Genomic DNA, 224,172 nt, shown 5'->3' on the forward strand with positions numbered 1-224,172 from the left:
AGGGATTTTCATTCTAAGCTGTTGTGTTTAACTTGATGGTTACTGTGCCCAGCAAGTTTTAGCATCCCCCATGACAGAAAAATCCCTACTCACTATTATGAAGACAGATATTGACATTGAAAAAGAATGTATCTATAAATTCTATATCCAATAAGAATATATTGGGAATAAGAAGGGAAGAACAGTTTTGATATTTATTTAGGAGCTGATGCTGCTTAAAACTGGTGCCCCTTAAACACACAGAGAAATCTGGGTTGGAAGGGACCTTGAGACATCCAACTTTAAACAGGGCAATCTTCAAACAGGTTGCTCAGGACCTGGTCCAAACAAGTTATGAGTTTTCTCCCAGAATGGCATGTCCACAGTGGTGTTAGGAATTTGGTGGTTTCACAGAGTGTTTTTCCATGCTGTTGCAGAGCTTGGCTGTGCTTTTTTGGATTTCAGAAGCCAGGAATGTTGCAGTCAGTGCAAGGATGACAAAGACAGAGGCAGCCAAAGTCAAATTGTATTGCAGGATGCAGTGGAGTTCCCAAAGCAAGAGATGAGGAGCATAGCAGGAGTGCAGCTCTGCTCCCAGTTTGACAGAGGAAGCCTAACTCCTTAAGCTTAGACTGGACTGAACAGTTAAGGTAGGTACTGCAGGTTCTTGGAGAAAACTGAATTTTCCTGTACTTTAGAGCTCTTCTGTTCTCTGAAATCTCAAGGTTGCTTATGTTCATTTAAGTTTAATTATCATGGGGTAGAAAAAGCTAATTTCTAAGTTAAACATCCTAGGAATAAAGTAATTAAAAGAAATCTTATGTCTTCACTAGTTCTTTGTGAAGTAGCTCTGTTAATCACTTACTGATAATTGTCCAGGTAACACTTGAGGAGCCTGTGGCAACTTAGTCTGATTTTCAAAAGCATTTGAGGACTTACCAAGTGAACAGATCATTTACACATGAATTAATAAGTGAATACAAAGGGAGTCTGTAAGGATTCCTGTTGAACTGCCTGGGATTTGAGCCAGCATGGACAGATCTGTCTGTCAAATGGGGATTATACTTGTCATTGCTTCTGGATAAGTCAGCCCTGCTTCCATCTTATTTATAAGGGCTGTTCTGGGTGGTGCCCTGTGCTTGAGACAGACATGAGTTCTGTTTAAGCATCTTTTGTAAAACCCAACTGTTTTAAAGGTATTTTAAAGCAGTAGTGGTACCAGAGAATCTTGTATTAGAGTAGGCAGGGATAACCCCCTGCTTGTCACATACTTAGAGCAGTTAAGGCCTCTTTTTTCTACAATATTTTATTGTAGAAAAAACACATCTCTGGTTAAACCTGAAATTCTTTTTAGGTTCACAGCTGTTTAAAACATAGAATCTGTGCCTTTGGAACAGATTATTAATCCAGGAAATAGCTGCAATTCCTCCTTTGTATCTTGGTAAGCATTGATCACATTTCAAGACTAATGAAATGTTCAGTACAACTGCAGTATGTTTGATTCTTCCATTAACTATCTTACTTGTGATGCTATCAGAATTGTTTATTTTCAGAGCATTTTTTCAATAAATAATCTTTTCCTCTCTGCTAAGTAGAGCATGGGCTATGTAAAGCTTTTTCCTTAATACTTCACCTCTTTTTCCATTTTTACTTGGAAAAAAAATTAGAAATGACAGCCCAACCAAACCCCAAACAAGATATCCCCTCTTTTTCCTGCTGCCAGATATCTGATCCCTTGTTGCTTTCATAGAATCACAGAATGGTTTCTGTGGTTCTGCAATGGACTTTCAAGATCATCTCATTCCAACCCCCCTTCCACGGGCAGGGATACCACCCATGTGATTGAATTTCCAAGGTCCCCATCCAGCCTGACCTTGGATACTTCCAGGGGTGGGGCATCCACAGAACCTGTGGGCCACCTGTGCCAGGGCCTCTGAGTGAAGGATGTCTTCCTTACATCTAATCTAAATTTCTTCAGTTATAAAACATTCTGCTGGTTGTATCACTGTCTGCTGTGGTAAAAAGTCCCTCATTAAAAACCTTTTAAATCCTGATTTTGCTGCAGTCAGATCTCCTTGGATCTGCTTTTGTTCCAACCTGAACAGCTCAAACTCTCCCAGTCAGTCTCCAGAGGAGGAGAGATGCTCTGTGTTAGAGCCTGCTGGAGTCAGTGCTTTGTGGGTGTGCATTTCTGTTCATTTAAGTGCAATATTAAGCTGAAAATTTTCATAAACTGTCATTCTTCAGTGCCAGCCTGTTGTCTTTATTGTGTAATTTTAATGTAGTCTTTTGTTCTTAAATACAGGAACTTAAGTGAGGTTTTCTTGAAAATGTACAATCGCTTATCTTGCAACTAAATTGATTGCTTCAGTTCACAAAGATTTCCCAGAACTTTCCACATTTAGTTTCTACAGAAAGCTCTGCAGAATGAAGTCACTGTCAACAGCTGAGCTCACATAAAATAGTCTTGATTTCTGCCTCTTTTTTTGCAAGAGCACTACAAAACCCTGCAGGCATATTCCTCTTTAGTAACCCTTTGTCCTCAAATTCTCTCCAGCTTCCAACCCTTGTATAACATTAAGACAATATCTGAGTAGCTGAAGTTATGACCAGAAACACACAAAGGCAGGTGGGGGGACCTTTGTCAGAAAAGTATCTCCTGAACTCTCAAACTTCTGTGTTCTGGCTTTACAGCTGACGTAGATTTTTGCCACCCTAGGAAGACCCAAACAATTATTTTTGTTCAGTGTCATCTGCCAAGGATCAAGGTTTTAAAACTTCCCTTGTATCACAATTAAAAAATTGTAAATGAACTTCATTAGGAAGGAAAGTAAATGAGGTGCTGACCTGGGCTACACTGTTTTGTCTGCAAGAAGAAATGACAGTGTGACCTGCATCCTGTGTGTCCTGTGTCCATTCCTGTGCTGCTTTACAGAGCTCTGCTCTGCCTGGCTGTGGATGTGCTGCACAGTCATGTATTTCCATCAGCCCCTCACCTTCTTGTTCTTATCAGCCCTGATAATGAACTGGGGTTTTTTAATTGGTGTAGCACAAAGTGCTGCTGCATCTTACTTGCATTCTGATCAGAAAGTTTACTTGTGCAGTAGTAATCTTCAAACACACCAAATCTTAGGCATAAAGCAGCCACATGAGGAAAAGCAGGGAAGCTGTGGCTCAGAGCAGACCACAAGCTTCTGTAGCTTGATGCCCACCTGATTTTAAAGGGCATTTAGTAACTTGGAAAGCTAAAATTTGATGTGAAAAGGGGAGGATGGGAAATTCATTAGATTCAGAAAGACTGGCCAGCACTGAAAAAATCTGCCTGAATAGGTGCACAAAGAGCAGTAGCCAGAGTAGCTGAGGAGGGCACCAAGCCCTTGTGCTTCAGTCTTCAGGGTCTCTGAGAGGGGATGACAAGAACCCCTGGCATCTCTGAAGTTGCTGAAAATGCAGAGCTAGCAGGATTCTGACTCCCATCAGTGCTGTCCTTGGCAAAATCTTGGGTACAGCTTGAGTCAAGCACATTGTAGGCCCTTTGTGTCCCTTATAGACAACAGGGCCTGAAGAATCAGCAGCACTTCATGGGAGAGCTCACTGCCTCTGCCATTGTGCTCCTGTCAGCAGGTACTGAGTTTCAATAGCTCAGCTACTGGAACAAAGAGCTTTACCCAGAATTCTAATTAATATTGGGTACCTGTGGGGAATTTAGAGTCTGACTTTCCAGTACAATCCCAGATTAATAAATAGGAAAGGTACAAAACTAAAACCAAAAGACAGGAAAATGTTGCTGTTTTTCACTGCAGCAGAACACATAAAGAAACTCAGAGTCAAGAGAAAGCGATAGGCCACACTTAAAGCACTTATTTACTGACATTGGAACTGGTGTCCATAGAGGTTTTGGAGTAACAGGATGTGAGCAACCATGACAATTTCTTTCTGAATTGTGCCACAGCATTGTGCTCAGGCAGCCCTACTTGTCTGCTTGGAAGTGGACTACTGTGTGTGTGAGAAAGAGAAGGATAAACAGACTCTATTCTCTGTGCAATCCTTGCAGGATTTTTGCTTTTATGAGCAAACCTTAAAAATTCCAGTTCCTTCCAATTTGCCAAGAGGAAAGGAAAATTAGGGTTGTGTCCTTGCATCTTCACCAGGACCCTGAGGGTATGTTGGGTAAGTATGGTTCAGCTGGCCCCATTCCTACACACAAGCACTATTGGCTTGGCCTGCTTAATCCTTTTCAGACTCACAGCCTTACAACTCAAGCAAAGGGACTTAATGTCCTTTCCCAGCTTTGCCAGAAGTGCAGAACAAGAGTCCTTTTCTCTCTGTGGATGTAACCAAATGGTCAGTTCCCAGAGAAGCTGTGTGGCAAGGTGGACTGGATGGCAAATCACTTGCCTTGGCTCTATAGTCTCTATACAAAAGAATTCAATAGCAGGAAATTGCCCAATCTGGTCAGAGCTGCACACACTTCACAGAACAGAGCTGGTGACCCAGCATTTTAAAACACAGTGTGTGGCACAGGCAGGCAGGGAGTCTGGGAGGGTTTGTAGCCTTATCCTTTGACTTTATCCAAGTGGGGGTTTGGTTTCTTATTCTGTGAAACAGGTTGAGTAATTTTTACCAGCGGATTCTCAACTTTAAATGTTAATGTGTACACAATAAAAATTCCAGGTCTTACAAAAGTTGCTTTAGAGGACTCAGCTTGTAATTGATCCATAAATAAAAGAAGAAGGAATTTTTCCCTGAGAGAGAAAAATCCTGAGCTTTCCTGCTGCCAACAATCTGCTGATGATGGGGGAGACTGAGCCCACAAGATAAATTTTAAGTGTTTTGTAGCAGTCATCTTGAAGAAGTCAGGGCCAGAATTTGAAGATGTTTCTGAGACCCACGTCTGTGACTTCTGCTAAACCAGCCACCTTCTGTTATGTGGGCATGAGACACTTGACAGAGAAGTCAATCTCCATGCTTTCTAAAACAAATAAATCCATGTGTGAAACCTCACAGATAAACACACTGGCAGACAGTTGACAACTCCTACTGAATGCTTTAAAATTGGATTTGCACAATCCTATTTCAATCAAACATTGACTAGGACGTGAACAAAATCCTCCTACTCTGCCTGCACAGGGCTGTTTGTGTATTCTGTCATTAGATCTTTACAAGCCTTGCCTAAATTTTCTCTTTTGATGAAGGCTCTCTGGCAGATCTCAGGACCTTGCTTTATGAGATTTTGGGGTCTGAAATACTTTGTAGAGATGCCTCTGTGCATGAGTGGGTCTAATATTGAAATGAGTGAGGGAACTGGGGTTTCTATTTGTTGACAGTTTTGAAGAGTATTGGACTAAACAGTGGAATCAAAAAATTGATCCAATGCATTTTGCCTCTAAGGCATAAAGATTTTATAGATGTCATCCATGAGAAAATAGATATATCTGCCTAGGAGGAATCCATCTATGAGAAGAGAGCAGAAACTGTGAGTGGAGCAGTAATTTGGGTTTGTTTGGCTCATTTTTGCTTCCTGTGCTGTTTCTCTGCTGGTGTTGCCATTTTTGATGACACTGCCAGCTGGAACTGCTGCTGAGAGCACTTTAGCTTCTGTGCACTGAACATTACTAATGGCTCTTGGCCACCTATTAATTTAGAGGTGGTCAGTGATTCACCTTCTTACTAATTTCCAGAATCATGAAGATCCAAAAGTGTTGCAGATTTTGGTGTTCCAGCTCCAGTAGTGGTGGTGAGCAAAGTTTCCATTCTCTCAGAGCAACTCATAGGCAGTGGCTGAAACACACAGTGCTTATGCTGCTTGGTCAGGAAAGCAGGGTCTAATGACAGATGACCTTTTGATTTTTCAGTTTATGCTCTGCTGCTGTACAATGGCACTACTCACTGTTTGCATTTTTAGCCTGTATATTGCTTTTGTATTGCTAGTCTTTAATTGAGGTGAGGTCAGATAAGGAAGCTGGCTGTGAACCTTTTGATGTTGCTGTGAATCTGATTTATTTAATTCAGACAGGAATTTCACCAAGCATTTCTCTCCCTTCCTGGTTTCCCTGCAGTAGGTCAGATACAGTGATGATAAGCAGCAGTGGAAAACCCTGGAATCCGTCTTTGTGTGGCTTTTCTTGCCCTGTACCATTTTCAGTGCTGAGCCATTAAAGAATCCAATGCACCTTCCAGTGCCCCAGGGTAAGCTATTTTCACCTTAAAAACTTATCAGCTATTTGTGGATTCTGGCAACTTAATCCCTGTGTCATCCAGCCAGTTCTTGGAAAACCCAACAATCTTCTCCATCCTCCTGGGGCAGCATGGAGCAGAGGAGCAGTCTCATTCTTGTGTTTCCATGGCCAGCTCAGGGCCGTGACTGCAGGCCAAGAAAACACTGTACAGCTTTCATTCTCTCATTCAAATAAGAGTGTCCCCACTGCCCATTTGTGACTTTCCCATCCCACCAGAGCTGGCTGAGCCATGGTGCCTCTGCCTCATTTTGAAGACCTTCAGGGTACCAAATGGTTTCCAGAGCAGTGTGAGCGCTCTGACCCTGACAGGGTGGCACCAGCTGGGCAGTGACAGTCCTGGGGCTGCAGTTGTCCTGTGGCAGGACAAGAGGGCTGAGCTGTTGGGTTGAGCTGTGGGCTGGTGCTGCTCACATGGGTTGCAGTGGATGGTTGTGTGCCTTATCTGCTTCCTGTTAGTGCAGGATATATAGCAGGGCTGGCTGTTCATCATGCTGCCTTTCCCTGTAGGATGAAGGCAGAAGTGAAGCACAGCTAACGGCAGCAGTAAGTACAGCGCTTCCTATGCGCCTCGTGTGTTACAGCATGTGTGGCTTTGTGAGGATGCAGGGGCAAAAAGGTATTAATGCTCTCATTATTTATGCAAACACAAGAATGGTTCCATGTCCTGGTTTCATTTAGGCATCTTCATGTGCTATTAATGGCTAGAAAATATGAAGGTGCCTCATCGCTTAGTGAGATTTGTTGCTAACAGAAGCAGTACTTAGACTGCTCAGGATAGTGGGCTCTCTTGGCAGGGCAGGGAGACAAAGAACATGGAAAATCTATCAATAATCAATTCTTTGTAAAATTCAAAAGGAGAATATAAATTGCAGACTGTACCTCAGGTTAGTGTGTATTTTTTTAAACTGTTTTGGGACTTTTCTGTTCTGAGTGCTATGGAAATGCTCCTTGGATTCATCAAGCTGTCAGCAGAGTATTTGGAAATTATAAATTTTGCCATTGCTGCCATAGCATCAGCTTTTCTTGCTGAGAAGTCAACTATTTAAAATGAAAATATCAAAGCCTGCCCAAAGTGCTTGATTGATTGATTGATTGATTGATGCAACGTGCTCCATTCCTGTTCTGAAGCACAGCCTGTCACTCACATTGCTTTGTTCTTACAATACTTTGGCATAGGCATTGCTCAGCTCTACCTTCAGTTTGAGATGTTATGGACATATTCACATCAGTGGCAAAAGGAAATTAACTTACCCTTCATGAATTTATGGTATTTAAGTTTGCCCATTGCATTTGCTTTCTGTTAAGCATACAGTTAACCTATTTTCATTCCAATTAGTTGAAAACTAAGGATTTCCTTCCTTCTGTTTTGAACTGATATGTAAGAGGAAATCCGTAGATGTTCCTGTTTTGAGTAAACCTTTTACTAAGGAGTTCTGCTTGTGCATTTAAAAAAAGAATGGAAAGAAAAAGCTTATGTTGATACAGAAATCACACTAGAAGTAGCAGATCCATTTCTGAAGGCTTTGCAGCCAAAAAGCACAGTGCAAAAATGCTCTCTCCCTGTTTACTTTTAACCTCTGGTTTGTCTTGGATCTGATTCTTAGTAGGCGGTGTTATCTTACAGAAATTGCAGCCTCTCTCGCCACCCCTTTTGTGTAAAGGGTCCTGCTGTAAAAGCATGAAAATGCATCCTCCTGGATTGCTGTTTTTCTTCTTAGCAGCATGCTTCACTCCCACAGCTGACTGCCAGAGTCAGAAGGTAAGTCTGCCGTCTTTGTTTAAATGTTCATTGAGAAGTTCTTCATATTTGGATGGTAGCATGTTAGGAAATAGTCCTCTCCACAACTCTTTTTTTTTTTTCATTTACATTTAGTTAGGTGCAGAATAAAATCAGTAAAAACTGTAGGGCTGTGAGGTATCTTTTTAGTCCAAACTCAGGAGCTAAATATAAGGTTGAAGGGAGCTGCTTGAGTTTTAAATCAGATTAAATTTGTGTCTGTGTTCGGCATTGAACTTAAAAGAAGCAACATCAGAGGGAAATCCTCAGCATCTTTGTCTTCTGCTAGTTTCAGTATGTGGGACAGGAACTTTGTATCCATCAGGACAGATCCATAAGTTTCCCAGAAGAATTTTACTTAAAAAAAATTTTTACGATCTCATCAATTTGTCCCTTTGCAACAGTTTGTTTCAAGTATATTTCCCAAAAGCTCCTCAGTAAGGATTGTTGAATACTTTCCATTTTATTTCAATTTTGTTGATTTTCTTGTGATTTCTTCCCCTCTATTCTTGTGTTTAGCAGCAGCACATAGGAGAATGTGTGATACCTTTGTAGATCTGTTCTCTAGACTCTGTGGTGAGGCAGCCCAGTTCCTGTGGGCTGGAATTCACACTAATTCACTTTATGTTGTCTCCTGCCATACCCTTCTTCGTGTCCTGCTGTTGGAGGAGTGAACTGGCTGCTAAGCCCAGAGTTGTGGGGGGCATTTGGAAGTTCCCTGGGCAGGGGGAACACCCTGTGTAGGGTTGTCTTGTCTTGAATGACACAGCAGGGCCTTGTGGGGAATGGACAGACCTGTGAGTCTTAAGGACTTGATTTAGAAAAAGCCAGAGGACTGGAAAGATGCTTCAGTGTCAGACCTTTGGGTGGAAGCTTCTGTATAGACTCTTTCATGAAAGGGCCATAAATGAATGCTAGGAAGGCTTGTAGGATCATGATGGTGACTTGAGCACAAACATGAAGTGTTTCTAGGGGTGGATTTCACCTGTCTGGAGATGTGGGTTCCAGGCAGATGGGTTTCAGGTTGTGTCCAGAGGCATGGGCTTGTGTCTTCAGCTGCTGTAAGGGGAAATGTAGGTCTCTCTGCATGGAGACACTCTGTTGATCTCTGCAATCACTGAGGAGTCTGGCTTGGCATGAAACAGTTACATTATTAGGTATGAGTACCCACTTACAGAGAAGTTAAATGGAGCAGTTAACTTAATCCCAGAATAACTCAGTTTTAGGGTTTTTTCCTCAAAAATTCCCTCTTTATGGAGAAAGAAAAGAAACATTTGCAAAGTTATAGTGGGAGATAAGGAAAAATAAGGATCTAATGAAGCTTTCTCTGACAGTTTAGAAAACCCATTGGATCTGATTAGAATAAAAGTGCTGTGATTCCACAGGAGGCTTTTCTTGGCTCACAGGGGCCATTGAGAGAGGAGAGATTGTGTGCTACCTGTTTATCACTGATGTGACCTCAGGACTCAGCTTTAATGGTTCAAACATGACAGTGACTCTTATTCTTATTTGGTTTTTCATACCTCTTGCTATGGGTTGGGGAAGATGCAGCAGATGTGAGAACCATGGGAGTTTTTCTGCTGGGAGGAGGCCAATCCCAGACTGTGCTGGAGGAGGAATGGAGGCAGGTGGGAAATGAGGAGAGTGGTCTGAGCATCCCCATGTTTCCAGTGCTCTGCAACTGAGATGCTGGGAAACCCAGGGCAACAGTAAATCTCATGTTTTGTGATTTCTGAGCCTGACTCTTCATCTTCACACTACCAAGTGTCTTCCTTGAACGAGTGTGAAGAGTTTGTGTGTCCAGGAGCTGCTGCTCTGTTCAGCTCCAGTGTTATTGAGAACTGCTTGGGAAGGTTCATGACTATAATGACTCGAGCATGTGTCTGCAGCTCTGTTTTGTAAAGGACAAATGCCCTGGAAACTTGGTGATTCATTAGATAATGGCTATTTCCAGAACTGGCTCCCAGGATTGTTGGAGCCGAGCACTGACGTCCAAATATGTTTTTCTTTCTTCCTTGACATTTTTACCATGCAGAAGGATTTGTGTTATGGTTTGGGAAGCAAAGATAAAGAGTGAAAATGAGAGGAATGAAACCAGCCCTTACGAAATAATACTTCCCAGCTTATTCTCCTGAGGTGGAGTACGAGAAATGAGCACTTGAGAAGTGAGGGACATCTGTTCAGAGAGGAGGGAAGGAAACATTGCAGCATCCAGAAGCTTCTCTGGGTCTCAGCTGAGTGCAGAGAACAGTGGTAGCTCTTGCACAAGCATTTGAGTGCTGGGAGAGAGCACAGGACAGCCTGGAAGAGAGAGGCACCCTTAACTTCTTTTGGCTACTGCTGGATGTCTTCTGCTTTAAAATTTTCATTTTGGAGATGTTTGAGAGCATCAGTCCTCCTTTCCTGTTCCTTTGTAAACAGACTGTGACCCAGTCCAGCTCACAACATCACCTGATCAGAACAGTGACTGTCACCAGGCAGCAGTGCTGCATCACAGGGACAGATATTCCCTCATGTCACTTCCTTTCCAGTGGCTTTGCACTTAGGAACCAGTCAAAGATAAGCCCAAGGGAGCAGTTCATCATTGTTTTCCATGAGGCTGTGCCCCAGGAGCCACTTCTGACTCAAACTTCTGTCTGTCTTTCATCCTTTCCAGAATTTGAATATCCAGACTGTTGCATTTATGTTCCTTGATTCCATCTTCTGCTTTTCTAAGAAGAAAAACTCTCCAGAAAATGACTGCTTCATCAGTTCTGTCACTCAAATTAGAAGGGAAATATTTTTTTTAATACTTTTCCACTCAGCTGTTTTCTTCCTCTTTCCTCCTGCCTGTTGCTGCTGACACAAGCATATTTCCTTATAAAAAGGGGAAGGTCTTACTGGAAAGCTGCCTAAGCTTATCTAGTGTCCCAGTAGGGTGGGGGGGATTCCACAATAACTGTCTTGTCTTAGAGGTCTGCAAGTAATTAAACATGCCAACAGGGAGGAATAGTAGACATCCATCTCTCCCACTCTTCATTTCCATTGAGAAATGGAGCCACATTGATGGAGAAAAGAGAAGGGAAATAGAATAATATGTGAACAATGGTGTCTTCCTGCACCACCATGACAGAGAATACATTTACTGGTCCAACTGTGTCTGATGCCTGAAAGTACAGATGAAATAGAAGGTTGGAGAATTTTAATTTAGTGTTTTGTGCTCTATGTTTAGTGGTCTTTTTGATACAGATAGGGTGGCTCACATACCTGGTAGAGGTTTGTGGCATGATTCTAACTCACAGGAAGGAGCCCACATTTGTATTTCTTGCTCAGGCATCTTCCCATTCCTTTTTCTGAGGCATTGTCTCAGGAAAGGCTAACGCTGGGATTTGGTGGAACCAAAAGGACAGGAGCTGTCTGTTCAGTGAGACCCATGAGCCTGGCTTCAACTGGCTCCTTTCAAAAGCCCAGCTTTAATCTGGAGTCCTCGTTTAAGATCCAGTCAGATGGTGACCCCATCAATGGCCCTGCTGGTCTTTAGAGGCAGAGTACTCTGGAGGCAGCACCTTGTTTGCTCATCCATATTGTCTTCTTCTCTGCTTTGCTCCATGAAAAATGGGAAATCTACCTGCTCTGTGCATAAGGAACAGCAAAGCTGATCTCTGTTCTGCTGGATAATATCAGTAAAGCTGGTGCTCACAGGGGAGATGGATCTCAGATTGTTTTTGAGCTCTTTATACTGCAAGGGGGTCCTTGATATAAGAGGTTCTGGGGATTTTGCTGCCAGGGGAACTGGAGGTTGCTGTATGGTAGAAAAGCCTCAGAAGCACAACTAGAAGTTAATATCCATGGGAAGGGCAACCACAGCCACAGAAATAATTTCCTTCACTGGGCAGCATTCTTGAGTGTATGGCTCAAGAAGGTGGATCCATAAACATGAGCAAAAGCTCAACAACTCCAGTCAGGGGGAAGGAGTTGGGAAATATTCCAGGGACATGTCCCTGTGGACCTGAGACTGGAGGGTTATCTCTCAGGAGGTTTTCCTGACAGGGTCTGCTGCCTATCATCTGGGAGGGCCTTCCTGAGCTCTTGATAACTGATGGGAAGCCATGGGCTTCCTCCCTTGCCTTGAGGCAAATGTATGTATTTGGGCTTAAGTTCAGAGGAAGCAAAGTTGAGATTGCTGATAGGAATCCAAAACAAGGAGTTCTGGGGACAGGAGGGTTGCTGCATTAGCAGCATTGTTCAGGATTGGCTTTAAAATTCCAGATCAAGGCCTCTCCCAAAATTTGATATGTTTTTATTTTTAGAAAATACAATGCCTGTAGAGGGACAGTTGAGATGAGCTCTGGGTTTTTTCCAGTCAATGACCTTCTGGAGCATACACAGCTCATGCCTCTCAGCTTTTCTCTGTCATCAGCAGTGGCAAATGCTGTCTTTTTTCAAAATTACCTATGAGGTTTCCATGCAGTTGCTTGCTTCCACAAGTTTAGAAATTCAAGGAAATGCTTTTGTAGCAAAATCACAAGTTTTAATGACAGGTTGGCATGTGATGATGATCATTCACTCTTGAGGCTGTACTTTGCCATCTGTGTTTCTCTTGGAAAAGCAAGGTTGTGCAGGGGTGCAGGAAAGCCCTGTGAGGAAAACTAAACCCCTAAAGTCATTCTGGTTGGGTGGAAGGACTTACTGATTTATTCACCAGCCATATCATATATCCAAGTGTCCTACCTGATCTTCATGCCAATGTTTATGGACCAAGTGTCCTACCTGATCTTCATGCCAATGTTTATGGAGTCCTTCTCACTTGGGGTCAAAGCATTGAGGTGTTCATAGGGATGCAGAGCACCTTTCCTTTTCATCCACCTCTCTGTGCCTCCTCACAGACAGTTGCCATGAGAAATATTTCTGTGAGCAGCTCCTGGCTCTGGGAAATAGACTGAACTAACACAGTCAGCTCTGCAGGTCCATGCAACAGCAATGAACTGGATTTTATCAGTGGCATGGAAAAGATAAATGCTGTGTTGCCTTTTAATTCAGTGTCTTCTGGCAAGGGTTATTAACTTAGGGCTTGTCCTCACATACCAGTCCTACATGTTTGTAAAAGATCAGCTGAAATTAGCAGTGCAGAGTTGTGGTTATTTTAGAAATGGTTAGAAACTTTGCTGTGGGTCATAGGGGAAGATAAGATAGCTGTGATCTGCCCTGTTGCTTCTAGCTGAGATCCAGTGGACCCAAGCATGCAGCGCCTTGGCAGGAGGGTTTAGTCCATGGGAGAGTGTGCTGCACTGGCCACTGCCCTCCCCAGTGATATCTAACTCATGGTGCAACTTGATAAAGATATTACAAGATTGGAAAGATAAGTTCCTGGGATAACAATTTAATCTGGGGCTATTTCCGTGCTGTTTTTTCTTTTTAAGTTAAAATCCATGCGGTGCAATGTCAAGACGATGTTCACCATGAGTACAGCGTGTACTTCTTGTGCTGCAGTGCCTAAAATGTTGTGTCCAAGAGGCTGGTCAAGGACCACCCAAAGACCAGGGATGGGGGACTGCAGGTAAGGCCTGTTTCCTAACTGTGTGATGCTTTTGGTGCAGCCCTTCTATGCAGGGAGTAGTGTGCTCTTCAGGAGAACACACATGTGGTTTTGAGCTGTAAAGGTCCATGGAGTTCTGTTTCAGATGGGTTTATGGCCCCTGTTATTGTTGCTTTTGTCTCTTTGCAAATCCCACTGACTTTTGGCTGGGCAGGTTCTATATACAGAGAACAAATTAAATGACAATAACCTCTTAACTTGCCCCAAATAACCTGAGTTTGTTAATCCTGCTGTATAGCCATTTAACAGAGGTCTGTCTAGCATAAAAACCTGTTTCAGACCCAGAATTCCTTAGTGGCTTATTAAGAAAAAAAATTAATGATAGTTCCCCTTGTATATCCTCCCAGCTTCCAGCAATAATCCTCTGAACTTTTAACCTTCCTAGTTCACTTTATGACAGTTGCTTGTTCATGTGTTCCTTGCTCATACTCTGTTGAGTTTGGCAGGTAGGAAAAGGATGAAGGAAAACTGAATTTACTAGGAGGCTTTTGTAAAATGAAACACTATAGATTATTGTTTGTGTATGTATTCAGCAGTGAATGTTAACTGTTAATATAAAGCTCCATTGTCTGCTCTTTCTCTGATTCCCTCAAAATACTTTAAAAATAGTGGTGGCAGTTTTGCAGTTTATAGCAGTTTTTGCACACACACAGGAGTCAGATGAAGCCAAAGCAGCAATGCTATTGAGACAATTTCCAAGTTGCATTTGGGAAGGATGTGGTGCCAAAAATAAAATGAAGTGTAAGAATAATGTGAGTCTATGCAGCTTTTCTGAGTGTTATCTGCTCTTGTGGTGGTTGTTGGACAGACCCAAGAATAGTTTTGTAATGTGTACGTGCAGAACAAGAGGCAGTGCCACCAAGGACTCACCCAGTGTGTGGAGGGGGGGATGATGGGTTCAAAAGAAGATGCTTCCTTGAGAGATTTAAGGCATTTGTCCAAGATTTAATAGAGAATCTGTGAATAATATGGCTATTAAATCCAAATTTACTGCATTTTGATCTGGAATCTTCAGTAAAAGACACAAAAGGATGAGTCCTGAAAGGAGATTTTGTTCTTTCAAATTTATTTTAGATGTGAAGTTGAATGGTGAGTCATCCTGGAAATCCTACCTTTTTTTCTGCGCTGTTTAACCCTTCAGCACCCAAGGTTTCCATCCTGATGCAAGATCCTGTCTCATGCCCAGTCCCTGACAGGTTTCTTCTAACCAATCTCTATGCTTGAATCAATGGGCCTCTCTAAAGGAGACATAACTGGAGTGAAACCTCTTGTGTGTGTGCATGGAACAGGGATGAGGGCCCTGCCTTCCCTTCAGAGATCAGGGTACTGCAGTGGGGTTGCCTAGAAACCCTCAGGCAGGTCTGTGCTGAGTTTGTGGTATAATCATAATCTTGGATTTGATTATTCTTTTTAAGATACTCTGTCAAGTTAGGAGAAAATACCCTTTCCCTGCCAGGGTGCCATCGCATATGTACTAAGGAAATTGAGGAGAAAAAGTGCTGTCCAGGATTCTGGGGTACAGAGTGCTATGGTAAGTTTTGGGGTTTTTTACAACAACCTTCAGCTGTTGAACAGGTCAAAGCAGTTTTAATAGAGGCATTAAATATATATTGAGGTTATTTAATTTTCATTATTTTTGAACACTCACAAGGTCTCCATTATTTGTCTGGGAGCATATCTGTCTGTTCAGCACATAATCTCTATGCTCCAGATGAGTTGAATCCCCTTACATTTAACACATAACATAACCTCCTGTGGTGGAACTTCCTTTTGTCTCTTCTATAAAAATAAACTTTTGGAAAGGGATGTTTTTGTTCCTCTTTGCAAAAGTTTCCAAAGGAAGAGGAAGATCTTTCTGATATCCCTCTTGTCTGCAGCGCGTGTGCCATGTGTGCTGCGCTATAGTCTGGAGTCAGTCAGCCACAGAAAATACTTAGCAATTCCAACCCAAGGTGAAAATAACAATCCCAGAACTCCCACTCAGATTTATGCCAAGTAATGAGAATTTGTTTTGTCTTGTCTCAAAAATCCAAAATCAAGACCTACTAAGCTGAACACTTCTCACGTGTTTGACTGACAGAATATGGAAAGGCCCCCTCCAGTTCTGCAGAAAATGGGAGACTGTTTGAGTGCTTGAGCCTGTTCTCATACTAACTTTGAATAAGCAACTAGTTTAATCAGAGAAATTACAGATTTCAGAATTATCAGAAATAATCCTCAGAATCTGGAGGTACCCCACTCTAAAGATGTGGAGACCCTGTTTTTCTGGGCACACTTCCAGCTCTCCATAAAGTCAAGGAGAGCTGAAAATGCTCAGTGTCTTTGCAAAGCAGGCTCCTGTCTGTTCCTAGTTCCAGAACTGCCCTCACCCCTCAGTGCTGCTGGCAGCAGTGGCCGAACCTCAAAAAATGTTTCAGTGCCTTTGTTGAAATTTAGTTATCGCTTGTTGGGACTTTGCTTAGACCTTTCACCTGTGGGCCAGTGTTAGGCATGCTGGATAATTTGCTGGTGAATTGACCTTTGTTTTGTACAGCTGGAATACCTGGGGCAGGAGGAGATGGGAAGGTGCTGGTTATTCAATTTAATCTCATCTGTCCTGTCTCTTACCTGCTAGAGTGTCCAGGTGGCTCTGAAAATCCCTGCAATGGCCATGGGACATGTTTGGATGGTATACAGCAGAATGGGACCTGCATCTGCAAGGTGAAGGCATGATTTTCTCTGAGGGTGATGTGCTTTGTCAGAGGGAGTTGTTTGTGTGGTGTCTGTGCAGGAGCTCTGGGTGGAGGCTGCCCTTCTGCCTGGAAGGCATTTGCAGCTCCTCTCATCCCAGCATCAGTGTCTGTGGTTTTCCTGCAGCATTGCTGTTGTCAGCAATAGCACTAAAACACTGTTGATGATGGTGTGGAGCTGGGAAGAATCTCAAGGGTGAAATAAGGAAAGAATTGCATTAATTTAACCCCTTATCAGTTGAAATAATTGTATCTGTCCATGGCTGCAAGAAGCCCTGAAACACTTGGCTGTTAATGAACTGTATCCAGGTAGGCAGAGACTCCCTCTCTCAGGAGAAACAGGAGAGATGAGAAAGAATTTAGGGCAGATATTTTTTTCTTTTTTCTTTACTACTCCAGGCTTAGTACAGCCAAAGTATAAACAATTGAATTGAACGGAATTGAGCAGTGCTTCTAAAATGTATATGGTAATGAATCAGTGTTAGACTTGAAACTTTCCCTGATGAACTGTATATTTTTACAGCATTCTTAATTAACAGCTCAAATCCTACCTCTTGGACCCGTGTTTGAGAAAAGTTGATTTTGGATTTAACTCAAAGACACCTTATATCAACTAAAATGTACGCTGAAAGTCCCTGAGCCCTGTAAAATCAGTGTAAAAAATCCCACTGGTATCAATGACCTCCAGATTCCTTTTTCAGACAGATATCAGGAGCCAGCTGGAACTTTCCTGTCTGTCTGTAATTAGGACATTATTTGCTCAGTGCCCAGCAGAGTTTCCTGTCATTTGCATGCCCTCTGTGTGTCAGCTTACACTGGGTTTTCCTTTGCCACGGGGGCTGGTTAGTACTGGAGCACTGAGCAGATCAGTTTTCTTCTTTGTGTTGCTTCAGATATCACAGAAAATCAAAAATGGGGAGAGACTTTAAACTGTAATGATGTATGAAACAATAGAATGATACAGAAAAATAATACCTGACACATTTTGGGGCCCTTCTAGGAGCAATACAGTGGGTATGGCTGCCAGAACTGCCGGGATGAAAATCGATTTGGCCCAGACTGTCAGTCAGGTAAGAACAAGTCATTCAAGGGAAACCTCCACAAAAATAGCTGAAAACAAGGAAGGAGGAGGAAGAGGTTGAGTGAGGAAGATGCTGGAGAGGGAGAAAGTGGCAGAGAGCTGGCAGTGTTCAATAGCACATGTCTGGGCATTTTGTCTTTCTGCACTGTCTTCTGTGTTCTGCACTGTCCCACTAAATAAATGATCCTCAGTCTCTCACTCAAACAGTCCATTTTTCCTATTGTAAATCTCTCTCTCTCCCCCCTTATCCAGGCTGTCCCACTTTCCTCTCTCTTTCTAGCCAGGCCATTACCTGCATCCCTAAAACAACCCACACTCACGTCCCAACTGTTTTTCAGACTCCTATAACAGCTCCACTTGTCTCCCAGCTTTTTCCTTCCTTCCTCTATAAAAACATGATTACACACCATGCTGCCTCTCATGTATGGCAGTTTGGGAAGTGAATTATGGCAGTGCAGCCTGGCTGTTACAGGAGCCTTTTTTGTCTAGCTTCTGCTTCCTTGTGTCCACACAGGTGAGATAGGTGTGACCTTGGAGGTTGTACCCATGTGTTAAAACAAACATCTGAAAAGCTGGTCTAGGTCTTGCATTCAGAACTGCTCTTATCTCTTCTTCTTGAGCTCAGGACATGCAATTTACCCTCTCAAAGCTCTGACTGGCATGGCCATATTTTAAAAGGAGCTAGTGGGTTATTGGTGGGAAATCAGGATGCCAAGTGCCAGGGCAGCTGGCCAGTGTGTTCCTGGAGCCCTGTGCATTGCCTGGCAGCCCAAGGGCTGAAGCTTTGTCTGTACTTCCCTTGCAGAGTGTGACTGTGTGCACGGGGAATGCAACAGCGGCGTCGCTGGGAATGGGAGCTGCACGTGCCATGGAGGCTACACAGGCCCCAGGTGTGACCAAGGTAAACACACTGGCAGCTGCAGAGGGGCTGGGAGAGCAGCCCCATGATGTGGGCTTGGGTGTCCCTAAAGGGGCAGGGTGGCACTGGATAGGTTGGGAATGTAGAGGAAAGATGATTTGAGCACTGGAGATCAAGATAGAGGGAAGAACTGGGGTCTACTCTTGGGTCTACCCACTTTGTGACAGGGGTTAAGATGTACCATCTCTGTATGCCTCTTTGCTTTCTCTGGACACCAGCTAGATCTCTTCTCTCAGCCTTGGCGTGCCTGACTACCTAGGCTGCCAGCAACTTAGAGCTGCCTGCACTGCTCATATCCTCTGGCTTTTGTGCCAGTTTGGGGTCCTCAGAATCCACATTTGCCTTCATTTCCAGATATTGTGTGAAGTGAATTATATCTCCTACCAGTGCCCCACATGCTCAAAGGGAAACTCTCTTTGCTGTGTGACTGCAGAGCTCCCCCTTTGCAAAGGTGTGACGTGCGAGGCCAACAGTGAGTGCGTGGTGAGGGATGGCACAGCCCTGTGTGACTGCAAGCTGGGCTACAGAAAACAGGGCAGCACTTGTCAAGGTGAGAAATTTCTCTGTGACCCTCAATGGCTCTGTTTGGAAAAAATTCTATCACACTGCTGTCTGCAGAGGAGTTTGGTTACTGTGAACACAATGCCTACTTCACTGCAGAGGTTGTTTTAAACCATTTTTTTCAGGAATACACATAACATTAAGGGCTAAGCTTTTGGCTCTCTTCTCACTTGGTCATAAAAGTAAGAAGTGAATTAGAGTTTCAGGTTCCATCCAGCACTCACATATAATTATGCACTAAGTAGTGACAGCAGGATGTTGGTGAGTGAACCAGTTAAAAAGTGTGGAGTCAAAGGAGCTCTTCACTGACTTCAAATTCAAGTTTTGAATTGGTTTCCTTAAAAGAACGTTGATAAGATGCATGTGATGAGCTAGCTATGGATAGATGTTTTCACTGGCTCTTTACAGGTTTTGCTGACCAAACTGCAGTTTCATGTATCCTCAGACATGATGCAAATTCAGAACCAATCCAAGCATCCTCTGTCACTCACACTTCTGTTACTGAAGTAACATGGAAAATGTGTCATCCAAATTCCTCAGAATAAAAACCCCCAAATGTCTGCTGTCTGGAATGATTTCATTCCCTGTGAAATTTTAGAAGTTTAACGGTACAAATTCCTTATGCTCCATTCTTTCCATGCCTTACAGTGTGCTGTGCTGCATTAAGTGCTGTTTTGAAAACAGAAGTTTGGTTCTGCTCACCTCTAATCTCTTTAATTGCAGCTCAGGATCCTTGTACTCCTTCTCCATGTTCCTCCTTTGCTGTATGTAAAGTTCTTGGACCACGTACATATGAATGTACCTGCAAAGAAGGATTTCAAGGAGATGGAAAGATTTGCCAGCCCATCAACCCTTGTGTTGACAACAATGGAGGCTGCCCAGAAAACTCCACAATTTGTGTTTACAGACGTCCAGGAGAGGTAAGGCAATAACATCCAAAATTGTCCAGGGGAGATCTTCACATGAACTGATGAATGTGTTGGTCAAATCTGCTCTCCTCACCTCAGATTATGCAAAGGGAAACCAGACAGCTCTTCTGTAGGATTACTCACAGGGTAAAAGATGGTGAATGCAGCTCTGTGATCACTGTGTTTCCTTCCCTTAGGCAACGTGTGTTTGCAAGCCTGGGATGAGTAGGAGACCTCCTTCATCCGAGTGTTTGGCATTTCCCAGCGACTGCCGGCAGTACCTCTGCGATGTGACTGCCACCTGTGAAGTTGACGCTCAGGGGATTCCTAGGTAAGCCACTTTGAAAACTGCAAATGAAGAAGCTTTTCCTGCAGCTAGAATGGCAACTTGGTTTGGATTAACTGAATTTTGAAGAAACTGAGGGTGATCTCAGGACTACAGGCGAGAGTTACCCTTTGAGAAGAGCCTGTTTGTAACAAACCTATTGGAAGAAGAGTTTGACATCAGTCATTGTAAATTATTGCACATGGGTCACAAAATGCTTTAAATCTGGGGTGACAGAGTCTTCTTGGTGTGAGCTGGAGGTATAGCTCCCCAAGCTAGTGGTGGTAGAAGTTAATAACCAATCATTAAAAGGGAGATGTGTGGGTGTTTGCTCACATTTGTGCATATTTGATAATGAGGAATAAGACTTTGTCTCTTCTCCCAGTCAGATCTGTAAGCAATAAATAAATTAGAGTTGCAGAGTGACAGAGAAGGGGCAAGTTGAGTGAGGAAACACCAGACCTCATGTAGTCCTTTGCAGCAAAACACCTACAAGTTTGTACCCATTAGATGGGAAATATGGCTGGATAGAGGATCATTTTTGCATAATGGCTTCTCAAACACCAGAGAAAACTTCCCTGAGAATTTTACGTGTTTTCAAGAAAAGGTAGAGCTTCTCTGAGACATTGAAGAGGGAAAGAGCAGTCCCATCTCCTCCATCCTTCCTTCTCCAATGCTGCTAAAACTACTAGCATCTACTTGCTTATTGTGTGCTCCAGGCCAAGACTGGAACACAGTGATTTCCCTTTCTGAAGATGTGCTAGCACAGAGCAGGACAGAGTGTTCAGTGCAGTCCCTGCCTTACAGATCTGTTCCCCAGCAGCTGGCACTGAGCCCTCTGAGGCTGGACTGGAGTCAAATTCCTCCCCTGTGTCGCATGTCTTTGCATGGCTGACACAGAAAGAGCAGAGCTGATACTTGGACAAAGCCCAAACGGGAAAAAACAGTTTTGGTAGTCTCTGAGTGATGACTGCAAACCCGTGTGAACCAGGACAGAGATTTTCACATGTAGATAAGCTTTTCTGGAAAAGTCATTAACCTGTATGGGGCCCTCAGTGAGCTCCAGATGAGCTGTAGCTACCTGGTGTGCTTGGGCTGGCTTCTCACTGCAGCCAAGGGGTCACACAGGGGCTGTTTGATAGATCGTCCCTTAGCCTGTGGGTTTTATGCATTACCTCAGATTTTCAGATGCTGAAATTACTACAATTGACTAAATATCTAATTAAAAAAGGTGCTAATAATTATATTGTGGCAATCTGTACTCTGAACTTTAGAGCAGACAACCCTTATATTGTTTGTATCTGAGAAAGATGCATCTCCATTCTCTTTGGGTAGATACAAATTGGCTTTCCCGGCAGAAATGTGAATCTTTTTTCCTGTCACTCAGTTTAGGCAGAAGTTACTCAGCATCCCTGGAAGAGTTCAAGGCCAAGTTGGGTGGGGCCCTGAGCAACCTGGTCTAGTGGAAGGTGTCCCTGCCCATGGCAGGGGAGGTTTGAACTAAATGATCTTTAAGGTTCCTTCTCACCCAAACCATTCTATGATTCTAAGATGTGGGAACTGGGATTGGTCTTCCAAGTGTAGATACTGACATGTTGTTCTACTTGGCAATTGTTGAATGTGTTGCAAACTGGTTTACAATGGTTTGTCATGTTTCATCCTTGCCTCATAGCTGTGTGTGTAAAGAAGGGGAGATTGGAGATGGGAGAAGTTGCTATAAAGATCTCTTGGGTGAGATAAATCAGCAGAATTTGCGAGGAAGGTTTATAAGGAAGCTCAACGTCGCCAAGAAAATGTTTGGTAAATGCTTTTTTATTTCGCTTGGGGGACGGAGCAAGCTGGGGACAGGGTAGCAGTGCCAAACTCCCTCTGCTTCCTTGTAAATGCACCAGGCTGATACTGCGTAGATTGAATTGTGCTGTTAACAAGAGAAATATTTTTATTGCTGTGGTTAAACCATCACTGCCTAACTAGTTCACACTGCCCCTCTTTTTACAGCTTCTGGGTGCTCAACATTGCTAACTAAATATGGGCCCTTCACAGTCTTTGTGCCATCCCTTCTTCCCATTCTTGACAGAATGGAATTCAATGTAAGTTTTCTTGATTTTAGCAAATTTTTGTCTTAAGGTTCTTTCCTGTTTCAGCTCTGCAGCCTGTAAAAACTGATTGACACAAGAGAGGAACTTTGGCATGTGCTGTTTATAGAAATCATCTCTTGGGAATACTTTTCATTGTCTGGTTAAGTTGCAGCCTTATAGAGGATGTTACATCCCTCACATTATTTTTAAAAACTCTGTTTCTTTCTTCAGTACTGACAGAGTTTTTTGTTTGTTTTCAATGTCAGGAAAGTCACTCTTCTGTATGACTGTTCTTAAAGCTTCAAGTGGCTTTTTACTACCTGTGGCTGTGACTTTCAAAAGGGGCCAACTTTTACACCAATGTATTGGAAATTCAACCTGTGGTTAAAAATACTAACTTCTGGATCCATAGAAAATGCATCAGGAGAGGGCCCCAAGTTATCCAGTCAACCTGTTCCCCAAGGATCAGTTTCACCTAAATCAGTATTGACAGAAGATTTTTCTAAAAAGCAGCAATGATGATAAGTTCAGAGAAGAAATGAAGAAGCTAAATGTAATTTCAGCAGATTAGACCACCTGCATGGTCCGGCATAGGCAAAGATTGCACTTGGGGAGCTTTGGCAAATTTTATAATCTGGAGCATGCAAGGATAATTTTTAATTTGTCCAAGTCCAATGGGTTTCTGTCCAGAGGATTGCTCTAAAGTCACTTGCAGGTCAATCAATCTCCCTCTTGGACGTGCAGAAAAACAGGAGAGTTTTGCCAGGGTGCTACTCCAGTGAATCAAAATGAAGAGGAAAGCTCAGTCTTGTATGCTAAGAATTTCTGTGGGTGTGTTAGCTGGGAGAAAGGTGGTGTTGTGGTAAATGAAGTTTTTGAAAGAACATGTAATTTTTCTTTTTTATGTGGGCTTTCCTCCCCAAAGGACACAGCTGCTGAGCAGTTGTGCAAAATGCACATTGTTCCTGGTCTGCACTTGATAGAAGACATGATAAAAGCCAAGACTATGTGGACCTTGTCAGGACATCAGCTGACATTCACTAGCCAGGTGAGGAACTCCTGAGGGTCTGGGGCACTGCTTTCACATAGGACAGGCTGGAGCTTGAGCCTGGTTTCCTTGATGGCTTTCTTCACCAGAAAACCTTTTTCTGTGATCAAAACAAGAAGCTCCTTTGTGTAGTCTAAAGCAAGGTGATTTAAGACCAGACACCCCAAGCAACCACATCTCCTGTCTCACAGACAACCAAGAATCTGACATGTGAATGGTCTTTCCATGCTCTCTATGTGCACAATGTTCTGGAGGAGAGACCTTTTCCCTATACTGTCAGCAGCTACAATATCCATGTGGCTGATGTGGAAGAGCCAGCAAAGTCTCACTTCAGAACTGAATGCTGCTCCCTTGGAGTTTGTGTGCTTGGACACAGACACATGATGAATATTTCCTCTTCTAGTTTCTCTTTTCCTCTCTATTATATTTTCCTTAGTCGTCCTAGCAAAGAAGCTTTCATTGTTGTGTTCTGACGTGGAAGGCTCTTTTTTCCTTTTCCAACTGACTCACATTTTCCAGTATCCACTGCTCCCTCTCTCCATCCTGGGCCTTTCCTGCAAACCCACAGGTGGCCAAGGGAGAGAGCCCTGAGTTTCCTCTCTAAGGATCCAGCCTTGGCCTTGAGGTCTAGGTCATAATACATCAAAAGGACAAAGCACTATTGGAGCAGGGGAATCCGAACTGAGTGTGTCAATGCTCCTTTTAAAATTCTTTCCTGTTTGTTTACTTAGGAGTTTTTTGATCTGGGAAGTCTGCACTCCCCTTCCTTTGTTTCAGACTGAGTCCTTGGTGATGTGAACTGAAGTTTAGGGCAGGGAGGAGCAATTCAAAATGCACATGGTAAAATGAGTAGCACAGGAAAGCTGTGCTTCCCTGAACTTGAATTACAGCTGCAGCACCAAGGCTTGGATGCTTACTTTGCAGGTTAACCTTGGGATACCCTCCCACACCAGGCTGCAGGGCATGGATCCATACAAAGTGAAGGGACCAGCCACCTGCCTTGTAATTCAGTGAGCCTGACTGCTCTGGCCTTGTTATGAACACTCCTTGTGGGCACAACGAATTAATAAAAGCTGCAGTTAAAGCTGCACTTCCAGGATTGCCTCCAAATCAGCTATGCAGTTGTCAGGACATCTTTTTGTGATCCAGAGCTGTGATCAAGCATTGCTCACACTCAAACTTCATTCTGGAGCAGGGTGTCCCAGATGAGGTCTTTTTTTTCTGTATTAAGACTTGAAAGTACCACTCAGGATCAAAATATCACCCAAACTCCAGCAGGGTGGGATGCTTGTCTTACACCCAGGCCATCCCTTACATTTACTTTTTCAAGAGTAGCTCTGGCAGTGCCTTCCCCTTGCTGAGCCATAAGGACTGTTTTATAGCTGTATCATGGTAACACAGATGAAACACAAGGAAATAAATTATCATAATCAATATTATTGTTATTGTTATGGTGATTAAAATTATTATTATGATTATTATTTTTTATTATTATTATCACCCAGACATACATCAAATCTTTCCGGTATCAAGATCTGCCAGGGGAACTGTACAACATCTTGCAATCAAACCTCCCAGCAGCCAATGGCATCATACATATTGTCAACAGCCTCAGGAAAAAACCCAGCCCTGACAACCTCAGAAACCCACAGGTACAGAAGCATTCATATTTATCTTCTTTTATGGCGAAGCAGAATAAACACTTTTTAAAAAGCAATTTTCATCATTAATCTTCCAAATCAGTGAGGCTTTTTTTAAAGGGAAAAGGCTATTTATTTTGTCTCCATCTCTGATTAGGCCTGTTAGGTATCTTCAAAAAACCTTTAAAAGTTGCTAAAAGTACTGCATAAATTAGATAAAAATCTTGCAATAATGCTTTTACAGTGCTTGGAGGAGAAGAGAATTCTACTTTCATGAATAAAATCAGCAAATGAGCTCTTCTGCTGCTGTATCTTACAGAATATGTATCTTATGGGATTAATATTGAAAAGCATTTTTCACATAAAAATCAAACTAAGATTTTCTTTAATTGGCCCGTAGTGCATTTTGAAATTATAATCAAAAAGTTGTCTGTGTGTTAAATGAGAACAAATAATCATTAGATTGTGCCCATCCCTTTGAGGATGATGGTCTCCTGTAGATCTTTACATGCAAACCACAAGCTTGGCCTTCCAGTATGTGTTCAGACCAGTATGGCTTCAGCCCCAGCCATGTTTTTCCTCTTTGTATCTTCTTGCAGAAAACCATTGGTGAGATCCTTGCCTCAATGGAGATTTTCAGTAGATTTGAAACTATACTGGAGGTAAGCAAGTTTGTGTCTGCCCAGGAAGCTGAGGTATTGCTGCTGTACAAAGCCTGCTGCTCATTTGGGGGGAATTTTGAATAACATTTAAATACATCTCAGTGCTTTGGCTTTCTTTCTGGATCTTTTATTCTGTGCCATTTTTGGTATTTATTTTCTTATTTTACCTAAGCAAATGTAATGGAAAATGTTGGAGTTTTCACATTTGTAGGTGATCAGGCACAAGCGGCAAGGGTACATGCCTCTTTCCCATCTTCCCCTTGTCCCTGCAGAGTTCTTCTCCACAGCATATTTAGTTCTTGACCACAGCTGAGTGTCTCTGTGTTTAAAGCATGCAGGGAGCATTAGCCCAGAACTCCCTTGTTCATATTTGCTGCACTCCCACCAGTGGCCTCTTTTTCCCAGCTGTGGTTTTGTAGCACTTACACTTCTGTTCTATCACACCTCTGTCCCTGGTGTCAAGTTGCCTCTTGCACATTTTGCTTTACAACAGCTCTGCCTTTAATATTGAGCTGTTTAATATTTCCTCTCACTTCTGCTGGACCCCCCTCAGCAACCCATGTTAGATCCATGATGAAGTCTTCTGTTGTTTTTGCAGAACTGTGGCCTGCCTGCAATACTGGATGGACCAGGCCCCTTCACTGTGTTTGTACCCAGCAATGATGCTGTGGATAAGCTGAGAGATGGAAGGCTCATTTATCTTTTCACGGAGGTGGGAGCCCATAGTACTGTAAGGCATCCTGAGCTGGCTGAGTTGCACTGGGCTGTGCTGGAATGACTTTGTGCAATGGATCTGGTCATTGCTGAAAGTTGTTCTTCCTGGGGGTGGCCAAACCATGTCTTTGTTTCTGTAAGGTTCTAGGAGAGAAGTGGGGGCTGATGGAGCTTACAGGTCAGCCAGATTGCTTAAATCTGACGTTTGACTTTCATTCCTCACCCAGCTTTGGGCAGGGGAAAATGAAGGAACTTATTCACCAAGTGAATTCACTGCTATAGACATTGGCATTGTCAATCTCTGATTAGAAGGAAATGTAGTTGCTTCCTCTTCCTCCTGAGCATCGAAGGGGTATCTAATTCTCATGTTCTCTTCTTTCCTTAGGGTATCAATAAGCTCCAGGAACTGGTGAAACATCACATCTACACTTCAGCAGCGGTAAGGCAGGCAGCTCTCTGACCCCAGAGCTCCTTCAGAGCAACCCCTTAGCAACCCTTTTGTCTGGCAGAGAGGTCTCAGTGTTGATGACTTCAGTTGCTGCTTCTTGGACTTCCCCTGGAGGAGCAGAGATGTGACTCTGCAGGATCTGATGAGGCAAAGTGTTTGCCATGAAAGGAATTGCCAAAAGGGACAGCTGTGCTCTCTCTCCATGAAGGAGCTCTGAGTTTTCTGGAGTGTTGGTGCTCCCTAGCTGGATGGCCTTTACAATGAAAATATTGTCCAGCAGAATTTTCTGCAGGACACAAAAATAAGAATTGTCTGGGTTCTCAGAACTCTCTACTCAAATAGTTACATTTCTAAGTACAGAAGCTGAAATTTACATTTTTTTCTGCCTTAGAGCTTATTTTTTCAGTCAAAATATGTTCTCTATTATGCTTCTGGCTGAACTTTCATTGTTTATTGAATATGTCCTAGAAAAAATCATTATTAGTCTGACCCTACTTGCAGCTGTATTAGCAAGAGACACTGCTAGTGGGACTTGATTTCAGTAGTGCTGGACAGTTACCTAAACAAGGAATGAAAACCAAGGCAGCTGCTGTGTTTGTGGTTCTGCAAACAGTTCACACAAAGTCCTGGATTACCCTCTGACCCATTGCTTGTTTTTATGGTATTTCATGAAATGTAAACGTTAAGTCCCCTTCAGAAGTTTCTCAAGTGGCAGGAATCATGGGGGGATTCTGTAAGCTACACTGAAATGACCCTTTTCATGGTCATTTTTCATGGTACCACCCCCTTGTGTTTTATTTCAGGTGGCCATAGAGCAACTGATAATGATGCCACACATTGTTACAATGGCTAATCAGATACTTACCATCAACATCAGTGCGGATGTAAGTGTGAATCAAAACCCTTTGGGGCAAACCCTTCTGTGCTTGGAGAAAGTCTGCACATGGTTCTGAACTATGTGGTTTCAGCCAATCTCTGCTTCCTCCTCTGCTTAAAAATCTAGACTTAAATGAGATCATTGAATTAGTTTGCTTCTTATCCAATCTGTGACTCCACTAGGAGTCTTGACCATTTGTGTGGTTTCCCTTGATGCTGTGAACCATCTGTTTCCCACAATGGCTTTATGTAGTTGATCCTGTCTAATGGGCTAAAATTGTGTTTCTACATCAGGGAAGAATTCTGATGGATGAATCAGGGATCCCCTTAAAAATGCGAGACATTGTGGCTTCAAATGGTATTATTCATACTTTGGATGGCATCTTCATCCCTCCTTCAATCGTTCCCATTTTGCCTCACAGATGCAATGAAGAGCAACATAAGATTGTGATGGTAAGTCAACTCCTTCCATTCTCATGCCCAAGCACAGCTGGTGCTTGCTGTGCACCCCACACTCACCTGGAGGGCCAAAAGAAAGCTCTGTAAATTGCATTTGGGAAAGGTGGTCTGTCTGAGAGTTCCCCTGGTGTGAACTTTGGCAGCACTGTCAGCGTTTCTTCTGCTTGCACTTGGCACTGCTTTCCTGCTAATCAGCACATGTTCCTTGTAGGCTGTTGTTCTTTCTGTGCCCCCATCCTACCTTGGATTCCAAAGTACATTTGCCTTTTCCTTTATATGATCTTCTTCCCACTAGAGTTGCTAACTCGGCTGACAGTGCTTTGTTCCCACCTCTGTCCCACTGGTGTCCTGTAGCCTGGACAGGGAGCAAGCATTCAGCAGCAGGACCTACAAATGCTGTGCAGTATTCTCACACAAACTGTTTCATACACCTTATTTGAGGTGCTTGCTCCCCAGTTTGATCATTGGTAGCTTACTGAGGAAAGAAGATGAGACTCTGAAGTTGGATTTGGAGAGACGCAGTAAATCCCAAGGGGCCACAGTGTCCACATAACTTGCTGATTCAGTGAATCTTGCTGCTTGGATTCCCAAAGCTGCTTGGATTCCCAAAGATTTCCAGCCTAGCAGGATGCCTAGTGGCAGAGAAACTCAGAGAGTGCAGATACACCCCAGCTTCAGGCAGGTGCAAACATCTGCTTGGACACATGAAAATTTTATTTAAGTGATAAACTTGGCTCCTTTCAGAGAATGGAAACTGATAGTAGTTAAATATTTCAGATACATTTTGTGTGGTTTTGGATATATGTACTGGAAACAGTAGCTCTGTAGCATTCTTGGCATGGGGAAGGGGTTCCTTTGAGAAGATTACATTTTTGCCTCTTCTTTTCTTAACAGGGCACTTGTGTGGATTGTGAAGCCCTCAACAACAGCATTTGCCCACCTGGCAGCAAAGAAATGGTAAATATTTGTAGTTATTTCTGTAATCTCTTTGCATAATAACAAACAGGCACACTGACAGTTTCTGACTCAAGCCACTTTCAAATAAATAGGGAGCAGGAAAGGCAGCCAGCAGAGAGCCTTGCTAGGGGGTATGTATCCAAGCTTTGTGGTCCTAGACTGTTGCCCACTCACTGCTCTGTGCACTCTCTTATTCTGGAGTCTGCTTGCTGAATCAATGTGGAGCGTGGTGAGAAATTCTGGTCTAAATGAAATTGTAGACTTGCAGCTTTTAGCACTTCTACTCTGCCTCAGGCAGAGCTTTCCTGCCCACATGCAAGGTTTGCCAGCTGCTCCAGAATCTCAGAAGCAAACCTGATTCCTCAAGTACCATTTAGTACTGCCTCTCCCTATATTACAGCCAGAGAATCACAACAATCTCTCTGCTCTGCAGAGGGTGAGAAACAGTTTGTTCCTGTCCTGTGTTCCCTGTTGATTCAGAGATGAGCAGAGCTAGCTGAAGGTGGAGGAAGGAGGAGTGTTGCTGTTTGAGTTATCCCATGCTGAGGTTAGCAGAACAGCAAGTTCCAGGAAATGGTGTTGTTTGTGAAAGCCAGAGAGGTGCTCACCACCCTTAAACTCTTGAGTGTCCTCTGAGAGGTCTGACTTTCAGAGGAACTTGCTAATGCTGTCTCAGCATGGATGTCTGAAGTAGAGATCTGCAAAGTCACCAGTTGCTCATTTGCCTCTCTGACTGAGGCTGACAAAGTCAGAGTCACCTGGGGCCCAGTTCTACCTGTGCCCAACTCCAAGACGGGTCACTGAGCATTGTTCCAATGTTATTTGCAACCCTTCCTCTTATGTCTTCCTCTCTTCATCTCACCTTTGTCTTTTTCCTTCCCTCCCTCACTGTGTAATTCTCTCCTTACTCCTTCTATTCCCCACTATCCCTCCCTCCTCCCCTGTCCCCTCTCCTATCTTCTTCCTCCCCTCTTTCCTACCCTCTATTTCTCCTCCCTGCTGCCCTTATCTCCCCCTGTCTCCTCTCCCTCCCTTCCTTCCCCTGTGCTTGCTCTCTCCCTTATCACAGATGCTATTGTTAGAACTAGAGGGCAGCACCTTGGCTCAGGCTTGGGGACTCTTGGGAGCAGGAGGAGGCCACTGTGTGCCTTGGTCCATCCTAGGCCTGCCCCAGCTGTGTGCTGCTCACCTTGGCTCCCCAGTGAACTTCCCCAGCTTAGAGATAGGCACAGCTGCTCTCTGCAGCAGAAAGAGCCAAGGGGAAGATGACAGTGCTGGTGGCTTGTTTTGTTTGTGCAGGAACCAACACTGTCCCCAAAGGAATGTGTTTACATCCATGACCCACAAGGCCTGAATGTCCTGAAGAAGGGGTGTGCCAGGTACTGCAATCAAACCATCATGGTGAGTGGGATTTAGGAACACATTCCCTCTGGGACAGCTCAGTTCTGCCCTTCCTCATTCACTAGGAGCAGCTCTGACCTGAATCAGGTGGCTGGATGGGAGCAAAAGATAAGCTGTCCCCAGGACATCACATAAATGAGCTACCTGCTTTTCCTTTGTCCAGGAGAACACAGGGTACCAACATACTGCAGATGTTAGAAGGCAGCTCAGTTAAACCTGAGTGCAACAACTAAATAAAATGAGGAAGCCATGATTGTGTAGTGTTAACTGGAGTGTGCCAGCTTTAGCATTTCTCCCAGAGGAAGCTGAGCACAGAGAAAGTGCTATAAGCTGTGAAGTGATTGCATCCTGTTTATGAACCACTGTCAGATGGTTCAGGAAAGTCTGTCTTAGTCAATTTATGGACCTCATGTTTGTGTGCAGATCCTGAGCTCTCGCAGTGCCAACTGTATGTAATGATTTGTGGGTGTTTCATTAAATACTGCTGATTGTTTGCATTATGATTGTTCTTCCTTTGGTCAGTCATGACAAGGCCTGCTATCCAGGACTGCTCCATCCCTCCTCAGTAATGCAGTTCTGGGCAAGGATAAAGTAAAAGTGAGTGTACCAGTGCTATTAAAGAATTAAAAGTTCATAAAAAACATGCATCCCATGTGTTGAAGTCACAGAGTAAGCAGAAAATAATGGTTTGTTCTGAGAAGAATTGGCTGTGAGCAGGAAAAGGTCATTGTTGAAAAATAATTTAGGTGCAGGAGCTCCTAAGAAACACAGATGCTAAATACAACATTCTGTTTCCCCCCATGGCAGAGACAAGGACCAGAATTTAAGAATTATAAGCACAGGAGTACTCCAGGAAATTCTTGTTAAGTCATGTCATACTTATCAATTTTGCTTTCATTTCAGCAACCTGGATGCTGCAAAGGGTTCTTTGGTCCAGACTGCATGCCATGCCCAGGGGGATTTTCCAGCCCATGCTATGGCAGGGGAAATGTAAGTGTGGAGGAACCTTCTGCATTGCAATGAGCAGGTGCATCAGTGTAGTTTGAGATAAGTACAATTCAGAGTTTGTGCTCCAGGGATAAACACACAGAGGTGGTAGCAGAAGATCCAAGGAAAATGGCACATATTTAGTGAGAATTAGGTCATAGTTGTTGGGCACAGCTCTGGCTGTGTGGGATCTTGTATTACTACCACCGCTCTTCAAAGTCTTGTTTGTTACTGTGTGTATCAAAGTACCTTTGATGGATATTAATGCCTTGGCATTTCTCTGAGTTTCAATCACTTTGGTTTTTTCTTGTTGTCCTTCCAGTGTAGTGATGGCATTCAAGGGAATGGCAACTGTCTCTGCTTTGAAGGTTTCAAAGGCACAGCCTGCCACATCTGTGCAAACCCAAACAAGCACGGCGAGAACTGTGATGAAGGTTAGTAACTCTGATGGAGAGACTAAAGGAAAATTTATAACAAAGATAATGGTGCAAATTCATATATGTGGGATTCCATTCTGGCAAGACCAGCATCATGAAAGAAGTGACAAAAATGTCATCGTGTGTGTCCCTTCAAACAACAGTGGAGAAAATATGTTTGATATGACAGTGGTGATATTTCAGTGATGAAGCATCAACCTAATTTAGATCTCTCCTGTTAGGAAACAAAAGAGAGTTGACAATGACCTTGAGCTTGATAGCCTAAATTTGAGTCTGTTCTTACAGCCTATAGAAAACATAGACCCAGGCAGTCTCAGGATCTGTTCCCTGGCCAGGCTTGATTTGTGATGGATGTCTCTCAGCAGACATCCCCTCTATCAGAAAAAAATAATGGAATGATTATTTGGTGTCATAAGAGATTGTGAAGGAAAGTTGGAAATCTATGACTGTGGTGGATTCTGGGCTTTCTGTACTCACTGATCTTACTGCATGTGCTTGACAGATTGTGGCTGTGTCCATGGTGTCTGTGACAACAGGCCTGGCAGTGGGGGGGTGTGTCAGTCCTGGTCCTGCAAGGAAGGCTACACTGGCAAATTCTGTGACAAGACCTCCAGGAACTGTGGCCCCAGTGGGCTGTCCCAGTACTGCCACCAGCACGCTGTCTGCAGCCTCAATGACACAGCAAGGTCAGTCTCTGTGGCACGTTCAGGGCACATTGCCATTGTACATGGCTGCCACCCCTGTGGCTGTGTGTGGCTGTGTGCTTGGTGCACAGCATGCTTTGAGTGACTCAGCCAGCCTGCTAGTAATGAATCTTGCTTGCTTGAGGGACTGCTCTACCTGTGTCCCTTTTGTGTTTATACTTTTAAGGTGCATCTGCATGGATGGATACGAAGGGGATGGGTTTTCCTGCCAGCCCATCAACCTGTGCAGTCAGCCAGGACGGGGAGGTTGCTCACAGAATGTAAGTGGGGTCAGATTGGAGAGTGAGAGGCAGCTCCTCTCAATCAGAACAGGGATCCAGGGCTCCTGGGACTGTTACACATTTTGTGTGCTAATTTTCCTGTCTGTCAGATGAGGTGGAATAACAAGTGCCTTGGTATAGTCATTGTAAAGATGTTGATCATTTGGTCCTGTGCCAAAATGTGACACTCCAAGGATAGTTTGGCTGGTTCACACCAGATATTTTATCAGCCACACAGATTAGCTGTACAGATAATTTTTGATTTGCAATGATAATCCCCTCAAGCTCTTCTAATGTGTTCCTTTCTCTGTAGCTTAACTGTGAGATCCAACACATATTCCCAGTAACCACCAACACAACATTTGTGTCCATGTGGTACTTCATGTTGGCAATTACTGCCAAATGGTCAAACCTCATCATAAATTAGACCCTTCAGTCAGAGGAAGACATTGGCCCATATGCAAGAGAATAGGATGGCACTGGGTACAAAGTAGGTCTTTTCCTGAGGGAGATCTGCCATCTATCATTGATTCCATCCCAGACATCCAGGCAGGAGATTGTGGTCCCCCTCTTCAGGGAATACTTTATTGTGTAATGGAATAGCTTTACATGATGATAATGAACCTGTGAGTTCTGAGCCACCTCAGGCACAAGTGTCTACCTCTCTGAAAACACAAAATGTCTCCAGAATCACTTCATTATGAAGTTTTCTATGACTTTTCTGGAAAAGATGCTTCCACCCCCCGTCCCCAGTGCTGGAATCAGAGTTGGTCAGTCAGAAATTCTCCACAGTGTGAGGAAGGAGATTTGTTGCTGTATTTTCATTGCACTCTCTCCCTTCTGCTGGGTATAATTCCTTCTCTGTCCCTTCTCCTGAAGGCCCTGTGCACCAGTACAGGCCCTGGCACTGCCACCTGCCAGTGCAATGTGGGCTGGACTGGGGATGGCAAGGTCTGTGTGCCCATAGACAACTGCATGCTGGAGAGCAGAGGGAGCTGCCACCTCAACGCCGACTGCATCTACACCGGGCCTGGGCAGGTATGAGCAGGGCTGAGCAGCCTGGAGCTGGAGCGAACACTCCCTCAGCTGCTCTCAGGTGGCCTTGGACTGCCACAGGCAAAAATTGGGCTGGCCAGCAGCCAAGGTTGCTTGTCCACTGCCAGAAACAGCAGCTGCAGCTGCAGCATCACAGTGCACTTGCATGTGAGGTGCACTGGTGTGCTCAGGACTGCTGCTTGACTCTGGGACTTGTGCAGCAAAGGGACAGGACTGCACTCTGTAACACAGCTTGACCATAGGCAGCAGCTGCTGCATGGCCCTGTCCCCAGACCACAGCACTGAAGAGCATGTGAGCACTTCAGACAGCCTGTGCAGGGAGCTGGGCCAAGAGCAATGCATGTTGAGGGAGGAGGAGGAAGGTGCACGTGAGAGGAGATTTCTGAGGGTGCTGCTTCTCCCCCTGAGCATGGGGAGCATTGCACAAGGTGCTGAAAAAAGGTACAAAAGCTGTAGCAGATTTTAGTGAGGTGAGATGTGCAAGTCCTCTCCTAGATATCTTCAAAGCAGGAAGTTTTGAAATTAATTCCTCTTTCTGCCATTCCCAAAATCTGTGTCATTCCCTGAAAACTTGGAAATAAAGGAGGAAACCATCATCTTCAAGTGACCCCCACAGCCAAGCAATGCAGGGGTTCAATGTGCTTAAGTAATCTGGCAGCTTGTGTGCTGTGATAGAGGATGATGCCCTGCTAAGGAAACAACTCCACATTTCCAGGTCTTGAGGTACCAGGAAGAAAACTTGGGAAAATAAATTAAGGATAAGTTTTGCTGCCTTAGACATGTTTTGGATAATAATGAGGATGCTCTGGTAAGTCTATAAAACTGAAATGTCTTTCTTACAGAGCAAGTGTGTCTGCAAGAGGGGCTATGCTGGTGATGGCTACAGCTGTGATGCCATCAACCCCTGCCTCATGGACAATGGTGGCTGCCATGACCTGGTGAGTAGTTAAAGAGCTCTCCTCAGGCTGGCATGGCAGGGCAGGCTCACCTGCTCACTGACAGGTTTTGCAGCAGCCATGGCTTTGAGAGAATTGCAAAGGTTTATGATATGTCATCTTACTGGTCTGCACTGATGTGCTCCAAAGATGGATCCTCTGATTTTTGTGGGTTCACACAACCAGAGCAATCACCCAGTCTTGGCTGCATGAGGGGAACACTCAGTGCCACCATAAAGGCAGCAGGGGGAAGGAGTTTGTGTGTGCTACTCTAGCCCAGCACTTGGAAAGCCAGAATTCAATTCTGAGATGGGTGTAAGACTACATAACCTGTGTTTGCTCTCTAATTTCTTCTTCCTTTCCTTGTATTTCCAGGCTTCGTGTGTACCCCTCGGTGGAGGAGAGAGATCCTGTGTTTGCTCTGAAGGCTACTTTGGGGATGGCATGACATGCTATGGGGACATTCTAAAAGTTAGTGAAGACCAAATGTCTGAGCCTTTTTGAGACTGGAGAGCACTGGCTCTGCTCTCTCTTTGCTTTTCCCTGTTACCTGAGCTGACTCCTACAGCATCAGCATGAAGCCCAAGTGTATTCCAAGGCCACAGGCAGAGAAGTGATGCCAGCAGTAATTACTGCCAGTGAAAGCATAATTTCTAAGCTGCCTCACCCCTGTGCAGGCAGCACTTGTCCTGTGCAATAAGTCATCTTTCCTTCATTGTTAGGAAAGTTTTTCAGGTCAGAGCTGTCAGGCCCATTTTCTGTCTTTAGAAATATCAAAGGCAATTGTGGATTCAATCTTTTGTCCCTGATACACATGAACCCATTGCAGATGAGTTGAAAATAGTTTGTTTATTTGGAAATATATATTTTAATGGCTGAAGTTTGGTTTTAGAAGTGCCCATCTCTCCTCACAATACATGGTGCCTGTAATGGTTGTGAAGTGAGAAGAATGTTGAAGTCATTGTTGCCAGATTTGATATTGTCAGATTTGATATTTGATATTGCTCCTTTCCCCCATCCCTAGTCCCCCAGCCCTGTACCCTGTGCTCAGCAGAGCTAACTCTTCTGTTGTTTCTATTTAAAAGGAGCTGGCCAGGAATTCCCACTTTGTAGGATTCTACAACTGGGTTAAGGTAAGAGAAACCATGGGACACCCACATGGGTAAGTTCTGTGGAAGTGAAGTCTGTGAATGAGTCTGTTAGAGGACAAGCAACTCCAAATATCTTTTTCTTTAGAGAAAACAAAGCAAAGCAAATGAGAAATGGTTGCAGAGCAGGCATGTAGAAAGGCTGGGGAGTTTGTGGTAGAATGAGGTCATGAGTGTGTCTTGGGAGCTTTGTTTCTCACACAAGAGGAAGCTGGGGCTGTGTTACACCTAATTTTCATGGTTGTACCACTGGCCATCAAAACACAGCACAGAAGGGAAAGCAGGGGTAGCATTATAACACTGTCTTTCAGAAGAGCATCCTTTGGGACATTAGACTGCATGTTTGTTCCTTTTCTCATTGCTGCTTCCCTGCCTCTATGTGGGAATAAGAGAGACCCTCCAGAGACTGTACTAAGTGTGTGGAAACTCACTATGATGGACAGCCTGTAACTTGAGCTTTAGCTCACCTGACCTGCTGCACAGAAAATTGCTTTTGCCAGCAGCTATCTTGGTCCCTTCCCCAGAACTGATGCTGGGCATTCAAAAAGGATTTATGGATATGATTGAACGTGTTTGAATGAAAACTGATTGGGAAGGTAGAGCTTAAAGCAGCAGGTTTTCCCTTGGCAATGAGGTGTCAGCTGTTTCGGCCAAAGCACCTGTGGCATTCCTTGCTTGCCATGCCCAGGAGAGGCAGGAGACCCTGCTGTGCTGCTGAGCACTGCCCTGTTCCTCCTCATCCCTTTCACATGGCTGTGAGGGTGGGATGGCTGCTGGGGGTATTTTGCACTATAGATGTGGCAGTGGCGTGTCTTATTTGTTCATTTTTCTGCTTTGGACAACAGAAATCTCTCTTCAGCATCCCAGCAGGAACCAATGTCACTGTCCTGGTGCCATCAGAGGCAGCTATCAAGAACTTGAGCAATGCTGACGAAGATTTCTGGTTGACCCCTTACACACTGCCGTTTTTAGTCAGGTAGGAGGAGCCTCCTGCCCTTGCTTTACTGGGCCAAACAACAGTAACAGAGCCATGAAATGGGATTTTTCTTGTGCATGACCAATGAGGACATACCTTGAGATAAATATAGAAGTAAATTTAAATATCTAGCCGGCAAAAAATTAAGTAGGTATTTAAAACATAACAGACCACAGACCATGGGAAGTAGGTTTATTTTTCATGTATTTACAGAGAGATTTTCCCAGTCAGATGGCATCAGAACAATTCTCTGCATTGTTCTCTCCACAGGCTACAGTACTTCCTGTGAGAGATGTGAATGTTGGGTGGCATGGTCTTATCTCCCTGTCATTACCAACACTTCCCTAATCTTCTCTTTATCTGATTTTGTTGCCCACAGAGCCCACTTCCTTGAAGGTGTCTTCACTGCTGAAAAGCTCAAAAAGTACGGGCCAGAATTACCCACTCTCAACCCACAGACCAGATGGCAGATAAACACCACCAGTGGCGTAAGGCTTTCTTACATAAGAAATGTACCAAGCTCAAATTTAACTGCTGAGGGGCTGCTGTTCCCAGTGGGGAGCCTGGGTGGGACACTGGTGCCCTCAAATGCAGGCATCTTTCACAAACTGTACCCAGATTAACCATGTGCAGCCTTGGATGAACAATGTATTTGTTTTGCACTTGCTTTGCACTTCCTGACCCTTTTGCATCTCCCTCTGGTTCTTGTGCAGGTATTGACCATCCAGAATGCAACTGTAGTTGTCAGTGACATCCCTGCCAGCAATGGCATCATCCATGTCCTCAGCAAGGTATGTCAGTATATGTGGCACTGGGAAATGCTGCAGATGTAGCAGCAGGCCTGTGTAGCAGCCTCTGTTACAGGGCCAAGGAGGAACACATGTCTGGATGGTTAGGAAAGGATATAAAGGCAAAATATATGAGGTTATCACAAGGTCCTGACAGATGTTTCCTGTGCAGCAGTGTTCAATGTTTAAAACATTTGTCTCCAGGACCAGTGGGAGGAGAGTTCTCCTTCTCTTGGCTGATAGAAGAGTTCAGGCTATTGCAGGACTGTGCAAACCGAGGCCTTTTAATTGCCTTTCTTGCAAGCAGGGCAGGAGTGCAGTGAGATTCCCCTCAGCCCCTTGCTCAGCCTTGCTCTGAACGTGCTTTTTCCACAGGTTTTGTTGCCGTCCCCAGCAGATATCCCCCCGAGCCCTCCTGGTCTGCAGGAGCAGCTCAGCACTGTGCCCTCCTTCAGCACATTCCAGGAGTTGCTAGAGGTAAGCACTCGAGGTGAGCACAGCTGTCACTGTCACAGCAGCCTTTGGAGCAAATGCCACCTCCCCCTGTACTGGGGGACATAAATTTGGGCTGCCTGGTAAGAAAGGGAGATTGTGTGTGTCCTACATAAAGCTTTTGAGCAGCCAGAGTTGCATAATTACAGTGAGATCTCTCAATCACTGCCATGTGTTACAGTGGAAGATGACCTGTCTACTGCAGGTGCTCTGATGTCTGTACAAGGCAGAGAAAACCAGAATAAAGAGAAGATTTTTTCATAGCTGGGAAGGTGCTCTTTTGTCAGCCAGGACAAGGAGCAAGCAGTCAGATGTGTATGGCTGAGTAGAAGTTGTACATCCCATTTTCAAGCTTTTCCTCTTGTCTTTGTAATTGATCTCAACGTGTGGTTTGGGTTTTAGTGAGTACAAGGGTAATTGCTAATGTTACTGTTTGGACATTTTGTAGGAGTACCAGCTCATTGGGAAAATTGAGTCCTCTGAACAATACACAATTTTTGTTCCTGGAAATAACTCCATTGAGGAGTACTGCCATGCTGCCAATGTGACCCAGCTGGTAAGCTCACTGCTTGAGTATGTGTTGTGGCGGGTATAGGGGCAGGTACACTGACAAATAGTAAACAAGCTCAGGGATTTCTGCATGCATAGGAGATGAATATCTGATGCTAAAAGCTTGGAGAAACGTGGCAGAGAAATGAGAGGATTTCCAGGGGTGTTGCAGTGGACCTGAAAAGAATATTTGGACCCCAAGGGCAGAGTAAATTAGTATGTAGATAGATGGCACAACATCTTCCACTTCCTGGCTGGCTGTGGCAATTTTCAGACTTCTGAAAGGTTCCAAAAAAAATTAATGGGTTCATCAAGTATCAGAATCATTAAGTGTGATCGGTCATCTGTTACAGAGAGTTACAAGGCTCTCTGGGCTTAATTAGCCATTACAGGTGCTTAAGAACATGTCTTATGCCATACCTCTGACAGAATTGTAATCTAGGAAGTCAAAAGACTCCAAAGCTTTGTATTTTTCTGGATTTAGGACAATGAAACAGTGCAGTACCACATCATTCTGGGAGAGAAGCTCTTGCCTGCAGACTTGAGAAGTGGAGTTCATAAGAACAGCATGTTAGGGCTCTCCTACTGGCTGATGTTTTACCAAAACAGCACTCAGGTAAGGGAGGCACCAGTTCTGGATTGACCTATCACTTCCTAAGGCTGGTGACCCAATACTCCCATTTCTCTTTTGCACACACTCACAATTTTACTGCTGGACTATCTTGGAGCTGCCAAGCAATCCATGCAAAGGAGTTGAAGGTTATTGTCTCAGCTGCTATCTCCTCCTTTGCAGAAGTTTGTCAATAACATTCCTTTGGATGGGAAGTCCTTTGAGACGAGGAATGGCATCCTGATTGGGGTGTCCCAGGTGCTCCAGGTCCAGAAGAATCGCTGCACTGCCAATACCACCACCATACTGAGGGTAATGCTGATGTCCAAGGAGCTGACACCATTTCACAGGGTTCCTCCACCTGCTGAACCAAACTGATGGGTAACAGACAACCTTCCTTGGCTGCCCTCATGGATGAGGCAGTAGCTTGTGGTGTAACCCCAGATGAGCCTCATGAAATGGGACATTGTGGAGATTTGGCACCTCCTACCTGGAGATTCTGTATATCTAATGCAGCTCTTGTGCAGATCATGTTCAGCTTCCTTGCTGAGCCTCCCTCATAGTGCCAGCCATGAGGCTGGCTAGTGCAGGGACTCCCAGATATTCAGCTCTGGAAGGAAAATCCAGCCCAATTTTTGCATGCCATGACCACAAGCTCCCTTAGAAAATGCTCCGTGGTTTGCCTAGGAGTCATGGCCAAAACTCCAACTTGTGGCTCATGACACTTAAACCACTAAACCTGAAGATTGCAGTGACAGACTGCCTGCCACAGATCAGGAAAAAAACTATTTGCAGCCTTGTGTGAAGGAACCCCAGGGCTACAAAAATCCCTGAGACTCAGGAAATGTGTGGCGTATGATCTCTTCTTTTGGTGTTTTGAGCCACAGAGATAAAAACATCTTTGTCCCAGGCAGCAGCCTGTAGAGCAGCATTTGCAATTCAAGATTAGTGTCCTGGTGTGATGTGGGTGAGGGCACACTGGTGACTTGTCCTGTTCTCTGTGCCCTAGTCAAGGTGCGGCAAGTGCGACAAGGGGATCAAGTGTCCTGCTGGATCAGTTCTTTTGGTGAGTCTTGGATTCATGGGACACCTCACAGAATGGTTGCAGATAATGTTTTGAGATCCTTTTATTGCTCTATAGGTGTCATCTTGATACCTGAAAAAATGTGCTCTTGAGTCCTCTGTGGCTCATCCATTGCCAAGGTTTGCAAGAAAAAGCAGAAACCAAGGGAGAGTTACACAGGCAAAACATGGACATGAATCATGAAGCTCCACCCAGAGCTGGCACCAGGTTTTGCCTGAATTTTGGGAGCCCTTTCGTTTTCCCACTTAACAGGGAAAAAGAGCTGTCTTTTTTTAAATTTTATTTTATTCTATCTTTGACTATTTTGGCATTATCATCAAGGAAAGCAAATTTAAGAGTGTCTGGTAGCAATTTCCCTGTCTGGACCATTGGTTTGTTCATGCAGATGGGCTGGTTGTGCCTGCAGCTTGTTTGTGAGTGAGTGACAAACATATCCAGAGAGGAAAATAACTAAGCATTTAATTTCCATGCTGGCTGTGAAATGCCTAGCAGCTACATCTGGCTTTTTAGGCCTTGCTGCTTTACCCTATACCCAAAAATTCCCAATTCTTTTCTTCTCAGTATGCAGACTAATGTGTACCATGGGTTTGGCAGGTAAAAAAAGACTCTATGTGGTGACTTCACATCCAGAGATGCTTCATTGGTCTCAGCTCTGGATAGTTCAGATTTTTAGGGCTATTCCTGTCAGATACACATCAAGAACACTGACATGTGCACAATAATGTACATTATTTGTCTAAATATTGTAGTGTCTCCTAAGTGTGTCTATGTTGATCATATCCTCAGGAGCCCCTTGGAAGAGGGAATCTCGCTAAATGCAGATTGCGCTCTGCGGGTGCAGGAACAACAGGCTGCCATTTCACCTGTGCAAAAGTTTCTCTGGTGAGCAAAACACTTGCCTCTGATTCATTTTGGCGAAAGCAAGAGAGATGGGTGTGAGAAGCACAGCCATGGGAGTGCAGGCTGTGCTGAAATCCTGGCTGTGCATGTGCCATTGCATAGCTGAGACTGGGGCTGTCTGGGAATCGCTCTCTGTCAGGAGGTGGAGGGCACTGGAACAACAAAAGATCTGCAGAAATGTCTGCACCGTGATGGATTGGGATCTGCTGCTTCAGTATTGTTGCTCTGGGTTTTGTCCTGCAGAGGAAGAGAAGGAGTTGAATGTTTGCAGTCTGGTTTCCTAAGGAAATGAGGCATGAGTGATGGTATTCTGCTTGTGCCTATGCCTTCCCAAATAACTGATGACTCATTGGAGCCAAACCAAAGGGAGGAGCAGAAGGTCTCACACCTCATGTTGTGTGTGCTAGGGCCTCTACCAGTTTTGTGAAAATGTGTTGCTGGAAGAAAACACTTAAAGAGAAGATGGTAAAAGAAAGGCTTGTGTGAATTGACATCTTATAGGTGTTGCAGCATTGCTTGGAAAGTTTAGAGGGAATGGGAAATTGAAAAGGGAGAGGGGGAGTTAGACTTACTGTACTCACATAGAGTTTCAGTCAGCACTTGTATCTCATTCGGCACTTTTGCATTGTTTCATTAGATGTTGTTTCTCATCATCTGTAATGTCTAACTTTGTCCTGTCATGAGTTTCTTCCCTCCATGGGTAGATGCAGACAGAAGTGAGAGCAGTTAAATCAGGTTTTGGAACCAAATCACCTCCTACCAGAGCCTCTCTGCTCTGAGGACACAGGCAGGAGACAGGCTGGAGGGGCACAGGATATTTCAGTTACTCACCAAAGGGCCCCTGTTTCTTAAGGGCAGTGCAGAACTTTACATGAAGCTCTGGGCAACAGAGCATCTCATTTCAGGCTGTTCACTCCATCCTACCTGTTCCTTCCATGTGCTGTCAGAAATTATGGCTGTCACACAGAGAGGGAAACTGAGCTGTGCCGTGTCTGTGTGCACAGGATGGCTCACCCCAGCTTGTTCCTGTTGGTTTTCCAGACGTCCGTCTGCTGCCCCGGCTACTACGGGCACATGTGTGAGATGTGCCCCGGGAAGCCGGGCCGGTGGTGCTCGGGGAACGGGGAATGCCAGGATGGGCTCCAGGGCAGCGGGGAGTGCCGGTGCCTGGAGGGCTTTCACGGCACCGCCTGCGAGATGTGTGAAGTGGGACGGTTCGGAGCCGACTGCAAATCAGGTGACACCCGCGGCTGGGGCAGCTTGGCTCTGCCAAACTGCTTGCAAGGGCAGAAAGGTGGCCACGTCTCAGCTCTCAGGGGGGGTGGTGGGAGAGCAGAAAGGTGCCAAGACTCTGAGACAGGCAAATGGCTGCCAGGTCTCTGAGAGAGAGACAGCAGGAGTGAGCACCTGGGGCCAGCCAGAGGAATGGCCCCATTTGGCATCCTCAAACCAAGCATGTGCTGTGCTGTGCTGCTCTTCCTGCTGCCACCCAAACTACAGCAAGCACAGGCAGGTGCTCTCCTCCTGGGTTATTTGGCCTGGCAGTGAGGGATCAAGAGCTGATACTCCTATGACTTTTTCTTTTGATACTCTTGATGGCAGTTTGATGTGTTGGATTAGTAACAGAGCAGACAATGAAATGACAGCAAGGCTCTGCTGGTGAGCCCTGGCTGGTTTGGTTTGACAGAGGTGTTTGTACTTCCCCTGCAGAATGTGCCTGTGACAATGGCATTTGTAACGATGGACTGCGAGGGGACGGGAGCTGTGAGTGCTTCCCGGGCTGGACGGGCCCCACCTGCCAAGAAAGTACGTGAGTGTGAGGGGCCTCTGGTGTACCAGTGGCAGAAAAGTCTGAGGGATCCTATCGAGTTTTCAGAGCAGCTCTGGCTGCTCTGACCATGGAGTCACATGTACTCTGCATTCCCCCAAAACCTTTTCAGACTCTGCTTTCTCATTCCTGCACACAAGCTGCATTTGCTGTGACTTCCCCAACCATACACAAGCCCTTGAGTTATTCTGGTAAACCAAGAAAAGCCTACCCCTGTTTCTACCTCCACTGAGGTTAGAGACACCTCAAAAACAGCCCCTTGCTCTGGGAGAGAAATGAGAGCTTCCAGCCACATTGGGTTGGTCATGACTCCTGTTGCTTTCCTAAGAAGGTGTCAGGGCTTGATTTGAATTTTCAAAAGGCCCCAGTGTGTTTGCTGAGCTGCTTTTTCTGCTCACAGATTGAATCACTCAGGTGAGCTCAGGCTGTGGTGTGCAGTCTTCAATAAATCTGTCATTGTGTGCCAAATAATACGTTGAAGACGGATTTGGGATTTTGATTAGCATTTGGATGAGGAGAAACCTGATCTTCTAAATACCTTGAGATTTTAAAGTTTTGCACATAAGGGTTGATTTTATTGTGAATTTAGAAATAGAAATCAAGCAGAGCTGTCCTATCTAGTGTAAATGTCAAGCATGAAAGCAGTTCATCTTTTGCTTCAAAAGGGCCAAAGCCAAATGGCTCTGTGTTCTGGATTAACAAGGTTTCAGTCCTTGTTTTGTTCCGACCAGTGCAGAGGCCACACAGATAAAATCAAGTTGAACCATGAGCTCAGACAGAGAACATCAAATTCACTCCCTTGCAAAGTGCCAAAACATAAATCCCATGAGATTTTCCTGCTGCCACATAGGACAAGAGAGTTAGCATCACTCCTGGTTTGCAGGCTCCTTTTCTCTAGATGGCAGAAATGGCCCAGCTGAAAATTCCAAGTTATATTTGTGTTTTCTCTTGCAGGAATCAAGATTGACTTATGCAATAACACTTGCCATCAAATGGCCAAGTAAGTGCAGAAGAGGGGCTGAGTCATCCATGTGTGTTTGTGTGAGTTTTACACAGAGGTGATTCTGGCTTAGGGCTTGGCAGAGGACTGGCAGAAGGTGCCTACTCATCAAAGATGCAGAATTGTCAGTTCCTTTCTGGGAGCTCTCTTTGGACCTGAACCACATGTAGTCTCCCTAAGGATTTTGTCCGTCCAGGCATAAATCCATTCTAAGTTCCTTCAGCATGGTGGATGGCAGAGAGCAGAGATTCCAAGGTACTCCAAGGCTGCCCTTATTCATGGAGCAAGTCAGCCTGCCATTTACAAACTCTTTCTGCCCTGCCAAGGAATGAAACAGGGCTGGAATGACTCCCCCATACTCCCTTCTTCATCCATTATCCAGACTCCTGTTTTAGGCAGGGACCCCACCATCCCCCTTGCACCCTGCAGAAGCTCATGGGTGTGGTGAGGGTGCACTGTGGGAGGCCTGGGCTGGACACCAGGTCCTGCCCAGCATGACTGGAGTGTTTGGAGCTGTAAAGGAATACCTGGAATGGGCCTCCTGTGGTCTCTTGCATGTGCCAGATTTGAACAGTGCTTCCCATCAGCTGAGCAAATTGGGAGGTGTTTATCAGCCAGTGATTGTTTATCCCTGTCTTGTTTCAGCTGCCTCAACAGTTCCACAGATTCCCAACCGACCTGCATCTGCTCTGCTGGATACACAGGGAATGGGACCCACTGCACAGGTGTGTCCAGCAAACACAAGGTGAAATAAATGGCAGGAAGCTGCCAGAGGAAAGATCACTCAAGCTCCTCATGTTTTTGGTCACAGAAATAGATCCCTGCACTATTGACCACGGTGGCTGCTCTGTGCACGCTGTGTGCACCAAAGTGTCCCCAGGAGAGAGAACCTGTGCTTGCAAGGAAGGCTATGCTGGGGATGGGACACTCTGCATGGGTGAGTACTCAGGGTGTGTCTTGGGAGTAGTAGCATCAATACAGAGGGGAATTTCAGACTAAAACACCAGAGTTTTGGTCTCAGACAAAAAGATTCCTGCAAGGTTTCCTGCTCTTGTGCATGTCATGGAGAGGCCCAGGGACAGAGGTAGAGGGCAGTCTCCCACAGTGGTGCTCTGGGTGAAGATGGAGCTAGAGGGAGTCCAGTCCTCTCATATTCTTTAAAGTACACCCAGACAGGCTTGGAATTTTCTGTGGCAGATATGTCACAACTCAGAGACCCATATGTGTCAGGAGTAACTTTGCAGTTGCACCCTATTCCTTTGCTATCACAAGACACTTTCCCAAGAAACTGTTCCCCAAGCTGGAAAAGTTCTCCCTGTTGTTTTCCCAAAACCTCTTTGGATCACCAGTTCCCAGCTGCCTTGAACAGCCCTCAGCAATAACTTGGCCTTTTTGTTTTGCTGCAGAAATTGATCTCTGTCTGGAAAGCAATGGGGGCTGCCATACCCACGCAGAGTGCATCAAAACAGGCCCAAAGAAGGTGAGTGTGTGGGGTGGATGTCAATGTTATCATGGAAGTTGTCACAGCTGTCACTAGAGACAGTTCTGTCCATTGCAGTGCCCTGCTTTGTGCTTACTCCCTTCCATGCAGAGAAAGTTCCTTGGAAGAGCATGAAAACATTGCTGTTTCCATGAGAGCAGATGGCTTTGCTGGCCAGAGGCTGAAGGCAGTCTCAGGTTATATTTGTTGTGGACACAAGCTTGGTTATTCATGGAGGCAGCAATGGTTGCTATTCCACATGCCTTCTGTCCAGGGCAGCCCTTGTGTGTTTCCTTTATTTGGTCTAAGTTTGAGCCCAAGGCTCTGTTCTCCCTCCAGGTTGCCTGCAACTGCCTGCCTGGTTACAGTGGGGATGGTGTGAGCCACTGCAACCCCATCAACTTGTGTGAACAGGTATGTCAGCATTGGGCTGCTTCCAGAGGTGAAGGCCACAGCCTGGGAGTGTTCCTTTCTCCCAGGAGTTAACAGCAGGAACAGTGTTAGCCTGGTTGGCTGGAGTTGAAGTCTGGCTTTTCCACATACTGAAGGATTTCCTTGTGTATTTGGTCTCCATTGCCTCCTGCAGTCACTTGCAGTTGTGTCTGTCACCCAGCATTCCCTCAGGGTGGGAAGAGGGACATAGGATTGGAGGCATGTGGGCTTTTTCCTTTGTGTACATTTTGTGTGGGATGTGCTCAAAATCCTCAGAGTGTTCTGTGTTCACGGGCATCACTGCCATGTCAAACTGTCCCTCTGAATCAGGGGCTTTGTCATGGACCCTGTGTTCCAAAGTGAGGTGTAAAAGTCTTATTTCATGGGAGGATTTGGTGCTGGGGAGCCCTTGAGAATTTGGGTGAGGTTTATTCTAAGGCACTAAACATGGGGGAGGGATGGTTTCCTTTCACTGGGCTGGATGGAGTTTGCAGCTCCCACACACCAGCAGCAGTTCAGGTGCTGGGAGAAGCCCCTCCAAGCAGCCTTTTGCTTTCCCTGCCAGAACAATGGAGGCTGCAGTCCCTTTGGCCTGTGCAAGTACACAGGCCCTGGCACTCGGAACTGCACCTGCTCCTGGTACAACATTGGAGATGGCTTCACCTGCCGTGGCAAAATGCATCAGGTGAGAGGCCTATGCTGCACCTTCTGTGTCCCCTGCCCTCAGCAAAACCACTCCCTCCTCTCAGATCTTGGGGTCACATTGACACGTGTGTGGTGTGGGAGAGGAGACAGGTGCTTTGAGCAACCTCTCCATAAATCATAGGTGTGTTTGGTGTGCCAGCTATGGGACATGGCAAAGTGACTTTGCCCCAAAGGGAAGGAACACTCTACTGCTGTCAGCAACATTGGCCATACCTCCAGAGGATTGCTTGCTTCATGTCATAAACAAATGGGAGTAATCTTGTTTTTTCCCAAGGCAACTCACTTCTGCCCAGTGGGATGAGGGCAGGTGTCCCCTGAGGCCATGCCAGGACTTGGGGCCCAGCCTGGAGGGCAGCAGTCTGTGTCCAGTTCTCTTGCCAGTACAATGGCTGTCCTTGGGCAAACTGGTGACCTTTTCAGGCAGTGGCAAATAAAGCAGTGCCCACAGCAGAGCCATGAGAAAAGAGATGGACTGTGTGTGCCTCTGCTCTTACTGGAAGTCAATGTGGTGAGGAGAGGGGGTTTCTCTTCTAGGGTATGTCTGCCATCTGGACAGCATCCCAGAACTGGCAGTGGCAGCACAGTGAGATTAAAGCAGGGATTTTGTGAAGCACTCAAGGTGTCCCTTGAGCACAGGGCAGTTACCTGTGAGAGGTGCTACAGGACCAGCAGCTTTCATCTTCTGGTCACTCCATCCTGCAGCACTTGTGAATGGTGCAGGCAGAGCTCACTGCAGCATCCATGTCACCTGTGCCTGCAGAGCTGGGGAGGGAGTGAGGGTGAATCACTGTGGTGTACCAGGAGAACTGCTGTCTCTTGGGGTGGGAGAGTGACCCAGAGCAGGTCACTGTGCTGGTTGGGGAGAAACCAGTGGAAGGGACCCTGCTAACACCAGCTGATTCCCTTTGTTTAAGGAGCTTGGAAGGATTCCAGAAGCATCCATGTTCTTTAGGATGATACAGGTTGGTGACAGCTTTGTCCTTGTCTGTGTAGTAAATCCCACCTAGAGCTTTCTGCAAAGGGTCTTGCTAACTGGAACAATGTTTTCTGCTTCCCTTCCCATAAATGCCCTTCTAACACAGGCAGAAAGCATCAAAGAGCTCAGTGGGGCAGGGCCTTTCACTGTCTTCGTCCCACAGACAGACTTCATAGGAAACAGCACAGTGGTAAGTGCCCTCCCATGCCAACTCTGTCTGACAGCTCCAGTTTGTGGCAATGTCCCCCTGGGACTGCTCTGCCCAGTGAACCAAGGCTAAGGGGCTGCACCATGGAGAGTTACACTGATGTTCTCCATCAGTGTAAAAGCAGTTTGGAGGCATCCCACTGAGGATACAACCTGGACAGGGGTGGACATATCTCCTCTTGTTGGAGATGATGTCTTGTGGGCCTCAGAAGCACTGTGCTGGATGACTGGTGTGTGGTGCCCTTGGTGCCCATGGGGCTGGTAACAAGGCTCCCATGCATCTGTGACTGACCCCTTACTCCTTCTCAGGAATAAGAGAATGGCAGATTTTTGGTGTCAGTGTGATGGAATATCCTGACCCCATCACTGACTAGTCAAGCTGGTTGAAATTTCCCAAAGCTCTCAAATGGTTTTGTGCCTTCAGTGTGTTTTGGGGGGACCATGTTCCCTTCAGGGATGAGTCAGAGGGAACTCAGGCAGTCCAGGTCTCCCTCATTGGGGCTGGGGGCTCTGTGTGCAACGCAAAGTGCCCTGGTGTGACCTCACTGTGTTTTCTGTCTGCAGTTTGAGGAGTGGAAGAGCAGAGGCCTCCTCCGGGAGCTGCTTCGTTACCACATGGTGGGCTGCCAGAAGCTGCTCTCTAGTGACCTGGAAGGCCAGCAGTCCCTTACATCTTTATCTGGCCACAAGATAAAGATCACAGTGAATGAGGTACTTCCCTTTGCTGTCCCATTTGTCAGGGTGTCACCTTTCCTGTCGAGTGAAGGCGCTGTGGCTGTGGCAGGTGGCCTGCCCGGGCCCACAGCACGGTGCTGGCTGTGCAGGCCTCAGCAGGGCCCCTCTCTCTCAGAATAGCATCACTCTCAATGAGGAAGCCACTGTGCTCACCAGTGACATCGTGGGTGTGAATGGGGTCATCCACTTCATCAACAAGATCCTCATTCCCAGTGACCTGGTGGGCCACAACATCTCAAAGCTCTCACAGGTAAGGCTGGAGCCATGCCCTGCTCTCAGGGCTGTGCTCAGGGACAGGATCTCTCTCCCAGCAGAGCTGCCTCAGCCCAAAGCTGCCTGGGCTGCTCTTCCTCCCTGTCCCTGCCTGCCCAGGGGTTGTCTGAGGCCACAGATTTGGCTTGGGAAGGTGACAGCATTTGTGGGATATAGGGAACATAAGGAGCCTTTTCCATCATGAGGGAACAACAGTTCTGGATGTAGGCAGGAGGATCTTGTCCCGTGCCAACCATTACACTCCTTTTCCAGCACAGAGCAGGTTGCAGCATGAGTTTGCCAATGTCTCTCTGTGACTCCTTAAGCAAGCACTAGGGGCTTATAGAGTCTGCATTTTACAGAATATAACACATTTTCTGTGCAGCACAACAGCGTGCTGGAATTCATCCCAGCTCCTGCCATAGCAGTGTCTATCCAGGATGAATCAGAAAAGTGGTGGCTGCTGAATGCCAGCCCTTTCCAGGCCAAACCATCAGCACGATGGTGACAGAGATAAACTTGTGTTTATGGGGAACCCTTGGTGTCAGTTGTTTGCTTTCCTCCCTGTGCAGCAGAACATCACGGAGGTGGCCGAGGCCTTTGGGTACAGCATTTACAGCAAGCTGCTGCAGGTGAGCCACTGCCCCCGCTGCCCCGGGGAGGTGCTGCGTGCCGGGGCACGGTCACGGTGGGCTCGGGGCTCCCCCCTGGTGTCGCTGTGCTGTCGGGCAGGACGCGGAGCTGCTGCCGCTGCTGGCTAACCCCGTGCACAGACCCTTCACGCTGCTCTGGCCCACGGACGCCGCCTTCAGCGCCCTCCCCGAGAGCCGGCAGAAGTTCCTGTACCGCAGGGAGCACCGCGACGTGCTGGCCTCCTACCTCAAAGCACACATCATCAGGGACACCAAGGTAAACGGGACAGCACACAGCTGCCAGGGCCACACGAGGTACCACTGTCTGCTGTGGCTGTGTCAGAGAGACCTTGCTGAATACTCTGCTGCCATAGAGCACACAGTGTATCCCTTGTCTTGAGAAGACCCAAAGGTGTTTGAGCACTTGGGCCACCTACAGCATCATGGTGAACCTCTGGTGGCTGAGCTGAAACCTTCTGTCATCAGCTCCTGGGGAGCTGCAAGGCTCACAAACAGGCTCCTGTGTATAGGGATATAAGTGAGGGGAGATGCAGGTGGGCAAAGCCAGGCTCTGCTTTTTCACACTGGCCTCTCACTGTGCATGAATCTGGGACTAACCCAGCACAGTTGTGCTGTACCACCCACACCAGCTTCAGGGACTGCCACATACCCCTCTGAGGCTGGCCACTGACCCCTGCCCTCACCATGTCTTTACATCAACTGCCAGTTTTGTCAGTGTCTCCTTCACATTCTTCTTTTCCCCTCTTAGATTGTTGCTGGTAACATGCCCCAGGTTGAAATTGTACGATCCATGCGTGGCTCCTTCATCTCATTCAGCTGCAGCAAAGCCCACGTGGTGAGTGTTGGTGACTCCAGGCTTGGCTTCCCATGGAGCAAGTGTCCCTGGGCATGGCCATGGGGCAACTGGTGCTTCTGGCAGGGAGTGGACACAGAACTGGGGTGCTTGCAGGCTGGAACCCCCCCTTCCCTGGCTACAGCTGGGCTGTGGAGAGGCACAAGACATGGCCAGCTGGCAGGGGAGTGCACAGGTGTCTGGTACCTGTACATGAATGTCACAATGACCTGGCTGCATGGTGTCACAACCTTCAGAGAGCACGTGCTGCATGGACAGAGGCCATCCTTAGGAGAGGTGGCTGTGAAAAGTGTTAAATGGGAAGGGTGGTCAAGGACACATGCACAGAGATTTTGGAGTTCTTGGAGTGATTAAGAAGCCATGGCAGCCTAAACTGAGCCACTTTTGGGTGGTGCAGCCAGGATGTAGGATGTGCCAGAATCACAAGTTCCTTTCTTCCTGTGTTAGGGGGAGATTCTGCTGGAGAATGGCGATGCCACCATCATCCAGAGGCACATGGAGTTCAATGGGGGCATTGCCTATGGCATTGACAGATTGTTGGAGCCACCGGATCTGGGATCTCGGTGTGACGACTTCACCCTGACTGAGCTGCCGGTGAGCACCTGGGATGGGCTGAATGAGGATCTGGGCCACCCATGCAGCCTGTGCCTGGGGACAGGGACCTCTGAAAGGCTTGCTGCCCTTCCTTGGCAGAGCTCTGAGCAGCCAAGAGAGGCAGCAGCACGTATTGAGTTGTTGTGAGGTTTCTTTCTCCCCTCCACAGGGATCTACAGAGAGCTGTGGACTCTGTGGCTTCGAGCCACCCTGCCCTGCTGGCTCCGTTCAACGGGTAAAGCTCACAGCTTTGTCACCAGGGACGCCCATAGGTGACAACCCCCCATGTGCCCCTCATGTTTTAGCAGCACAATGAAGGCTCACCTGTGTGTGGCGAGCCCTTGGCTCAGTCACATGGTCCATGCCTTGCCCCAAGTCATGCAGGAGCTGGGCTGAAAAATATGGGGCCCAGTGGTCTTTGCTGGGTCAGTCCTGCGTGGGTGACAGTGGGGGTGGCCCTGGGTGCTTTACAGCAAAAAAGCTCAGCCTGGGAGTGGCTCAGGGATTCCACGATGAGCAGTTTTGGGAGGCAGTGGCTGTACCCCATTGTCAATGCTGGCTTCTGGCACAACCCTGAGGTTCCTCGGGGGCTCCATTGTCACCAGCCAGCCCCAGCATATATTTGGAAGCCTCTGTTGCTTGCCATAAAACTGAATGAGTGGCACAAGAAAAGTCAGGGTGAGTTATCAGTGACCAGTGTGGCAATGTCTGTGTTCTGCCTGTTTCCTCACAGGGGGAAACCAAGCGCTGCTACTATTATGGAAATCACCTGCTGAGGAACACCTTCCTGTTCCACCACAACTCTCTCCTGCGGCCGGCCTGGCCCCCGCACTCCCCGTGGGACCCCTTCAGGAGACACTTCTCTTCCAGGGGGCCTCTCAGACGAGGCTGCAGGAGGAGCTGCGTGTCCAGCCTCCGGGTCCCGCAGTGCTGTGCCAACCACTATGGCCGGGACTGCCGGGGTAAGAGCCACGCCCTGTCCCGCCCGGCCCTGTCCCCTGCGAGGAGGTGACATTGCCGGTTCAGCACACCCGACATCCACGAGCGTGCTTCCCCGGAGAAGGGCGGGCAAAACCCCAGGCGGGGAGCCCCAGCCTGTAGAGGGTGCCGGAGCAATACCCTGAGATTATGACAAGAAGTTCCCTTTCCTTGGAGAATTTATCTTGTCTCTGCGAAGAGCCCTGGGCACTGGGCTGGTGGGGGTAGCTGTCAGGCATGTCACCTCTAGACATTGTCAATGCTCAACCATGCCCTGGCATCTGCCCTCTGTGCCACGGGCAGCTTTCACATCCTTGGATGAGTCTGCTGTTAGTGTGGGGCAGAACAGCACAGACCCAGCACACCACAGCAGGGCTTCTTCCCAGGCTGGAAGCTGTGCCACATTTGTCCCTTTTGCCCCCATTCCTAAGTTTTCCTGTCATGGGATGTCCCCAGCACTCAGTGCCCAGGCTGCTGAGCTGTCTGTGGTCTGAGCACCCCGTAAGCAGCAGCTGGTGTGGGGGTCGGGGGGTCAGGGGCAAAGGGACCCTGCGGCACAGCGTCCCTTTGTCACCAGAGCCTCACTAAAGTGCCTCATTTGCAGCGTGCCCAGGAGGGCTGGAGGCGCCGTGCAACAACCGTGGGACCTGCGATGACAAAATCGGCGGCTCAGGGGTCTGCAACTGCAGCCAGGAGTTCATCGGGACGGGCTGCGAGCTGTGCGCGCCCGGCAGATACGGCCCGGAATGCCGAGGTACCGCGGCTGGGCGGGGCTGGGGCACCGCGCCGGCCGGACAGGGCAGGGCTGGCCTCAGCCCCTCGCAGCACACGGCTGATAACGCCACAGCATCAGAACCCTCCTCGTTTGTCGAGCACAGCTGAGACCCCCGGTTTGGGAGAAAGTATTTCACTGTGCTGTGTGCTGGGGGATGCAGAAGTTATGATGAACTCCGTACAGAAAGAGGACATGCTCAGCAGGGACCTGTGCCATGTGAGACAAAAGCAAAGAGAGGGAAAAGAGAATTCTCCATCCTCCCATCCCAAACTAGACCTCATGGGGCCTCAGGAAATGTTTCAGAGTGAGAAACACATTCCAGAAATGCCCAAGGGAGAGGACTGATGGGTACTGTGGGTGCAGAGGCTTCTCTTCCTCTGTGAAGGGCGTGTGTGACAAGGGGCCAGGACTGGCAGGAAGGGATGTGTCAGATTCCTGTGCCCACCTTCACACCTGCCACAATGCCACATTTCTGCCACGTGGCTGTCCCAGGCCCTTTCACCAAGGCATAAATGTTGTGTTTGTCCATTCCTCACAGAGTGCAACTGTACTGAGAATGGTGTGTGCAATGGAGGCCTGCACGGTGACGGCTTCTGCTTCTGTGCCGAGGGCTGGACTGGGGAGCGCTGTGAAACCAGACTGGGTGAGGGGTGCTCAGCCATTCCCTGGGACCCACCTGCTGCTCCCTGGGACCTGCTGCCACATGGCTGCTTTCCTGGGAGCTGTTTAGAAAGATCTCCAAAAAGGAGTTCTCAATTGTGAGGCTCATCCCGAGATCCGCCACATGCTGTTGAATTTCACAAGGGTTGGGGTGATGAGGAAGGGGCGGATGAGAAATGCTCTACTGGATCAGGAACAAGTCCCTGAGCTCAGAGGTGCTCCAGGCAGGGCTCGAGGTTGAGGTGCAGATGTGAGGTGTGCTCAATGGAGTAACAAACCTCTGTGTTTGGAAAAGGCATCTGCAGAAGAGAACGGGGAGTGAGAGAGGTGGGAGTGTGGGGTGGGTGGCCTGGGGCAGAGGCCGGTGGTGGCAGCCGTGCCCGTGTCCCAGCCCTGCGGTCACTGTGGGCCGGGTGTGTTCTGGTTTCAGTGGTGACACCCACCTGCTCTCCCCCGTGCCACGCCCAGGCCGCCTGCCGCGCCGGGAACCTCTGCGAGTGCGACCTGCACTACGAGGGGGACGGGAGGACATGCTCAGGTACGGGCTGGGCTGCAGGGGGGCGGACACGGGGCAGGACAGCAGGTGACCGTCTGCCGATGGCCACGTTGGGCTGACAGCCGGCAGGACAGCCCCAGGACACCTCATGAGATGGTTTAGTTAACCCAGGATTTACCTCCCGCAGTGATCGACATGTGCAGCCAGGACAACGGGGGCTGTGCCCGGCACGCACAGTGCTCGCAAACGGGCGTGAACGTGTCCTGCGCCTGCAGCTCCGGCTACCGAGGGGACGGCTACATCTGCGAGCCCATCGACCGCTGTGCCGACGGCAGGAACGGGGACTGCAGCGAGCACGCCCTCTGCATCAGCACCGGCCCGGTGAGCGCGGCCCCGAGGGCCGGGGACATCCGTGTGCCTGGGAGAGCCGCCCAGCTGGGTGCCCGGGGACAGCCCTGTGCCAGTGTCCCCCTCCTGCAGCCCCCTGCCCCTCCTCTCCGGTGCCCTCAGGGGCTGTGCTCATCCTGGGGGTGCTTACCAGGGAGGGGCTGTGCTGCTGTGACAGTTCTGGGGCTGAGGCCGTTTCCCCCACTCTTCTGTCTAAGGAGCAAAAGCTGTGTCAGTTGTGTCATTCCTGGGCTGGTTTGGGGGCTCCTGGATGGTCCTTCAAGGACAATGCTGGCTATTTTTGCAGAAGAACCAAAGCTGATCACTACAGGCCAGAAGATAGGATTGGGAGCAGGCTGTATTACAAGAGTCAGGAACCATGTACCTCAAAGCTCAGCTCAAACAAACAGCACGTGCCAAGGACTCGATGTGACATTGCCTGGGTGTGGGCATAGGACAAGGCCATGTGGCCTTTCACAGCTCTGTCTCAGCCTCATCAGGCTGTAGAGGCATTCTGGGGGCTCATCCACATCCCCACAGGGATGCAAGCATCCCCAGTGTGTTTGCACTCACACAATTGCCACCCCTCCCTTTGCTGCAGAACGAGCGGCGCTGCGAGTGCAAGCAGGGCTATGTTGGTGACGGGATCCAGTGCCTGGAGGTGGCTGTGCCCCCCACGGACCGGTGCCTGGAATCCAACGGGCAGTGCCACCGTGAGGCCATCTGCACTGACCTGCACTTCCACGGTGAGTGTGCTCAGCCCTGCTGGCCAGGAATGGTGCTCCATGGAGAGGCCACATTCCCTCATCCTCCACCTCTGGCCTGGAGCTCCCCTCAGGAGAGCTGCAGGGTGGGATGGCCAAAGGGACAGGGGCTCATCTCTGTAGCTTGGCATGGTTTTCACATTTCCCTACATGTCATATGGGGAGGGTGAGCCATGGAGCTTGTCTGCTCCATGTGACATGGCCTCTGGTGGCAGTGGCTCCCGTGTGGGAGGCGAGAAGCTCAGAGGAAGCCTCTCCCTCACTCATGCCCTGTCCACATCCCACCCTCCTTGGCAGTGCTGCCCATGGTCACACACGTGGCTGCCCAGGGAGGTGGCTCAGTGTGCCCTGTACTGATGCTCCTGGGCTCTGGTATTTTGCAGATAAGACCATGGGTGTGTTTCACCTGCAGTCACCCCGAAAAAAGTACGGCTTCACCTACGAGCAGGCTCAGGCAGCCTGTGCTGCAGAAGGCGCCTCCCTGGCCACATTCCAGCAGCTGGGAGCAGCGCTGCAGGTCAGGGCAGGGATGGCTCTGTGTCCTTGTGGGGCTGGGACAGGCCATGCATCTCCCAGGGCCTGGGCCAGCCCAGGGGGAACATGTGGGTGGGTGGCCTCTCAGCCCCTCAGCCAGGCCCTGTTGCTCCATCTACATCCATGAAACAGGAGGGCTGGTGGATCTTGCCAGGCACACTGGGATGGGACTTGTGACCATGCCCAACACTTTGGGTGCTGGGGGTATGGTGGGTGAGGTACAATGGGAATGTTCATTGGGGCAGAAAATCTGGGCCAGAGCTATTTTTAACCGAATAATTGGCTTTCCTCTTCTAGATGGGATTCCATCTGTGCTTGGTGGGTTGGCTGGACAATGGCACAGCTGGATACCCCACAGCCTACCCCAACCCCAGCTGTGGGTCCGGCCATGTGGGCATCGTGGACTATGGCTCCCGAAGCAACCTGAGCGAGACCTGGGATGCATTCTGCTACCGGGAGAAGGGTGAGGGTGCCAGCACCTCCCTGGGGACAGTCCTGTGTCAGGGCAGCAGGCAGGAACTGCCCTGGAGCAGGGCAGGTGGGCACAGCCCATGGCCTCTCCCCATGGCCATGTCCAGAGGGAATGTGATGAGGGTACCAGAAATCAAAAGGTGCTTGGTACAGCCAGCACTGGTGATCGCATCACAGCCTGGTGTTCCTTTGCAGACGTGACCTGCAGCTGCCGTGACGGCTTTGTGGGAGATGGGTACTGGTGCAGTGGGAAACTGCCCGACGTGCTCGCAGACCAGGAACGCTTCTCCACCTTCTATTCCGTAAGCAACGCTCTCCTGGTGCTGCAGGAGCAGCCAGGCAGGGAGGGAGCAGCTGGGAAGGGAGGAGTTGGGGTTTGGGCTGTCTGCAAGGTAGAGGCTACAGACACAGAGGGGGTTTCTGTCCAGGGCTGGGGGGTTCCTGGGCTGGGGAAGGGGATGGCATTGTGCTGCCAGCAATGTACTGATGGGGAAGATCTCCCATCTCTTCCAGATGTTGCTGAACTTTGCCAATGACACAGAAGAAGGACTGGATTTTTTCATGTATTTGTCTGATGTCTCTGCTCCCAAAACTCTCTTTGCCCCTCTGAATTCTGGCTTTGCAGACAATGAGGTAAGCAAGCAGGGATGAACTGTCAGAGCCCCAGAGGAGAGCAGGTGTCACTAAAGCTGGCATGACAGTGTGAAAGAGCCTGGGGAAGGAGGAGGAATGTGGGTCAGAGAGGACCTGTGGATTGGAGGTCTCCAGTCCAACCATTCCCTCAGAAAAGCCATTTAGGTCAGGATGCTCAGAGTGTTCTCCAGCTGAGCTTTGACAATCCTAAGGGTGGCGAATCCCCTCTGCTCTGCACATTCTGTGCTGTGCTATCTGTGAATGGAGCTGTCTGTGCTATCTGTGAATGGAGCTGTCTGTGGCCATGAGAGAGCCTGGGCTTGGCTGGGGGGGAAAGGGAGAGACCAGCTCATCCATTTCTCACCCCTGTGCACTGGTGTTTATTCAGACACTGACAGGAGAAGAACTGAAGCTCCACGTGTCATCCAGCAATGTCATCCTCTTCAGCTTCAACCTCACAACGGGCACCATCATCCCATCCCAGTCAGGATACGACCTCCACGTATCAGAGCTCCCAGCAAGCAACAGTACAAAGCACTCAGTAGGTTTAGCCTTAGCAAAGGGCAAAAAACCCCACAAGTTTTCATCACATCTCTTTTGAGAAAGGGAATGATGGGGAGCCTTTCTGGGCAGGTGACATCATCTGTGTCCTGTGCTGTAGGACGCCAAGGGGCTCAATGACACGATGATTGTGGAGTGGGACATCGTAGCTTTCAATGGCATCATTCACGTGATAGCAGAGCCGCTGAGGATCCCACCGCCCCTTGTTCACCTTGGCCAGGTGAGTCTGGGGCACCAACAGGGCTGGCATCAGGCCTGGGGATGTTGTGACAGAGTCATCCCAAGACCTGGCCTTGTCGTCTGCTCCTGGCACGGCTCATTTTGGGAGGGCTGCCCACGGTCCCACTGCGGGGCGGTGCCACCGCTGTGCCGGGGCAGCGCCGTCAGGGAGCCGCTGTTTTGGCACAGGTGAACGGTGCGGGGCCGGGCGCCGTGGCCACGGGGACGTTGTCAGCGCTGTGCTTCGCGCTGGTGCTGCTCGCCGGTGCCGGCGCCGCCTACTACTGCGTGAGGAGGCGGCGGCAGCAGGGGCAGTTCGGGTACTATCAGGTACGGGGGGCGAGGGCGGTGGATGGAGCCGGGGGTCGGGGGAATCGGCCGGGGCCGGCGCGGGGTCCCGGTGGCTGCGCGGGAGAGGGCGGGCCGCCAGGGGGAGCCCGTGGGCGACAACGGGCGGGGTGTGGGCGGGGCTCTCCCGGCCCGGTGCCGCAGCCCCGCCCACCGCCGCTCCCGCCGCAGGCCGATCTCCGCGGGGACGAGGAGCACGAGGAAGAGGAGGAGGAGGCGCGGCCCCGGCCGGAGCGCGCGGGCCCGCGCACCGTCAGGCCCCGCCCGCAGCGGCCGCTCGTGGCCATCCCCAACCCGCTGTACGGCGGCCACGCCCCCGACTACGAACCGCTGCACGTGAGCCACGCCCTGCCCTGAGCCCCGCCCCGCTCTCCCTCCGCCCCGCCCCGAGCCCCGCCCCGCGCTCACGCCGCTCTCTGCCCCGCAGGACCCGCCCCTGGTGGACACCGGCACCGACCCCCGCGGGTTCCTGCAGTGACCCCGCGCGGCCCCGACCCGACCGCACCGCGGGGAAATAAACAGCTCAGCGCCACCGGCTGTGCCCGCGCCTGCCTCGCCGCCCCGGCCCCGGCCCCGGCCTCCCACCGCCCGCCCCGCCCGCACCGGCCGCCCCCTGCAGGTGGGAGCTCCAGCCCCTCGTGTCCCCGCCCCCGCCTGTTATAGCCCCGTACGAGGGGCCTCCAGCACCCAGAGTCCTGTTCAGCCGCTGATAGGGACGTAGGGCCCTCCGTCCTCACGTGCAGCACCCCCGGGGCCCGCCGGGCCTCGCTCCCGTGCCCTCCCACTGCCCCATGGTCAGGTACGAGTCTCGTCAGTCACACCCCGAACACCCTTTGGGACACACCTTCCACCTTTCCGGGTGCCCCCGGCCTGCACTGCCGCTGTAAGGGCACCGCTGCTCCGTGCTGCTCGCCCCAGCCTCGCTGTTCAGCCCAGGCTGCCCTCGGTCACGCCCCCAGGCAGGGAAAGGAGCGGGTTAGTCAGTTAGTGACACATGCTGCAGACGTTTATTGAGCTACACACTACACACAGCACAAAGACAATGCCACATGCACCTACTACAGGTGTTTGATTAGAGCAGCCACGTTAACAGATTGTCCAAGCCACTGAGTTGAGCACAAGGCATCTTGAAAGTGTGCGACAGGCTGGCACATGGCACAAAGACAAGGCAGTGACACACAAGTGACAGACTGACAGGCCAGCCTGGCACAGCACTGGGGAGGAACAGGTAGGAGAAGTGTGTGTGTGTGTGTGTGTGTGTGTCTCACTGAGGGTTGCTGACACACACAGCACCTTTCTGAGTCACAGGTCCTGGCACAGGGTCCTCCACACTGCCCTGGTTCCTCTTCCTCAGCTGCCCCCACAGTGACACACACAGCCCCTACAGCCAGCAGCACAGCCCAGTGCTCACACGGCCCTGGTGCTCAGCTCCCTCCAAACCCACAGCCCTTACCCACTCTGCAGTCACTCACTCACCTCCTCTGTGCCTGCTCACTGCCAGGCCCTTTCCTCTGTCCCCTCTCTCCTCCCTGTCACCTCAACACTGACTCACTGACTGCCCCTGAGCAAGCTGGCACTGTCAGCCTTGTTGCCATCTGCAAATGGTGCAGCAGTGAGGGGAGGAGAAGGAGGACCAAGACAGTCAGTATTGCCATCCCTTCATCCTGTGGCCATCACTTCCCACACCAACCAGCTTTCTGATGGCATGAGCTCCTGGCTCCTAGGGCCAACCAGTATCACAGTGGCACAAACTCCCAACACCTCCTTTGCACCCCACCTGCCCTCTGCCCCTCCCCAACACCCTGCATGGCCCTGGGAAATCTGAAGCCTGAACAGGACCAGCAAGGCCCTGAGCCAGTGCAGAGCCCACTTTGTGCACCTCCCATCCTAAACCAGATCTCACCTTCCTGGGCCTCCTGCCTGTCACCTTTGTCCACTCCTATAGACTCTGGCATCACTATTAGCATCTCTCTGCTCTTCCTCCTGCTGGGAGGCACCACTGAGGGCTTTGTGTGGCCATGTTCCCCACAGCACTTCACACTTGTCCCCTCCCCAGACATCCTCACCAGGCCCTCCTTAGGCCACATCTCAGTGAACACAGATGAAGGTCACCACCTCTGCTGCCAGCCCTGCACCTTCCCTGCAGGGCTGAACACATCCCTCTGCAGCTCACAGCAGACCACACCACATCAACTGCCACAGTATTGATGTCACATGGCACCAAACCCCAAAATACCAACAGTGCACAGCCTTAAGCTTTCTCAAAAAGCAGCCATGTCCCCAGACAGTAACTCTGAGACCCTGTGACCTACTCCCACACCCAAGGCTTGCACATCCTGCCCAGTAACCCAGCAGAGTCTCCAGCAGCACAGACCAGTCTGGTGGGGAACTGGACAGGTAGTGCTGCTGCTGCTTTGTCATGTGATGCTCTCACTGATGGGCTTGAGTGGTTGCCCAGCTGGCAGTCCTGACCCTCCCTGTCCATCTGCAGAGTCACTCATGCTGCAGTCCCAGGCTATGGGGGGAGCTGTAGACCTGACACACCTTGTCACACCTCCCATGGGTTGTTGTCACCAAGCACTGGAGATGTGGAGCTCCGTGCCTGAGCCACGTGTCTGGGCACAGAGCGGGGGGGGGGGGGCAGTGTCCCACCACCAGCATTGGCCCTTCCATCTCACCTACTCCTCGAGAGGACTCCCTGCACAAGCACCCATCCTCTGTGCAGCCTGCAGTGCACTTCAGGGAAAGGGATGGAGCCAGTGAAGGGAGGAATAAACACACCATCTACACACACACGCAAGTGTCAAACGCCCTTTAGTGGTAGACAGAGGTGCTGCCGGCCCCGGCCGCGCTGCTGCCGCCTGCAGTACCTGCCCTTCACCGGATGTGCACCATCTCCTCCAGGAAGGGCGTTTTCATGCAGCCCGTGCACAGCTGATCCATCCAGAGCGGCGCCTCGTGCTGCAGAGGGGTGCGCCGGGGGTAGAAGGTGAAATTCACGTCGTAGTTGAGCAGGCAGCTGATGGAAGCCATGTAGATATCAGAGAAGCGCACCAGCCGGCGGGAGAAGTACGTGGGGTTGTGGAAGGTGCGGAAGATGCTTCCAAACTGGGGGTTGAACAGGTTCTTCGTCAGAGACCTGAGAACAAAGAGATGGTGCTCTGTAGCTAAAACTGTGGTCACAGATTCTTCCCACTCCCTTAGCCCGGGGCCACTCCATTCCCTGGGCATCAGGGGATCACCCCAAGTACTGTGGTGCAGGCCAGTCCCTGTGCAGTGAGACTGATGAATATTCAGTGCTCCACTGTTATGGGCAGTGTCAGGAGCTGTGGGAGCTGCAGTAGCAGACAGCCACCAGCCCCTCCCAGCACTCCCCTTTCCCACCCTGCCTTCAAACCAGTCCAACCTCCCAGCCTGCAGCACTGCCCTGCTGCATGGCCCTCACCCAGAGGCAAGTGACACCAGGCAGGACCAGAGTCCAGCAGCTGCAGCAGCATTGTCCCCAAAGCAGGTTACAAAGCAGGGCCTGGGAGCCCCCAAGAGACCTCACAAGTGAGGGGGGGAAATGCTCACCTGATCTCCTGCCGTTCCTTCATCCACTCCAGCAATACTTGCTTAGACTCTGCGTCCTGATACATCTGCAAAGACAGCAGTAGAAAGCATCACATCCATCAGTCCTGCAGGCCACACCTCAGCTCCCTGCAATTTCCACTGTAACTCACAAACCCAGAGCCCACTGCACCAGGAGGAGGATGAGATGTTTTTAGGAACCAGGCAAGATGGTACATCCCTTCATCCCCATGCTAAACCCAAAATTCAGGCTCAGAAGGCAGCACATAACCTGTCCTGCTCAGCCAGGAGCTGTCTACCTGCATTCTCTCCAGCAGCCCTGTGAGAGCCTGCTGCCAGGTCAGGGAGTGCATGTACTGCTCCGTGTTTATGATCCGGATCTCCGTCTCCAGCTCAGGAACGATGGCTCCCGTCCTCCAGCCATGACGCAGCATGAGGTCCTGGAGGTCAGGGTGAAAAAACAACCAAGAATTCAACATAAAGATTGAAAGCCAAACACAACCCTGGTTCCTAGAAGAGTGGGTTTGTTCCCATTTCTCATTCTCAGGGGACAGCCATCCATGGCCCGTGCCAATAACAACCATCTCCTGGTCACTAGGATCAGTTGCATGAAGCACCTAAAAAGGTGGGATCCTTACAAACTGCTCTCAAATTCACACTTTACCCACAGAAGGTACTTCAGGAGCCTTTTCTCCAGTGCTTGCCTCTGTCTGACAGCCTGTGTGTCCTGTTGTGGGGGACACCCAGCACAGCCCTGAGCATTCAGAGCAGGCCCTGCCTTATCTCCAGCCCCAGCAGCCATGTGGGACTGCTCCCAGCCCACTGGAGGGCAGAGACATTGCACTCACCGCAAGGTCACTGTACAGATGGTCCCCAAAGTAGAGCACTTTGGATCCACGCCAGCCTGTCAGCCTCAGGAAATCAAAGAGGTTGCCCTGCAAGTGACAGGAGCACAGTGTGAAATGTGGGTACAGGACACCTCACCCCAGGCAGGTGTGAGCACTCTCATGGGATGTCAACCCCATGTGCTGCCCCACCATCTACACCCAGAGCTTTCTGTCCTTCCCCACCTCACTTCACTTTCTTCCTATGTGAAAATTCCCTGTACATCCCTCAGATTTTTCTCTAGCCTTAAAAAAAGGCAAAAATTCTTCCAAAGTTCTGTGGTCTAGGGCACAGCAAGTCAAGAAGAAAACATGGTGTAAAAAGGCAACAAAAGGAGGCAGTTTAGAGGCCAAGAAATGCCTAAATTAGAAAAGCCTGAGGTTGGGCAGAAAGAACACCTGGTTTAGAAGTTGTTGGTCTCAGGTGATAATGATTTCACCTCACAGGGTGCACCAGAGGGAAGGTGAGCACTGCCAGGCAAGGCTTCTGGAGTCAGGAGCTGTTCTACATCCCTGACCACCATCTCAACCCCAAAGATTAACAACACCCACATGTCCACAGGAACTGTTTAACCAAGCCAAAGAGCCAGGCAGCCTGCACAGATTCACAGCTGAGTAAAACAAACCAAACCCCAAAGCACCAGCTAAAGCACAGCAGCAAGCAGCTTTCAAGGCTTTCCAAACATCCACACATGCACAGAAGGCACTTCAGGGACTACCCTTCCATCTCCACACAAGTTTTGCACATGAGTCACGAGAACAAAAGCCACTAGGAAAGGAAATGGGCCCATCAATGCCAGCAGACCAGCACATGCAGTCAGTGTAAGCCTATGAGGCACTCAGCAGCAATCCCCCTGGCCAGTCTCCAGTGGCAGGAGGGAGCCAGCACCCCCAGCCACCAGCACCAGCCTGGCCAGAAAGCCCCCAAACACAAGGCAGCCCCCAGCAGCCACTGGCAGCTTGCTGAATGCACAGCTAAGGCTGCCCAGGACCAGGGTGCTGGGCCTTCTGTTCCTGCAGCATCCCTGGAGCTGAACAGACTTCCCTTAACAGCACAAAACAGCCTCTGCACTTCTCAGATACAACATTGCTGCTGCTCACATGAGGCCTGCTCAAAAGGCACTGTCAGAGAAGGAGATGGAGCACAGCCTTGCAAGGAGCAGAGTCCTCTTGCTGTGCTCCAGTCACCTCAAACAGCAATGGCAGGAAACTTGTGCTTGGAGCTCCATGGAGCCACACCTGTTCTGAGATTTCCAGGTCCTGCCCTCATTTCCCCCAATATCACAGATCTGGAGAGGGAAAGGAGTACAAACTTGGCACATACAGAAAACACCACATCTGTTGGAACAGAGGGCCTAGAGGGCATCACTTCAACTTCCCAGTCCCTAGGGCAAAACACCAATCCCTGAGGTCCCATTCATGAGATACCCACAAGAAAAAAACTACCATCCAGCCCTGCTTCAGGGGACAGCAACAGCTCAGAGGCCTCTGGCAACATCCCCAGCACAGCAAGGGCCATGGCCAGTGACACTTGCCAGAAAGAAACATATTGTGACACTCCAAGGAACAAAAATGCTGGAGACAGGGTGGGCTACAACCAGGATGCACCCAAAGAGCCACAGTTAGGCAACAACCTTAATGCAGTCAGATAAACATGACAGTGGGGAAGAACTGGACAGGAGCCCAAAATCCTACCCAGCCCACCTTCCTCCCTCGTATTTTCCCTTCCTCAGTGCACCATTCACTTGGGTGAGCAACCTGTGGCCACAAGACATAGGTGGGTCAAGGGCAGGATTTAGTGCAGCAATGAACTCCATGGGTGAGGTGTGCCCTTTCTCCTGAAGGAGCTGCTAACCCTCTGGGAATGAGCTCTGCCTGCATGTTCCCAGCTCTGAGCTCTTGGCAGAGGATGGGACACCAGCCCAGCCCTTTGGCAGACCCACCAGACAGAGGTTTCCCAACAGCACTACTCAAGGACATGACCTACTCTGCTACAACGGGTCAGGTCCCAGCTAATTGACTGAAATCTCACTAACAGCTCCTTCCCGTGGGATTGGACAGCTCAAATAACCAAGAACAAACCGTCCTAAAGCCAGAGGCAGCTTGTCTCAGGGGACAGGCCAGCTGCAAGGACAACACTCAGGGCAGCAAGCTCACCAGAGCTGCAGCTCATCCTTGGACATGCTACTCCTTCCAGAAGGGGAGAGTCAGGAGCCAGGCTTTGTACTCTCTTTGATGCTCTGTACCCTACAGGATCACCCTTGTTTCTTTATTCCTTATTTCTTTATTCTACACAAGTCCACCTTTTCCAACCTTATGGAGAACAGTTTGGAGTGAGGTGTGGAAGATCTTTGCATGCACATCAGATTTCAGAGAGCTGTGACTTTTTAGCCTCAACTACCAGACCTGGGAGCCCCTCCAGGACAAGAGTTTCAGGACCAGAATCAGAAGAGCTGAGGGAAGAGTGCACAGTTGGCCGTGCTGGACAATGTCAGAGCAGAGCTCCCAGGGTGAAGGGGGCAGGGGACATTCACTGGCCCCTCCCACACATCCAGGGGATATTTCCCTTCCACCCCACCTCGCACAAACAGGGCAGCAGCAGGGACAACCCAGCCTGGCAGAGGTAACTCAGCACAGCTTCCCCTGGGCAGAAAAGCAAGTACCCCACACCTTAAGTTACCTGGCCCTGCTCTGCCTTTCCCACTTGTCTCTGTCCTTCCATGCCTAGTGCCAAACCCATGCTGAAAGCATTCTGGGGCACAGTGTCCTATCAGGCAGGGAGAGCTCCTGGGGACAGGCCACCTCCCACTGCCCACAGCCAGCACAGCCCAGAGTGTGTCATCTTACAAACACCCTCTACCTCCACAGATGCTCTTTTCAAGGACTTCTGTGTTCTACCTTTCAAACACCAACCACGAACAAGTGTCCTACAGCAGAACCCATCATTTCCCCTCACCCTGACCAAGCAGATTCTCCTGTTTTTCCAGTGGTTTCCAAAACTGCAGGTGTGCTCTATGTCTCCACCATTTCAGACTCCTGCTTGCCCCCATTCACTTTACCTCTTTGTAGATCTTTCCCTTCTCCAGCTGGTTTATTTTGTCCCACTGTAGTGAGCCTTTATCATCCAGTTTTCTAAAAGGTCTGGGGAAAAAACAGGGGGAGATGTCAACTTCTTTTGATTTTTGGTGATTGTTACCCAGCAACCAGAACATTTGAATCACAAAACTTGTTTACCTATGTAACAACTTAAAATAAAAGCTCTATATGAGTTCTAAGTGACCTTCTGGGCTTTCTGCACTATTTTCTCAGGGGAAGAGAAAGTATGAAAGGGAAATACCTTTCCAAAATGCTTCACTGACTGTAACCATTTCATGTCAAAATCCCTAGCAATTCTTCTTGTTTTCACATACAGAGAGGAAGAAAATAACCATAATAACTCCTTCTGAAACGCCAAGGCCAAGAAGGCTTTGCCATGAAACACTTTGTGTGCTCTTCCAGCCTGGCTATGCCCCAGCCCAACAGAGACCATGGAATGTCCTAATAGGATAAAGCAAGTCTGCAGAGAGAATGGAAAGCAATCCCCATGCTGAGTTCACCAGGTGAACTGAGCTGTCTCTTGTTTTTCCTGAGGGCTTGCCATGACATTCTCCACTCCATGAGTGCATCTAAGACACCAGGCAGCTGTAGGTTTTATTTCCAAGAGGGCCAGATCATCATAGCTCCAAGCTGTGCTAGTAAAGCATGTCACCTGCAGCCCATGAAAAAACCTTTACCAGGCCAGCAGAGCTTATAAAGCCATTCCATAGTTTGCTCCAGCATATGCCAACAGTCTGGGTAGTGGGGGAGGAAAACACATACAAAGGAAAGAACAGACCAATTCTCAACTAAGCAGACACAAGTACCCAAAGCAAAGAAGCCAAAGAGCAAAGTAAGGACAGCAGCCTTTCTATTGGCAGCTCCTAACTGACCACAAAACTCAGCTGCCACATAAAAAGGCTTCCAGGACTGCCAGTTCCCAAACATGTATCCAATACAAACAAGATCCCAAAAAACCTCAAAAAACAAACCACACAGATACTTGCTGTGGGGAAGAGGAAAAGGAAAGATTTTGTCATACTCTCAGGACAAGAAATGGCCATCTCTCAGGCCAATTTTAGAAGCACGTTTTCTGCTTGGCTCTACACATTCTCTCCCCTTACTCCCAGACTGGTCAATCCTTGCCTCCTCAGAGAGTATCTGAGAGAAGGCTGAATGCTTCTGGAGGCAGACTGTGCTTAGCAGGCAGTGCTTCCTGGCAGGCCAGAGGAGCAGCTCCCTGCAGGGAGGGCCCAGGCCCAGGCAGGGCTGCCCTGCACACGTACTTGCGGCGGTCGGTGAAGAAGTTGGGCTTGTCCGCCTGCACAATGACCATGTCGAATAAATCCCGCCAGTTCTTGCCAACCATGTGCTTCATTCCTTTGTCCCTAGGAGCAGAAAAGTTAACAGATCCAGTATTCTTTTTTCACCCAACACTGCATCTTTACAACAGTTTGCCCTAAATTAACTCTTATTTCAGTAACAGGGAAGAAAACAGATTTGTGAAGCCCCCAAAGCTGTCTCATTGGATGAAGTATTGATGCTGTGCTTTGTTTCAAGCTGTCACACACTTTCTTCTGCACCACTGGAAGCCCAGGGAAGTCTGTGATACATCAAACACTGCTAGAGGCAGTGTCAGCTCTCCAATGTTGTGGCCAGCCACAGCTTTGTAACTTCTCCAAAAAGTGAGATCAATGCTGTGGGTGCAACACTCACCACAAACAGTTCCCAGAGAGCTCCATGACTACTGCTACAAAACCCTGTCCCATACAAATTCCAGGTGCTCAGAAGAGGGAGTGCCCTGTACAGCTCTTGCTGTGCCATGGTGACCCACTGATGAGCAGTAATGGTACTCACACAAAGCTAAAGGGACTGTTTGTGATGAGGAACAGCTTCTTCTTGTGGTTCACCAGGCGGTTTAGCACAGCATAGATTTCATCCCCGTGCAGGATATACTGCTCTGTACCAGAATGAAACATACAGCATCCATCAGAACACTCTGGCATAAGTCATGACCACATTTCTATAAACCAAACCAAACCTAGCCCCTATACCACTAAAGATGCAAAAGTTCAGAGTTAGATCCACCCCAGGCAGGCAGGCAATAAACCACCATGGTGACAAAGTGGCCTTCCTCATCCCCATCACTTCTACCTAAAGAGGAAGTGACAAGTGAATCTGGCACCAGAGCTCTATTTAACTCACCCATATCTTTTTCAATCCATTTGTACATCACTCCTTTCACATGAACATCTCTAATTGCATCCTAAAGAAAAGAGCAGGGGGGAAAATGTTTCAGTTTTACAACATGGCATTCCTGTTTCCCAGCATACAAACCTACTGCCACCACTGAGGACCAAGGCAGTAATGACACATCCTCTCCTTGCTGAATGAACAAAAGCTCCATCACTGCAAAGCAGCAGAGCCTGCCCAGCAAGGCTCACCAAGATGCCTGAAGAAGAACAGGGTGGCTGGCTCAGCTGATGCAGTGTAAGAGGGAAAACCTCAAAACTTATCTGTGGAAGCACAAGTTCCTTCCTGCTCTTGGAAACGAGCACATGTTACCCCACTGGTTCCAAGGCAATAAGGACTGTGCCACTCCAAAACCATTTACTGTCCCAACACTGTACTGTCTCACACACCAGGTGGCTTTTGTTCCCCCTGTGCCTGTGGAAGCTCTGCCAGGTGTGACCCAAAGGACAGGAGTGAGGACAGGAGTGTGAACAGCAGCAGAGGAGAGCACCTGTGATCCCCAGTGCTCCCCACAAACCAAAGAGGGCCACAGCTCAGAACCCTGGGTGACCAGTGTGCACAGGCAGAGCAGAAGCTCCCATAGCAGGGTGGCACAATACACAGCTGGGAGGGAGGCAAGTTAAAACAGATGTTGTCAAGGGCATCCAAATATTCTCTATTTTCCAGGCCAGAAGCCAAGATACAGCACAGTTTTAGACACACCCAACTGAGATTCTGCACAAGTCTCCATCCAGCAAGATATGCCAGACCCACAAAACCATTTCCAGAGCAGCAACACAGTTTGCAGTGCTTGCACATGCAAATGCTTGTTTGAACAGCACTGTTTTCATCCCTGACAATTCACACAGGTAAACAAATTGCTGCCTTTCCCCAGGACCCTTAAATTCCTATGACACTGTGACACTGTGTGTGCCCCTTCAGTAGCTGCCCTTTCAGACTTCACCACTGATATCACTACAGTAACATTGCCACACAGTCAACTGCTCTCATGGCAGTGCTGGGGAAACCTCCTCATGACCCCAGAAAATTTCCTTCAGAGCTGGAGAGAACCACAATTTACAACTTAAAAGGGGATGATGAAGGTGGAGGCATAACCACTTAAAAATGGAGTTTTAAGAGCTTCTTTCCATCGTGTGGATTTGAAGGGCAAAAACGCAGAGGTCACATCTCATTGCCTTATTGGAAGGAATCTGAAAAGAGGGCAGGAGCTCTGACAAGAAAACAGCTTTCTCTTAACTCAAAAGCAAGCAGATCTTGCTTGTCACTTAAAAGCAAGCAGATCTTTGGACTTGTGCCAAAACCTTTGCAGAGAAAAAACATTTCAGTGTGCTCTTTCCCTAAATTCCTGCCCTCCAAAAAAGAAAATAAGAAAAAAAAAGGGAAAACTATAATGTTTCTGTAGGTAAAATCTTGGAGCCTTGGTAGGCATCAAAAAAATGCCTCCAAGGGGAAGCAGGGTAAACTGCACATTCTTACTCTCAAATATGAAGTGACCAAACTGGTGTGACAGGACTGCTTTAATTACATGTCACCTTCAGCCTTTGCCATAGCCCAGGATCTGCCCTTTTGACTCGGTGCAGTGCCTGTAGCACTCAGCCTGCTCCCAAACACACATCAGCAGTACCACCAGGAGTTACAGCAGGGTGTCAGGCTAAGCCAGTGCTGTCCTCACAGCTGGGCTATGCAAGTCCTCTACAGGCACAGAAGGATCTCTGTGCTCATGTTCACAAAACATTTCTTTGCACTTGAACCTGGGTAGTGCAAAGGGATAAGTTTTGAAAAAATGTTTGTTTATCCTCATTGTACAGGAAAAAAGCAAGAACTCTTCTGGTGAGAGCATGTGATGGTCCCTACTTTCAATATAGATCTCAGGCATTGCCACAGATTTTCTGCCTCAGCTCTCTTCTTTGCCTACTTTAGTTGTTCCTCAGAGAGGACCACATTCTCCTCCAAAAGGACAAAGCCAGGATTAGCACTGAGCAGTCTGAGGGCTGGACCACACCAGCTGCCCTGCATTGGACATGAATCAGCTGTGGCAACCATCCCCCTGCTCTCAAGATTTCAATTAGGAACACATCCATTTGATCTCAATAGAAGATACTTTGAACTCAAAAGAAGATACTCTTCACAAAAGGCCTCAGGAGTCAGCTATATGCCTTCTTCACATTTTCCCCACCCCAAGAGAAAAAACAACACCCTTGAAACATGTTAAGGTCTTGTGGGAAATGGGCAGGCAGGTTCCTATCTAGCACCAACAGAAGGCCAGGACACACAGCTGACAGGTGGATCCTTATCACAAGGCAGCAGCACAGACTTGAAACCCCATTTCCCCTTGGAGCCCCATTTCCCTCCCAGAACTGAACAGCCAGTGGGTGAGCCTAACAGCCCCACAAGGTACCAATCAAAAACCCTTCTCCATGGAAAAGGGAGTGCAATAAGGAAAATGTGTTGTCTGTCAGCATAAATCACCCAGAGCAGCAATCTCAAGCACTTACATCTTGTCTACAGCATGAACTGAAAAGTCAAACAGCCCCAACAATGCTGATAATCCCACACAGCCCTTTCAAGTGCCACTTAACACCTTGAAGTAAATGACACATGAAAGCTGGAGTCACCACTGGATCAGACTATGCAGCTGCAAGGGGTACAGGATCCTCAGAGCAAGCCAGGACAGGTGTTTTACAGCAATCACTGTATAAAGTAAACTGTTTGATACACAGCTTTTCTATTTGACAAATGAAATATTAAGGAAAACAAATTAAAAGTCTGCAGAACCAGAAAACATTTACACAAGCTTTGTGATATATTTCCCATGGAAGGACCTTCAGCCTAAGCAGCTTAGGCACTCCCACACAGGATACACCAGAAACACCAGCTCTGTAGTACAGACAGAGCCCAAACATGTTCTGAAAACACAGCTTTGAATATTCCCTGGTAAGGCTTTGATCTAAAGGGACAACAGAGCTGTCATATCAGGCTGGTCACTGCAAACCCTTGGGTTTGCAGTGCTGCAGAGTTCACAACTCTGATGGGTGTGAGCTGTGGGGCAGTTGGCATTTCACTTACAGATATGTCTTTGTAGAGATGCACCTGGTCAAACTCAATGCCATGGGTGATAAAGTAATCAATGACTGAAGAGAGCAGTGTCATTTCAGGGAGAGAAAAAATGTCCATAAACTGCTTAAGTGATGGACCCTGGAAAGCAAAAAAATGAAAAGGAGGCATTAGGCCAAAAATACTGGAAAAAAATAAAGCCAACAAACAAACTCATATCACCCAGCATCATCTGAAATATATTCCAGACTAATAACAAGAAAAACCCTGGTGTGGTAAATCCCAGTCACTCAGCAAGCAGCCCTCTCTTCTCAACCAAAACACCAACCTTGAAGAGAGAGAGAGAGGTGTCTCCTTCACATAAATGTTTACACAAACCCAGCATCATTAATACCACATGGTGAAGATGGGGGAAGCAGGGAGTTGGTCCCAGATATTTTAATTCAACCTCTGCTTCCCACCTGGACTCTTGGCATTAATAGAGGTGCCAACAGACAATGCTCTGCTACAGCAGCAGACAAGGGCCTTGCTGAAGATGCCACATTGCTCATCCCAACCAGGCTACACAGGGCACCAAGCTGCTCAAACCAGGTTCCAGTGAGATTTCACAAGGCAGTGTAAGAATCACTCCAACAAGCCATTGGCCAATGCCTGTGTGTCACTAGAGAAAGCCCAGAGGAAAAAGAACTGCAGCCCAGCAGCAGTCAAGTGGAAATGGACAATTACATCCTCACCAAGGAATAACTGCCCTTGCATTAGGCAGAGCTGCACTCTCACACACATTTGCTATTTTTATTGCCTATCAATCACAAATCTATCAGCAGGCCAAGAGCCAACTTTGGCCCCAGAGAGGCTTTCCAGTAAAATAAACTTTATTTATTCTGCAGATACCACCTGTGCAGAGGACTGCAGTGAGTCTCCCTTGCAAGATGAAGCTGGGATCAATTTTTTCATTTTCCATTGATGAAGTTCCAGACCAGAATGGGTCAATTACTAAGGTCCTGTATATGGGAAGTAACTTGGGAAGCACACAGACTCCCCATGAACTGGTCACCAGCAGTGCCCTGGCAATCCAGCTCCATCATGTCTGTGCATGGGCTTTGAGCAATCCAGGACTGAGAGCCATGAAGTTGGAACACTGTAGGATAGTACTGACCCACTTCAGAAAGTTTATTAGAGCTGTGTGAAACACAGACATGAAAGCAGCACCCAGAAAGCCACAGAAGGTGCAGATGATGAAAGCTGACAGGGCCCCTGCTGTCTAATGACAAATGTGGCCCTGTCATGGCAGAATGTGTAACAAGAGAACATCTCCCATTTAGTCTGGCTGGCTAAGGGTGGCAGGAGACCAGCCTTGTCTAAAGGCAACACCTGGGGCAATACAAATTGGGGTCAAAAGGGCAAAGGAATAACAAACAGCATTTTGCTTGAGGTGTATTACCAAAAAATGCTGCCATCAAAAGCCATGTTGGTGTGCTGAGGGTTATAAATTTCCATCCACCCAGCACAGGACAATTTCACCTACAGCAGAAGACAACACAAAGGGCCACCTACCACACATGGTGGTGCTGCTTAGGATACTCACTGACTCCTTCCAACACTTCTGTCCATTCTGATGTCTGCTTGCTAAGGGAATATTTCTCCCATAGCAACACCAAAATTTTATGTAAACAACCTTCATCTTTTTTTCTGTTCAGAGATTATGGGAAAGAAGCAAGAGGGACAAAGCCAGGCAGTTCCTACTGAAATAACTAGGTATGGGATTTAGCAGACCAATGACCTGTCCTACCTGTCAATACCTGAAGTACAGAGCAGACAGGTAAATGTTCAGTGTTAACAGCAAAGATTTACCTTGTCAACTCTGATTTAATTTCTGTGCCTTGTTTCATTTTTCTTGGCAAGTCCAACCTCTCCCAAGTCCCTTTAATGGCCTTGACTTCCTTAGGCAGACATAGTGACAGGAGTTGTGACAAAAATTGGACTGTGCTTTCAGAGTGTTACATGTGCTTTTTCTACAACTCCCTTGACACCTGCACCTTCCTTACAGGCCATCACATGTAAAGCCACAGCAGCTGCAGTGCTGAACCTTGGGAAAGATCTGTGCCCAACTACTGCAGGTGTTGGGATGCTGGCAGCTGTCACACACTCCTGCTAACAGAGATCCAGGAAAACACTTAAGGGATTTATTGAAGTATTTAAGTAAATACTTAAGTATTTACACACTTCAGCCATATCAGTGCCACTTCTCTTGTTGCCTGTTAGCAACTCTCCTGTTGCTCATACAGCAGCATCAGCATGGCAGACTGAGGAGAACAAATCAAAGAGCCCTGCTAAAGGCTCACTCCTCACCATTCACTGCACCTGCTCACACCAGCAGTCATCATAACCCTTCTTTCATCTTTCTCACTAATGTGGGAAAATATGCCCCACTGAGTGGCACAGGCTGAGCAGACATTGCTGAATGCAAATGCTATTAATTGTCAATACTTTTGTTCTCTTTGAGATCCACCTATTAGCTCATGGAGTCTATTACATTAATAGGAGAGGAGATTCACCTCTTCACAAAGACTAAGCTGATATCTCTACTTCTTTAGACAAATTTTTCAATACCAGCTACAGGAAAGAAGAAAGCACCTGGTACATACAAGCACATAAAGACTCACCTCAGCATAATCACGTGGTCCTACAGAAAGCCACAACTTGCAGCAGGTTTCATGTTTACAATAATATAAAAAGAAAGATGAAATCAGCTCAAGTCTGGCAGGAGTGAGGAGAGTTGCACAGGAGGAGGCCAGTCAATGGCAGTTTACAGACAGATCAAATTCTAAACAAAAATGTCCTATTTCAAAGCTGGAAACGTCATTGAGCTATAAACAGAGTATATACTTATCCAGAAAGCAACCACTCAGATTAATTGTTCCCAAGAGAGAAAGAGAAAAATCAAGCAGTGACCTTGCTGGAGACTTCACAGAGCAGACTCACAGGGGTATTACAGAGGAAGTGTGCCCTTCTCCTTCCAGCTTCCCCTAAGGCACCAGAACTGAGGCAAGAAACAAAGCAGCTCTGGGAGAAGGGATGTGAAAGGTCCTGCTTGGCCACTGTGCCACATGAGACACAAGGAAGAAAAACCTCTCCTAACTTCCTCTAGTTCAGGCAACCAGAGGATTTTTACAGCCCCTACAGACAGAATGTCAGTATTTTACTATCCCTACACTCATGGACTACAACTCTATAAATAATATCCCCTGAGCAGTTCTGAAGGAGTGTGGAGGGAGATCCTTAACATGAAGGGGAAAACACCCTACCCAAAACCAAAGACAGAAAGGCACTGCAAGCACCCTGCAGGCACTCCTGCTACCCCCCAGAGACCTCCTCCCCAACAGCTCACTGCTAACACAGCACTGCAGGCTGCAGGGGTAGCTTGGGAGCCTGATTTGGCCAAGGAACAAGCAGGGAACATCTCCCTATCAGTCTTCAAAGCCATTTAGCTCTAGGCCAATAGCCCTGGTATTTAAAAATGCTTTGCAGATGTCTTTCAGATGCTAAACTGCTAAATAACCTCTGGGGCATATTCCCACTAGAACAAAAACACACACTGCAGCTCACTGGGGACCAGCCTTTCCAAGGGAGGCTGCAGTCATTTACATGTGCATACAATTCCCTCTGTGTTCCAGCTGTCCAAAGAGCTGGGGGGGTTTACAATACCTTGCCATAGAAGTCACTCATCTGGTACAGGGGGATGTGCTGGGTACCACCGTAGAGTTCAATCACCTCTTCATCAGGCACCGGTTTGAGCCCCCTAGACACAAAACAAAGCAGTTTGTCAATAATCACTGTCTGTGCAGTGCTACAAACAGCAGAGAAAAACAGGACAGGGCAAACAGGCTCTTTCCTAAAACTCAAAAATTCCTCCTGCTCAAAGGAGACAGGCAGAGAGCCCAACGGCTCTAAAGATCCACATAAAATCTTTCCCAAGACATTCCTCAGATACCTCTTTTGCTCCTACAAGTTAATTGAGGGGCTTTATCCACATTCCAGCAGAGTCCAGCCAGAGGCTTCTCTCTGTCTGCTGTCAATTTGCTGACAGGACTGCCCCACCAAATCAGCCCTGACTCGGGCAGCACTGGGTAACTAACTTGGTTTGGAGATGTTGCTTCCATGAGATACATCACCTTTAATGAAAGGTGTAGGAAAAGGCTTCCTGAAAACAGGGTTTCCTTCTTATTCAGTTTTCCTAAACAGAACCAGATCTTGACTAAGACCATTCAACAGAGAAGGCTGTTTTCTCAAAAACACCCAAACCAGGAGTATGGCTGATCTGTGTAGTTCATAACATCAGGTTATCTGACTGCTGCAGGTTTTGCCTCTTGCACAATTTTGATGACTCTTTGCTCAAGCAGTCAGCAACTTTCCCTTTCTCCTTTTCTACTCAGTTATGACACAGCATCTAAGAAGTTAAATGTTGCCTCAGTTGTGCACAAAAGCAAAGGAAAGTTTAGAAGGACACTCAAAAAAAGACAGTTACCAAAGGACACTAGGGAAAAGAAAAATTAAAATGTGTTTTCACTAAAAATCTCTTTATGAAGATGAAGTACAATATGGAGCAGTACAAACCCCTGGTCCCCTCACCCCCCAAACTGGCACTCAAAGAAGCCAATTGTCTCTGGTTATGAAACGCCCTTCTTAATATTCTTAGAGTGTTTACTGTAACTAAAGCTTAACAGCAAAAGGGCAGAGATCAAGGAAAAAAACACATTGGCTTCCATGCTCAGGAAATACAACATAGGATTTACAGGAGATTTGCTATTGATATTTATAAATTACTACTTCTTACACACCAACTCCACTCCTCTTTGGAGCAAGGTATTTTCTCAGTCTCCAGTCTCACAACTTGTAGGAGAAAAATTTGCTCTGCACTGTATCAGCCACTTATCCCAAAGCATACCCAGCTCTTTTTGGAGAACTAAAGGAAAAACAGGACAATCTGGGACTTAAAGTGAGCCCAGATTCTGATGCATTATTAATTTATTGGCACGTCTATGTTGCTTTAAGATGTAATTTGCACATCCAGATCACTCTCCAAGGCCCAGCAGAGCACTGTTGGGACAAAATCCTGCCTGAAAAAGGCCCATGTGTGAGCCACATTTAGAAGAGCCCTTCCCTTTTGGCTCTGTGTGCTCTGAGGTGTTAACCCAGCCATGCTGTAGCTGCAGCTGCAACACCAGGCAGTGTATGTGACCAGATGTGCTATTAACCATTACAAAAAGCTCCAGGTCTTCCCACCCACACCCGGCTTGAAATGCTTGAGAAAAATTAACTCCTTGCAATTATATGCCAGGTAAGCATTTGAAGCAAGAGCAAACAGGATGAGCCAGACAAGACTGTGCTCTGCTCAGGAAAGAAGCAAAGCAACCTATGCCATGAACATACAGTGAGATGTAGAAATCCACTTTTGCATACATAAGCATTTAGAAAGTGATTTTCAGAACTGACAGACCTATATGCAGTCCCCAGCTGGACATAATGGAAAGCATCGATCTTCATGAGGAGACTCTGTGACAAGGGATAAATATTTACTGTTAGAACTCAGTTATTGTTAAAATTTACACTGAAACCTTATTCAGTTTAAAATTCCACACAAATGACATTCAGAAAATAAAGTTCAGTATGAGCATACCACTTCTATACACTTTAGACAGCACTTATTCTCCAGCTACTTTTAGACACACTTATTCATACTGTGTCTTTTTATTGGTCTCTCTGGCAAAAGACCATCCTTCTATGAGCCAAAGTCTGTTATACCCCAATTTGTAGACAGGGATGCAGTTGAAAAACAGGGACAACAATATTTCTGTGACTCAAGACAGTCTATTCTTATCTCTCCTCAAGAAAACACATATTCCAAAGGAGCGTTGTGTGCACAGATCTGTTTCCCCCCACCTTTATCTTAAGCAGAACTAAGTGGGCAAGTTTTATTTCAGAGCACAGCAGCACTCAGTCATTTTCCTCACACAAGAGCTCCAGCTCTCCCCTTCCCAGCAGACATTGAAGGAAAGATGTCCAGGAGCTCACCAGGCTGGTAACAGAGACTCCCCTAATCATGAGCCATCCTTCTCCATCCATCACTCTGAAGCTGTAACACAAATCCTTGGGATGGAAGCAGCCTCACACTAAACCCACATCACTCCACAGCTCCCACTGGAACATGGCATTGAACTTCTTCCATCAGGATACAATATCAGTGTATCTTGTTACACTGTGGGCAAACCTCCCAGTAATCTGTGAGGAGTGCAGGCAAATATGCTGAAAGTTGTAGACAGGCATAGCCCAGATTTCTGTGTTTTTTGCAAACTCTGATCCTGAGAAAAGAGAGTTCTCTACTTTCCACTCACTCAAAGGGTGCTTTGCTTGGCCAGGCCACTTGCCCATGTTTCTCAGATACAGCAGCCAAAGATTCAAACAGAGAAAGAACCTTCAGTTTCCCACAGATCTACTTCTTGCTTTGTAAGGCCAGAGGCATGAGGGCTCTGCTGCCATGCTGTCTCCACAGTTAGGACAAAAGACAGAAAATCTCTAGAGTTTTTTCCTTCATTCTCCTTTTTCCCTCCTGCAGGAGGACAGCACACACACTCCAGCCTGCACTGCCTGCTTCTCTGAACTCACTCAAACTCAACATACAATAAAGCTACTCCAGTGAAACAACTTTCTGTGCTGAGCTCCCACCTGACTGCCTGGCTGCAGCAGCCAGCATGGCATCACTGGGCATCAGGGAACAGAGCCAAAGCACTGAAAAGGGTTAAAGCTAATGCCTGCACTCTGCTGCCTGTGTTCTTAAGAAGTATGCATCTCAAGTAGCTTGGATCTTATTCCAAGCACTCCTATTATTCGGGGTGGGGGGTGGGGAAAGCTTCCCAAAGCATTCTCCTGGCAAGTCATTTCTATTATTAGAGTAAGACATTATGCCTCTGCTCCTGGCAAATACTTGTAGATGCAGGACTGAGTTTTGTTGTTTCAATTTCCTGAAAGACAGAAATGATCACATAAACAAGCGCAGTTTTCTATTAATTAGCCTGTGGAATTAATTGACTTTTAAATTTGCAAGGCTGTTTAGCAGAGGCCTTTGCTAGAATGTCCCATTCTGCTGGAGGTCAGGCTGGCACAATAGACATCTTTCTTTGGGGAAGAACCCAAGCAGTGAAGAGCCCAGCCAGCCAGACTCGCTGGTCATTTGGTGACAGATGTTATTGCAAGCAGTGACATAAAGTATCTCCACTGAAAACATAACAGAGGAAAACAAAGGCCAGGAGAGTGAACTTTGTACAGCTTACCTTTTGTACATCATAGTGAAGTCCCCGTATGGCAAACCCTGGAATGTAGTCATACTTCCCAAGCCCTTCTGGATACTGGGAACACAAACAGCCACATCATTAGAGCATAAGCACTGGATAATCAACACAATCATTTCACCTGAGCTCCTTTAGTCCTGTCTAATTTTGGCCCTTCAGCAAAGAAAGTGGATGAATGGAGCAAGACAAAGGGATCAGGATACCCCAAACTAGTTTTTCTCATGTAAAGGACAGTAGTGAAAAAGCATCAGATTCACTGAGGCAGTGAGGACACTTCTTGTAATCTTTGCACATATTTTTAAAGATTGGCACTGCAGAGCCCCTCTAAACAGAAAGGCAGGATGAGAAAAAATGCATAAGCAGTCACCCATTGCAAACAGAGTGTCTGTTCTGGGACATGCTCTAGGGCATCATCCCATCGACCAGCACATTCCAAGTCCTGCACAGCTTCAGAGTTGGCCCATGATTTATGTTCAGCCACCATGTGCACCTCCTACCAGCAATCCTGTAGGCATTATTTCCATAGCTGAGTACAGCTGACCTGGGCTTTTTTACACTAAGGCTCCCACTCCACTTTATAAAACCTCAGGAATGTACATCATGTTAAATAATCTCAAAGGAAATTAATTCTGCAATCAAAGATTGTGAAATATTAAGTTTATCTCAATAAATCAAGTAATTGACATGTGTGTATAATGCCTGCACAAGCATGTCTGGGGTATTGCAAAGACAGCAGCAAGCTTCATTGAGTGGAAACTCTTAGCACCTCATTACCTTGAATTGTTCTATTAGGATGTCTCTGGCAGTGTTGAAAATCATGGAGTGCAGTAAATTAGAATACTGTGCTAATGTGTAATCGTAGTCGAAGCCATAGATCTCCACATCTCCCAGGCTGATCTCATTGTTAGCGTAGATGGCGGCGGGGTTGAGCAGATTGCAGACTCCTGGTGGAAGGAGATCTAAACAAAGGAAAGGGGAGGAGTTAGAGAAACTGAGAGCATCACTGAAGTTTAGACTTTTTGTTCTGGACCTGACAGCAGCTGGAAATGCCACACAGCAGCAGCAAAGAGCACAGAGCTGCTGGGGAAGGCTGCTGCCGTTTGTTCACTCACTCAAATAACGTCCCCGTGAAAAAACACACTGTGAAACCTCTGGCTGCACCTGGAGATAAAGCTCTGTAACCATCTGCACAGCCAGACCGACCTTTTGTGTCAGGAAGCTGCAAAACAATGCCCCCTGCTCTCTGGCCTACATGAAGCAAAGCAGACCCGAGGTTTTGAAGTGTCAAATTTCTATCTCAGAGCAGCTGCAGTTTCTGCAGGCTTCAATGAGAAAGGCAGCTGTGATAAATCACCAGAAAAACACACACCCCTCACAAGCAAACAGGCTCTTGGAAAAGTCTAGGTTACTCCAAATCTGAAATTTTGAGGTTTGTCTTCTGGCATTTTTTGCTTCTCACAGAGGCAACCAGACTTCACAGAGAAATCCTGTGAGTAGCATTAGGACTTTTTAAATTTTTGTATTAATTGGCAGGAAAAACCAAAGTACAAACAGCTACATGTAAAAAATACCCCACAGTAAGTTATGCTCCTGGAGCATGCAATTCTGATAGCAGCAAGTGATCTGCTTTCCTCTGATAAACAGCTGTGGGCACAGCTCAGCCCTCACATGAGGTTTGTCACTGCAAAGCAGGGTTACTGCTCAAGGTGCTTGGGAATAACAATTTGCTCCCCAGAGCACTGAGAAAATGGGGTTCAGTGACCAATCAGCTAAACTACCTGGATAGAAATCCCTTCCCAGAGGCAGTGCAGAGAGGAGAGCTTCCACTCCACTGCAATGGGAGAGGCAGGAACAGATCTTCCCGCAGGCTCCCCGCTCCACGAGGACTGGCCCCAGCAAGAAAGGGCAATAAAAACAATTCTTTGTGGTAGGTTGCCTGGTCACAGCCACACTGGGGGACAGAGGGGAAGGAGATATTTCCTCCCTCCTCAAAGATGGGTCATTTTCTCTTTGAATAATAAAAGAGCAGGCGTTTTCCAGATCCTACTCAGCATCAGTGGGTAGGATTTTTTCTTTTCCTACCTTAACTTTTGGCATTTAGCAAGGACCCCTGTCCTCGTTCTTTACTGCTTCCTTGCTATAAAACCAAGTTCCATCTGTGTCTAGGACAAAAAATACGTTATTAGAAAGAGATATCAGCCCTTCCCAATAAAGATTTTGTCTGGAATTATAACAGAATTTAGGCAAAAGGTTGAAGTTCTTTTGTGAGCTGTAATTCAGAGAGGTAACCAAAGAAATAGATTCAAATATTTCTAAATGTTTCTTTCTCAGGGAAAAAAAAAAAAAATCACTGTTACAAAACATACCCTTCCTTCTCTCCTAACTGCCTTCCATTTGGCCTTCAAATACCATTCACCAGATCATGTGGCAAGGAATCACTAGAAAATAAAGCAGTGTATTAAGGCAGGAGGGCTGACTTACTGGCTACACACCAGGAACAAAAGCTCTCTGTCAGTGCTCAGCTGGTGGCAACATTCCTGGAAGAGGCTTAGGAGAGAGGATGCAATCCAAGTGCTTTCCAGAGATTTTAAAAGATGGGAAATGTAAATAGGATTCAGATTATCACAGCTTTCCTACTTTCATCATAAATGCTCTTTGCACCATAAATAAACAGAGCTCCACTTCCTGTCCTCACCCCCAGTCAACTTGTGGCAAGACCTTTTTCTAAGCTTACACTGGGATTTGCTGGGTGTTATTTTTCTCCCTCACAAGAAAAATGATGACACAACCTTAATCATATCTCAGGGGAAATGTGCAGGGCTTTCCTCTTCTATTAAAGCACTTTTTTCTTTCTATGACAAATGCACCCAACTTGCTGCTACAGTGTCCCTACAGAGAGGTCAAGCTCTTCCAACATTCCCCTTTTGCTAATATATTGAGGACAACACATATTGATAGGCTGAGAGCATCACAAAATACCACTGCCTGAACCCTACCTCTCCATTCACAGAGGTAAAGAGAATCTTCTAGATTCAACCACACATGCCAGCCACAACTTTTGCAAAAATATCAGGAAAAACTAAGGGAGCAGTGGGATTTTGTAACAAGGAGAGAGCAGTCTAAGCTTTACCAAGCAAGTCCTATCTGTGATAAGCAGTTACTGTGCCACAGCACAACTTATGAAGTACATTTAGACCCAGTGAGTGAAGCAATGCTCCTCCCTGCCAGCCTCAAAGGTACAGAGCCTCTCTGCTGTCCTCTGACAGCCCAGATCATTTTTCCCCACTCATATTTTGTCATTCACTTACACAGCATATTCTCTCTTACCTCCTAAGGGCTGAAAAAGGATGCACACAGCAGCCCAAGTGATTTACACCCACTGCTCACACACAACATTCCCTATGTTCACTTCCCCAAGCACCACACATCTTTTTGTTGTTTCCTATTCCACATCACTCACAACTTGCAGCTTGCTCTGTCCACCCCATCATCCTACATCTTGAATTGACAGTAATTTCAAAGTCACTGCTCCTCTGAGGAGGAGGAAATCTCTGTGGTTCAGTCTAGAGATTCATGATGCATGTTTGTGTCAGTGTAAATGTCCTTTTGCAGCACCCTCCTCAACAGAGCTGCAGGTCTCCATCTCCTCAAACTCGTGCAGTCTCCGTGCAGGTTCCAACTACAGCAGGGAAAAGACACAACCTGGGAGCACACACAAAATCAGTTTCAATACCAGAGCCCAAACACGCCTCAGGGTTACTGAGCCAGGCTTCAAGAAGCTTGCTTTAATTGTGTTTGTTTGGGGGTTTGGTTTGCTTTTTTGTGGTGTTTTGTTTGTTTGTATGTTTTTCAAAGATATCCTCCTGGGTGGTTACCAATCCTCAGTGCTAGTCAGGTCCTGGGCTGCAGGCTCGGGCGCTGCTGCTCTGCACGTAATCTGCCAGGGATCTTTGTCTCAGATTTCCTGGCAATTGTCAAATCAAAACAAACAGACACCCACCAGAAGCTCATGAAGATGCCATTTTTCAAGAATGATAGCTTTTGCTCTTCTCCTTTGCCAGGACACCATAAAATTGCTGGATAGATATAATAAATTAAACAAGACAACCACACAAAACAAAATGAAGACCAGTTTTGGTTATTAAAAAAGAATAATAATGCCAGCTACTCCTTCTGTCTGGGTCCTGACTAGAAAGGCAGACAATATCAGTTAGTCACTGCCTACTCAGCACTTCACCCAGGAAGTCTGCTCTGAGGGAGAGGCAGAGTGAGCACATGGGAGGACGGTGTGGAAAAAGTTGCTCTTGCACTGGATGCAGCCTGGAATCTGCCTGCTTGCACAATCGGCTCCTGTCTGCAGCTCCGACTGATTTTAGGGAAGTGCTGCACGTCCAGGCACATGATGAAATTCAGCAGCAGACCACAAGAAAGCGTGTTTGATCTCTCACACCTGGGTGTAAATGCACAATAAACACACAACATCTTCATTTTCCCTCTGTGAGAACCTGGGCAGCTGCTGAAATCAGAGTGTCTCTTCCCAGGCAATAGCGCACATTGTTAGAAAGCAATAACCCTCAATCCCCAACAGGAGAGCAGAGATGGACACAAAAGCAGGTAATTAACTGTGAGCAGACACTACAGACACCATCTGGCCCCTTCTGATGTGAAAAACGCTCTGGGCAGGAGGTGCCAAGCACGTCTCCCGCTTTTCTGTGCTCCCGGGGTGCCAAGAGCATCCTGCAGGAAATACACAAACGAGGCAACTCACCCGCGTCTCACACCCTTTGTACTCCCACAAGTTCAACCCAGCAGACATCTGCACTAATTTCTTCATAAGACAAGCAGGGAAAAGAAGGGTACAGAGAAGCAGATAGCCATCATCCTCCACATTCTTCATGAATCAAAAAGTTTCCCTTGTTCACACTAAGTTGCTTTCTAAAGACAAACTGCCAGTTTCCTCCCTTCCAAGTACCCCTTTATCCTTTTGAAGGGTTGTTTTGTGCCATTTCCTGCAAAGCACTCCCACCAGCCAAAGCAGATATGGTAGGAAGAGAAAAATATTATCTAAAGACCATTTAATTTCAGAGGAACCATGTTAAAAGACCTTGGATTTATGCTACTGTGCCTAAATATTTTGGGATTTCCGGCCAATGAAATCTACATTAACTAAAAGCAATATTAAAAATATAATTTCATTCTAAAATTACACTTTTAAAATACAAAGGCACTACAGAAATGCTACAAGAGTTCTTCACAAGAAAAATGGGTTATATCCAAGAAAGCAAAACTGAGAAGTTTACATAACTGGTCACTCTTCCAGTTCTGGCTGTTCTCACATTTAGCCATTCTCAAACTTGTCATGCAAGAAGTTTGCAGATATTGTAAAGTTGCCCAGGAAAGCTGAGTTAGTGTAGCCACTGTTTACAGATTTGGAACGCCTAGGAAAAAACAGACACTTGCTTATAGCCAAAGCATCACTGGCTTGGCTGTCCCGATGTTTCCTAGAGCACAGGACTTCAAAGCTGATTTCGAGAGCTTATCAGCCTTCCTTGACATTTATCAGATCAGAAAACAGCAAGTCTTGCTCAACTCCATCCCTCTGACTAATGTGAATGTACCTTTCCTTTTGGCAGGAGAAAAAGAAAAAAGCACAGTAACTGCCTTAAATTTTTATCCTCAAGTTTTTACAGGTAATGAAATTTGGTCATAAGAGTCAGTGTTGCAATAGGCAATAGGGGGATAATGGAGAGAATGGTTTCTCTTAAGTCAATGCTGAGAGGAAGTTTCACCTCAGAGGCACTCTCTGTGCAGCTTCGTTGTGCTGTCATTTGTGTCACCCCACTCCAGCCTGGCAGAGCAGAAATGTCTTTATAGAGTTGAGAGCTCCTTGTGCCTCTCCTCTGGCCCCAAACCTGCACCACCATTGCACAGAAACTCGTCCTGCACATCCTGCCCCGTTCAGCTCAGTCAGCATTTGTGGTGCAGAAATGCAGCAGGGCTCCATGGAGCTGGAGCTAAGCAAGGGCTGGGCTGAAAACACACCATGAACTCTCCTGGCAGAGACTCGCTCCAAACCAGTGACAGTCACTGACAGCACAGGACAGGGACTGCACAAAGGTGGCATTTCAGAGGGGGAAGGGGAAGGAGGCACCACAGGAGCCTGCCCAAACTCAGTGCTGGGCAAGCACTCACCTCACACCAGAGTTAGAAACCAGGCCCAAAGGAACAGACTGCTGCCACATTCTGCACAACTGCTCAGTCATCAAAGCAACAATTAAAACTTGGACCAACTCTGTCTCTTCCTGGCAAGATCTGAATAACAGCACAGTCTTGAAATTTTAGTTTGGGGGGATACTCTTTGAACAAATGAAGGCCTTATTCACCATATCTGATGGCTTCCTGAAGGTTTGTGAAGAGTCTGCTCTGTGACACTTGGGCTACTTCACCTGACTTCATTTGGCATTTACTCCTGGTGATTACTGCTCCACCTCAATTAAAAACTGCTTCTCTTGCATCACACCAGAGTTATGTGAACACAAACTTGACAATCTCACGTAGCAAACCAAGCATTCTGCCAAGAGACCGTGCCACAGCCTATTAGCACACATCTGCATTTATGGCTTCAGTCCCATTATGGAAAACACAATAATGCCTTTGAGGATAGCAAGGTCCAAACAGCAATACAAGCACTGCAAATTGGAATTTCTTTTAAGCAGTGGGGCTAAAACCACAACTCAGTCTTGGAGGGTATCACCAAAGCCCCAGTCCTCTGTCAGCATCCTGCACTGCCTTCAACAGCGCTGGGAAAGGAGCTCCCATCCTGGAATGCAGCAGCCTGAGCACCCAATGGATCAGCAGCCAATTCCCTTGGGTTTGTGCATCATGAAGGACTCGAGATTTGATGTCAAATGCAGTGGACTGGAAGATGGGGGAGGAGGGAATGACAGACCTTGTCGATCTTAGAACAGGGAGAAAGTTCTTCCAGATGCCTAGGGCTGACTGCTGTCCTTATCCAAGCCCTTAAGTAAACAAAAGCTAACAGAGAGTTCTGTAAGAGCAGGCACAAACTCACTTCCTAGCTCTGCACAATGCTTACCTTCAGCATTTCAAGAATCAAGAAACCAACAGGAAAAAGTTCCTTGCCCTCATGTCATTAAAGCTATTTTTAGGAGTGTTTAATACAGTGGAGGTCTGCTGCTGCCAAAAAGACCACAATCCTGTTTTACACACAGACAGACTTGGCGAGCAGTCTGAGTTTTCTCCTGGCTTGGCAAGATTTCAAAGTACCCGACAGAGCCAGGTAACTTTTTGGTCAGAGAAGCAAAATCGCACTCCTGAGCAGAAGGTGTGACACATGTGGAACCCAAACTGAGCTCACGACCAGGACCCATCCCAGGAGCTGCAGCATCAGCACTCTTCAGGCTCACTCCTGTGCCACTGGTGACTCAGACTCGTCACCCTTCACTCAGCATCACCATCCATTTGTCCAAATCTAACGCGATTCCGTGTGCCAGCCAAGGCAAACTGCAGAAAAAGGCAACAAGCCCTTCATTCAGACCATTTGCCACGACAATGCCGACAATGGCCAGTTATGAAAAGTCCCATGTACCCTGCATGTCCTGCAATGCTGAGTCCAGACGGGGATCTGCACAGAAGGAAGCCCAGGATGGGGAGAGGAAGATCGAGACCAGATTTCAATGAAATAAAACCATCCCAGAGAGCCGCGGGCCACGGAAGATGTGGATGGGGATGGCCGGGGAGAAAGGCTCCTAACCCGGCATCTGCACAGCACGGGCACATCCCAGGGCGGCGGGGCGGGCAGAGGCACCGAGATGCGAAGAGGAGAAAGGAGAGGGGAAAAAAGAAGGGAAAGGCCGGCCCGGCAGGACGTGGCAGCCCCTTACCGTACACCAGCTTCTTCATCTCGTGGTACCTGGCCCACAGGTAGGTCTTGGTGTCCGCTCCCTCGGCCGAGACGGGCTGGCCGCCGACTCTGCCGGGGGCCGCCGGGTGCTGCTCCCGGGGCTGCCCGTGCCCTCCGTCCCCGGTGGCTTTGTGCCGGCAGCTCTGGCAGGACACAGCCACGGCGAGGAGCCGGGGGGCCGCGCCGCCTCCCCTCCGCAGCACCGCCGAGCCCAGCGCCGCCATGGCCCCGCCGGACACCGCACACCGCCGGGACTGCTCCGCTGCTCTCCCGGCCCGCGGCGGCACCGGCGGGCGGACAATCCCCGGGGCTCGGGGCCCGCTCCGCCCACAGGGGCCGGGCCGGGCTCGGGGGCGGGGCCGGCGCCTCACGGCTCCCTCACGCCAGGCCCCGCCCCCGCCCCGCCCCGGCCAATCAGACGAGGCCCTGCAGGGGGAGGTCACGTGGCGCTCGGCGCGTCCTTCCGTCCGGCCGCGCGCGCGGGGCCGTCGCGCGGGAGGTGAGCGGCGCGGGGTCGCGCGCGGCGGGCGCGGCCCTGATTGGCTGCGCGTTCCCGCCTCAGGGCAAGGGGGGCCGAGGGGGCTCGGCCGGGCCGGGGCCGCTCCTCGCCCGCCACCGGCGGCAGCCACGGTGTGACTGCGGCCACGCTGTGACTGCGGCACGGCCCGTTCCGCCTCTCACACGCCCCCCTCTGTTCTCTCCTGCAGCCGCGAAGGGCGAAGTTGCCGGTGCCGCCCGGCCATGCTGGTCAGCGAGAGGCTGAAGCGCCTCTTGAGGCTGGTGCCCGGGGAGCGGCGCTTTGGCTTTTACAGGTTCCTGCCCTTCTTCTTTGTGCTCGGCGGAGCCATGGAGTGGTTCATGATCAACGTCCGCATCGGCGAAGAGACCTTCTGTGAGTGCGGGGCCAACAGCAGCGCGGGCTCGGCGGGGCCCGGCCCGGAGCGCTCCGGCCGCTCCTGGGCAGACACCGCTCCTGCGCGGGCAGCAAGGGGCACTGCGGGCTCTGCCTCCCCAGCAGAAACAAACAAAAATCCTGGGTTTAGATACTGAATAAAATTGAAAGAGGATACATTTAGATTGGATATTAGGGGAAAAATTCTTTCCTCTCAGGATTGCGAGGTTCTGTCACAGATTGCTCAGAGAAGCTGTGGCTGCCCAACCCCTGGAAGTGTCCAAGGCCAGGTTGGATGGGGCTTGGAGAAAACTGATCTAGCAGAAAGTGTCCCTGTCCATGGCAGAGGGATAACCTTTAAGGCCCCTCTCAAACCATTCTGCAATGGTTGAAAAAGACTCCTGAGGTTTGCCAGCGTTTAAGCAGAGGTGTGGCATTATGTGACTTCTACAATTTAAAAAAAAAGAATGAAAACAGCTCAAGAGAACTTGGCTAATGGCATTTAGTTTGTGTAAGTTAAAGCATTTATTTCTAATGTGACTTTCCTCCCCTTAATAAACCCTGCTAGAAATTTTTGTGTACTTCACTGAAGGGACCAGCTCAACTGTATGTGGTATTGGGGAGCAGGGAGGCAGGAAAAATTACTGGGAAGACCATGGAGGTGGGAATAATCCTGTGTTTTGTTGATATAAAAAAGACTAAAATACTGAAGTCAGGCTGGAAGCCCTCAGGCATTGACTTCATGCCTATAATTTAATTTCCCTTCAGCTAGTTAGGGCTTTTGTGATTTTAATTACCCTCGTGGGAAAGTAGACAAGAAACAACTGTTTCACATTGGAAACTTAGTTTTCCTAGAAAAAGATTTCATTGGGACTGATGGGAAGAACTTTAGCCTATATAGGAGAGAACCTGAGCTATTATAAGTGGCAATAAGGATTTCTGTTGGCTTGAATTTCCAGTTGCTTGTCAGTCAGCATCTGCAAGAGAAGTCTGGATTGAAAAGTGTAAAAAGAGATTACAGGATTCATGTATTTAACACCAGCTTGCACTGGGGAAACTCTAACATCAAACATCTTTTTCTGCAGATGATGTTTACCGCAGGAAACAATCTGAAAGACAGTACAAGGCAAGGATTGAGAAAGGGGAATTTTCAGAAAGCTGAAACTCTTCAAGGGGGAGCTCCTGAGTGCTTCAACTGTACAAGTGCCAAAGCCACAGCACTGCCACGTTGAAGGTGGGGGAAGATGTTGGCTCTGCAAGATGAAATGTGATCCACATGTGTAATGCACTCAGATGGTTCTTCCATATCTGTAATATTTGTATTTAAATGAAGTGAAAATTTCATTGTATTTGGGCCTTTGCCCCTAATTTAATGCTTGCTTAGTGTTTTTAAATAAAGTAAACTGAGTGAACAGTCTGGCTGTTGCTTTTGTTTGCTTGGTGAAACACCCCCCTTGTGACAAGACCAGTGGGAAAGAAACATTACAGGGTGCATCCATCTCAGCATAATGGAAATAGTAACTTTGAGTTAGTTTCTTTTGTACTTACAGGAGCTGCTCTGGCAGCTGACTTGTTTTCTTTGCAGTGTGGTACAGTTGTAACTGGATAAAGAGCAGAGATTTGCTGCTCAGTGTTTGCTCAGCCCACAGTGTGTGGAGAGTGAGCTGTGTGTTGGGGCTGTGCTGCCCAGGTCTGACAGGGAGCACAGCAATGTGCAGTGTCAGTCCTGGCACCCCTGAGGGGTGGGAATCCTGTCCCCAGGGCAGGAGAACAGGGTGGCTGCTGTGTCCCAGCAGGGTTTGCTCCTTGCACAGGGACACCAGAGCGCTGTGGGGTCAGTGACTGGTACAGTGTAATCTTTGGGGATCCTGCTTTGATACAATTGTTTAATTTCTGAGGGTAGTCTGAAGGTGCAACAAAGAAACCAATTCTTAAGATCAGCCTAAAATCAATCGCGAGGGAGTTCATGCACTTACAGGGGTTCCTGTGCTCCTCCTGCCAGCCTTTGTAACTTCAGCAACTCAGAGACAGAGGCAGCTCTGTAGAGGTCAAGGTGCAGGTTCTCCACTTGCAAAACAAAGGGGAACCTTCCTGTTGTGCCTTCCAAGGACTCAGCCTGGAGGATTAGTGCTTCTTGGGTTTTCAATGGATAAAAGCTGACAGAATTAAAGATGTGACTGTGTCACTGCATATTTTGACTGAGAAGCAAGTGAATAACTTGAGGAAAGCCTCTATTTATTCCTCTAGAATAAGAACCTTTGACTTTAGTTCCAAGGTAGAGCCCAAAACTCATGAACAAGCTCATTTTGCAGTCACAGACCATCACACTGAAGTACAACCCTGACTGTAGCAGTAAAGAATAAAGCAATAATGAAAAAGCCAGATTTTGAAAACTCCTGAGCTTTAGCTCCGTGAGATTTTATTTCTTGAGCCTTTTGAAACTCTCTTGTGCTCTGTTGTCATAAAACCAAGTAAGTTTTTCAATATATGTTTTTTTTTTTTTTTTTCCAAGCAAGAGCACTGTGCCCTAGTTATTTCTCTGGACTCAGGAGCCTGATGTGAAAACTTCCTGAGGCTTCCTTGAAGCACTCAGAGTGTTCCACAGACAGTGTGAGCCAAGCCCAGTTCCCACTTCAGACCTCTTGTTTTGCAGTGACTGTTTCCCTTGGCAGCTGAGAGCACCAGGCACATCTGGAAGATCTCAGGGATGTCTCCAGCCAGGTGAACAGAGAGGGAGGGAGGCTGCAGTCACTCACAAGATGTCTGGTGTCAGGGAGTTCCGTGTCACTGATGCTGCAGGAATAAAATCCTCTGGGTTGGCATTGCACCACTTCAGGCAACACAGAGCTGTTATGACAGAATATGAAGCTTGACATTTAGAAATCTGAGCCGCAGTCTCCATCCTCAATGTGTTTGCTAGTGCTGACCCCTTGGCATTTTTAGATTTTGCCAGTCTCTCACTAATGCTGGAAATCAGAATAGCTGCAATTGCCCATTCCAAAATTCCAGCCCATTCCACAGCCAAGCACACTCAGGGATTTAGTATCAGTTTTAAATTACAGCCCATCTTCAACAACCAAAGCCTTCATTTGGTTTTGCAGTTTTATTCCTGCTGACTCCTAACTCTGTGCTCTTTGCCTTCCCCAGTACTTTCTGACTCTCATATCCCTGTCTCCCTCCCATCCTGCAGCTTCCCCCATCCATCTGCTGTGGCAAAGGGAACAGGGAGGAAGCAAGAGCTCTCCTTTGGCTCAGCACTCAGGCTGTTCCAGGCTGCTGGAGTGAGCCAGGGTCACAGCTTTCACTTCCAGCCCTGCCAGCTCCAGGGCTCAGCACATCCCTTCCTTCTGCAGGGAATTCAGCTGCGTCCACCTGGAGCACAGCTCACACCCACCAACAGCATTTTCATGTGCTCTGCAAAGGCAACAGCTTCTGGGTGAGACTCAGCACAGCAATCCTGCTGCAAGCTTTCCAAACTGTGGAAGTCAGGGCAAGATTGACACCAAGCATGGAAAAATTCAACTCAGTAAGGCAGCAGCAGTAAAAAGTCACCTCGGAACAAACAGTGATACCCACACTCAAGCAGTGCTGCTCACCACTCCAGCATTAGGGAGGGGACAACTCCACCACCAATCCAGAATGCTTCTGTGGAAAAAATGAATCTGTTGATCATTCCCCTGCAGCTGTGCATACAAGGATCTGCTGAAAAACCTGTGGCAAGCCAGGGAAGAGCTGAAAGAAGTTTATGGCTAAGGAAGGGTGTTTGTGCCAGCCTGCACTCCTCCCTGGCACAGGGCTGCAGCAGTTCTGGCCAAGCTTTTCAAAAGCAGCAAAAGGAAGTAACAGCCATCTGATGTACTGGGGAATTTTTCCTTGGTGCAAAACTCTTCCTGTCATCAGTGGAAGCATGCTTTTACTTTGGAGTTAATACACAGATCCAAACTGCAGCAGCACTCTGCTCCTGGCCATCCCCAGCTCCTTCAGAGAAAGGGGGAAAAAAATCTTCTGACACTGGTGGGATGAATGCTGCTCCTGAGGAACTTCCTGAAATCAGTACTGGATGCTGGTGCTTTATACCAAAGATGAGGGTCAAATTAGACTCACTGGCAAATGCAGTTGGCAAAATTAATATAAGGTTTCATTTTATGAACCAAAATTTCACTGAACCAGAGCTCACACAACGTTCAGTGCCCAGACATTCTGAAACTTCAATTTTGTGCACTTGTAGCTAAGAGGGAGCTACATTCATTTATGGTTGATCTTTAGTATCTCAGACTGAGCAAATAAAATATGGAGGATGATCAGAATTAGTTTCCTCTAGGCAACAGCAACAGAAGTGTAGAAGTGTTGTGAAACTGGCAGCCTGAATGAAAGGCAGCATTTATCCCCCAGGCTGAAAACATGGCTGTGTGTTAATTAAGTAATGCTGTGTTCTGACTGTTTAAATAGCTCTGTAAATTGTATGCCAGGCACCTTGAAAGGTTCCTGTCACTTAATTTTTCTTGAAGTTTGTACAGAAAATTTCTATCCTTGGTTCTAATTGAATTGTGTAAAAGATGTTTTTTCCATGTTACTCATCTAATTTCCTCTATTAAACAGCCACATGAAAGACAATCCTGAACCACATCAGCTTCCATATGAAATTAAGGTTTGCTGTTTACTTTCAAATCAATTAATAAGGGGGCATCTGGGACTGACTGAATCTTACCACCTCCACTCAGCTGGTTCCCAATGCTTCAGATATTTTTCAAGGTTCACTGTTCATGCTCGTGATGGCTCAATTTCCAACACCACTGTTCTTATCACCTACAGGAACACCTCAAAATACACAGGTCAATAGAAAAAGGATATATATATAAAGCACACATGTACCAAGGACTCGAGAACATCTGGATCAGCTACAGCCAGAATTACTTGAATTAAAATTAAAATCCTAACAGAAGTCTTAATGGAACACTCAAACCTGGTTAATCCAAAACACTTTGCAAACTATTTTTATTCAAATTAAAAAGACTCAGGTAAACAAAGTGATGGTACATACATGTTATAAACCTGGTTAGCAGCTCAGCCTTCAGCAGTACAAGATCTAATGAAAAGCCAAGCATGGATAAACCAGGTACAAAAACATATGCTGAAAAAAAGTCACCAACATCAACGTTTTGAATTTTTACACAAACAGTAAATTTTCTCATGGAAGGGAAGGACTGAGGAAGAGAACAAATAATTATTAGTTGTCTCCAACTGGTTTATGAAAATACCTGTCCTGGTTTTATCTATTTTCCACTCTCACAGAAGCCAACCATTGCCCACACATCCTTTTATTTTAATATGAAAGTTTTGTTTACGCCAGTACTATGAACGGCAGTGAAAAACAGATGAGGGGCTCAAACACCCACAAAAGAGAGAAAAAGAGACAGACAAACATGTCTTTTTTTTTTTTAAACCAGAGTGAGAAAAGTTTCTTTTGCTGGTTTTGAATTCTAGACTGTAGCCATTATATCCTAAATTTCACTGCAATCGACTGAAATGCCTCCAGTATAGAGAGAAACGATTTTGAAATAAATAAGGCTTAAAATAATTGATCAGGGCCAGCCCAGTGGCTTAGTGGTAGTGCTCTGCACTGCCTTGAGGGAGGAGCCAGGTTTTGTTTGCACTTCCAATCTCTTGCTCCTGGGCCAGAAAGAGCAGTGAAAGGAGGGATTCAGCTGCTCGGCAGGAGAGAGCCAGTGCTGCACATCTGCTCATCACTGACCTTCAGATAAATTAAACATCTGAGTTATACAGGCTCCAAAGGGAGTCCCATCCAGTCCTCAAAAGAAAATAAATAAAACAATAATTTAATTAAAATTCATCCCAGGTTCTTTGGTGTAATTTTTGTTAATGCTGAGAAGTAGGAGAATCTGGTGGTGTATTAGTACAATCCATGATAGTTCCAAATGCTCAAAAACTAGGATTTTGCTGCCTGATTCACTTCAACATCCCATCTTTGTGGCTAAAACCTGCAAAACCTATAGTAACATAAACACATTTCATAGGGGTGGTCTAAGACTATTCAATTTCTACTTTATTAAATAAAATTGGAAATTTACAAAGGCCAGTAAAGAACTTATGTACCATGGGTGTGCTATTTGTAGAGTTCAAAACTGTCATTTCCCTCTATGTTGTTTTGCTCCATTTCCTTCACATCCATTGCACATGTGACCTAAACTAACTTTAAGTGCCTATTTGTAATTACCTGGGGTATTTTGTGCAATGACTGGAAGATTGCAATAGGAGAGGGAGAAGAATTGGCCAGTAAAATTAAATCACAGTTTATACTTGCAAGGTCACTTCCCTCATGAGTATTAATTACATCAGCAAAACAAACCCCAAAATATCCAGTATTTGAAGGAAAATATTTAATTTAACCTTCTGTCAAATATACTTAAATGAAAATGTTCTGTACCAACAGACTTTAGAACTCATTTCCACATGATGAACATCTCTAGCATAAATGAAGTGTATCAGTAAATAATTTCATTTGGGCTGAGTTGGAGTGCCCACATTCCTGCTGACTTTTCCCAAATTCATAGAGCTTTCCCAGTTACTTAAAAGCAATCCAAAAGAATTAATTCTTTTTCCAAAATTAAATAAATGATTTACCTTTAAACAAATAACTTTGTAGTCCAAAAGGTTGGTTAGTTGAGGACAGGTAAGTTTTTAGCAGAAGGCAGCCACAGCCTTGAAATTTGGCAAGAAGAGTCGATACCTACTTTACTTAGATTTAAAAAAAAAAAAAAAAAAAGAAAAAACCCCAAAACAACCTCAACCCCAAACCCTTTGAAGGCTGCAATGCAAGTACTCTATTTCTCCAATGTACTGGGTATGCTGACCTTACACATACCATACAGTAGTATTTTACTTTCAAGTTAATTTAAGCATCAAATTTCACTCCAATTTGCATTGCAAAACTTTCACTAAGGTTAATGAATACACTTAAAGAAAGCATACAAAAATGTCTTACAATGCCCAATTGTGTGAATTTCAAAAAACATCACATTACTTTACTAACAGAACAACTCCACTTTTCTCCCCTAACTTACCTTCCAAGACCTGGGCTGGTTCTGAGTTTTGTGAGCCTCTTCCAGCAGAGACAGAAGCTCGCAGGGAAGGGAAGGAGCTTCTGTCCCACTGCTGGGTGTTGGGGACGTCACAGAACCCCCAGCCCAGGCCATGGCAGATGAAACATTTCCCCTCTAAGGGCCTGCCAGCACAGGGGCTGTGTTACTGATTTAGGATCACAATGGCCTTGGCTACACAGTTAAATAACTGGACAGGACTGGACAACATGAGCAGTCAGGACACCCTTGTCCCGTCCACACCAGCACTTCCAGGGCTGCTGTGGCCCACCCAGCTGCCTCAGTGTTGACTTGGAATGCCAATTCTCCTTGGTGCCAAAGCACATCTTACCTTTAGCTTCTTGAAAGAGATCCTCCCTGTTCACACCCGAGCAGTTCTGCCCGAAGTGGCCAGCACACACAAGCACAGGTACACACATTCTCATAGGATGTAAACTATGACTACTTCACATTCCACTGTATCAATCTGTAAATACTTTGTTTTCCTTTTTTTTTTTTTAATATAAAAACAATGGCATCAGATTCTCAGCAATAAAGTATAAGAAAGATGAATCCTTGACTACACTCAACCAATTATGAAATCGCCTTTCAAACAAAGGAAACATATGCAAAAAATCTGTGTATTCGATAAAGTCAACTTAATATAACAAAAAGTGAAATATGCTTATTAAAAGTGTCCTTATATAAAAATGGTCTTGCAATGTACAGTAAAATGCAATACAAATTATTGTTGGTTATCTCTTGCCACCCAGTAAGCAGAGCAGCCATTGTCCTGGGCTGTGCCTACACGTTCTCCAGGTTGTAGGCCTGGCGGATGTTGAGGGTGTCGCGCAGCATCAGGTCCCGCAGGCGCCACAGCGCGTCGGCCATGGTGGTGTGGGCGCCCTTGCTCTTGAGCCAGTGCGAGGGCAGGCGGCTCTCCTGCTCCTTGGACAGGTGCACATCTCGTCTGCGTGCTGCAAAATCAACAAGGGCTCCATTACCTCACTGTCACACCGTGTCCACTCTGGCCAGCTACTGACCCAGCCCACACGGCCTTACACAGACAACGCAAAAGATTGGAAGCGCTCTTTTCCATGTGGGGACAAATGTCCTCTGATTATTGACTTGGAAGAAGACACCTCAGGCTCTGGTGACTCCCCAGGTGAGAAAGAGGGCATGACCTGATGGCAGGGGGGAGGGGAACATGACTCTTATACCCCAGAGGAGGCCCACAAGTGTCACACACATCTTTTATGAAAAATCCTTTCCTTGGGATTTTTTCCTCCTGGGAAGCTGGGAGGCCTCAGGAACAAAATGTAAACAATGGTTATTTGCTGCTGTGGAATGCAACAGGTGCATCTGTGATTGGTCTCATAGACTTGTTTCTAATTAATGGCCAATCACAGCCCAGCTAGCTCAGACTTTCTGTCCAAAACACAAGCCTTTGTTATCATTCTTTCTTTTTCTATTCTTAGCTAGCCTTCTGATGAAATCCTTTCTTCTTTTAGTATAGTTTTAATATAATATATATCATAAAATAATAAATCAAGCCTTCTGAAACATGGAGTCAGATCCTTGTCTTTTCCCTCATCCTCAGACCCCTGTGAACACGGTCACACACAAGCAATGGGATATAAGTGGGGATGGGCAGGGGGAAGGACTGACCAGGGAAGAAAGAGAGACCACCAGGGCTAACATTTAGGGGGGAAAAAAGGGGAAGACCATGAGGTCATAGGATAAAAATCATGTGAACAGTGTAAATTACCAAAACACCCAGTGCAAACAACTAAGTAACTGTTTAGTGCAACACAACACCTCATGGCTTTTTCTAGAGAAAGGCAAATGTAACTCTACAATGTAAGATATTCTATTTTTGCTCCTAGTATTTAACCCCATACCATTGCGCTTAAATCTTAGGTTTATGCAGAGCTGGTGGAATTTGCCTGTGGATAACACATATATTCTCAATCTGTTGATCTATCCTTAGGAATTAATTACATGTGTATGTTTTAATATGCAAACAGCAGATGCATGTTGCATTTTCTATGAAAGCAAAAATAACGGGTTATGAGGAACCCAAAGCCTTACCTGCAAGGGTCTGGTCCCACTTGCTGATGCTGTTGGACTCAGCACTGAGCCCCTCAATGTATTTCAGGTAGGCTTCAGAATGGAGAAGCCTCTGTGTCTTTGGTGGCGGGGACACGAACATGGGCGTGCTGGGCTGCTGCATGACGGGCTGGCTGGCGGGGCTCTGCCCGGGGTACGGCGGCGGCGCCTGCTGGCCCGGCGGGCCCAGGATCCCGATCTGAAAGGGAAACCAGCCAGGGCTCACACCCAGGGCACTGCAGGCAACACCCCAGCCTCGGGGCAGCCTCCTGCAATGGAGCGTCAACTGAGGTTATGTGCAAAAGCCTGAGGAAATATTCCTGGAGATGCACGGAGAAAGGAAGTGCAAACCAACCATTCATACTCAACAGACATAGTTCATATTTCTGATTTATGTAAATATACTCTCATTTGTAGCCATGTTATTTTCTGAAAAATCCTTTCCTTAGGATTTTTTCCTCCTGAGAAGCTAAGAAGCCTCAGGAACAAAATGCAAACAATGATTATCTGCTGCTGTGGAATGCAACAGGTGCATCTGTGATTGGTTTCATGTGGCTGTTTCTAATTAATGGCCAATCACAATCCAGCTGTCCAGACTGTCTCAGTCAGTCACAAGCCTTTGCTATCATTCTTTTCCTATTCTTTTCTAGCCTTCTGATGAAATCCTTCTCTCCTATTCTTTTGGTATAGTTTTAATATAATATATGTAATAAAATCAAAAATCAAGCCTTCTGAAACATGGAGTCAGATCCTCGTCTCTTCCCTCATCCTCAGACCCCTGTGAAAACCATCACACTCATTATCATCACCATATCTTTTCTAACCCTAATTACACCTTTTATCTCCTTTTTGTTTCATTTCTTCTCCAATTTGATCTGAAATACTGTGGTCTGTGAAGTGCAAAAATTAACTCTAAAACATCTAATCCAAACTGATATGGATCCTTGGACAACTGGGTTACTTCAGCAGAATCTCTGTCAGGCAGAAATTTCAGGCAGGAAAATTCCCAGTCCTACAGAAGAATTCCCACCACTGTGCTTAACCAGCAGCCCAGCAGCACTGAGAACTCTTAGGACAGACATCCTGTGGTCTGGAATAACTCACTGTCATGACATCAACACTTTACCACTTAACTTCTGGTACTCATAGAATCACAAAATAGTTTGGGTTGAAAGAGGCCTTAAAGCTCATCCTATTCCAACCCTCTGCCATGTGCAGAGACACCTTCCACTAGACCAGGACACTCCAAGCCCCACCCAACCTGGCCTTAAATGACTCCAGTGGGTGTCACCCACTCCAGGGGTGGGGCAGCCACAGCTTCTCTGGGCACCCTGTGTCAGTGCCTCTGAATAAATAACTTCCTCTCAGCAACTAAGCTAAACATCTCCTCTTGTTGTTTAAAACTATTCCCCTGCCTCTGACCACTATCTGCCCATGCATAGCCACCCTCATTCCTTTTCTTTACAAATGATGCAAAAATTTGGTCAGTAAAATTTGGAATGTTCCGAACAGTAAACCTGCATTAATCACTGAGAAGAAACATCAGATCATCACAGTTACCCAAACTCATAAATTCTGAACTGCCAATGAACATTTGCTTCATCAGTTTGTGAAATATGAATATTTTTTACCTATTCATCAAGAGCTGATAAAATGGGCAGTGTCCTCACTGTGTCACAAAGCACACAAAACCTAAACTATCAGCATTTTCACACTATGCTGAAATGACTCAGTTCAGTAGAAAACTAAGACAAAACATTGCCTTGTTTATACTGAAGTTACCTCACTGGACCAACCTCCTGACTGTAACAACAATTCCACCATCAAATACAGACATACACTCTGAGTATGAGATATTAACTGGTTCTAAACACATCAGAATATTTCATTTCTGTTCTCCCTGGGAAAGCCTATGTGCATCCCTACATGTCTGAACTGGGATGTTGCTCAAGTGACAATTCTGAGCCTTAGAGCCTCATAAACAAAACAAAAATGACTCACCTGCTGTCCAAAAGGACTTGCTCCTGGTGCTGGAGTGCCTACCATAGGGGACACATTTTGGCCTATAACACCTATATTCCAAAATATAAAATAATTAGTCTTACTTCAGAGCAGTGACAAATTCCTTTTTGGTCTTCAATAGCAGAATTTATACTTTGATATCACTGCTTACAGTTATTTTAAGTAGATGTACAACATTCAAATATCCCCCTCACCTCTAATAAAAAACTTCACAAGTTTCTGAATGAAAAAAAAAAAAAGCCAACATGACAACTACCAAACATTGATATGTGGCCTGTTGAATTATTTAAGTTAGAGAAATGCACACTGAATAGGTTTTGCTTTTCAGGTGTTTTTCATGTTACTTAGTGACTGCCTGACTGCATCTTTTCATTTATAATGTATTTGGCTACACAGGATCTTCCTGAAGTCCTTTCCTTTAAGAAAGGAAATGCTGATCTGCTTTAGCAACATTTAACATTTCCTTGTGTTCAGTTTTGTAAAATATTTTCACAGCAGGATAAAATTCAAGCCTTTGCCCAAATTCTGTTACTTCTCACTAATACAAACTGCAACTTGCACGTTAAGGTTCAATAGCCTTAAATACAGAACAATGAATATTTGAAATCAATGTTAAAAAAAATGCTGTTTTTCTCAAGCATATTAGGACTTCTCCCTGCTGCACAGAGTGCAGCACAACTGTGTCAGTCCTACATATAAAAATGTACAGATCTAAATGAGTCATGCAGTTCCTGACATTTGACATAGAGATGCTTGAAAGTTATGCTGCTTTTCTTTCTGTTTGTGCCACTTCTCATGCTCATTCATTGGAAAAGCTGCAGACTAACTGTGCTCTTCCTGAGGTTTAATTTCCATGAATTAAATGCATGATTTCTGTATCAGTGATCAAAGGATGTGCCACTGGGTTTCACTCACTAAAGGGTTTTCCAAGTGCACTTTCCATTTGATCACAGCTCCCATTTTAAATGTATCTGTCAGAAGTTGGGAAAAACATTGCCAACACAAGCCTTGGAACTGGTCCAAAGGGAAGGAAGGGCTCTGGAGGAGGGCACCCTCCCCTTCCCAGCATCAGAGCACAGCTTCACCCTCAGCCTGCTGTGCCCAGCTCAGCATCACTCCACTCCCAGACACTGTTTCTTTGCTAATGCACATCCTGTCAGTTTTCCACACAAACATCCAGCCCACAGCAGGGGGAACAGCCCTTCAGAGGGACGCAGTGTCCTGGATTCACCTCCCACACGTTTGGCAGCTGCTGTGCTGCTCCCTCTAGGTGCCATGGCAGGGAATCCACAGCCCAGCCAAGCTAGAGGGTGGTGCTGATGGACTTCAGAAACACCAGGCAAGCAAACAAAACCTCCCCAACTCACATCATTTATGTACAGATTCATAAAATTCTTAACAGAGCTTCTGATAAACACACTTGCAAGGGGGTAGGGAGAGGAAAATGAGACCATTTTGTCCACAGCTTGTTTACTGCTGAACAGAGGGATGGCACATCTTTTTCACAGGCACATGAGTTATCAGAGGTAAAAAATGAATCATAGGAAACAGGAAGAGAGGCCAGACAAATGTTTTTCACCTTAATTAGGACATATTAATGGCATTAACACTGGCAAAATATGTTTCATTTAAGCCTCACTTTTCATCAAAAGTGTGGTAAAAATACAGTAAATGCAGTAGAAATGCTCTCAAAAATCAATTCAAAATTTTGCCACAGAGAATACTGAATTCACACGTGTTTCTAGTCACTGTTTCATCAGCAAGCTTTAAGCTGAACACTGTTTTACAGTAACACATCACTGCCCCAGTGGCCAAGGAGTCTCACATGACCAGGCTCACTTCAGTGCAGTCTGACATTAACACACTGAAAAAGACTCTGGTAAGGAAAGAGAACAATAAATTTCATTTGTAAGTTCACTTCAAATAAGAAAAGGATAAGTGCAGAGACACTTCAAATGACATAAGGATATGAACAGGCTGATTTCACCTTTTCACACTTCTGATAAACTCAAGTAAAATCACCAAGGCTTTTTGGGCTGGAACAAACCTCCTGCTGGAGCAGCACCAGTTTCTCCAGCACCCTCTCCCTGAGGGTTTACTGGCCATGCTGCAGTGTCAGTGCTTTGCACACCCCTCACATTCAGCAGTGCTGCTGCTCAAAAACCAAAGGCACAACCACAACAAGCTGCAGATAACTCCTGTAAGAATGGGTCAAACCAAGTACATGACAATGAAATAAAGAGGGAATGAGGATGAGGCTCTTACCGGGTGCTGGGATGCCTGGGATGCCTGGCATACCTGGCGGGAGTTGGTGGGGTGGGGGCACCCCTGGGTGAAGTGGCTGCATGCTGCCCATGCTAACAATGCCATCAACTGGGCCCTGCAAAGGTGGCAGCACCGGTGGATAGCCACTTATCATGCCTTGAAGGACACAACAAATTTCAAACATGCATCAATAACATGCAATATGGTCTACATAGTATGCACAGACATGCACTATCCACACACACACATAAAAAAAAGCACCTTTAGTACAGCAAGACAACACTACAATTAGTATCTTGCAAAAAAAAAAACAAAACAAAAACTAAAAATAAATATGAAACACTATACTTTTGATGAATTAGTATTTAGTGTATTTGTATGCTTCTCACAAGGCAATAAATGTTGAATATTCAAATATGTTAACACAAGGAATAAATTCAGCCACAATTAAATGTTACTAATGCAAGCAGTTTTAATACAGCTTAAAGCTCTGCCATCTGCATACAGATTACAAACACAACACTGACTGGCCAGCCCCATGGCCAGCCCTGCTCTGTGGGCTGCTTCAGAGGCCACAAAAATAAACCCCAGACATGTTCCTGCAGTACACATGCAAAACTGATGCACAAAAGCCCTACAACATTCACATACTTGAAACTAATGGCAGTGATGGGTGATTTTTATTAAACCATCTCCAGAATGAACTGAAGCAGTAACACAAATTTTAAACGTGGGTTTAAAGTGCTGGGCTGCAGTAAGTTACACTCATGGCATTAGACTGAAGGACTTAAAGGAGCACCTGCAGTCCCTCACAGAATTCCACTGTCCATGTCTGCAAGGTGTCTTTAGAGGAAAATCAGTGACACTGCAAACACTGTATTGTGTTGCTGCTCAATAATTTTGTTTTCTGCATGTATGGGAAGAAAACCGAGAGCTTTCTCTGGCTTTGGCCCAGATTTTCTGCTGTCCATGTAACTGCACTATGCTTGTTAGGCCCTGGAATGTTTAATTTAAATGGATGCATTGCCAGGTAAGCAAGGAAAGGGGTTGGAAAGACAATGAAAAGATGACAGAGGACAGAAGCAGGTCTAGAGAGATGAGGTTAGTTAGAAATGCAGATTTGCTGGGGCATCTACAGTCTGCTCTAAGAAACCACCAAGCCTTTGCCACACTCCCTGTAATTCACAGAAGGAACTTTCAAAACAGAGATTTCTGGAATGAGACTGGTCAAAAACTCTCATTAGTTCTGACTGAGAACAAAGCTGTAATAAGGTCAGGGTCTAAATAGGGAGAGCAGCTACAAAATAAAAGCTAAACCTGTCACTTCCTCAGGATGTTACAGAAGTGAGAAACCTCTAATCCCAAAAGCTTTACATGGAGAAAACAACAAGAAAATAAAGAACTAATCTCTCTTGAGACCTCATTTTCCACAGGGCAGCAAGACTGATATGTGAGATATGCTGTAGGTACCTATTTCAAATATCTGGAACCTTATCTGTACCTCTTTATTACAGGGAAACCCATATATCTAAGGGAGAAAGGAAAGAAGAAACACAACAAAAGCCTCCTTGGCATGAAGAGCTCTCACACTGTAGCTACTGCCTGGTACCTCCAGTGCACCTGCGCTGCTGACACCTCTTCAGAGCAGTTAATGCACTTCTGAAGCTTTCAAACAAACAAACAGAAAACTCTCCAAGGAATCAAACCCATATTTATCAATCATAGAAGCTTAGTTCTACATTTCCAATTAAAACACTCAACAACTGGCTAATAAAGGTGCCATCAAACTTCCATGAGAAATCATTTCTTGTAGCTCATTCCGAGCAAGAGAAACCATTTTCTTATCCCATGTATGAACTGCAAACTTTTATTTTAAACTACCAAACATGGCCAAGCTATTTCCAGCTCCCACAACTGTGATTTAGGATGTCTTTGAAATTACTTGTTCTCCTGGTTTTTTATTATAGCAATATAAGATTAAGTAGACTTTTGCAATAACTTAATGTAGAAGACACCAAAGTGCTGCACACTAAGAGAAACAAACTTCAGAAGGCTTCCAGATTTCCTGGCCCCATGGGCCATAAAGAAGTTCTGTGATGGAGAAGCTCTCTGAACTAGCAATCCAAGGATGGAGGAGGATGTCAAAGAGGTCCAAACAGAACAAGATACTTCCAAGTAGGACTTGTGAAAACCAAAAGATGAAAGATTGTGTTTTTCTAATGAGCCACTGAAGGAGAACGAGTTTAAAAGGATCTGCTCCATCATCTATTTTAAGGAAGTATTTCCCAAAGCCAAAGTGAAGACTCTTGAGTGTTGACCTGCTCAAATAAGACAATGGCCTGAAACAGAGTTTTGCTGCCACAGGAAATAAGGTAGCATGCGTAGGTGGCAGAATGCACACTTTTGGGTAAGTTTTAAGGCAGTGTTAACAGCAAGTACCACCATCCATCAGCACCTGCCTCCAAAAACTGGAAAAGTGACTCAGTGCCAAAAAACCCAAGCACCAAACTAAGAAAACACAACCACAAGAAGATGGTATTTCTACATATTCTAGATTGAAGTAAATTATTCACAAAAGAGATCAGAACTGGGAAACTTTTTTTCCCCCCTCCTTTTTCTTAATATATGCACAGATAAGTGTACACACACACACACACACAAACATACACCAACTGCAAACAGTTCAGAGGGAAATTACCATGAACAGAGTGAAAAAAGGCCAAAAGAAAAACGCAACTCAGTGTAAATAAATGCTTTATAACCTGGAGATCATGAACCAACTAAGGAATGTGCCTTCAGTTAAACATCCATGCAGCCTATTTACTGAAAGGGGATTTAGAGATTGTGATGAAAAACACTTCAGGCTGTCAGCTTGAAATAAGGCCACAGCCTGTGAGATGAGAAAGAAAAAGAAACATGACAAAAGAATAAATGGAATAATTGGAATGTCTTAAGGGAAAGTTAAAAAGACCCCAAACTCAAACCCAGAACCCTCCAAATACTCATTTTTATCTAATCAGCACTATTTTGATCTTGACTGAAGCAATTTAATTCTTATTTTAATTAGAAACTGGGGAAGGAAAACAACCTATCAGGTCACACCTAATTAATTTTCTCACCCATGTATGGCTGATTTCCATACAAGAATCTTCAGTGGACTACATTGTCTTCAGATCTGATCCTGAAAATACTTACTCTGAGCATACTCCCTATGAAATCAAGCCGGATTACAACTGGTAAGGAGCTCAACACCCAGCAACAGGGACCTCGTGGAAGAGTTCTCCAAGCTCAGTTCTATTCTGAAAAATAACCTGATAAAACCAGCAATGTTGTCATTTTGTCTTTGTTTCTGCAACGGCTCTAGATCCTGGTCTGCTCTGCTTACCAGTGCCTAGGAGGCAATTCTACAAAACTTTTGCTTGGATTTAAAATCTGGGTTAGACTCTGTTGGCCTCTCACCTCGCTGATAATTAAGCCCCCAACAATTTCCCTCCTGCTTTAGCACTGCCACAGATGCTGCATGCACTAGAAGACTATTTAGCTGCTGGCCTCCTGCCACAGCAGGGCTGAAGGTGAACTCTGCAAGGCAGAGTGAATAAACACGACTGCACACCACCAGAACAGGAGCACTGCACGAGGAGGACCCTGCTTCCCTGGACACCAGGCCACTGCTGCACTAGGCACGTTCATCATGAAGAAGGACTGAAGAGTTTGAGCTTTTGCTTCCATCGTGACCCAAGAGAGTGTTTGTTCAGAGTTATGAAGGGGGGGTTGATAAAGTGGATGAGGAAAAAATGGTCATAGCTCCTACGTTTTACCTGCAACGGGTGTCAACTGCTGATTGAGCATTCCCATTGGTGTTGGTGGCGGCACCACCCCCATAAGAGCCCCGACAGGAGTGCCTGCCCGGGGGGAGGAATTCTGCTGCTGTGCTGCTCGCTCTCTCTCCTGCTGCTCAGCAACTTTAGCTGCCCGCTCTGTAAAAGTATTTTAGATTTTCAGTTCTGTTTTGTAACCCAGACTTTCAAAATATTATCTGTTCATTAAAAAGGACTAGTCAGACACTGGCATAGTTTAGTCAAATATAAAGTAGAACAGATGAATCTTTTTTATACAGCATATGATTTGATTTCATGTGGCTGCAGCTAAGACTTTTAGAGAACCTTTCATGAAAAATATTCCACAAAGTTTTATCTCTTTCTAAAAAAATAAATAATTAAAATAAATAATAAAATAAATTTTTTAAAAAATTAAAAGAACAAATTTGATGATAATAACACCAGTGTTACCAACATGAAGCAGCAGTCCAGCACTAGGCTCGGTCCGCACTAGGACATGGGAAAACATTCCCTGTTTTGACACCACTGGCTCAGCCAAACCAGCTGCAGCCAAGGCCAGCAGCTCTTGGGTGGATCCTCTATCAGCTGCTGTGGGAACTGAAGCCCCATGTGTGCCAGGTGTGCCCTAAAGAATGCTGCAAAGAGCAGACAGCAGTGCCAGCTGGTGGCAGAGTCATTTCTGGGCTCCCCATGTACTTTACTACTGATGCAGCTGAAGAGTGGTGGCAAAATAGGGGAGCACTTGTAAAGTTTCCCTAGTGCAGATTGGTCCTTAGCTTTTGGAACATAGCAAGCAGCAGTTTGACAAACCAAAAATATTTTTCTCTGCCTCTTTCTGTCATTTCCCCGTTTGGTCCCCTATGAGTTACTTGTTTTTCTGAAGATGTCTAACTCACATTGTGCTGCTCACTGGAGGTCATGTGTGTCCTTTGTACGATGAATCTGGTCATTATCTCAATCAAGTCTCTCACTGTGACTGCAAGAACAAAAGATCTACTGCAGGGTAATCTGACCAGAGGACAATTTTATATTAAGGGAAGGGCAAAGGGTCATGGGAAGAAGAAAGAAAAAAAACAAAACCCAAGCAAACAAAAAAGGAGAAATACTGACTGCCCACTCCAGGTGCTTTGGGGGCATGCAAGTTCCTGCTTCGTTTACTCTGAACGTTGTGTCTGACTGGCACAATGAGGAATAAGGAAGAATAAATGGATGCAGAATACATCTCCAGCAATTTTCAACAACAATGAATGCATGGCCATGAGTTCTCTCTTGCAGCTGGTGAAAGATGGAAACTGCACTAAACTAGCAATCAAGGTCCTCTGTCAAACGAAGGCTAAGAAGAAGTTCATCAAGGAGATTAGTTATGCATCTTGCCAGTGTTACTTGCCTCCTCTAGGACATTGAACATCTACCACACTTTTCCTCTAGAACCTGTTTGTGCAGCTTCTAGCACTACTTCCATACACTCAAAGACCAGTTTCATTTCCAAAGGCATTTCCTTTCTCCTTCCCACTTCTGCAATTTCAGGCAGTGATGACGACGCAGAGAAACTCCTACATTTATACAGGCAACTCAGATGCAGTTGAGCACAAAATACACAAGATATTTAAAGGCAGATCCTGAAGTAAAAAAATGAGAAAATCCTCTCCAGAGCACAGCAAGCACTTTGGGAAAAGATGAAGCAGTTGTTCTGACTCTCACCTACTTTTGGCCAGCTAAAAAACAAAAAATTGTCAGACAAAAGAGGCAAAAGAGACACTCTGATGAATGAGAAATTACTGCTAAGTGTTCAGCTTTATCAGACTTCAGAGTGCTGAGGTTTGAAGAAGGACCTGACATAGGACAGTACTCAAGTTTTACCTAGCCCCTTTCCATGCCGACTGCCACAGAAGTCACAAATGGAATAACACTGCCAAAGGGAACTGGAGGAGATATCTGAAAGTTCAGCCCAAAGCATTCACCCTAAAACTCAATAATAAACCCAAATCACATAGGCCAGGACTTGAGATTATTCAAACATTTCCAACACATCTCAAGAGACAGGGAAGAGACCTTCTGCTTAGAACAGAGCTTTTCCTTACAACAGGCCTTTCCTTCAATCCCTTTTATTTTACTTTATTCAGCCATGCAGGCACTTCCAACACAGCCTCTTCTCAACTATTGCTAGAAAACCAATTAATACCCTGAACATAAACCAAACAAAATTTTCAGTGGGTCAAAGTGGATCGAAAATGTAAACTACTTCTCACTAGAAAATGGCAGCACCCTTTTTTTCACTGAGATGTCAAACCATGCCCACTCCCTGCTCCCTGCTTCACATCCACACCAGGGAACACCTGAATTCTGACTCACCGCAGTGGAAGGAGTAGAGTTTCTCTCCTTTCACAAATGGTAAGCAAACACATTTTGGACACTATGTTACCCCATCCCAACCCCTCAAAACCAAGTAAAAGTAAGTCTAGTTCAGGGCAGACACCAAGCCAGGGAAACTGCAGCTCAAACCCCAAATGTTTTGGAAAATTTGAATAGAGAAGGAAGATTCAAATGGAAGCACACAGACAGTCATTAACATGGTGGACAAACAGAGCCTTCCTGCAGAAGTGCAGGACTTCAAGCTGCTCTAAGCAAGGAAGCAGTGACATGCCAGCCATCCTCCTGCTGAAGGATGAGGCTGTAAGGAGGCATCTGCCAATAAAAAGATCACACATGCACCTAGAAGGGTGTAAAAGGAAACAACTACAGAACAAAGTAAGGCCCCAGCAGTGTCACAAAGAAAGAGCGTTACCGTTTCCCCTCTCAGCATCTGCAAAGCAAACTGGCACAGAGCAAAGGGGGCTGTGCTTCCCTCCAGAGCTGCAAAGAGGTGCTACTGAAAATCAGAAAGGACTGAAGTGGCTGAGAGTGGACAGTGACAGCATGCAAGCTTCCAGCCTCAAGATCAAAGCTGCCTTTAAGTTATGAGTGTGCAGAAAACCTATCAAATCTCATTTTCAAAGTTAGAACTGAACTGAGCCATAACTTTCCCAGGTGTTGAAATGTTCCTATGCAAAAGAGCATTTTTTAAAAATAAAGTTGCATCAATACAGTGGTTAATAGTGTTGACATGCTATTAACTAGAGAAGTAACTATGGATGTTAAACCCATGTGTTTGGCTTGGGTAAGGGTTGGCTGTTAAAGATCAGCTGTATTTTTACTTCAATCAAATAAAAGTTAAAACACAGTGACTATTTATCAGAAGGGAGGGAAGGAATGGAAGGAAAGGAGGGAGGGAAGAAAAGGAGGAAGGCAAAGAAAGGAAAGGAGGGAAGGAACTGAGGAAAAGAAGGGAGGAAAGGGGAGAAAGATTGGTCTAAAGTATCTCATGATTATGAAATATTCCTAGGCCTACTTCAGGATACAAAATCTCTCAAGATAATGAGTTACAACAGTTGATGTTCAGTTGTACTGAACAACAGGTCATATTTACAGTACAGTACACAGCCTTTAGGACTCTAAGTACTGTTAATAATGAACTTTCCCCCACTCCCCTGTAAGCCTTTCTTACCTGCTGCTACAGCTCTCAAGAGCTTCTTCTCCAAAATACCCCTCAGTCCTTCTTTAAGGAAACATTGACAAAATATTTTTCCAACTGACTTCTAGCCCAGGAGCTCCATACCCCTTTACTTCTAATTTGTCCCCCTTTTCTGGGAATTTGCTAATTTGGTTATTTGTGGCAAAGACATTTAAATTATCAGTTGTGCTCTACATAACTGAAATATGCTCTTTGCTCCTCTTCAGCCATCTCTCAGTATGAACTTCTCTTTAAGGTACATCCAGAACACAAACATAAATATTTTCTTTTATTAAACCTGTCATCTGAACAACAGAAAGTGTTGAGAAAGAAAAAAGGCAGAAAAGAGTTCAGCATCAGTTTTTACTTACCTTCATATTCTGCTTTCTTGTTTGCTTCCAAGTTTCTCCACTCAGTTCCTACAAGTCTGCTGAGCTCTCCAAAGGAGTAGTCTGGGTGCTGAGCTTTAATCACAGCTCTCATCTCGCTGCTAAACAAGATGTACCCACTCATGTTGATCTTCCTTTTTGATCCCTCCTTCTTGGTGCTGCCCTTAACAGACTTGGGAGTGGACTGTGAGAAAAAGCAGTTATGACCACAAGTGTACAAAAGAGAAGGCCAGAAGAGAACAAAAGGAATTGTGTCATGGCACAGATTTCCTCCATTGAGCTGTTCAGAGATGTTGCCAACACAAGTTGAGTAAAATATTTTATTTGCCACCTCACATTTTAGAAAAATGCTTCCCCACTTCCTCCTTTGCCTTTACAATCCCTACTCTCCCCTCATTCCACTTCTAAATGTTATTTTGCCTGCCAGATCTTCCTTTTCCTCCAGTGTTCACTTCTCATTACATAAGTAACCATTTGTCCCTGAAAAACCAAAGCCCAGTTTTGTTGATCACCATTTACCTGCACCACAGATTCCCATCATGTTCTTATGTTAAAGAGCAACAAAAATTCTGCTCCCCTGCTTTTCCTACTATGGATGCCCCCAGTGAGAGCTCCTTGATGTTTTCAGCCACCAAAACATGAACCCATTCTGTCATCTCAATACTGAGATACCACAGCTGGAGCTCCTTTTTGAAGGCCCTTCCACCTATCTTTTTGCTAGGAGACCATAATTCATTCATACTCTGACCAGCATGACCCATAAAGGTATCATCACATCAAAACCCTCTGAAGGCCTTTCTCACACCTCAAACATTAAAAATCTGTCACATCTTGAAAAGTGCCATTGTTTCCAAGTACCTGGTGGAGGCAAAAAAGGAAACAAAAATACATTTAACTGTTTTCTTCCTCTCCTGAAATTCTGACCATGTTACTGACTCCTACTTGCTGCTTTGACCCCACAGTTCAACACTCTCCTCTCAGCTAAAAACAAAGCTTTAGTAATACCAAGATGCTTAAAAACTCTTGCTTATCAATTTAAACAAGAGTAACTGAGGCCCATTTAAATGTAATTCCAAACTTCACTGTGCTAACTTGCAATCCACCCTTGAAGTTTTCATTACGAACATAAAGACTGGGGGAAGTGAAGAAAACTCCACACAGGGTTTGGGATGGTACACAGGGCAGATACAATTCCATCCTGGCTTCTTGGGGAAGCCACAGAGGCACATGGAGAGTTCTCAAACCAAAGAGAGGGAATCTAATTATACTTTTGGCCTTTGATACATCTGCAAATAGAGAGCTACAAGTTTACCAGCTGTTTTTAACTATATAGTTCTTGCAACAGTTTTGATAACAGTAACCTAATGAAAAAGCCTTCCCATCAGTTTGGAAGGGCAAACAGGACTTGGAGAAATCATAAGAATTCCAAATTTGGTTCCTGCATTCTCTGTTCTTTTCCATCTCCCATCCACATATTTTTAAAAGAAGTCTTCTCCATTGGAGCCAGATAAATGTGTATTTACTTTCAGACTTGTTAAAAGAAGAAACCAACCAAGACCCTCTTTCATGCTTTATCTCAGCCATGGCTGAAGCAAACAATGAAGCTGCACATCTTTTTTTAAAGTACTTTGACTTGATTCACAGCAAACTGCAGCAGGAAAGCATCACCCACCTATCTGCCAAGCCCCACAACACCACAGTCACTTGTCTTGTCTCCTCTTGGGTGTTACAAGAGCTTCTTTGTTGGCAGAAGAAAAAAAGGTTTAAAAGTTCTGGGGTTTAACAGTTGCTAGATAAAATTCCACTTCTGCTGGAATACTCTTTAAGAATTTTCAAGTTGCTTATAAAATTCAGCATGTTCAGCAAGAGCAGTGAGCAACCTTGCAAGGGAAAATGCATTTGGTGGCTGCCCACGTGGCAAAACATCCCACTCAAACCAGGCAAAAGCTTTCAACTTCAGCAACTATCACAACATCCAAAGACATTTCTACCCCAGGGTGACCTCCTTTCAATGTAATGCAGCAGAAATCCACACTGCTGGTCCCAAAAGAGTCTGGAACTCCCTCCTGTTCCCAGCAGATCATTCCCATTGCCTCTTTAAGATTGGTTGGCATTAGCTTGGATGTGGGAGTGTGGTGACACAGATACAGGGTTTAATCCACTTGCCAAGAAACTTTTTTGGCTAGTTGAATTTCCAGCTAACATAGTTCCTCACTCTGCTTCCACACTCAGTTACACAAATTCCAGGCCTTGTGTAAGAAAATTTGTATTTGAATTTTATATAAAGACCTGATACTTCTGAACAAGTGTCACAGAAAGTGCTAGTATTAGAAATAATACTAAGACATAAAAAAGTACCCTGGGTTTTCCTCAGCTGAATAGTCTCCTTTTAAAATAATTTAATGGAATGAAACACTATCACCTGGATATCATTTTGCACATGTCAACATTGTTTTGTGTCATTTACTCCGTACACTTGTAAACTTCAGTATAAATCCTTTTTTTGTATATAAAATGTTACTTTCTTCATTTGGATTGGGAAAAGAATGTAGACTATCAAGGTTTAAGGGCTCCTGAAGGAAAGTCCTTACCTGGGGTGCAGTATAAGGCATTATATCCAAATCACTGGCTAAGGGGGCCTGAAGCTGAGGCATAGAAGGTGTTTCAGTCATGTCACCTTCCTCTTCTCCCATCTCCTCCATGTCCTCATCACCTCCTTCCAACTCTGCAAACTTTGCTTCCAGCTGCTGAATCTTCTTTTCCAGGAGAGGAGATGGCTCTTTCTGAGGAACTATGGGTTTTCTGGAAGGTGGAGGAGGAAGATGAAAAGCAGCTGAGAACGGACTCATACCTTACTGGAGAAAGAACTTGTTTTTTGAAGAGAAAAATCAACTTTTCTTAATTTTTGACTGAACAGTATAGAAACAAAGGTGACTTGAGATGTGCCTAAACTTCCTTTGAGAATCCTGAGCAGAATTAATTTTGTGTCTATGGCCAGTGTGCATTTCAGTCACTTGTCAGAAGGATTTTTTATGAGCAAGAAGGAGACTTCAATACAAGTACTTAATTGCCTTCTATTGTAGAAATTACCACCACAGCTTCCTTAGATTTCACATTTTACTTAAGTGAGAACTCAATATTCTTATTTTATTAATATGAATGTTCACCAAAAGATTTTCCCTACTCATAATGAGGACTTAAGTATTTTCACAATATCCAAGAGAATGTACCAATCTGATAATGACTTTTCTTGAAGTCAGAGGAAGAAAAAGAAAACATCCATTGGTATTAAGACCATAAAAAGACTGATGCTATCTGCATTCCTTCCCAAGAGTGTGGTTATCTGAAATTACACCTCTGACTTCTGTGGATGTCCCGGGTCAGGCTGGGATGGGGTTAATTCCCTGCACAGCAGCTGAGAGGTGCCTTGTTTTGGATCTGTGAGACAACAGGGTGGATAACACATCCTGCTGCAATTAGTGTGAACAGATCAGCCTCAAGGCCCTTCCTTTTCCCCATTCTGTGCCCCAGCAGGCTGGGGCTGGGCAGTGATTTGGGAGAGGAGACAACCAGGACAGCTAAGCCAAACCAGCCAAGGGGATATTCCATACTCTGACACCGTGCTCAGCAATAAAATATGGGGAGAAGGAGAGGACAGGGTACATTCAGGATTATGGCATTTTTCTTTCCCAGTAACACCCATTACAGGTGCCAAGGTCCTGCTTTCCAGGAAACAGCTGAACGGTGAAACAGCCTGCTGATGAAAAGTACGGAATTCATCCCTTATCTTGCTCTGTTTATGCATGTAGCTTTGCTCCAATTTTCCAACTGGTTTTTAAGTTGAGCCAGGAGTTTTTCTTCCTTCTGCCCTTCAGATTCTCTCCCCTATTCCAGACCAAGAGGCTGGGTGGGGGCTTAGCTGCCAGTCCATTACAATCCAGAAGAGTGTTCCCTCGTTCCCCTCACATTTTTACCTAAAATAGTATATTTCATCATCTACAACTTTCGCAGACAGTGAAAACCTCTTCAAGCCCTTGAATTTCTTCATTTGTTTGTCGCTTTCGTTGTAGCGGCTCTCGCAAAGAAAAACATCGTTTTCGGAGATTTCTGTTGGTCTGCACGAGAGGAAGTCTTTGAATGACAGAACGACACACTTTCCTGCAGAAATGAAAGAGCTGGGTAAGAAGGCAGCCACACTTGCAGGTTTTCTTTTAGAAGTGTGGAAAGTCCATTTGTTTGCCTGTCTTGTAAGTGTGGAAGATTCCTGGCACTTGGCGCAACTACAGAAAATACATCAATTGATACTCCAATCAAATAATTGCACTCACAAGAAACCTACAGCAACTTAATGCAGCCTTTGGATTGCTTTTTAGACCTAGAGAATCCACAAAATCACAAGCCTCCATGATCACTGTCAGTTACCATATTTATCACAGCATCATAACTCCAAAACAAAGCACACAGCCATCATCCTCTGCAACAAATCAAATTCCAACCTCCTACTCTTCCTTTCAACTCTGCAGGTAATATGTGCTGGAGTTATTACATTAATATGCAAGAATAACGGAATTTTCTGTTCGCTGGCTGCTATGTTCACTTTCATATAATACATGGCATTCCCTTATTGTAATAAAGCTTCCTAACAGTGAATTCTCACCACAGGTCCCACAGGTAAGAATGCATATTACAAACTCACTGAATAGTATCTCCTCCCTCCCTCAATGAAAAAGATGTACTTGGAATCAAGCCTACACATAGCCGTCAATCACTTCAGATTGGATAGGAAAAGAAGATGTACATCAGATTAAAGCTGTTAATAATTACCCAAAATGCAACTCATGGGACAGGTCTCCTCCAGGTTACTCAAAAACACCTCCTTCTTGTAGAACATTTTAGTTGGCTCATGCTCAGTTTCTTCAGGATGTATAAAGATTGGACCAAAGAAATAAGCGGCTCCATCTCGCACCCACATCTTCTCAATTCTGCAAAGAAACCAGGCCAGCAACACAAATGAAAGGCCATTTCTCCCAGATGATGCAGCAGGATGCTCAGGAAGACCATCAGTGGAAGATAAATACAGAACAGCCAATTCCAACTGTACAACCAGACCAGGTTTTTATCAGGCAGCTAAAATTCCACCTCAATCTATCAACACCTTGTAACACTTCACTCACATTTTTTCCCACCTTCTTTTATACCTTCTTACAACCAGCCCCTCTTTCACCCAAGTTATTTTTACAGCTGTAAACTGCAAACAAGCAGCTACCCCTACCTCCCAACTCGAGGCCGCACCAGCCCGTGGGATTTGATGAAGACACAGTCCCCAACCTTCAGCCACATGTCATTGTAGCAGAGCTGCTCAAAGTAATGGCAACCTGGCTCCCCATTGGACATTTCCACTGGAACATCTTCTTTGTCCTGCAGGAGAAGAAGCATTTAGAAACTTGAGGAAGGAGGAAAACCAAGCACAGAAATAAAGAGATGTCAGGTACCAGTAAAAGGCTTTGCTTTAAGTTAACAACAATAGGTAAGCACTAAGCAGAGATGTGTGTGCAAAAGTTTCCTGAATTAAAACTGCAAAGCCAAAGATACCCTCCATATCTGTCACAAGCTTTCCTACCTCACACAGCTCTAATTTTGCTAGAATAGTAATATACAGGTCCTTTTTTTGTTCTAGTGCTTCCAAGTAAACTGGCCAAGCCAAATCTTGTCAGCTTTGATGGTTTAAAGCCCAGTAAAGTGCTTGGGAAGCAAGAAGTGAATATATGGCCAGGCTAACAGACACAAAAATGTAATAATTCAACTCTCTTAGACAATAATGTGAACACTCCATGTACTGCTTACAAATTCGTACCATCTGCCCTATTTAAATTTCTTACTTTGTAGTAAAACCTCAAATTGTGCCTCAGTCCAACTTTCAGCCTGGGATTCCAGAAATCAAGGAAACACAGGCTGTCTCACCAAGGCATGGAAGGGAAAGATCTTAGGAGTTTTCATTCTCTCAGTATAATTAATTACATCTTTTGCCATGAATAAATAGACTAACACACACTAGGTGTCTGACAAAAGCTGACAATGGGTGTGCTGGGTACTGTGTTCTCAGGTTCTATTAGAAAATGCAGTGGATTTTTCAGGGGTGTTTTTTATTGATTTATGATATTTTATGAGTCTCTTATTTTTTCATGGCTCTAAATTTATTTCAGACAAAACTAATTAAATCTAACTGATTTTAATACACTAACCTAAATTTATTTGTTTTCTTACTCTAGGTCCAATAAATGAACCATTTTATCCACTATGTTAGACAGAAATATTCTTAAGGATTTTGACAACAAACTACTTCATTATCAACCACAAACAGGCCACAAACATTAGAATATTATGTGTTACTTTCTGCTGCCGAGCTACTGCCTGTTTTACTGAAATGCTACACAACAAAGCATTTCAGCACTGCCATGAACTAAAATTAACTTACAGTTCTACAGGCTTAGGGCAGGCCTTATAGTAAAAGTGTAACTTTCTGGAGCGGTAAAAAACCCAAACTAACCCCATCACAAGAAAGAGGTTGGTAACAAATATTTAGACAGTTTATTATTTTCTGTCTTTTTATATTTTGATTGTGTTAATTTACAAATGTCTGTCATATAATTTATAACAAAAATATTATATTAATTTATATTTCATTGTGTCTGGATGTGGTGAAACCCAAGCCATGAGGGCTAATATTTTGTCATTCTCTGTCTGTCAAATACAATCAAGGTTCCCCTTGCATACCTTTTCAAGATGAAGGATACTTTCTCCCACCTTACTGTCCTCCAGTGTTTCACTGTGCTTCTCCTCATCTACTTTGTCTGTATTGGCAAACACAGAAGCAACTCTGACCACAGGCAGGGGCACATCTCGTGGGACAAATCTGACAGAGCTCACAGGCATAGTCCACAGTTTAATCTTCTTAAAAGACTTGGTCTTCGCAGAATAGCGCGACTCACACACGTAGACGTCCTCATCTCTGAAGTTTTCAGGGCACAATTTAAAATATTCCTGCAGATTGAAGGAAAAATATGAAATATTTCAGCAACACCCACACTCCACAGACACACAGTGAACTCCCTCTCATGGCTTCAGCTTTTTCTATGCTTCTGCCAGAAGCCTTTTTGCTGAATTCTCTTCTTCCAGTTTGATGGCCAAGTTTTACCAAGAATAACAACTAACAAGAAATCCCACCCTTAGAGAAGGAGCTAATTCAGTACAGGTTGGCACATGAGAAAATTTAGGTTTTATTCATTTCCCAATTCAGTGCATTAACAAGTACAAGATCTGCAGCCTGAAATCACCTTCACAAGATTTCTGAGCTTTGACTTGGGAAAAGGACAATTCACCAAGCCAGGGGGGACCATAACCACAAATCAACCAGCACAGGGAACCTCCATCACCTGGCTGAACCTCACATCTCAGGAAGAAAAGAAGATCCAAACAGCCCACAGAAGCAAGTCCTATTTTATTTAGATAAAACTGGAATGTCTCTATGTTAGAGTGCCTACAGCTCAACAGGAAATAGCAGAAAGCATGACTTGTTTTATAAATCTGAACAGTCTCTCACCTTGACAAACATGACCACACATTTGCCTAAAATTTTGCTAACAGGAACTTTACTGTAATAATCACTTTTAAAAACTTCTTTCTCCAGGAATTTTCGTGTTGCAAGATGAAAAGTTTCATTTGGTCGATAAAACCAGCAGCCATAGAGCCATTTCTCTCCTTTAAAATAGAAAACAACAAAAAAGAAAGAGAAGGGTGATAAAAAGAAAAAAATGTAAAATGACATTCTCTAGTGCATGAGCCAAGTAAGAACAATTAGCAATTGAATGATTAATCACATAACCATGTAGTCATTTATACTAGGAGCAAACTGCTTTTAAACAGAAAAGTATTCAACTTTTCAGAAAAGGAAAACAAGTAATTTTAAAAAGCCTGACAATTGTTATTTCTCCAGTAAATCCTGACTCAGCAAAATAAAGGGAAAATTTGTTCTTATTTGTAGATCTTGGCTTTCAGGCCTTGAAATGGCTTAAGTCCACACAACAATCACCTGATTATTTAAAGAGTCTCAGCTAATTCTTTATAAGCTTTTTAAGAACTATTTCTTTCATTTTATGCTGTGACAAATTACTTGACGACAAACTCGAACTGATAACAATGATTTATAAAGAAGTTACAAATATGTACTATTTTTCTAAATCAAAGGAAACCTATGCCCATCTTTGGTTCAGATTTCTCAGCACAAAAACAGTGCTCTTCTGTACCTAAATTACAAGGAGTCCATGCCACTCAGAACCCCATCCCTTCAAGGCTTACAATTTGATGGTAAGCAGAAATGAACATCAAAAAATGCCCATGCTGTCTCAAGAATTTTCTGTTTGCAATATCCTCTAGAAAAAAGGAACTCAGAAACAGCAACAGAAAAATACTCACTGGTTCAAACAGTTTTGCCAATAAAATAAATAAGATCTACATAGGAAAAAAAATCAAATTGGAAGCTTGCAGCATTCACATTCTCTGAAAAAATCCCTTCTCCCAGGATTTTTCTCCTGGGAAGCTGAGAAGCCCCAGAGAAAAGGAAAACAATTCTTATCTCATTCGCTTCCCCTCTGTTTTTCTCATGTGGAATGTGTTTGGAGATTGTTTCATTGGATTCTGGTGTGAGTTATTTTGACTTTTTGGCCAACTGGTGCCAAGCTGTGTCTCTGGAGAGATTCACGAGTTTTCATTATCAGCTTTTTAGCATTGAGTAAGTATCCTTTCTGTATTCTTTAGTATAGTACAGTGTTCTTTAATATAATATAGTATTACAAAGTAATAAATGAGCCTTCTGAGAACATGGAGTCAGATTCACCATTTCTCCCTGCCACAGGGGTCCATGCAAATACCACAGAAGCTTAAATTATAATAATTAAGTTTCACCCCAGTGTTTTCCTACAGTAAGGACACCCTTACCAGCTGAATCTTCCCACAGCCTCTCAATGCAGACAATGTGAGGCTGCAGGCTGGTCTCTGCAGGCTCCACATACACATAATCCCCCACGTGGTACATGCTGTTCTTGAAGCTGCAGTCCTGGCTGTAGGTCCGATGCAAACTCGACAGCCCAGCTGATCCAGAGGAATCTTCACTCTTTTCAGCTTCTTATTTCAAAAAGGGAAAACCAATGTTAGTGATGTCATAATTCCATATTAGCTGAGATTCTTGATGTCAGTGCCTCACTTTGAGCCTGGAGTTACCAGGCTTTACTGCTGCTGACATCTATGAAGGAAGATCAACCATGTTAGAAAGATGATTTGTGGACAAAATTGCCAACAGCTGTGCTCCTGACTGTGGAAAGGTGCAATTGGAGAGCTTATTTATTCCTTTAAACATGGTGCACAATGGAGCACAGACAAACAACCAGGAACTGTGAAATAAAGGACCTTCAGGGTACGCTTCATGCCCTACAAAATAGTGCTAGCCCACTCCTCTGCACATCCACAGTAGCCAAAGCACAAAAGGTTTATCAAACCTCAGTTCTTCAGCAGTGTTAAAACCATGATCATAGACAACACCATCAGTACTTGTCAAAAAGAAAATGACTAAAAGGTCAATGGGAATATTCATTGTTAAGTTTATTATCAGCAGAAAGCTGAAGTAAAAACGACTGTTTTCTTTTGTAATACACATGAAATAATACTGGCACCCCAATGTATTCTGATTAAGGAGTTCACATAGGGATAATATCTACCTACATCTCTTTCTTAAAAGCTCTCTGACCTATGAATAAATCACTCATAACTTGAAAATAAAAGACTGGGGGACAAGCTGACTATTGAGGTCCTTTCAGCAGGCAAAGCTGCAGCAACACATTATATGTGTGGGTACATTTTTGATTTGGTACATTCAAAATACATGAAACAAAAGTAGCTACCTCTCTTCTCCTCCTCCCTTTTGAGCTTATCCTCCTCTATTTCTTTGGGCAGCTTTTCCTTCTTTTCCTTTTCTACATCATTGTGAAGATGCTTGGTGGTGTAGCTGAGAGCAGGTGACAGCAGAATCTCTCCGTTTTTACACAGCTCATCTCGAATTTTAATGAAGAACTGCTGAAGTTCCACTGCATCCTCATAGATCTCTGAATCAGTCCTGTACAAAAACATGAGCAACAGAGTAAAACTACAGTTTGTGCACGGTCAAACAGGAGCCTAAACACACCCATCAGTCACCACTCTGTGATCAACTGAAAGTTTCACTCTGCCAATGGATTTCTCTGCTTACTCATAAGCAGCAGCAGAGACTGGCTTGAAGCCATGAAGCATTAAGTGATGGTTCACCTGTTAGTCCACTGTCAATTTACATTACAGTTCACCCATAACAGTATTTTGGTATACACCAGTGCTGAAATGCCAGGAAAACCAAAGGTAACTAGTTGTGACCAAGGCTAGAAGTCCTTGTCACTAGACCTCCACAATCTGTTAACTTCTGAAAACTCGAGTAATAACAGTACTATTTACAAAACTGACTTATTTTAACTATCCATACTCCTCTCAGTAGATGTTTTAAGATCATTTTTTACCTCCTCTCTTCACAGTCAAGCTCTCACCTGCACATTCACAAAAAGGCTACTGAATTCAAGCAAAACACTAAAAGAAGTTGCAAGTGCTCATAGTTTTCACACCATAACTCAACCAAGTGTGACTGCTCCAAAAGAGTAATTCACTACTTGAGCAGTTAGAGAACAGCTCTCTTTTTCAATTTCAAAGTTAGTAGGAATCTTTTTGCCATGAGGTGCTCCTTTGGAAGATTATTGTCAAAACGATCTCTTAGCAGAAAACTAACTTCTTCCTTGTTTTCAAATCAAAGCAAATGTTCCACTGAAGATCTGACAGAGCTTTAGAAATTTAGTTTTACAAGCACCCATATCAAGGAAAGCAAACACCTTAAAAAACTTCAGCCTTTGTCTAACATTAAATGCAAGCCTTGTGATAAAGATACCTGAAAAATAAGGGTTTGCTCACCTGTTCATTCTCCGGGCCCTCTCCAGCACCTCAAACATGTTCTCCTGGAACAAGTCCAATCTTCTATAGCGATTATTTTCAACATTTTTTCGGATAATATCAAAAGTCAGAGGAGGTTTATTTGGGAAGTTGGGATCAACAGCAGGAATCTCAGCTAAGGAGTCGCTGTAGCATCTGCCCTCATCATCCTGGTGGCTCATAACAGATACAAAGAGGTTATGGATAAGTTCCTGAATCAGTAAAGTGACATTGGGCACATGAGAATCCTCATCTCCTTCTATTTCTCTCCGAGTTTCAAGCAGAACCTTGTGGAGCACCAGGGCATCTTTATAAATCAAAGACTCGGGCTCGTTGTACGTGCAAGCATTATTGAACATCATGACAAAGTCCTCCACCATGGAGTCGATGTCCTGGTATTTATTTGCCATCATGTGGCTCCTGATCTTCTCCATGTCCACGGGCTTCTTGATGGTGACGTAGTAGTCGGGCAGCTCGGCGCGCGAGGGCAGCCGCAGGAAGATGGCGCTCAGCCGCCGCCCGCGCTTGTCCGTGTAGTTCTTCACCGCCTCGTACACCTCGTTCAGCTTCTGCTGCATCGGAGTCATGTACTTGGACTTCTTGGGAGAAATGCCACTTTTCCTACCTAACACCACAAAAACAACAAAGGAGTTATAAAATGGCAAAGCTGAGAACTTGCAAGTTTCTTCATCCAGAGAATTGCTCATGGGAGAAGCACTCCATGGTGTGAGCAGAAGCCTCACAACACAGAGCCTGTTCCAGGCTGTAGCTTTGTTTTTCATAACTCTATGAATTTTTTTCTTAATATTCTTTTTGGCAAACACAGAATATGTTGCTCCATGCTCCACCTGGCAAAGGCCTCCTCAGGCTTCAGCATGGAAAACATCTTTTCCTACCTAACATCATTAACAAACTCCTCTAAACTCATTTTGGTCTTCCAATTCTCCGTGAATTTATCTCTGCAGCTGCTAAAAATCCTGTCATCACAGAGTTTGGCTATCACTAAAATTAAGTATTCAAAATATGATCAAATTCCTTTATGACATGTTTATGCCAAATTAGAAAGGATTATTATAAGTAATATGCAAACTAAGGCCTCCCATGGGATTATCAGGTTGGCTTTTTGACTAATTCAGGATCTTGTTACCGCACTGCACCTGTACTCTACACCTGTGCTTTACCCAGGAGCTGCACATTTAATTTGCAAGAGGACTGTGTGCAGTTATTTTCTTTAAGGTTTTTGTGCAATTTTATCCACCTCAGTTTGCTCAGCTCTGAACACATATAAAGAGAACATAAGATTTGAGTAGCAGCAAGGCTGTAAGGGCAACAGCTCTAGGAACTTCACTTCCATGCTCTTCATGGCTTTCAATAATCTGCCAAACAGGGTTCACTTTTTTTTAATAATTCTGTGGAAATTCCAGACATTCAACCAGTGAAATGAAGAGATTTGCTCCTTACTTGACTGAGCACATAATGCACCATCTAACATTTGGGTAACACTTTATGCCTAAATCTTAATCCTTCCACCCATTCCAAAGTCTTTTTTCTTCACTCTAAGTTATTTTTCTTAGAAAACACTACATGCAAACACTTAATTATATTGTAAAATACACACATGCCATTGCTATCAAGATTTTGAAAATATAATTCTACTTTCCTTGTCAGTGTTAACAACTGTGCAGAACACATCTATGTGTAAAAGGAAGATCTGTTCACCTGTATTGTGTTGTAAGTATTGAAATGAGATAAGGCAAAGCACAAGGTTGTCTTACTTAGTTTTAGTTTAGGGGATGCAACATCATCATCTTCAGCCAAGGGTCCCAGCTCTTTCCTTTTTTCTTTAAGGATCTTTTCCAGCATATGGGCATCATTGTACACCTATTAATCAGTAAAGTAATCAAAATCCAACCAAAACAAGGTTTACTGTGTTTACTAATTAAGGACTAGTTCCTAAGAAACACTTCAGTGTTAGTTTGGAGAAGCTGAAAGCAAACTGGAGTATTTTATTTAAATAAATAAATAAGTCTTTCTTTTTAACTGACACAGGTAAGCAGAACTGATGCCACCCTCTAAATCAGGGAGCTACAAATGTTGAAAAAATTATTCAATTAAGATGCATTTCTATTCCAAAGACTACAAAATGGCAAGGGGCAGCTGTGTTATCAACTTCTTCATCAAACTCTTCTGCTGAGCAATGAAAGATCCCTTGAACCACTCAGATTCCATCAAGGTACAAAGGACTACAACAGTCCTGGGTCTTCAAACTCAATCCTGGTGATGAAGTGCAGTAGCTGACCAAGTTCCTCATTAGAAACAGCTGGAGGTTTCTTACCACCTCCCTGTTCCACATCATTCCTGCTGCCTGAGAAACATCACAATATAAACACACCCAACAATATACTTTAAATGAAAACCATATCCCTTTCAGACTCATTTTGCTAAGCTAAACAAGTCATGTCTTCTAGTCTGATTTCCTACACTCTCCACTTCCATGAAAACAAAGCTGTTTTCCTTCTAAGACACCCCTTCTCAGAAGTTCTGAGAATTTCTACTTTAGTTCAATAACCAATTACAATAATTAATATGTGTAATAATCGCAGTGAAGCCATCCTAAGAGCAGTTGATGCCTGCAAAGCAGCAGAGAGTGTGGCTGCTGAGCCCAGCAGTACCTGGGAGCCCTCCTCGTTGTAGTGCCTGGCGTTGCGGAACATGAGCTTCATGTCCTCGATCATGGCCTCCTCCGCCGCGTACTTGTCATTGCGGATGTTGTGCTCTATCATCTTCAGGTCCATTGGCTCCAGGATGATTTTGTAGTAGTCTGGATAGTCCTTTTTGGATGGTTTAACCATGAACAGATCACAGAGCCTCCTGCCTGTGCCAGGCTCTCGAGCTTCCAGAACCGCGTTGTACAAGATCTTCATGCGCTGCTTCCGGATGTTCTTTTTACTGTCGAGTTAAGAAGAACACAAAGAAAAGAATAAATGTCAGACGTTCCTATCCCCACTTCCAACACCAATATCAAAATGATATTATCTTCTACCATGAAGAGACAACCAGAACCACTTAAACACAGACAAGAAGTTGAACTTAAAGACCAGAATTTGCAATTGACAACAGCATCACAATCAGGAGCCTGACACAGAAACAGGAAATTACTCTTCCAGATGATTGTTCTCTCATTGACCCTGAGTTCAAGTGTACTACAAAATAAATCAACTAACTCATTTCTCAAAGTGCAAAGGCCAAAAGGAGCTCTGAGCACTTTCCAGATGCAGAGAAAACAGACCAGTCAGGATCAGGCATCTGAATCCAAGAGCTCAAGATCCAGAGTGAACAGGGTAAAACCCACCAGTCAGTACCTTCATGATTACTTCTGGTGAACACAGAATATCAAAGACATGAGCTATTTATCTCAGAGTAATTTTGTGCATTCTTCAGTACCAAGTAAGGATATCAAGGATGCAGTAGAAAGAATTGCTTAAATATCTGTCAATCCAAATGAAGTCAATAAAGCTCCCTAAGACTGCAAGCCCACAATGGTACATGCTATCCCCACAAATGTTACAGTCATCCTGTGTGTAGCTGTTATGGCTGTCTCAAGAAATTTGACAGCACAACCAAGACACAGTTTATCATAAAAAAGTACATGGCTCCCTGTACACACAGTACATGGCTATAAGTAAATTAAATGAGGGAGAAGAAAATTTATGTCAATAATGCATAGTCTCAGCTCAGATACTGTGACACTGAGCAATACACTCACTACAAAGCACTTGTCAACAGGTTTCCAATCTGCTATCTCCTCAAGACTTATTCAGGTAGTTATAACTTTGACTATTACATTATCTGCAAAGACAACAACCACCATAAAAAATTACCCTCAATTGCAGAATGTGCAAAATATCCCAGTACAATTTATTAGAAACCAAACTGCAACACAGATTTCCCATGTTCATCCTTTCATTATACATTTAAAACATAACTTATTCATGCCTCAGATATCTCTTACTCCTTGGTGAGATCAGCAAAATAACTAAAGAAAACTAACAACAAAGAAAACTCAAAATATATGTTCTATATGCTAAACATTACCACTGTTGGCAAATGTTGGTTAGTTGTTCCCACTAGCAGCTGAGCAATGCCAGAACACAGACATGCTGCCAAATCCCCCATTTTGATGTGTTTCCAGGTTTTTCTCACTCATTTCAACAGTTACAGGCAAAGCAAAACCAAAGCAGAAACAGCAATAAAAAGGCCTGCCAATACTCAAGATTCATGTCATGCATCTGATACATAAAAGGGGACATTCAAACAACTTTCTTCTGGGTAACTGTTATTTTCCCAACAGGATGAATTTTGCATTGGTTTCCTTTTCTAGCAACATTTTGGAATTCCTCTCATTGCTTAACTTCTGTGATCATCAGCATTTATGATCTTTTCCTTGCTATCATTCAGCAAGTGAATGGATAACAAGCATCAAACTGACAACATCAAAAGCATTTTCAGGTGCTCTTCAGGCATTATTCTGATCTCCCTTGCCTACCAACATGGGAAATCCCTTGTTCCCTTTCCTCTTTTATTGTTCTTAGATGACAGAGCCTGACAGAATTTTTCCTTTTAAGCATTTCAGTAGTGTCTGGCACGAGGTGATCAAAAGCAACATGAGATTAAAAGGACTCTGATGACAATTTGACTTGCTTGATTAGGTTAGTACTTCTTTTTGAATCTGAAGATCACAAATCTAACAATTTTTGCAATTTGTTCCTTCTTGATTACTTGGTTCTGTGGTCTGCCTTTCCTTTCCATTAAATTTCTTCTTCCCAGCATCCCTACACTGCACCCCCCCCAAACCCATGTTCATATTTTCCCTCTGAAGCTTTTTAATGAATGTACATTTCTGCACTTATTTGATTGTTCTTCAGTGACTCTACTGATGCTCTACTCCATTCCCTTCCTCCCCCCACAACTGCTGTTCCTTTGACAAAACAAGAAATAAATACCCAAGAAGCCAATGCTCATAAGCAACACCAAAGAAAGATGCTGAAATGCAATTTTACACAGTCTGTTGCTACCACTGCAATTTTATCTGAGCTGGACTTTACTTCAAATGACACCATAAGGCAGACTAGAGAAACTCCCTCTTGCTGGAGTGAAATGTATCACTAACATTAATTAAAAACCAGCTATCACCATAAAGAATACCTTCCAAAAGGCATCATTATGCTCAATAGAAAAGTCTATTGCAAATCACTGGAAATTTGGTTTATGTTATAAGATGCTAAGTCATCAACCTCTTATAATCAGTTTATCTATTTGTCAGGCTAAAATAAAACAACTCTCCCCAAAAAATCCTGAAATCTGCTGAGAAAATCACTGAGTTCAGTGCAATTACAGTGCCCATTTTACTTATTGAACTGATGTTGACAACTGCCAACTAATAGACCAAAATTGGGAATTTAGAGTCAGCAAATAGTTTTGAATTAATTAGAATCAACACTTAATGATGTTTCAGAATTACACAAATGCTGAAAACCATGGTTTAATACTCTCTGTAACAAAAAGAGATGCAGCAATGTTATGTCCTGCAGGAACTACAGAAGGAGATACCTTTTCCTTTTTGAGCTTCCAGTATCAGATGTAGCAGAAGAAATCATGCTGTCCCCATCCTCAATGTCATCTCTCCTAGCAAGCTCCTTTTTCTTTGCCTGAAAAAAGAACAAAGACCTGAAGCCAAACTCATTGCTGGACACTTAGAGAACAGAATTAAAGAGCAGTATAGTTCTTTCTGACAGAACAATTTTTGAGGAACCAACTTGAAAACAATGCCATTTCAGACTACAGCAATTAGCTGGAACACTTAATGAAATCTGACAGGTTTTAGCCTTATTCAATTAAAGGGAAACTCAAAAGCCCTACATCATCAATTTTCTCACAATTTAATTAGGTTGGGAGTCACAGTAAGGAATAAAGTGGCTGCAAGAAATCACAGAAGGCAGCAGGTGTGCTGAGGAAAAAATCACTTAATGATGCTCTCCCTTCCCATACTTCCCTCTAAGCAAGAAAATACTTCTGCAAACACAGGTCTAGTTAAAAATTATTCTGGAAAAATATCCTTTAGGGAAATAAATTTACGTGTGCAGTTATATCCTTTTGCTTGTTCTCTTCCACATACCTGCATAACCTGCTGCATTTTCAGCACCCTTTTATAGATGGCAGAATTGGGGACATTGTAGCGCTTGGCATTTTCAAACATCAAATTCAGATCAGCCTCCAACTGATCTAAAGTTTCATACTCATGGTTCTTCAGCTTGGTTCTGCAAAAGAGAAATATTAGTCAGTTAATTTCACTAGCTACACAGTGCAAAACAGTCCTTTAATATCCTCATTTTGTCATTTTTTGTCATTTTCATGACAAAGCAATAGTGAAAGAGCTCTACCTACAGAAATGGGATTTACTTTTTGATTCTCTAGTAACATTTTCCACTTGTAACTAGATTAGGGAAATGCATCTCCTCAAAGAATGGCTTTAGTAATTTTGGAAGCTGTGGAGCCTGAAGTTCTGTTTTCATACCGGGGTGAGATGTTACAGGTGAGGCAGCAGCACAGGCTGCAGTGCCCCTGAGCCCTGACCTCAGCCAGGCCAGCTCTGCACAGCCCCAAACGCTGCCTTCCCTCCATCAATTCCACTCATCTTCAGTGAGAGCCAAAAGCACCCAGCACCTCTCATGTTAAACCCTCCAATCTGTGAATTTCTTTAAAAAAACACCTGGTTGTGGACTGGTGATACAGCAAAGTGCACTTCACCTGACAACAGTTACAAGAGGAGTAACAACAACAACGAAGTCATTTTTCACATGCTAAACACAGAAATCAACATGAGTTAATGCTCAACTTGATGTGTTTTCTTACACAATGCTGGAAGTTCTAGCCACCTTTTTTAAAACCTTCCAATACTTCATGACACACAGCAGAAAATACTAATCTGCAGCAACACAACCCCAAAACCTGTCAAGCTGCAACAGAACCTCCTCCTCCTCCTGGCTGCACATCCAGCAGCCAGACATCACCTTCACACCCAGCTTGGCTTCTGCACCACCTTGGCTGAATGTGTCCCTGCCTGATGAAGCATCATCACTACCATGAAATAAATTTAATATAAAACTTTTCAGCCCCAAGCTTGCTCCTGCTTATCCACTACCCAACAACCAAGGTGCAGCCATCTGATTTTAAGCAAACCATTTACATTCACAGCCGTGCTCATCAAAGGCCTGAAGCAAAAGTAAAAACCCCACTTAGACTGAATGGTTTGGAAAGTGATAACTTCCAACCAGGACATAAGAAATGAAAAATGTACAGGCACAGAAGTGATTCTGTTCTAGCCTGCAAAGAAATTCCTCTCCTACCATTCTCTGTGCTGCTGTTAGCAAACAATAGGATGATTAATTAGGTAGGTTATTACATAAGTGTTTCAAACAGATTTAATTACACTCAAACTCAGCAGAACTCAAGCATCATGACTTCTCTGGATTTAGAGAATGAAGTGCAGCTTTTCACAATAAATTTTTAACAAGCCATCTCACCAATCTTGGGAAGATAGGATTTTATAAACATCAGTTTATTTCACAAAGTGAGGCTGAAACTAACCAAACTCATGGCTCTACAGAAAGCCACTGCCAACATAACACAAATCATATACTAGAAACTAAGAGAAATTTCTGTGAAAATTATTGACAGGGATATAACAGTACCTGAAGGCAGAGTAAAATGAGAAAGAATTTCCTTTTATACAAAATGACTTTTGCAAAATGAAGAAAAAAAAGTTTAAAAGTAAGGCTACAGTTTCATAAGACCACTAAGCCCAAAACAACACTGACATGACATTTAATTCGGTTGAAATCAGAATATTAATTAAAAGAATACTGTAAGTTGGCACTCAAGTCCCTAAAATGTCTACTGCAAACTCATCAGTCTGTCCAGGTGGAATATCTGCAAGGAGTGAAGGTGAGACATACTCTTTCCATATAACCAAAAGATCTATTTATTAGACAAACACTTAGCCTAAAACTTCCCTACTGAAAAATATTCAAACACCATGATAAGATCAGTTATGCAACTTATTTTCTTTTATTCAGAAATTGTGAAGTGCTAGTCCTGCCTCTTGAGGGAAAAACAACCCACTAACAAAGAATGAGTGGGATCAAGAGATGCATTTAACAAATGTCCTAGCGAAGATGAAAGTCTTCTTCTAAAATATATTGGGAAACTTCTTTACTAGAACCTGTGATTTTATAAACATACAACATGCACTGAAAGTACTTCCTAAGGCAGGAAAACTGGTTACACAAAGAGAAGATTTCAAAAATATACAATATTCACCAAATAATAAGTTATATTAAGTGACAAAAGGAATGAAAGAACTCCTAAATCTCAGATAAAGTGAAAATTTACAGTGTATTCAAAATATTAGAGGCATCATTTTTTCTTCACAATTGACTCATTTATGAATCAAGCAAACAAAAACACAGTTCTCCATAAACCCTTCAAACTTCAGCCCAGGCACCAGTCTCTAATACTTCAAAATTAGTTCCACTTTTTGATTTGCCACATTGCTAAAACTGCTTAAGTTATATGGCAAAATATCCTTGACCAGGTGATGACATTTACTATAAGCTCCACTCAAACCATTTATAACTAATCCAAAACCACCACAAAATTCAAGAGAACCCCAACACATCACATAAATGCAAACATTTAAATTGTTGTGTCATAGAGCATTGTCCAAAAAGGATCACACTGATTAAAAAGAATTGATTTGAATTCCCCAAAAAGTAGCTATCACACAAACCCAAGTGTGTTAGACACCTGATCCTCTCACATTTTTAAACCTCAGCTGCAGCCCTAGGAGCACAAGACACCAGGGTGTGCTGTGAAGGTACCAATTTCAGTGCCTGTACTCCCACATGTGTTTCAGAGAGAGCTGCTGCCAGGGCATTCCCTGGCACACCTTCCTCCTCTGGGATAAAAAAGCCCGACCCACTTGCCTAGGGGATGATACTTCCCAACACTGTAAAATTTAATAAGGAACAGTGTTCTTGTAAGCCTGCCAGGATCCAGCACTTGTGCACTTGGGAACTGAACTCATTCTCCTGCATCTTCCCCTGACTGCTCCTGTGGTTATTTGTAATTAACAGAATGATTCTTCCCCAGCAATGTCAACTTTGCATTAGGCACTTTCACCACATGTCAAAGCCACAGCCTTGGAAGCATCATGCCTTTCTTTTTAAATAGGATTTTCTTGTTCTTCAGCTCTGAGCTTTGCTCTCTTTGAGGCAGGGAATTCTCATCAATGTGCTCAACATCTGCTGGGAGGGATGAGGGGACAGCCAGGGTCACCTCAGCTGTGTCACTGACTGGCCAGAGGTGAGTGGAACAAAGGGGAACACAGGAAATTTCAGCTGAACACAAATGGTTTTCACTGGGAGGGTGCTCAAACACTGGCACTGGCTGCCCTGGCAGGATGTGGAGTCTTCATGTGTGGAGACCTTCAAAGCCTGACTGGACACAGTCTGGACACGAGGCTCTGGGCAACCCTGCCACAGGGCTTGGGCAGGATGGTTTCCCCTCCAACTCGGCTGTTCTGTGATCTGAGAGCAGCAAGGCAGGGGGAAATCAGGAGACAACTAAAAGCCATCAGCATGATTACCTCCCACAGGCAGGAACAGCTCAGGATCAGCACTCAGCTCAAATGACTGAGCTTTAGAGCACTCAAAGTGACTGAGAGGCTGGGATAGGTAACATCTCATTAAACCAGAACACACACACTCCCTCTGGAAATCATGAATTATTTTAAAGACTTCCTGCTTTTAGCACACACAAACCCTCTGAAATACATGACAAGCTGTAAAATTTCAACAGCCACACATTTCACAGCTCACTCTGGCAGGACAGCTGAGGCAGCCAGATGCCAGAGCCCAACAGATGAAACAGGAATGGCAGGCTTCACTCCACCTCCTTCAGCCTCTCACTGGGACACTGAACTTTTCTATCCCCATCTGGGAACAGAGGACATGCTCTATTTATGTACATCTCAAAAAAAAATCCCCAAACCACCACCACAAGAAAAGAATGGAAAAAATCCCACAGAAAACCAAACACCCAAAACCCCATAAACAATCTCCACCCCTAATGAGTGGCAGTTCTGAATACTAAAGACATATTAGCACTATCAGCAAAGCCATGAGGCTTCAGTTTTCCCTAAAGCCCATCAATTAAGAGCACATATGCATGACTTAAAGGCTTTTGAGGTATATAAAAGTGAAGATTACAAGGTAATTTAAAAGACAGCTGAATTTCTGAATGTGCAGGAAATTAGATTCTACAAACATTATACTTTAATTTGTGAGCCTCAAACACTATTTCTAAAAAGCCTGGCTGTTCCCTTTTTTATTTTCTAAGCCCCCAGACAGTAAGTCAAGTTACTTTTTTCTACAGTTCAGCACACACTGGTATGGAATTTCTGTGCTGCTCACACAGCCAGATGCAACCTGCCTACACTGTAAGGAAAGCAGAAATGCAGCTGCCTCTCTATAGCAAGTTATTTGTTCTATAACTGATATCAAGGGTATTTTTAATGGAAAATCTCTCCCAAACAAATCTATTTATATATAACTTGAGCCAGTACTTTTAGGTAGATTCAGGCACACAATGTCAATGATTCTTCTTAATTTCACTGTTTGTTTTTTTTTTTCATGAAGTACATTTTATGCTTTGTTCAAGGCAAGACACTTTCTTTACCACTATTACAGCTGTACTAAGACATAAGAAAAAATGTTTTAAAGCCACTGATGGGAGAGATAACCAGTGTGGCAGCTTTTATCCCCCAGCACATGCAAAACACCCCCTGACAAGATAAAAAACCAAAAATCAGCTTTGTCAACTTCTGATTTAACAAAGACCCTGCTCATTCAACAATTCCATCAAGTCTGACAGATTGCATTATGGTATAGCTAAAATGTACAGACCTGTGCATCAGAGTGGATTACAGAGGGATGAGCAGTGGGAGGGTGCAGGGCTCCCTCACTGGGGCTGAAGGACTGCAGGTACCCCCAGGGTGTGGCTGGGGCAGGGCCTGGAGCCCCAGTGCCACTGGGCAGCACCATTAAAGCCTTTTAATGCTCCCAGGACCTGCTCACACCCATCACACTGGCTTATCTTGAGCCACCAAAGAAAGACACAGCTCACTTCACTCAGGTCTTTAATCTGACAACTGCACTCTGGCAGCTCACAGACCTTCCATGGCTCACACATTTATAAATGCTGGCTTCAGTCCAGACCAACCACATCACCATGAATAGAATTATTCTCCACAGTTACACAGTGACCCAGACAGGAGGATTGGAATTGCAACCATCTTCCTACAATTCACACTGAAGACTTTTAACTTAGAGAACATGGCAGTAAGAGGTAATCAAGCCATCAGGTCAGGGAAAAAGAAAAATGGAGTTCTTCAAAAGCTTTCATCTCTGCTGCACACCTAGCCCTCAGAATTATTCATATGGCAATTTTTAGGCACATTACAAATGAAATTCAATGAAAAATAAACCAAACAGCAGCCATGTACCACAGATGATCTAAAGACTGAGCTGAAACAAGCAGCAATGAGATGTAGAGGACAGGTACCACCAATTTGACCATAAGAGAAGATTCTGAGAATAAAAGAAACACTTGAATAGTTTCACACCAGATGTAGTTTGCATTCTGTTCTCTTACCTGATCTGCTGCAATGAAATGGGTGTTTTAATCTGCTGATAATAATCAGGATACTTTTTCTTGGAGGGCAAGTGGAAAAAGGGTTCAGAGATGAGCTGGCCCTGGTTATTACGGCAGCTTCTCACTGTGTCATAGAGCTGGTACAGGGGATTGGAGGTGTCCATGAAGGAGGTGATGCTCTCAGCCTCAGACTCTCCCTCTTCATAACGAGCAGCAGCTGCACAGAGAGAGAAGAAAACCAGGAAACTCAGCAGAACAACTCAGAGTGGGTGTTTTGGTGGATAAAGGTGTAAAGCAGAAGGAAAGGAAAGCCCTCTCTGGCAGTCAGATTCACACCTCAGAAAATGATACAACACACATCTAATGAGCCTCAAGCTGACAAAAAAACCCCTTTATTGCAATCCTTTAGATAATATTAATCACAGCTCAATAAAAATTGTGAAGCTTAACAGAAAAAATTGATACTAAAACCTGATGATGCTCCTCTAACATATACAGCAAATGAAGAAGAAATAAATGTTTTACAGTGATTATCCAATAGGCCTACAAAATTCATAGTAAATATTTAAAAACTTCATAGCAAACTTTTTGGGTTATCTTGTTTCAGGATTAGGATGAATGAAAGAAAAGCTATGAAGAGCTAACACTTACTGCAGATAAAATTAGGAGAAACATTACATGAATAACAGAAACACAACAGGAAAGAGAAAACACTGGTACTGGAAACAGGATGGGAAGCAATAAATGGCCAATCCTTCTACACTTCTAAGTCACATGAACAGTGCACTTTGTACCTTGCAGACAGACATAACATAAAATCTACAAGGCTTTGCACATGCCAGAGTCAAATTATTCACCCCTTTTCCCCTCTGAGTCTGGCAGATGACACACTGAGTCACTCAGCTACACAGCTCTCCAACACCAGGTTTCCAGCTGGCATTTCCATTACTGCTCAGAGGAGGCTGCCACAGCTTCAAGCTCTCTATCCACCTTCAGTGAAGTCACACAGAAATGGTGACAAAGCCAGGGCACCCTCAGACTGTAACAACACAGCGCTGTCACTGCTGCTCTGCAGCCTGACACCACATCTACATCAGTGTGTGAGACCTGCCAGGGTCAGAGGCAAAGCTAAAACACGACCAGGCATCAGCAGATGTGCAAACATGCACTGAGGATGTGCATTACTGATTTGGGGAGACACCCAAAATTATCCTAATGATGCCAATCATCATCACTTAATGGCCCAGCACCTACTACACCACAGCCAGCAAAGCAGGAGCTGGACACAGTAACTCTGGTAGAAACAAATCACCGGAGCTACCACTGAAATCAAGTGAAGTTTCAAAAATAGATTATGGTTTAGTTTACTCAAACAGTCTGGTCTGTTTACTCAAATTGCTCAGTTCTGAGCACTCTACCAAAAGTAAGAAACAAACTGAAAAAGCAGAATAACTTGTTTCTATGAAAGAGAAAACACAAAGGGATCAGTCAAGTATTTGCTGTTCTCTGCTGTGTGTGAGCAGCAACAAAACAGTTCAATACCCTAAATAAGAAATGTACTTTCACTGTGTTGAAAGGAGGCATTCCCTAAAAAGAAATCTAAGTAAATTAGATATTAATTAGTTATTTCAAAATATACTAAAATAAAGCATTTATGTATTATAGTTTGACTGTATTATATTTACATAATATACAGGTATGAGTAAATATATACACATTATGGCCGTAGATATAACTATATTTACATAATATACAGCTGTAAATAAATATAAATAAATATACAGCTACATTTTCATTATAATGTGCATGTTCTTTAAAAGTGATGTGTAAACATCATATATTCTTACCTATCTAGAAAAATTGTTCTGATCTCCTAATATGAAACCTGCTTTATTAAGAGCCAAAGAAGAATGTATTACTCAGGCCAGAAGACAGAAAAATTATTATTTTTGCCATAATAATATTTTTGCTCTTATAGAGCAAACAATCTGATGCAAGACTGTACTTTCTTTAATGTGCAGAGCACCAGGTCCCATATCCCCAGCAAGCACTGGCAGAGGAGAGGGACAGGCAGTCCTTTTGTGCTGTTACCACAACTACAGTTTGCAGATACCACAAAAATCCCACTGTCTCCTCTGTGGTCCCAGACCACCCCAACAACAATGAAAGCTCCATGTCCAACTGAAGATGGTTGCCAGTAAAACCAAAAGCAGCATCCAGTCTTAAACTATCTCTAAATGAGACAGTAAAAACAAAACAGCCTTGTTTACAAAATTAAATACATGCAAGTAATACATAATGACCACCTATGCCTGCCTCTGTGGACTGATAATGAGGAGCAAGGGAGCTGCTGAAGCTGCTCACAACTTTTACACTGGGGCTGGAAATGTTCTACAAGCTCTACCACACCAACACCATCTGCAGCTGTCAGGATAAACTCTGTTGGAAACTGATATTGTTCATTGCTTAGGCAACAGCTACAACCAAAGAAGCTCATAAAGATTCAGCTCTGTTTCAAGGAGAGAGTTCTATTAATGTTCAGTCATGCAGCCTTGTTCTCATTTATTTTAACAAGCATTAGAGGAATGAAATGAGACAGCAGAGCAATTAATAAAAATATCACTTGGTTTAACGAAAAGCCCTTGTCACCCAGAAACTGGCAGCACAGGGCTGTCCAAGTAGTACACTGGAAGCACAGAAAATCCTAGGGGGGGACAGGTCTGCTAAAAAAAATAACATTGCCTCTTAGGTGAATGCAATAAAGATAGAAGAGCTTCAACAGCAGCAAGACAAAAGCCTTGCACACAGAGAGAGGTCTTACAAAAAATTACAATAATGTCCATAGCAAACGTGGCACCAGAAAGTGGTTTAATCAGTGCAAGAATTAAATCACTAAAACATAAAAAGCTACATGTTTTTATAGCACTGCAACTTGAAAAAATAACAGTTAACAAAAAAGCAAAACCCAGCTAATAAATATTCCCCACACCTCCCAGAAAACAGCTGCTCTGAAGCAGTAACTGAACTCTGAGCTAACCAGCAATCAAAATGCTTTTGCTTACAGCAAGAGCTAAAATTCAAAAAATTCTACATACCCATCCACTAGAAAACTGTGTGGAGTACAGCTCAATTACCAGGTAAGAAATAAATGCCCCAATAATACATATTGAACAGATGCATCTTTCAACATCATTGAAGAAATAATGTAAACAAAAAATTAAACAAAGAAGCAATTCCAGCACTACCAATCTCTTTTGCTGCATGGAGCACCCAGTTTTAGAAGGAATAAAAACAGGCAACAGCTCCCTAAAGCTTGGGTAAGAACACTTGGAAACATACAGAAAACTCAAAGTATGCCAGCAAGTTTGGCCTACCCTATTTCACTAGCTGTAAGAGTCAAAGGAATCACACACTAAGTACAAAACATTTTTGAAATAAATGTCACTGAGTTTATCAGGAGCTCTACAGATTTGGTCATGTGAACATTTTAATGAAAGGAATTAGAGAAACTGCATTTCAGCTCCTACCAGCCAAAGCTGCATCCTCATCGCTCTCTGATCCATATTGCAATGCCATGGTTATTGCTGATAAACGATCCCCTTGGGCTGATCTTTTGTTGCTATGAAAGAGAAAAAGTAAAGGAATTTTTAAAATGAAAAATAAAAAAAAGAGAAAATTATAATGAAAAAAAAAAAAGGAAAGGGTTATCGCATTAACTATTAGCAGTCACCCAGAGTGTGTGAGCAAACAAGTCATGACTCCATAAGCAGGAACACAGCTTATGACAGTGACCAAAGAAAGCCAGAGCCTTTAACAGGAGAAATTCTTACCAAGCCATGAGTCTGCCTCTATTATATGAGCTGGTCCATCCAACACAGTCAGAAAACTGAGCTTCAGCCTACTACCTTCTGGCCTGTTTTGTATACTTGAGTATTTGATTGATTGCAAGAGAAGGGGAATGATAATAAGTCTCTCCCAATTAATAACTTTAGGTTTTGATCCTATTTTACTGGGATTTGTCTACAGGAAAGAATTCCACACACTGTATATTCTATTTCCTCTCATTCCCTTATCCTCACTTTTGGCACTTTCAGCACACACAGTGCCTGCACATGAAGCAGCCTCCTATGCTTAGGTGGAGTAACCTGGCATCCACACTGGCTACCGTCTCATCTGGGCTTCTTCAGCATCCCTCTCTTTTGTCCCAAACCTGGGGCACAGCATTTCATACCCCACTACATTAGCTATGCCTGACATTCTCTGCCTTTTTACAAGATCAGCTCTTTAGGCTACTCCAGAAATGGGCTCAGCCTTGTCCTGCAGGGGCCAAGTGAAGACTGGGTAAAAGCAGATGAGCTGAGGGCATGCCTGGGCCCTGCACTCTCCCACACATCCTTTTCTGCCTTTTTGATACAAACACACAGGTATCATTTCCTCAGTGTGTGGGCCATCCCTCTAAAACATCCACTGAGCTCCTTTAGTCCCTGACTCTGGGTTCCATCTGTCCCTGCAGTCCTGCAGGGCAGCAGTGCTGGTGCTGGGCTGCTGTGTGATGAAGCCACTTCTGCTTCTGTCCTTGCTGTGCTTTGCCTCTTTTCACCAGAAAAGCTTCATTCACCTGGGTCATTTATATTGCAGTACCACTGATATGGTGTGCAATCCTCACCTGGATCATGAGCACATCCACTTGTAGCCCCTCTTCCCAAAGGCCCCTGGAGCTGTAATTCACCTTCCCACTGCCAGTGGAAATCCACAAGGGCCACTCCAGCCTCAGCACCCTGAGCCAGCCCTGGCTGCTGTGCTGCTGTTCAGTGGCCCAGGCCCTGGGGCCATGAGCATGAGGCACTTTCACAAAGAGGTTCTGAGCCTGAGCAGCAGATCCAGGCCCAGCTGAGCAGCCCAGGTGGTTTTATCCCTTTATCCCTGTGCTGCAGTGTCAGCTGCAGCCACCCCAGGGAGCACTGCCAGCATGGACTGCACACACTCCCCAATCAGCAATAACTACACTATCAATGTCTTATCAGCATTCATCTCATCCTAATCCAAAGCCCAGCAGCACGGCAGGTATGAGGAAGAAAATCAAACAAAATTCAGCATTTCCATAGGATGAGGACCCAGCTTTTCCTCTAAGGGCACAATTTACTTACCGATAATATTTGTTAGAAGAATTTCTCTCATCCCCAACACTGCCTTTACCCTGTGAGGAAGGACCTGTCAGCTTGGAAGCAGCCAAATTTGATGCAGTCCTTAAGGCAGGAGAGGCAAGCCAAGGAAAGGGGGGAGGAAAAAAAACAGGCCCACCTTAAACCCATGAAAAGATGCAGCAAGAAAAAAAAGCTTTTTACAGAATCACTTTGATAGATCAGCCAAAAAGTTCAGAGACAGATGTTTGGAAGCTAAAAGATAAGTGAGATCCTTTCAGTGCTCCAGCATTTATGCGGATGTTGTTTATAAAGTCAGAGGAAAGTAACGTTCAGCTCAAGCATTGATAGCTGTACACACAGCTCAGCCTAAACAGCAGTGAAAGCAGCCAACAAAATGTTCCTTAGCAACCAGATAAAGCCAATCACACAGGTCCAGTCATGTTTATCAACACTTAAAGTCACTGTCAGGTTGGCTGACAGTGCATATTATCAAACAATTCAGTTTTGTCACTTTAAGGGAGGACAGTTAAATGCACCCACAAAGAGCAGTTTAGGATGGCAAAGGAGACAATGAGCTCTGCAATAAAAACCATGATTTTTGACACAGGGGAACATATAAAGCTTAGGTTAGTAGCATTATGATGATTTGAGTTTGAGCCATCAATGACAAAGAACAACAGATGCAAATTGAGAAGAAAAATATAGAAAATGCACTTGAAGTAAACTTATGATGGAGTTTTACCCAAATCGGCAATAGGTAAAGAACTCCCCTAAAGTTCAATACTTAGGAATTTAAATAAGAATAATGATTCTGTGAAGCAGATTTTTGAGAAAGAAAGAAACAAACAAAAAAAGAATGGTTCAACAGAAAAAGCAACCAGTGAAATACAATAGCAGGTGAAAGGTTTGGTTTTCATGACACTTTTCTTATCCACATTTTTTCTGCATCCAGCCCAGTATTGTTGTAGCCTGCTTCATGCATTATTTTTTCCCCCCAAGTCAGAGAAACAAAGAAGGGAGCTGTCAATGATTCTGATAGATTACTTCAGGATTTGAAGTTTTGTTGAGAACACAATGCACAAGAGGAACATCTAGAATAAGGCAGCTGAGAAGTGGAAATGGTTGGCAGTGCAAGAGAGGAATTCAGCTAACAAATATCAGTGTGATTTATCTGTCATCCCTTCTTACACAATCAGATTTTAAAGAAAAACCATTGAGCCTCAGAAAAAAATATGACACACACCCTGACATGCTGAGCTTCATCAATGGCCAACACAGTGACAAAAATGAAATACAATCACAATTTAAACAGAAAACCTCTATGCTTCTGTGTAGTTCTAGTCACTGCAAAGCAAACACATATGGATGTTCAGTGTCTGTAGAATCCAAATCTTCTGCCACTACACATACTTTTATGAAGGAAAATTATTCACCTATGTGTCAGGAATTGCTCCTTAAAGAGTATTTCTGCTTTTTATTTTTATATGCTCCAGCAATGATTCACCCAACCATGGGAAGGATGCTGATGCTGAACAAACCAACCAAAAAAAACCACTTCTCAAAAGACCAAGCAGTAAAATTCAACCAGGAAACTTCACTTCTTTCACACAATAATCCTAGCAACACTTATAAAACTGACACCATATACACAGAAAAAATGAAACTATCTTTCAGTTAAGTAAGGCAGTGACAGTGTTTCCAGCTGTACCATACACACCTTGGCAGGAAATGCCAACAGTGGTTTCCCAGCACCAAATACCAGTAAACAGCTCAAACAGATAAAGAGATTCCACCTTGTAAGTTTTCAAACTCCTTGAATGGCTTGCAGGACGTTGCTTAATTTTTTTGGGATAAATGACACAGCTCACATTGACAAATAATATCTAAACCTACTCTTGAGTGTTACTTATAAGTAAAATGTTTATATCAGAAGAAATTTAATTGCATTTCAGTCAAGAAACATTTATAATGACTGCATCACTTCTCTGTACACTATGGATTTTCACAGGAAGAAAATGCTGTTCCTAAGTAAAATCACCCCATGAAACAAATAGAGCTATCAACTCTCATCAAGTGCTTTATACCTGCATATTCAGGGCCAAATCTCTGCTTCACTGATTAATAAATCTGGATCTTCAGGTTCCTGTGCCTCTCTTCATAGCTAAAATTGCTTTTCAAACATGAATGGATTTCCCTCTAAGTATCTTTTGCCCAAGGTTCTGTTCCTATGTTTTTGCCCCTAACTGTGAGCTCTTTGGTTTCAGTTCCTAACAAGGTTCAAGAATACCCAGCACTTTTCAATAAAAGAAAGCATCTTGTTCCTCACTATTCATTTTCTGTTATTAGCTTATAAACATGTGGTGGAAATTTGCCATAACTTATTAAACATCCACTGACAGTATTTTTCATAATCAAGTACATCACAAAAGTATTTCACTGTAGAAGTATTTCAAAGAAAAAAGCTTTCTTTCAAAAACTATTTTAACCAATGTACAACTAATAAAACAACACTAATGTAAGTTTTCAAGTCATTATTTCCCACTATACTCTCCACAGCACAATTAAAGGAATGTCAATAGAGGTTTTCATATGAGATTACAGAATTTTCAGTACCTCATTCGGAGACTTGACTTGGCCAACTCACTGTGCTCAATCTCAGCCTTTTTCATATTAAATATCTTTTTAATTGCATTTGCATCCTGTCAATGAAAAGAGTTTTTTTTTGTTTAATGTTGAAAGTGAATAATATTGTAATCAGATATATTCAGCTATCTAAAACAAAAATTAAGGTGTTTTTACATTTAGATATAAAACAATTTTGCATGAGAAATGAAGCATGGAACAAAGTGTGCCTGAAATACTCCCACACAGTATTTTTACAGTGGCCTGAAAAAACTGAATAGAAGACCTGAGCAGCTTCAGGCTAGGCTCATTTTTTTGTCACGGTTGCACAATTCTACAAAAAGCAATGTAAAAAAGAAAAACCCACTAAAAGCTATTTAAAAAAATAAAATCAGGGTCTTGAGAGCTTTATGCTCAAGACTTATTTAAAGATCAACCAGCATAGAAAGTAGTTAAGAAAATCTGAACTCAAATCACACTATGAACAACTGAAACTAACCTTGAATACTTGGGATCCAGGCTCATTGTAGGTTTTGGCATTCTTTGCCAGAAGATCTATGTCCTTGGCCATGGCATGAATGCTTTTATAAGTTCCATTCTATACAACAAGAAGCAGAACTGGTTAAAGTGGCAACTTTCAGACAGCATGAGAACTAAGCCAATAGTGAAAAGCAAAGGAATTCATATTCAGTAAAAGGAATGTTCATAGAAAAGCAACTTATTTGTAAAGACAACAGATAAGTATCTGCAAAAAGTAATCAAAGACAGTAGCATAGATATATGCTAAGTCTTTATAAAGCTCATGAATGCTAAGATTGAAAAAACACTTAAAAGATAACAGTACCCTTACTTTGAAGAGTTCTGACAAAATGCTGTTTTAACTTTATTCTCTGGTTCAATCAGTCTATGTCCTATCCCTACTATACAAAATGCTAGAATTACAGAACAGTATTTCAAATTATTGGAGAAGTGAGATGAAAAATGCATCAGTACAAAACATCTATTTATAGCACTAGAACAGAAGTAGGTGATGATAATGCACAACCAAGCCTCAGCACTCCGAAGTTTTACATGAGCAGCACTTGTCAAGGAACTGCTTTAAGCCATTAAACATCAAGGAACCCGAGATATTCTGGCTCAAAGCCAGCACTCCACAGCTCACAATGCCTGATCTTCCACACAGCATCTTCTGCAGCACTAACCCAGCACAGAACATTGAATCACCACAGTGTGCAGGTTTTTTAATAGCAGAGGGAAAGCTCACTGCCTTTCCTGCCACCATAAATCCTGACTTCTAACAATTCTGTTAAAAAAGGCTGTACCCTGACACATTAATATGTTCATACCTGTATCCTCTGGGCAATGGTTTTAAGATCTATGGGTTCCTTTATTATTGCATAATAATCTGGATATTGCTGGAAAACAGAAAGAATTTATGTATTACTATAAACAGTCACAAAGGTTTTATTCTAACAGCTCACAGAACAAGCCGTTAGATCAATTGAAGGTAAGAACAGTGTAAGCCTCAAATGAGGCAGATACAAAGAATCAATAAAGTGACATAAAAGACCAGGTCTGATTGAAAATCCATGGTGATAGTTTTCAGAATATTTATTCTGCTGGTTAAAACTTTCACCTCAAAACCAGAACACCACTGTTCTGAAACAGAGCAGTACAAACAGGTACAGGAGTTTGCCACTGATGAGGCAGAAACAGAGCTGCACCCTGAGCATGGCCATCAGAGCCTGTGACATCAGTTACAGAAATGTCCAGGCTTCCAGCTTAGCACACAACCCACATTACTAAAATACTCACCACTTTAGAAGGAAGTTTCTGAAACAGTTCACTTATGAGTCGTCCTGAGGGGTTTGTGGCAACAGCTATAGCATCAAGAAGCTGCTCCAGAATTTCCTTCAGGTAACCTGGAGATGACTAATGTAAGAAACAAAAATTACAGAAAGTAAGTTTGCATAGCAGCCAGAGTGGAGGGCTTCAAGTTGTGCTGAATATTTCAAAGGCAGAAAAAATCAGCTACAAAATAGATGATGCAACTTTGGAAGACAGTATTGTTTATGCAGGTAAAGGTACACTAAAAAACTCTAATTTCATCTTTACACTGCAGACTGTCAGACACACACCACAGTTACTGAAAACGTGCATCCCAACATCACAAACACCAGGCTAGCCCAAATTTCCTCTCATAACACTCCAGGAACAGCTGCACTGACTGAATGGGGCACTGGCTGATAACTGATGTCATTAGACATGAATCTTGCTTGCAACCAACCTCAATGCTGGCATGAACTCAAGCACACTTCATATTATTCCAACTAAACCAGAACCATGCTTTACCAATATCAGAAACCCTCACAGCTTTTTTTGCTAGGCAAAAGTGAAACACACACACAATGTTGTGAAGTGATGAACTAATAAACTTGCACAACAAATACCCTTTGGGGCATAATTTAACAATGAAAATGTTACTCAATGAATTTCACCCTCTCAGAGCCAGCTGACATCCACAGTTACAGCCTTCCCCTTATGCAGCTGTCATGCCCACACTTACTAATTCAGAATTTGCTTGATTGTCACGTCCTTCCTCATCATCATCATCGTCCTCAGCATCACCTTTCTGAACAAATTCATTTTTTGTGCGCAAATACAGCTCCCACAGTTTGCAGGCAGCTTTATATTCAGGAGAATCTGGCTGTAAAAACAATCAAATATTACAGTCAAAATTCAGGGCACTCTCATCTGGAGGAAATTTGTAAGTTACCAGCTGAAAGTTATTAAATATGAGCAATAGAAAACTTAGGAAATTCCTGCTTCATTTGTTCTTTGACAGAGGAGGTAAGAATTACAATAAGCACTAGAAAATATAACCTGTATCACTCAAAAGCATCCAAGCCTTTCAGAAAACTTTGCAATAAAACTAGCTGGGTTGAGGCTTGGACAAGCCAACTAGATGAATCTGAGAAATCATTGGCTTTTGTTGAAGTACACCACCAGCATTTAAAACAGATTAAATTTCAGTATGCCACAAATCTGACTAATGCCAATACTGCTGTCATGGCATGGCACTTGAAAATGAACTTCTACAGAAGAATGCCAATAAATATCTTTGAAAGCACTGCAATGGTTTACACTCAGCATTCACTGGGCAATTCCAAAGAACCTGACAACATGCTACCACCTGGGTACACCCCTGGATACATCTTTTAGAAGAGGTAGAAGCATTAGTTAGAAAATTAACTTTTAAAAACACAGAGCTGATAGTGGCAAGCAAGCACGTGCCTATTACCCGCTACACAGAGCAAAGAGAGCTTTTCCACCCATGTATTTTTCCTTCCCTCTCCTCTGTCATTTAGGCTCTATTTCAGGTATTCCTGCTGATAATATCACCTTATTACTGCTGATTGCACTCTTCTTACTTCACTCTCTCAACCTCTGACAGCTTGTAATACAAATGAGAAACCAACATGAGAACTGTTCTTAATCTTGCCTTATTAGGCTTAAATATTCTCAGCACATTAGACCAGATGTTGCTTATGAAGAGCAGATTTTTTAAGGGTATCCTGCTCCACAAATCTGCTTCCTTCTGTATTAATGCAAGATGCTCAGGAGTGAGAGACTTGACCAGAAATACAAAAAAACCCCAAAGGCTGCATCTCTGCTGGAGCACTGCCAATAAAACATCTGCTAGAACAAAGACCTTGACAATCAATCACTGTCCCTGGTTTGTCCATGCCATGGAGCTGCCTGGGGAAGGTAAAAGGTGAAAAGAAGAAGAGGTTAAGTTTTTGTGCCACAGCTCCATAAATCTCTGGAATGCCAACATTCCTTCATCCTGCAATAATGGATACCTATTTTTAGTCTAATGCAAGATCTCTATGACACAGTTAAATTTTGAGCCCACAATTCTATAGGCAAAGGCAGCACACATTCTATAAAATCTCAGTCATTCTCTTCTGCCACCAACCCATTAATGTTGGGGTTTTCACACTGAGTGCCTTGCAAAGCTCCAGGAGTACAAAATGGACTTGGAAATCTTTGTGCTTTTCCTCCTGGAAGCAGAATGTAGAAATGCATTAAGCCACAAATCTGTTTTCGAGAAGCTACTACACGCACAAAGTGAAACAAACATTGCCTTTCTGGATGTCACCTGGCTACTCCAGCTGGGTTATTCAGAAGGAACTCATTTGGATCATCTCCAAAGTCAAAGATATGTGAAAGGCAATATTAGCAGGTTTAGATTTGCTGTATCATCTCATTCACCACATACAACTTCACTGGCTTATGGAGTGAAACATTAAACAATATTAATCCAATTTTTTCCCCCACTTCCTTATGAAAACTGCAATAAAACCCATTAGTATCCATAATAAAACACACACCCAGTTTGGGGGAATTGCCATGGGGGTTGTCTTGATGACATTAAATTCACATCTATCATCACTGACTATGACAGTCATTGTGCCTTTTTTTTATTTTATTAAGTGGCAAATGGAAGAGAAAGATTCAACACTCCTATCATAAGCTTGCTGTGAGCATAAACTTTTCCTTCTGGGAGGGAAAAAAAAAAGAAATCTTTCTCCATTTCAAAGGTGGAGAGGGTGTTGTAAACACAGAGGATGTTGTAAAATGAGGAGGCTTTGACAGAGGAATATTTTTCTCGGTTTATATCTCCGTTTTTGCTTTTAACCTCTTTTGGAAAACTACATGAAGATCATCCCCACTTTATTTTATGATTTTACACAGAAAAATTGTTATAGCAGGGCATTTTAGAAAGATACAGTCAACATTATGGAAATTTATGCAAATAACTGCAATATGTGCTGTTTTCTTACCAATAATACTTCAGCCTAAACTGAAGAGGTTTTAGCCAAACCAAGGCAGAATTTGAACATCTCTACTCCTTTTACAATGGATTTGAGCCTTTAGTTTGCTCACCTTATAGTAAGCCTTTGCATTGTTAAAGAGAAGCTGGAAATCAGCAGTCAGCACATTCACATCATCATATTCCTCCATCTTCAGCTTTTGTTGGATTTTCATTAAATCAATTGGCTGAGAAACCACTTCATAATAATCTGGCTGATTTCTGTTGCAATGACAAAAACAGGCATCATGTTCCAAGCAGTAAAACCCAAACCACAGCACTAAAGCTTGTGCATGTTTATGACTAAATAAACCAAAGAAAGTTCCAATACATTTCTGTTACAGCTAAAAGATGTGGGCAGTGCTCTATCAGTCAGCTCACTTCAGGTACTATTACTGTCCTCAATTTTCTGAGTTTAAGAGAAAATTCAGACTCAGCTACTGCATTTTCAAGGGTCACTTCTATTAACCCTCCCAAGCTGTGTCCTTAGTATTACATCCCACCACTTATATAGAATATCTTATAATCCAAGGCATGGATGTTTTAAGCAGGTAATACAAATTAATTCAGTGTATCCTTTTTTTTTTCCTGAAAAAGAGCACCAATGTAAGCTCATCCCATTGAATAATTAAATCAAACACTGATGTGAAATGATGGCAAATTTAGCTTAGATTTTTCACAAATTATTGCTGAAGTATTTATCAGTTTCCACTTGTCCCTGATTAAATCTCAGGTTCAAGGTTTAACCAGACCTGTGGCCTCACCTTCTCTTGGGTGCCCTGATGAAGAGCTCACAGAGGAGCCTGCCCTGCTCATCTTTGTAGTCTCTGATGGTGTTGTAGAGCTCATGGCAGACAGCAATCTGAAAGGCAAGAACAATGAAATAAGGAAAAGGGAGAGAATTTTAAGGAGGTAACAAACAAAAGCATGCTTACAAAGGGAAGGACAAACTGCCAATCCAAAGCATGCCCTAAAGCAGAAGTGAGAAGCAACTGGAGCACCTCACACTTTAGCAGGATACCTGAGAAGTATGCCAGGTACTGCAGGATCTCCATTTATTTTTTGAACACAAGGAGCTTTATTTCAATACTAATTCTAAGTAAAATACCCAACATGTAAATTAATTCACTGCAATGCTCTCCAGGTTACAGGCATCTACAATAACAACAGGGGTTCTTTTGCAGTTAATTAACATTAGACTCCTCATGCACAGGCATAGCAGACGCATTGTACACTTCAGCAATCACTGCCTGTGCTATTCCCCACTCATCCCTCTGCATCTGCTATGCAGACAAAGCTCTCTACTTCTGCACATTATGATTTCAGCTCATTCTCCAACATCCTTCCATCTGCTAAAATTGTCAGCAAAAAGAGAAAAGCAGCAAAATCAAAACAGCAAAGAAAAACATGAAAGTGGTGAGCCAGGACCAAGCCAAGCCAAAGCTGAACCAGGTCCTAAACACAGCTCAGCCAAAGCAGGAACAGATTCAGGACCAGCGCACATGTGCTACATAAGGTCATTAATTTTACAGTCCAGCATAATCCACACAGGGATACAGCATCCCCAAGAAAAAAGGTGCCATCAGGAAGAAGGTACTAACAGGATCTACAGTTGGGAGGTTGGAAAGTCTCCTCCTCTTCCTGCTGGGGCCTGGAACATTGGTGGAGTGATGGGCGTCGTCGAAGTCCCCGCCGCTGACGCTGCTGGAAGGAGAGGTAGCTCTTCGCCTCTTGGAACCCATGGAATCCAACTTCTTCTATAATGAACAGAAACCTTCTTAAAGCCCTGGCATTGCATCCAAACCCTCTGCTCAGAGCTACCCACAGAGCTAGCAAAGCTTCACATGATACATTTGCCAAATGCTATTTCTGTAAACTCCAACTTGGTGGAAATTCCCAATGGTAAAGGGAAATCAAAATGCTCCTACAGTTTTATAGTCACCAATAACAGCAAGGCCAGAAACCCCCAAGCTCACACTGAATTAGCAACTCTTCACAGAATATATTCTTAAATTCCACAATTTCATACCCCATCACATGCACAACAACTAAGCAAAAACCACAGTGTAAAAACTCTTCATTCCATGTCAAACTAAAAAACCACAAAAAAAAAGACCAACAGAGAAAAAAAAACAACCAAGCAAAACAAATTACAAATGAAAAGGGCCAGATAATACCTTGTGTTACATTCAAGTGAAAAGAAGGTCTGGATCACCCTGGGACCTCCCACTCCCACTTTCTGTGTGGGATGAATGGCTCAACCATGGGGAAGCAGGGAAAGCCCCCTCCTCTTTTGGCCAGAGTTTTGCATTTACCAACACAAGCAGTGACAAACGAATAACCACCATCCAACAACTATGGTAATTTATGGAACAAGTTGTTGGCTCTTTCCCAACTTCCAGTGACAGCATCAGAAAAGTATCTTTATTTGGGGCCATCTCAAAGGCTGAGGACAGAACAGATGCATCCATCCCTATCCCCATTTTCCAACCAAACCCAGGGATCTCTTTTAGGAGGCACTCAGATGATTGACAAGGTATGGCAGCACAATATAACTGAATTAAAGCATTTTTGTTAGAGACAGAGATAACTGCAGGCACACACGTGAGATGAATAAGGTAGGAATAATTAACAGTTAGGAAAAAGAAAAGCAAAAGGCCAAGGCAGAGGGATGGAGACACAATCAATAATTTACCAGATTTACCAGAGTAGAACCAGCACCTCGAAAAGCCAATCTCCTCATAGTGTCTGATGGGCAAGCACAGATACTGTGAGAAGGAGACACTCTAAGAGTGCCAAACCAGAAATGGTGTTAGCACAGCCACAACTGGAAGACAAGAAAAAAGAAAGAGAGAGGAAAGAAAATTCAGAGTAGGTAGATAAAGAATAAAATCAAAGAATAAAGTGGATAATTACAGTGACAAAGAAAAAAAGCAAGAAACAGAAGGCAACTTTTTTTAGCCCAGCAGAAATTCTACAAAGTAATTTTATACACAGAATGCTAGACACTTCTGTCATTGTCACAGTAAAAATACATTTCTCTAATGTTCCTGAATATGCATTAGAGATTTCACAGCCACTTGCTAGAGAATGATTCATCAAGCAGAGCAGAAAGTAAACAGAAGTGATACCTGACCTGAGAGTACAAACCAGAAAGCTGCAAGTTACAGAATGCAAAGCAGAAAAGTGCTTATAACAACATAATCTTAAGGTCAACAAACACTTAATAAACTCTAAGAAGATGCACCTCCAACACTCTTCAGGGTAGATTTTTATATTCAGAAGTAAGCACTAAATATGCAGCCATACACTAAAAAAAAACAGTTTCAATTTCTATGCAGTCTCCAAGCCTGATTATTTTCACAGAAATTCCATGTGAAATATACAGAACCATTTTATGGCAAAATATTTGGTTCTCTGTAGTTCTTCCAACTCCTGCCTTCAATCTAACCCCAGAGAGGTTCTGTTCCTATTCAGCACTCTGGACATTTTCATAACATGGACATGCAGAGAAGCCCTGTGGTTTATCAGCAGGCAATTCATTTTGGGAACTGACAACAGCCTCAAGCCTTGGCACTGCCTCCAACTTCCATCTGAGGGCTACAGTCTGGAGTGGCTGCACCAGGTACATGCTGGGAAACACAAGCCCTGAGTTGTGGAAGAAAGGCAGGAGGGACTACCAGAATCAATAATTCTGCTTCAACAGGGAACCCAAGAGTACACTCAGTCCAGTCCCATCCTGAAATAAAGATTTGGGAACCTCCCTGCCAGCACCTGCCTGCAGGCTGCACATCAGCTGCTGCATGTCCACTGTCGCAGGCACAATGCTGTGGCTCCCAGCCATACTGTGACACTGCTGTGATCAAGGTACCCTCACCACTCACACACAGCCTCCAAAACACGTTTTTCTCCTGCAATAACCATGCAAAACACTGATCTGTCTGGACAACATCACAAACACTCAGTGAGAGACCTGCTGATGTAACACTCACTGAAGGCGAGGCTCCAAAACACAAACTTCTCCCTAAACTGCCACACTCCCAAGCACAGAGAGCTCAGCTGTGCACAGAAACACAGTTCTACTGCAGAACCTCTCTCCCCGAGCTTCTTCTGCAATTGCACTGCTGGCTCACAACAGTCACACCAACAATCTCCACTGCTATCAATGAGCACCTCCAATGCAACAGGAGCTTGAGCATCTCCTCGGTAATTGCCTCACCAGCCAGAAAAATGTCACAAAACCACAGCAAGGAATTACTGATTCACAGGTACACTGATATACACAACGGGGAAAGGAAGGCTGTCTCTCCCAAAAGCTGCATAGAAGGACCACAAGTGTCACTCCAATCTCCCCACACCAACAGGTTTTACACACGTCGGACATCACACACTTAAAATAAAACATCCTAGCACTCTAGAGGTTCGTTTTCTGCCTCCTGGCAGAGAGCTAAAAACCAATAGATACCACGGATAGTATGTATTGCCATCAGGATCTCCCACGTTTCACCAGAAACACGAAACACGGTAAATTTAGCTAAGGGAACAGGGGAGGGAAACGCAGCCGGAATCTCCCCCGGTTACCGATCGCACAGAAAGCTGCCACGGGATGGGAAGAGGGGGCTGGCAGCGACCAGGCACGGTGAAAGGGCAAAGCTGGGGAAAAGCGAGAGGGACAACACAGCCACCGCTTTATCCACACCGGGACAAGGAACAAAGACACCGAATGTGTGATTGCCCCGAGGCGGCGGGGCCCCAGCCCGGGAGCTGAGGGGTTATCCCCGGCAGGAAACAAAGGGAAGCCCTTTCCCGGCTCCGGACCGTGTCCCGGGCCCGCCCCGCGCTGCCGCCACCGCGGGCAGGACCCGCCGCTGTGCCCGGGCCCGCCCCGGGAGCGGCCGTTGTCACCCCGCGGGCCCGGCCCGGCGCCGGCACGGGGAACACGGCGGGAACGGGGCGGGAAGGAAGCGCTGAGGCGCACGCGGCCCGGTGACACGGCCCGGGCCCGGGGCGGGTGACAGGGGCGGGCGGCGCTCGGCGCCCCGGGCCCGGCGCGGCCGCTGCGCGCTCGGGCGGCGCCGCCACACAAAGGGAGGCAGCGGCCTCCAAGCTCCGGCCCGCGCCCCGCCCGCGCCGCTCACCCCGCCGGCTCCGCTCCGCCTCCCGCAGCCGCGGCCGACCCGGGGTGGGTGCGCGGGGTCCGCCCGGCCCGGCCCGTCCCGTCCCGCCGGTACCGCCCGTCCCGACACCGCCGGTGCCGCCGCCGCCGCTGTCGCAAAGCGCGCCCGGCCGCCCAACGCGCCGAGCCCGCGCGACACCCCGGCGGGGCAGCGCCGGCGCGCTTTACGGCAGCGCCCGCCGGCGGGAGCACGTGGCGGCGCCATGAAGCGACCGAGTGAGCGCCGGGAGCGGCTCCGGGACGGGACGGGCGGGGACGGGACAGAAGGGGCCAGGATGGGCGCGGGAGGCGGCCCAGCACCGGGGGGTGGCGGCCGCCCGTGGCCAAGCGAGCGGCGGCGATCGAGGGGGCGGGAATCGGGGACGGGAGCTCGGTGGCGGGGATGTGCGTGTCGGTGCACGGCGCTGACGGGCGCGGTGCCTTGCAGAGCTGCGGAAGGCGAGCAAGAGGCTGAGCTGCCACAAGCGCTACAAGATCCAGAAGAAGGTGAGGCCCGGCCTCGGTGCCGCGTTTGGCGGTCCCGGGGCCGCCGCGCTGCGGTTCCGGGCCTCGGGCTGAGGAGATTTCTTGTGCCCGCTTCAGATCAGAGAACACCACCGGAAAGTCCGGAAAGAGGCCAAGAAACGCGGACACAAAAAACCCAAGAAGGATCCCGGAATTCCCAGTGCGGCGCCGTTTAAGGAGGAGCTTCTGCGGGAAGCGGAGCAGAGAAAGCAGAGGGTAAAACGCAGTTTGTGGTAAAGAGGGCAAAAACCGAGAGGGCAAAAACCATCCCTCTCTTTATGGAAGCTTTGTGTGCATAAGCGAGCACTCAGAGGAACAGTCATGGTAGACGGTCCCAGCAGACTCGTGCTTTGGAAAAACGATGCATTTATTTCCAGCATTGTACAGTGTGCAACGCTGGAAATATGAGCAAATCAAATAATGATTTGCTCTTTTATTTTTAACTTTTGTTTCCTCACTGTGCACGGGAACGTGCTGGAATGGACATTTCTAACGCAGTCAGAACTCCCTGTGGTGCTTGGATACAGAAATGTCCCATCAGGGTGCTGGGAGTTAAATGATGGCATTATGTGATTATACAGAAAGTAGGGATCTGCTGTCTGCAGGGTGGACTAATGTGACATTTGTCAGCTGTAGGGGTGGCTGCAGAGCTGCTGCTTTGGGATCAAGCTAATGCATGGCTGCCTCTGGGTAGGATGCAAAAAAAAAAAAAAAAGAAAATTCCCAGAGTCACTTGGATAGCCGACTTCTAACTGAGCTGGCTCAGGAGCTTGGGTGAGGAATGGGGAGAAAGAACATTCTTCCTTACCACTTTTAAAGATATCTTATGTGGCCTGGGGTTTTGTTTGCCATCAGCTTGAAGAACTGAAACAAAAGCAGAAGCTCAACAGACAGAAAGAACATGAAAAGAAGAGGAAGCTGGAAGCTAAAAAGAATGCAGCCACAATCAAGGAGAAAGCAGAGGGACAGGTAGGGGTCCTGTCCTCTATGATTTGGATTTCTTGAACATGTAGAAGTCATTCTGAAACTGAACCTTCTTAAGCAGCATGTTACAATTTCATGCTGAATGTACATACAAATATTAGGCACTAATTCTCATTTAAATAATTTCCTTTTGTTTTTATTTGCTTTAGGAATCCTCTGGCAAATCTAAAGGAAAGACTAAAAAACCGCTGAATAAAAATTCTAAGAAATCATTCTGCAGGGAACTCACGAAGGTGAAATGCTTTAACTATTTTTATATCACTATGTGAGAGTCAGTAATAAGACCACATGTTATTTTCCTTTTTTTGTGTTACTGTTTAGAACACAAAGTTTGTCTGTGAGAAACTAGAACACTAAATAAGGGATTTTACAACAGAAAATATTAACAACTATTTTTCTAAGCCACAGCTATACCAGGATTGTCATCTGGTCTGCGATGTCATGTTTAAGTCTTTTTTCTGACCAGGTACTTGAGGCCTCAGATGTGGTTCTGGAGGTTTTGGATGCCAGAGATCCAATGGGCTGCAGGTGTCCTCAGCTGGAGCAAGCTGTCACTTCCTCTGGAGGGAACAAAAAGCTGCTCTTGGTTCTGAACAAAATTGGTAAGCAACACAGGTTTTCTCAGAGTGTTACTGGCACTGTGGTCCTTTGGTAGGTGAGCTATGAAGATTTTAAAGGAATCTGACGTTTCATTGAAGACATGAGATCCAACTCTGAGCTCACTAAAAAGGCTGCAAATTACCAAGTACCAGCAGCTAAGTAAAGAAAATAAAATACCAAGAGCAACAACAAGAGCAAAGGGAACTTTGTGGTAAAGTAGCCTTTGCAAGGACTGTGGGGTAATCCTTCACAGAACATCATTCTGTACCATACAAAGTCTTCTAGCAAGACCCCAGCATTAAAAACCTAATACAGAGGCCAGAAATGTAATTGTGATGTGCTCTGCTAAGGCAGAGACCCTGTGGGCCTTTGGGGAATGCACTCAGTCCTTTATATTAGAGTTCTCGGGGTATTTGTCATGGTAAGGTTAATTTAAGGAGTGAAAGAATTGCTCTTCTTTCCAGATTTAGTGCCAAAGGACAACATAGAGAAATGGTTGAATTATTTGAAGAAAGAGTTTCCAACTGTTGCTTTTAAGTCAGCAACAATGATGAAGGACAAGACTATGGTAAGAGCACTGCAGGCTGTCCCATGAAGAGGTCATGTGTTTGCAGTCATACATGTTAAAACATCTTTAAAATTCCTTTTCCCCTGGTTTGATTGCACTTCTGGGACTGATGGATGTGCCTTTACACACGTTGACTGAGCTTTGCAGTACAGTGGGGGAATTCTTACCACTGCAATTACAGTAGATGAATAAATCTGTGTCCATATTTTATCTTCCTTAATAGCTCCTGACCATGGGGTTTTTTTGCCTTTGACTCCTGTAGCAGGAACAGGTCACAAAAAGACATGCACGTGTTGATTTCTCAGAAACCTCTCAGTATTTTGGAAGCAAATGCCTTTTGAAGCTTCTCCAAGGGTATGGCAAGACCCAAGACAGAGCCATTCAGGTTGGGGTGGTAGGTAAGTGTTTGGAGAAACAGGAGGAGTTTTCTTCTCCCATAAAGCTTTGGGATCCTGTATTACTGGACTGAGTAAAACTGCTAACACCTGGTTTGCTAGTGAGCTTTCCAGTCACTGTTCTTTGATCCAAGGCTCTCAGTGTTGTAGTGCTTCAGCTGCCAGGGATCCATGGTGCACTTCCACAGGGATCCGTGGGAGCCCAAAGAAGGCAGGATATGTGCTCCACTGGCACTGCCTGCCTCATGCCTGACAAAAATCCCACGGAATGCAGCACTACAAATCCTACAAGTGTGAGAAATGAGGATACATTCTTTGTCTTATTTCTGTGAAGACTTCAGATCCAACTCTGATCTCACACTGATACTTACCTTAGCAAAGATAACTGGTAGAAGCTGTTTTGATGGGTGTTAAAAAGCTGTTTGCTTATTTAACTTACAAGGATTTATGTGATTTTTCCTCAGGTTTCCCTAACGTGGGAAAGAGCAGCATAATCAACAGTCTCAAAGGAAAGCGTGCTTGTAATGTTGGCCTGACAAGAGGTGTTACCAAGTAAGCTCAGCCTGGTCAAAGCTGTTCCTTTCCTTGTTTGTTGTGTGTCAGTTACCATGAGTTTGTGTTTCAGTCTATTAGGGGCAAAGCACACCAGTGTGCAGCTTAAAAATGCACATTAAAATCTGCAAGATGAAAGGTATTGATATGTATGATGCAAGCTCTCTCCTTATGTATCCCTTATCTACATAAGGGATAAACTTATACATAAGCTTGATGTTTTGTTTGTTTAAATGTCTATCCTACACAAAGCACATGATGACAAAACATTGAAACTGACTGTATGAAGTACATTCAATCCAACACTGAGCTTTGTGTCTTGCATCCCTCACCATCACCATCCACTGTGATTATCTGCTCACAGTGCATTTTCCTCTGAACAGGTCCATGCAAGCTGTGCACCTTGATAAGCAGACAAAGATGCTGGACAGTCCAAGTATAATTGCAGATCCTTCTAACAGTGCCCTTGCTCTGGCCTTGAGAAGTATCATAGACCCTGAAGGATCAGACTCAGCAGTTGTGCTTGAAGGAGTAAATGCCATAATAAATCACTGCAGTAAGCAGCAGGTGAGCTCCATCTTTTTTCTATGTCTCTCACTGCATCAGACTTCTCTGTAGGTTTCTTAGGCCCAGTAATGAAAGTTCATTTTGCTGTAGCTAATGCTAATAGTTTTTGAACTGCTTTCCTAAGCATTCAAAGTGGGAATGCCAAGGGTGATCCTTCATCCTTACAAACAGAAGGCAGAACAGCATGCCACAATCCTGACAGCCAGAGTAAAGAGCATTGCTTTTCAGACCTCATCACCACACAATCAGAGAGTGAAAAATGATGATACTGCTTGTATGCTGCCTAGGTTACAGTGAAGACCTCAGATCCAACTCTGATTTCACTCTAGTTTCAAGCAAATTAACCTAAGCCTAATTGCCTTTCAGTTCTTTGAGAAGAGTTTTCACAGACCAGTGTGCTGTCCTGTTGCAATACATGTCATGTTTGAGACAGCCACAATACACAGAGTGTCCCCACACAACTTCAGCAAGCTTCAGCCCACACAGAGTAACACCTTACCTCTTCAGAAGGCTGCAAGCATCTGCCTTTCTTGTTCTTCAGCCCAGCCTTTTATCCCCTTGTGTTGATGCCCTGCACCTGTGTGCCCTCTGCTCCCTTTGGTGGTTGGTCAGTGCCCTGGGCACTCCCTGGCTCATTGGTCAGTGCTGCCCACCTGCTGCTCACAGCTGTGCCCACTGGGGATGAGGCTCAGCCCCAGCCCCACTCCCAGTCACCACAAAGTGCACCTACACTGTGTCTGCACACCCACGAGTCTGCTTGAATGGCAGATGAGTTTGTTGATGAAGTAGGCATTTTACTTTCTAATGTTTACTCCCACGAGTGTGAGAAAAACAGCTTTTCTCTTACTCTGTCCTCACTTTTATCCAACTTTATTTGCTCTTTTATACTCCTAAAACTATGAGAAGGATGGGCATCTCTTTCTGAATGTGCCATTTTCTTTTCCCCTAGGTAATGATGCACTATAACATCCCAGATTTCAGGGACCCTGAAGAGTTTTTATCTTTACTGGCTCAGAAGAGGGGCATGCTGAAAAAGGGAGGTGTTCCTGACATAGAAAATATGGCTAAATTAGTGCTTTGTGACTGGACAGGGTATGTATACTGTGAACTTTGCTCTCTACTGCTCACCTTTTTGTCACTGTTAATCCAGCACAGCAGAAGCACTGAGTCCAGCAAAGTACTTAAAAAGGAGAAGCTGCTTTTTTCCCTTCCTTTCTCACATTTCACTTGGGTAAAGAGCTGGATTGTCCATCAGATTTAGAGGGTGCCATCCACAGATAATTTTCTGAAGTAGTGAAGGTTACACAAGAAGAGTCAAAGCCTGTTGCACATTACTCCACAGACAGTGTCTGTAATGGAAATGTGCTTTCCTCTCAAATACCAAGTCTATGTTGTCCTCTTCTGGACAGGAAAGGATATGGCAAACTTTCTGTGGAAATTCAGGGTGGTTCCTATATTCTGAGGGTAGGAATAAATGTAACTCAGATTCAGTAATTGACTGTGACTCTCCCTTGCTGAAGTGACTCAGCTGCTTTTACAGGCAGGTGATCTGTGGTGACAAAGTGCCATTGCATTTTCCTCTCAGGAGTGGGCTATCCCCTTAATACTGTTGACAACTTCAGAGTCAGATTTATTATCTATTGAACTGCTGTTAAATAGTTATTAGTTTGAGAGCTTTGTGCTCTGGGTTTTATTTTTAAATACAGTGATTTAATAGTTGTTTTTTAATGCTGATTTTTATTTTCTCAGAGCCAGAATAAAGTACTACTCACAACCTCCAGGATCTCAGAAACCACCACCCTATCTTACAGAACAAAAAATAGCTGAAATGCAGGAAGGCTTTAATTTAAATAACCTAGAACAAGAAAACAGCAACACTGTTCAAGGTAGGACTGTTCCTGTAATAGACTACCATTAACCATAGAGTCACAGATTGGCCTGGCTTGGAAGGGGCCTTAAAGTTCATCTTGTTCCAAACCCCCAGCTGTGGGCAGGGCCACCTTTCACTCTGACCAGACTAGTCAGAGCCCCCTCCAGCTTGGCCTTGAACACTTCTGGGAACTCTGTGCCAGGGCCTCACCATCCTCACAGTAAAGAATTTTTTCCTGCTATCTAAACTAAACTCACTTGGGTAAACTTACCTACACTCAAATCCAGGTTTTCCAGCTCTTAGCAGTTTTCTGTAAATGCCTCAGGGAAAGCTTTTCTCAGAGAATTTCCTCGCCTTGATGGCAGAACCCTGTGTGGGAGCCCTGTCTGGCAGGGAGGGGACAGAACTGCAGTGTCCCCACTTGGGGGCTGGGCATTACATCTGTGCTGAACAGACACTTGCTGTGTTTTCTGCAGCTTTAAAGCACCCCAGTCCAGCAAGCAGCATTGCTTTTCAGTCAGCTGGAATGACAAATGGGACAATAGAGGAAAATAAAGTGATAGAGGAAGGGTCAAACTGGGGAAACATGGAAACAAGCAAGGAGGAGGAAGAAGAGGAAGAAGAAGAGGAGGAAGAGGAATTCACAGAAAGTGATGATGATGAAGATGATATGGAAGAAGATGATGATGATGTCAAAGAGGTAAATGAGGGTTTTACTAGGACGGGGCTTTTTTCCTGAATTAAGGAAGCAACATTGTTCCAAGTCACTTGGCCTCAGCAGTGAGGCTCAGCTATACAAGGGGCCATCCACACTTTCCCCAGGCTCTGTTAGGTTTCATTTGCATAGGAAATTTCATTAATGATGTTAAAATAATGTCTGACCTCTGACTTGTAGGAAAGCCAAGTTCAGGTCACCAGAAGAGCAAAGCCTGGAAAACACCAAACAAATCTTACAAATCCCAAGGAGCAGAGGGCAGGTGTGTATTCAGAACCCTGGCTCAGGGATGGGCTCTGGAAGGCCCAGGATTTGCACTGGTTTCACTAACACATGTTTGTCTCTTCTCAGGAAATGAACGTTCCAGATCACTGTCCTTCAGCTTAGACAAATCTGCAGATGAGGATGATGCCTATGATTTTAATACAGACTATGTGTAACAAACCAGGTGGGAAGCACTCTCTGGAGAGCTGCTGCTGGCTTAAAGAGCAGTCAGGAACACTGGGGTTGCAGCACAAGCTGGAGGATGCTGCAGAGCCAGAGCTGCTGCAGACTCAGCTGTTGCTGTGTCAGATAATGTACATAATAGTGCATTTCCCTGGATAGTTCCAGATTTTATACAGGTCTAGGAAACTGTTATTCAGCTTTGTCATGAAGTTTATTTCCTATATTAAAGCCTATTTTAAAAATTCCTAATAGACTGGTAGTCTGTTCATTTTGCCTTATAAAGTACCTTTCGAGGATAAACCCTTTGTCTTTGAAAGATAACTGATAAATGTTTCATTCTAGCCACGTTCAAACAAATCTGTTTTCCTAGAGGATTACAAAGACTTTACCCTTAGAGCATGGCTTTAGACAGTGACTTTTCAGTACATTTTTGCAAAACATCTCCTGTGCATCTGTTTTCTTCCTAAAACTGAAAAGTATGATTTCTGTGTTCTTTGATAAATAGGTTTGTTTTCCCTCAGTGTCTGCTGAGGCATAGATTCTTATGGGCAACTTAAGAAGATGTCAAGTGCATACACAAACAGGCAGTTCCTTTAAGCCTGCTAAAATCCAGCTTGCTCAGCTGAATTGCATTGTCAGCTAATCAAAATAAAATCTTTCAAAATTGATAAGTGAATTTACTTAATTACTCCTAACTGCTTCAAGGACAAGAATGGTTCTTGTTCTAATGGTTCATCAAAACCCAGGAAAAGAAACAATAGGTAACAAACTAGATCAGGGTATCCATAACAGAAACAGAACTACAGGCAGTGACTGCAATGAGAGCAGCAGTTTAAAATCCTTTTAAAGCAGAACTAAAACCATATTCACAGTCAAGGAGTCCTTTACCTCTGCTGCCCTGTGTTTCAGACCAGGCAGACTCAGCTGTGATGAACACAAAGCCTTTTGTCTGAACATCCTCCACCAAGGGCTCTTCACAAGCCTGAGTGCAAACCTCTGTTAAATGGAGTAGTTGGCACAGTGGCTGCTGGGATATGTCAGCTAATAATAACTATCACTCAATAATACATCTAGAAAAAACAATCCAATTTACCTTAGCACAGGTGATGGACAGCTGGCTGCAGAGGGCACAGGCTTCTCATTTGATGAGTTTCCAGATGGGGAAAGGCACAACAGGAAAAACCATAGCAGAGTGTAGCTCACTTGAGAGAACTATGAGGAACTCAACAATAACAAAATTAATCTGTAATTAATACAGCCTGGTCCCCAAAATAAGTAGTTTGTACGATTTTAGACTTAGATTGTTTTCACAAAGACCAGATGAATTCACTTTGGCTTTAATCACTTGCTACTGTGCACAAAGGAAACACTTCCTGTATCAAGACTGGAATTAGATTGCCATTTACCTGAGGCTGGAGTCAGCACATTACAATTAGCTTTATTTTTGAACAAAGTTTCATCCACCACTTTCCAAAAAAATTGGTTTAGTGTTCACTGGCAGTTAAAACCATTTTGCATAGTGAAATAATGCTCAAAGGATTAATCTTTCAAAAAGGATTCAATTTTGCAGAATTCTGTAAGAAAGACTTAAAGAGAAATGGTTGGGAGGAGATTTCATGCAAGGAAGGTTGTTGAGGGAATTATTTCACAGGATAACAAAACAAAACAAACAACAAAACAAAACCCAGGCAGCTCTTAATTACAGTACATTGCTGTGCAAGATTTGCTGGTGAAAGCAAGCACCAGCTGGATTTGTATCTTGTTCTTAGAAACTTTGTTTCTGTAACTGACAAAATGATCCCCCGCTAGAAGACCTGTAGTAAGGAGCAGGAGAACACAACTGAAATGACAAAACAAAAAAGTGCTCGTTTGTGGAGATCTTCCCTTGTTTTCTGTAGTGCTGCTGGAGTAGCATCGTGTGTCACACAGGTGACAGGAGCCTCCTTTTGGACCTGTGGATTTCAGAACTGCACCTGAACAAGTGCATCACCTTGTGCTCCAGAAGGCAGGGTCGGCTCTGTAATACAAGTTGGCTTAAAGAAAAATATTCTGCTTGGCTCCAGAAGTTCCTGAGAAAATGTCATCTTTTATTCAAATGGACTCTACTTTGCTTCATAGGCCTCCGAGTGTCTGCGGATCAGGTTGAACTTGCCTGCAGGGTCAGGGAGATACCACTTCTCCCAGACTTCAGCATAGGAAGCTGTTCTTCCCCAGGGTTTGAAATGTCCATTCCAATGGAGCAGCTTGGCAGCTTCCACAAACTGAGGAGAGTACCTTTTCCCAGCACTAGACCCTGCAATTGAAAAAGAAGCATTAGTGTTTGAAATAAAGGCAGCCAAAACACCAATGTGCAAAACGTTAACTTCAAAACAAAGGATTTAACAAACAAAATCTTATCATTTATGGGGAAAGGAGGTAATAGGGGAAGCAGAATTAGGGCAAATGAAAAACAATCAGGTGCAACTAAATGTCACTTTGATCTCTCTGTGTCTATTTTCATACACTGCCTTAACTTCCAAATTCTTTAAAATCCAGTTAACACCCAGATGAATTCAGCAGCCTATGTATTGTTCATCAGAAACATAACCTGAAAAATCTCTCCCAGCACTGGGGTTTCATCACTAGAACATGAATGTCTGCCCTTCTCAAAAGTTTTGGAAGAAACACCTTTGATCGCATCAGATACAATATATTTGTGGAAAATTAAAAGAATTTTGAGTAAGTCAGTTCAAGAACTAACCCCCAGCAGCTTGAAAAAACTCAGGCCCACAAGACAAAAGATGGAATTGCAAAGCTGTTTTTCCTAAAGAACAAAGGACAGATTAGGGGAATAAAAGCTCACTTTGCTACATCATCAACAAGATGTCCAGCTACAGCCCTGGAAAAACGCCCTGGGGGAGCAGCATCACAAACACTTCATACGTACCAAGATGTCGGACGTTCCACATGGGATCGATACTGGAATGCTGCTTGTAAAACACAATTAGCAGGGGAGGTGTTGTGATGCTGCCAGCCAGAGTCTTACTGTAGAGCTCCTCTCTGGAAGTGGAAAGGATGCTGATCAGTTGATTTTTCACTTGCAGCAGAGATTCACAGCCCTCTGTTCAAGAGGGAATGCCTCCAGCAGAACCCTGAGCTGCTGGCAGCCCTAGCCTGGGGTACTTACACCACATTAAGTGCCATCCACTTCTCCAGTTGTTTAGTGATGTTCTGTAATTTCCATTCAGTCAAATTGGCAACAAAAACTCCAGGATTGAAAGAGCAGGTGTTGGCTTTCATGGCAAGCTTTCGGATGGTTTCTTTCTTGTAATCTAAAAACCCAATGTAATTGTACTGGGGGGGGGGGGGGGGGAAGAAAGTAGAAATTAGCTTAAAATATATGGGGAAATTCCTAAAGAAAAATTCTGCACAACTCATAGCAGATAGATGTAAGTTGAAGTTGTTACAGTAAATATCCTTTCCTTTAAAATGAGAGAAAGAAAGCTTAAGAGGTGTAACATTTTAAAAATATGATTATACAGACTACATATTTTAAGGAATGCTGCATGGACTTAATAATACCATATTATTAATATGGTACCAGTCTCAGCTAACGTACTTTTTATACATTCAGAAATGAAAAATTGTCCCTTCAATGTTCTCAGACCTCCCGCTGTTCCACAATGAGAACTGCTCTCATTGTAAAGCACAGCAAAAATTCCAGGTAATTTACTGTGCCTGACCAGAAACTGCAGGTCCCATTTGTAAAACTGGTTTGGGCAGGGACAGCCAACATGTTTAGGTTTCAGCATTTGGAACATTCCCAAAAGCCTGAGATCTACAGTATTGTTATCACTAAACAAGACTAAAACTAACCTGATTGCCTGCTCCACGGACAGCAACTTTACTACTGGTTGAGTCACAGTCATCTGAAAATGCAGCTGCATGTCCAGGCTTCAATGGAGTGTTGTAAAGTTCAACAATATCACCTGGAAAATGGAAGCAAGCACAGGGAAATCAAAAGTAATCCTGACTAAGTGCCAAGTTAGGCTTTGTTCAGTCCATTGTTAGCAGATAAATATTCAGTTTAACTCAATTCACTCATATTTACAAAGTTTGTACAGAAATGTTTGAGTTCTGTGAGAGATAAGATACTGACCTCAGCATAAGGCCAGTGGCAGCTAACAAAGGTCCCATACCTTGCACTATTACATCATCATCCACATAGATGACCTTCTCTGCATGAGGTACAAAGCTGGGCAAGTAGAATCTTGCAAAAGTTAACTGTGAGGACAGCAAAGCAAGACAAGTGGAAAATTAAATGAAAAAAGTGTCCAAATAAATGTGAAATTGACTGATTTTTCTGGCACTTATCTATGGCATTAATGTCCAAGACAACATCTATAGAGGAAGTAAAATAGGCAGCAATATCCTACAATTTAAAATAAGTTCCATCAATTCCTGGTTTACCATGAATGTATGCATTGATAAACTAACTTTGAAACTGGTCTATATAAGAATTACTTATTTCTCCACATAGATCTGCAGCATCTCTGAGGTGTTGGCATGCTTGACATGCCAGCTGCAGTGTTTCACTGTGGCTAGCAGCAAAAAATGATCCTAGGCATGCATATGTAGATATTCAAATCCATCTCTCACTATCCAGATACTTCATTTTACTGAAATTTAGAGATTTTATTATGAAAGATTGCTTCTATGCTAACAGACTTGGTTTTGATCTCCAGCTGGGTTCAAAAGCCAACGTCAAAATATATTGTTAGTAACTACTAATTGCAAAAAGTAATCAGCATCATCCTCACTGGTTTGAAGTTGTCTGCCTTTTGGGGATCCACTTGTACTTTGCCTTCTAAGACCCGAGGGTCAAAATCCAGAATCCGGTACCTCATGTTCTTCAGAGGAGGGATCCTCAGCCACATCCTGCAAGCAGGAGAGAGGCACAGATCTTGTTAATGACACAAAATCAAGGGAAAAGCAGGAGACCCAGCTAACAGTGACACAGATCTGGATGTGGACACTCTTTCCCTGCCCTACAAACACATCTGGGGTGTAATTGATGCTGCCATCAGTGCTGTCCTGTGTGACCACTGGGGCAAGTCCAGGGTCAGCACCTGCACACCTGGGACATGTCAAAGGTATGAGGTCACTTCTTGCTTTATCAGCAATACACATTCCTGTTATCACAGGCCTTTCCCAAAACCATCAGTGTGGACAGAAGGGGATTAGAATAAGAGGATCAAAGAGTAATTTACAAAAATGGAGAAACACGATTGCCAGCATTTGAATTGCTTAGATGAAATGTAGAAATAACTTAAACCCTTCCACCAACAAACCCCTCACTGGTTGGACATGAGCCCATTGGAAAAGATGTTTCTTTTCCATCCCTGAAACCTGCCCAGGAGGAATGGTGGGACTCCCACAGCAGTTCTGTCAAAAAGCTGCTGGGACTGGGAGTCAGGGGAGTGCAGCTCCAGGGAAAGGCAGCTTGGCTCTCCTCTCAGAAATACAGGTGGGAATCCAATGAAAAGATCATTACCTCAAGTGATCCACAGTATCATTCAAAGTAACAATGTGGAAAACCACGTTGGCTCTGGTGTTCTGGTAAATGCTGTTCATGGCTGCAATTGCACCTCCCAGCCTCTCATCCGAGGCTGCAATGACCACAGGAATCTCCTTGTCATTCCTCTCATCTGCCAGCCTCTGGGGAGCTGCAGGAATGAAATCTATAGGCCGGAGTCCTAAGGGACTTGGATCTGTGGAGTAAAAATGACATACTTGTTTTTATTATTATATATTATTATTACCACACTAAAATTCCCAATACTTCAATTATTTCTGCTAAACACTTGGATGCCTGAGCTGAGATGTGGATTACAGTGAGCCAGTATCAAACACTCAGAGCATCAGCTTTTGAGAATCTGAGATGCCTATGAATAGAATAACACCACATTTACAGAAAACTGCACACTTTTAACCACACATATTCACACACAGCACAAGGTATTAAAAGGCTGAGCTACAGTAGTCTGCACTTGCCTTTGGTCCCCTCTGCCATGCCTATAACCTCATTAACTTCCACCTCCCATTCACCCAAACCACGTGAGAGGTTCTGTCTGGCCAGAGCAGGTGTTTTCCCACCAAATCTTAAAAATATATAGATTTTTTTAAATTAAAATAAAACCCAACATACCTGACAATTCTCGTCTCAAGAAGTCACTGAGGCTTATGAAGTTATGATGAATAACTAGCAGAAATATGACAACAGCCACTATAAGGATGGAAATGTTCACTGAAAATTAAGAAGAAAAATCTTTATCAATATAACCAGAGAACAACTGAGAAACTCAAGATACAAAAGATATAAAAAAAACCAGACAAGCATACACACATACCTTTCCTTAACGTCATTTTTCTGTTCTTATTTTATTAGCATGAGGTTCCTGCAAATCTGCAAGAAAAAAATACAGCAGTCACTGTCAGTGCATTCTTCCATGAGGCACAGCACACTATCACCAGGAGTGTCACAACAGCTTCAGTGTCCAAGGCAGTGAGTGTTTCCCTCTGTCAGTTTTATGACATACATAAAACTATGTCACATTTTAAAAAGCAAGTATGGTCTCAGGAAGTTCCTGACTACAACCACAGAATCACAGGATGGGTTGGGTTGGAAGGAATCTTCAAGATCACCTGGTTCCAACCCCTGCCATGGGCACAGACATCATCCCAGCTTCTCTGGGCAGCTTGTGCCAGGGCCACACCACCCTCACAGGGAAGAATTTCTCAATACCTCATTTAAACCTGCCCTCTGCCAGTTGGGAACCATTCCCCCTTGTCCTGTCATCCATGCCCTTGTCCAAAGTCCCTCTCCAGCCCCTTTAGGCACTGGAAGGGAATCTAACAGATCCATGTCCTTCTCCCATTAGGGACCCCCTCACTACAATCACATATCTGAAGAGCTCCGAGATAGAAAGGAGACATGCAGATCTTGCCACTTCACTGACAGAAAAAGGCCAAACTCCTTCTGCCAGTCAAAACTAATCTGAAAGATCTGGAAAATTATATATGTTTTCTTTACTGTGGCAACTATTTATTTAACTATCTGAACTGGAAAAAAACAGGAAAGAAAGCAGTACCATCATGTTATAGAAGTGGATAGAAACACAACACCAATGCAATTTCGGTGAGAAATTCAAACATGCTTGTTCATTATTTAAGGGTTGAGGTGAAATGAGAACAAGAGCTGTGTATCCTGGCGTGTGAAGGAGCTGTCAAACGACACACAGAAAGCTCCTTAACAACACGCAAAATAGCAGAAACGGTGAGAGACTTGCGAAATCCCTAAATTAAAACCCCTCAGACTGTGCTGTGACTGTTACATGTATCAGAACCACTTTCCTCCCACTGCTGCAGACACATCAGCGGAGCCCAACAAATCCCTGCCCCGAGCCCTCCGAGCAGCACCGCGCGGCTGGCACGGGGCCGGACACGGAGCTGGGACTGGGAGCAAACGCCACGTCCCGCCGGGCGATTCCCAGCGCCGGGGCTCAGGCGGGCACGGACACGGCCGGCACCGGGCACGGACACGGCCGGCGCCTCAGCCACATGCGGCAGCCGGGCTCGGGACAGCGATAGGGATGGTCACGGATCACAATAAAACCCACACCGCGCCACTCCGCCGGCTGCCTGCAGCGCGCACGGCGCTCCCCGGGCTGCTCTGCGGGCACAGCCCCGCTCCGGGGCCGGCGGGCCCGTGCCCGGCTCTCCCGCACCGCCCCGGCCCCTCACGGACCGTCCGTCCGCGCCGCCACCGCGGCAGCGCGCGGGTGCCCGTGGGTGCCCGCCCAGGTGCCTGACCGCCGCCAGGCGCCCAACCCGCGCCGCGCCCACCCCGCCGCGATACCGGGGCCGCGGCGGCGCCCGGTGGCTCCGTGGGACGAGCTCGAAGCTGGGACGGGAGGGCGGCCCGCGAGCCGCCGAGTCAGTGCGGGTTTCCGACAGGCGGCTCCGCGGCTCGCACCTGCCGGGGAGGGCGCCTCCGCCGGGGTCCTGCGGGGCGAAGCCGCCGTTGCCGAGGGGATGCGTCCCGGCGGGCCGGGGGGAGCGGGAGCGGAGCAGCCCCGGAGCGGCGGCGGCGGCGCGGAGGCGATGGCCGGGGCTGGGGGCGGCACCCCCGGCCGACGGGGCTCTGGGCGGGGCGGACGGGACGTGTTTCCGGCCAGCTCAGCAGCCGCCTTCCGCTCCGCCGCGACCATCGCCGGTAGCAGCGGAGAGGCCGCGCCGCGCCCCGCCAAGAGCAGGGCCCTACTAGGGAGCGCCGAGACGGCTGCCAAGAGGAACGGGAAGAAGCCGGAGAAGCGCCGCCGCCATGCTGAGCGTGTTCCGCTCCATCCCCACGCAGATGGTAGGGCCCGCTCGGGCCTCGGCACCGGGGCACTGCGGTGACACGGCCGGCGCGGGTCTCAGTGTCCCCTGCACGACACCCGTGTACGAGGCACGGCCAAAGGGATGCAGGATGAATCCCTGTAATTCCGGGTTTTGACCTGCGAGTTTGGGACCGTCACGCTGTAAAAGGAAGCTGTCTGTGTAAGGGAAGCCCCTCTGTGCTTTCCTGCCTCTGCTGCAGGACAGAAGGCAGTGTGCGCTCCCAGAGTTTTCTAACATCATGCAAACATAGATTAGTTGGGTTTGGAAGAAACCACTGGAGATCATCCAGTCCAACCCTCCAAGGCAGGGTCAGCTGGAGCAGGAATGAATCCAGCTGGATTTGGAATGTCTCCACGACCTCTCTAGGCAGCCTGTCCCAGTGCTCTGCCATCCTCAACATAAAATTCTTCCTTCTGTTGAGGTGGAACTTGGTGTGTTTTAGTTTCTGGCCATTGCTCCTCATCTTGGTGCTGGGCACCACTGAAGAGAGGTTGGCACCATCCTGTTGGCACCCAGCCTGCAGACATTTATCTGTCACCCTTCTCCAGGACACAGGTGCCACTCACACCGTGCCCTCTTCTGTGGTGATACAGCTTTACTTAGTGATGTTAAGGTGACTACAATGATATTTTGAACTTGCATTACTTACCCTGATCAGACAGTGCTTGCTTCTGTTTCTAGGTGATGTGGCCAAGCCTGCAGAGGAGGTGTTTTCAGCCACTGTAAGAAAAATAATTGCAATCTGGTTTGAAAGTTGAACAAAAACGCTGAGAACCCATGGTCAGGTAGACTGTAGGATCTAACCTGAAAGAGTTAAGTGGGCAGGTCTGTGTTTTGAATGACTGACTAAGAAGTGTCTCTTTCCACAGGACTACAAGGGCCAAAAATTAGCAGAACAGATTTTTCAAGGAATCATTCTTGTCTCTGCAGTAAGTATAGTAGGCCTGTGGGTGAGAACATAAAGGACTATTTTTATTTTCTGATCTTGTAAATATTTTTCTTATTGTTTGGGGTCACTAAAAACTTTAAACAAAGAGGGGCTGTCATAGATTAAAACTTTTAAACATCCCATCTTTTACTTTCATTGTTGGCCTGCACTTTTAAAAAGGTTTGAAAGATGTACATGCTTTTGAAAAACCTGTATTTTCCTACCTAAATCTACCCCCTGCCTCTTAATCATGTCATGGGAAAAGTTTTTCTTTATTTAAAGTTTGAATTTTTTTAATGTTTGTTTTTCCAGGTAATTGGTTTCATCTATGGATACATCACTGAACAGTTTGGATGGACTGTTTACATAGTTATGGCTGGATTTGCTTTATCATGTTTGGTAAGAATATTTTTCCCCAAACCAAAAAACACATGCACTGTTTAATCAGGAATAATTGCTAAATTGAGGGGCTGTCAGACTAATGTATGCTATGCAATTCAGATTTATAAATATTGTGCTTCCTTTGATCTGCATAAAATGCTTTGCAGCCCATTAAGTGCTTTTTTTAAATGCTAGCAGAATTTTTGCAATTTAACACCACTTTTGAGTTCATTTTTCATTTCAATTAAAAGTTAGAGTTAAGTCCAGCTGACAGCATTAGTAACAGAAAGGATAGGGAGGCTTTCTGTGTAGTAGCAGCTTGGCATGATAATTTTGCAGCTGTCCCCTGCTGCCTGAGGAGACAATATGGAATTTCAGGAGTAATTACTTAACTATACATGAGAGGTGTCCCATTCCTATTGGGGTACTCCCAATAGTAAAACAGTAAATAACAGTAAAACCAATCTGGTTTAACTTGTGGTTCTTACACCTCTCAAGAGTTCAGATACAGCACAATTTGACCAATCACTACTCAGGACACACACACATTCCACTGTTTTGAAAAGCCCCTGTAATTCTCTGGCATCATCATCATCCATCTGCTCCTTACTTACTTAAACATCCCTGTGTTACTTACCTGTGATGCCACAAGAGGGGAGGTTCTCAGTGCATGTGGGAGGTGCTGGGAATGCTGGTGTCACCTCAGGAGTCCTTTTTACCTCAGGGTGGGTGCTGTCCTTCTCCTTGCAACAACCTGGGGTGCTTTAGTCACATACTTAAGTGTGATTTTGCAATGTAAACTGTAAATGTACATGAAACTGCAAGAGATTTTAAGGACTAATAGATAATGAGTTAGAGATGAAGATTTTCCTCAGGAGCTGTACAGAACAGCCCCTGAGCACCCAGTGTCCCTGTTGTGACTGCCTCCTCTGCCCTCAGCTGACGCTGCCCCCGTGGCCCATGTACCGCCGCAATCCCCTCAAGTGGCTGCCGGTCCAGGAGTCGGGCACGGAAGAGAAGAAGGCAGCAGACAGGAAGCCAAAGAGACATTCCAAAACCTAAAAATGATGGTGTGCAGGCTGTTACTTTGTTTTGTTAAATTACTTTCCATTGAGAAATACTTCTTGGCTTAGTGGTTGGGTTTTTTCTTAGTACTTTGTATCCATCCACGAGTACAACCAAGCTCTGCAGGGAGCATGAAAGCTGGAAATTGGAAATTGGGTCTGGAGGTTCAGGGGAGTCACTGGGAACAAAACTATGGGGGGGATTAACTTCAGAAGGCTACTGGAGGTCACATCTTGAGTATTTCACTAAAAAGGAACACAGTGAATAAAATGAATTCTAGTTAAGCTGTTGCCATAGCCTAAAAGATTAATAAACAGCTAAACTTCTACGGAAATGTTTCTAACTGTGTGTAAAGCAAGTTGTCAGTACTGCCAGGTTGTAATAAATACTGTGAAAAGGTACATACCCCACAGTTCTGAAAATAACTGTTCCAGGATTGGAGGATACAGAGAGCCAGTTTTTGTTTAAAATAAATTTCCCTGGGAAGAACAAGTAAGACTTGCTCTTGAAACATTGGAACTTGAGTTTGTAGTGTGTGAGCAGGATCCATAGGAATGGCTCACGTCAGTAAGCTCCCTCACAGCTGCTGGAGGTTACAGTATTTCAGCTACAGGCAGGAAAAGAGACTTTATAATTTTACTTTACAAATTCAATTCCATTTGATTTATCATTTTAAAAAAATGTGCTTTTTCTGTAGGTATGGTACACAACAATGCCTGGGGGCTGTAGTGAGACACACTGGATTCAAACTAAGAGAAATAAGTGTTTTATCTTTTTCCTAAGAGATTCTGGTCTTGGGCACTTACGTTCCTAAAAGGAATTAGTATTTGTAAGGCAAAGGGATTTCTCCAGCTGGAACCATGGTAACCATGGCTGCATTCCTTTCAAACATTTTCAGACTTACTTTATCCAGATACCAAATGCTTTCCCCCATCTTGGTGACTGCCTCAGCAACAAAACACAAGAGCAAAGTCTCTCCTTACAAGCAGTACAGCTGCCCCCTTTAGCACTTGGACTTGGCAATTTACACTACCTGAGGACCTTGAGTTCCACAAAAATTAGTAATTGTTTCTTCATGCTAAATTTTCACAACTATCTGATGTAACAGATTAGAGTTTATCACATCAGAGCCTTGGCAGAGATTTTGTTACTGTATTTAGTATAAGACCATACCAAAAACCTTTTGCTATGACAAATTCAAACCAGAACATAATCTTTTTTGACACTCCTTAGTATACAAAACTTGGTATTGACCCCTATGGAAAGCAACTTTTTAAGAGAATAAAAACTAAACTAAACTAAAGAGCAACTCAGAAGTTTCTCTTCTGAGAAAATGGTAGCCTGGTTCACATTTTAACATGAAAAATATTACTATGAACTCATAACATTTCCTGCAAGTTCACCTCCTTATTCCAGCAAAGGAGATCAGTGGATGAACATGCTCTGTAAGCTGGTCCAGTCTATCAAAGGAGCTAGAAAACAGTTATTTTGTCCAAGGAAAGGATTCTGGTCAGAGCTTCACATTTTCTTCAAGGAATTTGAGGTGCCGAGCCTTCGCACTGTAACTGACGTACTTGTCTCCCATGTGCTCCCGCAACTGCAGCTGTTAACACAGAAATAAACCCACATGTACTGGCACTGAAAAAAAGCAGATGCTACCTAAATATTAACAGAAAAATACCAAAGCACTCAGCTCAAATAAGCATGTGAAGCTTGGCAATGTGGATGAGAGAGAAGAAAAATGAACACTATTGCTGTCTAAAAGCAAGAGACTTTCAAATCCCACCCAAAAATTTAAAATATAAGATCTTCACAGGTCACAAATCAAATACTGTCTAGGTAAGTGTAACCAAGTTTTGAATCAAAAGAGCTGAAGGTATTCCTTATTCACCTCTATTGGGGATTGATGTTAAATTATTTCTTATTTTGGACATAAGGAGCATAAGGAAAGTAATGTGAAGGCAAACATTTGAGAGACAGAAGAACTTATTACTGGAGAAACAGCATAAAATTATTAACAGAGTAAAATTATTTTACATCCCTCACACCTTCCCCATGGTACTGTTCTAAAGCTCTGATGGTTTCTGAAGAAGTTGGAGTTGAATGTGGTCTACATCTGGATTCAAACTTAAGCATGAAAATTACAATATACTTAGATCCTTGCCCCCTCATGACTACATAAATACCTTCTGGAATCAAGGTTTACCCTATCTCAATAGGATAAACAGCCTGCTCAATTATCTAGGTTTATAAAGAAATTCAACTATTTTATCATGGAAGACATTCACCTCTCTTTTCGCTTCATCGTCTTCTTCCATGATTCTGTACACTTTCTCAAGAAGTTTCACTCCCAATCCTTGCACCACATCAGATCTCAAGATTTCAACCATTCTCCTAATCTTGAAAGGGACCAATGACATATCTATTAAAAATAAAATACAATTTAAAAAAATCAGTGCAGTAGTAATTACTTTCAGTACAGACAATTTTCACATTCTGCAGAAGAATATGGGATGACTCTAAGTATTACCACAGAATCCCAGAGAAACAGACCTGAAGGAATCTCTTCCATTTTTAATTCCTCTGATTCATCAAGTGATTTTCCATGCAAAATCAAAGTGTCTTGATACTTTCTATGAAGTTTAAACTCTGGGGCTGGGGTTGAGGTTACACAGCACTCAGAGTTCTCCTTGGAGTCCATTTTCAGTGTCCATGTCATCAGCTGCACCAAGTCATTCATTTCATTCATACTTTTCCTAGGATACAAGGAATAAATAATTCAGTCACCATCATAATGCAACTTCCACCCGCATTCCAGAGCTTTCAATGAGTTTATTCAGGTCCTAATAAGTATTTCATGTTAAATTCCTCGTTGTGGTGCAGTTTTATCAATAGCAAAATCAGTACTATTTCATTTACCAAAGGCTCAGAGCCCAGCAAAAACCCCACAATCCTACTGGCTTCTGCTGACTCTGGTAATGCAACAAACTGCATCTTTTGAAAGCTGCTTACACTGACAAAAATCAGAGATAAATTCAGCCTCATTTACAGTGGAAAGGATGCACATTGGCACCTTTTAACTTGTGCTTTTAATGCATCTTGGCAGTAGATGTCCTTTGGTGCTGGAAGATTGTTTTCTGGGAAGCTGCAGTTCACAAAACCATCATACACAATCCCATGACCCAGAAACTTCAGCGTGGAAAGTGTACAGTCACAGAGAGACAATAAATCAGTGGGGCTGTTTTCCTCTATGCATCACATACTTCTTCAATCACTCACTATGCACAGCTAAAGTGTGAAAGCCTTTTATTTCCACTCCAAGTCAAGGTCCAGTATAGCAGTGAAAATTCTTGCACAGTATTAAACAGAATCCTTACTTCTCCTTGGAATCACCATCAGACTTGTCTGTAGAACTTGTGGAAGAGCTTAGCTCATCATCAGACAGGCAATGGGCTTCTCTCTTTCTCTAAGGGAGGAGGGAATAAATAACAAGAATTCTAATAGTTGAAAGTAATTCAGCAATATGGCATATATTACTGTTCCTACATGGAAGAAATACTTTTGACAAAGTTTACCTGAGAAATACTGGGATCTGATGAGGACTGAGGAACTGTAACACAATTTTCCACACGTGACTTTGCTTCAACTGCTGCACCATTTAATGACTGTCTCACTGGAACAACTGGAAGCATAACATTTTGACAATATTTACAACTAAGCTGTGTGTATTCTGAATTAGTTTCATGCTCATGCAAGAAAAAAAATCTATCACCTAGCAGAAGGCAGGCAGGGAGGTAGGTATTTTGCTAATAGAAAACATTGAAACTTCTGTTTGAAAGTGAATATTCTACATTTTATGTACGTTTCAAAGACAAGTTGTCAACACAGAACACAACTGACATAACTAAAAAGCAGAAAAATACAGACATGTTAACAGAATTTTTTATTTAACACAGAACTAGCCCCTTAGTGCATTGTTCTGAGGATGGCAGTGAAGAACAGACAAGTTATAATTTCTTCAGGAAAAAGTTATTTAAAATAACATAAACTGTTCACATATAAACATAAAAATTACCAGAGGGAAGCATCTCCCGAGACTGTTTCAGCCTCCTCCGTTCTCTTGCTGACAAGGGCCGCTCCTTCAAAGGAAGTTAATTTGGTCTTAATTTGCAATCACTATTATGGCTTTTGTTTCCTAATCACCTATTAAGCAAAAAATCCTTTTCAAGGGTTCAAGGAGGGGGAGCTGTTATTTAATGCTTAATTATTTATTACAGAACTGTCTTCAATGAGACCAATCTGAACTCTAGTAAAGGGGCTTCTGACCTCCTAGGCTCAGCAAGGCTCATCCCACACTGAGCAGGGCTTCCATGAGGCAGGAAGCTACCAAACATTTCTTTACTCACTGTGCACACACACAGAACAAACTTCTCAGAAGGAATGAGACAAAAGCCAGACAGTTTTCATCACTAACCTTTGGAATGGCTGCTTGGCTGGGTTTGGCACTATCTGCAGGCTCAGGGTGCTCTGCACCCCTCTGGGCTGTCTTCGGGGTCACATCAGAAGGAACAGGTAGAGGCCGAGGAGAAACTGCTCTGAACTTGACAGAAAAGTGAGCAAGAATTTTTTTTTTATTGAAAGTTTAAGTACTCTGCAATCCAGAAGACATTCTTGCATGGTAAAGCTGGATGCCAGATATTTTAAATCCTATTGTAACCTCTTCACATCTCCCAGCTTGTTCCTTCCTCTCCCCATCTCTGCTTACATCTGTTTCCCTTCTTTCCATCCCTACATCTTATCCCCCTCCTCCCAGACTATTTTTCAGCCAATGCCTTTGCAACAACTGTCCCCACCCTCAAACAGTAAAACCCAAAGAGAAAACCAGGTTATCAATGACCAATCACCCTCTTCCATAGCCTTGTGCCTTTCCCCAAAGAAACCTCCCTGCTCAGGGTGGAGGAACTGACAGGAGCTCTATCCTGTGTGCAGGCCAAGATTTTCCTCCTACAGTTTGCACTCAGAAGCTCAGGGCAGCCATTACACATCTGTTCTGAAGCACTACTAAGCCACTACCCACTACAAGTAGCCTTATCCACAAAGGTACTGACTTGTAGTCAGAAGTCCTGAAGGAATTTCCTAGGAAACATTGCAACCCAGTAAAGGCACAGCCCATCTGGCACAGCCACCTCATCCCTGAAAGGTACTGGGGATTTTCAAAGATGTACTAAGGCTGCTTCACCTTCAGTGATCTGAAGTCACACAGACACACATGAAACAAGAACAGCATTAAAACACCCACCCTTTTTTAGAAAATAGGTCCCACGTTTAAAGAGGAAAAACACAGGAGTCTTAAAGGAGAGAGGAGAAGTATTTTTCAAGTATCTGCACCTTCTCTGAGCAGCCTTCAGCAAGCTCTCTCTTCTGCTGCTGCTGCCATGGGAGAGAGGGTTCACTGACACTGCTCTGAGGCTGCTTGTGCAAGGTCATTTTTCCCTGAGCATCTCCTGAAGCTCCATGACTGACATCATCCTAATAAGTAAAAGCATTTTTTAAAAAATGCAGACCTGTCACTTCCAGATTTACACAAACACACTTAAAAAAATAATCAAAACAGGCCCCTTTACAATTTGGACTGCAACCACCTTAACATAGCACAGGTACAAGCACAATAAATTCTTATTTGAGAGATAAAATACCTGCTGTACCAGCATCTTTAGCTACTAAACCTTCAAAGAAGGTCACTTACTTGAATCATAATAGGAACAAAGGGTGCCAGCAGCTTTTCAGTGGAATCCAAGCTCTACAACAAATAATGACTTCTCATTAAAAATCTCATGGTAGACCAAAACGCAGTGAAAAGACAATCACTACTAATTAGTCCCCTGATCCAAATCAAAATTATTCAGGCCTATTTACAACATAGAACAAAAGTTACAAAACTATTCTTACTCTCTCTGTTCACAGCTGGGAATGCAAATTTTTTCCCTGTAAAAATAGAATTCCAATCATCTAGATAGATACAATCCCAAAACTACTTTACCATATTGCCTTTGCAAATCTGACCTCAAGGCTCCTAACCACTTAAGAATCTCAATAATTGCATCAGCAACATCCTACTCTGACAGAAAAACGTGCAGCAGCTCTCTAAATTGTAAGAGCTGGCCACTGGTTAAATCTACTTCAAATAAGCATAAATGCATTACCAGGTCAGTTTGCTTTTGGTCTTTTGATACAGGCTGCAGGAGTTTCAAAGTGTCATCCTCATCTTCTACAGAATCAACAGAAGATGGTTTTGATTCAACACTTTCAGCTTTAAAAGCCTGTCTTGCTCTTTGCTGTTGTCCATTTTCCTTAATTGGTGGGTTATTAGATGTTATTTTAGAATGGCCTGGACCATGTAAATGCTTTGCTTTATTATTCTCTGGAATACTCTCACTGCCATCCTTGTCACTTCCATGCTTCATCCTTTCAGGCAGGGGGACATCAATGTTCACTCCACTGACTGTAGCTATGGAGTCTCCCAAGCTGTTCAGATCATTTTTGCTTGGTTTTCTTTCCAACTCAACAGCTGGTTTCTCTGAGGGATAAAATTTGCTGGCTTTACATTTGCTGATGCAATCTTCTTCATCCTAGGATTAAAAGAAAACCAAAAAAGTAATCTTTTGCATTTTACACACATATGAAAGAATTTTCTAAGCACTAAGGAAAATCAAGAACATACCAGGGCACATAAACTGAAAGGAAATTATGATCAATAACAAATTAGGAGCCTCAAAAAAGTCAAAATCTGCATTTTTAAAGAGATACAGATTTGCAAATGGCCAATTTCAGGTACTGGTTTATACTCATGGAATACACCTACTTTTCACCAGGACCATGAACGCAAAGTTGCACTCACTTAGCTCTTCCCTAAGGGAGGAACAAGCACCAAGAGTTTTTAGGATGTGCTCCACCACATATATTCAGTATTTCAACACTGAAAGCTTAAACCCAGAACAGAAGACTTTTACAGAAAACAAAAAGCATGCACAATATTAACCATTACAAAAGGTTTGCTGTAACCACTGGAAAGAATTTCAACAATAAAGAATTTTGGTTGTGACTATAAATAGTTTTTAAATATGTTTTTGACTGGAAAAAACTATTACCACTTGTCATGAGATATGTGAAAAATTATTTGACCCCAAATACTTCCAAGAGTAACTCACATAAAACCAGGTGTTGTTTAGTTAACATCTTACAGGTCCTGCAATTAGCTTCACTGATCCACAGGTGTTTAATTCCTTCCACTCTTATCTAAAAGCATTTCCTTCCCTAATATGAATTTTACACATTGCTGGGATTCAGATCTAATGTTCTCAGGGATGCTCAAGGCACTTGTTATAAAACCAAGGTTTTTATCTAGAAAAAGCAAGAGGGATTTGGGTTTTGTTGGCTTTTTTTTTAAGGTAAAAACCCCCCATATCTTACAACTTTGTATTTTCTGGCTTGCTCAGAGGAGTGGTTTTGGTGTGGAACATTCCTGTTGTGAGATTCATTCTTTGCTGAGATGACAGAACAAGGGTCTTTAGGTTTAGCATCCACTGTTTTCTTATGATTTCTAGCAGCTTTCCTGTGAAGAAAATGAAAGTTTCTCATCCATCTCATTCATTCACTATCAACAAGGTTTTAAAATATTTCTTTTGATTATACTAATTAAAAAAACAATCCACTCCACTAAAGACTTTTCATACAAAGAGTATCAGATACTGGAATTTTTCAATAGACTGTGCACAACAACCTCATTTTCAATTCCAGAAAAGGATCTTAAAAACCCAATTCAGATTCTGCCAGCAATATACACCTTTCTGCAGAGCACCAAGGTCAGTTCTACCCGGAAGCTGTAAAATAACTGACTAAACCTGACAAAGAAAAATAATTATATCAGTATATATCAAAAGGAACTTGGTTTTTCAACACCCAGATGATAAATGGCCTCAAGAACCACATGGAAAGGTGTGTGTTTTCTACCAATTCTATATTTTTAAGCACTACAGAGTTTTATTCTGCATTTGCAGAAAAAAATATTTTCCACTCTAATTCTCTCATATTTCTCAAAGAATTCAAAGAAACTGATGTTCATATGCTTTGTAGCTGCCCATAACAAAACTTACTTTATCCTCCCACAAAATCCAGGAAAAGTTGTAAAAAAAAGACAACAATAGGATGAATATTTTGCACAGAATCACTCAAATGAAAATGTCTTACGCCTTTGTGGCTTCCAAAAACAAAGCAATCTGCTGTTTGATGTATGGCTGTCTCAGGATGCTTTTCACACTTGGTCTCTCCTCAGGTTTTTTACTGAGCATAGTTTGTATTATTGCTACCAGCTGTGGGCTGTAATCCTTTGGCATGGGTGGCAGCTGTGAAAAGAAAGGGAAGCCTGATATTATTTAATATACTTATCTAGAAGGGGCTACTTCTAGAACATTTATGTGTGATCATGATGGTCAGATACATAAAAAAATATGTATGTGTAAAAAACAGATTTATTGTTCAAATGCTGAAAGTTACCCAATTGCCTAATGTTAAACAAAATACTGAAATTCCAAGTGTGTGGCAAAGAACTGCTCCTAATTTTATTAATATGGCCGGTAAAAGTTCTGTAAATAGGCTTAAAAATTTCTATGAAATGAATCCACATTCACTTCATTGTATGCCAAAGCAAGAGGACACTTAAATAAGCTAATCTTTCATAACAGGAAAATGCCATCACACAGTAATTTAATTTTTATGGAATGTTTATGCAAAACCAGAAGCAAATTAATAAAGTAATCTCAGAACTTTGCAAACTACTCAGTACATTCATTAAATTAAGAGGTAACAAGAAACTTTAGCCATACCTACAAAGGAATAACTTCCTTAGTATCACATCATCCACCACCATGAAACAACAGTCTTACATATGATGGTGTACATTACATTCAAGTTTTTTTAACTCCATGCAATATTTCTGATTAGAAAAGACCATCTCAATTTCTAGATAGGAAACCCAAGCACCTATAAAATTTCAGGAGATTTTACCTTCCCTTCAATGATTCGATAAGCCAAGGAGTTCATGTCCTTGGCATTGAAGGCGTGTTTCAGTGTGGCCATTTCATAAACACAGCAGCCCAAGGCCCAGACATCAGACTGAAAAACAGGAGAAGAGAAAATGTTTGAGAACTTCTTAGTAATTGTACAAGTTTTATCTTTGGACCTAGTTACCTGCTTTCAAAGAGGCTTTTAATGACACTAAGCTAATTAAGCCCAAATCCCATTGCAAACTTCTGGCTTCAGTCTTACTCTTCTATTTTTAATTTTGATCAAGTCAACTATTTCCTTAAAAATATCCCCAATTTTTTCAAAAAGGAAGTGTAGAAATTAGCCATCTTTGGGGGAAATGTTGCTTGTTTTCTTTTTTAGTAAAATATCCATCCTAGCTGTAAATGAAAAATCTTGGTTTTTCATTGGAAGAAGTTTCCCCTCAGTTCTTGCTCATTACAGACACTCATATTTATGGTGTGTTTACAGCTAGTGCTGAACACGTTTGCTTTGTTCTGTTGTATTTTAAATTCACAATAACACAGCTTATTCCTCTCATTAAAATTTCTTTGCCTTTTTTTTTTTAATGCTGCTGTTATTTCTAACACAATTTTTGAGCGTAAAACTTCCTGTCTGGTATATAATAAATTCAGAAAGTGCATCTCTAACACAGGCTGATATTTCTGTTCCCATTCTGTCTCTCCAGCTGTGAGAGGTACAGGCAGCCTGCTGAACAACTTGGTTGGGATAACTTAGCACGTGCTCTGAATTCCTAAACACAGTTCCAGAACCAAACATTCCTACAAATCTCTCTCCTATTTTTTTGTTTGGCTTTTGGGAAGATGAAAAAGACTTGGAAGCAATAAGAAACCAAAACACACTGGTAATGATTTCAGACAAATAAAGTAAGGCTCCTAAGAAAATAGAAATGACATTTTCATACTGTACCTTGTAGTTGTAGGGTTTGTTAGAGAAGAGTTCAGGGCTCATGTAGTATGGGGTGCCTATGAGAGTGCTGGCCATGTCATACTGGTTTTCCAACACCCTGGCTATTCCCAGGTCTCCCACTTTGATTATATTGGTTCGTGTCAGGAAAATATTCTGTGTTTTAAGATCTCTGTGCAGAATGTGCTTTTCATGTAAATACTACGGGGAAAAAATCATGTAAATAAGGTTAATCAACTCCTAACTGTAAAGTCTCATTAAAGAAGTCAAAGAAAGAAAACACAAAAGCAGAAGAAACACAGAAATCCCTCTCAAGGTCAGGAGTGACCTGCTAAGACAGTATTGGTGAAATAACATTAAAAGTGACTGATACAGGCAGGGGCCCAAAACTTATTACTGCTTTAACCAAATCTCCCTGCATGGCCCTTATAAATCAGCAGAAAAGTAGAAATAAAAATGTGAAGTTAAGACTGTAACACACTTTCTGCTGCTTTCATTTCTTGACAATCTTAGTCTAAAAACATTTCAGAGGAAACTATAATGTGAGCTTTGTGTAAACAGGGAAGAAAATTAGTCAGAATAAACAACAAGCTGTACCCATAATTAGTCTATTTTTGATCATGACAGCAAACTTTAAGATAGAATATTCTGTCCAATTTCTTATTCTTTAATGTTAAGATCTATATCTGGTCTTTATTGATGTAACAATTGCCTTTAAAGTTTGATAACCTCCAATTGCAAATTTAAAAGAGTAGCATAAGGCTTAATAGAAACGATGCATTGGTAGCTAAATTTACCACTAAAAACAGCAATAATAACAAGACTGGACACAAAATGCTTCTGAAAGAATATGCTTGGGTTTTTTCCCCCCAAAACTCCATTTTGTAAATTTAATGTAAACTTAAAACCAGAGAAGCATATCAGACAACAGTTGCAAACACCCCTGTCTATTGTGCTACAGAGGTGTGGACATAAAATATGTCAGCAATTTCTTACTTAAAATAGTTGATTTGACTGCAATGATCCATTTTTAATGTACTAATAACTATTATAATTAGGTGCTAACCCAGCCAAACAGGAATCCAAAGGCTGCAGCTTAGCTGGAATTTTTAAATACAAAAAAAGTCAAATTAAGCTTCTATCTGGCAGTGACAAAATTCCACTTCATTGTACCTGCAGTGCCATGGCAATCTGCACAAACCACTCCACCACCCGATTCTCAGGCAGGAGTTTTCCCTTCTGCTCCTTGAGCTTGTGGTAGAGGTCTCCTCCCTCGCAGAAGCCCATCACAATGTAGAGGTGGCCATCGTCCCCCTGCCAGGACTCTCTGTAGGTGACAATGTTGGGGTGTCTCAGCTGGGACAGCAGCTGGGCCTCCTGCTCTGCTGCTCTCCTCTCACGGCTGGAAGCACTTCTGAGGTTTAACTTTTTGATGACATACTGTAAAAGACAAGGCAAAGTGTATGGTAAGAGATGAAAGGGACTTTGCAGAAGCCCTAAGAAATTCCCCAGAATGCAGTATTTGAAATATCCACTGATTCATCTACATAGAGGCTGCAGTTTGGATCAAAATTATCCAGAACTTCTTCTCTTCTACCTTTTCACCATAAAAATGGAGCAGGTGTGTTCCATTCATCCACCTCAATACAACTCTGCTCAGGAATTTTGTGGTGTTTTGCTTTCTTCTGACTAATGTTCACACTTCTCTTTTTCTCCCTGCTCTCACTTTAAATGTGTGTCTGTCACTAACCTTTTAAGCCTGAAGTACCTGTTTGTGCACCACAGTTACTCTCAAAAAGGTCACATCAATAGTAAACTTTTATATAAATAAAGTATGCAGTCATGTGCAAACGAATGATAAAAGTCATCTGAAAGAGACAAAATGTCATGCTCATTCCTAAATTTCTTTTATTCTTCATTAAAATGGGTCAAGAATTTCTCAAAGCTACATACAAAAGTTGTCATCTACTTCCTTAATATGTACTACATTTTATGTAATTCTGAGGAATTTCAGGTTTCAGCAAAAACATTAATGAAGTTGAAGATGAGACAATAAAATCGATAGAACACTTTCATCAACCACAACACCAATATTTAGGTCTGACCTGGCCCTAATTCTGCTGAAAATTTTGTAGGACATCACTTTAGGGCATCAGCTTTCCACACAACACTCATGCCATGGTTATGCTTGAACCTGCTTTTATTGGAGAGGCTGTAAATCAAAACTTTTAAAACATTTTTACTTGCTGAATTTTAGCATTCTCAGAGATGCTTCAGTGTCTGCTCTCCAGGCTGCACCTATTAATTAGCCCAGCACATTTAATTAGTGCTGAGGAGATGGCCCTATATACCAAGGGAACCAATTACCCAGGAAACCCACAGCACATCATGACTTTGTGTTTCAGATAGAACCTGTGATGCTGCAAAGCTTCCAGGAGTGTGTAATTGTGTACAGCATCACTTAACTTCAAAATAAAATAGAAATGCTGCAAATACTGTGGTCTGTGTGACAAGTCAACTACAGCTTTGGGCATGGAAATCGTTTAAGCTTATATCATCAGATTCCCTATGAAACACCTCTGCTTTGGCCAGACTAGACAGATTATTCCAGTTCTCCAACAAAAATGCTTGTGCTTCTACTCTGACACAACCAAAACCTTCCCGGGAAGACTCTTCTCCACATCTTTAATAAAAGTTCTTTTAGACAAAGGAAGATAACAGAAACAGCAGCTCGGGGGGCTGCAGCCACACCCCAACACCTGGTGATGGTCACAGCTCCACTCAGACACCTGATAATGGTCACAAAAACACCCTGACACCTGGTGATGGTCACAGCTCCACTCAGACACCTGATAATGGTCACAAAAACACCCTGACACCTGGTGATGGTCACAGCCCCACCCTGACACCGGATGATGGTTATAAAAACACCTCAACACCAGGTGATCGTCACAGCCCCACTCTGACACCAGCCCGTAGACACACCTGCACCATGACACGATGTCACGTCCCTGGTCGTGCCCAGGGTGGGTCAGGACCAGCAGCCACAGCGGAGCCACAGCTGGGCGCGGGTCACAGCCGAAGCAGACGCTGCGGGACCCCCGCCCAGCCCCGCCCAGCCCAGCCCGGGCACTGCCCGCAGGCCGAGCCGTGCCCCTGCCCCGCGGCCCAGCCCCTCGCTACCTGCTTGCGGTCCTGGCGGTGCCGCGCCAGGCTCACCTCCCCATAGCTGCCCTTGCCCACGGCCCGCAGGAAGCAGTAGGCAGCCAGGGGCATCCTCCCGCCGCCGGGCATGGGCAGCACCCGCTGCCATAGAGATGGCCGGGGCGGCGGCGGCCATGCAGCGCCCGGCGCGCAGCTGCGCGGCGCGGGGGCGGTGCCGCGGCGGCCATTTTGGAAGCGGGCGCGGCGGCCATGTTGAGAGCGGGCAGCGCGGCTGAGGCAGCGGGGCGGGCCTCGCCGCGGCCCCGGGACAGCGCTGTCCGCGCCCCGGCCCGTGTGAAGCGTGGGCTCCCTGTGCTGCTCCGGGATATCCCTGTGCCGAGCCCGGGCCAAGCACGGCCACAGTTGTGCCACAACACGCCACCTGTCAGGAGCCGTGGCAGGGCGCAGCAGCTCCGCAGAGCCGTCCCGTCCCTTCGGATGGGGTGGAGAACTGGTTAAAAAATCCTCAGAGCTCCTCCTGGAGCTCTCCCGTGGCTGAGCACCTGCAGTCGTAACACTGGCTGCAGGAAAAACAGAAAATAAAATGTTTTGTTATGACTGAGCGTGTAACGCCCAGTTCTCGAAGTCTGTCTTTCATTAACGGGTGAAATGAACCAGCTAAAAAGTTTAAGGGAGAATTGATCATGTCAAGGTAACAAACGCAGGAAATGCCCTGCAGCTGCACGGTCAGCGTGCAAGATGCAAACCTGGGAGCTCGGACCTGGTTTCAGCCACCGAGATGAATGGGAACCCATTGAATGGGGAGTTTCTAGGTTAGACAGGATACGTGTCAAATAACGATACCTAAATCGGGTACCTGAGTGATACGGAGGATTACAGGGGCGCTTTTGAAATGGAGCTTAAATGGCTTTCACAGACTGCAAGCTCTGTTATGGCTGCAGTAAATTTGAGCCAGGGAAAGCCTTTAAGGAAGTATCAGAAAGATGACAGTTTTCATTTGGGAAAAAAGTGGGTCTGGGGTGGAGATTAATGTCAGTTGCCAGTGCGGAAATGGCTGAGAATTTCTGTTTGGAGCTATTACATAGAAGAGACGCTGCTGAAATATTCTGTAAATTCTTTAAGAGATTTTCTAACAGTATTCTGTAGATTATACTAATTCAAAATTCAGCGCCTGATTTTTCCCGAATGCCTAATGCTTAATCCCACTTCTGTCATTGGGTTATTTATTAACACTGGGTAAACAAAGCTTTATATATTTATGCATATCATTCCAATTGCAACCTCACTTTTTTTCCAAAATGGAAAAGAATCTATTGCTTTGTATTTTAGTATTGATTCCTACCTTTGCATCCTCAGACTTCTTGCTAACACATGTCAGAAACATCAAGGTAAGTAATCAACCGTGTGTGGGTTGTGGGTCTCCCACTCCTCAGAGATTAACTTCTTGCAGTTTATCAGCATTTATCAGAGAGTTCATACAATGCTGGCAGCTGGAGCTCTGTCTTCTCTGGTACCCCTGGACACAGGATAAAATCTGGAATTCAGACCGGTTGATCTCTAATCAGCCTCAGTTTTCAATCAGTTCTGAAGTTCCTCTCTCTTTCTTTTTAAAACATCCCTTTCTTCTGTTTTCCCTGTCATCACCATGTAATGGTGACATGTTTTAGTAAAATATTTAAATGTGTAAAGCAATCAGTGCTGCCAGAGAACTGACTTTGACGCCTGTTAAGGAATACAATGAAAAAGATGGCTCTAAGAAGCAGAAAACAGAGCTGTAACATGGCATAAAGATAAATGCCCACAGTCCAAATGACATGGTAGGATTTTTCTCAAAAGATTTCCATGTTAGCACAACATGAGATACATCTCTCAAAGGAGCCATTCTGGTTTTGACTGGATCTCTGAGTAAGTGCTACTTGATGTTTTGCCTAATTTTCTTTGGTTATCTTGCTGTCCACTACTCCTCACCTCCATAAATTATTTCCCTCTCTGTCAGTGGCTGTGCACTCCGAAAAGTTACAGAGGGCAAATCTCTTTAGGGAGCATTCTGAGTTACTAGGTAGAACAGGACAAAACAATTTCTGGTTGATTGTTGTTGATGAGGTTATGACCTTTGCCAAGATTTTTTCTTTGAAAATCAGGATAGTAACATGCCTAACTTCTAAAAGTCAACATGAGATCTAATGCTGCAAATTGGAAACGCCAGGGATTCCTATTATTTAACCATCATGTAGCCCAGATATAATGTAGCTTTTTCCTACTGATTACTGTAGTGTCTGGAGTTCTCTGTGTTTTACAATGCTGAAGCCTTTCTAAATGGAAGACTGCCAAAACTCTGTGCAATGCTCCATCTATGCATGCAGAGCACTATGAAAAAGCCAGCTGATTCTCCCAGTTTTGTTCTGTACTTTATGCAAATGTGATTTGATTGAAATGGAAGAGATTGCTCTGTAGGGTGAAGGTCTCAGTGCCCATCTGTGTCTTGGCCCCTTTGAGCAAGCAGTATCCAGTGCTGAAGCATGGCTGGGATTCTGGCTGTCTGGTGACCTTTAAGCTGTCAAAGCTGCTTTTAGAGCCCCAGTCAGGTATGCACAGTTGGCAGACCCAATTCTGCTGAAAATGGAACAAAAATCCTCATCAGTTCCCTGTTCCTATGAGCTGCATTATGGGCTCTTCTCTGTGGCACCCAATTGGCATCACTTGGGGTGATGGAATCTTCAGTGCTGCTGTAGATTCAGAGATAATTTTCATGCCTTGTTTTCCTATGTAGCATTTAGGGATATATGCAAATTCCTCATTCTGCACTGTGGATTCCCAGAGGTCACTCCAAGATAACTGTACAGTCTTTGCTGAGTCTTTTAGTCCTGCTGTGGTTTAGTTTCCCAAGCTGTACAATCAGAGCTTCTTTCAGCAAGTACTGTAATCGAGTCCTGTTTTCCCTCTCTGTTTTCCTGGGAGTTCAAGTTTCTCTTTTACTTTCCAATTTCCATACATTCTTTGCACCTCTATTCTTTTCTGCTGCCACAGCAAAACAGTACTAAACAAAAGAAGTTTGTTGCTGTTGCACAACTGAAAAATAATAGAATTCTAATAATCGGTGCAGCTGGCAAATATGTGAAAATAATACAGAAACAGTTTATCAAGTAACAATAACCCAGGGTAGAGGATGTTAATTCTCATTTTAGTCTAGAATTGCATCATCATTTTGATTGGCTTTTTGCCCACATAGCTCGGAATGACCTTGATTTAGTGATGGCTCAAGGTACAGTCAAGTGAATCATTAAAAATTAAAAAACCCAGAACAAAATCACAGACTTAGAGTCACGTAATCCCCTCCCCTGCACAAACAGGGTCAGCTAGAGCAGGTAGCTGGGTGATGTCCAGCTGGATTGAGTATCTCCATTGGAGATCAGCCCAAGTGCAAAGTGAGTAATGCCTTTCACAGAGAGATTTTTCTGTAGTTTCAATGGAAATTGCAGAGCACCCCTCAAAATATTTACAGAATCAAAATAGAACTCATTCAAAACTACCACTGAAGCTGTGATTCTGATAAAGAATGTGCACAACAGCAATTCTGTAAAACTCAAATGAAGGTACAGTATCTTTCAGTTTGGAAGCAGTAGTCAGAATTGCAGAATTTGTAGCTACACATATTTTTATAGGTTTATATATTTTTTTTTTTGTATTTTGTATAAACTGTGTGGTAATTCTACTGTAAGGAAAAGTTTGCACCAAACAAATTGGCATTTCACAGAGTTCCAGCTTTTCATTTCCCAAGGTGCATACCTCAGTTTGGGTATTGTAAGGGGAAATGACAAGCTGTAATGACAGTATGGATACAGAAAAAATATTTCCAGTATTAGAAAGGTCAGATTTGAGTTGGTGCACACTCTATACTGGCATTAAAGAATGCATATATGCTTGTGAAAAGGAGAGATGGACACACAGAAATCATCTGGATGGCGTTAACAGTTTGAAAGATGAACCTAAAGGAATTCATACTGACATTTTTTGCTAGACTCTCACAGCAGAAGAGAAGCTTCCTCCCTCAAACTTTGCACTACCACAGATTTAATATAGTGTTTTGAAAAAAATCCCAAAATAAAGAAAAAAATAACCCTCTGTATTTCAGTTTCCAGCTGGGAAAGGCACTGAAAGCCTTAAGTGTACTTGAGATGTGTGTCTGAATTGTTGTGTCCGTACCCCTGCCTTTGATGGAGCAGGTAAACACAATTCCACAAAATGTGACCCCCAAGGCTCTTGGAGCCAGATGAGATAAGGTGTTTGCAGCTGAGCTGATGGGAATTGAGTTTCACAAGCTGTTATTTTAACAGCACTCAGGAAGTTTGTTCAGTGCCTGTCCTCTCTTTCAGAACAGAGTACAAGATACTGTTGTACAGCTTCTGATATTTGCACTACTCTGGGAGCAAATATTGGAAAAAAACCCCCACATTTTAACTGTTTATTTTCCCCCCTCCATGCAGCTTTTTGTAGTGACAGCCCCTCCTATCTAATCCTGCTGAATTACCTTCCTACCTGGTCATGTTAGGATGAGAGGCTGTTGGGCTGAAATAGGAAAATTTAGGAGCCTGAAAAAAATGTAAGGCTGCATTTGCATGACAGTTTGGATTTGTGTGCCAGGAAAAAAACTGTGCAAAGTGGGTTTTTATGCTTTGATACAACTCTTCTTTTTCTTCCAAAGGAAAATAAGTTTGAAAAGAAAGTATGTACTGCAGGACTCAGATTTGGGAATTCTCAATAAAAAGATGTTACTATGAGGACAAGATATTTTGGTTTTACTTGAGGTTGCCACACAGCCAACCCTTACTCAAGGAAGACCTATCAAACAGATTTTAGTGTGTTCTTTAGTCTCAATGACATTTAATTATAAATGGCCCTGAGCATTTGAGCCTCTTTTCCTCTCATTCTCTCTCATATTTCAAAGGTCTATGTGTATTTTCAGCTCGAAGAAGACACTGTTTTGTGTCTCATGAGCAACATAAAGTCAGCAACATTCAAAGTTTAACTTACCATTCAAAAACACTGTATTTAAGGTACACTAACATCAAATGAAAACCAAAAGATTCACCAAAGCTGGGAATGCCATAAGCAAAATAACTCCGACGCGCCTCATATCCCTTGCTTGCTTTTCCCTCAAATTTACTTCAGTTTATTAATGAAGACCTTTCTCAAACCCGGACTTCTAATTTGTGACAACTACACAGATGCTAAGAGATTTATTTCTAAATGTAGCTTTCCTACCTAATCATGATTTTTTCCCTTTCTTTTCTCTTTACAGAAGCGAAATGCTGATAATGACTTGGTGAGTAAGGTTTGGTTTTGTCTGGGCTACCAAGAGTTTATAGTGACAAGAATATTCTTAATGTGTTCACAAAATGTTTCTGTGAGTCCAGTCTGAGCAAATGGATATTTCTGAGTGTGTGACAAGGAAAACTGCCCAGAGCTGCCTGTTTTGGGCAGTAGGACTAACTAGACAGTTGCTTTCCAAGCTCTGATGGAAGCTCCGGGACAAGGAAAGAGAATGAACAAATGATTTTTAATCTCATTGTATTTGAATAAATACCTAAGTTCTTTTGAAGTCACCTGCATATCTCTAACAGACTTTTATTCTATGTTGGTTTTGTTTTTACTTTTATGTTGCAGCTATTGCTAAGGAAGGCAAGAGACCTCATCTCTGGGGCTGATTCCACTTGGCACTTGGATTCCCCTTCAGCAATGCTTAAATGCTTTGATTGTTTGGGGACCTTCTCAATTAATCAGCAGAAACCAGACCCATCATAAAACCTCCAAAGTTCCTTCCAGTTCTGGTTTTGCTGCCAGAAGCAGACCTTGCTGTGGAGTTCCTAATGGGAACATCTGTTGTTCCTATGCTTTCACTTAGTGTCCAGAAACCTTATACCTGAACATTCAAAGAAAATAAATATTGCCTTGCCCATTTCCTTGTTTAGAAAAGTCTGATCTCCAGCTGGGAGGAAACTGAGAATAATATAAAATGGAATTTGGAGACATTTGGGCTATTTTAAAACAAGAGGATTACTTACATCTCTGCTCTAGGAGTCATCCACTCCTCTGATAACCACAGTCACTAATACAGTGGGGCAGCAGTAAAGAGCTGTGCTCTTTGAATAACCATAAAAAGTCACTTACTCAATAGAGAAAAAACCTATTCCTATAACGGCAGTATTTTTGGTGGTAGTATTTTGTTAAAGTCTATAGTTATGACTTGTGGAATAGCACCATCATGTCAGTGAAATAGATATCCAAGGAAACACAGCTGTGTTCCAGTTCTTATATTAGGTCTTTCTTTCTTTTTGCTTTGCAGTGATCAATGTACTGCTGTGGTTTCTTTTTAAAAATATGATCACAACTGATTAATACACATATGAGTGTAACAGCTAGTGCTCTTTTTGTCTTTTTTCATTTCTCAATTTACAGGTTGTCAATGGGATGGAAATCTATAGCATGAAAATTGATAGTAAAGTGACTTCCCGCTTTGCACACAATGTCATCACCAGCCGAGCTGTCAATCGTGGAAATGTGTCCAAAGAAGTTTTCTTTGATGTTGATCTCCCTAAGACAGCCTTCATTACCAACTTCAGCATGTGTGTAATCTTTACAATATTGTTAAAGAAGACTAAAAATCTGTGCTAATTCAGCTGGGAGAAATGGAACCCGAGTGTTCATTTTTACTTTGCCATTTGAATAGATTTCTAAATACCTCCTGGGTAATTTTCTGGTACTATTAACTTAACATGCAAGATATGTGGAGAAAGGCAAACATTGGTACATCTGTAGAAAAGATGACTAATTTTCAATTATTTCTATTCATCATTATGAATAGAAGGGAACCTTAGGGAATGTGGGACCTTTCCTGCAGATTCATCCACCTTTTCAGAAATGCCTCTTACTTACTGTGGTATTATCAAACCAGGAAAGTTCCATTACTTCATTTCCCTGATGGCATTATAGCTTAATTTATCTCTTCATTTAAAAATCATATTTGAATGAAAGGCAGAAAGTAGAATTATTCTTTTACATTTGTACCTTTAGTTGCAATCATGTGCAGTTCTCCACCATGATGAGGCTTGATTCAGTTAAGCACATCCATCTCTGCTAATCACACCATGCCTGCTTTATCTCCAGTGAAGAGGAGCACTAGCTTTAGGACACAAACACTCATAGAGCATCTTAGAACTTTTTTGGTAGAATGAGGTGATGAGAAGTGGCTGCTTAGTCCTCTAAGGAGCTCAAGGATGAAATGCTCCTCTGTAGATGATGCCATCTGGACAGGTGAGTCACATCCAGAGTTGGTTTGCCATTAGATGAGATGAGATGAGATGGTGAAGCTGCTGAAATGCAGGAATATGGCGGGTGTAAGTTGTGTTGCTGTAGCCCAGTTTTGATCTAATTTAAAGTAAAAATTAGTTTAGATTCTTTTATGACACTGAGCACAGAGCTCTTCATTCCAGCTGAATTCTCTCAGGAGCCTGGCTTCAGTGAAAGGGCCCAAATCTTGGCAATAGCAGGTCTCTGAAAGGTTATTAGCAAACAAATCAATAAAGGGAGAATTCCTGTCACAACCTTCCACTGAACTAGGACTTTTTCATCTGCAGGACAATTGATGGTGTCACTTATCCTGGAACTATAAAAGAAAAAGAAGCTGCAAAAAAGCAATATGAGAAGGCTGTTTTGAGAGGACAGACTGCTGGTCTTGTAAAGTAAGGATCATGTCCTGTGGCTTCCACACCATCACTCCATAGCAGACTGTGAGATTGGAAATGCTGTGTTCTGGCACTTTGCTGACATTAAGGGACAAAAGAACAATCATTAAGTTAAGTTATTGTAGCACAAATTGTAGAAAGGAAATACAGCCTCTGACTGCACAAGCACTGTCTGCAACTATGGAAAGGCTGTTCCTGCAAACTTTCACTGGCTTTGTGGGACCTATTCCTGGGATTAAGCTCAGTGGGAAACTTGAATAAATTCTACAGGTTGAGCATAATTTTGAGTATTGATTGATGATTTTTAGCAGTATATAAAAAATCCCATCTTTGTTTTACTTCTTTTTGAAAATCATATGCCACCAACAATAAATACCATGAAAGAGGATAAAGATCTTTTTCCTACCCACTTAAATACAGAGCTTCAGGAAGAAAAACAGAAAAATTCACTGTCTCAGTCAACATTAAAGCAGCCAGTAAAGTCACTTTTGAACTCACATATGAGGAACTGCTGAAGCGACAGTTTGGAAAATATGAAATGTTCATCAAAGTGAAACCAAAGCAGCTTGTCAAAGATTTTGAGGTAAATGGCAAACTGATCAAATTTGACTGTAATTTAAGAGATGATGGAATTCTGCATATCTTTTGAAAGTGGAGTACCATGGTCATTCCCATTGGTTCACAGGTGAGCTAAAGGCCATGATAACATTTCTGATAACTCATTTCCATGAGTCCCATGGGGATAACTCATCAATTCACTTTAATGCAGGCTTTTACTTGTAAACCTGACAAATTTGCTCATCTACTGAGCACTCCAAAAGAAATCTTGTATGAAAAACTGAAAAAGCTATTGCAATGCCTTGGACTAATTGTATATACCCTTATAGCATAAACTCCAGCTTTCTCACCCGACTGTGAAACAACATCATCTTTAAATTCTGGGATACTGCAGCTTTTTGTGTCTATCTGCCTTGATAGGATGCTAATATCTAATTTTCCAACAAGTCATATTTCTATTAAAGTTTACTTATTTCTAGCTTTGTTTTTAACTTCTGTGTCTGAAAGGGTCTCTGGCTGAAGATGTGTCCACCACACTAGTGTAGATTTGGACTGCTATTATGTATTACAAAAGTAAATTTCTTTATCTTTATGAAAATCCCTCTTTCACACCTATAGTTACTGATCCTCCTGTAAATGGCTGATGTATTGTGGTTTAATTAATGACAGTAATTTTTTAATTAATATTTCAGATTGAAGTAGATATCTTTGAGCCCCAGGGTATCACTGAGCTGGAAGCAGAAGGAACATTCATCACCAATGAGCTACAAAATACCATTAAAAAAACTTTTTCAGGAAAAAAGGTAAATTGATTACTGCATTCCATGATTTACTTATTATGTTTATAATTCTGAAATAATAATTTCAATGCTAGCAATGGCAGCAAGAGGAAACCTGGATACCAGTAAGATTATCTCTTATAGAAAAACTTAATTACTAACAAGTAGTTTTCCCTTATATGGGGGTAGTAGAATTCCTAAAAGATACAACAACTTTATCAAAGTTGTTGTTCAGAGTGAAGAGCTGACCCAAGGGGAAGTACTCATATGGAGAAAGCTGTGGAAAGCAGCCTTCTGTGTCAGTTACCCCCAATAAATTTCTAAGTACATATGGATTCATACAATCTAGTAGCTAACCCAATAAAACAGGTTATTCTTATGACTGTGAAAATAAATATACCAGCTTAAAAAAAATGCAGATGTGTTCTGTAGGAGATTTTCAGCTATTAAGGGTCAGATCTAAGGAAGGCTTTTCTTTTCAGGGCCATATCTCTTTCAAGCCAACCCTCGACCAGCAGCGAAGGTGTCCAAGTTGCTCAGAGTCTGTCTTGGATGGGGATTTCACTGTAAAATATGATGTGAAGAGAACAACTCCAGATAATTTGCAGGTAAGTCTAACAACTTGAAATTCTGAACTGTTGAACAGTTGAACTTGCACAGTAAAGGTCAGGGAGCAGCAAGGGCCAGCTGTTTCCTAAGGCAGCTGAGTGGGAGCACTCAGTGGGCTCTTCAGGGGGGGATCCAAAACAGTGGAGTCCATGGATAGGAACAGATACAGGTGTGACACAGCTGGAGACAGGACACTGTAGCTGTTCTCACACTGTAGCTCAGTGTCTACAAGCCCAGTCTTGCACCTAAATGACACCCCTGGGCCCATGGATAGAGGTGAGACTGATCAGGGCCATTAAAACTTTTTAGGCCGCTCAGAGGCTAGACATTAAATGAGAGTAATATCTCCTTTATCTGTTTTACCTTTATAATGTACCAAACTTTTTGCTGGTGGTGTTTTCTTTTTCAGATTGTCAATGGCTATTTTGTACACTTCTTTGCACCAACAAATCTTCCAAAGCTGTCCAAGAATATTATTTTTGTATTGGATACTAGTGGCTCAATGTCTGGAAGAGAAATAGAACAAGTGAGTTATTACATTACTATGGAGTTCCAGTGAAAGAGCTGGAACAAGGTGCTGGGAGGGAGATGGTGCTGGAAGGGACGTGATGCCTTGGAGTGCACATGTGCTGCTCAAGCTGTTACAAAGTGGCTTGATGGTGTGACCTCTCTAATGCCCAGTGCCAGATGTACTGGTTTGCAGTGTTGCTGTAGAACAAAAATCTATACATTAAGCCTTTATTTACTTATAAATGTCATTAGTTCAAAACTCTAAATATCAGCATTTCCAGAGAGTGCTGTCATGTGCTTGACAGTTCCAAAATAAGCTGTGCATACAGATTATGTGCATTTTCTCTGCTCACTCTGTGTCTGGGAAGCAGTAGCTCTTTTCAGAGTTATGACTGAGCTAATGTTTGGAATTTTCAGGTTTTGGTGCTGCATCAAAATATCCAGGCATGCTTGTTTATGAGCTTCTCCATTGACCTAACTACCCATTTGCCATGCCAGCTTATCTCAGTGTAAGCAACCAACTATGATGGAAAAACAGATTTTCATCTCAGCTGCAAAGATTTACCAGATGTTATTGCTGCTGACTTCCCTAGAGTTACTCTGAAATTGGCACAGGGACTGGCAAGAACAGAACAAGCTCAGAATTTTTGCAATATATACTGTGTAGGAGTAAAAAATAGCCCAATGCTGAGAGATTAATGATGTCAAACCTGTAAGCACATATCTGTTAAATTTTGAATCATGTATTTAAATCTCTTTGCCTTACAGACAAAAGAAGCACTGCTAAAAATCCTAGATGACATTAAAGAAGATGACTTCTTCAATTTCATATTATTTGATAGTGAAATATCTACCTGGAAAGAAACATTAATCAAGGCCAGTCCTGAGAATTTGGATGAAGCGAGGAAGTTTGTTCGGCAAATTTCTGCTCAAGGCCGTAAGTACTTGACAGGCCTTGCCAGTAGGTCATTGTGTAAGTTAATTTATTGATTGATTCTGAACACAATGCTACTGTTTGTTGGGGTTTCAGATTGCTGATGAGGCACTCCTGAAGTTCAGTTTTACTCAGAAAATTTGTCTATTTCTCTTTATGTTTCCAAAGTCCAGGTACTTTTCTATCTAGACTTGCCCCTGCTTGTAAATCCAAATCTTTCATTTTCTGTAATGTAATAAAAGCTCTTCAGACCCCAATGGAAAATGAACCTTTACTTTGACAGCCTTTGCTGAACCTGAATTTCTTTGTCTACCTCATAGTGACAAATTTACATGGTGGTTTGATGAGAGGTATTGATATTCTGAATGCTGCTCATGAAGAAAACCTTGTGCCCAAGAGAAGCGCTTCTATAATTATCATGTTAACAGATGGTCATCCAAACGTGGGTAAGTTTGTGTTGGATGGAATAATAAAAGTAGTTCATTAACTAACAAAAAATGCTAGTTAAAAATGGCCTTCATCTTTCACTTCTGGATATTTTCATGATTTTAATGCTACCAGAATCATAGTACTAAATCAAGCTTTTGGTAATGTCTCCTAAGAAATCTGAACATGCCAAGTCACATTTCATTTTGTGATCGTTGTATCTATTTTGAAAACAACTCAACCATTTCCTGGTTTGATGCAGGTGTATCCAATACTCAGGAGATTGAGAAATCAGTGAAGAAGGCCATTGATGGCAGATACACCTTATACAACCTTGGCTTTGGCAGTGGTGTTGACTATGGCTTCTTGGAGAGGATGGCACTGGAGAATAAAGGATTGGCCCGTCGGATTTACCCTGACTCTGATGCAGCTTTGCAGCTTCAGGTGAAGTAATTACCATGTACATGAGGTCAGAGCTACATAAGGTCAGATAACTGTTCATGTTCTTATTTTCAAATAATCAAAGTCCCAGTGTGTAATCTGACACTGAGATGCTCCAGAGTCTGCTGTGATCAGAATATTAAAATAATAGAATAGTTTGATGTGGAAGGGACCTTTAGTTGCATTTAATTTTCCCCTTCCCTTATATAAGCAGGAAGTGCAGGGACAGTAAAAGGGACATGCTGTGGGGTATGGCAGGGAGTTTAAAACTTGGCATAGGGTGACACAACTCACAGTTCTGAAGGACACTCTGGTGGAATTTCTGCAGTCATTGCATCTCCTGCACCTCACAGATCATGTGGTTAATGTCCTGTCAAGTGACAAAAAGAGTAACAAATCATAAAGCTCTAGATATTCTTTCTTAAGAAACTCACTGCAAGCAGGTGTATCTTACCACACTCCTGAGGCATTTTAGAGTTGTATAAGACATGAAAACTGGTATAGGCCGTACAGGGTAGTCTTTTTTTACTTCTCACATTCCAGTAGCTGCCATTCAAGGAATTCATCAAATAATTAGATATTAGATTTCATTGCAAGCTCTGATAAAATCAAATGCCCAATCTCCTTTGAGTATGTTACCATGTCAGTATCTGCAGAGAAGAGGTGTAGAAAATTATCAAATAACAGGAGGCTTGGTATCCCTCTTGATTTATATTGATGGAACTCATCATCCACAGCACATTGTTCTCAAATATTCTTCCTTTCTCTTAGCAAGACTGAAGAGTTTGTATGTCCTTTCTCTTTTCAATTTTTTGTAGATTTCTAGGCTTTACACTCTGAGATTTAACTAAATATCTAAATATTTCTTATAAAATACCCTTTTAGTTTTCATTCCTGGAATAGCAGGATGTTTCTGGTTACAGATCTACCCATGAACTAAAGAAACAATGATAGTTAAATGTTTTCTTTTTTTCTTTCAATCCTACAGGGGTTTTATGATGAGGTGTCAAATCCCATGCTCATAGATGTGGAGTTAAATTACCCAGAAAATGAAATATCAGACCTAACTACTAACAGCTTCAAGCATTTCTATGATGGGTCTGAGATTGTGGTGGCTGGGCGCTTTGTAGACAGCAACCAAAACCATTTGTCTGTGGATGTAAGAGGTGAAGGTGTAAGTATGGATTTCTTTGATTTATGTAAACTATACAAAATCTCTGAATGCTTCTTTTGCCTCTTTTGTGATGAACAAAAGTGCCATGTGTATGTGGAATACTGGGTTATGTTCTGTAGTGTACATCTCTAAAATTCCCAGAAACAATGGGACAAAATTCCTCATACAACACTGGCAATTTTCTGGTGTACAACCAGACTGGTTTTCGATTTCATAAGATTTTCAGGTGTGAAGATCTTAGTTTTTGGGAAGTCCTGTCAGTCCCTGGCTACTTGTGATGCAGAGAACATTCTTACTCCCAACAGGCTCAGGACGCCCTGTCGTACACTACACAGCAAGGAGCTGAGCAGACAGCTCAGGCTTTCCAAGAACAGCAATACATATTTGGAGAGTACATTGAAAGGCTCTGGGCTTATCTTACCATTGAACAACTCTTGGAAAAACGGTAATTATAGCTGGAATTATACCTTAGCTCTGAACCCCTCACAGCCTCTGAGTCCTGCAGTTTCTAGGATGTGAAGCTGACATTCACATCCCACTGAGCTGCCAATGGAAAATCATGAAAATCAGTGAGGGAAATCCACCACGCTATTCTCCTCCCTAGCCTCAGTACTCATGTTTCAGGTTGCAAATGAAACAATTTTAAATTATTGCAAGGATAAAGCACAGTTTTGCCTTTCTCTTGGACAGCCAGTAGAATCAGAAGTGCTCTTAAGCTGTAACAGATATATCTTATTGATAAATTGCCTGCAGAGAAATTACTTTACTTTAAAATATGTAATCTGACATGTGGTGAGTGATTCAGCAATCACTGATGCTGGGAGTCTCTTTCTGTATTCAGCATTACAGCCACAGGAGAAGAAAAGGAAAACCTTACAGCTCAAGCCCTGGCTCTCTCACTAATGTACAAGTTTGTAACACCACTGACATCCATGGTGGTAACAAAACCAGAAGAAGATGGAAATGAAGAGGGGATTGCTGATAAACCCACTGAAGGTATAGACATCTTCACAATTGTACTGTATTTGAGAAGCTAAGAGTTCCTTTGATGTTGGCCTAAAGAAAGGCTTTCATGTGGGCACAGTTTTAAATATGTATCTGCAAAATCTACTTTCCAAGCCAGGCATGTGTGTGATTTATGCAAAATTACTTCTCATTGTAAAGCTCATTTCCATCAAACTATCCTTCATTATTAAATCATATGGGCAAAGCACTATAAATTTAAAATAAATGTATTTTAAACTAAATAGAAAAACTATTACAGAAAAAGACCCTGAAAACCAAGAAGCATTTCTAATCTAATAATCCAGCTATATTCAGATGACTTACCATCACTTTCTCCTTTATTTTTCTACATACTTCAGCCTAGGGATAGATGTAACCTCTTTCCACATGTAAAGGGAAAATTTGCATGAGCTCTTCCTCAGGCAGGATATATCAGGCTGTAAAAGGATTGAGATTACTTATGTAAAACACAACAGTCATATATATATTGCAGAAAGAGAAGCAATTATATTGAAAACACACAATTTGTTTTCAACTCCTCTGATACTTTAGCTAATTATGAACTCCTTGCTCAGTGAAATATTATTTTTCCTATAGTTCAGCCTCTCTGTTTAACTCCTGTGTATCAAATACTCTGTTCTCCTTCTCTTTGGCCAAGCAAAGCAGTGCTCTGTGCTCAGTGTGCCTCCCAGCCACCCTAACCTCATCTCCTCGTGTTGTTTGAGCCACTCTCATCCCACAGGTCTGACAGAGGCTTTCCAGTCTCTTCTATCACCATCCTTTATTTTTTCTCCAGTTTTTGTTTAGAGCCCCTGAAAGTTCCTTGGAAGCTCTGTGTGGGCTCTCTGCTGCCTTCTAGATGAAAAAATTTCACATCTCCTGATTTTGGCATAGGAACTTGAGGCATTTTAGCATAACAGAGATACTGGAGTTTGGTGAGGTTTTTTCAGCTGCAGTAGGTCCTGAGACCAGTGAATTTCTAAGTGCCCTTCAACTCTGAATCATTCTTCAGGCATTCTGCTGATAAATTTTTGCATTATTTTTCATGACTCCTATAATGGAATACTGACATAAAACCCCTTCATGATTAATTTAACATTCAAGTCACTACACAAGATAATGACTTTAAAGTTTGCAGCTGCTCTCCATAACATGGAAACCCCCAAACATGTGTCAAAAGTGACATCCACTCAGTCATCTTCAGTTCTTTGCTTTCCCTTTCCAGGTATTTGTAGTATAAAAGCTCTTTTCTGAACCTCTTTCAAAGGAAATCCTCTCTGTATATAGATAATGTAGAGCAGTAATAGGAGAAAATACTCAAAGCTCTGACCCTGTGTAAGGAAAAAACCCAATTTTACTCACCCTGAAATCTCAATTCACAAATCAATGTAGTGAATCATCCAGTCAGTACTAACAGAATCATCTAAATGCCTGGAAAACCACAAAATAATAAAACCAGTAAGGAACATTTTGCAATATAGGTATGGCACAACAATAAAACAGTTCCAAATAGAGCTCTTGTCCCATACACAATAAATTGCAGTTCTACTGCCATGCATAAAAGCTTTTTACTTTCAGTACATTTCTGTTTGACCTACAAATACTGTGTTTTCTCACTGGGAAAATGGCATTTAAAAATACTAAAGATAGCTGGTTGAGTTTTCAAACGGTTAATTTTTTTTACAATGTTTTATTAGGGCCATAATCCTTCCTGTTTAATTGTATAACTGAAACTGTGAATTTCTCTTTTTCTTCCTTTTATGTCTTACCTGCCCATGGTAACAGCTGAAGGTATGTGAATTTTTCTTAAATTTACTTAATGTTTTTAATAGAAATGAATTTTCTACATTACTTATTTGATCTAGGATGCAATATTTTCATAAAGTTCAAGAGGAATTAATCAAGATCACGTTATGAATAGATATACAACTTTTGAGATGTAAGTAGTGGTTTCAGTTCAGTTCCTGTCTCTGGTGATTGCAGCATCCCATAACCCAGAATTCAGGCCCAGTACAAGTCAGCTGCTCTCCAGGGCTGCCACCAGGGCCTCCCAGGTACCTGTGTGTAGCAATCTCATACAAAGATACCTTCATCCATGCCATGATTGCCACTTCTAAAGCACAGAGACATCCTGACAGAATTTCAGATGTAAAAAGAGCAGAAGAATAGAAAAATGTGGAACCAGGCAGGCAATTCTTCCTTCCCATAAGTGCAGTTTAGAAGGTGGCACAGAGGTGTCAGAGAACAGCAGGCTGTCCCAGTCCCAGAGAGAGCAAACCCCAGGGAGATGTTACATTTGTGCTGGGAAGCAGGGTGTGCTTTCAGCCCCTTCAAGACTGTTGCTTTGTAGCACTGTTAAATAAATAATTTTTATTTTGTAATATTTAGAAATTTATACATAATTACAAGATTTTTGGGTTGGTTTTGGAAGGAGGAAGGAATGAAGTCGGTGAGATTGGGTTTTGTTCTTTGTAGCCTCTAAAATAACATTTTGTTTCATTCAAACAGGGATGTTCACAGGTCCTTTGATGGGTAAGTAATTTAATTTATTTTTCTGAATGGAGCAGATTCTGTCAACTGAAATTACCAGAGGCAGAGATGCTTTTTCTGGCAGTACAACTGGACTTTCACAAATACTACCAAATTCTGCTCACTGCTGAAAAGTCAATTAAAGATTGAACAATAGGAGGTGACAGAGCTTCAGCTAAATAGTTTATAGGGAGTAAATACCTGTTCATAAACCATCATTTTTTTCTGAAAGCTGTTTCCCAAGAACAGAGGATGGACTTCACTTTGCATTTCCTTTGGAATTATATAAATCCAAGGACTCTGATGTCAGCATCTCTGGCTAAATTAATGTGTTCAGTCATTTGTACAAAAAGCATCTGTTTTATTCAAGAGACAGCAACTGATCCACCAAATTCCTGGCTGGGAAATCCTGGAAATGGGAGAGTTAGAACTATGGTTTTACTCTGGATATTAGTGCCAATCTCTCTCTAGTTTTTTCAAGTTTTCACTGAAAAGACTTAAATTCATTCTGGAAAAAAAAAATAAAACAAACAAACAAAACCAACTCAAATGTCAAAAAATCAGAAGTTTTCAATGGATGATGTTGCATTTCCTTGCTGACAGTTTAGTCCTCACGTCTGAAATATTTGTATCCTACAGATAGATTGCTTGGGCTATATGGAAACCCTCAGAGCAATTTAGACTACAAGTGAAATCTGTGTCTATCCTGAAGATTTTTTTGATTTAAAAGCAGCACACAAATTGTCATTCCATAGATTACATGCTTTGAAAACTAGGATGCAATTACTGATTTACCTAGCATATTAACTCCCTGACATCTTCATAGGCCATGCAATTTTCCACTTTGGTGTGAGTTTTTCTAACAATTTTCTTTCCTTCTGCAGCTTCACCAGTCTATCACACATATGCATCACCACCCACATGGTATACCAGTGGTGAGTAGTTGGGGTAGTGTCTGTCTAGGAGAACAGAAGAAGGTATTTAAGGCTAAATTACACAATTCTTATGAATATTTTCAATATTTCCTTTCCATAATAGCAGCCATTTTTTTTTAATTTTTAAGGGGCAAGTATTTTAATTTACTGTTTAAACGTCTCTTAGTGTCTTCTAAAGATCAAGTAATTGAAATTATGTGTGGTCATTTTCTCAGTCCTCCTTCCCATCAGTAATTTTTGTGCTGATAACTGCCTGTTTACTATTAAATAATTTATATTTAGTTATTAAATTTAAATATTAAGCAATATTAAAGGCTCATGTGCAACTTTGACTCTGTGTATCACTATACAGACACCTGTGATTTGCCTTTACAGTTGATGGAGATCCACACTTCATTATATCATTGCCACAAAAAAAAGATGCCATTTGTTTCAATATCAATGAAAACCCTGGCATGATCTTAAATTTAATAACTGACCCAGTTACAGGTGAGTTTTTAACTTTTTTTTTCTTTTAATACAGGATACTTTAACAAAATGTGTTTAAAGGCTATTTCTCTCTTTATAATGCATAAGCTTTTTTTCCCAGCAAAGCTAGCAGGAGGTCCTGTAGCTATGATAGCTTACCATTACCATGACTGTTTTCACTTCTTGTAGCAAAATGAACTTTTAAACTCACTTTAAAAACCAGTGCAAGGGTTGAGAGTAGTAATTTGTCTCAGTGAGTTGTAGTAGAAGCAATAAAATAATCCTTAGGTCACCAGTTTGTGGAATACCTGGTGAAGAGAGACTGATGTCACTCAGACTCTGTACCCATCACAAACCCTCTGTGCTTAGGGGAAAATGGAACTTTTCTCAACAAAATGATTGTTGGCTTTGTGGAAATTCACAGAACAACCCACAGAATATTATTTTGCTTTGGTACAAATATTCACAAGTAATTCTGATCTATTTTTCAACTCGTATTTAATTTCTTAAGTTGATAAATTTTCAAGACACTCCTTGACATCAGTTGATCAGGTCCTGTCTATAAAACAATATTTGTTTTATTTCTATATTAGGCATCACAGTCAATGGAGAACTTATTGGTGATAAGAGAGTAAATAGTAATGCAAAGATCCAAAACTCATATTTTGGAAAACTTGGTATTGCAAATAAGCACCTGGATGTAAAGTTGACAGTAACTCCTGAGAGGATCACAATTGAGAATGGTGATGAAAAAACAGGTTTCACCTGGCTGGACTCAGTCACCTTGCAACAAGCAGGGTAAGACTTACAGAAAGGGTATCAGGCTCTTGTACTACTTTCTACTCTACTTGAAATATTTTTAGATGTTGATCAATAATAAACTTCTAAGATTTGTGTGGCAATCTACAAAAGCAATTGATTCAAGCCTTGCTGAATTCTGCTCTCTACTTTGTTGCATAATTGCTGAATTTCACAAATTTCTCTGTTTGAAATAAGTAAATGAAGACTTTTCCCTGATCTTCTATTGCTCTGACTAAGGTGAAACTAGATTTGGTATTGTGCTTTGTACAGCAGCATCTTGCAAATACTTAAGGAGTAATTTCAGACATAGTGTGTAATCTTTCAAAGGCATAATAGTGTTCCAAAAGCAAATCTCCATTTTAAAAATTGAACTTGTGGCAGTTACAGAATTGGTATATTTTTTCTTGTCAGCAGGTATATTTCTCATGGGATCTATTACAGAATCATTTATACCTGTGCAAAAGGTTTATAGAAGGAACATGCAACATTTTCTCTTCCTCCTCCTTTACATTTCATTGTGTAGAATAAAATCCCTGCCTTCTCAAGGCCCAGCAGTGCAGCAGAAAGAGCAAGCTTTAATTCCTACACATGATTTTTTTATTGTGATAAACATATGGGTGATATTACTGACACAATCAGAAGCAAATCTTCTCTATCCCAGCACTAAAATAGGCAGTTGGGAGTTGGCTTCTCTGAAAGACTAAAGGAAAAAGTGTCATGTAGCATTCAGGCAAAGAACTGATGGTTTAATAATAAAATTTGTATCACTGAGCATCAGGTGCTCTATCTACATATCACAAACCTGTCTGTAACCAATTACACTGTTAAGGGACGGGTTTTGCTAAAAACATCTTACTGAAAAGTTAAAGGCCAGGTAGCCTTTTCCAGTGTCATTTCATATGATTCTGTGACTCTCTGTGAACCCACAGAGAGACTCCATGGGCCAAACTAGGCAGCAAACCCTCTCTCTTAAAATGCCCTGAGCAGTTTATAAAGCTACATTTGTTTTTACTTCTCACATTTCTTTCTGTTGCTGTTAACTCTGGTAAACACAATGTTCTAAGTCATGTTTTTCTTTTTTTCCTCAGATTAACTTTGATAATTAACAGGAAAAAAAATCTGGTGCTCTCAATGGGCAGTGGTGTCTCATTTGTTGTTGTTTTACACCAAGTGTGGAAGAAACATCCTCTCCACCAAGATTTCCTGGGACTGTATACATTGAAAAGTGATAAACTGTCTGAACAGACCCATGGATTATTAGGTATGATTTTGTTTAGCCTTTCCCTGCTGATCTTTCCTTGAGGCTACATAATTTATAGATAGAATATTGTACTTATGCTGAGAATAACCACACCCAGAAATTTCAGAGATCAACATATGGATTATTTGATTATTTAAAAGCTGAGGACTTGGAAAATATGTAATAAATTCAAGAGAATAGACCACACACCAGGTGATGATATCTTGAAGGATATCTAGAAAAGGCTGTAATTGTTCTGTGCAGTCAGAAACTGGAGCTTACATGCAGATGATGTGGATACAATTCTGGGTTATAAACAGGAAATAATACCAATAATACCTCAGGCATATGTTCAGTCTTACCTGAAACTTGGTGTTAGCTTATCCAATCCAAACTCTGAAGGGATATGAAGCCAGCACGGGAATGTAGAAATTCTGGGATTTCTGTTTGGTTTGCTTCTGTTTTAATGTCTGAAAAGGTAATTTTAGCTTCTCTTTTTAGGGCAGTTTTTCCGGCCCATTGACTTCACCATACTTGAAATTCATCCTGGCTCTGATCCCAAGAAACCAGATGCCACAATGATTGTTAAGAACAATGAACTGACAGTAACAAGGTACAAAATAATGAAGTCCTTAGGTAAGATTTAGGCAAGATTGCTTGTCCAGGTGCAGTTCCTACCTCAGTACTCCATGGCTGTGTTTTGCCTTTCAGGGGCTGGCAGAAGGATTACAGAGGAGATCCTGCACATGGGGTTGATATTCCCTGCTGGTTTGTCCATGACAATGGAGCTGGGCTGATAGATGGTGTTCACACAGATTATATTGTTTCCAGTCTCTTCTAAGTAACTTCCTCCAGAAGCACAGGCAGACAATATTTGTCTGAAAGAACAGTATTTTCAATGTATAAGATCTATTCAAAGCATATAAGCATACATGTTTAGCAAGGACAAGGGATGATGGATTCTCACAAAGAGTTTTACTGAGTATTTGATCCAATCTGAAGGGCAAGATCCCTCATCCTCTGAAGTGACCTCCTTATTAGGTTTAAAATTCTGACTTAAAATGGTACTTTGTTACATAACAGAAACCCTCTACCCAATTTTTAATCAATAATTGAGTGTCAGGAGTGATTAAATAAAAGTATCAATACTCAGCGTCTGGTTCTGTTATTCTGACAGCTCAATGTTCTCATGCCAGTTTCACAAAGCCCAGGGTGCCAGATGCATTTTGAAATTGGGCACAAGAGGACATCTGACAGCCCAGCCCAGATTTTGGGATAATCCCGTGGTATTTGGAACCACCTGAGCTCTTGACTGTGCAGAGCTGAGGGCTGCTGCCAGCACAGGAGCTGACTGTTGGCATCCAGGAATTCTGTATTTTAGCATTTTAATTTGAACCTCTCTTGGGAATGTCTGAACCTTTATAAATTAATGAAACACCAAGGTTGCAAGCAGCACTCACATTTGAGTAAGGATAATTTCTTTTGGACTGTATCTTTCTTGAGGAAGACCCTTCTTTCTGTTCCCATAAAAGAATTAATGGACACATTCAGGGTAAGTGCCCCATTTATTTATATATTCATTTTTTACTGCAAGAAATTGCCAGCTCTTACGTCTAAAGCAAAAAACCCACCCAACCAAAAACATGTACTCTCCCTCGCATATTTCTTATTTACTTCAAGATTTATTTTAAACAAATCAGTCACAAAAAGGCAGTGGAAAAGCAGAAAATTCCCCAACAGTAGTAGGACAAAGAAAGTCATTGGGTGGAAAACTAGAGTGTAGAACACAGAGAAATGAGGAGTGTAGTGGGAGAAACAGGTGATAGAAGATATGGTAACAGCAAATGTGGCTAAAGGTAACAGAGGGCAGAGAGAAGCAGCAGACAGATGCTCACAGTTAGATAAAACATTTACTCCTCCTGCTGATGGCTGCTGGTTAAAAAGAGAACTGTGGGGTCATATCCTGTGAGATATGCATAGATCTGTTACATATACACTGACACTATTTTGTATTGGAATTAGAAATTACAAAATGCCAAATATTCATGACTGCATCTGCCTTCAGCTTCTGAACAAGGGAAGGGAATATAGGAAATCAGAAACCCACCAGAACTCACCTTGGGGCTTGGAAAGCACAGGAGGAGAGTGACTAAACAACAAATTAAGTCAAAATTCAAGTGAAAAGTGGAATGGCACCTACTTACAGAATGGAAAGCACAGTGCAGAGAGCAAACAGCACTACATGGATATGGCAGCTGCAGCCAGGCACACCAGCAACTTTGGGCTGCTGCAGAAAGCACAGAAACCTCTGTCAGCACAACTTGTCTATTCAAAGTCAGATAAAATCTTTGAACAATGTGAGGAGTTTCTATTGTACCTTAATAAATTCCCTGGCCCAGAGCTTCTTTGCAGCAAGGGAGAACTGCATTAGCAGGGCAGCAGCTGCCTGGGAAAGCTCAGCACTGCAGTGTGAGTACAGCTCCCAAGCATGGCCTGTGCCTGACTGAGCCTCACTTAAAGCAGAGGGTGCCAGGTGAAAGCTGCTCCAGCCTTGAGCCACTGCTGCCTGCTCAGTGCTGTTTGTATCCCTGCTGCTGGCAGCAGGTGACACACAGACACCCCACAACTGAAAGCAGGGAATATTTAATTTACAGCAACTCTGCTGATATAACCCTGGATCAACAGCTTGTGATTCAAACCCCAAGTTCATCTATAATGGAATCAGATTGTGAAGCCTGCTTTTGATGCAGTGAAGTGAGCAATCTGGTACTTCCAGTTTCCAAATTCCACAGTTGGTCATGTAATTTGTGCAGCAAAATCAGCACCTTGAAAGTACAAGCAATTCACACAAACATATCTTGGCATTGTGTCTGCACAGCTCTTTCAAAAACCAGGCTTCTAATTACACAGTTTGTTTTAGATTATTGACTTTGGCAAGAAATTGTTTATCTTTTAGTACATTGCTTTAAAATAAAAAGGTTTTTCCAGTAATCTATTATTGGCATGATAGGAAGAAACTTCTGTTAAACTGCCTATAATGCTGGCATGTTTACAAGTTCAAAGATACAAAGGAACTGAAATTCTAAAACAAAATAATTTTGGAATTAAAACTTACAAAAAGCAGAAGACTGAAACTACAGCTTGGATATCATGGGCAGAGGCTTCTGTGTGTGTGTTTACTCTGCAGTGTTACCTCCATGCACAGCAGGTTGGGTTTGAGATGTTCATTATTTGTAAAATTCTTCCAATGTTTGCAAAATGTATGAAATGGAGCCAAAAAAAGCTGCTAACTTTTGGGGTTGAAATACAATGTTTTGCAATCAGAGGTTTTGCAACCAGCCAATGGCTGTTCTGCAGATGTTTCCAAAAGGGAGCCTCAGAGACTTTTGCAACAATGAACCAGAGCACAGCTGGTGTGGGTTTGCATCACCCCATTCACTGCTGATTCCATGAGCTTTGAATGGTCTCACAGAACAACCCCCAAGAGAGCCCTGATACAGCAATAAAATAGAAAATGAGAGACATGGTAAACTAACACTGCCTCAATCTTCATGGTGTTCTCACAAAACGCATGGTTCAAGAACACCACCATCTATAACCTGATAAAGTCCTAGAGATCTATTACTGTTTGCATGACACATTTGTTGGCTTGGATGATTCCACTACTGATTTTTCTTTGGAAACTTAAGTCCGTGTGTCCATATCAAACTGTGAGCTGATAATGTCAATTTTATTTAGTTCATTCACATAAATCTTCAACAACAAAACCACATTGCAATTAGAAACCATTTTCAAGTAGCAAACAAGCAAGGACCATTATATCTTGAAAGTATAATTATTTCAAGATAAAACATCTGTGACACATATATAGAGCAACAGTAAGGGTTTAACTGTGTGGTTTTCTTGATGAAAGTACCAAAAATACTTGGAAGAGCTTCATTTCCATAATTTCCTTCAAAGATTTTTTTTTCTAGGGAGTTAGCTCTATTGACCAGCAGGAAACAGGTTCACTGGCTGACTCAAGCCTGTAATCTTTCTTGTACAACCTGAAATGAAGTCAAAAAAAGAGAAAATATGATGTGATAACACAATCAAGGGGCAGGGTCAGAATTGCTCTGATGTGCAGATGGTACCAGGAGTCAGAGGCCTGGGTGGGCAGAGCTGCACCTCAGCACTCCCAGGACCTGCACACTCACACTGTTTTTTCCCCATCACAGATGTGTGCTAAAAGTAGTTGAAGGATAGAAAATTTTCCTCATGGTAAATCCAACTGAGGGAACACTCTCCTTTTCCAGGCTAACAATGCAAGCTGTACCCCCAGGGTGTAATTATTTCCCCCAATGAAATAGGAGACTTGAGCCCTGTAGCATCACTTAAACAACAAATGCAAGCTTTTGGGAAAAAATTAAAATGCAAGTTATTTACACCAAAGAGGTGTGTCCTTACAAACACTCCCTCAGTTTAATTTCTTTAGATCTCTGGTATTTGCTGATAAAACACATCTCAAAGCACACCCCCTCCCCTCCCCTCCATATCTGGTACCTGGAAACTTTGTGCTCAGATCCAGACACTCTCAGGAGTCTTTCCACAGCTCTCTGATCATTGTTGGAGTTACTCCCAAATTGTGCTTTTGAATAAAATTGACCTAAGCAACAGACATAGAAATTATTAAAAATTACAAACCAGCTGAGTGTTGTTGTTTGTTTAAGCCAAATGGCAGCTCTAACACCAGGAGAGCAGCTCTTCATCTCAGAAAAAAACCAAAGATCAAGTTTGGATACTCCATTAGCAAGATTAGAAAATTCCTCTGTTTCATCTGTGATCTGCTGTTATCCCTAACGCTCTCCAGGGGATGGTTCAGCCTTTCTCTGATGGTTTTTCACAATTATTTCTTCCTTGTGGTTTTTGGAATACAGAGCCTCTCTTTTTGCAAAGTTTCCAAAACAACTTCAACTTAGGTCCCACCAGGATTTTTGGAGCCAAGATGTTCAGGAGCAGCTGGCTTTCATTTCCTAACCATGATTGTTTACAATTTTTTGCCCATTATTTATAGTCTGTTATTTGACATCAAATGGATTTTCTGCATCAGTCATGTCATTCCACAGTACTGTTGAGGTTAAGCCCAACTATTATTTCTGTCTTATTTTAACATCTTCTAAACCCACAATGGGCTACTTAAGGTGAGTGGAAAAGCATTATGTTATGTGTTATGTTTCTAGAGTGAGACCTCCCCTTTTTGGGATTGCTGGGCAGTTAAAGTTCAATGTCCAAAAGGAATCAATTAAATGCAAAATTTCTCAAGAACTCCCCAAAACAAACTCCTGACTAGAGTCTCATTTCAGAAGCTGAGTTACAGGAGCATTCTTTGCTGCACACATCCATGCTGATACACACCCAGAACTCCAGTGACTTTGTCTGAAAAACGGTCGGTGTTCAAGAAATAGAGCCCAAGGAAATCTTCTGGAAACCTGACCAAGGAAATTTTTACTGTGACTGTATCAGGCAGTGATGCTGTAACACTCTTTTCCTTTTCAACTGACACTGTCAGCCTAGGAAGTAAATGACAAAGTTATTTCCAAGAAGAATGTGAAGAAAGAATATGTATTTAACTAACCGACATTAATTAATCAAAATAACTTCATTTTGGCCTTTTATCTCTTTGCAATTGCATTTTTCCTGATCTGTTTGTAGTTATCTTTAAGGTAGAAAATATTGAGTAGAATATCTTTTCTCTCCGTGCTGCACAACGGGTCTTGCAAATATACCAGTGGACAATTTTTTGCTGATGAATACACCTTATTATTCATAATGACAAGAAATGCTTGGATGGGAAAAAAAAATTCTCACCATTTAAATGAGAAAAAAGGTAGGCTAATAAAATAATTAATTTTTTTTTAAATGAACAAGTAAAATTTTTTTCTTGGGTATTTCACAAGTTTTTCAGATCTTGCCTTTCTTCTGACCCATTAATATTATTGTGATCCCAGGTGGTCTTGGAGAACACAGATGTCACTGTCCTTTTGCTCCCTGCAGAGAGGATTAACAATGCCACCCCCAAAGTGCTGATGCAAGTGCTTGGGTGCTGGATTGAAGCAGGAGGATCATTCTGCTTGGCAAATTATACTGGGACATAAATCCAGCCAGCTCTTGGCTCTGTTTGGAATGCAAGGATAATTGAAAGCAGTTGTTGTAGGAGTTGTTATTGTCTAGAGCTGTGTGTGTGGGAGCAGCAGTGTGTGTCCTGTCTGCCCCAGGCCAGCAGGGGATCCTTGTGGAGAGTTGTTCCAGCAATATAAAAAGGCTGGGGGAACCAGCTCCACTCAGCTCTTCCTTGGGGTACTGAAGGATCCTGCTTTAATTACTCCAACAAATGAGCTCTGCTTTTAAAGTATTCCTTCTCCTACAGTGGACATTAAGTTATTACAGACAGCTATTCCAATGCTTAATGCCTGCCCATAAAAAAATGTCAGCTTCCCAGATGGGAGTTATTGCTAAAACTGAGGAGAAAGAAAACCCCAGCCTGTGTGGAGCCAAGAGCTGTATAAAAGGGACAGTAAATGTCAAAGCCATCAGTGGCAGTGCTCGCTCTGCCCTGGAGGAACACAAAGGGGCTGCTGGTGGCACCAGGCTGCTCTGCATGGCTCCTTCCCTTTGGAACATAAATACATGAATAACAGGCTGATGGTGCAGTTGTTCTGGTTCTCTTTACACAGGCATGAAGAATTAAAATTAAACTTATTTTCTTCTCCATATTTGAAATGGGGGATTATAAAGATACTCTGCTGGTACTCACACTGATATACTTGCTGGAGAAGGGCATTTGGAAGCACTTACTTCAGGTAAATGGGAAAGGAGAGGCCTGAATGAACAAAGATCTGACACATTTTCAAGTTTAGGAAAAGACAGGGAGATGTTTCTTACCCCTGGATGGTGGAGGAGGTTGACGTTGTCCATGACAGCCAATTGTTGTTGTTATTGTGGCTTACAAGGATTGCATGAGTGTAGACATGGATTTGCACAGGGGGATTCACATAGCTGATATCAAACTGCACAAAGTGATTTATTCCATCTCCAAGTTTCCCCATCACAGTGAGACCTTTAATACAAATGTGTCAGGTGATTCTTCTCTTAAGGTACAAGTGATCTTAATAAACCTGCTCCAGTTTTGTTACTGAAATGACTGCAGGGTCTCAAACCCACTTTTGTGGGGCACTTCTGGCTTGTAGCTCCACATGCCCCAGGTCTGTGGTGGGGTCTCTAGAGCTGGTTTAACCCCATGCTTCCACCTCCTGCACACAGTTGCCTCTGTTCCATAATCAGAGCAGGTGCCTGGTGCCTGGGCCATGGCTCCTCAAGGACGGGACCACAGAAAATCTGCTGTGCACCCAGAGCATGCACCTTTCTGTTGACACACAGGGACCATAAGGTTTAAGGTCTCTGCACCCTCCAAAGCCCCAAGGGCTGGATAGGAGAACACTATAAGGACCAGGGAGGATGTAACACCAGGAGGAGAAGGGGATTCTCAGCCAGATAGGTGAGAAGTGCCCCCAGCTGTTGCACTGTTAATATTGCCTAACAGAAAGGCAGAATTTACCACAGCCTCTCTGGTCAGTGCAAGGCAGCAGGTGTGAGATGTCACTTCATGAGAGGGGGTTATTCCCAAAAACACCAACTGCACTCACAGACCCAGTGACTTTCCTTATCTTGGTGTTGGGGTAATGTGGCTCACTCACCTTGCTCTGGATCTGACAGCAGGGGGACAGAGGTTTGTGCTCTCTCATCAATGTTTAAGCAGATTCTTTCATTTTGTCTGGGTAATTGCAAGAGAAGTTGTGGATGTTCACTGGCTGAAAAGAAAGAAGAAAAAGTATCAGCAACAAAAAAAATCTAGCCTCTGTGCTGGATAGTTACAGCAGAAATAATTTATAGATTTATGCCTAAACAGTAGTTACAGCTTTTAAAGGACAGAATGATTAAAAACTAAGTAATATTGTTGAAAAGCATACCAGACACAGCATCTTGATATGAATGAAACCAACAGATTTTAAATATAGAGTTTACTAAGGACAAGGAGCACTTAAAAAGGATTTCTTTTATCCTGCATTTCTTATATCCTTGAGCCTGCATTTCTTATATCCTTGAGCCACAGAGGTCCTCTCATGGAATACAGGAATACTTTCTACTTAAATGGAAAGAACTAGCCAAGGTTAGCAAGAAGTGGTAAAAGGTTTTCACAGAGTTGATGCAGTCAGAAAAAGCATTGTTGCATGAAGAAGTGTACATTACAGTTACATTAGGAATTGAAATGGGTATAAGGATGTGTGTCACTCACCAATAGGTTGTGCTATTTTGGCATGTCTGAACCTGGAAACTGAAACAGTCAAAATTATTAAGAAGAGTTTAATGAAACATTTTTCTGTAAGTCAGTTGATGAACTGTCAGGAGTATAGTTCAGGCATGGCTTGAGGAAAAAGGCCATGAAGCCATGCAATTGAGAGAAAAGTAACAGGTAGCTGTGAAGCAGTTCCAAAGCAGTTCCCAGCCTGACTTCTATAAACAATTAGTCTCTCTCAGGCATCATTGTATAAACAATAAGGTTCTCAGGCAGTCTTCCCATAACAAGTGAAACACCCTCTCTGGGAAAAGATGGCACCCTGGGAACAGATATGGAAGTTTTGGGAACTGTTCATATCACAGTGGGAACACTGGTTTTGTTTTGTGTAAACAATTGTCGGTATTGTAAAACAAAAGGAGTGGTTAGAGTTTTCTCTGTTAGCCTATCGTAAACCTGGATTTTGGAATATGCATGAAGTTAATTAACACTGTTATTTAAAGTGACTGATCAATCAATAAATCGGAGTTCGATGCATTAAAGGATGGTCGTCTCCCCCTCACTTCAACAATGAACCAGGACAAATGCTTTACAGAAACCTTTTAACAGAGCTCTTCACTGACAACTGTGGAGAGCTTGGCCTAAGACGAGCTGTCCCAATGGGGGAAAAGAGCACAAGGATGGGCCTGTGCTCAGCTGGAGCCGTAGCAGCGTTTAGAGCTGTGTTTTCAAGGGTCACTGGGCAGTGTTGAATGCAGCACACCCAGCCCAGCCCCTCTGACCCCACTGTGAGCAACTACCTGTTGAAAACATCTTCCTGTTGCTGCCACTTTGGAGCTCAGAGCGCCATCGATCTGAAAGAAAAGGGTTTTCCCAATGTTTTGTTGCTTTGGGTTTATGCCTTGCACCTCCCTCCCCACACTTTGAAAGAGGGAATCTGTCCTGCTTGCTGTCCACTGACTTTTCTGGATACCCTAGGACTGGTGAATTATTTTGTTCTTAGCTCCATTTCTTTCAGCTTACTAATACATGCTTTTCCTTATCTTTCACATTGATTTTCATGAGGTATATTTTCTTTATTCCTGAAAAGGGACCAATATTGTTTTCAAAAGTTTATAGTTCATTATAAAATATCTGAGGACTGAAATACATATAATAAAAACTAGATTGTATATCAAGTGGGCATCTCCAATCCAACTGCACTTATATACAATAAGGTTGGTATGACCCTACATATGAAATGAACTTTATAGAATTATTCTGAGGAGAAACAGAGGAGGAGTACTTACCAGCAAGTCGCCCACCCCTCAGTGCAATCCCAACTGGAGAGAAAAAAAAAGTGTGTCTGTGTTTTACTCATGATTGCATTACATCCCTTAGAGGAGAGGTTCTGCTACTGAACTCCCCAGCAGCACTTTGAAAGAGGCAGCTTCTAGAAACAGGGCAGCATTGTGATTCTCTTGATATATTTCTGTGAAAGAACTAGAACAAACCCAAGGTTCTTCACCTATAAAGTTATTATTCAAATAAATGCACTTTCCAGAGAGGAAAAACATACCTGAATCATCCTCCCCAGGCATTCTTGAGTGGAGTCTTTGGAGAGATGCTTCACACGTGGTAGGAAGAAGCAGAAAGCATCATTAACAATACTGACTTGAAGAACTACTTTTCCTCAAGAGCATAGATAATTTTGACCTTTGAGACTTTCTGAATGGAAGATTTTCTCCCTCTGTCCCTGTTATCCACCTAAAACCTGCACAGACTGTAGCAGGCATCGCTTATAATTTACTTCACAGATTTTTTCCAATCTCAGATACTTCCCTCTACAGAACAACCACCATGAACTCTTCTGTTTCTTTTGGTTTTTGTTTGTGGGTTTTTTGTTTTTGTTTGGGTTTTTTTGGTTTTTTTAGAGACTATGAAAATATGCTACTGGAAAAGAAGAAAACACTTACCTCCTGCTGGAAGTTTCTTGGGCTTCTCATTATCTATGAAGAGGAAGAGGGACAGATGAGTGTCACAGAGTTAACACTGAATTACTTTACCCATGTGAACCAGCAAACTGGGACAAGGGCTTCAGGTGATGATGTTTTCTGGGCTAAAGGATGGGTATATATAGCATTTGCAAAACTCTGACTGAGGCCATGCTTTCCTCCCTACATTCATAGTAACAGCTATTAGACTACCTTTAGTTAATATTTAAACAAACTATTTTCCATTTCCATTGAAGTGATTGTTTCATCACTTCACCTTTCAAAACAATCCTGCATGCTTTATTTTGAAAAGAAGCCAATCCCTGAACTCCTGCCTCTGATTTGCCTTGTTACATCACTATCAAATGAACCTAAGTGGAAGTCAACAACAGTGACTCAAGAAGAGCAGAGCATTTCAGGGGGGCTGTTTTTACCTGCCTCGGTGGGTTTGTTTGCCAGCTCCTCCTGCTGCTGGGGTTTGGTGACCACCATGGAAGTGAGCGGTGTGACAAAGCTGTACCGCAGGGACAGATCCAAGGCTTGGGCCTCCAGTGCCTTCTGGTCCTCTTCTTGGGCTGAAATACTAAAGTCTGTGTTAATGATGGAGCAAAAATGTGTAGGGACTATGAACAAATAATCTGCAGATTCCTTCATGTATTAGCTGTGTCTCCTCAGATATTTATCATTGAAGGGTCAGTAGTCTTATGGGGATAACTCAGCTGTTCATGTGCCTGAAATTATGGAAATGCTTCATTCTTTGCAACATGTAGGGTTTAAATACATAAAAGTAATAGATACATGGTCTGTGAAGTATCTTATGGACATCCATATTGTTCTATTCCCTAAGTATTGCCATTTCCTGATCTACAGACAATATTTCTGGGTGTGCAAGAACAGCTCAACACAACCCATACAATTGAAATATATTTCATAGTCATTTCATGTAGAATGTGTTACATTATGTGTTCATATATATATGAAATTGAATGTTGTAGTGCTACCATAAACTGAAAGGCACTTCATGTTCATCATACAGTAATGTAGTATTCTCCCAGTATCTTATGTTTATGGTACCATCTGGAAAAATATTTATGTTTCTTTGTATTTTCTGATTGTATAACTTGTGAATAAGGAATTTGTGCTTTGAGAAGTTAGAAGTTTGTTATGTGAGGCATTAAAATCTCTTACGCTTTTTCCAGAAGCTGCTGAATGGTCAAGTAAGCCCACAGTCTCTCTATGAAATTCCCAAAGATGTATCTTTGATTTTGGAACACTTGCTCCTTCTCTTTGACATTTGCTTCTTCCTTAAGAGTCAAGTTACTCGTGTGCTGAAGTGGGAGAAAACTGACCATCAAAAGAACAGCTCCATAAACTTCAGCTCTATAAACTTTATTTATAGTCACATTATGAGACTTAATATCTTTCAGTACCAGCTGTCCTTCAATTTTGTTCTTTCCCATTGGAAAATGCATCCACAAAGTATCTAAAAAGCATGCATTTTAGATTTCTATTTCTGCACTTGAAACAATGATGAAAAAAGGAGTTAATTAAATTCTATTTCAGCGTTTTTGAGGTAAATAACTGAGATTTCCTACTTCATTGTAACAACAGAAACCTAAAAGTGCTCAAAAGGCTAAAATACTCGAATTTTGTTAAAGAATTAAAACAATTAAAATTTCTGTTTACTTATTTGTGGGTATTCTTCAAGGTTTTTCTTTTGTAGCAAATTCAAGAGAGAGTAATTTTAACAAATTATCTGAGAGATCAAACAATGAGAAAACTGAGAGCCCAAATGTAACAAACATATACTAAACACAAAACACTTCTTGAAGCCTTCTATTGTGCCACAAAAGACAGAAGGGAGAGATGTGTTTCACAATTAGTAAACTAAACACTTACTGACTGAGCTTTAATTTCCACTGGCAAAAGATCCAGCTCATTGCTAATTTTTCCAGACACTATAATTTCAGATCCTTCAAAAAACAGCTTGAAATTGTTCTTGGTTAATCCTTCAATGGAATTTTCTGGATACTGCATTTCAATTTGCATTAATATTGGGGTAGCCACTTCTTGATAAAAGCCCTAAAGAAGAGCAGAAGGACAGGGAACACACACAAATGACAGCAAAATTGTGCAAAGCAATATGTTGAATGTCTAAAGCCCTCTTAAAAAGCTTTTTCTTTAGCAGTGCAAGACTACTGCAAACTCAGAAATTGTCCACTTCCCCTAGACAATTTCTCTTTTTGTAGTAGAGAAATGTGTGAGTTTCCCAGTTTGTCTGAATGTGACTGATTTGAAAACTTTGAGTCATGGATAACATGGAGAGTAAAAATCCTCAGATACCCCAAAATTGCCTTCCTCCCTCAGCTGAAGTAAGAGGTAAACTCAACCCCAACATTTAATCTCAGAAAATCTGTGATTTTGCTGCTAGAACTAGATATAAGCTGAGGCTTTCCTGGCACATTCCTTACTCCTGACCTGGAGCTGCAAGGCTGCATCAGCATTTTCGTAGATACGCCGTGCTATTCCCCCATTGCTCAGGGCCATTTTCTCCAGGAATTTATAACTGACATCAAACCCAAAGCCAAGGCAGAAAAGAGCATAATTCCCATTGATTGCTTTCTGAAGGTTTTCTTGAATTACTTCCACGTTTCTCTCACCTGTAAATGAAACAAAAACACCATTGTGGGTTTGGGGCTTTTCAAGCGCAAAAAGACTGCAGCAGTTTAATGGAAAATTCTGCCTGAAGTTTTTTAAAATAATTCAGAATAAAATACTAAAAAAATAGGGGATAAAATGCTAGTAATCAAATTGGAAATGAAACCACAACTCTGCATGTGGAATGCCAGAACGTGATTCTCCCCCCTTAGTGATTTTTATTAGGTTCTTCTGATGTTGTCATGGCTAAGTGCAAAATATTTTATAGGATTACAGGGCCAGAGGAGGTTTTTAGTAGGGAAGGGACACACACTACAAGTTAACAACATGAGGGATGGATACACTTCATCAAGCATTCAAAAGACAAGTGCCATCCATAAAAATTATGTGTGTCAATTGAGAGAAGAATGGATTAGTTAATGGTGCAATTCCAACAAACTGCCAATGAAGTCAGCCATGCTTCTCTCCCAGCCCCTTTGTGTGACAGAGAAAAAGATTTTCAGACCATCACCTTATTCCATTTGAGGAGCTGCTGATGGCCATGTAGTGAGAGCTTTTCCATCAGCATTTCCAGGCTGAAGCTGTCACTGTCTGCAGCAATACCATGGGAGCAGCTCAGAGTTTTCTTTTTTAGCTGCTTTGCTATGGAAGACAGTGTAGGCAATAATGCCTGACACTCCACCCTGGCCTGATTTCTGACTGCTGGATGTGGGGAGCACTGGAGACTCACTGTGGCTATGCTGGGGAGGCAGCACTGTGAGCTGAATTTTATTAAAAAACCCAAACAAAATCAAGAAACCCCAAAGCAGAATGGCTCACACAATCTAAAAGGCAGAATGAACTTATTACAGGCTTACAGATGAAGTACTATTGCTGACCTTGGAGTGATGCTGGTGCTACACTAAACTAAGACAAACCCCTATTCAAGACAAGGGAGTTTGTGCCATTGCTCTGGGAGTTGCTTATTTCACCTGATAGCTCAATCTCAATCCTTTGGCTTGTGCTGTCACAGCTGATCACTAATTAAGACATGGCAAAGAATACAGAACAAGAAGCACCTTGAAAATATCTTAAGTTTGGGGCACGGAGGGTGAAGAAGCACAAGCAATATCTCTCAAATAGAACTGTACACAGTATCTGCAAAATGTCTGTATTTTGTCTCTAGGTATTTCACTTTTCTATTTCAGCTGTGTTTGGAATATCTCCAATTCCCTTGTGTTTATAAACTGGGAAGGCAACAGTATGCAGCAAAACAATTCCCAGCTGAAGGATGTGCAGTCATGGGCAGGCAGGCTGTGCCATCACAGCCCTCAGCTGAAGGATGTGCAGTCATGGGCAGGCAGGCTGTGCCATCACAGCCCTCAGCTGAAGGATGTGCAGTCATGGGCAGGCAGGCTGTGCCATCACAGCCCTCAGCAGAGCCCTCTTATAACCCCCCTCTCCAGATCCAGCAGTAGCTCAGCCTATGCATTCCAAAGCTCCTCCAAAACATGGGCTAGGTCTATCAATATTGGGATGCAAGTGTAACAGATAAAAAACCCCAGAAGAGGGAGGGCCGTGCATAGCATTCACTCACCAGAAGTGGGCTGGCCATCTGTCAGCAAGATAATCATGGAGACGCTGTGCTCTGGCAGCCCCTCGGCTCTGTCCAGCATGCCCACGGCAGCCAGCAGGGCACCATTGATGTCTGTGCCTGCAATGACAGCAGGCATTGCTCACCTCAACAGCAGAATCTGCAGAGATTGCTGCCCTTCATCTGCCCAGGCCCTGCAGACTTGTTTAAAGTTTTCTGCAGGAAGTAAACCTTCTGAGAGAGGAGGATTTAGGGACTTCGCCTACTGGACTTAATTACCGGGTGTTATATTGCTGCAGCAGTGCTAGAATATTCTCTTGGGAGGATTTTCCACACATATGTCATGGCGAATACAAACATGTCTAGAGCCATTAAAAATGCTTAAGTAAATACATTGTCATCTGTTAACCTATATTTAAGAAATGTTTCCCTGCCTTCTATAAGAAATCAGAGAAAAGAGCTGAGCATGGGTGGGTTTATTGGTGTTAGTGCCTAGGGTAAGGAAACTTCTGCTCATACTGACAGTCTAACATTAAAGGGAGACAGAGCCCTTGAGCTGTGCTTAAAACTAAATAATAACACCAAGCACACTGACTGGTGCAGCAACTGAAATGCCATGTCTGTTTGGCCTATTTTGTTTATATGGCATGGCTTACAAGGGAGTATTACTTTGGATATGTTTCTTTTATTTTCTTTTTTTTTTTTTTTTTTTTTTTTACAAGGGGACACTTGATATAAATAGAAAAAAAGGTCAGCAAATTGCTATCAAATGTTGAGTAAGTTGCCATTTTTCTGTAGAAAAAGTGTGCTACTAAGGAATCTCCTAATTGTCTCTGTGATAAAAATTGGAAACAAAACTTTGTGGGTTTGGTTCATAGATGTGCTGTAAGCATCTCTTATGTACTATATAACTATATCTATCTCATAATGTAGTCACCAGTCTGACCACTCACAGGCTTTCTTTCCCACTCCTCACTTATAAGTTTTAAAAACTGACCTGCTTTGTAAGCACTAGTGGTAGCTCTGGGGCACTATATAACTAATAAAAATAATTATTTTCTAAGCAATTAATTCCACTAGGTGCATATTTGTGGCTACAAGAACGTGTACCTCCCCTGGCAGTGAGAGTCTGCACCAGTGCTGCAGCACTGGCCACATTCTCCTCCGTGGCTGGCAGCAAAGAGCTCTTCCACTCCACCACTTTGTGGTTGAAGGTGATAAAGCTGAAATGATCTTCTTGGCGAAGGTCCTGCAAAATCTTCAACAGGGCATCCCTTGTCTGTTCCAAGGAGAAAACAATGATTTTGATAATTTCCACTTCTTTGCCAGAACTGGGATTGAAATTACAGTGTAATAAGGGAGTTCTCTACAGGTCTGTTCCAGATGCAGCCCTATGCCTTTATTAAACTCTAATGGTATGTTTTAGGTTGGGACCATCAGAAATAGACAATTCACTTCACTTACAGACACAAAATCCAACCTATGAGGGCTGTAGGGGGTTTGTCTGCTCTCAAACAGAGCTGCATCCACAGTCATCAATAAACATAAAAAACAGATAAATTAACTCTCTAAGCTTCATTAAAGAAAAATATAAGCACAAGAAGTTCTGCAAAAATACAGAAGGTTCTCTCTGCCTCAATGTTTAATATCCATGAAAATAGTTGTGTCAGACAAGAGTTACTCCTTAGTAACTTCAATATATGCATATGCATTTTCAAGCGCTTCTGTAAGTCTGAACCTTTTGCTGTGCACAAAACCAGTGTGTGCTTCCAATGAAAAATTCCCAGTTGCTTCCTCAGAAGGCTGGGGAGTGTGTGCCTGCTGCTAACAGAGGTCATGCTTTGAGGGAAGTTACCTGTTCAATTTTTCTGCCTGTCATGGAGCCACTTCGGTCTATAACAAAGATGACATTTTTGGGAAACACTGGCATTTCTTGGGGTGCAAAGTAATGGACAAAATACCCATTGACAATCTGAAATACAGAATGTGAAATCACCCATAAAAGTACATCTGAATAAATAAAGAATAAATCTTAACATTCTGGCACAGCAAGAAGTGGGGAGCATGCTCAGCATTCTGCTCTCTCGATAAGCTCAAATAAAAGAACTTAAATTAAAGAAAGTAAAATGTATTTCCTAGCTGGAAGCAAGATTGTCTGTAGAGAGAAAATTACCAGAGAGCAGCATGTATACATACATATATATTAGACATCTCAGTGCCATAAGTATGATATATGCATATTATCACTGTGTATCACATTACATCTTTATCATTACCTATGAGTACATCTCTTAATGACTGTGGTTGCCACCTTTTAGCACACCCATGTATACTTCATTAGTGAAATGATATTGAAAATACTCTATTTTATTCCCTAGAATAGGCATCTGTTCATAAATATTTGTGAAGTTCCTGCTGTATTTAGTTATTACCTCAGTTACCACAAAACCACAGAGACCAAGCATCATTTGAAGTGATATAAATCACATTACTCTAAACTTCATTTACAGGAAGCCACAAATACACCTTTAGAGGAGACAAAATAATAATTAAAAAATACTGCAAAAAACCATCTATGAAATACCAATATAGATTGGGCATTTGAATAAAATTTGAAAGACTGATTTTTTTTTCCTAAGTGATCCTTTTTTTCAATATACCTGGATGTCTCTGGGGATTACTATCACCCTCAGCTCTAGCTGACTGTGGATTAATGGGAAGAGATTTTCCTGTCATTCTTGGTGTTTCAAAGCAAATGTTGCTGTTTTGCTGATTTCACTTCATATTCATACTTATCTGTGATCTAAAAGCATTTTCATTTATATATTTTTTACCTGTATATCACCTGCAGTGGCTTCTCTCTTAACATCATAACGCACAACAAAATCACCATTGAGGAGCGTTTCATCAAGTTCAGAATTTTTCTTCTGTTGCTCTAGAGTTGGCTTAAATAAAATATGAGCCTGCAAAGCAATCAGAAAGAAATCTCTAAAGCAATATAACTTAGAGCAGCCCCTGGCAGTAACCTCTGGCAGCTGCTGCTTTACCTTGGTTTCGTTCTGCTCTTTGGTGAGCGCCTCAGTTAACTCGTTTGTCATGAATGTGCTGTCTGTCTCCAAGAAGTGAATGCCCTGGGGCTCGAAGATGTGCACGTCGATCTGGCAGCAGGGAAGTGAACATCAGCGTCTCAGAGGGAACATGGCTGTGCTAAAACCCACGGCACTGCTCCCTGCCCAGCCCTCCCCAGGACAGCTCACCTGGAAGTGCTTAACGAGCTGCTTGGGCCGGACCTTGATGAGCAGCTCGTACTTCCCCAGCTGCCGCTTCAGCAGCTCCTCGTAGGTCAGCTCAAAAGTGACTTTGCTGGCAGCTGCGATGCTGACAGACACGTGGAACTGCTCCAGCCTTCTGTCTGTAATTCTGGGGGGGAAAAACAGTGATTTACCTCCTTGTGGTGGCTGCAGTTTGAAATAATTTGCACACTTTTATTGTGGCCCCTCCAAGGGGCCACATGGGATAAATAAAAAAAAAAAGAATAGCAGTAAATATTTTTCATCATAGAGAGGATTTTTTACATTGCAGGTGCTATTATGCACATCACATATTGAACATTACATTAACATGTCATGAGTGCAAGCTGAGAAATGGAGCAGAAACCCCTGCATACCTCAGAGGGAATACCTGTGAAGCACATATTAAATAAACCCTGAAACTGTGATATCTGTTCAAATGCCATGGTCCTCTGTTTCTGCAAGGAGGCAGACTCAGCACTGAGCATCATTCCAGCATGGCAAGGTGCTCTTGAATGACAGTGACCAAGGCTGGATGGAGCTCTGAGCAACCTGAAAGGTGTCCCTGCCCATGGCAGGGGGCTTGGAACTAGATGATCTTTCAGGAGCTTTGGCCCTGAGATTAGCTCAATTGGTCAGAGCATGGAGCTAGTAACACTGTGGCTGTTGGTTCAATCCCTTTGTGGACCATTCACTTAAGAGCTGGACTTTGTGATCCTTGTAGATACCTTTCAAGAACATTCTGTGATTCAGTGATTCTGTGACAGCAAGTCCCAAGGCACTGATAAACAGGGATGCTTCAATGGAGCCCATTGCAGGACCACCTATACATCACATTTATGTGAATTTATATATATGTTAAAAATACATATATATGCATATACACACACACAAAGATACACTGTCCCTCTTACCAAGAACCCAAGACTGAATTTCACTGATTTGTCCCCACTAGGATGAGGCTATGTGCAGGATTTAATCTGCCCCTAGCCAAACAGGAAGCCAAAGAGGGGTGTTGGGGCTGCCTTACTCAGAATAACAACGTACTTGATGAGGCCAGCGCTCTGTCCTTGTGAGACTGCCGAGTCATACTCGTTTTGAGCAGCAGCTTTCTCCTTTATTATTCCTGGGTATTCTTCACCATCAATGGACCTGTTTGGTTTCCATGAAAATTAATTCATATTAGAAGGAATGCACTGGGGAAAGAAACTCAGCAGAAATTTTTTGTGGCTCTCTGGGCATGAGCAAGGGACGCTGGCTCCCAAATCCCTCCCCACCCAGGAGGATGCCAGGAGCCACCACCAGAAAACAGTCCTTGTCCTTGCAGAGTCTTGAGGAGGCTGGAGCAGGAGAAACACCACCACTGAGCACATCTATCACCCACCCTATGCAGCAGGCAGCCTGGCCCTGGGCACCTCTTTTCTATTTGGCTGCTTACTACTTAGCCCCACAGAGCACTTTCACAGAGGACCCTCTTTGTGCTCCTTCTTTGAGCAGAAAATGAACCCCCCTCAGAGCTGCCGCCTTTACACTGCAGGTGAGGACTGTCCTACATGGAGAAGTTGGTGATGAAGGCTGTCTTGGGTAACTCCACTTCAAAGGTGGCCTCTCGGGACTCATTGGCTCGGTTGACGATTCTGCTGGTGATGACAGTGTGAGCAAATCGTGATGTGACCTTGCAGTCCACGTGGAGGCTGTATATTTCAACAGCAGGCTGGAAAAAAATAAACAGACTGAGACAAACAAGCAGGTTTTGCTCCCAGACCATCCTTACCTGGATGATGCTGTTGGAAAACTCTGATGAAGAAATGACCTGTTAGAAAGCCTGGCTGGAACTGGGGAGGGGATTGTTCTGAACCAGTCTGCTTATTCCCTTCTCTGCAGCCACAGCCACTGTCCCATGCAAAGCCTGCAGCTACATCTGCATTTTGCTGTTCCACAGAGGATTCTGTTGAACCTTTTTCTCTCCTTGGGGTACAGTCAAGCTGCTGCTGCATCACCCCATGCATTGCCCAAGACTTTCCTCAGGAAGATCAGAAGCCTCTTTAAGCCTGACCCAGGGAAGGTCCCTGTTTTTTGTGCAACTGTTTATTTGCTCTCCCAGCTGTTGACTTTGCTTCCTGTTTTCCAGCTTGGTATCTTGTGTCCCACAGGATGTTTAGCAGGCTCAAAACCTCACATGGCTGTCCCAACCTCTCACTGGTTACACAAGCAGAGATGCCCTTTGAGCACTCAGGTTTCTCCTGGTCTGGTTCTTCCCTTGATGGCCAAAGGAGGAGGGCACCATTCTAGAGCTGCCTGGAGCACCCCAGAGGGTGGCTGGACTGAGAACTGCCTGGAGCACTTGCCTACATGGACACCTCCTTTTGCATTTGGGATGTCTCTCTAAAGGCCTTACCCATGTTCCAGCAGTGGCACTAAGAAAGGCTGATCTGGGCATCACCAGCCTCACAACAGTCCAATAACCGATTAAAACAAAAAAGCTCAACAACAAAGAATATCTTTGCACTTCCATTTTTACTTTTCCAGCCTCCGAGTCTTTTGAATGGCTAATTATCTTTAGCTATTTTGATAATTAATCTCCTGTACTTTGCTTGCCAATTAATAGCATCCAGTGGCTTCTCCTCCATTAGGACACTGGCTGAAATGCAAAACACGGCTGCCCTGCCATACTCAAACCTGCCCATGGCACATTCAGGGTGAGGTTTTCCATAAGGAACACCAAGCCCCAAGCTGTGGTTTGTCCTGTGCAAAATTTACCCAGTGCAGAATCTACTCTGCTGCCACGTGCCCAAGGGATGCTGCAGGGAGCAGGACCTGCATCTCCTGCACTTTAGGCTGTGGGCAGCACAACCCAGGGGTCAGTGGGATGCAGCATGGGGAGGAGCTTTGCTGTGCAGAGAGGGCAAGGAAGCAGAGAGAGCCAGCCCCAGGCAGGTACCCACAGGCAGAGGCACTGTGGGCCCCATACACCCCATCCATGGCTTCCTGCAGAGCTCTCAGCTGCCCCTGAAGCAGCCACCAGGCCTGGCCCTGCCCCCCAACACCTGCCTGCATTTCAGTTCCACTTCACTCTCTTCTAAATAGGCACAATGGACAGAGAAATCTTCTGACCCAAAGCTTCCTCTTCCTCTCAAATACTGATGTTTTTACAATGCCACCAGTCACCACTCTGATGGTACAAGAGAGAGTTTGCTCCTCCAGCCAGTGCAAATAACTTTCTACTTCTCTCTTTTCCATTCCATATTTATTATTAAACACTTCTCAGAAACCTCCTGGCACTGCTTAGTGCTTGTTAGGTCCTGTGTCAAGATCCAAACCTCATCCAGGAGCCAAAGCAGAGTTACTGACCTCTCAAATTTGATATCTTACATTCCAAAGGAAGAGAATCATCAAACACATCTACAAGCACCTCCTGCTACATTTGTACTACAACAATCCGAACAAACAATCAAAATGACCTTAAAAGGACCCAAAGCTCTAAAATCTCAACACAACCCACCCAAGTGTCCCTGGGAGGTGGTTACCAGAGGAGTTACCTGCACTGCCTGGCCAGTTACCACGAGACGACCGCATCAGCAAATGAGATATTGATAATAAAAATAGAGCAAATACCTTCTGATCATTAGTTTCTGCTAACACTATGAGTGAGGAAAAGACCATCAATGCAAGCAATGTTCTCTGCTCCATTTTGGAAAAAACCAAAATTTCAAATGAAATCTCTATTTATCTTAATCAGTTAATGAATAACATGTACTTGGGGATATCATGTAGGCTTTGAAGAGACACAGAAATGTAATATTTACCCATTAAACATAGGTAAAACTTGGACTTGGTTAATGCTTATTTTTCCAACAGATCTTTGCTCTTAAACATTAGAATTTTAATGTTTCATAACACATACAATTAGGAAATTTCTATATTTTTTAAAAAATTAGATTTCACTGTGTCACATGTAATCCCTTGGGCAGATGACTTGGTCTGTGCAAGAAGCTGCAGGAATCTCTACCATATTCCACAGTAATAATTGGAAAGAGCACATCCTTAACATTATCACAAGCACTTCAGAGATTTGGAGATTGCCAGGGCAGGCAGCATTCACATGAGATATTACAGCTGATGGCTTTCTCAACCTTTGTGCCTCCCTGCCCAACTGGCCATGATCCTTGGTAGGTAATGCCATTCATTGTCATAAATTAACACAAAGATCCTGTGGAAATATAAGCATCTGTCTTTTCTTCATGCCTGTTTTCCAAAGTTTCCATGTGGAGAGCAAGCTTCTGGTGGTCTCAGAGTTGCAAGGAGACACTAAAGCACAGCTCAATAATTTATTACTTACCAGACATCTACAAGTTCACTACAAAGAATGTGCTAAGCACAGTCTGGCCTTACAAGCTTTGTGCTTTAAGTAATTTTAAAAAAATAAACTTACTCCTTTCAGGCAGACTGCTTATACTACTTGCAAATACCACATCCTTTATGGCAGGACATGTAAATATATATCTTTTAAAGGACAAAAAATTAAACTGCAATACATTCTAATAACTTGTACAACTCATGTAATGCTTTAATCCCTTAAAATACACGGGATTAGACACTTAGTGGCCTAAGAGCTGCAAGAGCCAAAGCTTTAATTAAGTGGATCTGTCATCAGTTTTCGAATGCTCATGTGTAAGATCACACAGATGTTAAAGAGCTGCTTTTGTTGCACAGATTTAGGCTGCAGCATCAGCTCTGCCCCTCACATTTTTAGATGAGGTCCACATTAAAGACAGGAAGACCAAAAACAATGTCCAGTCCTTATTGTCGCACTTGGAAGCAGCACAAGTAAATGAATGTGACAACATCCTGGAAATAGAGCTGTTTACCCAATCCCCCTTCTCTGGCAGACACCTTACTTGGCTTCCCTGTAGAATCCATGTGGGACACAGAGGTTTCTGTGCTTTATTAAATCAGCACCAACATCTCCAAAGCAGGGTCTGAAATACAGCACCCCCTGTCCTGCTACCCCACCTGCAAACCTGCAGGTCAGGCCCTTGTACTGCAATAAGGAAAGTGACAACATTTTGCCCTACTTGCCCCTTGCCACCATTTCTATAACTGTTGAACAATCTCCTTCCACCTTCTCAACACAGGTTAATTAAGGAGGGTTTGTTGAACCCAATGCAAAGGCAGCTCCAGTATTATCAGGGCAGGAATTTTTTCCACTGTGACTTTTTTCATGCTCTAGAAGGATCTTTCTTGGGAAAAGGCTCTGCCACATGTACATACCTGTGAGAGGCCTGTGCTCCATGGAGAAATTGTGCCCACTAAAGCGAGGAGGTGCGGCCTGGGCTGCAAATAATAATCTTTTAAAGTGAAAAAAGCAGGGCAAGGCAATGCAACAGCAATATCTTTAAAGAAGCTTTCCCCTTAAAGCCAAAGGATTTGCTGCTGCCTTAAGTGAGCTCCTCTCCACAGCCTCTCTGGGATTTGTGTGGGCATTGTCAAATTTTATCTGTCAGGTGTTTAGGACACAAATGCCAAATATGATGCATTTCATGGTGCACAGAGAACTTTGGCATCACTTTTACTTCTTAATCATGCCTAGTCTGTGTAAAATAAAAGTAGTTTATTTAACTAAGGTGGCATCTGACTTACCATCCCCAGACTGCAGAGACCCAGGGTGTGTGGGAAGCATGGCAGGCGCCCACAGAGGTTCCTCTGTGTTTTAGCACAGATATCCAGCTGAGAAGAAACACTCTGGGGTTTGGGAGAAAACAGGTCTGGTGTTTAATGCAGTAAATTAAGAAGCAAACAGCATTGAAAAAAAGCCAGCTCCCCCTCAGAGTGTGCTGGTGTTGTACAGAGACACTCATTGGATTCTCATGTCCACGGTAAGGCAGGACATGGCGGCTGGGTCTGACACCCCACTTCTCCTTAGATCTAGTGGGACAGGAGGAAAAAGCCACTGGGTAACGAGCTGAAATCCCTCACTCGGTGCTGGGGCACTCTGAGAGCCGGGCCTCTGTCCTCACAGCTGAGCTACATAAAGGGAAATCATGGCATTGCTGCCCAGAAGGGTGTGAGGGGAGAGATATGGGGGAGAACTGTGAGGGAAACTGTGAGGGGAGAGTCATGAGCGGCAAACCGTGAGGGCAACTGTGAGGAAGGAGCCGTGAGGGGAACGCCGTGAGCGGGAACTGTGAGGGGAAACCGTGAGGGGAGAGCCGTGAGCGGCAAACCGTGAGGGGAACTGTGGGGGGAGAGCCGTGAGGTGGAAGCTGTG

General features: G+C 43.8%; 10 protein-coding genes and 4 non-coding genes across 23 annotated transcripts; 9 read left to right on the forward strand and 5 right to left on the reverse strand.

Moving 5' to 3' along the window:
* Positions 1 to 6,730: 6,730 nt before the first annotated feature.
* STAB1 (stabilin 1) lies at positions 6,731 to 58,375 on the forward strand. 2 transcript variants are annotated; one of them, XM_059480266.1, is made up of 70 exons: positions 6,731 to 6,761; positions 7,843 to 7,977; positions 13,395 to 13,531; positions 14,986 to 15,101; positions 16,185 to 16,270; positions 17,300 to 17,369; positions 18,186 to 18,281; positions 18,733 to 18,849; positions 19,584 to 19,780; positions 19,966 to 20,099; positions 21,766 to 21,893; positions 22,092 to 22,183; positions 23,097 to 23,219; positions 24,725 to 24,871; positions 25,459 to 25,521; positions 26,120 to 26,233; positions 26,621 to 26,674; positions 27,487 to 27,567; positions 27,854 to 28,012; positions 28,913 to 28,975; positions 30,275 to 30,376; positions 31,280 to 31,366; positions 31,686 to 31,797; positions 32,303 to 32,486; positions 32,671 to 32,764; positions 33,644 to 33,802; positions 34,663 to 34,758; positions 35,131 to 35,226; positions 35,841 to 35,888; positions 36,749 to 36,879; positions 37,259 to 37,367; positions 37,593 to 37,670; positions 38,043 to 38,144; positions 38,608 to 38,715; positions 39,193 to 39,324; positions 39,502 to 39,630; positions 40,328 to 40,384; positions 41,189 to 41,284; positions 42,344 to 42,539; positions 43,013 to 43,108; positions 44,085 to 44,130; positions 44,776 to 44,855; positions 44,942 to 45,067; positions 45,537 to 45,610; positions 45,950 to 46,024; positions 46,608 to 46,727; positions 47,662 to 47,709; positions 47,830 to 47,913; positions 48,495 to 48,641; positions 48,781 to 48,915; positions 49,490 to 49,549; positions 49,650 to 49,826; positions 50,319 to 50,405; positions 50,871 to 51,017; positions 51,187 to 51,252; positions 51,751 to 51,979; positions 52,600 to 52,749; positions 53,309 to 53,413; positions 53,861 to 53,968; positions 54,114 to 54,307; positions 54,915 to 55,059; positions 55,461 to 55,594; positions 55,909 to 56,074; positions 56,278 to 56,384; positions 56,596 to 56,715; positions 57,104 to 57,256; positions 57,377 to 57,496; positions 57,685 to 57,825; positions 58,015 to 58,179; positions 58,271 to 58,375. In XM_059480266.1, exons 2-70 carry the CDS (start codon positions 7,897 to 7,899, stop codon positions 58,319 to 58,321), a joined length of 7,830 nt encoding a protein of 2,609 aa, XP_059336249.1. In that variant the 5' UTR covers positions 6,731 to 6,761; positions 7,843 to 7,896; the 3' UTR covers positions 58,322 to 58,375. The 2 variants fall into 2 exon arrangements, with proteins under 2 accessions (XP_059336249.1, XP_059336250.1); XM_059480267.1 differs by having other exon boundaries at positions 6,733 to 6,761; positions 7,826 to 7,977.
* A 2,265-nt stretch (positions 58,376 to 60,640) lies between these two features.
* On the reverse strand, positions 60,641 to 86,234 carry NT5DC2 (5'-nucleotidase domain containing 2). Its single transcript, XM_059480402.1, has 14 exons — positions 85,930 to 86,234; positions 78,800 to 78,984; positions 78,008 to 78,082; positions 76,177 to 76,232; positions 74,385 to 74,478; positions 70,692 to 70,820; positions 67,578 to 67,638; positions 67,230 to 67,332; positions 66,659 to 66,760; positions 65,357 to 65,438; positions 62,262 to 62,348; positions 61,713 to 61,853; positions 61,417 to 61,481; positions 60,641 to 60,982 (listed from the first exon to the last, which is right to left on the reverse strand). The coding sequence occupies exons 1-14, from the start codon at positions 86,171 to 86,173 to the stop codon at positions 60,721 to 60,723; spliced, it is 1,686 nt and encodes a 561-aa protein (XP_059336385.1). The 5' UTR covers positions 86,174 to 86,234; the 3' UTR covers positions 60,641 to 60,720.
* Positions 86,235 to 86,376: 142 nt separating this feature from the next.
* Positions 86,377 to 88,255, forward strand: LOC132078241 (ubiquinol-cytochrome-c reductase complex assembly factor 5). The gene is made up of 3 exons (XM_059480283.1): positions 86,377 to 86,448; positions 86,657 to 86,841; positions 87,927 to 88,255. The coding sequence occupies exons 2-3, from the start codon at positions 86,691 to 86,693 to the stop codon at positions 88,001 to 88,003; spliced, it is 228 nt and encodes a 75-aa protein (XP_059336266.1). The 5' UTR covers positions 86,377 to 86,448; positions 86,657 to 86,690; the 3' UTR covers positions 88,004 to 88,255.
* Positions 88,256 to 91,808: 3,553 nt separating this feature from the next.
* PBRM1 (polybromo 1) lies at positions 91,809 to 146,369 on the reverse strand. Of its 3 annotated transcripts, XM_059479894.1 has the most exons (31): positions 146,277 to 146,369; positions 145,183 to 145,338; positions 144,346 to 144,443; positions 143,656 to 143,803; positions 141,272 to 141,412; positions 140,521 to 140,637; positions 140,052 to 140,120; positions 139,205 to 139,303; positions 138,697 to 138,782; positions 136,087 to 136,185; positions 134,467 to 134,558; positions 130,940 to 131,156; positions 125,343 to 125,484; positions 124,778 to 124,875; positions 121,840 to 122,116; positions 120,943 to 121,048; positions 119,150 to 119,792; positions 118,066 to 118,277; positions 117,107 to 117,292; positions 115,713 to 115,870; positions 114,887 to 115,153; positions 113,385 to 113,530; positions 112,937 to 113,094; positions 112,087 to 112,270; positions 110,704 to 110,914; positions 108,095 to 108,296; positions 104,153 to 104,311; positions 100,335 to 100,490; positions 98,049 to 98,119; positions 96,030 to 96,246; positions 91,809 to 94,915 (listed from the first exon to the last, which is right to left on the reverse strand). In XM_059479894.1, the coding sequence occupies exons 1-31, from the start codon at positions 146,322 to 146,324 to the stop codon at positions 94,743 to 94,745; spliced, it is 5,136 nt and encodes a 1,711-aa protein (XP_059335877.1). In that variant the 5' UTR covers positions 146,325 to 146,369; the 3' UTR covers positions 91,809 to 94,742. The 3 variants fall into 3 exon arrangements, with proteins under 3 accessions (XP_059335877.1, XP_059335878.1, XP_059335880.1); XM_059479895.1 differs by lacking the exon at positions 104,153 to 104,311 and having other exon boundaries at positions 146,277 to 146,367; XM_059479897.1 differs by lacking the exons at positions 100,335 to 100,490; positions 104,153 to 104,311 and having other exon boundaries at positions 146,277 to 146,367.
* A 2,434-nt stretch (positions 146,370 to 148,803) lies between these two features.
* Positions 148,804 to 156,208, forward strand: GNL3 (G protein nucleolar 3). The gene is made up of 15 exons (XM_059479901.1): positions 148,804 to 148,973; positions 149,185 to 149,243; positions 149,340 to 149,477; positions 150,117 to 150,230; positions 150,395 to 150,478; positions 150,712 to 150,847; positions 151,310 to 151,413; positions 151,676 to 151,811; positions 152,273 to 152,360; positions 152,744 to 152,927; positions 153,877 to 154,019; positions 154,677 to 154,813; positions 155,274 to 155,497; positions 155,693 to 155,774; positions 155,864 to 156,208. Exons 1-15 carry the CDS (start codon positions 148,961 to 148,963, stop codon positions 155,950 to 155,952), a joined length of 1,731 nt encoding a protein of 576 aa, XP_059335884.1. The 5' UTR covers positions 148,804 to 148,960; the 3' UTR covers positions 155,953 to 156,208.
* On the forward strand, positions 150,903 to 150,975 carry LOC132078385 (small nucleolar RNA SNORD19). The gene has a single exon (XR_009419262.1). It is a non-coding gene; the product is annotated as a small nucleolar RNA SNORD19 (small nucleolar RNA).
* LOC132078386 (small nucleolar RNA SNORD19) lies at positions 152,104 to 152,174 on the forward strand. Its single transcript, XR_009419263.1, has one exon. It is a non-coding gene; the product is annotated as a small nucleolar RNA SNORD19 (small nucleolar RNA).
* Positions 152,604 to 152,679, forward strand: LOC132078388 (small nucleolar RNA SNORD69). Its single transcript, XR_009419265.1, has one exon. It is a non-coding gene; the product is annotated as a small nucleolar RNA SNORD69 (small nucleolar RNA).
* LOC132078387 (small nucleolar RNA SNORD19) lies at positions 153,182 to 153,258 on the forward strand. Its single transcript, XR_009419264.1, has one exon. It is a non-coding gene; the product is annotated as a small nucleolar RNA SNORD19 (small nucleolar RNA).
* Positions 156,209 to 157,377: 1,169 nt separating the features above from the next.
* On the reverse strand, positions 157,378 to 166,578 carry GLT8D1 (glycosyltransferase 8 domain containing 1). 4 transcript variants are annotated; one of them, XM_059479905.1, is made up of 11 exons: positions 166,327 to 166,578; positions 165,030 to 165,100; positions 162,349 to 162,404; positions 162,147 to 162,245; positions 161,493 to 161,709; positions 160,759 to 160,876; positions 160,138 to 160,222; positions 159,815 to 159,927; positions 159,126 to 159,292; positions 158,886 to 158,998; positions 157,378 to 158,252 (listed from the first exon to the last, which is right to left on the reverse strand). In XM_059479905.1, exons 3-11 carry the CDS (start codon positions 162,362 to 162,364, stop codon positions 158,062 to 158,064), a joined length of 1,119 nt encoding a protein of 372 aa, XP_059335888.1. In that variant the 5' UTR covers positions 162,365 to 162,404; positions 165,030 to 165,100; positions 166,327 to 166,578; the 3' UTR covers positions 157,378 to 158,061. The 4 variants fall into 4 exon arrangements, with proteins under 4 accessions (XP_059335888.1, XP_059335885.1, XP_059335886.1 ...); XM_059479902.1 differs by lacking the exons at positions 165,030 to 165,100; positions 166,327 to 166,578 and adding an exon at positions 163,974 to 164,128; XM_059479903.1 differs by lacking the exons at positions 165,030 to 165,100; positions 166,327 to 166,578 and adding an exon at positions 163,857 to 163,943.
* SPCS1 (signal peptidase complex subunit 1) lies at positions 164,154 to 166,754 on the forward strand. Its single transcript, XM_059479906.1, has 4 exons — positions 164,154 to 164,357; positions 165,250 to 165,309; positions 165,621 to 165,707; positions 166,629 to 166,754. The coding sequence occupies exons 1-4, from the start codon at positions 164,322 to 164,324 to the stop codon at positions 166,749 to 166,751; spliced, it is 306 nt and encodes a 101-aa protein (XP_059335889.1). The 5' UTR covers positions 164,154 to 164,321; the 3' UTR covers positions 166,752 to 166,754.
* Positions 166,755 to 167,885: 1,131 nt separating this feature from the next.
* Positions 167,886 to 180,080, reverse strand: NEK4 (NIMA related kinase 4). Of its 3 annotated transcripts, none has more exons than XM_059479898.1 (16): positions 179,946 to 180,080; positions 177,936 to 178,202; positions 176,766 to 176,963; positions 175,818 to 175,925; positions 175,002 to 175,156; positions 174,225 to 174,366; positions 172,958 to 173,383; positions 172,501 to 172,554; positions 172,143 to 172,283; positions 171,229 to 171,354; positions 170,830 to 170,893; positions 170,330 to 170,436; positions 170,132 to 170,220; positions 169,308 to 169,510; positions 169,043 to 169,176; positions 167,886 to 168,357 (listed from the first exon to the last, which is right to left on the reverse strand). In XM_059479898.1, the coding sequence occupies exons 1-16, from the start codon at positions 180,054 to 180,056 to the stop codon at positions 168,265 to 168,267; spliced, it is 2,418 nt and encodes an 805-aa protein (XP_059335881.1). In that variant the 5' UTR covers positions 180,057 to 180,080; the 3' UTR covers positions 167,886 to 168,264. The 3 variants fall into 3 exon arrangements, with proteins under 3 accessions (XP_059335881.1, XP_059335883.1, XP_059335882.1); XM_059479900.1 differs by lacking the exon at positions 179,946 to 180,080 and adding an exon at positions 178,868 to 178,887; XM_059479899.1 differs by lacking the exon at positions 172,143 to 172,283.
* Positions 180,081 to 181,225: 1,145 nt separating this feature from the next.
* Positions 181,226 to 201,230, forward strand: LOC132078080 (inter-alpha-trypsin inhibitor heavy chain H3-like). Its single transcript, XM_059479983.1, has 20 exons — positions 181,226 to 181,315; positions 185,227 to 185,250; positions 186,384 to 186,550; positions 187,562 to 187,666; positions 188,090 to 188,252; positions 188,920 to 189,030; positions 189,489 to 189,614; positions 190,025 to 190,141; positions 190,894 to 191,062; positions 191,380 to 191,505; positions 191,748 to 191,929; positions 192,915 to 193,100; positions 193,406 to 193,545; positions 193,942 to 194,106; positions 197,499 to 197,569; positions 197,945 to 198,058; positions 198,631 to 198,835; positions 199,927 to 200,099; positions 200,580 to 200,691; positions 200,790 to 201,230. Exons 1-20 carry the CDS (start codon positions 181,226 to 181,228, stop codon positions 200,917 to 200,919), a joined length of 2,676 nt encoding a protein of 891 aa, XP_059335966.1. The 3' UTR covers positions 200,920 to 201,230.
* A 2,557-nt stretch (positions 201,231 to 203,787) lies between these two features.
* Positions 203,788 to 221,594, reverse strand: ITIH4 (inter-alpha-trypsin inhibitor heavy chain 4). Of its 2 annotated transcripts, XM_059479987.1 has the most exons (23): positions 221,520 to 221,594; positions 219,458 to 219,618; positions 218,952 to 219,056; positions 217,872 to 218,034; positions 217,662 to 217,772; positions 217,449 to 217,577; positions 216,470 to 216,586; positions 215,725 to 215,893; positions 214,618 to 214,734; positions 212,862 to 213,043; positions 212,283 to 212,465; positions 211,572 to 211,711; positions 210,818 to 210,966; positions 210,366 to 210,398; positions 209,969 to 210,016; positions 209,700 to 209,732; positions 209,211 to 209,264; positions 208,411 to 208,449; positions 207,812 to 207,925; positions 207,000 to 207,174; positions 205,473 to 205,627; positions 204,621 to 204,723; positions 203,788 to 204,124 (listed from the first exon to the last, which is right to left on the reverse strand). In XM_059479987.1, exons 1-23 carry the CDS (start codon positions 221,592 to 221,594, stop codon positions 204,049 to 204,051), a joined length of 2,631 nt encoding a protein of 876 aa, XP_059335970.1. In that variant the 3' UTR covers positions 203,788 to 204,048. The 2 variants fall into 2 exon arrangements, with proteins under 2 accessions (XP_059335970.1, XP_059335971.1); XM_059479988.1 differs by lacking the exon at positions 209,700 to 209,732.
* Positions 221,595 to 224,172: the final 2,578 nt, after the last annotated feature.

This window comes from Ammospiza nelsoni, chromosome 11 (assembly GCF_027579445.1).
Source record: "Ammospiza nelsoni isolate bAmmNel1 chromosome 11, bAmmNel1.pri, whole genome shotgun sequence".
NCBI classification, from domain to species: Eukaryota; Metazoa; Chordata; class Aves; order Passeriformes; family Passerellidae; genus Ammospiza; species Ammospiza nelsoni.

Excerpts from the sequence above, each read along its gene's own strand:
- LOC132078080 (XM_059479983.1), top strand. The coding sequence starts at position 181,226 with ATGGAAAAGAATCTATTGCTTTGTATTTTAGTATTGATTCCTACCTTT. Across the intron at positions 191,930-192,914 it reads ATGCAGCTTTGCAGCTTCAG|GGGTTTTATGATGAGGTGTC; the intron begins GTGAAGTAATTA and ends TCAATCCTACAG. Across the intron at positions 197,570-197,944 it reads ACCCACATGGTATACCAGTG|TTGATGGAGATCCACACTTC; the intron begins GTGAGTAGTTGG and ends TTGCCTTTACAG.
- STAB1 (XM_059480266.1), top strand. The coding sequence starts at position 7,897 with ATGAAAATGCATCCTCCTGGATTGCTGTTTTTCTTCTTAGCAGCATGC. Across the intron at positions 20,100-21,765 it reads GACGCTCAGGGGATTCCTAG|CTGTGTGTGTAAAGAAGGGG; the intron begins GTAAGCCACTTT and ends CTTGCCTCATAG. Across the intron at positions 38,716-39,192 it reads CTGCCAATGTGACCCAGCTG|GACAATGAAACAGTGCAGTA; the intron begins GTAAGCTCACTG and ends TTCTGGATTTAG.
- SPCS1 (XM_059479906.1), top strand. The coding sequence starts at position 164,322 with ATGCTGAGCGTGTTCCGCTCCATCCCCACGCAGATG. Across the intron at positions 165,310-165,620 it reads GAATCATTCTTGTCTCTGCA|GTAATTGGTTTCATCTATGG; the intron begins GTAAGTATAGTA and ends TTGTTTTTCCAG. Across the intron at positions 165,708-166,628 it reads GATTTGCTTTATCATGTTTG|CTGACGCTGCCCCCGTGGCC; the intron begins GTAAGAATATTT and ends CTCTGCCCTCAG.
- NEK4 (XM_059479898.1), bottom strand. The coding sequence starts at position 180,056 with ATGCCCGGCGGCGGGAGGATGCCCCTGGCTGCCTACTGCTTCCTGCGG. Across the intron at positions 172,284-172,500 it reads TTGTTCCTATTATGATTCAA|GATGATGTCAGTCATGGAGC; the intron begins GTAAGTGACCTT and ends TTTACTTATTAG. Across the intron at positions 169,511-170,131 it reads GATGGTGATTCCAAGGAGAA|GAAAAGTATGAATGAAATGA; the intron begins GTAAGGATTCTG and ends CTTGTATCCTAG.
- PBRM1 (XM_059479894.1), bottom strand. The coding sequence starts at position 146,324 with ATGAGGAGATTGGCTTTTCGAGGTGCTGGTTCTACTCTGGTAAATCTG. Across the intron at positions 122,117-124,777 it reads GGAAGCTCAAAAAGGAAAAG|TAAAAAGAACATCCGGAAGC; the intron begins GTATCTCCTTCT and ends TTAACTCGACAG. Across the intron at positions 115,154-115,712 it reads GTGTGGTCATGTTTGTCAAG|GAATATTTTAAATTGTGCCC; the intron begins GTGAGAGACTGT and ends TTCAATCTGCAG.
- GLT8D1 (XM_059479905.1), bottom strand. Across the intron at positions 159,293-159,814 it reads TCCGTGGAGCAGGCAATCAG|TACAATTACATTGGGTTTTT; the intron begins GTTAGTTTTAGT and ends CCCCCCCCCCAG. Across the intron at positions 158,253-158,885 it reads GTGGAACGTCCGACATCTTG|GGTCTAGTGCTGGGAAAAGG; the intron begins GTACGTATGAAG and ends TTTCAATTGCAG.
- LOC132078241 (XM_059480283.1), top strand. The coding sequence starts at position 86,691 with ATGCTGGTCAGCGAGAGGCTGAAGCGCCTCTTGAGGCTGGTGCCCGGG. Across the intron at positions 86,842-87,926 it reads CATCGGCGAAGAGACCTTCT|ATGATGTTTACCGCAGGAAA; the intron begins GTGAGTGCGGGG and ends CTTTTTCTGCAG.
- NT5DC2 (XM_059480402.1), bottom strand. The coding sequence starts at position 86,173 with ATGGCGGCGCTGGGCTCGGCGGTGCTGCGGAGGGGAGGCGGCGCGGCC. Across the intron at positions 78,985-85,929 it reads GATGAAGAAGCTGGTGTACG|ATCTCCTTCCACCAGGAGTC; the intron begins GTAAGGGGCTGC and ends TCCTTTGTTTAG. Across the intron at positions 67,333-67,577 it reads ATGGATTGAAAAAGATATGG|AGCAGTATATCCTGCACGGG; the intron begins GTGAGTTAAATA and ends ATTCTGGTACAG.
- GNL3 (XM_059479901.1), top strand. Across the intron at positions 149,478-150,116 it reads CGGAGCAGAGAAAGCAGAGG|CTTGAAGAACTGAAACAAAA; the intron begins GTAAAACGCAGT and ends GTTTGCCATCAG. Across the intron at positions 152,928-153,876 it reads ATCACTGCAGTAAGCAGCAG|GTAATGATGCACTATAACAT; the intron begins GTGAGCTCCATC and ends CTTTTCCCCTAG.
- ITIH4 (XM_059479987.1), bottom strand. The coding sequence starts at position 221,594 with ATGGAGCAGAGAACATTGCTTGCATTGATGGTCTTTTCCTCACTCATA. Across the intron at positions 213,044-214,617 it reads AGATGGCCAGCCCACTTCTG|GTGAGAGAAACGTGGAAGTA; the intron begins GTGAGTGAATGC and ends TTTCATTTACAG. Across the intron at positions 210,017-210,365 it reads CAAGAAACTTCCAGCAGGAG|CATCTCTCCAAAGACTCCAC; the intron begins GTAAGTGTTTTC and ends CCACGTGTGAAG.